Here is a 264,234-nt window from a genome sequence, read left to right on the forward strand (position 1 = left end):
TCACTGTATTTATCCAGCATCTCAAACTGCTTTATAATTCAAAAAATAAATCTAACTTTTTACAATATGGGACCTTTAGGGTAGTGCTCTCTTTGTTGCCTCCCTAATCTCATAGTTGAAAGAACTTATATTAGAACCATATGAATCACATCTCAAATAAACCTCCCATTTCAAAGATAGAGAGACTGTACAACTTTTTCTCTCATCTGCCTTCTTTTTCTGTTTCCACAGGAAGAATATGCCAAGTGACCACGAGCTGAAGCTCCTTAGCTGGCCTTTCTCGCCTGATTAGGATCACAGCAGAAGGAGGTGGGAGGGAAGAGGAGAACAGGAACGGAGGAGGTGGAGGAGAGGGCATCGGGGAGCTCTCCAGGAACACACACCAGTTGACTCTGCTGCACCCTTCACAGTGGGAGCTGTCAATCCAATTATGTCAGTCTGGCCCACACACACACACACACACACACACACACACACACACACACACACACACACACACACAGTAGATACACTCCCCACCGCTGCACTGAAGTGCTTCCACCCACATGAGCTGTTCATGCACACATATTGTTGTGAACAGCCTTAAACATTGCAGACATTTATAGGTACATCTACACACTCCCTGCCCACACACACACACACACACTTATGAAGACAGCTCCAGCTGAGCCCCTGACTCTCACCACATCCCCTGCTTGGTGAGAGTATCACAGCAACAACATGTGCACAGGGGGTGTGAATCTCTCTCCCACTAATCAAGGCATTTCCACACATAGCCAGACACTTCAAAGCCCCACTGGTGTCTGTTGTGTGCCTGCCTGTTGTAAATTCCCCTTTCAAATGCTACAACAAACCCTTTGAACATCCTTCCTGCTCCTTCTTCCTTTTCTCCTTCTCTTTCTCTCCATCTCTCCTCTCTGTCTTGGCAATCAATCTTTTTTCATTACAGCTTATTGTTAAGTTTACCCTCTCTGTTCCTGATGTGTATGCAGGCTTTCCTTTGTGTGCAGGTTGCATTCTAGTGCATAGACTGTTGTAATCGCATCCTGGAGAAAAGCATCATAGTATCTATTTTCTACCATCCAAAACAAAACATGACAAGTTGTTCTGTGCCATAAACAAGGGGAAACACACAAGTCACCACATTGCAAACAACCATTCCTTCAATCTAAAGTGGCTTACAGCATTGAGCTGAATGCAGTGTTGAATATTAAAGGGAAAGTTTGGATTTTTTAGTAGGGTTGTATGAGACAGTTCTCCATAGTTAATTACCTACAGTAGATGGCGGTCGGCACGCCCTGAGTTTGGAGAAGGAAAGCAAAGTCTAGCAAGGAAGCTAAGCAATGTACTGCTTCGGACTGGGGTAGCAGCTAAATGGCCTTTAGCCACTTAAAAAAATCAATATCAGTTTAAGTGTATGCTATATTAAGAATATTTTTGCCACTACACCTTGCCGTCAGACAGCCCTTTCTTTCAACACTACATTTTCTACGTAGGACTTCCATATTGCTATGCATAAGCAAAACCCATCAGCTTGAGACAATCAAGGAGGTAGATACTCCAAACATTAAATATTGAATATGTATTTAACAGAGGAGTAAATTTACCTTCTCTGGTTAAGTAGTCATTCCAGTAACAATGCATGCTGCACTCTTAAGTCATGTAGTGTGATGGGATTTTGTTCACATGTTAATCTTCATGTTAAACAACTCTGATCTGACTGTGGTACAACTATGCAATGTGATGTCAGTTACCTACTTTAACCAACCTCAAGAGTCACAATTATGTGACTTAAGTATAGATGAAGCAAAGAAAGGCAAAATGGAAGTAGAACAGAGGCGATGGTGCGAACAGACTGAAAAGGGGGGAAAGAAAGATGTGACATCAGTGAGGAAAGTGAGAAAAGGTGAGGGGGTGAAAAGCATTCAGTTGAAAGAGGTGCTATATAAGTAAAAGTGGTGAGTTAGAGGGAATCAGATGCTGCGTGACGGGAAGCGAGGAGACCTAGAGGTAGTTTATGGTAGAAAAGACAAATATGACAGTCTTCTTAGAGGGTGAGGCTAATGGATTTCTCTTGTTCAGCCCTCATCCTTTCTGAAACACACCCCCGTCCACAGCAGCTTATACTGAAAGCTCCGGACACTCGTCATGACTCGCTGCCTGAAAGTAATGGTGGTTTGCTTCTGAAATGAAATGGCTGCTGTTGTTGGGACTTCCCATTTCTGTATGAATTCAATTGACGCTGACATACTGTAAGGGTGTGTGATTCACAAGGAGCAGTTGGCTTACTTTGGCATTTCAAACACTGTATTAGAGATCATGCTGTGATATTTTTCACTGGATCGAATCTGCACTCAGGCTCCATGCCTGACGTGACATATGATAATGAGTTTTATGTGCACCGTTCCCATGTCTGACATATATCTCTGTCGTATAATGATAAATGCGGGACCTCTCTTAGCCAGATTGATTTTTTTATTCAGTGATTTCTCAGCTGACAAAATAGCTGTCAATGTCTCTTGTTTTGCAGACGCTTTGCAAGAAGGTACATGCCCTTGTCGGCAATTAAACAGCTTGAGAATAAACACTGCATTGGTTACGAAGGACCACTTGTCCACCAACTTTGTAGGAATTAATATTTAACCATTAACATTTAAATGGCTGCTACGATTGATTGACCAAGTTTGAATGGCAATTTTAACACACAAGTGATTCCTTTCAGCGCTGATGTTGTCACAACATCGCATCACTGGTGCTTTGGCAATTATGCTTCCATTGTGCACAATATTTACTGTCACACGCTCTCAAACAGCTCCATTTGTCATTGGCTGAAATACAGTGGGACACAATGGCACGTGGAGTGATGGCTGCGATCAATGCATAGCCAATATAAAAACAAAGCTAACCATGGCCTGACCCAATCTCTAAATGAGCTTTTCACCATTTATTTCAGTCCAAACTAAAATGTGACACATGGTACTAAACGTTAGTCAATTTACGTGTATAAATATGTTTTTATGTGCTGGTGATCATTTGTAATGGGATTGTGTTTTATGCTCCACATATAATAAGATTGTCTGCAAAATCTCTCAGCCTGTTTGGTTGCATTGAAGTTCAGTGTGTTCAGCTGTGATTTGTGAATTCCCATTTGCATCTGATTTTAGCGATATGTTGTCAGTCTGCTCAGCGATGAGGGTGAGCATCTCCTCAAATTTATTCCAAATAAACTGCTTTCCAGCATCTGTATAATCTGGCATATGAATATGGCCTACTGCTACTGCACAGCTGAATGCAGTGAAAATACCATTGCAGAAATGATAAAAAGGGTTTTAGGTCATTTTGCTTATCAGAGAGCATGGACATGTTCTGTTCTCATTCACTGTTCATACTTACATTCATAAAAAAGTAATGCACTATTTAATTGGTATTCATTGGTAGTGTTGCGGGACATTTGTATGGTAAGGCACAAAAACTTTAGTTTGTGTAAGCTATTATACTTACTGCTGTGATATTAGATGTTATGGCAACTTAAAGCCTAGGCTTTCTTTATATACTTCCTCAAGTCAGCTGGCAATGAGAGTATAGACCTTGTATGTGTGTGTATGCACGTTTTCTTAAAGCTTTAGAATGTCACTTTTTTTATATTAATGACTGTTCTTTACATTCAAGCTATTGCCATAACAAGTTGATAGAAAGCTAATTAAGACTATCAAGGCAGGCAAGGCAAGGCAGCTTTATTTGTAGAGCACATTTCAGCAACAGGGCAATTCAAAGTGCTTTACACAAAATCAGTTAAACAGATAAAACACAAGTACAAACAGTTAAAAATCATAAGCATTAAAAACCAATAAAACACATGAATAGACAGTTAAAACCAAATAGAAACATTAGGACACATAAAACACAAGAATAAAAGTTACAGTGCAGCATAAGAAATATAAAGAAATGAGCATTAATTTAAAGAAAGCTCCACAAAACTCTCTGTATTACTCAGTATGGCTATCTTCAGAAAATTGAGTTTTCCAATAATTTTCGCACACAGAAAATCAAGTGAAGATAATTACATCTTCTGAATAGTCTGTCATGTTTTTTTAATATTTTGTGTCCTCCTTGGTTACTAGCTACTGCAACACTGTTGTTTTATATCTGCTAGCAAAACAGAATAGCAATTTATCTATGTTCATTTTTATCAAAGTGAGGAAAGTCTTTTGTGTCGGAATTAGTTGAAGTGTGAAGATATGGGCTTTAGATGCAACGTATCACCACGGTATGACGGTATACAGCAACCCACCTACAAGAGTAGCGTAAGTTAGTTCGAAAATGGCAGGGTGCCTTAAGTGAAAGACGTCAGTCCCATTGTGGTCAAGCAAGGAGAGCGTAAGTGCCGCTGTAATGAAAAGGATAGCAAAGACAATGTAAAGTGAGTTAACAGTTAACAATAAAACAACAAGCATCTTAAGACACGTTGGTTTAACTGTTGTCAATACTGCTGGTAAAGTGAACGCCGTTACCCCTGAATAAACATCAGCTTAAACCTTACAGCATACTGTATGTGAAATTCAACCGTGTTGTTGTGTCGGGATGAAGCTGTAAGCTGAAGAAAAACTCTGCTAGCTGCTAGGCTAAAGTCCAATGGTAAAACACTGCAGCGGTAACATAAATATGTCCACCTCAGCTGACAATGGAGAAATGTCTTTGTTTTCCTGTAGAAATAATTTCCAACAATCTGACACATAAAAGAAATACCCCATAAAGCAAATTTATTACACTGTCCATCCTCTTGTGCAAAGCTGAAGTGGCATTTAGGTATTTTCTTTCTCCATACTCTCTTGAATAAAGGAGACAGGATAGCTAAACATGAGTCATTGAAACAATGATTATTGTGTTTATTATATTTTGTATCACACAACATCTGTTCTCCTGTAGTTTTTACCAGCGAAAAGTTCAGCAAAATAAAAAAATAAAAAATGCAGTGAAGATGTCATCAACGCGGTAGTCACGTCACAGCCGGTATGCTGTTATCATCACAGCCCTAGCTTTAAGACCTAAAAGTTGCTTGGTTACCCCCAACTTTCACAGTTTCAATAGCCAACGGTGAAAGGATCCAGTATGTGAGTTGAAGTCATTCCTGATTCATCCATTTCTGGAGAAGTCCTTGCTTGACTGAGCAAAGCATTTCAGCACCAGCTGTTAAAATGAGCTTGCTCTCTGTTTTAAAGTAGCAGACTGACGCTGCACGGTGCAGCGTTTTTCATGCATATGTTGATTAGAGCATAAAGTGTGAGAATATACTGTTCTAGTTACGAAATAGGGGCGCATTAGAAGTCTACCGGTATACAGAATTACTCTCTAGATCAGGGATCATCAACAGAGGGTCCGGGACACCTAGGTCTTAGACTCAATGCAGGGGGCCTCCAAAATATAGTTAATTTGTGAAGTTTTTTCAAAAATTAAAAAGTCTAAACATTAATCTAACATATTACCAAATATAAATCCCCACCAATGATAGGTCAACTGACCTATAGATAAGGTAGTCACTAAGGTAGCCATCCACAGATCCAGTTCATCCTAAGGATTCACTGTGTTACATGTATGTTTAACATTAAAACATGATTTATAAAAGCATGCCAATAATTTTTAGGCTATTTTAATAGCTTAGGATTCTATGCGAAAAAGATATGTATGGATGGAGGTTTTAGCCAGCCCTACATGTTATTTTAGCAAACAAACAAAAAGGTGAATATGGGTAAAAAGGAAACAGACATGGCTGTCTTTTCTATCTCTGCTATGAAAACTACAGTCATTCGCAGCCTTCACCCAATGGAGAAACCACGTACATCAAATGAATGTCTCCTTTGTGTGTGCTGTGCCTGAGGGGTTCATCAGTGACAAATGGCCTCCAAGCAACTCAGGTGACGGAAGAGTATATCTGCGCAGCACTCTGATGGCTCCTCAGATGGTGTGTGTGTGTGTGTGTGTGTGTGTCGTGCATGTGTGCGTGCATGTGTGCATGCGTGCAGAGAAAAAGACAGATGTAAAGAGACTGAGCTCCTGAAAAGCACGTAATGTTGGATCTCTATGGTGACATGTTTGCTTGCTTGTGCCTGATTGCTGGCGTGCTTTGGTGGCATGTGAACACTCAAACATGAAGTTACATTAACTTGATTTCATGTATAGCGTTGGGCATATGTATAAGTTTGGTGACCACTGGTCACTTAGGTGTACTGTATGTTTTATGTGTGCGTGTGACTGTTGGTGTGCATGCATGTGCTAATTATTAGATTCAACTGCCTTCTTGTCAGAAAAAAATACATGTGAGTCTATATGGAGTGCATTTACATTAGAATGCAATAAAAGCTAGTTTTCTCATACACACCTGCAGATAAAATAAATCCATCTTTCACTTTTGGCTACACCTCATATAAATTCACTAAAGGATACGACTAGGTTTATCAGAATCTTGTACTATGTTCTGACTGAAATATTTATATTAACTGTGCCAATCAAGATATGATATCCGAAGTGCAACTGGAATTGTATTTTGTCTTAAATAACAATTAAGTAAAACAATTATAACTAGATTTGTAATGCAAATCCCACATCAAATTGACTAAATAAATGGAAAAAATGTTTTTAATAAATTAACTAAGAACACGTAGTAACTTCTTAAGTCAAACAAGTCAAATTCCGCCATTGGTAGGGTGACTAGACATCCCGAAAAATTCGAGACAGTCCCAAAATCCAAGCAGTTGTCCTGAATCCCAAATCCTGCCCTAATTGTCCCAAAAATTTGAGCAAAGACCATAACCAAGTAGTTATAGCCTGATAGAACGTTAAAAACTGTGATTGAGTCGTCCTGAAGCTGCTACGTAGGCGGCTGCTACGTAGGCGGCTAGGTGCAAATATTGATTTTGATTTGATTGCATTGCTATTTTTCATTCATTCATTGTTGAAATGGAGGCTCAGGTTGGTGTCCTGGAACCCGATGAACACATAGCTAAACAGCAAAAACGTCTCTGCAGGTACAGTACGGACTGGGTAGGGAAATAGCCCTGGATTACTGCAGTTTTACGTGATGCAAACAAAGCGATTTGCATTGTGTGCAGGAAGGAGTTTCGTATTTCACGCGGGGAGAGTGAGACGTCAGGCTGCATGCTAGCAGCAAACTACATTCAACTTACAGCACAACTGTACAGACCAACACTGTTTGTTTTATTTGTTTCATAAAGATACTTGAGGTCATGATTTTAATGCTTTTTTTATTTATATTTTTTGGGTTTACATGAGAGTTGAATTCCTGAATTAAAATAATGAATCATTTTGGTGCAGAGTTTTGAAAAACAGGGGTTACAAAAGCAATACAAAACAGATGTGGCTAAGACGCATCTAAAAGGACACCAATCTTTGACAAATAAACATTAAGTTTCATATTGCTTTGATGGATAATTCAGTTTAGTAGTATTTACTGTGACCTCAGACAATACTTTGGTCTACACTGTTATCATAACCAAAAGAAAAGGATAGACCAAACCACAAATGAAATAAACTGGAAGAAAGGAAGAGATTGGAGAGCTTATATTTGTGACAAGAAGGGAGTGATCTTTGGTAAGGGCCATGAACGAATCCAATAGACATCAAGAAGCCAATCAAGGCACTCAGTTTTTACGTAAAATAAGTATAAAATGCCTTTAATGGATCTGGCGCATTCTAAATAGAATAATATATAAACAACTTCAACGCGTTTCGGCGTCCAGCCTTCTTCAGGGAGTTACAGGTACAGGAGTGGGGTGAAATAATTTAGAGCACCAGATGTGAGCACATCAACAGGTGCTGCCATTCAGCAATCAATGTCAACCCCTCTACATCAGGGAAAATGCATGTTGTCAGCAGGGGGCATCGTCCCCAACAGGGTGACCGCTCAACACAGAAGAGGACAGACATGTCTAAACCAAATCAACAGTATTAACATAGAAAACAGAAGTCTACAAGAAAGGAAAAAATCTTCATTCAGTCCAGGAAAAAGTGTAGCTTAAAAAATTACAGAAGCTTCCACGTTGGTTAAGCTGTTTGATCCTATCACCACCGCGTATTGTTGCTGGGATATGGTCTATACCGACAGCTTTCAGAATACATGGGGTTGCTGTTATGTTTTTCTTTAAAATGTCTTGCCATTAGCCTGGATGCCAGCCAAATTTAGCACCGCCCACAAGATTTGAGGACGGGAAGTTCGGTCTGGACTTGATCCGTTGTGAAGCAACTATGCTCAAACCAATCGAATTGTCAGGGCGGACTTTATACAATGATCAACAGTAACGTAATCAACCACGTCACCAAAGAGCGCTTGAGTTGAATTGCTTTACAATAAAGATGGCTACCGCTGGAGAATTGAGATGTGTAGATTCCGCCATCGCGTCCGTTATAGAAGATATTTACAGTGCATTAATTTTAAAAGAGAAACAGAGAACCGCGTTCAAGGCATTTGCTGATCGGAAAGATGTTTTCAAAGTCCAACATACTGTACATCACATACTACGTTGCTCTGATTGGTTGTAGGTCTATCCAATTGAGAGCAGAGGCATTTTCTTTCCTGGTTCGGTTAAAAGACACCCCATAATCACAACACAATGGAGCATTATCAGACTCATATTCTGACTAGAATCTGAGTAGGACCATGTCAGGCTATCTTGCCATAGGATAGTTCTCAATTTTTGTCTTAATAGCACACCTATTCCCTGACAGTGTTCTGCCGATATAAAACACATTACACTGCAGGCATTCCAGTTTATATCTCCATGGGTATCCTGAAAACTTTTGTATTAAGAAACAGAGCAGTGATTATAATGGCCACACTGTAAACTACCACAAGGTTTGGAAATAAACTGGATTTATTCAAACAATACTAACCATAGCTACTTAGGCATAGCAGCGCTTTGACCAGAATGCTAAAGGCATTATGATGTTTAGCAGGTTTAACATATTCATCATCTTAGTTTAGCATGGTGGCATACTACAAACATTTGAGGTTGATGGGAATGTCATTAGTTTTGCAAGTTAAAATGTAGAACTTTGACCTGATGACATTAGGAGAAAAGTTATCAGATCCGCAATGTTATTAGAATTTATCCAAAGGAGATGTCTGTACTACAGCTACATGATCAGACCCAAACGATTAGGCCTGACCCTACATGAAACTAGTAGTACCATAGTTTCTGTTCAAGCCTGATCCCAGCCCAAACCACAGCAGCAGTTTTAGGCCTGATTAAAAAAAACTGGATTTCCACTGCTTTTTTTATCCATGTGTGTAAGTTGAAAAGATATCCAGAAAATTACAGCCAGGCCTAAACCCAGCAGGTTGGGTAAAACCAAAATTGTGTGGCAATCCATCCAAGAGTTGTTAAGATATAACAGTCCGGATCAAAGTGGTGGACAGAATAACAAACTGAAATTTTCATCCCTAAACGCTGCTAGCGTGTCCAAAACCTATTGTGAAGTAGACGAACAGTAGATAAAGAAAATGCAATTGCAATTTAGACTCAATTCCAATTCAGCAACAAATTCTAAACCGAATTATTTTCGACTACTAAACCACAAAGATCCACATTTCTGGCATGTCTGATTGGAGCTTCCATATCTGCTTTACACACTGCCAGAGCACAGCATATCTTCACACATATCAAGAAGAGAATGACATGCTGAGTGCTTTTTGAGTGTTGGCAAGTCCTCCGTGGGAAGCAAGATGCAGAATAAGTAGCTCTCTCATAAAAAAAATGACAAGAGGCAAAAGGCAATTAGACGCGATCAGTATTATGGAAAACAATGGAAACATTTTATTTTCATGGCACTACAGAGATGGGCTTATTCATGTTCTCTTTATTTTTTTAAATGTTGCTATCACTGCTTTTTCCCCTCTAACTAGAGGAATGTTGTTAAGTGGGATCAAAATGAACCTGTTTGGCAGCACTCAGTGTACAGATTGATTATGATCATAACCAGTATTATTGACTTAAACCAGATGCTGCTGCCTTCAACAGCACAAAGGCAGCATTACTGAAATAGCATTCATTTATCCCTTTTGATTCTTCTTTTAATTGGGATTTTTGCACACTCAAATGCATGTGCTCTATGCTTTGCACAGAACACACACACACACACACACACACCACACACACACACACACACACACACACACACACCACACACACACACACACACACACATACAATGAGAAATTACAGAGTAAGTCCTTTCCTATTGATTTCTGTTTTTCATTATGCTGGGGCGACCATTGGGGGGTATTTTACAAAGCGCTTTTTATCACCTGCATTCTTTTATGAAATGGAAATTATAACCGTGGGACAAAAACCCTCCACCTGACGTTGTGAGAACTGGTCCAGCTATGTCAGCTGGGACACATTCAGTGATATACAGTAGGTTGGAAGAGACATCCACATTCATGGTCAGCTACTGATCTGAGCGCATTCATCTGTAAACGGTTGGCAGTCACCCTAAAGACTGATTAGTTACTAAGAGAGGTAATCAAAATGTTGTCTGTGTGGTCTGACATCACAGCTCACACCTGCTTCGCCTTTTAAATGGCTCCTGTGCGCAAAGATTCATGATAGCGATGGCTGATAGAGGGGGTGTTTTAAAAATGAAAAAGAGGAAGCAAGAGAAATGGTGTGAAAAATATACTCTCCTCTGAGAATTCATCTCTTCACGTCCACCTGTCATTCTTTTAACCTGTGCTCCCTCTTTTTCACCTACTCCTGTGGTTCTCAAACACAAACTCCCTCCATCCTCATCTCACCGCCCACTTACACCCACCCATGTCCTGACACTTCCTTGTCTATTTTTACACCAGTTACTTCATCTCTGCCTTCACACACACACAACATCCACTGATTCACACTCCAGTGGAATGTATTTCGTCCAACAAAGACCCCACCTCATCATTCCAGATGTTGTCTTTGCGCTTCAATGTACAGTACCTCAACATTTTTTGTAATAGGATCTCATCTTTCTTTACAGCAAACCCAACTTATGTTGTTTGGGGGGGATTTTACCACCTTACACATAATGTTCACATCTGTTTCTACATTTCGCTCTTTATAGAAGCAATCATTCTGATCTTGAGCTATTTCCACGGGTAATGTCAGAAATTCTGGTCCCCCTGTACAGAGCTCAGAGCCAGGAGAATCTATTATTCCTGGAAGGTTTCAAGGCCCCCATCCAGGTCTATCTTATGCTCTTTTGGACATCATTTTGACATATCTATGCAGAGGACACTTTGATACGTCATAGTAAGAGAAGCACAGGGGTCTGCTATGGAAAATCCTCATTGTAGTGGAAGTAGAGTAGAAATATGAAGAAGTATTAAAATATTAAAGTAAGAGTACCTAAAAGATGTACTTAAAATGAATACAAGGAACCATTTTGTGTTTATTTTGGCGGCCCATGTGGAGAAATGCAGTAGTGTTTCCATGAGCCCCAATGCCTCATGTCGTAAAGATCTGAAGCAGCCAGACTCCCATTATTTAACATCTCATATTACTGCAGCAGGGTTTAACAGTCGTTCCCGCTGAGTTCTGGTTCTGCCGTCCCTCCCTCCCCTCTAGCGGGCCCAGCAGTACGGTCTGGGCCTCCAGCATTGTGCTGTTGATGTTGGCTCCCAGAAAGGGGAAGGCGGTGAGCTCCATGTCCTGCAGCCACAGATGGACCCTGCTGCCCTGCTGCAGCTTATCTCCATCTACCAGCTCCTGGCACACGGAGTGGAACTCCCTGCCAAATTCGATGTAAAGATGGTCCTGGACCACGTGGAAGATCCTCCTGACCATCAACTTGTCTTTGGTTGGACCCATCCGGATTAGCTATTGTATTTGCAATCTACATCAACACACTTGTTTAGTTAGGGGATCTATACCCAAAACATCTTCACATGTAATCACCACTCGGATGACACCTGCATCGGTTACAATGGATCCCAAGTGACTTCTAGGCAAGTCCCGCCCTGCGAAGCAGCTCAGTTGGTTGGAGTTAGGCATTAACCTTGAGTGGTTAAGGTTAGAATAGCTGATTGATCAGGGGATAGGACTTGAACAAATCGGGTTACGTTATCTTGTGTGAGCATGGACGTCTGGCCAATAGTGTCAATGCTGTGTGGGTTCCATAACACATCTCTACCAAGGTAATGCCTCATACTTGAGCAAAATTCAATGTGACTTGAATTCAGCATTCATCTTCCTCCTTGCTTTAAATGACTCCACATACCTACTTGTTATCTAAGTGGCACACACAGAACCACTGTCACAGTCTGAGGGTATCTCTGTAGATCTAACAGTGTTAAACTGCTCAGGGATGTGAGTTCACATGCTCTGCAATGAAACCCCTTTCTCATACTGTCTGTCCTAATATAAGTACCTGTGTTAAATGCTCTGATTTACCGCCTGTTTCTTTAAGCCTCCCTCGCAAAAAGGCCCAGACAGCTCATGATTGTTCGAATCTCCGCCTGTATTGCAGCCGGGGATTGACTGTAACGGCACGGTAGCGTCACTTTCTACCTATATATAGTATAGATGTGACATTTGAATTGCACAAAAGTCCTGGCGGCTCGTTTAAAAGGCACAGTTTCTAAACACAGGCTGTGTGCATTTCTCTGTGGATTGAGCGTTTTGGTACTTTCTCAGTATTAATACAGCACCTTAACCTGCTTCATAATCAAAAGACATGGAAATCTCCCTTTTTACAGTAAGGGACCTTTAAAGCATCTGATCACGTCTTATAATGTCAACATATTAGCAAAGGCAACCTCAGCATGGCGACTTGTGAAGATATCTCAGAAATCAACACAATCTCAACATGTCTTGAAGATGACGAAAGGGTGATTACATGCTAATGGCAGCACAAGTGTGGGTGGGTGGGTGAGTGAGGTGGGGAGGTGTGAGGGAATGGGATTTGTAATCTGCCACTATGCTTGTCTTTGTGTGTGTGTGTGTGTGTGTGTGTGTGTGTGTGTGTGTGTGTGTGTGTGTGTGTGTGTGTGTGTGTCTGTAAATCGTGTAATTGCATGTTTTGTGGAGATCTGTGTCATGTGCAATTCATGTCTACATGTGTGGTATAAATGTGCGCTCATGTATAATGTATATAAAATCTGTGAAAAATTATATTCCTTGTTTCTCTGGCCCCAGTGGCTGTTAATGTTCTTCCTCATCTGCACCACGCATTCACACCACACACACTTCCCAGCATCCTCCCCTGTCCATCCATCCCTCTCCATCATACTTCTCTCTACTGAACTGCCAAAAAAAACGACCCTCTCAGCGTAGTAAGATAACTCGCTTATCATCAAGGTCTGCTCCCTTGCATACACATTCACACACTACTAACCCAGCATACATGCTTTTTTTCATCCTTATTTTTTCCTTCTTCCTCCACAACCGGTGCACCCTTCCCTCTTCTTCCACCTTCTATGTTTTACCCTGTCTGCCCCCATAGGGGAGATTTCACACGGAGTGAAATACCACGTTGCCAACATATGTCTCTAGCAATCAATTTATGCCAAAGGGCTATTTCTCTGGCTCCCTCTGCATAATACACTACCACAGAGGGCTGCGTGCAGACTGGCTTGGCTCTGTTCTCATCATGTTTACAGGCAGTATTCACCTAGAAAAGCAGACGTTGCTTTGAATTCTGTGACTTTGCTTTATGAGTGTGTATGTCTGGGCTTTTATTTATGAGTGTATTGAGAACTGACAATAAGCAGCCAGTTTCAGCACTTGTTATTTACACTGTGAGCAGAGTTACTGAAGCAGACACTTGTGTTCGATGTTCTGCCTTCCGTTTATGACTGCAGTAATGTGACATTTGTAATCGCTGGTGCGGAGCAGGTAAGTAAAAGTAAAGAATTGGTTTCTGATATGTGAGAATGGCGGTGAGCATAAAAGAGGGCCATCTGAATTGCTTCTGGCGTCTTCCCTAAGTGTTTTGTTTTCAAGGTAAAAATGTTTGGTTGGACCTATAATGGCGATCAGTGCAGTCTAATGTGTGGACTCCTTGTAAACACTGCGTCGCCCTGGAGCACGCCAGGTATTCCTGTTTTTTCAGCACCAGTGGAGTGGACAGCGATTTCCCCCTCTCTTCGATTTTTTTTTATTTATTTTTTTTACTAGCAAATAAATGTCCACTTTTAGGGTGAGGGCAGTGACGCATTAAGAACACAGAAGGGAGGGAGAGAGGAGGAAGAGAAAGAGCAAGTGAGTGAGCGAGAGAGGAGATAATCTAACACAGGTGGCTGTTGTTGTTTTTGCTGTTTTTGAGGAGGAAATATGTCTCGCCTCTTATCTGAGCGGTGCTGTGGGATCATTAATTTGCCTGTTTCTTCTCTCCCTGCTCCTGCTGAAGCCTGCCGTCTCAGTCGGTTGCCTGGGGTCATTAAGACAAGAAGCAGAATGGAAGGAGGGGAAAACGGCAAGGTGAAGCACAGATTTATGTTGACATGCATGCATAAATACAAAGAAAACATACAAGACAGACAAAAACACGTCTACACAAACTCAATGAGATGTATTCCTTTAATTTCCTCACATGTATTCACACACACACACTCAAGCCTAATCGCAGCTACTGTGTAAAATGGAAAGCTCAAAAGAATAGCTGGATGGACTGTCTTCATTATGTTCCAGTCTGCTTCTAAAAACCACTGGGAGGAGAGGTGGAGGTAGGAGAGGTTTTAAATCACGTTAATCCCTTTGCAGTCTTTCACTCCCACTTTTAAGTAGCCTCTTTTGCTCTTTTCCATTGTATCTCTTCCTATTTGTCCAAGTCAAACTACCCATGTGAGGAAAATAGGTGCTTTTCACTGTGAAATACTGTAACACCAGACTTATCTTCAAACAAAGAAGAAAAAAAACAGCTGTGGTCTTTGAGGGCTTCCAAGCTCCCAATCAAAATATTCCACCTAACCATGCATTGATTTATAAGGGCCACAGACCCCTCCTGGTCCCTCCCTTCACTTAGATTGTGGTATTACTTTCAGCTTTAAACGCTTTTATCAATTAGTGGTGGTCTGAGGATTGCTTAGGGCAGCAGAACTACCCCTTAGTGATCTTTTATAGATGTTGGTGGGTCTAAGGCCCATCTGCCCTGAGAGGGCCCAGTGTGCCGTGTGGTCAGCCGTGGAATCCATTCTCCAAAAGTGGTCCAATAAAGTAGGGGAATAATGAGCAATGGAGTGTGAAAAGAGAGGCTTGGCTGAATAACATGGTCAGTATTATTGCTTGGGCTTCGTTTATATTGATGATGGGACTGAGAGATCTTGGAAAAGAATTGTGCCTTTCCAGAGAATTTGAACACATATACAGTGGCAGGTTGTTGTTGTTGTTTTTTATCGGGACCAATTACTGCAACTAACATTGATTCTGTTTTAAACACAAACCAGTGCAGCATTTAATGAGCCTATATGCTGGTAAAAGCAGATTTTTTTCCCCCCCCAATAGAACCCTGCTATTAAAACATTCTAAATGATCCCAGCCTTTTCAGAGACAAAAACAGCTTTCCGTTAACTCTGGATTCTACATTTCTGCTCACTAATTACAGGTGGGAGTATTAAAAAAGAAACTATAATTTCATAAAATTACAACAACAGCTAAAGACGGCGCATACAAAGTCTACCTCGTATAATTATTGATTTTCCAAATGGAAACAGTTAAATAGGCCTACATTAAGAACAGTTAATGAAACAAAAAGACATGGGACAAAAGGGAACACACAACAATACAGATTGGCAGTGAAACTGACATTTACAGGGTCTGGTATAAAACCATGAAATTAATGAAAATGAATTGTGTTAAAACCAGTCTTGATTCAAAACTGAGAGGTTTATCAACAGGGCCTTTGTATGTATCTGGCCAACCCACCCACCATTGTTCTCCACACCCAGCTTGACATCCCACTCAGTAGCCACTGTTATGAAGGTCACTCTATGGAACAGAACTGAAAAGGGTTTCATTGCAGAAAGTTCAGGGTGAGAACCTGGGCTTCATTCAGCTACTGCTGCATTATGCTCCGCTGGATTGGACTTACGCTATTGACTTGGTACAATGCCTCTGCAGCTCCCATTTGACTACATGAATGAGGAGACCTGGAGTCTGGCCATTGGTACTTTGTCAAAAAACGTTTCTCAAAGTTGGATAACAGTCTCCTGGGAGGGAATACACATCCAGGAAGGTCAGGTCTGAGTGTGTCTGCATGACGGTGTTGATATAGGGTTTTTATGTGCTAAATACAGGCTGCTCTCATGAAATATTTGTACATGTAGAAAAGTAATGCACTGTAAATTGCATGTATTCCACCCATTTATTACTGTATGCACCACATTGACCTCAGCGGTAAAAGAGTGTGAAGATCCACGTAGGGAGGAGGTCAGGACGGGCACAGGGTGTTCAAGAGGAAAGCGGAGTTTGTGTCCCTGAACAAGATAAGGGGAAATCACAAGGGTGTCCCAGGCGCACTACTTAGGGGGGGGCCAATGTTTTTCAATCGTTTTCAATCTTTTTTTTGATCAAATTTTTATTTTATTTTCATACAAACAGAACAAATAGTGAACTGAACATACCATAACATAATGCCTCAGCCGTAGCGAGCCACATGTTAACATTGGCTTCTTTGGCCCCATTCATACGGGCTGTTGACAGCTCCATATACGTAACATCAAGACAAGTTAAAACCCATTGTCTGATGGTCAAAGTGTGAGGGGACTTCAGGCGTACTGCGTTATTTTCTTAGCAGCTGTCAGACCTGCCAATATTACACATTACCCCTCCATAATCTGTCTACTGGGAGCATTTTGTAGGTGGGCTCAAGCAAATATCAGTTTAGAGTGGATACCATTCCCCTCGCAGCTCCTTTAGTAACAATCAACTCGTGGAGTGGCTGTGTAGGCAGCGGATACTGCCAAGGTACACCGAGTGCTTTAAGAGCTGCCCTTAGCTGTAAATAAAAATAGAAGGACGTGCCTGGCAGATTGAAGCTATTCTTAATATCTTGAAAAGGAGCGTAAACCATCTAAGCCAAAAATATCACCAAAAGATTGTATCCCTCCCTTTTCCCACTGAGAGTTGGTGACAGGTCTCCCCCAATTCAGTTTATTATTGAAAATTGGAGATTCCAGGTGCCATCTGCAAGATATATCACAAATCCTTTCCACTGAGAGCCAAACTTGGATTAGATGGGTCACAATGGGGCCGCAACATAATTGACTCTGCCTTATAGGGATATTCACGCAAAAAATGTCTGCCAAAGACCACGGGTGCACCATTCTTTCTTCCATTGCACGCCAAGAAACTGCTGCCTGGGACATGTGACAAGGGGTCTAAGAGTGAAGGACCAGTGGTAGAGTTTTAAGTTGGGCAACGCTAATCCCCAATTTAGTCTCCTGCGCTGGACAGTGGCAGCTCTAAAACGGGATCTCTTCTCATTCTATATACATTTTGAAACAGCTGCATAAAGCTTACCACAGTATCCTGTGGGGGGAGAGAGGGGAACCATGGAGCTAAGAAAATTTACTCTGGGCACTACATTCATTTTAACAATAGAAATACATGCCTAGAGTGAATTGGGCAGGCTGCCCCATCTTAAAAAGATGGGCCAGTATGTAACTGTGAAGTCAAGTCTTAGTCTAAGGTGGCTGCCTTACCATTACTTGTTGGCTGCACCAGAAGTATAACTGAAACACTGAAAACCGCCCCAGTGTGTGAGGAAAACTCTTTAAGTATGAAAACAGAAATGCTCCTTAGCTAATCCCGTTTGGTGGTAAAGCTATTGATAAAACATGCCTACGAGGAAATTATTGCAGTGAAACATTGCAACACTCAATTAAATTGGTGCATTTAAACATTGCATACTTACTTTGTGACAGAAGACACCACCTTATGACAACAGCAGCTCGTAGTGGCTGGGAATTATCTAAGGTTGTGATGAGCAAAACAAAATAAATAGAGCGACAAAGGTTGACAATGAAAACAACACAAGATCCCCAAGTGCAGTTGTAGTATAAGATTATGAGTTTGCGAGTGTAATACAGTATACTGTATATATCCATTAACTGCAGCCATGCATCAGGTCGACGATCATGGGGATATTACGAGGAGGAGGAGGGCGTCAATTATTTATATATCCGGTGGGCCCGCATTATCTCTGGATGCCCAGTCTGGAGAGACAGTAACCACTCCTGCAGACATTGAATTTAGACATTGAACACTATTTGACCCCTTGACCCCTCTTTCAGGCCGATGATACGAACGTTGCAGCGTCTGTTCCTGTCTTCCATGTCCGTAAGTTTGAGCTCCAGTGAATGCAGCCCTGACTCGTGGTTAGCATCTGCCCTTGAGTTTTCTTTGACGGTGCTCTTCAGAGCCACCATATCCGCTTTCACCAGAGCAATGCCAAATCAGACTGAATCACATTCAATTTATGCACTGGGACCATTTTGTGAAGTTGGGTGAACCGAGGCTCCAGATATTCACGTTGTCTCTCCATTAGCACGTCTGCAACCGCCTCCAGTTCAGCAGCACAAGCTCCTTTGTTTGACTTCAGGGAAGCTGCACCTGCACTGTTCTTTTTCCCAGATTTAGACATTTTTGACCAAAGTAATCAAAAGCCCCACGAATATTTGCATAAAAATTGATTTGAAGGCATACTGATTAAAAACGGGGAGGTTAGGGGAAGTGCGAAAAGCCTACGCCGCCATCATGTCCAGCCGGTCACGTGACTCCAATCTTTTTCTATCTTAATTAGTCATTTGGTGCATAAACATAACTGTCAACAACTGCAGGACTGTCACCTATTTTCAACTAAACTCAACTGCAATGGCCGCTGAAACCTCACGGTGGTCTTTACCCAGGTCACAGTAGCCTTTTCTCGGCTAAATTTAACTGTAAAGACTGCTTAACTTAATTGTCTTTTGACCGGTTAGGCATAGATTTTCGTATGATATATGGACCAAATCATGCATGGCTAAATATCAGGATAATGTTGACTTCTTACCAGTGCATTACTTTTTCAGTTTTTAGTTATTCTATTATTAGTATATTCTAAATGAATATTTCACAATTCGTGAACACTAGTTTTGTTTAAAATATAGGGACAATTTACCACAGCAGAACTTGACTAGGTGATATACAACTCCAGACGGTACACACGGTACGTTAATGAGCAACTGTAGGATGAAGACTAATCATTGTGCACGTGTGTGTCAGTGTGTGTGGCAGAGAACGTTCACGTATCATAAAAGTTGTGCTCATGGACATGGGATTCAGCTCTGTTTTTCTCCTTTCAATTAAGCTGATAATGAGCTGACATTAAGGTCAAGCACAGACGGTGGTGAAGGAGAGCTTTAATGAAAAGAAACGTCTCAAAGTGGCCAGTGAATATTATGAAACACAGTATTAAGATTTCTTCATGTACAACATGGCCTCTCCATGCGTTATACTGCTATATATCAGATCAAGACAAAGAGAAAGTCTGAATAGCAGCTTTCAGATACAAAGTCCTTCACAGTAAGTCAGATAACAGGGCAGAAAACAGGTAAGGACTATAAGCCGGGAGCATGGTCCCAGTCCTCAGGATGTTTTTACCTACCTTTTTTCATTACGATTTCCTATAATCTTATACCTTGGGCGATCAAGTTAATAACAACCACCCCCAACTCGGCCCCGTTTGGTCTCAGGGGCCAAAAAACACCCTTTTTGGGAAAAGCTTTCGGCGGAATGATGTAATTGTGAATATTAGGGTACTGCAGCTACATAAATGATCAATAACCCTACAATTTTAGATGCTGTAACTGTTGGTGTAACTCTTTGCCAGACCCTCCTCCAAAGTGTGCTTGAGTAGAGTCTGGCTACTCCAGCTACCACTTGTTTTGGTGTAACATGTGTACGTTCAAAAGTTGTTTTAGTCATGCAACAGAAAACTCAGATTGGACAGATAGTCTAGCTAGCTGTCTGGATTTACCCTGCAGAGACCTGAGGAGCAGTTAACCATAGTCCTCAGAAATGTTTAAAATGTTAAAATGCGAAAACAAAGAAAGCGGAAGGTAACGGACATCCGGCGGAATTTCCGGCAACAACGGAGCAATCCTGGAAGTGGAACATCATGGATTTAGACCAGAGAGGGGCAAAATGACAGACCCTGCTGCAGTAAAGGGAGTCTGGCACTTGCAAATATTTACAACACAATACGGTGGTGCTCATGGAAACACTAGGGACATTAAAAATCATCAAGTCCTTTGTATTAACTCTAAAGTGTACAAAAAAATGAAAATAAGAAACAAACAAAATGTTTGTTGTATGTTTATTTAAAAAAAAGAATTCAACATTCCTATCTTGAAATGGAGTAAACCACACAACATACTGCTTAGGAAGGTGATGTTCTACCAATGAGAGATATACATATAGATACACACATGCATACACATAATTAAAGATATCAATGTGATTTAAATAAGGCCTTCTAATCTTTGAAACAGAACCAAGAAGTTCCCGTTTCAACAACAGCCAATAGGGTCAAGCTGAAATATATTTTCACCTAGTTTTACAATATAATTTTAACACACAAGACATCTTAAGTCTGCTCTTAGACTGCTACAAACTAATGCATTATTGCCATTTAATACCTCCATGTGATAAGTAAAAAAAAAACATACACTATATATGTGTATCTACCATAACTGTACTGGCATGCATTATTTCAGCAGGGGGGTAAAGAGAAGCCTGTGGAGGAGTAGTTGGCAGTGGTGCCAGCCACCCCAGCACACTGACAAGATTACCTCTCCACACAATTCAATTAGAAGCCCACTTTAGTCACCGCTCACCCCTTCAGGATCTCCATAATCATAACAGATGGCTCTCTGTGAGACACCCACCATCTTTCACCTCCAAGAGACCTGGAGAATAGCACAGCTGAAGAAGTCTGTTTGAGTATTACCTTTGTAGCTGATCGTGTGTGTGTGTGTGTGTGTGTGTGTGTGTGTGTGTGTGTGTGTGTGTGTGTGTGTGTGTGTGTGTGTGTGTGTGGTGCATAGGGATACTAATTTAATAGGAGTGACGGCACAGTCAATATTACAGTACTAAATGGAGCAAAAGAGCAAAAAGGCCCTGATAAAAAATTTATGCATTGGAGAAAATATAGCAGATTTGCTCTTATGTGTTAAGAATGGAACATATAAACTACATCACTTCAGACTGAAAGCTTTGGACTGTAGTAAATTGACTGACTTGCTCTCACACATATTCTTTTATAAGAACTCATTTGTGTAAGGGCTGTTGAAACATTCACTCCTTCACTATTTGCGAAAGAACAGAAGATGAGAATGGATGAGTTTTAATCATGTAAGTCCATTGAGTCTTGTGTAATATCAGGCTATTGCTTATGCAGACTGAAGAGGAGTAAGCGCCTAGCATCTCTGAATTCTTAGTAACAGTGTTTTGAGACATGGTGGTTGCAAATTCTAGGCTGTGTTAGTGACACATGCCTGTGTATTGCAGCATGGTATGTACTGTATGTCATCATTTGCGTTCTGTAGAAATAGAGCCACTCTTACAAAACACCATCACATGGGACCATATGGAACTCCATTTTCTTGGTCTAGGTCTGAGTCACATTTGGTTTTGATTGCAGTTGACTACATTGCATTAAACCTTTTGTGCATTTTGGTTTCATGTAACCGATTACCAGTGTTGTTTTATGTATCATACCATGAACTTAGAGTCAAGGTTTTGTAAATACTATGTACCGTCTGCTAATTAGTAGGGTAAAAAATAAAATCAAAAATTGTATGTATTGTATGTTTTTATGCAACAGTTTCTAAAATTGATTCTTTTCACCAGGATTAATACTTTTTTTACCGATTCACTTAAATATTTTCTGTTCATGCAGTACTGCCAACGGAAACTACTTCATATCAGCTTGCTGCAAAACAGAGCAAAATCAGAAAATGCAGAAAATCCATGTTACGTTGTTCTTCATCTATCCATCCATCCATCTTTAACCGCTTATCCAGTATCGGGTCACGGGGGAAGCAGTTCCAGCAGGGGACCCCAAACTTCCTTTTCCCGAGCCACATCAACCAGCTCTGACTGGGGGATCCCGAGGTGTTCCCAGGCCAGGTTGGAGATATAATCCCTCCACCTAGTCCTGGGTCTTCCCCAAGGCCTCCTCCCAGTTGGACGTGCCTGGAACACCTCCCTAGGGAGGCGCCCAGGACGCATCCTTTCCGGACGCCCGAACCACCTCAACTGGCTCCTTTTAACGCGAAGGAGCAGCGGCTCTACTCCGAGCTCCTCTTGGATGACTGAGCTTCTCACCCTATCTCTAAGGGAGACGCCAGCCACACTCCTGAGGAAACCCGTTTTAGTTGCTTGTACAGCCATTTCTTTACAAATGAAATAAATGGCTGACTGACATGTGGTGTGCATTCTTCTTAGAAAACAATTAGTTGTAGAAAGGTCTCACGTGTGTATTGATCAATTTTTGTTTTTGTTAAAGAACAAGACAATTGCAATGTTCAATACTATTGAATCACAGTACTTCTAGAATCACAATGAATGAACATTGCAATACAAATCCAATCAGCAGCCATGTATCAGAAGGAAGAATCCAATCGGGACAAATGCATGTCATCCCGGCCCTACTAATTTGCAAGCATGCTTACACTAAGATGGGTAACATGGTAAACAATTTACATAAACGTGTTAATATTGTCATTGTAATCATGCTGGTCTTAGCATTTTGCTAATAGCACTGCCACACAACCTTAGAAAGCTACTAGGAAAGCTGTAGACGCTATTCTCATTCCCCACAGACATTTCTCATTCCTTGTGTTGACAGTAACAATAGAAACAGAATTGCTACTGTTGCCTTGAGCCCGATCTAGAAGTTCACCAAATTGTTCCTATTGAGTTTATTCAGTGTGTTTTGTTCATGTCCCATTTTATTATCAGTATTTAATCGTTGTATGCTCACGTTTAGCACCCACTGTCTGCCTGAGAATCCTGATGCTTGTGTCTCTCTTTGTGATGCTTGGAGGCTTGTTCTTTTTGTGTTTCACTTTGTACTTTTTCCTCATTGTGGATGATATGTCATCATATTCCCATTTTGTGCTTTAACAGAGTACAGCCCAGTACGTAAATCCAGATACCTGATAGTGTATAATACAGTGATGGTGCTGGATAGCGAGACCATGACAAAGTGTCCTGCTCGCATATCAAACTCCATTTGAGATGCTGGTTTCCTTCTCACATTTTTTATGTAAACTATAAAATCCTTTCCCCTGTGGGGCTCATGCACAATAAATGATGCCCTTGTGTATTTCATGATCCATTTTAAAAATATCCAACACATTGGTCCCTTCCGTAAGATGAGTACGTTCAGAGAACAGAAAGCAGGCATCCAAACAACAGGCGATGCAGTGATATGGCTCAAGCCTCGTTTGTTGTTTAGTACTATATGATATGGTATTGTTTTCACATCTAAACTGTTAAATTACATTTTAAAAGTAGAAATAAACAACAAATTCCTCTGTATATATTTCTTTGAAAAGTTATTCAAGACCAGGAATGAGCTGCACAAGAGGAGTGAGGCAGCAGTCATCGTCTGTCTTTCCGCAGTTTGTGAGTACGTGCGTGCGTGCGTGCGTGCGTGCTTGTGTGCGCGTGCATGCATGATCAAAGCGTCTCTATCCCACCATGTGCTGATCCAGCCCAGGCCAGATAGAGCTACTTAGTCCCCATAATGTCCCGAGGTCCCTTCTCATTGCCGCCTTTGAATCCTGTCACAGATAGCAGCGCAGATTATATGCCTCTCCTGAGTGACTTTCAAGTTGACTATACTCCAAAATCGCAAATCTCTCAATCTGACCGCGCACACATCTGCAGCAGAGAGCGGCACAATCCAGGATTCCATCTGACTTTGCTGTTTCTATTGGTGAACAAATGGAGGGAGTTTCTGTACGCAATGTCTTTTAAGGAGTCGAAACAACACGCGTGCTACAGTACAGCTGCATCATCGTCAGGCGAAGGTGACTGATTATCATCCCAGGTCACCATCCCATCTATCTTATTACAATCATCTGCTGGGCCATTTCCAATATGATACATGAACATATACTGGACAGATGAGGGTCCTCAGCTGCAAACACACTGTCCAACAATCACAGTGGATGTAGGGAAAAATGTTCTGATTCAAAAAGCCTTCAATGCAGTTCTCTCTGGCAGCCACATCAGTTCAGTAAGAGTAATAAAAAAAATGAACATTTTATTTACAGGATCTCCATATGAGTATGTATGTATGTATCTGCACTTGTGTGTGTGTATGTGTATAATAATATTCCACTAGTGCAGGTTTAAAAAAAATTCACATTCAAGTCATATTGACCCCAAGTACCCATACGATAATTTCCCAGTAGAGGCAATTCACTGAAAAATGTTCATAGTTATGCTTTAGTGGTCTCTTATGGCTTTAGGAAACTCAGCAAAGGTGCTGCGACTTGATTTATTCCATTTTGCCTTTTCTGGGGTCATACTGACATGGACAGAGAGAAATCACTATTAAACATTCAATCATAGTACAACCTATTTCCTAATAAGTAGATAGACCTGTTATTATGCCTTCCCACTGTTGGGTGTTCAGGTTTCTTGGTGTCACAGCATGTACACTACTTGTTAGACAGAGCTGTGAGCCCGGAACCCTCTGGCATGAGTGAATTCTATACCTTTTTCAACTTTATGGCAATCCACTGTTACTAATTTTGTCCATTGTTGTAGATAAGAAAAACAGCTTCTATGATGTGTTTATGTATATGTCCCTGAATGTGTGAATAGAAGAAAGGTAACAGATGGTGGTAAAGGGAAACTGTCCTTCAGCTGTATGCTCATGAGAAAAGTAGATCATAACAACAAGCATCCACCCTGCAAAAGTGTCTTGGTGCAAGAAAGTGAAAGCTAGGTAGTCCCTGATTTGCAGCTGAATGTGCATTATACCTTGGGTGGAGCTGCAATGCACAACACCACATTTCCCATGTTTAAATCTTAAAAGGTGGCCATAACAGGCATGTAAGAAAATAAAGAGCATTGTCAAAATGGGAAATTAGAATTTAGGAACGGGTGTAAATTGATAACTAATAGTAGAATTACTTGTAATACTTTACAGTACTGTGCCTCCATTACCATACTGTCGGCACTGACAGTTCCATTCATTTTCAGCTGCTGCTCTGACTTGTGTTTATTACACAGCTTTGTGGAATACTCAATTCTGATTGGTCAATTACGGCTTTCTACGGACCCCTTGGTTTCTTGTTGGAATCCAGCATCACCCTGTCGGTGGTTTAATTCACAATAATGACCCGCTCGCTCTACATTATCTCTTACATTTAAAATTGCTCCTCTCCCTTTCATGTACCTATTACAACTATTAGCATTTTTCAGAGTGCCACATTCAGAGTGCCACATGCATTTCCCGGAAATGAAGCAGCATGACTTTATTCTGTGTTCTTCTTACTGGGGCGATGGGGTTTGGAGATGGTGAATTGTTCAACCACAGTGCAGCAGGTTCAACCGGCGGTGAATCCAACTTTATTTGGAAAAAGTGTGCACTCTGCTGCTATCTTTACACAATAGTCATGACTTGTGCAGCTTTAAAAATGCATTTCAAAAGGTGAGCAATTCACAGATGTCTCTGTTCAAGAATAAAAAAAAACTCTTTGGGTGCATTAGGTGACTGCATAGAAGAACCATTTCTGATTCCAGACACTATCACTGGAGCATATTATACCACATCGGGAACTGATCCCTTGAAGGTACACATGACAAAACCAAGGGCATTGCTATCCATCAGGGCTCCACCCACTGCCAAACTATAACTATCCTCTTCTCAATTCCAGCTTAGCTTATTATTGGAGAGTTAGTAGCACACCATGCAGTGTGTCCCTTTACTAATGGTCTTGCTGTCTGGCCTAGGAGGGAAAGAACCCCAACTCTGTCAAATACAATACTTTAATATGTTTGATCCTAAAGAGAGAGCCCCCGCCTCGATCATCCACCCCCTCTTACTGTTTATTGGGACTACTTCTTAATGCAAGCGCGCTGCTGCAGAGCACTTAGCTACACCCAGGACATGTCAGCGCTCAGTGTTTGACGACTGAGAAGCGAGGAAGATGAGCAGGAGAGGGTTGGAGGGTGTGGGCACCGGGGGGGGGGGGGGGGGTTATACACAGGGCCTTGTTAATGGGTACACAATGTGCCGAGAGACAAGAAGCACCACACTCCAGCAGGCAACGCTGTCATCACAGAGGGAGAGACAAAGTGGGAGGGGGAAAAAGGGTTATAATTCTCCCACTTTGTTTATCAGTTATCATCGGCAAGCACGCAGACATGCGAGGACCAACGCATTAGGCATACACACAGGCACTGATTCACACACACACACACACACGCAGACACACACTTGGAATGCAGGTAGAAAAAAGATGCACGTAGAATTACGGAAATGAGCAAGACACATTCACTTCTACATACACACACAGCATGGTTAAGTGAATCTCCTAAATCACAAGGCAGTATTCAATTCATTAGGGAGCTCTTAGCAGCTGTTCTTGTCTAACCACATCAAGGCGCAGATTTACCAAATGAATCTAACACTGAACACTTAGATAAGTCTGCTTTTCTAAGAGATGGGGGATTCTCTCAATAAGAGTCTGCCCAGAAATTGGTTTTAAACTGTAAGTACCATCAAGCTGGCAGAATATAGAAAATGAAATCTATATCAAAGGATTCTTATAGGCAATATGATGGGTGTGTAACCCCCCACCCAAAAAAAAAAAACATGCCCCACATTAGGCCTTGAGTGCTGGAATCGGCTGATTCACCGCTGCTAATCGTGTCGTCGACTACAGTTTGTTACAGTGATGGGATGTCTTTAGTTGCAATTTTTAAATTTGAGCTGTGGGTGCACATTTCCAGTTTATGTGTTTTTTATTTGCTCTTCACATCAGCTAGATGAACAAAATGTGATGCCGGAATGAATCAATTTCGTTTTAAGGATTAAGCTGGGATCTCATTTCCTTAGCTTCAGTCTTTTTTTCTTTCAGTTATGAGTTGCTGAGATCTGATAATCCAGCGACATCACTAAAGTCCCTGACAAAAGTCTTGTTGCTTGTGTACAAATTGACCTGAAGTGCCGATGAAATATATTTCTAATCAAGATTTATTTACAAGAAATGGCTCATTTTAATCCCAACAGCTTTTGTAATAATGTTTCAGTGCAAAAAGAAACTGTCAAAAAGTATTCTAATATTCACAGCTTGGTAAAGCCCATTGAGTCAATTTTTGCAAAGACATAAGTGTTGTCGCCTTGTCATATGAGCTTCACCTGGGACTAATAATGGATCAATTAGGTCTCAGGTGTGTAAAAAAGCAACCCCAGTACACTAGACCTTCACATCAACTGCAACTAGACATCTGCAAACATGCCTAAGATTCACCCTGAGACTAAAGTTTTGATTATCAAGAGGCTGAAGACCAGATCCACTGCTGATGTGGCAGACACCTTCAATGTGTCTCAGCGTCAAGTACAGAGGATTAAAAAAACATTTGAAGACACTGGAGATGTTTTTGACAAGCCCAGGTCAGGCAGACCCCGCAAGACAACTGCTCGAGAGGACCGTTTGTTGGCTCGAAAATCCAAGGCCAGCCCATTTTCCACTGCAGCAGAGCTCCACCAGACCTGGTCCCCTGAAGTCCCTGTGTCAACCAGAACGGTTTGTCGGATTCTGTCTCGAAATGGCCTCCATGGTCGAATCAGTGCCCAGAAGCCAGCACTAAACAAAAGACAATTGAAAAACCGTGTGGCATTTGCCAAGGCCCACAGCCTGCTAAAAGGATGGACGCTGGAGAAGTGGAAGAAAGTGGATTTTTCAGATGAATCTTCTGTGGAATTATACCACAGTTGCCGCAAATATTGCAGGAGACCTACTGGAGCCCGCATGAATCCAAGATTCACCCAGAAAACAGTGAAGTTTGGTGGCAGAAAAATCATGGTCTGGGGTCCCATCCAGTATGGGGGTGTGCGAGAGATCTGCAGGGTGGAAGGCAACATCAATAGTCTCAAATACCAAGAAATCTTAGCTACCTGTTATATTCCCAACCATAAAAGAGGCCAAATTCTCCAGTAGGATGGTGCTCCATCGCGTACTTCCATCTCCACTTCAAAGTTCCTCAAGGCGAAGAAGATCAAGATACTCCAGGATTGGCCGGCCCAGTCACCAGACATGAACATCATTGAGCATATGTGGGCTAGGATGAAAGAGGAAGCATGGAAGACCAAACCAAAGAATATTGATGAACTCTGGGAGGCATGCAAGACTTTCCTAGCTATTCCTGATGACTTCATCAATACATTGTATGAATCCTTGCCAAACCGCATGGATGCAGTCCTTCAAGCTCATGGAAGTCATACAAGATATTAAATTTGAATCTCACAGCACCACTATTTAATTTGCTGACATATTTTAGTATTTGTAGTAAATTTGTTCAATTTATGTATAGGCGACAAAACTTTTGTCTTGCCAAAATTTGACCATTCTGTCTGGTTTAAATAATAAATCTTTTTTTAGTGAAACTAATTTATTTCAGTGCATTGAACATCATTTGGGAGGGTTTTAGCTTTTCATATGAGCCATTTCTTACACCAATTGATTAATTAAAAGTCAGGTTAATAGCAGGCACCAAGTTGTTCCAAAAAGAGACTCGGAACACGTCGAAGCGACGCCAACTTTAGTGTACGTTCTGCGCATGCGCAGCACTTAACAGCAGGTGGCGCTAATCTGCATTGTCGCCCAAAAAATGAAAACCGGCAGCTGATTGGACACAAATGTCACGTGGGTCTGGCTTCTCCAGAACTTCGAAGCCAGCCCGCCATGGCGGTTTGTTTGTAATACGATCTCATATTTTACAAAAATAGTCCGTAAACTGTGTGCAAGGTTGAAATTGCAGGCTAGTAAATTCTCTGTTTTTGGTTCATTTCCTGTATTTGGGTCGCATCGCGTTCTCACCTGAAGTGAACCAAACTCTAGCTCACGTAGAAACCAAACTGAGACGCCATTTTCAAGGAGACCCAGAGTTTGTTTTTTTGGATGAGTTTTCACAGCAGCCCAAAAAACCAACCGAGCAATCTGACAAAACACTCCACAGTTCATTTTAAATGGACCAAACAAGTCAGGTGTGAAAATAACCTTAGTTACTTTGAGTGATGTTATTGCGTTCACAGATCTCAGCAATCACAGTAATTTAGTAAGCAAATTATTATTATCTGACGACCAAAACTATTAAAAATACAACCAAAGTTGTAATAATTTAGGATTATTATCATTATTATTTTAACTTGGTAAGAAATCAGTCTTCAATGAATGTACCAAAACAAGCCTAATCAAGTTTAGTATGTCACTGCATATAAATAAAATACACAATAAACGGTAGCATTTGAATACTTTCCTCAAGTATCTACTGTAAAATGATCACAGCAGTTTAATTATGTTATGGATGTTTATTGCACTTTTTTCCAAGTGATGGATTGCTTTTGAACATGATGGATGGATGGAAAAACATTTAATTAAAGGGTTGATTCAATTCAGGAGATCATTAAGTCACCTGCACGTGTTCCCCTCCTCATCCATCCTTTTTATCTAGTGCTAGAAAAGGAAAGAAATAGATCATCTACTTGTCTCTTTTGTTTTGTTTTTTACTGTAAAAAAAAAAATATATATATATATAAGCACCGAACTACTGATAATAGAATTTTTCACCTGACAAAATGCTACCTCATTTTAAAGCAATTTTAGTCCACTATAGCTCATCCCTGAGAGAGAAGCTCAAATTGAGCTTGAAATCATTTCCAGCCAGTTGTATTATAACTGTAGCTGTAACTTTTAGCAAAGCCACAGCGTGTCTTGTCTTTTGTTTTGGCCTACTGGCATTTACTTACTCCATCTTGTCCTTCAACACCTTAGAAAGACAGACCTACAGTCGCACACAGCCTTCAAGAACAAAACAATTGAATATACTGGAACCAATCCTTTATGAATATGTGGCGTGAGTCAGGTAAGGTAACTATTAACAATTCTACAGAAAGCCAAGGACGAAAATGTCTCCAAAATCTAAAATGGCTGCAATTCTTGAGCATCTAAAATTCTGATTACAAAGAAGAAATATTGCTGAACAGAAGCTGCTGATGTGACACAACATACTGAGGTGTACTGGGGAGTCCCAACATCACAGGAAAAGTGAAATGTCTTTGGATAGCTTTCTGAGGTGGTTAGGATTCAGAGCACACAATTTAAGAATAAAGACTTTCAACTGGTGACTGGAGCTCACACAGTCCAACTACTTTAAGCAAAGGCTTTGTTTATATTCAGCTGTCAAAAACAATAAGCTTATAGACAACATGGTGGGCAGCTCAAGGCTGGTGATGGAGGGGCTGGAGAGGTCACAGAGAGAGAGAGAAACCGAGAGAGACAGGGGAGAAAAAGGAGACTGGGGATGCAGGGATACAAGTAGGTGTGTGTGTGTGTGTGTGTGTGTGTGTGTGTGTGTGTGTGTGTGTGTGTGTGTGTGTGTGTGTGTGTGTGTGTGTGTGTGTTAAACCAGTGAGTAAGCAAATGTGTATGTTAGTGATAGAGACAGACTGAGAGACATGCTTCCACCAGTGCTGAGGGCAGCAGGTTTTCGGCAAATGCAGCGCTTTCGTGGGTGGAGGAGAGGAGAAGGGGAGGAGAGAGTCTGAGGGATGGGGGATGAGGACAAGGAGGAGTGAGGATTTTGCTGTGGTACCTGTGCCCAGCCATGTGGCCATGGCAGGGTCGTGTCAGACCTGATCGGCTCTGGTCTTTGATGGAGGTGGACCTTAAGAGCTTGGACTGCTCGGTGAAGTCACCGGGGCCTCAGTCAGCAGGAGGCAGCCACTCTGGCATCATACTACACACGTACTGCATGTGTGCACTGAAGTCACTATACTGGAGCTGGCACTACACCATGTGTCAAGATTTTTTAAGGGGTCAGTTCATCCATGTTACAGAAAAACACATTTACTTCTAGCTGTATCAACCTAGCAAGTATGCAACTGCATTTTCATATTCTTATCCTAATTTGACCATTAGCATTTTCAATAACACCACATTTCTTTTTAAGGCCACTGAGTTCCATTCCATTTGTGGCCAAGTTTCATCACAAAAAATGTAATCCAAGAGCAAACAGAAGAACATCCCACTCTGAAGTCCAGCTGTCTGAAGGTAGCAGACACACACATACATTTAGCACTGTCAAACACGGTATGATAAAACCTGAAACAAAAATAAAAAACAGCTGCCAACATCAGCAGAGCAGCACCGTCCGCCCGTCAGTTTGTAAGAGATGTTCGTGCATAAGGTCCAGTTACCTGGTTACTGTGGATAATCTGCAGGTTATTTATTTAGTGAGTAATTAGGATAAACTGACCATTTAGTTTATATGGCACTGTAAATACTGTAAAGTTCTTTCAGTATAGTTTAAAAACAAAACAACATATTCCCATTATTGCAACCAGTTTAGTTTGTTTTTATTTCTATTTTGTCATCCCCACCTGATATTTATTCAAACAAATTTTATGTGATCAAAAGCTACACACACCTAATGAACCTGGTGGTGAAGTTGTCTTCTCATACACTGCTCAATGTTTGATGTGTGTGTCCTCTTCTAGATTATTAAGCCATGTCATTTTATCAATGAGAGTTTAAAGGATCAAAATGTATTTTCCTTGCTGCGTTTTCCTTGAGACGACAAATTGAAGTGATCTTATTGGAACAGCACACAGAAACATGTGTCATACTATCCTGGAAAGGGTGGTCGGGACCCAAGGCACCTGTGGTGATGAAGGTCACACGTCTGAGTGGTCCATGAAGGGCACAGGAATGTGATCCTGCCTTTAAAAACCCCACTGGCATCGCATCACATTACACACAAACACACACACAAACACCATCACCACTACCACATTTCTGGAAAATCTTCTTGAATTGCACATATGATTCATGTCCCCTCTTTGGGGAACATACTGTATACTGTATTAGAAGAAACACTTGCAGAAAGTAAAGGCAGCCTAGGTAGCAGCCAGAAAATGACCACAGGCGACTGGATTGAGTATTTCTGGAGACATTTTGAGGAATGCATTATTGACATGTGGTTTGTTGAAGTTGTTTTGGTACTTAGACACCAAGTTTAGACACACCATAATTGTGGATTGATATTTTCTGTGCACACATCAATCAATAATCAAATTATACTCCTCTGATCCTCTTTTACCCATTCTGTCTTCTTGGAAAAACACAATGTGGTCTTGATTGATTGCAGAAGTGCATCATTTAAATACACATGGCTGTGTAGCACAAACAACATTTCTGATGCATTTTCAGATTCAGCCTTTCTTAAAGCGAGTCTGCTTAATGACTGCTTTTGTTGTTAGAAACTGCAGCTTGTTTTCTAAGCCTTTGCTTTGAGATAAGTGTTGTGAAAGAGTGCATTCAAACATGACAGAACTCTCTGAAAGCTAAGAGAAATTAAGCTTCAACAATCATACTAATGGCGGGTGCTTTGACTGCACTGTACAAGTGGATCAACTGGATGAACTGCAGCAGCTCTCCGCAGCTTTTTATCTGTTACTGCGGTGTCTACCTTGGTTTGAAGCCCCCTCGGATTGGAATAACCTCTTCATTCCTGTAAAAATGCTGTCTTCTTATTACAGGTCCAACTATACTGTCCATAACACCATAACATGCTAACACTGTAACCACCACTTCCAATACTATGACTAATATCCAATTCCATTCTAGCTCGTCCTCAAAGTTAAATACGATTGCTTGATGTTGATTTTTTTTTCTTTTTTTTCCCTCTGTCTTTGTTTGTTTTGGGCTGTTGTTGTTTTGTTAACCGCTGTGTCTAATTGTGATTGTACTGTATGTTTATGTCCCCTCAAAAACAAGAGGCTATATCTCAAGGGGTTATTCCAAATACAGAATTTGTATACATTGTTACATGGATATCTATGGATAGTAATGCATAGTACGTCATGGTGAAAGGGCATTCGTGTAGGGTCTTCTACAGAGCTGGAAAATAGGACACATACCTTCAGAGATACTCTGTACCTTCAGAGAATTAATCTCTGCATTTTAAAAGACAAATCATTGAATTCAAAGATATTATATTTATATAATTTTCTTTCAGGTATGAAATGATGGTGTCAGAGAACTAAACACCAGAGGTGAGCAGTGATGATAGACATATATTTGACTGTACAATAACTACATTAGTAAAGTGTATGAGAATATTTTTTTTTTTTAGTCCTTCATGTGTTAATGTACCAGCGGTATTGCTAGTTGCTGGATAGGTTAATACTTTACAAGCAAAATATATCTTAAGCTTATACATTAAACATGATACATTACACTGCTGTAGAAGAAAACATCTGCAGCATGGCGTAATTAGAGCTAGTGCTACCTGGAAAACTTTCAACATTATTATTGTAACAGAACAGTTTTAGACTCATCTTATCCTAATATTCTCTTTTCGGATCACTGATTAGGTTCCTATCATTTTACCTGATCAACAAACTTATAGTGTTTATCTGGCTTTTTTCTAGCTTTGTGTTAAGAGGAAGCATTCCACTGAGTGTTGTTTAGAGCTCAGGGTTGCTCCACTTTTGATTAGTTGGAGCAGACTGTACTGGGCCTATGCCAATTTACCCAGACAGTCTCATGAGTTGATTGTCTCCTCAGCATTTCTTTATTCTGTTGTTGCTTGTAAACCTGTGTAAAAGATCTGGTCAGAAATTCTGCAGGTCAGAGAGAATTCTACAGCTTCTTGTGAACTTCTGACTCCACTGCACAGTGAGCCAGCCACTCAATTGAACTTGAGAAAACTTTTTCTTCCACATTATTCTGCACAGTATTGGGAGCACTTTAACTTTGAAACTTTCTATCTGAATAGAGTTAAAAGGCATATGTATGTATATGTATATATATATGTAGCCTGCTTTTACTGGAGGTTTTGAATGCAGGACTTTAAATTGAATGTGTGTTCATATAGTTGTATTGCTCATTTTAGACAGGTACACTGACATTGCTGTATACTATCAAGAGTTGGAACCTGTGGCACTCAATGTGCCCTTGTCACGGAGATGAATTTGGGGAAAAGAAGAAGGAGGATTCAAACACAGACAATTGAGGCAGACAAGGACAATTCACTGAGCAGATGGGCGGGACCATCGGGTAACTGCAGGGCTGAAATAATAAAATAAAAAAATAAATAGTAACTCATCCCGTTGGAGTGTTTGGCATGTGTAGACTTTTTCTGTTTCCCCTCACAATCCAGTAAAGTGCAAAGAAACATCCCTTTCCCTGGAGTCACAGCCACACTTCCCAAGACGGAGAGGTATTTCAAGGATTTGTGATAATTGTGGATCTACTGTATGTCTAATGTGACTGCAACTTTTTTCACCTATTCTTTAAAATAAAAGCCCCAGTTCCAAATTTAAAAAAAAACAACACAAAACTCTGCAGGGCTGACGACAGGGCTGTTTCTAGCCTTTGACGGGCCGTATGCAAGATGCTGTTTAGCAGCAACTATTATCTCAGTCTATGATGCGGGATTCAATTCTTTAAGATGATCCATGGAGATGCATCAATCTGTTACAGTTTAGGAGGAAAAAAAGGCTAGATTTGTTAAAACCTCCCTCAAATTCAAATTAAACCTCTCAAGTTGACCCAAGCAATTAAAACCCACAGAAAATCATAATAGAAAAGTTAACAATGACGCTCCTCTACGTCAATAAATGCAACAGATGCAGGTTTATTTTAAAATGTTTAGAACAAAGAATTTTACTTGCTAGTGGCTACAAATAAAGACAGGTAATTTTATTTCTGCCTAAATATTTTGAGGCTGAACAGGCTGCACTTTCAGCTTGGGGGCCCCTATGCCCCAAAGCAGACTTTGGAGACTTGACACAGCATAGCTGAGTCCTTGAAGGCAGTGCAGTAGCCTTTTCTTTTGTTTGTGTGTGTGATTGGTCTCTTGTCTTGTGTCTGTCTGTTTGTGTGTGTGTGTCTCTGTTTCTGTATGTATTGTTTTCCTTCCCCCCCTCCCGTTTTTCTTCTCTGTGATTTTGTGCCCTGGGACCTGTCCTATTCCCCAGTGTGTTGTTTGTAACTACATTTTTTTTCTGAATATAAAATAAAATTATCACAAAAAAAAAGTGCTCAGTACAGAGCGTTATGATGCATTCCGTTTACCTCAAACTCGAAAGCCAAAGCGGGAATGACGTCACATCCGAGTTGAATGCGTTCCATTTACAATTCGGATTTTCTTGTTTTCATTAGCTCTAGCCAGGTTAGCCATTGTTAGCAATGCCTGTTTATAGCAACGCATTACGCCGTTTTTTGTGCATGCAAACAAAGTAATACGTCCACAGATGGACAGCACTGCGTGCACGACTCATTTAGTGAGACAAACATAACACAGAAGTGCTTATTACTGCTATCACAACTGTTGTTTTTAGTTTGGGGTACTCTGTGGTTGCCTGAGTTCCAAGCTCCAAAATCCGTGGTCAGGGGGGGCGGGTTTCCAACTTCAACCTCGGAAATTCTGAGTTCCATGAGTACAAACTATTAGCCCACTACAATAGCCACAATTCTTTGCAGTGGCAACAATGCACGTAAAAATTGCCGCTGCTCTAACTATTATGATGTAAATGTGAATGTCCGTTTTCAACTTCCACCTTTATGATTCCGTTAACATATGGAGCTTAGTGACCCCAACAAGCATTGCTTCCTGCTCCTTCTCAAAAAATATTATTTTTTGTTTTACCAAAGATGGCTTCTGTCATAGCATGACAAGCCAGACCCACATCATCAAGCTGTTGCGTCTGGGAACGTACCATTGGCCGAAGGGTGGGATAAACGGTTGTCTTTCAAATTCTCTTTGCACGTAATAGGATAGTGCTACAACCAACCAGAGCAATGCTAGTTGATAGATTAAACTTTTGCCACTAAAACTCCAAACACATCAACCTTTGTGCTTAACTCCAAGTCTTGCACAATAAAATAATACAGAAAAACCCATTTCTCCATTTACAGTTGTTCTGCCATTTGCTGTTTAACTGTATAAAATCTCCTTGTTTGATGAAGACAGTGGCATTCCACTATGAACTATAGTTTGTCCCATAAAAACACCACAGGTCTCTAGTTCTTTTGTGTTATTGGTGCTATGCCTTTGTCTTCAGACAGTCTCTGTTGGATCAGCTAGCTGGGTGGATTTTCACCCCAGCTGCACTACGTGCGCATGGTAAATGGTTTGCAATTTGCACACAGAAAAAGGAAAGAGGATATCAAAATGTGTCTCTTGCTGAGTATATCCAACAGAGCTGAGAGTTCCATGTTTTTTCAAGTGTTTTTCTAGCAAACATTTTTTCCTACTGCAAACCTTTTCTTGCTCCTCGCCTATATATAGAGGCAGAGAAGAAGACGACAGTGAGAGAGAGAATCATCTCACGCTGGCGTATTGTCAGATCATCTTTTTTTGTCCTGATTTTTCCAATTATGGCTGAGTGACATGTAGTGTAGCAAATGGCGAAAGGTGTTGAATCTTATTTCAGCGCAGACAGCCGTTAATGAGCTTTTTATCATCTATGAGATTTCTGTGAGGGAGCAGATGAAAGTGAAGATATCTCTGAGAAAATGCTTCCCAGACACCCATGTTTTTTTAAACACCTGATCAGCTTTGATCCCGTTCTTTTTTTACTTACTTTATTTGTAGAAACACTAAATGCATACAATCCGTCACTTTAAAAATTCCTTTGTAAAACATGTCAGTGGCCTGGTGACAGAATTGTACACAATGATATACCCACCTCTTTCAAAGGACTCTAGAAGGGGCCTGATTGATGGATGGTTGTACACTAAAAGTATTAACCCATATTTGCCATCCAGTTTATTGAAGACTACATGAAGGTATTTCAGGGGTTTAATTATGTTCACTTTATTCTGTAAATTAACATACTGTCTTGAAAGATGTTGTACTAAATATATATAGTACAAGTTACTAACCGAAAGTATACTGTGAGTGAATGTCTTTAACTGAATATTCCTGCTGAGAAACTGAAATGTTTGGTTTTATACATATAAGCTTTTATAGGCATGTAGGCAAATTAATTGTGGACATCTGTGAACGGGACAACATACAGTAGTTACAATGAATCCAGACAGGATAGGAAGCATGAGTCCTCAGACAGTGTGACCCCCAGCTTAGCCAAACTTGTTTTGAATAGAAAATGAAGATGAATAGTGAATTTGGTACCCAAACACCAATTGCAGTTTACAGATCAACTTCTTGATTTAACTTTATCGCAATGGGCTTAACTTGGTTGTGCATACACAGTTTACCTGTGCGAGGAATTACCACCGACATTTTGGCAACAAAAGAAGGATCCCAGAAACTACAATGACAAGACTTCGAGAGCACAGACCTCCGACTAAGCCACGTCCTGTCTCACAATGTTAATGAAAGTGAAAAACAATCTTGCTGACTGACTGACAAACTAAACCCGGAAACATAACCTCCTTGACGGATGTAATAAGGATCTTCTGCCTGACAGTCATTTATCAACAAGAAGTGAAGACTAAACTTCCTGAGCCACCATTACTAATTGTCATATCAGTTTAAAGCTAGGTTACCTTTCATATTTGAAATGACAGTGGGATATTTTATTGTTGGTTAATGTCCAATATATTGATTTAACTGGAAAGTAATGTTCACAACCCCTCCAACAGAAACCCGGATGATTTCCTGTCGACAACCAGCATCAATCAGCACATTAGTGGACGCCACGGAGCTTGGAGATGAATCATCCTTCAGAGGGACAGTGTAGGGTGTCCTCTACCCTCCCTTCACCTCCATCCCCATCCTTACCCCCTGGGGATGTGTAGAAAGTGCTGTAGGGGTTGAGGTGGGAGGGATGAGAGACACACACACACACACACACACACAGGCCTCGATGATTAAGGGTCCAGATCAAGTGGCCATGAGTGTCAGCTTCTACAGTGCACACACACCTTGCAACTGCTCTGGTCTGGTAGAGTGTGAACCCTCCCCACCTGCCTCAGTCTGAGGGCTGTGGGGGGGTACATATAGCCTGTCATCCCCCACTGATGGATGTGGGACATTACAGCTCTTGGGGACAGGTGCCACTGACGATTAAAGGCCCCAGCCAGTGGCTTGGAAAGAATGGAAGTGGAAAGAGGCGAGAAGAAGAAAAGGGAAACTGTTGTCGCAGAACGAGTAAACACAAACACTGCAGGGAAAGCAGACGTGAAACGAGTGGCGAAGTGGAGAGAGAGGCGGGGGCGCAGCAGGTAGAGGAGAGACAGATGGCGGGAGCCTTTTTTTTTCTGCATTTGGATTTTAAGTGTTATACAATGTGACTGCCTGGCCACCAAAACAGTTATCACACAAGCTAACATTACTCTTAACAGGTGCAGAAACACTTTGCTTTGTCTCTTTTAGCCCTGCGTTTTCACCACAACAGACACTCTCCTCTTTCTCTGTCTGTTAGACTCCTTCCGCTGCCGGGCTGCTCTCCTCTGTGCTGTGTTGATGACCTTTGTGTCCTAATCCTGTCAGCGAGCTATGGGGACAAATATTACCTCTCCTCCCTCAGGGGCACTTGTGTGTCATTGGCACTCCCCCTCCCTGTCCGGTCACGGCATCATTGTTGTGCTACTTTGTACTTTAGTTCACACTGTTTGGTACTCACTCATTTCCAATCAAGTGTCCATGGCCTCACCTGTGCACCTGAAAAAGCTCCAATTTGCAGGTGAATACATCATGAGTATCATACATCCTGACTCATGTGTATGTACATTTGTGTATGTATGTACATGTATATGTAGAACCTGGAGATTTATCTAATATGTGGCTAACTAAGTAACAAATTAGGCAGCCATGGTCCTATCACGTCGCACATGGGACCCTCCATTCCTAAACAGTGATCGCACAACTGAAATGAACCCCTTATGGAGTTAAAAATAATCTCTGTGCTGCAGCTCATTTCTATCATCGTCACTACCATGAGAGGTGGGGAGAGGCATTGGTGAGAGGAAGACGTGTGAGTGAAAGACAGAAGATAGGATGGAGAAAGCAGCAATCCACTGGGAACGGGCCATTCTTTGTTAATGCCAACTTCAACAGACTGATTGTGGAATTGAATCTCTACAGGACCGAGGCAAGTAATAATAGGCCCTGGCTGAGAGAATGGAGCTATACTTTAGGTTTCAACTAAGTGAAATGTACTACCATCAGCAGAAAAACAGCACAGGAGTAGGGGCCAATGTCTATCCCTGGAACACCAGTAGTTATCGGGAAATTGCCTCAACATTCAGCTATAATTTGCTTTGTAATGAGTGAAAATAGCTGGGGATGTGTCCTACCAGATTGCTATGTTATCAAAAATTGCGCTCGTGAAAAACAATGTTTTCACATTTGCAAACAGCAGAGGGAACCACTTCATCAAACCAACCGGCCTTCCAATTTCAGCTGTAGCTCTTCTTCTGATCTATCCGGGTGTTTTTCCTCAATCTTTTTTTTTTTTTTTTTCCTTACTTCCCACAACCAATCCATCAGTTTCTCCTTAACTGGCCTCTATGTTAAGGCTTTGTCGTCATTGACGGATTAACTCCTCTGAACTTCTCAAGGATAATACAAAGCAAAAACATACGACTGAACTATGGCTGGCTGTCATGTCTCTTTGTGTGTGTGTGTGTGTGTGTGTGTGTGTGTGTGTGTGTTGTGTGAGATACTGTTTGTGCGTATTTCTTGATTGCTCTCAAGGGAATTCTACATCAGTCGTCCACTTAAATGAATAAGAAGCTTTGAGGAGGACTTTAAAACACACTTACCAGTAGCTGGTAACCAACAGCTGTTTTTCTACAAAGTCATATAGCTTCTCACTGACTTTTTGACCCTTTCAACTCGGAAACCAATAAGTCACATTGTAGATTAAAACACATGTTCCTCTTCAAGTGCTGTGACAATCTAAGCTGACGTTTCTATCAAGCAGACTTCTCCACTAACTGCTGATGTTCTTTCAAAGTACTTCCAAACAAAATAGCGTAAACACAAACTTTTTTTTATGGTTGCTCTCTTAAAAACCTATGTATCCCACCTAATTATAATGAAAGGAGTGTTCCTTCTCAGTTAGTTTACGCCTGATAGGTTGTCATTTGGGTTTTTGCCTCCTCTTGAAAGTGTCCCTTTATCATTGAATCCGCACAGATACTGCTCTGAGCCTCTTGCCAGCTTATCTCGGTTAGACCGTTAATTAGCAAGCAAGTGTAGCAATTACACTCAAATATCCTAAGCAACAAAGACACAAAAGATGGCCCACCATTCCTACCCCCACTCCGCCTTACCCTGGCCTTAAAACTAGCTCCCACAAATGACGGGAAGGAGAGAGGGGTGAAGAGAAAGAAAATGAGGAAGGGAGATTTTTGAACACAGAACTTGGATAAGACTCTGCTGTCACTTTTAATTGGTTTGTCTCTCCTGAGAGGAGCCCCAAATCTGGAAGGTTTTACATAGTGAGCGTCCTTCTGTATATATGCATGTACATTTGCAAGTATGTGCAAATCCTTGAGGGCACTTTGCATACATATGATACCATAGTTATTAAGTAAACACCTGAAATTGGCGTGAAATTGACACTGGCGGTGTTTTTTGTGGTGATACTCTCACACTGAACTCAGCTCAGCCAGGTGCGTGCTGGATGAAACCCTTTTTTTATTACTATGACCTGGCTTTGTGTGAGACGGCTCAGTTACACAGGCTCTCTATGTTCCTTACGATTTATGTTTCTACAACAACGAACTTGAGGACCAAGTGGAAATGTTAAACATGTGTTCCTACCAGACTGACCTTTGACCTACAGTCAACTTTGTCCTGGTTTTATGTCTGGCCAAGTGACAGGTAGCAGTGGTTGTTAGGGTTTCTCTCTATTGTATTACTGACTGGTATTGTAGGGTTTTATTTGGGGTTTTTTGTGTTTATTTTCATTTCAATTTACAAAAGAATGTTTATACAGTATGTATTCTTATATCTACATATGTTAACATTCAAAATTGATTCATGTTACTTACCTACTTTCATTTTGTTATCCGTAGTTTTTCATGTGTCATGTTTGTTTAGTTTTATTTGTTTCTATGCAAAAAGGGAACTGGTTCTTATCCATAACTCGGAATGTAAATACCAATTGCATGTCCCTGCAAAACTTAATACAGTAGTTAAAAAGTTTGCTCCCTTATTTGCATTTGTAGTTGCTGCAGGTGTTAGCATACACCTGTCAAATAGGCAAAAGTCACAAATTGAATCGAGTAGAATTTCTCCCAATTCGTATCTTTTAATTAAAATGTTCCATGGTCAGATAACAATTAGGTTAACATTCTGTACGTACCCTAAACCAGAAAATACTGGAAGAATACCTCAAATTTCAGACCCTGCTCTTTTGGGAGACATGGGTGTTTAAAGACGTCACATTATAAGATCCCTCTGTATGAAGTTCAAACAGTTCTCTCGGTGCTTTCGGGACCACTTAATACAAAAGCAGAAGACCAGCGTGACATTATGTGACTCAATGAAAAGTATCTCGCTCTCTATCATAGGCATTGTGAGTATTGCTTCTGAATGATTTGGTCTCTATCCGGTATGTGAACTTAAAGGGATAGTTCAGAAATTTTGAAGTGTGGTTGGATGAGCTACTTCTCTACAGTAGGTGGCAGTCAGCACGCCCCCCAGTTTGAAGAAGCAGGCAGGAGTTCTGACCCGGAAACTAAGCGATGTATGTGCTGTTAACGGAGGAAGCAGCTAAACGCATTTTAAACCATTAAAAAAAATCAATATCATTTTAAGTGTATGTTATATTTGGAATATTTGTATTGCTTTACCTTGGCGTCTGACATCCTTGCACTACATTTTCTCCACCGTAGAAGATCCATATTCCTGTTCAGTCTCAATCTGCAAAGTTTTTCTTCTGTACACTCTGGTTCATTAAGGTTTCATTTTGTCACATAATCAATCATTTTTATTTTCTCGTATTTGTTGTCTCTTCAAAAAAACGCTTAAAATCTGAGCCAAACAGCTGAAATGCAGCGTGATGCAGTGAGTGATAATTATTCTATACCCCAACATTCATATGGAGAATTTATGGGTACAGTACAGTAGGACAGTAGCTGTATGCAAATTGTGTGAATCACACTCCACTGCGTATGTCAGTATTTCAGAAGCCCCCCTGTGTGTTAGCTTCCCACATATACAATCGGCTGCTCTATGAACAGCTGACTAGATGGCAACCAGGAACCTGGCAACCATCTGGCGCCATTGGGGATCCAAGGTTCTCCTCTATAGCATTCATCTTGAACAGCAGAACTCAAGGGGAAAGTAGAAGCGCAAATTAGGATGTAGCACATAATCCTAAAGGTTCTTGCAATGTTCCAGAATTACTTTTAATTGCGGAGGGAGTCTGTAATGTACATCAGACAACATCTGTGGTTTCGGAATGAGTAGAACAGTGTTTTAACTTAATATCGAGCCAAAGTACAGTAAACATCTGGCTTCTTATGGCAGCACTCAAGATATCAACTGTATAAGAGTTATACAGTGTGTGTTGCAAATACACATCTGCTTTCTTGAAGCCCTGAGTGTTGGTCTTAATGTCTTTTGATTTGGTTTCCTCCAGCATGTATTCAACCCCCCCCCCCCCCCACCAGCCTGGAGTTGTGGAAGATTCTGGTAAACTTCTAAATGTAACGCAAGGTCAGCGCGCTGTCACCACTGTCTGACCATGAGAAAATTGAATCTTTAATGCCTGCCAATCAATAATGGTGTGATAATGATGCTTCCTGTCAGTGGCTGAAGGCTCACTGTCATAACCCATCTGATGTTTGATTGAGGCGGTTGATGGAAAAATTACTTTGATAGGAAAGCCACAAATCAAAAAGCTTATGGTTGTAATAAAAAAGTGGTGAAAAATCTCCATTTGGACGGAGAGTGGACGGACTAACTATCACTTGGCACGGTAAAGCTTTCAACTGGGACACGTCACTGTGTTCCAGCTGAATGCCCACTCAGGAGAAATGTGAAGGGAAGAAATGGGACACATCAGGTTCTGCATGTGTAGCTGACACATGTTGTTCATGAGCCGCAGGAACCTTTAAAAGTGAAAATGACACCACATGCTGATAAAAAAGCACCTTTTAAATGCAATAGCTATCAGAGATACAGCTTCCTTTTGGCAATATTGTGTGTTTGGGCGCATATCTCTTGGATTGTTAGTCCGATGGATTTCAAACGTGCTACGGGCACGAGTAAGTGCAGTGTCAAGTTTGATGTTGTTTGGATTAGAAATGCAAAATATATCATTAAATATAAATTGGTTAAAGAAGCACACATTGGCTTTTGCCACTGGCCACTCTCCCTCTCACACTGCACACTAAGTGAGCAGGGCGCAGGACCAGCAACAGAGAGGGTGGAAGAAAGCAGCGGAGCTTTGGCTGCTAAAATGTGACATACACCTCAGACCCACAAAAATGTGCAAAGTAGTTACATACTTTTTACAACGGGGTGGGTTACCGCCTTTGACTATTTCCCTTCTTCCAACGTTAGCTACATTATTGCTGGATATACCAAACTCACTTTTCTTCATTTATCTGGAGAATGAGCGGATAGCTGAAAGGAACATTGCAACTGCAAAAAAAGGTGCTACGTTTTTCTGTGTCCATTTTTTCGCTAAGAAGAAACTCAACAAAAAGCCATTTGCCAACACTAAATATCAAACAAAAGCCAGACACTATATAGTCTTAAGTGGCTGTGAGCTGTTGCCTACATTCACTAATTCTAACCAGAGGCAGAATATAAAGAAATCTGAGATTATTCCTTACAGTGCTGCGCAAATGCAATGCGAGAAAATCTCAGAGCTGAACTAAGCAGGCACAACACTTTTCATCAGACTCTCCCTGGGTCGGGTTAATTAAGTCTACTGCTAACTAATAACATTGCCATTGCCAAAACACCCAAGCATGTCAAATCCCCTACTTCACAGTTAACTCTCAGGCCACTACACCTGTATGGAAATTAACACCTCTGCTGAAATGTAAAATTTGTTAACGATCTGACTCACTCTCACTCTCTCTCTCTCTCCACCCACACAAACATTTATCAGGCATTACAGGCATCTCAACAAATGCACCGAATAAAACTTCTTAATAATACATTGCTAATACAATTTAGCCACCAAGAGCAGTCTGACCTATTCATTTCCTCTCGGAGAGATGTTTCTTAACAGAAAGCCAGTGATTTAATCTATTTCCTTCGGTTTCCTTAATGACTGTAATCATAACCTTTTGTTTATCCAACATTTCTCCTCTTCCCTTACAGTGCTCTCCAGCTTCTTGTCTGCACATTCATTTGCTCTTAAGATAATCCAAACTTATTATACTTAAAGGCCACACCATTTGTGAAGAAAGCAGAGGGGGGATGTTTTTTGACCATGCACAACAAAACAACACATAGAATTAAATCACCCTTTCAGTACCATGGATATAGTGCTGCTCGGCAGCCATGTCAAAACAATTATGCCCTTCAAAATCCTATATACAATAATCTCAAAATGAAATGGCACAACGTGGTGTCAACATAAAGTTGAGTTCACTTGCGGCAAAAACAAAATGCTTTCAACCAGGAAATGCTCGTTTATTCCTCTGGAGTGTTTTAATACAAATCTGATCTTTTTTCTAAACCTAACGAGTCGTTTTGGTGCCTAAACTTAATTGTCGTTGCCGCTTGACGCTCATTTTGTCTGGCTTAACTTTACCACCACGGCCCCTCAAAGGACCGTCATCTGTACCCGACTCACAGTCACCGGTTGGCGGCTAAACAACTGCTGGTGGTAGCCGGCGTCCCGGAGCTCTGTAGCAGTTTAATACAAAGCAGCAACTGCTGCTCAGATTTCATCATTCTATGGCACTGTGTACTGTTCACGTTACAGTGCTTCACTTAGTTTAAATTACTTCTATTTTAGGTATATAATTAATATGGTCTAGGCTATTGAAGTAGATGATCACTTTGAGATACATTTAGTTCCCACTGGGGATAAAAAAAAAAAATGAACAAAGGCAGGGATATGTAGACCAGATAGGGGTAAGTACCCCGCATCCCCCCCTAGCAAATCTCACCCTGCATATGCTGCACCTTCTCAAGACGGAGCTGAAAAGCTCACATCTCTAAAATGCTGTTCTAGATTGAAAAGGGATCTTCTCAATAGCGGCTGTGAGAGATAACCACTGTATTTTAGGGAAAGCTGCAGCCAAGGAGGCATGCAAGCAAAGAGAGAGGGTTGTGAGAAAAGGAACCAGAGTGTCACATCCATTTGTAACTCCTGCTGTGATGTCAGGATGCTGGCGGGGGCTCACCAACTGTGCACAGTGACATTGATGGATGCAGGTGAGCGCCCTGACTTTCTCCCCAAATACTCATCTGTGAAGATTTGTCTGTTGTCGTTCCTTTATGAACACATAGCTGAAAGATGGAGACAGAGAAAGATGAGAAACTGGGCTGCAGGATGGATGAGGGTGACAAAGATAAGAATAAAGGTGAGAGTGGAGTGAAGTAAAATAAGTAAGTAAAGTAGCAGAGAGTGTGAGAATAAGAAAAAAAAAGATCTTTCGGAGAAGTGGAGAAAGGAAAGGAGAAGCGTGTGCATTTTAACAAAAGTCAGACAGATAAAGAAAGGGAACTATATAAGTTTGCGTTTCTTTCTGCCTGGACTTGAACTTTTTCCCTCGATTCTGTTTAAATATTAAAGCTTTGTAATTAAAAGGTGACAGAGTGGGACGCCACAGGGAGCTCTGGCTTTATTGACCAAGGAGTGACAAAGTATCACTCTCTGCGTCTCGCAGTCTGCATCGTCAGGGGATGGCTTGGGGATCTTGAGGCAAGTGCGTCTGGATGCTGAGACGTTTTCATCCGTTTATATCCCAGCAAGAGATCGGCCGGCCTCCTGGGGCGCACCGGCGTATTCGAGGCAAGAGCCCACCAAGGCAGGTATGTATTTCTGAGCGTTTAGGTATTGCTTAATTTGTTTTTTTCCTCCACGTGGGATTGAACTCTTGCTGAGAGATGACTGTCAGACAAGAAAGAGGAGGAAAAAGTCAGTTTTTTTAGTTCACTATAGTAGCGTGTAGTGCAGTGGAAATTCCCTTGGCAGTGCAGACACAATTTTGCTTTGGAAACACACAGGGAAATGATTCACTTTGTTTGGTCCCTGTATGTTGTCTGAATGCCAAAGTGGTTTCTCATTGTCTCTCAAGTGTGTCAGCATTGAATGCACACTTGAAACAGCCTGTACTGTCATTGTTGTTGCTAAATGCACATTATTCCCTTAACGACAACCAGATGGTGGCGTGTAAGGGGTCGGCACACTTACCAGCCCCAAACAAGAAGTGCAATTATCAATACAGTAATGGTGCTCCATGATCCAGCAACACCTCTGCAGGATAAACAAAAGAAGCTACTGATAGAAATGTCTGCTCACCCTCCGTTCCTCCTCATCAGAGCAAAGCTGTGGCTTGTGAAGTTGTGAAACAGACTGTATTTGGCCCTCACTTTCATCAATCATACATGCCTTTGAGTAAATTCACAGATCCCCAGATTTAATAAGAGCCCAGGCAGCCTATGTGCCTCACAAACACCACTGTAGGAGAGATCATTATGGGAATTCTCCGAGGGAGGTGAACTTTAACAAATGCTCGAAATAAATCAAGAGGCAATATGGAAATCGACAGGCGTCTTCCCCCCCGACTTCAGGTAGAGTGTAGAATTGAAACAACACAAAGCATCAGAACGTCTCAAGTAATATTGCTTCTTGAGGGAGATTCTGATTATGCAGGTTAGAATATTATGTGCCACAGCTTTTGGGCAAATCATGTCACGCTGCAGCTGTGCTACTATTGCAATAAATCACAGTTTATGGTAATAACTCAGGAGGAAATCATTGACACCTATGCATCCGGAACAGGATCATGCATATTTGGCGTGGATCCCCCAGTATGTAACGCACTTTGATAGTCATAGAAATTTCGGAGTGGCATGTGATTTTGAGGGAAGATGTAAATCTGAGACAGGCGACAAAAAACAGATGACCTTTCTGAACAAATCCGAGATGACCTTAGTGTGTGAATGCAAATGTGAGCAATGACTGATACACTTTCGAAGGGCCGCTCAGCCACGGATGGAGAGTATCTTAGCCTGCAGGGTTTCACCGATACATGTTCAGTACATGCCTCCCGTGCCTGTTCTCCAAAATGCCAATGACTTACAAAGGAAAGGAGTCTCCTCCATGAACACCATGTGTTTTTGATTAGAAACTACAAACAGGTTTAACTTGTTAATAGTGGGATGAATACACTTTTGCCTTTAACGGCAGTGGTTTGATTCTAAACAAGGATGTTTTCTATCATCATTGCGTAAGCAGAGTATCATACTTTCAAATAAATTACGGTTTATTGTGGTTGCTACAGTTTAGGTTCACAAGTGATATACGTCAGTTAAAATAAGTCTTGTATGCTTAACATTTAAATACATATTACTGTCGCTTTGGAGCACTGTGGAAGGTCTGGCTAGTCCACACAGCATTCTGGGATGAGGGAAAACGTGCTCTGGTGTATTGGCATTTCTTTAAACCAATCACAATCCTCGCCGGACAGAGTCATGGTCCCGCTGCTAAATAGCCTCGGGAAGGAACATGTTTTGGTGGAACATGTGTATGTTCAAAGGGTGTTTTAGTCATGGTGGTGGCTTTCATTAGTTTCATAAATTAATGAAAGCTGTGAGACTGCAGCTTGCATTAGTTTATTTTTGCTTCAGTTTAATTTAGTGTTGTTGAACTGGGTTCCATTTTTCCCCGTTTCAGAAAACGTTTTGTTAATAAGGACCAACATTCTTTCTCTGTACTCATTCTCTGTACTGCTTGTCAACTTCTATAACTTTCCCTTCAAAGTTTTCCGTTACCAAAAAAATAAAACAAATGGAGACTATGCCTCAATTCCTTCCACTTCAGGTGACTAAAATGACACTGCTTCTACTTGAAGCTAGATAGTCCTCCATGCTGCCTGCATGTGCAAGATTCAAAAGTTGAATGTGTCACATGTTCATACTACCAATGTGTGTTTGAAATGCAAGGTGGCACGCTCCTGAGGATGTGCTAAAAATGCTAGTGCAATAAAAAAAAAATCTAATTAGAATAGTAGTAATGTTTGTAATGCATATTTGTAACAAAGTGTGTACTGGCCAATGTGGTGGGTTGTGCAATTTCTCAGGATTTAGGAATGGAAAAATGTTCACATGTCACAGAGTGTCTTTGGAACATCCAGGGTGGATTCTAGTTGCAAAGCATTGTTGCATTTCATACCTCTCTCTCGCCCCCCGTTTCTTAATGATAATTGTATAATAAATCATCTCAAGAGAAAATGAAAGAGAAAGAAGCAGACATACTTTCATGATAATTTTATTCTGACCTAAAGTGGCTAGTTAGCTTTTTTGCAAATTTCACAAGAAAGTGGCATTTTCAATTTATGTATTTTATTATCTGCCTTCAGACGTTATACTTAGCGCACTACCTGTTGTCAGTTTAAGTATGCATGTGTTGTATTTAGTTTGAAGTACCATGGATACAAACGGATTCTTTTTATGAAGATATGACCTTTTTTAATTATGAGTATGCTGCTCTTAGTCAACTAAAATAAAACTCTCAACATATTTCTGCTGCTCTGATTTATTATGGGGTTTTGTTGCTGCATTGAATACAAATATAAACTGGCAATTGCGTTTTGAGAGGGTTGTTTTTTTACACCTTGATGTTTATGCAATATTTTTTTTCTGCAGCAGAAAACTTTTAAAACACGCTCCTTGTCTGTTGAGTTTTCTTGCCATTTTGCAATGTGTTTTGACATATTTGCAAAAGCAATATTTGTCATTTATTTACAGCAGTAAGACCACCTGCAAAGACTGAGTCAGAAAATACTAGGGGAATAGTGAAGACATGGCAACATCAGTGAGATTAGTAAATCAAGCCGCTTTCTGCAGCACATAAACAAACTACTCAACTGAAGGACGAGATTTATTTTTTCCCGGCCTGCCTGCTGCATTTTATCCTTAATCATGAATGAAATGCAAAGCGTATGATAGGGCCACTGTGATTGTGTCCTTGCCCATCATCTGGCCTCATTGCAAATTTGCGAAAGAGAATGACAGGGAGAAAATATGGTAAAGGTTACAATGAAGAGTCAATATAGCACGGATAATGTTGGCATCATCTTTACTTTTATCACATACTTGTTACAAACTATTGATTTTCTCATCGGCACTGTTCTGAAAGAAGGTTTGCAGTAATGCAATCAATCACATACAGAGTCATCGGAGTGTCACAAGTAAAATAAGTCATTATTCCTACCTCTTCAACAAGAAAGTACAGCTAATGGAAAAAAAATGTCTTGATCTGTCTTGATCTCTTATCATCACAGACTTACAATAAGGGTTTAAAAAAAGAAAAGAAATATGGTTTTAGCTCGTGAGTGCTGAGCCCTCTGGGGATTTGATGGAAGATCTGACAAGCGGTGACAAACTTCTAGGACAGTCCCTTAAGGTGCCGGGGTGAGCATTAAGCAGGCAGAGTGATGGACCCTGTTTTAGTCTCTGGGAGCTGATAAGGCAGGGATTCTGAATCACACAGTTACAGTCACGGTTACTGAAAAGCAGGGTCACTTCACTCAGACACGCTCTTCAGATGGAGATGGGGAGCTTGAAGAAAAGAAATGAATTAAGAATGCCCCGTCTTTGTCTTGTGTTTAACTAGAATTTCAAGGACTTTTCAACCAATCTTTTTTAAAAGAAATAGACTCTTAATATAAAATCAGTCACATCATTGTGCTGTAATGAACTATCACGCTTGTGTCTTAAGTGTTTAACATTCCAAAGTCTTGATTTACTGTGGCAGTTACATTCTTTTATTCTCGTTCACTATTGCCTTGTGTCTTTTTTACTTAAACAGTGAAAAATATGGTTGCAAAGTCAATGAGGAGTTTCAAATGCAAAGTCCCAAATGCAAAGTCCCAAAGGATAGGACGCTTGTATTTGGTACAGAGCTGCAGGAATCAATCACAATGCAGATCAAAACAACCAGTGAAAAAAAACTGGGTTGTGCACTTCTGTAATATAATCTGATACCACAAGTCTTGTCTATTTCATTCCGTTTACTGGAACTCTTGACAATATGAATGACAATTGTGCCTATCATGCTAATGAATGTGCTTCCTCCACACTTAAAGTCTTGCCAGCCTGAATTATTCACATGCAGCAAATCCGGCCACTTTGTAAGTCTTTTCTATAGCTTTGTAGGCTTATATTTATGAAAGGAGTGATTCTTGAATGAGCAGTGGAACAAAAATGAAAAAGTCATTATTTAAGCACGTAATTTTCAATATTACATACTGTAGCTTTAGAAGACAGACAACTCTGAATTCCTTACGAAGCTTATGAAGTTGGCTGAAACTGGCTTGATAGCATATCTCCTTTTTATTCTGTGTGTTATGCAATCTAGGATATAGGCCGTTAGCAGTATAATACTTCCAATGGGGCAAACTGCACCATCCTAGTTAGTGCCTAGAGTACCAGCAACAGACACACAATGGGAAACAGTCATAGTTTTAAGCACATAGTTAACGTTGTGAATTGAAACAAAAAAACTCTGTTAGGTTAAGGAAAAGATCGGGGTTTGGGTTCAAATAAGTACTTTTGTTAGATAACAATTTAAGTAGCTATGTTACATAAATTGCTAAATTAACTTACTTACTTACTAAACTTACTATAAATTGAGGAAACTCAACACATGTGTATGTAAGTATGTAAGTGTGTGTGTGTGTGTGTGTGTGTGTGTGTGTGTGTGTGTGTGTGTGTGTGTGTGTGTGTGTGTGTGTGTGTGTGTGTGGTGTGTGGTGTGTGTGCTTGCGTGTGTCTCCCTCCCTTACAGCGCTGCAGTCGAGGATACAGACGCTAAAGGGGGCCTGTTGCTTCGGTATCTGACGCAGAGAGCCATTGACTAGGCTGGGAATGAGAACGGGTTGCCCAAACATGTCTTTGCAGTGTGATCATCTGCCCCAAACTGATTGCTTTCTACCCTACTGTAAATGCAAATGATGAAATGAATGATACACAAACACATGTTAGATGAATGTCCAGTCTCTTGGGCTTTCCAGCCCGTTGTATGGTCCGCCGGAGTTTGCGCATATTTCTCCCCTGCCCAGGTCATATGGCTATCTGGATGTGTGGCGGCTAGATAAAAAAAGGGGACACGCCGAATCTCTAGATGAACCGAAGCCGCTGGCACTCCAAAACAGGCACTGCACTAGTTACTACTGAGCCAGTTCAGAGGTACAGTCGGGCCATACCAACTCAAACCTATGCTCCAGATTACAATTGAATCAATTGATAACATTCAAAGCGGGTTGTTGAATCAAGAGTTCTCAAATATTTCTTTTGAATTTACACTGATATGATATTAGTAGAGGATTTTAGACTAGCAGTGCATTGTTTACAGCCAATGTAAAGGGCCAATATACTGCAAAAGAGTCATGGACACAGATAGCAGTCTTAAACGTGGTTGTCCATTGGGTGTGTGCATAGGCAGAACTATTTTTTCACAAGTGCAAACATAATTTGGGGCTCCAAGGACCCTCAGGCACATGGCCAGACGATTACATTTTTGTCACACGGATCGTATGAGGATGTCGTGTATGAGCGTCATTTGAGAAGTGCATGCAGTCTGCTGTTTATTACTATGTCTAATATTTTTAGACCTTTATGTAATGGCTGAAGTGACAACAGGGCGTTTGCTTGCTGCAAATATCAAGATTTCACACGCATCCAGCTTGATTCAAACTAAATTTTATTAATAAATTTTATTCCTTAACATATAACCTTACTTCTAAGGTAAATATGTGATTTAGAGAATAGCTGTCTGTGAGAAACAGATGCATTGTGAATGTTATATTTGAAACTTCAACATTTACTGAAACTCAAAACTGTCAGGGTAGAAGCAAACACAGCATAGACCTATATAAACATGGTCCTGTGGTCATAATGTGGAGCTTAATTTAAAGCTCAAGGCTATGCAGAGTGGGTATGTGGCTGCCAGCTTTCACAAAGCCCCAAAAGATACATAATCATTTCATCCTTTTCAGCCTTGAGTTGAACCAACCATCTACAAGATGAATCACGAGCTTATAAGATATAAGAAAAAGAACGCAAAGGTATATTACTGTTGACATGACATTTTTAAGAAGGACTGAATTACTTGTCATATGAGGCATCGCCTCTGTCATCGTCAGTACCCTTTGGCTTATTAAAAAAGTGATTCATTGAGTTAAATCTCCCTCTCTCGTTTTATTTCCAGGAGTGAGGCCATGACCTTGCAGCTGCTTTTTTTCCTATTTCCATCAGAAATCAATGTATGTGGCGCCACTCAACCTGAATACCAGGCGTCATTCTCTTGAATCAAATAGTTCCCCTAAAACTCTATTTATTTGTGCACACACATACCACAGGCACCCAAGGTCAAAGAAAGTATCATCTTGCCGATGCAAGAAATCCCTCTTCTGATAACAGCCAATGCCAAAGCTGAAGAGGCCACAGACACCAACCACAACTACACACAGGGAGAGAAACCTCAGTGAACTTTCCTCACACTGAACCAGCCTGTGATTGATTTTCTACACAGATCTCTAAACGGGTGTTACTCTCCTATCTGTAACAGTAATGAATTTCATTATAAGGCCCTGGAACACACAGAGCGAGATGGAGATGCTGACCGATGGCAGAAGAGAGAGGGAGAGAGAGAGAAGGGGAGATAAAAGAAAGACAGAGGGAGGGAAAGGCAGAGCTGTCATTCAGAGTCTGTCTGTCAATAGTGACAACGCATCTCCCCGCCGGCTGGAGACTGAAATAACAGCCAACCGCAGACCAATTATAAACGCTGCTTCTGCTTTCAGGCAACCCTTCATATTCCTTCTGCGCGCCTCAGTGTCATACATTTGTGGAAGTGTAACATACATGTAAATATAGACATATGAGTTTCCACCCTACTTCCTTCTCCAGCATGTTGTAACTCGTGTGCCCTGTAACCACGGTGACCAAAGATGTCCAGAGGCTGTGGATGTATCCAGGCTGCAGTGAGTCAGGACACACAATTGGATGACTCATTGGCTTCTTGTGGCTAAAAAAAGAAGAAAAAAAAAGATTCATCATTATCTCTCACTTTCTCTGAGTCTCTGTCTTCCTTCCCACCCTCCTCCTCCTCTTCATTTTGCACTTATCTGCACCTCAGCATTCCCCAGGTAAATAACAGCCATTTGGTTTTCTCCCAGACCCCAGGGGAAAGTGTTGTCGTCTGACACCACAGAGAAGTGTCGGGGCATTCTGTTGACTTGTCTGTCGTCCTTATTTTCATATCTACTCTACCCTTCTGTTGAGTTGTTAAGAAAGGGACTTGCAGCCCTCTCATTCTGTGGTCATTAGTATTCATGGAGGGCCAGGTCAGGTACCCCTGGAGTGATTGGCGCTCATGAATAAGCCAAATGCCACTTGACAACTGAAGGAAAAGTATTAGTTGAGTTTTTGTTCAAGATTTTAATCCCAAGTAGACAGTCGCCACAGTGGGTGTCTTGTAATACTAAGAAGTTATTCAAAAGGTTACACTGGTTATTTATTTTTTATCATTATGGAAATCAATTGCCAGATTTTCACAGCGGGACCAGCCATTCTTACCAAGAGAGCTGTCATTATTTATGCACTACCTGAACAAAATTGATTTGATACCATTCTCATGGTGTTGGCCCCAGAAATGATTTCCCAGATGGGGCATAATGTCATTCAAAAATATTAGGCTAACACATAGCGTGGACTCTGGAGTAACTTTATTTTGAAATAGCTGCTGGATAAATTGCTTCCTGTTCCATGAGTATATCCAACATTGTCAGGCTAAATGGTTGCTATGCAAAGGGACAAAATGTCTTCATGAATACTTTATCACACATGAAGCTGTTGTTTATTTATTTTAGGAATCAACAAAGTTGTATTACAATGGGTTGAGGTAAACACTACTCACTTGTAGTTTAAGACAAAAAGAAAATAATTAATATTGCAAAATGTTTTTTTTTTTTTTTTGTGCACACATCTGATCTTATATTTTAGAAATGCAAAAGCTGTGCAGTGAGAAACCAGCCTTATCCATCTTTGAAAAATAGAGTTCTGCATAAGTGTATTGATTTGGACCAGAAATCTTCAACAGGGATTCCGGGAGATACTGGCCTAGAAATCTAGACGCAGTTTAGTGGCAGCAAATGTAATTTGCAGCTAGCAACCTAATTCTGGTCAGGCCAATCACATAGTGTACAAAGGCGGTTGGCAGGCTTGACATAACGACAGCAGAGTTACGATGGTTCCGTGTGAATTCTCTGCTACTTGACAACAAAGAAGATGGCTGCTGCTACTGGCGATCTTTGGAATCGGCTTTGGCCGTGACACTGGAAGACTTTGAGTTAGGCACTGAAGTCATTCTTAGAAAAGGTAGATGTGTTCAGAGTTTTGCCGACGGGATATGGTTAAAGTTTAATCTATCAACTAGCGTTGCTCTGGTTGGTTGTAGCGCTATCCTATTGCGCGCAGAGGGAATTTGAAAGACAACCATTTATTGCGCCCCTCGGATTGAGCCCTGCTAATGTTGAGTTCCTAGACCCACCATCTGGATGATGTGGGTCTGGCTTTTCAGCTTACAGTTACTGCAGGGGGTCAACCAAATTCTTAAAGCAACAGTATTATGCTAATTTTCAGGTTCATAATTGTATTTTGAGCCAGAGATTGTATTTTGAGATTTTGTACCAGAACAGGTTTACATGGTTTAATTTTTACAAAAAACGTTGCACATCTTTTTTAGCTACAGAGTAAGACATCTCACTTCTAAACTATCTTTGTTGGGAGTCGCAAATGCACAGTAGCTAGGTAAGATCAGCTAGCAACTCTTTCTCCAACTTTGCTCAGTACAAGGCAGGATTAGCTGGGAGACTTCTTCTAAATGAAGGGAATACCTGCAGAACAGGGACATGGAAGTATGCAGAGGACATTCAGAAACTGTATCTCACACAAAACATCATGGCTAGTTTTTTTCCAAATTTGTATGCGTGTGGAAGCACCAGAGACATAAAATAACACTCCAAATCCAAGATAAAGTGATTTTTTTTTAAATATGGTCACTTTAATGTTTTGAAAACATTTTGTTTTTTATTTAAAGTGTCTTAACATGAATCCAACATATTATTAGACAATTTAAATCAGCTGTGATAAAAGGATAGGTTTACCAGCCTATAGGTAAGGTGATCTACGGATACAGTATATTAGGATTCACTGTGCCACAACCATGTGTAACATTAAAACATGATTTATTAAATCATGCCAACAATTATTTAATAGCATAGCATTCTCTGCACCAAAAACGTATGTAGAATATCAAGGCTTTAGGCCACCCAACATGTTATTGTAGGTCCGGTTTCATTAGCAACTAATTTTAAACAATACAGACGTGCTCAAATTTGTTGGTACCCTTACAGCTCATTGAAATAATGCTTCATTCTCCTAAAAAGTGATGAAATTAAAAGCTATTTTATCATGTATACTTGCATGCCTTTGGTATGTCATAGGATAAAAGTAAAAAAGCTGTGAAAGAGATGAATTATTGCTTATTCTACAAAGATATTCTAAAATGGCCTGGACACATTTGTTGGTACCCCTTGGAAAAGATAATAAATAATTGGATTATAGTGATATTTCAACTAATTAGTTTCTTTAATTAGTATACACACATGTCTCCAATCTTGTAATCAGTCATTCAGCCTATTTAAATGGAGAAAAGTAGTCACTGTGCTTGTTTGGTATCATTGTGTGCACCACACTGAACATGGACCAGAGAAAGCAAAGGAGCGAGTTGTCTGAGGAGATCAGAAAGAAAATAATAGACAAGCATGGTAAAGGTAAAGGCTACAAGACCATCTCCAAGCAGCTTGATGTTCCTGTGATAACAGTTGCAAATATTATTAAGAAGTTTAAGGTCCATGGAACTGTAGCCAACCTCCCTGGGCGTGGCCGCAAGAGGAAAATCGACCCCAGATTGAACAGAAGGATAGTGCGAATGGTAGAAAAAGAACCAAGGATAACTGCCAAGAGATACAAGCTGAACTCCAAGGTGAAGGTACGTCAGTTTCTGATCGCACCATCCGTCGCTTTTTGAGCGAAAGTGGGCTCCATGGAAGAAGAACCAGGAGGACTCCACTTTTGAAAGAAAAACATAAAAAAGCCAGACTGGAATTTGCTAAAATGCATATTGACAAGCCACAATCCTTCTGGGAGAATGTCCTTTGGACAGATGAGTCAAAACTGGAGCTTTTTGGCAAGTCACATCAGCTCTATGTTCACAGACGAAATAATGAAGCTTTCAAAGAAAAGAACACCATACCTACAGTGAAACATGGAGGAGGCTCGGTTATGTTTTGGGGCTGCTTTGCTGCGCCTGGCACAGGGTGCCTTGAATCTGTGCAGGGCACAATGAAATCTCAAGACTATCAAGGCATTCTGGAGCGAAACGTACTGCCCAGTGTCAGAAAGCTCTGTCTCAGTCGCAGGTCATGGGTCCTCCAACAGGATAATGACCCAAAACACACAGCTAAAAGCACCCAAGAATGGATAGGAACAAAACATTGGACTATTCTGAAGTGGCCTTCTATGAGTCCTGATTTGAATCCTATCGAACATCTATGGAAAGACCTGAAACTTGCAGTCTGGAGAAGGCACCCATCAAACCTGAGACAGCTGGAGCAGTTTGCTCAGGAAGAGTGGGCCAAACTACCTGTTAACAGGTGCAGAAGTCTCATTGAGAGCTACAGAAAACGTTTGATTGCAGTGATTGCCTCTAAAGGTTGTGCAACAAAATATTAGGTTAGCGGTCCCATCATTTTTGTCCATGCCATTTTCATTTGTTTTCTTATTTACAATATTATGTTGAATAAAAAATCAAAAGCAAAGTCTGATTTCTATTAAATATGGAATAAATAATGGTGGATGCCAATTACTTTTGTCCGTTTCAAGTTATTTCAGAGAAAATTGTGCATTCTTCGTTTTTTGTGGAGGGGTACCAACAAATTTGAGCACGTCTGTATGTGTAGCAGGGGGTCCCTGATCTGTCTTTCTTCCAGTTAAGGGATCCTGGTTTGAAAAAATTCAAACCAGTGGCACAAGATTAAGATTCTTGTTGTAGTGTATTATGCTTACATGTATTAAAACACTTTTTCCCGACACACCCACCAATCAAATCGGATGAACGGTTGTCAAGAAAATCAAAGGACAGACAGACTCTTTCCATTTGTGTTGTAGCTGGAAAATTGGAACATTCCGATTCTATCTTTTCTTATTACCATCTTAAGACTTGCTGTGACCCAAGACAAAGCACAGGAGGAACATGTGTTAAACCCAAGATCACTAAGGAAGCTCCTTCTAATGTTTCTGTTGGTCAGTCGCTCGTGCTCCTTCCTCAACCATAACAAATCCCACCATCTATCCTCCTTTGTCCTCCAGTTTTTAATCCATGTACTTCATTGTCACTATCTCCTGTTCACACTTAGTCACTCTAATCCCTTAACTCTGCCCTCGCTGTTAGCTTTTCAAAAGTACATTGCATTTCTTTTCTTTTCCAGCTCTTGTTCTTTTAGTATGGTCTTTTGACCTTGTGTTCTGAATATCTTCTTTTTGTCTTGTTCATTCACTGTTTTTCTCTTTCATTCTTCCTTCCAATGCTTTCCATTTCTCTGTCTTACTCCTTTCTGTCTTTATCACTCTTTTCTGTTTTTTTTAAATTACTCCAGCAATGCTGCTGCCCTAAATTCTTCTCCTCCCTATGACCTTTCCTTCCAACACTCTCAGCTACTGTATGTGCATATACTGTGCATACATATCACTACAATGTGCACTTTTTCCATCGTAGCCGATGCATGTTGAATCCTTATAGCTTTAATTTCATCCCAACTCATATGACACTATTACTACTAGCTTGTCGTCTCAAGTATAGTAATATAAATATTCTCTCTCTCTTTCTCTCCCTCCCTCCAGGTATACACCCATGCACATGTTGATGGCTTGTCGCCTCAGCGACGTGACTGCACAGAGGTGACACTGCGTCTGTCACTCTGACAGCTGGCATTTCACTGTGATCCACTAACTATGGCACTCACATTGCAGACAGGAGATAGATAGAAAGAGATAGAAAGAGGTGGAGAGGGAGAGCGAGAAAGAGAGGTTGTATAAAGCAAAGATCAGCAAAACAATAAAACAAAACACTGTGACAGATGGACAGTTTTGCTTTAATATTTCTGCCCTCATTTTACCCTTGTCTATGAGGATAAAGGGTAAACTGCAATAAGCTTAGTCTGCTGATGCTGCACCACATTAACGGATACGTTTTTAAAGCAAATGTTAATTGGCCAGCTTTTGTAATAAAACCATATGGTCCCATCAGTTATTCCCTTGGCCATGTATAGAGAAATGTTATTGAACAGTTCTACAGTCAATGTGCAGATTGATAGTGATGGTACCAACTAGCGATGAAGAGAATGAGATAATGACAATACAAAAATCTGATTACAAGTGTTTATATTGCAAAAGGACAGAAATGCATGAAGAGTAAAGCAATGATTAGGTGACACCGCTGTATTAGCTGAGTAGGGATTTTACGTTCTGCATTGCAGGGCAGATGGACAAACACACCAAGACCACTCTGTGTCATGGCTCCAGATGCCCTTGACAACCAACATACAGTACTTGAAAGGAAGACTGGTCAGATCTCACAGAGCTCTGCTGACACAAGAGGGAACATTTTGGACTGTCCAAAGGAACCTTTGTGTAAGATGTTCACTGTAAGAGCATATATTGGCTACATTTGGCCTTCCTTTTACTTAGCGCATGGATATACGAGGCCATGGAGCTCTGTTACAGTGGGAATTGGCAGTGATTGTTGGTTGTGGCCATAACTCATGTCTAGCATCAAGGAAATCAAACACAATCCCTACTATCATTACTTTGTTACTAAATTGTTACTTAATTATTTGTGTCAATTGAAAGCTGACAGACAAATAGGTACATCTTGAGATTTATTCATTCTATTTCTTTTATTCTGGTTATTCTGACAGATTTGGGAATACATCATACGTATGCACCTTCAACCCTTAAGCATTCATGAGAAGACAGAGAGAACATGTTGGGTAAATGAAATTATTTTTTTAGCCTAAACTAACAGGGTGAATGTGGTAAGCATTAAACCTGTTAAACATTAGCATGTTAGCATTTTTGTTGTAAGCAAATTGCCGATTGCCGTTAGTGTTTAGCCCAAAGCACCACTGTGCCGTAATACAGTCTCACAGAGCCACTAGCATAGTTGTAGATTCTTATTGTTACCTAGAATATGCAGCATATTTAACCCCTAATTGTTTTGTAAACGAGTTTTAATGAAGAACATGTAAATTAAGGGCTTCTGTTTAGTAGCATCCTGTATAGTACTGAAAATAGAAAAAAAGTCTGGCTTCAAGGAAGTAAAATGAGTAATAATATCTACAGTTTGGCTATGAGAACAGAAAAGTTTGGTGTCCATTAAGGAAGCTGGCAATCTCAGAACTAAGGAAGTTCAGGTCATAAAAGAAATAGAGATCATGAGAGCACCACAGAATGAAACTCAAAAAGTAATGGAGAAATGCATCAGAAGATGATAAAAAGAGGTATAAGAGAGCTACAAGAAAACCTGAGCCATTTCATAGCTTAAAAGAGGGAGAGGCTTGTTAGAAAGAAATGAAAAAAAAAAGTATCAGTTGGGACAGAGCGCTGCATTGATCCCTTTGAGTTTGTCAAAAATCCCTCTTCACTGGGAGAATAGTCTGAAAGCAAGAAAGCAGGACATACAACTCAGCTCATGAAATACACACATGCTAAGAAAGTAGGGTGACCATATTTTGATTTCCATTTTCATGAATTGATTACCCGCCCCCCCCCGGACAATACATGAAAAGTGGACAAGCACTGAAAGTTTATGGGTTTTGGATGTTTTTAGATGAAGAAGAGCTTGATGCAGGGCTTTTATTACTCGAATGCGGCTTGAGTCTTCTTTTTTGAAGGTTTAAATGTTTTCTTGGTCTTGTGTCTAGTTGGACTCTGCAATTGGGAACTGATTAATTTATTCCTAACTGCTGATTCAGGATCAGTTCTACAGACCATTGCCTACATTCATTAGTTTGATGTGAGACGATAGATCCTTCTTATTTATAGAGCCATCCTAACTCCTTAATCACTATATTAGCATTAGAAAAACACTATTGCCTATTATGGTCCTAAACAGGACCCAAATGCTCTGGAGTCAGTCTAGACCTAATCTCGATTGCGTAACTTTGAAATGCTGCTTTTATTTTAAACACACACATGCATTTTTACTTTTCTTTTATCAGTATTTTATGTTGATAAGGCGACTTACCCTTACTGCACATATTATGACAACCATTATGATGCGTTGTACATCGGGCAGTTGTTGGTTTGTGGCAGCCTCTGCATGCAACATGAGTATGCCCATGCAGAGTGATGTAACAACCGTGCCTGTTTACTTTATGTATGTGTATATGTGTGTAGGCACGCAATATCTTGTGTTGGATTCTTTAAACAGACGAGATTGTTTGTTTGTCTAAAACAAATTTCCTTCGGGGCAATAAAATCTCTCTTGTCCTTATCTCATCTCGTCTTGACTTGGACTTGATTAAGTTGGTGTTGACTACAGCCTAGACGCTTGAAATATTATATGTGGTAATGAAATATATGTTCATGGGAGCATTTCCTCGTTTGTGTACTCCATTTCATAATTTTCATAAAGTGATTTAAGCCAACTAACATGGGGGAAAAAAGCGATGCCAAATCCAGTATTGTCTGCTGGAAGGTTAACAGAAGTGCTCCAGCTGTTGAGAGATAGAGGGATATGGGTCTCGTGAAAAAAGAAAAACAAAATATCAGGTAATTGTCGAGACCGAGAACAACTGCAATGGTGAAGGGAGAATCCTCACAGGAGGGCCTATAACGCAAAGGCACTGGTAAGTAACTCACTTATAATTAGGAAAAGCTAATTATAACCAACTTCTGGAGACATCTGAACATAATGTAGAACTACGGTGCTTCTCAGGGTGTTTAGATTACCCAGCCAAAAACATGCTGTGTAATAGACTATTTTGCTAAGCAACACACAGCATTCGGTGGGTAGATCTTTGTTTTCCTCTGTGTACCAAATACCACCAAAAACCGTGTTAAAGCCCATTTTCTAGACATAATGTACAAAATTTAATATGCTTCACACCATCGGATTGGTACTTACCAAAGCATGACAGCGCCTGAAAATTGGTATCATGGCAGGGTGCACACTCTCTCCTGTAGCATTCACGATAACAATGGTGGTAATCATTAGGCCATCAAGAAGCTTGTTGTAGCAAAAAGGAAGTTTTGCTAAAACAATCAGGCAAATATTCTACGCCAACTGTTTTCCAACATACTGTACACGCGAGGCCAATTATGAGCTGAGGATGATGAAACTTATCCTGGTAATTGGACTAAATTGGAATTTCATTTTCACATAATTTTTTAGTCTGACATTGCCTTCATGTTTGGAAAAGGCGAAAGGTTCACCTCATGTATCAGTATATTCAGTATATTATTCTTGATAATATACTAAATAATAATGCATTTTGTTTGTATAGCATTTAGTTATATACCTTTTTTTAACACTCAAAGACACTTTACTAAGTATTAGATTGACTGTCTTTATTTACTTCCATGAAAAGTGTATGATTATTGGTATTGTTTTAAATAAAAATAACAATCTCTGCATAATAGCTATTTTTGAGTTAATTAAATTAAACGGGTTGACCATGTCTTGCTTTGCTCCAGGGCAATCCTTATTTACCAAATACACACCTAAATATTTCTATAATTGTATCTTTGTTAGCTACAGTATGAACATAAATTAACGTATGACATGCTTTGTCATGTCAGGAAAAATTAAACTTTTCCATGTATTCTTTGATACCTTGAATATTACTCCAGGATCTGAAATAATTCTAAGCGAGCTGCTAATTAAGCTGTGAGGGTCTGATAGGAAGAAGAGGAGTTCCCAGGCTTTCCACAGTGTAGTCTATATCCTTGATGTTCCACTTCCTTTGTGTTGGCATTCTAAGCTCTGGTGGATTTATGAGGACTCTGGTTAACTGCTCCTCAGATCTCTGCAGGGTAAATCCAGACAGCTAGCTAGACTATCTGTCCAATCTGAGTTTTCTGTTGCACAACTTTAACAGCTTTTAAACATACACATTTTCCACCAAAACAAGTTCCTTCCAAGCCTATTTTGCAGCGGCACCGTGGCTTTTCTCCTGTGCTTAAGGCCACCCAAGACAATTCTGATCGGTTTAACGGCAATAAACCAGAGCATGTTTTCCTCCCATCCCCTTATGTTATGTGGAGTAGCCAGACTCTCCTCCAGCGCGCTTTGGAAGAGGGTCTGGCAAAGCGAGGCTGTCCACAGTGTAGCAAGGGGTTCAATGGCAACATCATAAGCAGGGAGACACCCCTGTCTCATCTTCGGACGTGCTACACATCCATCAAACGTTCCAACCTCCACTCCCTTACTTCCCACATCGCAAAAGGACACACTATGTCCTGCATTTGCACTGAACATTGCCATTGAACGTAAATGCTGAGGTGCAAAATCATCCAATATGAATGTAAGTCATAGGATTTTGGGCTGCTATAGGAATTGGCACATTGGGTTTTGTGCATGTGTCTTAAAAAGAAGTTCATGCACATTTAGGTAAAAGTAAAGCTGACACTAATAAAATCAGCAGACCCAACAGGGAGACTGAATCTGAGTACATTCTGTGCTTGTAACTGTAACATTTTCTTTGTCTGTTAATCCACTGAGGCTGCTAGTCCTCATGCTAACAATGCACTTCTTGTGTTAAATTTCAATATTCAATATTTATTCCACTTGAGACACAAATTACCTCACTTCATGTGCACCAGAGCATTTTGGATTGGATGAAGGAGGACTTCATCATAAAAAGTGTTCAGTTTAACAATTCAAGTGACATGTGGTTGATCTGTTTTTTTTTGTTGTGTGTTAAAGGTATAGTGCGTAGTTTCTGTCGCCCCCATGAGGAATTCTAAGTAATGACAAAGCTGTGAGCGCGTCCACATGATACAAGCCTTACTTGACCACGCACCACCCCCATGCCCCCTTCACACAGTTGCTTGTAACCAAGGAGGACACAGAGGATTAAAAAACTCACTGGAGTTTCTGCGCGGAAAAGTCACAGGACGACAATCTTCTAAACATACCATACTGAGAAATACAGAGAGAGTTGTGAGCTGATGGTCCTAATTATCTTTGTAGCAACTTATTTGGCAATGGCTTGAATGTAACGGACGTTCATAAATATCAAAAAGTTACGCACTGAACTTTAAAAGACAACTGAAACGTAACTTATTAAACTGGAACGTAACTAAGAGGAGGCCAAAAAAAAAAGCAGAAAAACAGACTTTTACCCAGCAAGGTAAAATGCAACTATGCTAGGTGAGTTGAGACAAATTGACTGAAGAATGACAGGCCGGCCTGATGTGTAAAGAAACATGAGAGAATATCATTATCTGCGCTGATGCTTCCGTGCAGCTAAAGAACGCCAACAGGCCTGTCTGGAGAGGGACGGCAGCCTTATCAGAACTTCAACAGACGACTGGCGTTTTTCTTCATTTATTTCCACCAGATTGCCAGATCAAGACTGGCATTTCCATCAGGTCTTGCTTGTTGAATGCAAGTACGTGTTTGCCTGTGAGAGTGACTTTGTGTGTGAATTTTCATTTTATGGTAATCCAGGTAAATGTGAAGAGGGCAGTTTGGTTGTTGGAATATAGGTTATTTTAAAAAAAGAAAGCATTTGACTCCTCATTAATAATCTCACCGAACGTGCTGACATTTGCTTTGCTGAGAACATCTGTCTGTGACTCAACCCCGGAGATGCTATTGTGTGTGTGTGTGTGTGTGTGCGTGCGTGCGTGCGTGCGTGTTTGGCTCTTTCCAAAATACCTTAATCTCTTTGCTTCAATGCTTCCACTTTTCTAATTTCCCCTGCATCTCCCCTGCTTCTTCCTCTATTCCTTCTCTAATTACCCTTTTCTTTACCATCACTTCCCCACTTAGCATATGAATTGGACCCAGAACGTCTCTGTGTAGTTCACTTATTATGTTTGCACGTATGTGGATGAAAAAGTACGGCTCTCATAATGAAATACACTGAGAAGTGTATTATATTCAATTACGGCTGTGACTGCAACAGGAGTTCCAGTGTGTCTTTTGTTTCTAGAAAGTAATGTATATGCTCTTGAAATATAATTAGATAACACACAGGGATGTTTTCTGAAAGCTAATGTAATTGCTATGCTCTTGTTTCACCACAGTTTCTCTGTTTCCCAACTCTCTCATATTTGTCTTTTACATGTTTGAAGTATTTAAGCAAAATGGTTAGACAACTGTGTTTGATCCTAATATGTATTGGAAAGGTGAAATGAAGGGCAGGGTTTTTTTTTCATTATTGCCTGCTCTTAAAGGAAAAAGAAAGCCTATAATGACTGGAATGGGTTTATGAAAGCTGATCTTCCCAGACTGAAATTACTGATAGTACCACAGTCTTATTGATACAGTAGCACATGTTTTTGCCTTCTGTTCTATTTCCATATATATTTCTCTTTTGTATGCAGACTACAATTGTTTTGTGTTGCTCCTGTATTTTTGTCATGTTATCATTCCAGTATTTGTATAATATAATCAGTGGCGGAAGAAGCATTCAGATCTTTTACTTAAAGTGCTCATATTGTGCTCATTTTCAGGTTCATAATTGGATTTGGAGGTTATATCACAGTAGGTTTACATGGTTTAATTTTCAAAAAAACACCATATTTTTGTTTTACTGCACATAGCTGCAGCTCCTCCTTTCACCCGGTGTGTTGAGCTCTCTGGTTTAGCTCAGGCATCTCACTTCTGTTCCATCTGTGTCGGGAGTAGCTAGGGGCTAACTTTGTTACAAAGGGACGCACGTTTGTCACGGAAGTAAAGGCTGGACTACAATAGAGCGGTTTGGGGCAGTTTGTGAACAGTGTTTTCTGTTGGAGATGGTAAGTCCCTTTGGTGCGGACTTTGGACTTTTTCACTTTGAAAACCTATAACATGCACACACAAAAAAGTGTATAACAAAATAAAAAGGGGAAAAAACAAAAAGCATAATATGAGCACTTTAAGTACTAATACCACACCGTAAAATTCCTACATTGAAAATGTCACTTAAGTAAAAGCATGTAAGTATTATCAGGAAAAATGTACTCCTAGTTTTAAAAGTACTCCATGCAGAAATATCCACACATTTTAGAAACTGGAAATTGTCCAAACAGTTGTGTGTTTAATAATTTCAGCTGGACTCTTGATATTATATTGTTGGGTAGTTTGATTTATAATAAAACATTGTATTTTATGAACTACATGTGTTTTTATGTGCAAAACTCTCAGGAGGTTCTCAGCAGCTGGCCTTATAGAGCGCTAAAACTCATTCATACACACTCACACTACAGTAATCTAGAAGGAGGCAGATGAGCCAGGGTCTTAAATGTGATTAATATCTTAAAATCAATCTTAAAACAAAGTGGAAAGCAACTCAGCGTGGAGGAATACGATATAGCTTTCTTGATCTGGTGAGGAATTTGACTGGGGTGTTTGACATGTTGCTGTTGGACACGTGTCAACACACGTCTTGACTGAAAAAGTATTAATTGGCTATTAACTAAATACAGCATTAACCACCTTTACAGCAATTTTTGCAACTAATTTACTACAATTTAAGTCCTTTTTGTCAGTTTTTTATGTTATATTTAAAGCAGTGGCAGGGGGAACTCTGGAATTGAAAAGGCCTTTTAAGTTTATAAATAATGAAAAGAAACACTACTGAAAGTAAAAAATTGTTTAGACTTATTTACAAATGTGTTCATTTTTTGGGATTGCTTCAGACGAAAAGAATACTGCACATGCTTGCAGGAATCTAAGGGATTTAAATGTGATAAGAGTGCACACGGATGACAGGATCAGGGCAGAGAGAGAGAGAGAGAGAGAGGTTTTCAAGCCACCATATCACACCGTCTAGTCCCTTCTCACATAGCTTTTCCCCCTCATTTCCTGATGAGCTTAATGAACTGAGAGACTCACCCCTTTAAACCTGATGAGGTCAGGAAGGCTGATATGTGCTCATGTCAAATAACATAGCTGCTATGTCGAATGCCAGAGTTTTCTGCATGACAACAGAACAATATCCCAAAGGGAAGTAGAATTATGTTAGATATATCTCAATATTTGTCCAAATTTTAAAGATGCTTTAATCATCCAATAAAGTCCAGCAATGCTGCTTTATAGCATGCAATATCTTACTCATGGTTGGTCTCATTTCTCTAATGAAAGTGTAACAGGATGTGTTGTCAGACAAATAGTGGACGTTGAATGATGTTCAGCTCTGCCTCAGAGTCTCTCTCATCTCCTAGTATGCAGTATTGTGCATTTAGTAGTAGTATAGTATTTAATATTCCATGTGATCATTGTGTCTGAGTGGTCACCTCTTCGAAAAACAAGAGGAAAGCTTTCCCCATTTCCAATTAACATTCATGTGTTTTTTTGTTTTTAAAAAAGGAGCCACATCATAATAAAGCATTTGACCTATTCATTAAAAGAGAGTCTGGTAATGAAGTGGAACATAACACGAATTTAGTCATTGAAAGAAGGGGTTGCTGTCAATTAATAAACTACACAGTGAGTGACAACAGCATGCAGCAAGCGGCTTGTCTAGAAAAACACTTGAGAAAGTTTCCCTTTATTAGTTATGAGTATGTTTGAAAATCAGTGGCGCAAATACACCATCTCACTACAGACGTGTGGCAATTAGACGGAAAAGAGTAAGGAAGATCAGAGGAGGGACGCAGAATCCGCACGCATTAGGGCGTCCAGGTAGTCTGGTTCTCACCAGACCGAGCTTGATCTTTTAAAACTGAGCTTGGTCTGGGGAGTCTGTTCTGTATTTTCTACTGCACAAGAGACGTGATCAACGGGCATAGCTCAAATGACTCTGTGCGCAACTGGATAGTCCTTCAACCAATCAAGCCAACAATCTGGGTTACATACATTGCAGACAGCGGCATCAGTGACGTCCTGCCGGTTTCTGCTCATTGGCCGTCCCTTCTCTATTGTCATCTTGTTAAACCCGTCAATAGTGCGGCAGGTGGATAAGCCAGTTTGTGATTGATACCCGCAAATTCGTAACGGAAGCAGGATAGTGGCTGAAACCCAGCTGGGTAAACCCCCCAGTCTAGCGTCCAGGATGATCACAGCCTCTTGCTGGGTTACTCAAGAAGAGATATCAGATCACGGAGCCGGGGTAACGCCACCCACTGTGTTGGAGAAAATTGTCAACTCAACTCACAATTCTGAATAGATAAACGTCCACCAACAAATACCACCCCTGCCATTTACTTGATATATCTCTCTCTTTAAAGTGACATCACTCACCTCGGCGATTCCTAACAAGCCAGAGCACTTCAGCAACATGTGTGCCACAATGAAATGGGATGGACTGACAGAGGAAGTGAAACTATATACGTCTCGTTAAATGTTATATGTCAGCCACACAGAAAAGAGTGGGATGAGATCTATCTCCTGCCCCTTTTGAATCCTTTCTTCTATGACACCTCTCAAACTCTGTCTGTGAGAGAAGTGTAGTGTATGTGTGCACATGTGAGACAATCCACCCATCACATTTTTCCCACACTTCAAATGGCAGCCACCCTGTTGACATTTGTGCACTGCAGCCCTCGGAACCTGAGGCCTGAAGACTGCACTGACAGAAGTTTGTTTGTTTGTTTGTTTGTTTGTTTGTTTGTTAAAGCTCGTCTCTTCCTACTTTGCCAATCTGCCTCTTTCTATCATATTGGAGCACTGATTACCATTTTTTTCCACCACGAGGAAGGATCCATCAGGGTTATACATGAGCTATCAAAAGGCTCAAAGCCTTGCTGCTTTGTCTTCCAATGAGAAGCAAGGCGGCACATCAAACAGCTGACAAAACCTGGGTAAAAAGGGAATATTTTATTCATAGCTGTCAACGAATGGGAAGCTTGAGATACTAAGGACAGGGGGAACCTGCTGCAATTTAGATCCTGAACTTGATGTCTCCACCATTCAGGCCATGGGGGTGTTTTGATGAGGAAATGTGATCAGAGCAGCTGCTGACGTCTGAAGTGTGTCACGACACAAGGGGGTGATATTTACAACATGCAGAGATTTCTCTTCGATTGCTCTCTCTTTCACACGACATCAAGCCTCTAGATGTATTTGTGGCTGGGGTAGAGTTTTAAAACTTTTAAACTTCAATTACTGTAACCCTAAATTGCTTTTGTGCCACCATGCAAATTAAAATGTTATCCATGAAGCAGCTGCGATTGTCTTAGATTTTTAAAGCAACTTAATTTAAAAAACAAACAAACAGCTGAATCTCATTTCAAATGTATTGCAGACTCAGTGAAAGGTAAACATAACTAATAAAATAGTTTTTTTTCTATGTTAGCAACACAAATAAAATTCCATTCAACTCCAGTTCCCTTTTGAGGTGCCAGAAGTCTCCAGACCTCAGCAGATACAACCCAAACTTTTAGCGTGGTATAGAGTATTTATGGTGATTTGGATGACACTTAAACTACTTTGGTTCTATTTACTGACAGCAAAAATGATGGTACTCTTCAGAAGGCCTTAACCTTTGTTCCTACATGTACGTGGATACAATTGATACAAGTGTTCAAACTGTTTAACAGCCAGCTGATTTCTACCAAGCCTAACCACAAAAAGGCTGTTGTCTCTTTAAATATCAGTCTGTCCCCTTTGGACCAAACCTTACGGTCATGGACTGTAACTTACCTCCACTATTGTCACGAGGCAGATTTCTTTCTGCGTTGATGCAACAACTTCTCCCTCCTCCTCCTCCTCCTCCTCCTCCTCCTTCATGCCTTCACTGCTCGTCCTCTTAGATGGCGCTGCAGAGAACAAGTAAAACAATTTAAGCATCAAGCGGCCAGAAGATAAAAAGTGCCATCATCAGCCATTAGCTGAAGAGTGGACATAGAGCTTCAAACCAGCAGTATTAAAAACTGAGCCATTATATCAAATCAAAAGAGGACGAGTATCCAGACATGTGTGATTGCATGTTTATTCAGGCATATTCGTGATTGTGTACAAAGTGCCTAACTGTCTGATCGCTGATATGATCTTCAGGTTTGAAAGGCAGGTTGTAAGATGGGATATGAACCTTGATTCTGTTCCTGTATGTGTGTGTGTGTATTTTTAGGTTCATCTGAGGTGTCAAGAGCCAAAGTGTCTGTCTCTGGCAGATTGGTTCATCTCACTTTTTCAGTAGCTGTGATTATCAGTCGGGTGGGGCCGTGCGTGTGTGTGAGAGAGAAAGAGACAAGAGGTTGTTGGTTAGCCAGAGGTGATTTGTGTGTGTGTGTGTGTGTGTGTGTGTGTGGTGGATTTATGAGTCAGGGACAAATGCAAGCGTGCCAAGCTGACAGTCTCCATCACAGAGGCCTGATGTGAAGGGACAGGTCATGTCAGAACACAGGAGCAGCAGTTTCATCATCTACAGGCCTGGTGGGAGAGAGACAAAAGCCCACAAAGACACCCACTCTTAGCTGACAGGGTTTGTTCCAGTGCACTGATTGGCAAATGAATCCATGGAAGGACACAGGTAATCCCGTGCTTTATCACACACACACACACACAATAGAAAAGAAATCTGATTTGCATCAGTCGATCAAAGGCAGCATTCAGACACGGGAGTCACAAGTGGAAATGATGCAATGTAATTGTTCTCATCAGAACAAGAAGGTTGCTTCTCGCTCCTCCAGAGGCGAACGCATACACATGATGCGCTTGGCTGAGCAGAGAAGTTTAGTTTCCGGTCCCAGGCATATAAGTATTTTCAATAGACAGTGAGGCTGTCAATGTTATCAAAATAAAGGCAGGGGACTGAGTCATGCTGAAATCTGACAAGCATTTTTTAAGGGTCGGTTACTACTTAACACTAGACGTAAGTGGGAAAATACACTGACCAGAATTATAAACACTTTGGTTTTTGCCCCCATTTTTCATTAGATGAACTCAAAGGACTAAGACTTTTTCTATGCATGTTTTGTCATACAATCATACCACACTTTAAAATACAGTACATCTATTCAGTGTCACATAATAAAGATGCCAATGGATTCATTTGATTTGAATTTATATTTTTGTTATTGACTGCTTCTATTATAAACGTCAAAAACAGAGAGACACATCTTGGAGTTTACACACATCTCTTCCAGATGGAAACTTTACATGCTAAACCATTAGCGACCACATTAAAAATTGAGCCAGCAATGCAGCTGCACTGGAACAACGCGGGTTAAATGTTTTTCATGAGAGCATCTTGATAGGTTGCTGTTTTGGGTGAGTGAAGCATTCTTTATCCTTGTTTCCTGGCCAGAGTTTACAAACTGCCCAACTAGCTGAACCTCTGAACCTCACTCTGACCCGTTTCCCTGACATTTAGCGCAGCTGTCGCCTTGAGTTTCTTGATGTTGGCTATTTGAACATTTTGATGCCAATTCTCTGTTGAGTAAAAGAGACAAGGCAAAGAAAGATAGAGCAGGAGCGTGCTATTCCTCAAGCATACCATTGGTCAGAAAAACCTTTATGAATCCACAAAACTGGCTCTCTGATGATATTTACAGGATATTTCTTGCAGGAAAATGGAAGACATGTAATAAACCGCAGAAAGTTTGTTTTACAAAATAAAAGTACTTTGGTGTCTGAAAGTTGTGGGAAGCAATCCCCACCATGTGCTTATTAATAAACGCTCGTTGTTTTTAGTTTCCTTCTTGTTAGCAATGCCAGCTCGATAACTCTGACTTATTAATCCCGCTGCCAAATGAGCCTGTCTAGTTTTCTATCTCTGGTAAATAGCTCCCATTGAGATTTGAAACATATGTGGTTTTTGTTAGGCGGGAAGTGATAGTACAAGACATAATTGAAGACTATGAGGGGAATCTCGCTAATGCCACAGTGCCAAGTGTTGTACAGTTTATTCAATCACTGACATTCACGGGCCAGGAAAAAGAATCAGACATTCTCCCAAGGGCTTTTATGTTTTTTTTAAACTTTGTTAAAGATGAACAGAAATCCAAACAGCAGCAGCTATGGATAGGTATTTATATTGCAAAGTGGAGGATACAAGGACTGAGCCGATGTAGAACCAAAAGGGCTTCCAGTGAAGATAATGCTATGCATGCTCCACTTTCTTCTGACGGTTTACTGACCTTTCCCATAGTGTCCTTCACAAAACAGGAATTGTTTGCCCCAGTAGTCATGGCTGAAATATACAGTATTAAGGCTTTTGAGACGATCCACCCACAACGCTGCTCCTTGTGTAAATAGAACTTTTACTGTGAGCAGTCATTCCTGCAAGATGCATAACAAGTGTATGCATGCACACAGGCAGAACCACATGCCCAAACCTATTGTTATCGGTGCTTGTGTGTGAGAAGGGGAGGGTTTGTAGCACAACGGTTATAATGGACTAATAAACCTGGTAAAATATGGTATCGCTTGGTCATTTTTACTGGGTTTTTCCACCAACTTTTGTCAATACAATAGATTCTTTTGGGCACATCTGATTTTTATGAATCCCTACATTTTTGAATCTAATGAGAGCAGGAATACTAGAGCTAATATAGAATGACAAACATTTGCATAAAGCAAGCACATTTGTCCACTCCCATGTTAATAAGAGCATGAAAAACTTTCAAATATTCTTTTTAAAGTGCATTTAGAAGAGAAAAACAACGTGCGATTTTGTTTGTGATTAATCGCAATATGAATCATGCAATTGATCATGAATAAATATTTAATTCAACTAAAAGTCAATTAGCATCAATTTATTTCATTGTCTCAGTGATCATCCACCACTCTCAGTACCATATCAACTTTCACAGACTTTCCTCTCAACCAATGATGATTCAGGCTGAAGGATATTTAAACCACCTTAACTGGAACATCTCATCTGTACATTAAACTAGAAATTCCAATTTTGGATGATAAAACTCAAAATAATTTAATAAAACATCAACTTCCCTCAGTTGAATTGCTTTCATCCTGTAGTTAAATGAAGACTCAGTACTGAATGCTGAGCCAGGGGCTTTTCCACCATGCTGTAAGTGGACTTCTGTGTGAAAACACTGTATGTTTTAAATTTCTTGGGATCAGTCCAACCGTCTCTAGTGAGCACTTTGCTTCTGGTACAGTGTCTACTTCCTGTCTCTCTGCATCAGTGAGACGAGAACATCCCTCCCCTCCGCCACAAGCATTCTTCATTTCCATCAGCTCCTTTCCCAAACTGTAAACACTCCCTCACCCGCTGTTTGCGGCTGTGATCTCTAACCTGGGTGGCTTATGGGAGCTGCAGTCCTACTGATGTGACCGTGCCCCAGTCACCTCCCGGGTGTTTTCTGGCTGAGTGGAGGCGGTCTCACAGAGTTTCCTCGGGTGACCGAGCCCGACCAGGCCCAGGTCACACGCTTGGAGATAAAATCGCTCACCAACACTCTGCTGGGGAAACTCAGTTGACAGTTGGTCATTTATTCAGCACATTTGTCAGCTGTTTCCTGTGGACAAAGTGTCAGCTGCTATGTAGAGCAAAGACAAAATGGTATTGTGAAGAAGGTAAACACCCCTTACATCAAAATATGCATAAACCAACTATGTCACAGCCAATGTAAGGAAGCAAAGCTCTAGTATAAATAAAAGGTTTGAATAAATAAATTACAATTTATTTTCCAATAAGAAGACTTTAGATTTAAGACCGGTTTCCTTGAGCTGATCATCAGATGGCATCCTCATTATGAGCGTCTAGTGCAATATGTTGTTCCTGGTCAGATATTGTACTGTGTTGTTATGTGTGTCAATTGTCAGAGAGGAAGAATTGAAGGTTACAATAAACAGTCTGGTGTTAGGTGACCAGCTTAAATCAGTAGAAACAGTTTCCACTAGCTTTTTTGGTTCTTTGGCTTGATTCTGCATCCCTTGACTTTAACTCACTGCCTCTTAGTGCATATTTCATTTAATTAAATTTTTATTCAAGCTTTTATTCAAAGTGATTTACAATTAGTGCTTTCAACCATTTGGGTACAAAACCAAAATTGCAAGAATCAAGTACACTAACTTTAGCAAATAGGCTGATCCGCTGAAGTGCTACATTTAGAAACAATTAGAGGAAGTGTTTTATGTCACGGGTCAAGATGCAGTCTGAACAGATTTGGTGTGCGACGGAAGATAGGTAGAATTTCTGCTGTCCTGATGTCAATGATGGGCTGGGCTCAGGGTTGAACATCTCCTGGATGTAGGATGGGCCTGAGCCATGCGCAGCATGAGGCAAGTACCAGTGACTTGAATTGGATTCGAGCCGCCACCGGGAGCCAGTGCATGGTGCAAAGGAGCAGGGCAGTGGCGTAAAACTAGGGTAAATTGAAGATTAGCCAGGCTGCAGTATTATTCTGGATTAGCTGCAGAGGTCAGACGGCACATACAGGCACACCAGCTAGAAGCAAGGTGCAGTGGTCTAAGTGAACGTGACAAGACCCTGGACCAGAACCTAGGTGAGGAACAGACTTATCCTCAAAGTTGTGGAGAATACTATCTGCAGGAGTGGGTTGTCACATCCATGGCAGCGAAGGGCAACTAGTCATCCAGAGTCACACCCAGGTTCCTCCCAGTCCGAGCCGGGGACACCTTGGACTTCTCAGTAGTAAAGTAGATGCCTTCCCTAGAGAAAGAGCAGCCCAACCAATGAGGTGTCAGCCAGAGACACAGCAATGTGAGCTGCCACTTGGGTTTCAGATGAGATATGATGAGTGGAAAACTCATCAACTCAAGATCAGAGGAATTAAACTGAATTTTGTTGTTTACAAGCGCATCCCAGGGAGGGTGAGATGTGTTTTGAAACTCCATCCTGTAGAACTGTCTTTTGTTTTCTATTCACTGCTGTCACTGACATGAAAAAAAAGGGAGACAAAAAATGCTTCTTTTCTATTCCAACAAAAAGTTAAAATGTGTGATGTTTGATTTCTCACTGCAACTACTGACCTTTATTAGGATTACTATCAAATAAAGCATCAAATTAAAAAAGGACTCAAGCTGGCTCAATCAGATGATTTCACAAGTCCTGGAAACACCTTTTATTTTTAAAAAGCTATGTGCTTGTTTCCATGTGTTTGTGAAGTAGGAGAGAAGTAGGCTTCCTTGTAACATCTTTTTCAATTTTAGCATCCTGCATCCAAGCCTACCTCCCTGCACGCTCTTGTTTAGCTTAATCCCCTGTCAGTTCTCACCCTATCTCCTTCACTGCACCAGCACGATTACACTGCAGCCACTGGCCCAGGTTAGAGAGAGTTCAGCACTCTCAAGCTCAGCCCCTCGGCCCCTAAAGGACATTGATTCCTCTGACCTATGTGGGACTGTTCTTCGACCGACCAACGCTCACCGAGCTTCTTGCGGCATGCTTCAGTGCGCAGCTAATTTCCCAAGGCTCAGTACACCAGGCTATTAGCACTGACGCTAAACACTAGCTGCCACAAGCTGCTGCCTTGGTGAGATCCATAACCAGGCTGGTGGGAGACTCACAGGTTCTCTGAAACACTGCAGGCTTCCACTGGCTACTCATGCATGTCGTTGTCTCTTGCAGAACCTGGTTCCCACTAAAAAGGCAATTTCAGCAGGAGATGCTGCTGATGAGCCAGCTGTTTCTGAAGCATGTATAGTTACTGTTTTACAAAATGGACTCTGGAGCTATCTTAATGTTTACCCTGAGTTTGTTTTGCCAGTTCTAAATGATCAGACACAACAGGCATGAAGCACTTAAGTTCCCTCATATTCTTACAAAGACAAGTTACACGTAGTTAACAAGTTATGCTGACAAGATCATAATTCAGCAGAGACCTGTTACGTTACACCTCCTCTATAAGGGGACAAGGGGTCCAAGGCCCTTAGAGGCTCCTCAGAAATTCCGCAGGGGGGGCACCAAAATATTGTTAATTTGTTTAAAGTATTTCACTACAGAAAAATACTCCGCACATCTTTACTGTGAGACAAAAAATATATTTAATAGTAGGCAACGCTTTAGTAGTCCATCATCAGGCAAAATTGATAAAGGGAGTATTTTTGCAACTTTTGAAAGTTTACAAAACTGAAAATGTCAGTGAATTAACAAATTATTAGCGTATAGAAATTAGCCAATTTTTGAAAAATAAACACATGGACAGTAGAAGGGGGTTCCTACTCCATCTCTCTCTCTCAGTTAAGAGGGTCGTGGCTTAAACAACGTGGAAGACCCCTGACTCAGACAATTACCTACCATATAATGAGTTAGTGTTTGCATTCGTCTATGATACAACACCTGAGAGACCACCTGTAATGATGGCCAGACATCAAAAATCCATACATCCATTATCTGTAACCGCTTAGCCTATTCAGGGTTGTGGGGTGCTGGAGCTGAACCCAGCTGACTTTGGGCGAGAGGCAGGGTACACCCTAGTCAGTTTGCCAGTTCATCACTGGGCGGAAAGACAGAAACTGTTAATGCTCACATTCATATGTACAAGCAAATTAGAGTCAACAATTAACCTGATTTTCACACAATAAGTGTCTTGTGAACCAATGGTATGTGTTGATTACCACAATGGAAATAAGTCCTGGCCTGTGTGTTTTTATCCGTGATTGTATTTGATGTCTTTTTATGTGTAAGACATTCTTGATGCAATTAAATGAATCAAATCAAAATTTTCTAAACTATGCACGTCTTTGGACTGTGGAAGGAACTGGAGAACACCGACACAAACTTACAAACATGGGAAGAACATGCAAAACCCACAAAGAAGAGCCAAAGCCGGCCAGCGGTTTGAAATCCGGAACCATCTTGCTCCACAAACATTGGTACCTAAACTCAAATCTTGCTTGACCCTTACACGAGGAGTTCAGAGGTCAAGGTCAGTTTTAGAACAGCTGCCCAAGAGCTAGAAGTCTGTACCTTGTGCAAAGAATGACCCTTTATGCAATCATAGAATATCATAAAGGCACACGTTTGTAGACAATTCAGACCATCCTGACCAAAACTGTAGCAGAGCCCACTTATCACCCTGGGTCATCATCCTGGGTTGAATCCTATGAAGCTGTGCAGCTGCTGTCTATCCCTCAGAGGTGTGACACAGCGGGGACAAACACTGCCTCCAAACAAATAACCTATATCCAATCACCATGAAAACTGACCCTGACCAAACCCACCCACCCCAGGGCTGGGGACACAACAGCATGATAAGCAGCTTTTCAACCTCGACTCTGGTCTGGACTGCGTGTCCCTCCCAGCCCATCCAGTTATGACGCCAGTTGCCAGAGGCCAGTGTGAATCTCATATACAGCAGCCGCTATCAGTCGGTCCGTAGGGGCGGCTGGCACTCAGTCAGGGCAGAGATAGTCGTGAGTCATGTGAGCTCATTCTGCGTTCGCTCTCCGCTCCATAGTGCGACGAAATAATCACACCAATAACACTCGCCGGTTCTATTTCAACACAGGGGCTCTGAGGAAGGAAATTAAAGAAACAAAGAGGAACCAGACTCTGCTCTGGATCTCACATACATTTTTCTGCCCTCCGTGTCGCCAAGTGAGGACGCCCAAGGCAATAAGGCTTACAGCCTGTGGAGGGAAATATTTTACTAAAGATTTGTTGCTTTCAATAATGTGGCTGTTTCTATTGCACAGGAGGAGGGGAGAGAGGTTGGAGAAAATGTGGTGCACATACAGTCTCTTATAGTGTCTTCAATTTGCCATAGACACCTTATTCTTGTACCCAGTTGATATAATAAGGAAAGTGTATGATTAGTATGCCTATGGGAGTTAAAAAAAAAAAAAAAATTTCTCCCCCCCCCACAGTTCTATTTCTGTCCTTGATACTACTATCACTGCCCGTATTTAAACCTTGGCGTGTTGGCTTATAGCCGGACCCATTGAAGATCCCCTGGGACTCAATTGCTTGCACAGGCTCTCCTCGTTCTGGTTTAAACAGGCTAACTCTCCCTTGGCTAATCCCCTGGAAAGGTGCCCAGCCCTGGGGACAATGGCCCAAAAAGCCATCCCAGTCTCTGGAGCTTTGAATAGGTGCTCTGAGGGTCTTTTTGGCCTCAGAGACAAAACCTCTAAGCCTCAGTGATCCTCAGGATGAGCCAGAAAAATGCAGCCCAGGCGAGCCAATGGCAGCTAGTCATGCAGGTAGCATCTGAGCATCAGCAGTTTCACAAAGACAGAGGAGAGAGTGGGAACCACAAGAATTGACTATCACCACTGGTCAAAATGAACACACGGACACGCACACACCCCCACCCACCTCTATCCCTTCCAGTTCACAAACTTTTACTACTTAAGGCTAACATTTGGCATGGGGATATTACAGTTTATAAGTGGTGTTTCGCAGAGGGAAGAAGTGTGTATGTGTTGTGAGGGAAGGATCCCTTTCATCTTCTCTCTCACACACACACACACACACACACACACACACACACACACACACACACACACACAGAGTTCTTTCTAATGTGATGACGGAGCAAGAGGTGTAACCATGCTTCTGTATGTGTAGCAGCCACTGTGAGGTTGGGTGCAAGTACATCAAAAAGAGAGAGAGGGACTTGAGTGCAGTGATACACAGTGAACAGGACTATAGAAAACTTAAATGAAACAATTATTAATATATATCAATAAATATGACATTATTATGTTGATTATTGGCATAAGTAAATGTCATGAAGGCAAAAGCATCTGGACTGTCTTTGAAAAAATGTATGTATTTTGTCAACTGTATAAGTTATGTTTATTTCTTCACAGTGTGACTCCCAAGACATACGAGAAGTGTTTTAGAGAGTAAAATGACTTAGGTTTTACTGCTCTGTCTCTGTCTGTGATATCAATACATATCTGTGAGATTTGTGTTCCGTTTTATTTATGTGTCTTTAAGGTCCTACAACCATTTTTAACATTCAAGTGACCTTACTTAAAAAAATGTGTTCATATCTTGACTGTAGACAACAGGGTTGATGTTTTACAAGCTTTTTTACAAAATAAATCCAGACGAACAATAAACTGTAAAAATGACCTTAGGGTTAAGGGGGTTAAATGGGTGATTATAAAAAAGGAGACTACATTTTGCATAAAACTGGGAAAAAGCAAATCTCACATGAAAAATTATGTGAAACTACCACTCTTATACAGTAAGTTTGGCATTCTACCGTAAAACATGAATTGTAATAATCATGATTGACTAATTCATTAGTTGACCATTTACTTCTGAATCTTCATGTCTTTTTCTTCCCTCCCTCCAGCACAATTAGCTGCACTACAAGTCAAGTCACTTTTATTTATACAGCCCAATATCACAAATCTGCCTCAAGGTTCTTTACAATCAGTACAGCATACAACACCCTCTATTCACAGACCAAGTTGAATGAAGAAAAATGACGAGAAACAGAGGAGGTGTTCCTCTCCCAAGACGTATAGACAATTAGATGTTTGCATTTACATTTAATGTAGTGTTGACACTCAGCATGACCACATTAAAGATGGATTGTAAATATAAGAAGAATGGATCTGGGAGGTCATTGAGCAACTTCCACACAGATAGGACCTGAGCCACACCTCTCCACCACGGACACCAGATAGGAGGACTACACAGAATCACAAGAGTGAAGCTCAAACACACCATTCCCCACCAACTCCCAGTTCTGCCTTTGAGGAAGGGTGTAAGATTCAGGAAAATTACACAAACCTTTCTGTGTCATGGTCTTCCAGTCAAGGTATTCCCTCTCAGGGTAAAAAAAAAAAGTGGCTGGTGTGTATTGAAGCAGGCCAACATGGACTATGGGCAACTGGTCAGTTCAAATAATTGGAACGAACAATGACACAATTCAGAAAAATACATGGAGGAGTAGATATTACTCAAATTTAAATGTAAAATCTGATAAATCATAGTTGGATCACTCATTGTATAACTTATTGGTAACTTGTTTAAAATTTACTGAGCAGTCTACCATGAAGACAAGAAGGCTCTGTGATGTCCCAATGCTATAATATACATGGTTGTGCAAAACCAGGAGTCAAGAAGACAGGAGACTTATGACCTTGCTCCATGTTTTGTTGTCCAACAGGGCTTTTGATGTTTTGACTGTTTAAATAGTCCTGCACAGCATGCAGTGTGGGAGGCTATTCCTTGGAACCAAGTTAAAATTGATACATGAATCTAAAACCACAGAGACCGACTAGAAAGTGTTCTGTTATTCATCACACAGTAAGAAAGTAAATGTTTCGAAAACTCAAGCACCTCTCTTCTCTGGGATTTGGACACAGATGCAAAGAGTGGCATTTTCTAGGAAAGTGACAAACAAGTGGAACATGGGGGTGGTTTTAGATAACAAGCAGCACAACACGAGGGAGGAAAGTGTTAGCACTTCACAGCATTCATTATCACATCTAATTAGCATAATAAGTACAGTAGTTATGCAAAGCTGTTATAGGGAACCTGCCAAAGAAAGGTTAGCTCTTTAACTACTGAGGAAGAGTCAAAGATCAAAACACACACACACACACACACACACACACACACCTTCAATGGTCAAACTATTATTCAAACTTCAAATAATTTCCTAAACGGCATGCCATAATATACAGTGTATACTATATACACAGTATATAGTAGAAGTCACAAATGTTTTCAAAGAAAAATTGAAAGTTCAACAAATTTACTTGGGCATCCCCCTATTCTATCAGTCAACTAATCGGTTGTTTTAGTCTTGGGCAAAGGCTACAATTACTTTAGTTGATCAGTCATTTTTTAAATAATTTTTCATGCTGAATGACTTAATGAACATCAAAGAACCTTTCTGCGAATCGGTGGCAAAACAATATTTAAAGTGATGCTTTTGTATGATTCTTTGTGGAGAAACTCAGTTTTACAGATCTGTCACTCAAATCAACTAATGGATTAGTCAACAAAATCACATGAGAGTTAGTCGACTAATAACTTCTTTAGTCGAGGACAGCCCTAGAACTCATACAGCAATATTTTTATAATGGTAGTGAGCAGTTGGACTGGTTCAAACTAGTATTTAGCTTCATCTGGGATTGGAACGGTAAAAGTATTTTGGCAGCTGTCCAGCTTGCTTACTTGCTTTTCTGCTGCTTTGGAGAAAGACTTTAACATGTTGCTTACATTGTCACTTCCTGTGTGTGGAAACTTCCCTGCAGTGACCTGACATATCGGACACCAAATTACATTTCAGAAAATACGCTGAATCTGAATTGTCTCACTTGCTGAGCAGGATAATGCTGCAGATCTAATTTACAATTTTGTCTGATAAGATATTTGTATACGTATAGTTTGAGAAACTTATGTCCTTAATTTAAAGTAAAGTAGTCTTTACAAGAATAGCATTGTTATCATACACACAAGCACACACGCTGTCTGTCTTTAGACCTAAAAACAGACTTCTCTCATCTCTCAGCTTACTGTGGTTTTGTCTCCCTTATCGTGGAATAATGGGGTCAAACTTACAGCCAGACTGGGGAAAAACAAAGCCAACATGCACTTCACTAACCTGTTTATTCCTACTAAAGCCACAGAGCATGAAATGCACCCGTTCCCTCATGACACAAGAGCAAAACCACAGTCTTTACGGGGCTTATTAGAAAGCTTCCACACACTCTGAAAGCAGGAAGGAGAAAAATAGAAGGAGCGGAGGGAAAAGCAGTGTCAAAAAATATTTTGATCTCTGCTTCAACAACAAAATAAATAAATCAGTTTAGTTTATACATGGGCTTGTTACAAATGACAAGAGAACACCTGTAAAGTCTCACACATGCCGCTCAGGACTGTGGCAAGTGGGGGGGGGGGGGGGGGGGGGGGGGGGGGGTTTGGCCTTTGTCATTTTCAATTATTGTTCTGCATCAATTATACTAATTCTAAACCATGAAAGGCATGCATTAATGCAGACTACTGCATGAGGCTATTAATCCTAGTACTGTTTCAAGATGAAGAGTCATTTTTAGAAGGAATTTGCCATTTTCATTCCCCCTGTCAATAAATCAACATTATGGATGTAGGATGGGAAATACCCGTTTGTGTCACATCTAAGGAAATAGCAGGCTTGGACCCAAACTGCAGAATGTATTGATGAGAAGGTAGCAGGAAGAGTTAGAAGATTTATTTAAGAAATAAGGGCTTACAACAAAAGGTGTCCTGAGGCAGGCGGGTATATACAGGAACACATAAACGGAAAATCCTAGCAAAATCCAAGACACCCACTGGGAAACTGAAAACTGAAAAAAGCCAAAATCACTTGGAAGCAAGTACACACAGAGAGAAGCAGGGAAGCGATGATCTGACACCAGACAACAGAATGCAACGAGGGTGGTAACGAGGGACAGGTGACATAAGGACTAACAAACAGGTGAAACACATCAGGGCGGGGCAGCCAATCACAAAGGTGGAAAAGCCAGGATGAGAAGGTGAAGCTATGTTAAGCCAGGTGTAGATAGCTGGGAGAAATCTACATTCACAGCTTTCTTAAATAGACCACGGTATTGATCACAGATTCTCTGATGCAGAAATAGAGAAGACGTGTGTGGCATATGTTTCACCCAGTGAGCAGCAGCTTCTAGTGGAAAGTAACGAGGAGGTGAAGCATATAATATGCAGAAAGGAAAATATGGCTGTTGTTATTAAACGGAAAGAAAAAGCCCAACAGACTAAAACAGACTGACTGAATGCGTAAGGATTTAGAACATATCTACTTAGCCTACTAGTCACTCCACATTTCTACAAAGTTGTAGGCACTGTGCCTTAATTGCTGTTAATATGCTTGTTTTATGTATTTTTATCTGCTAAATGTGCTGGTTTCACTGTAAAGTGTCTTTGAGTAGCCTACCATGTAGTGCACTATATAAATAAAATGTATTATTTAGCCTACTTCACCTTATTAAAAGTGAGCAAAGGGAATTAATGTTCCTCGAGAAATGTACCCTAAAGACTCTAGGCTTAATTTCAAAACCTCATTCACAACGCGAGAATATGTTTTCCAACCATATGCACAAAATCAATAAGCTTAGCTATGTCTAATTCTATATATCTATAAACAATTAATGTTCATACAGAACGGGACAAAAAAGAGAAAAAAATGTAAGTGACTATGTATTATTCATGTTTGTTTTTTTCTTTTTTTTCTTCTTCTTCTCCCAAGCTCCATACAAGTGACAGCACCAAAATAAAAATATTAGGAAGCATTGTGGTGTTCCCTGTGTGATGAATGTACACTACACTATAAACGTATATGGGCCAAGTTATTGGTCCAGTGATGTGAGACTAATTCAGTAGGTTAAGAAACCAAAGTAAGCTATAATACCTAATAAAAAACATTAGGCCTACATATTAAGGAGTAACACAAACGATCCTTTATTAGAGAAGGACAAGCAACAAGAAAATGAAATCATGAATTGGTCTCTGACCAGTCTGCCATTAATGTCATTTGGGAATATTGCTGCATTGTCCCACTTAATCTCTGTAGCGCATCCTTTATAAACCTGAGACCACGGAAGCCGTGTTGCTCATCTCTATTTTTACAGAGAGTGTGGACACTGAAGTGATGCACAGGGGCCTGTTGCACGAAACTAGGATAAGGGATTAAGCCGGGATATTCAAGTTATCCTGGATGAATTTAGCTTGGACTCGGTTGCACGAAACCAGAATGAATTAAGCCCAGCCAAGTAACCATGGAGATTTATTCTTTGGCTAGCCTGGTCCAGAGCAGGCTAACAGCCAGGCTAAGATTAATCCTGGAGTCTCATGTGTCAAATCAGCTGCTGCTCTGATCCGAAATAAACGAGTTATTGCGTTGTCTTCTGCATGTGTTCTGCTTTATTTTTATTAACATACATTAGCTACTTGTCACTTTTGTTTTCGCAAGTTTGATTTAAACCCTACTACAGCTGTTTAGATGGTTAGAAATTGTTGCACTGGCACCCAGATGCGGAGTGGGACTTTTCCCGGTGGGACGGTACTATGTCGAGGCTGCCTGGCGTGCGGCCGCTGCCCGGTGGCTGCTGCCCGGTGCCTGGTGCCCGGTGGCCGGTGGCTGTTGCCTGCCAGCAGACCTGCGAGTCGCGTCAGTGTCCACTCTCTCTGTAAAAGTAGAGATGAGCAGCGCAGCGTCCGTGGTCTCAGCTTCAGGTTTATACAGGACGCGCTCTGGAGATTAAGTGTGACGATATTAATGTAGTGATATTCCCAGATGATAATAATGGCAGACTGGTCAGAGACCAATACAGTCATGATTTCATTTTCTTGTTGCTTGTCCTTCTCTAATGAAGGGTAGTTTGTGTTACTCCTTAATAGTAATAGTGGGCCTATTGTTTTTTGTTGCTTACATTGGTTTCATAACCTTTTCAATAAGTCTTACATCACCGGACCGATAACGTGGCCTATATACAGCACGTATGTAGTGTAGTTTACATTCATCACACCGGGAACACCACAATGCTTCTTAATCTTTTTATTTTGGTGCGGTCACTTGTCAGAAGAATAAAAAAACATGAATATTGTTTTACATATATGTTCACAGCGTGTATTAAAGTCATTTACTTTTTTTTCTAGTTGTTGTCCCTTTCTAATTGTTCTGTATGAATATTAATTGTACAAAGAATTAGATATAGCTTATAGAGATTTGTGCATGGTTGTAAAACATGTTCTCACGTTGTGAATAAGGGTTTGAAATTAAGCCTAAAGTCCGTAGGGTCCATTTCCCGAGGAACATTAGTTCCCTCTGCTCACTTTTGAGGCAAAGTAGATATTTTTAAACCCCCACACATTCAGTAGGGTCCGCTATGTTGGGCTTTTTTTCTCCGTTTGATAAGAGCCGTATTTCCCTTTTTCCATATTCTTCCCCTCCTCGTTATTTTCCATTAGAAGATGCTGCTCATTGGGTGAAACATTTGGCGCATGCGTCTTCTCATCTCTGCATCAGTAAATCTGTGATCGATAACATGGTCTATTTGAGAAAGCCGTGAACGTGCACTTATCCTGGCTATCTACACCTGGCTTGACATAGCTCCACCTGTTTATCCTGGCTCGGCAAACGTGCAACCGATTAAGCCGGGATGAGCAGATCACACTAAGTCAAGCGGCGCTTTTTCACTTATCCTGGATATCTTTATTCTACTTTCGTGCAACAGGTCCCAGGTCTGCCGGCAGGCAGCGGCCGCACACCATTACGATTAACAGAGCGCCCCTCACGGCTTCAAAACACCACCGGCCCACCGGGAAAAATCCAGACTCTCCCGATTGCCACTTTGCATCTGGGTGCCAGTGCAACCATTTCTAACCATCTAAACAACTGCTATAGTAGGGTTTAAATTAAACTCGTGACAACAAAAGTGAATAAAAATAAATCAGAACACATTCAGAAGACAACCGAAGCACTGTCAAACATGTTTATTTTGGATCAAAGTGGCAGCTAATTTGACACATGAGACTTCAGGATTAATTTTAGCCTGGCTGTTTGCCTGCTCTGAACCAGGCTAGCCGCAAAGAATAACTCTCCCTGGTTGCTTGGTTAGGTTTAATTCAACCTGCTTTTGCGCAACCAAGTCAAAGCCAAATTCATCCAGGATAACTTGAATATCCCGGCTTTATCCCTTATCCTGGTTTCGTGCAACAAGCCCCAGGCTGACAACTGTGGTAACAAGACAACAAGGACTGGGAACAACAAGGCAGGCTGTAGATGTGATGTAGACATGCAGGGCAGTGCTATAGAGACACATGAGGTACACACATAGCACAGAAAACTAAAACATGAAGAAAGAAACAAGGAAACCTAAACACCAAATCCTTTAGAAAACAATTACTGTCACAAAAGTACCTCAACAAAAAAACAAAGGCCTCTAGCAGGACCATGACAATTTCTTAAACTCTGCCACATAACATAGCTCAGACATTGCAGGCCTGTCAAGCTTTGGATTTTCCCAATGCCAAAACCCAAGCAAAGTTAAATTACTTGCGTGATAATATATTCTGATAAAAGTACAAAGTTGGACAGAAATATTGTAATCAGAGTACCTTTAATGGCTGCAGCTAAACCAGCAAATAATTATTCTTAGCTGCACCTTCTGCAGCCTGGTCCCCTAAAAAATACATTCCCGATGCAACAAAACTGCATTCTTGATTAAGTTTTGAGTGTTTTGTGCTTGATTGAGATTTTGGTTTAGAAGCTTTCATTGGTGATTTTACACAGTAGAACAAGCCACTGTACTCCGTTACAATCAGCCCCCAGCCCAATGACAGATGGTACCCCACCTGTGTCACATTGCAGCAGGGTTCAAATAACACTCCAAGGTTACATGAACTAGTCAATACATCAATGTGTCTTGGACTTGGACTGTGATTTTGCAACTGCCATGGCTTAGCAAACTTTGCTTTGCTAATGTAAATCAAAATGTGATCTTTGATTGTTATCTTTGTAAAGGGGGAGAAAAGCTTACAGCATACAGTATAAATGAATCCAATCATGGCAGCACCCCGGACTATGCTCCCTCTAAACTGAGTCATTGTTAATGCTCCTCAGCCACTGTTTTTTTGGAAGGTTCTGCACGTCAAATGTTTGGAGGTTTTGCTTGCAGAAATTTTACTCTAGGCAAATGTAAGTCTCAACCAGAACTTGGTGAAAGAGACAAAAGGACAAAAGAAGGACACCCACACAAGTAGGCCAACGGTGTGATGATGATGTCCCGTCTCCACAAACAGAGCTCTGGGGTTCAGACAGTAACCTCGTGCAAACCCAAGACAGAGAACAGCTTTGACCATCCCCCTATGTACACACACTCTACATATAATTTTATAGCCGCTCCAGTTGAAAGGAGAGGCCTATTACACACGATAGGGATTGTCTACCCCCTACTGTTACCCACCTCTCTTTTCTATGGGAGATGGCAGAAAAAAGAAAAACACAATCAAGGAAGAAAAATAACTGAATGTGGTTTCAGAGCATCCAACATTCCTCGCCTTGTGCCAAATGAAATGGCATACTGTAATCCCAAAAGTAAATAAGTGTTTTCAGTAAGAGCCTTGCTGTTTAGGCTGCTCAGGCCTGTTCAAGAAATATCTTTAAAGTACAGAGAGGAGTACATGGCCTTCTTTTAAAAACCCACACACAGGCCTCTACCGCTGCAGCTGTGCATGGCACATTATTTACTTTATGTACATGACTACACTGGAGAATAAGTGATGAAACTGAATTAAACATCATTTTATGGAGAAACTAAAGGCAAATATGCCTGCAAAAGTAGATGTAGAAGTTTCCCAGGATTTTGTGTGAGCATTTTGAACTCTGTGTGAGAATGCGAGTGTCAGACATGCTGTACCTGTAAGCACACTGGCTGCTCTCTAACTTTCAAAATTCCATTTCATGACACAATGACAGATATAAACCTAACAGCATCACCCAACAATATCTCCCTCCTCTGGCTCTCCTCCTTTCTTGCTACCCTTCAAACCAGCTGCAATGAAAGTCAAAAAACATTTGGATCTTTTCCCTTTCCACCTAGTCTTGCATTGCCAGACCTTCCTCCACAGCGCTGCAGAGGACGGTCTGGATAGTCCACACAACATTCTAGGATGGGAGGCAAACTTGCTCTGGTATGTTGGCATTTCTTTGAACCAATCACAATTGTCTCGGGCCTCAGGAAGGAACTTGTTTTGGTGGAACATGTGAACACTCAAAGGTTGTTTTAATCATGCAACAGAAAACTCAGATTGAACAGATAGTCTAGCTAGCTGTCTGGATTTACCCTGCAGAGACCTGAGGAGTAGTTAACCATAGTCCTCACAAATCCACCGGAGTCTAGAATGTGAACACATTCGAGAAAAGGAAGCGGAAAGTGATGGACATCCGGCTGAAAATTAGGGATATCCAGCAGAACCTTTTAGCGGCACCTGAACAATTCCAGCGGAAAAAAACGTCAATATAGACTACTTTCCACCCATCTATGCCTTTCAGAAACGCTTTCTTGTACCTAACAAGACAATTTAAAGCAGATCATACAAGAGCGTGGGAAAAGAAAACGGGCAGAACCTGTCTCATAAGATGAGTGAGGATGTAATTTGATGAACAAGCTAACACATACAAATTTTAAACCACCCCTAATCTTGCAAGATCTGTAGGTGACAGTTGAAATAATGCATTTGGCAATGACTTAAAATTAATATTTTCTTTTATCATATCATCATATAATGTGAAGGACAGTTCAAGACAACAATGTCATGGACATTAGACATTTCACTAAAGCTAAAGTGGACAGGTTGCCATCTGAGAAACATGAAGTCCTGCCTCCTGGCTGTCATCTGTTAACGCCAAAAGGTTGGGATGTTCCCAATAAATGGCCCATAATGATCTATTTTCACTGAAAGTGTAAATTGAACGACATTTCATAGACAGTAACGGTAATATTGTTATGGATGTGCAACGTATGCTCTACATACAGTACCAAGGTGAAGACACACTCAAGGCTTCTGTTAGAGGTTTTAACAGTTTTGATTTTTCTGAAATTGTACAAATAAAGAACCAACAAGATGAAAAAATAACCCCAGTCAAAGTTAAAGGAGAAATGAGAGATAAAGGTTGTCTTATGCTTGGAACATTTCACAAGTTGTCAACCAATTCAACACAATTTCCATCCCATTAATTACTGGACCTTGACTGAAAAGGCTTTTGTTCCTCTCTTTTTACACTAATAAACAGCTCTTTTTATTGCAAACATACTTGTAGAAGAATATGATTATAAACCTGAATATGCACCTGTGTAAATGTAACAAGACTTCCAGTTGCTTGGCACGGCAAATTTACTTCAAATGTTTTACAACCTAGTTTTTAGTCTAGGAACTGTTCAAGCGCCCATATTATGCTCATTTTCAGGTTCATAATTTTATTTTGAGGTTGTACTAGAGCTGCAGATCCTGTTTTCACCCTGTGTGTTTAGGTCTCTGTTTTAGCTACAGAGTGAGACATCTCACTTCTATACTATCTTTGTTGGGAGTCGCAAATGCACAGTAGCTAAGTAAGATCACATCAGCTAGCTACTCTTTCTCCAACTTTGGTCATTTCAAGGCCGGATTAGCTGGGAGACTTCTTCTAAACAAGGGACACTTGTGGAATACCTGCAGAACATGTAAGTAGTTCTTTTGTAGATTGTGTGTGTTGTAGCAGTGTTTTGCCAATGAGAACGAGCTAGCATGCTAGCGCTAGTATGTGCTACGGTTAGCCACCTCATCTCGGCTAGTGACGTAGAAAGCCGTGCAGATTTTGAACAGCTCACTCGGAGACTGAGGGCAGAGGACATTCAGAAACCGTATCTCAATCAAAACAGCATGGATGTTTTTTTACAAGTTTGTTTGCATGTGGAAGCACCAGAAACAAAAAATAAAAGGAGATATTTTTTTCATAATATGGGCACTTTAATATCAAAACAATGAACTTGGTAGGCCTAGTTTCTTTAATATAAGGGAGACCAAAGAATGGCAACCCAAACAAAACTACGACAAAGGCAGGATGTGATCATTTATTTTATCCAGAAAAAGCTAAACTAAATAAAAAGAAAAAAATTAAACTATTTAAAAAGATTAAACATCCCAAATCAAAAGTCTATATGAAAGCAAAGTGGGGAAGCTCAACTCAGTTACTGAACAGAAGTCCAGGAGTCCATTTTTCTGCGTGCAGCCGCACAGGTCTGTAGTCTCTGCCTTGTCTGTGATCACTCCAGTTAGTAGCGTTAGTTAAGGGCTTTTGGCTTTGCCCGTCCTCTTCAAAGTGCTCCACCGCTTCCTCCTCAGCAACTCTATCAGAGAAAAAACACTGCCAGTAGATGGTTCAACAACTCAGCTGACTATTATGATACTTGAATTGTTACACTGAAACACTTAAAGACCACATATTATGTTTTTTTGTCTTTTCTGACCGATAAATGTTGTCATGTTAAAACAATACCAAAGTGTCAAATAATGAGGACGTGAGCCCCGCAGGCAGATTGGGTTAGCTCAGCCCAGCACTGAATGCTTGGATCTCATTGGGTTCAGTGGGGTCTTTGAATTTCCTATATTTGTCTACATCAATAGGCTCGTTCGAGATGAGCCAGGTCCTGCCGCCGAATCGATCACCGCCGATCGGCGCCCGTGCATGCGGTTAGATTTGTGTCGATTGATCCCGCTTGCTCTGACGTCATGCACACGTGGGCAACGGAAATCTCACGAGAGCAAGGCGGGCCGCAGTTCTGAAAACGCAGGCGGCGCAGTTGCTTTTCACCAACTGCAAGAGCCAGGCCCGGACCCAGGCGGACCCAGAGCATGCTGGGAAACGCCGCTTCACAGCTGATTTAACACCTGATTGGTTTACAACATGATGAGTTTTATATAAACTTTTTTATGTTTTTGAATCGGAGGGATTTTAATTAACTACTTGTCTGATTAAAGATTATTCTGTCCAGAACACATGTTGTGTGGTTTATAGTTACGTTTAGAAGTCAGAGAGAATAAATCTGTCAGATCACGTAGGCCTATCTACAGTGTGTTGTTAATTGAATCAGCAACAGATCGCATGTAGAGCACTTTGCCGCCACTCTGTCATAATTAAAAACACTGGAGACTGTGTACAAGCTGATAGTGGGGTTTTGATTAAGTTTTATTAAATCGGAATCGCACCACGTGTTTCACCCACTTCCTGTCCAGCCTGAAGGCGGCTGGAATCGGCGGGGAAACTGTCCGGCTTTCCCGCAGCTTTTGTCCGCCCCCCCGCTGCTGCCGCCTGCTCTGTCCACTTTACAGGCAGGCGCAGTTCATCTCGAACGTGCCTAATGAAAACGATTCCCTACATGGTCATGCTGCTTCAGCTCAGTCCCGGAAGATGACCAATCACAACGGAGTGGGCTTGGCTGGAGGGGGCAAGGGGGAGGAGGATCCTAAACCAGAGCAGCTGCATGAAATGGACAGGAGTTTCCTGACGATAAAAATAGTTTATTGTGCGGTAAATGACATCAGGCTGCTATAGCAGTCCTGTATTTAAAAACCAGAAAACTAGTACATTAGCTGCTCTTTAACTTCTCTGCTGCCCTGGCAAAACTTCACGTCATCCACAATAAATACAGTATGTGATTTATTGATGGGGCATCATACTAATTGTCAGAGGCTGCACTGCATTTTGGTCTTTTCAGACCACTGTTGAAAGAGAAATCTATGATGGATGTTCTCCCCTGTGATTGTCAAATGTCAAAATGATGGCTTTACAAAGAAGCTCTTGCTTTTTGACATCAGAACACATCATTTACTTGATGTTTTTGGTGACAACGGCTGCAGACTCTTTCATATCTGCCCAGGAAAAAGCACAATGTTGTCCCCATTTTACCAGGTATCAAAGGGACTGGAAAAGGAGGATGGATAGAGGACACAATAGGATAAAAGGCTAGCAGATTGTAGGTCACATTTGCTTTAAATTTAAATTTCACAATTCTTCAATAAGAGTTCAACTAATGTGAATGCAGAATTGTCTACCTGCTCTCTGGTAGCCTAAATGAAAGAAAGGTTTGATCGCTTGGATGGCTGACAAGAAAGACCCCCCATGGCTTTTGGCTGTTAATAAAACTGACATGAACCTCACTGGTTTTCTGTTTGGTGTGTCAATACAAGTGGTCATCATATCATCTCTTTCTTTGACTTTTTTCATCCTGACAGCAGGGATGGTGAAAACCTAAGCTCCTGTATGCATCCATGCATCCCTTATCTAAATCTAAATGGAGCCACCGTCAACACATGCACTCATGCATGTTGTCCACAGCCACACTCCACACTCATCCTCCATCAACAATGTTATTTTTATACATATACATATGTATAGAATGACAACATCTCACAATTAGAAGTTACTTCATCATTCTACACTTTGATTCAGCCTAGTCCTTTTGTAGAAAGTGAAGCTATTTGGAGTAGAAAGGCAGTCATTTCCCTCCCGGAAATTCACATGGAGCATTGAGCGTTTCGTTATTTAATGGTTCAATAGCGATACCTACTCCCTCCTGTTTGAGAGCATTGTTTCCCTATGGTTATTGCGCCATCAGTTACCCCTGCGGATGCCTGGCTGACATAAATGCATACTTCCCATGCCAGCAGAGCAAATTAAACTGAATTGAAGGTGGAGAGAGAGGGAATGGGAGATTAAGTGAGAGATGGCCTGGAGAGAAGAAGAAAGAGAGAAAGAGAGGTACAGAGAGATTGAGCGAGAGATTGAAGTAATGACTTGCAATCAGGAGTAAAAGAGGCTCGCTCACTCTCTTTGCAACCACACACACACACACACACACACACACACACACACACACAGGTTTGTCTTACAGCACTTGTAAGGCCCATTTCTCCTTTCTTTTCACGGTGTATGAATAAAGTTCACTGTAATCTAGACCAGTGTCTGAAATGGGCCAGTCCTCATCAGTACTGAGTACTAGCACTTTTGATTTTTGTCCACATGAGTACCCTTACTTCTAATTACTATTAACATTACTATTAAAGGCTGATATGTATATCAAAATGGGCTATACATCCAGATCTTTTAAGGGGGGAAAAACAAGAAAAAAACAAGAAATTCTAAGTAAAATCAGCACTTCTATGTAACCCGAATGGAATGATCCTTTAAGGTTATGAATACGGTCACCACATTTTCAGACAATGCGACCATTTGACTATGAGATTAGCACTTGAATCAGGCTCCTTAAATCCTCAAATAGTTGACTATTCAGAGTCACCCGTACAAGATGTACACATGAATATAAATATATCCAAGACACATGTCATGATCATGTCATGCAACTGCTGAATTAGGGTACTGGCACGTTATTTAGTCAAATTCAAGTACCAAATAGATCTATTTATGACTCTCAGCTAAACCCACCCAAAAAAAGCTAAAGTGGGGCACAGTTGAGGCAGGGGCACAACATTTGTTCGCTGTACTTTGCTTTTACAATCCAACAAACTTCCAAAGGTGGTTAGGGATTATGTATTTGTTGCTAACACGTGTGACTATTGATGGTTTGTGTGGGTGCTTTTATGAAGAGGGGTTGAGGGAAATCTGACACTAGTTTCCAGCATTCCATTTCCTCCAGAATGGGTTAAATTTGAAAAAATAATTAATTCATTGCTTTTCTTTTTTTTCTTGCAATAAGAGTCAAAACCCACTGATGTTGTTAAAACTCATGCAGGAATACTCAGTTACTCTGCTTGTTTGCTGTCTAACAGAGTTGAGAGGATCTATACTAATTTCATCTGTGTGTTCAATACACAGGTGGCTGCATGAGATATTTAGCTTAGCTTAGTGCCTAGTTTGTGGCAAGGGGAAACACAAAGCCATTTGCGTTCACCTGTTCCTTCTCAAACTAATCCTTCTCATATCTTTTTTATTTTTTTTTACTTCTGATTGGTTGTGTCTTGCAACATTGTTGATTGTTCGAGATAAATAAATTAAATAAAATTAAATGAACTCTCGGTAAGACTCTGGGCAAATAAGCCAATTTGTCACAATGTTTAAACCTTTCGTTTAACTAGTACTGAGCTTAACTAAAACCTTTTCAAAATAAAACTCTTTAAGATACTTCCAATAGTCAAACAGAGGGAGGACTAACAAAATAACATCTCCTAAAATATGGAATGCTAAAACTGCTTCTGACATGGACAGAAAAAAGCAAGCACACCAATTTTTAAACCCCTTTTTTGTAAAATTTAAAGGGCCCCCTTTTTTTTTTCGGAAATTTTTTTTTTGAAAGACCATTTTTTTTCCCCGTGGTTTGGGCCCTTGTTTTGCCAATGAACACTCCTCTATCATTTTTTGGGGAGTCCAACCCAGTAGAGAAAACCCTCGTGTCTCTTTCCCCTTTTCTTTTAAACCGGATTAGGGGGAAGCCCCTAAAAAAGGGAAAGGGTACTTCGCCCTTAAACGGGGTTTGGGTGTTTAGCTTTTGCCCAAAAATGGGGGAAGGCCCCAAATTTTAGCCGTTTCCCGTTTTAGCCCTCATCTCGCTAGTGGAGAAACCCGTGCAGATTTTAAACAGTCACTGGGAGACTGAGGGCAAGGGAATTCAAAACCGTTCTCAAAAAAACGCAGGTGTTTTTTAAAAATTTTGTTTCATGGGGAAAAAACCAAAAACAAAAAAAAAAGGAATATTTTTTTCATAATAGGGGGCACTTTAAATTCAAAAAAATGAACTTGGTGGCCTAGTTTCTTTAATAAAAGGAAAAGAGGGAAACCCCCAACAAAACTACGAAAAGGAGGATTGTTTTTTCCAAAAAAGTAACTAAAAAAAAAAGAAAAAAATTTAAAACTATTTAAAAAGATAAACACCCCCAAATCAAAAGTCTAGAAAAAAGGGGGGCCCCACTCAGTTACTAAACAAGCCAGGAGTCCTTTTTTTTCTGCGTGCAGCCGCACGGTCTGTATTCTGCCTTTCTGTGTCACTCCATTTAGAAAGCTTGTTAAGGGCTTTTGGTTTTGCCCGTCCTCTTCAAAGTGCCCACCGTTCCTCCTCACAACCTTATCGAAAAAAAACACGCCATAGATGGTTCAACACTCCTGCTTTTATGTACTTGAATTGTTACACGAAACCCTTTTAAAGACCAATATTTTTTTTTTTGTTTTTTCTGCCGAAAATGTTTCTGTTAAACAATCCCAAAATTTCAAAAAATGGGGGACTGAGCCCCGCAGGCAGTTTTGGGGTTTAGCTCACCCCACACGAAGCTTGGGTTTCTTTGGGTCTCAGGGGGCTTTGAATTTCCTATATTTTTCACAAAAAGGGCCGTTCGATAGCCAGGTCTGCCCCCAAAATCGTCACCGCCGATGGGGCCCCCGGGGTTCATGCCGGTTGATTTTGTCAACTTGATCCGACTTGCTCGACTCATCACACTGGGAAACGGAATCTCACGGGAGAAAGGGGGGCCGCAGTTCTGAGACCGGCGCCATTGTTTTTTCACCAACGCAAGAGCCAGGCGGACCCAGGCGGACCCAGAGCATGCGGGAAACCCCCCCCACGCTGTTTAAACACCTTTTGGTTTACAACTGATGACGTTTTATATAAATTTTTTTATGTTTTTGAATCGGGGTTTTAAATTACATTTGTCTATTTAAAGCCTTATTCGTCCAAACCCATGTTGTGTGGCTGATAGTTACTTTTTAGAAGTCGGAGACAAATCTATATCACTAGGCCTATCTACAGTGGTTTTAATTGAAATCAGCAACAAATCCATGTAGAGCACTTTCCCCCGCCCTCTGTCAAATTAAAAAAACTGGAGACTGTGTAAAAGCTGATATGTGGGTCGATTAAGTTTTTTTAAAATCGGAATCGCACCACGTTTTTCATCACTTCCTTCCAGCCTGAGGGGGCGGAAAAATGGCGGGGAAACTTCCGGCTTTACCGCATTTTTTGTCCCCGCCCCCCCGCTGCTGCCCCGCCTCTCTCGTCCACTTTACAGGCGGGGGCGCATTCATCTCAAAGTGCCAAATGAAAACCTTTCCCTACAGGTTTTCCCTGCTTCAGCTCACCCGGGGAAATGCCAAAATCAAACGGAGGGGCTTGGCGGGGGCGGGGGGGGAGAGGATCCTAAACCAAGCGCTGCAATAAAAGGGACAGGATTTCCTGACGATAAAAATAGTTTATTGGGGCCCGGTAAATAATCGGCTGCATACAGTCCGTTTTTAAAAAAACCAAAAACTAGTACATTCTCTCTTTAACTTCTCTGCCCCCTGGCAAAACTTCCGTCATCCCCAAAAAATACAGTATTGTTTTATTGAGGGGCATCATCAATTTCAAGGCTGCACTGCTTTTTGGGGTCTTTCAGACCCTGTTAAAAGAGAAACTATATGGATTTTCCCCCCTGTGATTGTCAAATGTCAAAATGATGCCTTTACAAAGAAGCTCTTGTTTTTTTGACATAGAACAATCATTTATTTATGTTTTTGGTACAACGGCTGCAGACTCTTTCATATCTGCCCAGGAAAAGCACATTGTCCCCTTTTTCCAGTACAAAGGGACTGGAAAAAGGAAGGGTAAGGACACAATAGGAAAAGGGGGCCAGGTAGGTCCTTTTTGCTTTAAATTTAAATTTTCAATTTTTTCAAAAGAGTTCACTAATGTAATGCAAAATTGTCTCCCTGTCTCTGGAGCCTAAAGAAAAAAAAAGGTTTGATCGCTTGGAGGGCTGACAAGAAAGCCCCCCCATGGCTTTTGGGCTGGTTAAAAAAACTGAATAAACCTCACTGGTTTTCTGTTGGGGTGTGTCAACCCCGGGCTCATATCATCTCTTTTTTTGATTTTTTTCACCGCAGCAGGGATTTAAAAAACCAAAGCCCTGATGCACCTGCATCCCTTTTTAAATCTAAAGGAGCCACCTCAACACATGCACTCATGCTTTTTGTCCACAGCCACCTCCACCTCACCCTCCCAACAATGTTATTTTTTACATTACTTGAAGAATGAACATCTCCATTAGAAGTTACTTCATCTTTCTACATTTTGTTTTCAGCCTTCCTTTTAAAGTAAAGCTTTTTTGGAGAAAAAGGCAGTCTTTCCCCCCCCAAAATTCAAGGGAGCTTGGGGTTTTCGTTTTTTAAAGGGTTAAAACGATCCCTACTCCCTCCTTTTGAAAATTTGTTTCCCCCCGGTTTTGCGCCATCTTACCCCTGCGGACCCTGGCTGACAAAAAATTACTTCCATGCCAAAAAAAATTTAAAACGAAGAAGGTGGAGAAAAGGGAATGGGGTTAAGTGAGAGATGGCCGGAAAGAAAAGAAAAGAGAGAAAGGAGTACAGAAAATTTTAGGAAGTTTAAAGTAAGCTTCCCAATGGGATTAAAGAGGCTCGCCACTCTCTTTGAAACCCACACACACACAAAACACACCCCACCACAACACACCAGGTTTGTTTTACAGCCTTGAACCCCATTTCTCCTTCTTTTCACGGGATGATAAAGTTCAGTAATTAACCATGTCTGAAATGGCCATCCCCATCTACGAACTAGCATTTTTTGATTTTTGTCCACAGAGTCCCCTTTTTACTTCTAATTACTTTTAACATTCTATTAAAGGCTGATTTTTTTATATAAAAAGGGGCCCCTTAAACATAATTTTTAAAGGGGGGAAAACAAAAAAAAAAAAAAAATTTCTAATAAAATCACACTTCTAGTCCCAATTTAAATGACCCTTTTAAAGGGGTTATAAGGGTACCCATTTTCAACATGCGACCATTTGCTATGGTTAGCACTTAATCGGCCCCTTTTAAATCCTCAAAATTTGCATTCGAGTCCCCGAAAAAGATTACCCCTGAATATAATTATCCAAACACATTCATGATCATGCCCTGCAACTGCTAATTAGGGTACGGCACTTTTTAGTCAAATTCAAGTCCCAAAATAGATCTTTTATGACCTCAGCTAAACCCCCCCAAAAAAAAAGCAAAGTGGGGCACGTTGGGGCAGGGAAAAACTTTTTTCGCTAACTTTGCTTTTAATCCAACAAACTTCCAAAAGGTTTAGGGATTATGAAATTTTGCTAACCGTGATATGAGGTTTGTTGGGCTTTTTTATAAAGAGGGGTTGAGGAAATTGGAACTTTTCCAGCATTCCTTTCCTCCAAATGGGTTAAATTGAAAAAAATTAAATTCATTGTTTTCTTTTTTTTTGCAAAAGAGTCAAACCCACTGATGTTGTTAAAACTCTGCAGGAATACTCGTTACTTCCCCTTTTTTGCGTCTAACAGAGTTAAGGTTATACATTTCATCGGGGTTTTTAAACCCCAAGTGGCTGCATGGTTTTAGCTTAGCTTAGTGCCTTTTGGAAAGGGGGAAACCAAAAACCATTTGCGTTCCCTTTCCCTTCTAAAACAATCCTTCTCAAATCTTTTTATTTTTTTTTACTTCTATGGTTGTTCTTGCAACAGGTTGATTGTTCCCGGATAAAAAATTAAAAAAAATTAAATGAATTGGGAAACTCGGGCAAATAACCAAATTTGTCACAAGTTTAACCCTTTCGGTTTAAACTATACTGAGCTTAAACAAAAACCTTTTTCAAAAACTCTTTAAGATACTTCCAAATAAAACAGAGGAGGACTAACAAATAACACCCCCAATTTTAAAATCCCAAAAACGTTTCTGACATGGACAGAAATAGCAAGCAACACACTTTCTGCCATTGGGGGGTACTCCCCTAAAATAAACCTTGGAAAGTTTTTCAGCAAAGGGGAGGGGGTTTCACATACTCCATAAGGAAGAGCAAACGGGGTTCAAATCTGTTTTTTGAAAAGGGATTGTTCACCTCGGCAGGCACTCTCCATTCAGGGGATCAAGGGAAGACTCCTCTGCTTCCCTTTTCACCAGAGGGGGGCCCCCCTTTGGGAAAATAGCAAACCTTTGATCTGGCAAAGTTTGGGGTAGGGGGCCGCACACCATTAATTCCACCACCACGATGGGTTTTTCAATTTCATGGAATCAATCTATTTTTTATTTTCTCCCCTGTACCCAAAAAACTAAAAAATACTGACACTTTTTCCCATCCCAAACACCTTCAAAAGATACCTCCAGAGTTCTCCAGCGTGCTTTTTTTTTCTTCCCTCCCTTGTGTAAAGCAATGCAAAAATGCGATGTTGTCATTTTCCCCTACAACCATACACACACCACACACACACACACACCAACACACACCCATGCCCAAAACGGCCCCCGGGGGGAAAATTTTTTTTGGGAGCCATCATTGATCACAAATCATGATGGGCCCTTTTTAGGGAGCAGTGCATGCCTCTTCTCCTTCCCCTACATGCGAAAAAACCAATTCCCCACATCCCTTCAACACACAGATTCTATTTTCAGAGGGGGTTTCAGGGGGCTCACCAACTTTCAAAAAAAGTGCCCTTTTTGCTAATTTTTCCTTTTTTTTCATGGAATAAGATGTGTTTGAGTTTTTCCATTTTTTCAGCCCTTCAAACAAACCCAGGAAAATTTGTGGGCCATAAAAATTTGTTTGGGTTTTACATGTCAATTTCTTTCCCTACTGTTTTTTAAGAATATCATACGTCTGAAAAACCCCTTTAAAATGGAATTCCCATACCCCCAAAAGAAATTTTTGTTCCCCGATTGTCAGGGGCCCAATCAGGGTTTTTTTTGGGTTTTGAATTTTCTTATTCTTTGAGGTAAGAAGTATGAAAAAGGCGGAAGTTACTATGGAACTCATTCACACGCTTCTAACCAAAATGATTGCTGAAACTTTTATGTAACAAAACTCAGTTTAAGGGGCAATTTTTTAATTTAAAAAAAAAAACATTTTCTTTTTTAATTGTTCCTCTTTAAAGTTTCATTCACTGTGGCAGCACCTGTGGCGATAAGAAGTAATTGAGATTTTTATTTTAACTTTCTCTTCTGTCTTTGAATCTAACATGTTCCCTTCTTTCCTCTGCAATTGTAAATTCACGCATCTCTCATTTCTTATCAAGGATACTGTCAGGGATTTTTGCTTTTCTCTTTTTTTTTTCCTCTGTTTACTTAAAAATCCTGAATCACGGGGGGCCCCTTTAGCTCCCCGTAAGAGCGTGCGCTCCGTGAAAAACGGAGCCTTTGCGGCCCCTGGGTGCGAATCGACCTGCCGCCCTTTGCGTGTGCCATCCCCTTATTTCTCTCGCTTTTTTCCCTTCTTTCCTTTAAAAAACCCCAAAAAAAAAAATTTTTTTCTCGGCTATTTTTTCCTTTTTCTTGTTTTACCCCTAATCCTTTTCCCAAAAAAATTTTTTTTAAAATTAACTTTTTTTTTTTTTTCATGAAATCAATAGGAAAACCCAAAAAAGAAGGCAAAATTCATTTTCCAAGGGTTTCTTTTTTTAAAATATCCTGCCCCAAAATTTTTGGGTTTGACTTTCCCCAGTATTTTTGTAAGAACAACTGGAAGTTTAATTTGCATTTTTCCCACCAAGGAAAACTACCCACGAAACGCCAAAAATGTTTAAACATAATTTCCCCGGTAAAAAAAAAAAAAAGACCTTTTTTTCTGTGAAAACCCGGAAGACACTTTTGACCACGGGGACAACCCCCAAAAACTTTTCCACTTTTTACCCCGTTTATTTTAGAAAAAGGTTTTCAAAAAAGGGGTTTTCCCCCCCGGGGGCAAACCCTTAAAAAAAAATTAAATTTTGTGATTACCAAATTTGGGGTCCTTAGTGTCGGAACCCTTCCTATTTTTTTATTTTCTCCGGGAAAAAAATTTAACTCTCCCCCATATAAATTTAAAAATCTACGTGTCTTTATTTTTTTTCAAAAACCCGGGGGTTTTATAAAATTCCCCCCCTGAACAGAAAATTCACCAAAATTCTTTTTGTGGCAACAAGGGGCAGAACCTCGCCCGGGGACTGTGGGGCTGTCCAGGGTTGAGGTCCCTGTCCCTCGCCCCAAAAAAAAGGAAGGGGGGTAGCCGCGAGGGTCCGTCCCCAAAACCCCGAAAGGAAGTTTCCAAAAAGGGGGGGGGTTTTAACCCAAAAATTTGCTTGTACGAGAACTGTGGAAAAGACCTGACCAGGTTTTCCCCCGGGAAGGGGGAAAGTTTAACTTTTTTTGGGAAATTTTGGTTTTTACCCAAAAAGAAAAAAAGGTTTTTTTCGGGGTTTTCCGGGGTTTTTGGAAAAAGAAAAAAACAAGACATATTCAAAACAGGAGGGAAACCCGGGAAGGATAGATTTTTAAAAATTCAGATAAAAAGAGTACTCCATTGGATTTTACGGCTTCTTCACGTAAAAATCTGTCTTAAATTTGTTAAGCTGTTTCAGTTTTTTGCAAAATTTACCGGGTAAATGGGGCCTTTTTTACAACAAAAAATCCCAATTAGCCCCTAAAACTAAAAGGGGAAAAAAAGCAAAAAACCCGGTTCCCCGGGGGGTTTTTAAATTTGGGGAACCCCATTGGTCCCAAAAATTTGATTGTTTTTTATTGCCCCAAAAACTGGTTCCTAAAAAAAGGCCTTTTTGCCCAGGGAAAAAATAAAAAATTTTTTGGAAGAGAAAATTTTGAAAGGGGGGGGAAAAAAATAACACCCCGTTTAAAATTAAATGAAAAACAAAGAAGAGTGGGGGGAAAAAAACACCCGGGGAAAAAAACAGATGAAAAACTGTAAAAAAAGGGGAAAATTCTTTTTTGGGGGAAAAGAAAATGACAACATTTTCCCCCCACATTTTAAAACTCCCTTAAACCCCCCATACCCCCTCCAACCCCCGGCCAAAAAGAAAACCCGTGTTTCCCCCAGAAAACCCAGGGGAAACCAAAAAAAGGTGGACCTTTTTCCCCCACGGTTCCCCCCCCTTTTAAATAAAGAGCTTTACCTAAAACCCAATTTAAAAAATTAACGGCGCCCCAAAAAAAAACGAAAAAAATACTTGACAAAACCTTTTTAACAGGGGGGGGGGGGGGGGAAACAAAGAGGCAAAAGGAAAAAGGGGGGAAAAAAACCCCCCAAAAAAAAAGGGAACGGCTAGGGCCTGGGGAAAAACCCCCAAGAAAACAAAAGGGGACGGACAAAACCCGGGGGGGCCCCGGGACCCAAAAGCCCGAAACGGGGAAACCCAAGGGGAACAGGGAATACTGGGGAAAAAATTCCCCAAAAAAGAAAAAAAAAAACCCCAAAACCCCCACTTTGAAAACCCCCAACCCCCCATAAAAAAGGGGGGGAAAGGGGAAAAAATAAAATTTTTCTAAAACCAATTAAAAGGACCCCAAGGGGTTTACGGTTTAAAAAGGGCCAAAAATTTTGGGAAAAAAAGGGAAATGGGTTTAAAAAACCCATCTTTTTTGGGTTTTTTTTTAAAGTTAATTAAAATTTTTTGGTTTTAAAAAAAAGGGGGAAAAAAAAATTTTAAACTTTTTGTTTTTTTGATCAAATTTCGGGTAATTTTAGGTGATGGAGATTTTTAAAAAGTTTTTTTTAAAAAAATTTGGGGGTTTTTTTAAATTTTGTTGGGGGGGGCCCCCCCATTTTTGTTTTTTTTTTGGTTCCCGTTTTAAGGGTTTTGGGGAAAAATTTTAAAAAAAAAACCCCAATTTAATTTTAAGGGTTTTGTTAAAAACCCCCTGGGGTTTTCCCCCCCTTCCTTTTATTTTTGGGGGATCTTTCGGGGAAAGCCAGACCCAAAAGGATTACCCCCTCGCTTTTCTTTTTCCAGCCCCCAAATGTTTTCAAAAAAAACTTTTGTGATTTTTTTTTTTTTTTTTCCGAAATCGAGACCAAATTTTTCCTTCTGCTAATTATAAATTAGGCAATTTTTTTTCTTAAGGGGGGGAAAATTTTTTTTTTTTTAGAAACCCCTAGGGTATTATTCCTTTTTCCCAAAAAGACATTTGGGGAAAAAAGGGAAAAAGGGTTTGTCCGCCCGTTTTCCCGTTGGAAAAAAACCCCAGGGGGGGTTACCCTTGGGCCGATTTTTCCCCAAACGGTTTTAAACCCAAAGAGTTTTACCAAACGGGAAAAATTAAAAAAAATTTTTAAAATCTGTGATGTTTCCCCCAAATTCCCCTGTGTAAATCCGAAAAAACCCTTGGGGGGGCATAATAGCGGGGCCCCCAAAAATTTAGTGTTTCTCCCTCCTTTGCCGATTTTCGGGCCCCAAAAAAAACCCCTCCCATGAAACGGGTTTTGGGGCAGGTTTTAAAAATTTTTTTGAAGGGTTATTTGGGTTATTACCCCGGACCCTTTTTTGTCGAAATCGTGTAAGAAAAGGTGAAATGGGTTTTTTTCCCCCCTGCAAAAGGGGGGTCCCCCACTTTTCCTTGAAAAAAAAAAATCAAGGGAAAACTTTTCAAAATTTCTGTTTTTTTTTCTTTCTTTTTTTTATTTTTCTAAAAAAGAAGCCCGGGTTTCCCCCCATTTGGGGAAAACCACCACCCCACGTTTGGAAAGGGGTTTTTATTGCAGCCCCTGTTCAAAAAGGAAAGATTGAAAGTAACAAAAAATTCACTTTGTGGGCCCCGGGAAAACCCTTTTGCCAAATCAATTTTAAAAAGGTGATTTTTTTTTTTTTTGGGCCAATTTAGCGTCGGGAAAACATTTCCTCACCGAAGGGAAAAGTTTTTCCCCCAAAATTAACCCAAAAATTTTTATTTATGGAGGGCCTATTTTTGTTTTCCCCCCCTTTTCTCAATTATTACCCTTTATCATCTGGTAACAATTTTTCAATGACAAGGGGATACTTTTAAGTTTACCAAATTTCAAACCATACTTTAAATTTCCCCCAAATTCCTTTGAAAATTAAAATTTCCAAAATTTTTTTTGGGAAAAGGGGAACCTGGGTTTCCATTTTTTCCAAAGGGGATCCACATTTTTTCTTGTCCAGGAGAAACCCCTTAAATTTTTGGGGGAAATTTTTTTAGGGGTTAAACGGTTCTTATTTGCCCCAAACATGTTTTTTTTAATCTTAATGTTTTCCTATTTCCGGGGAAAACCCCCCTGATTTTTCATTGAAAAATTTTTCCCCCCATCTGCGACCACCGGTGCCAACCCCCGTTTTTTGTTATGGAGGGTTGTACGGCCCTCAGCAACAGTAGGGTTGCTTTGATTTTGAAACCCTTAAGCTCCTTTCCCAAACAAATTTTTTTGGGGTTTTTTGTCATTTCTTAACAAATTAAAACTGGCAGGGTTTTTTTTCAACCACACAATCCGGGAGCTTTTTTTGGGTTTTGTTTTGGGGATTTTTGCCCCCTTTAAAATTTATGGGGTTTTTTATCACCATGTATTATTTAAATTTTCCTTCTTGGGACAAATGTTTTTCCCACCCTGGTTGACATTTATGAGATTTTTTTGGAAAACTGGAAAAGGCCCCACCTTTTAAAAAAGGGAAATCCCCGGGGCCCGGTCCCCTTGCCCCCCCATTTGTTTCCCCCTTTTGCAAAGTGCACTGGGGCCCCTGGAATTTTCAAAAGGGGAGTTTTTTATAAAAAAACATCCCCCAAAACCTTCACTTTCAAAAAGAAAATTTTTTTTTAAAAAGGATTTAAAATTAGGAAATTGAGTTCCCCCGGGGCCGTGGGGTTTTTTAAAGGGGGGCTGGGGGGGAGGGTTTCCCCCTTTAAAAAAAAGGGGAAAATCTTGCGAAAATTTTTAAAAAAAAAAAAAAAATTTTTTAAAATCGGTTTATGTCGGATTTTAAAAAAACCCCTTACATTAAAGAGGGGAAAAAAGGGGATCCCCTCCTTTGTTCTTTGGGGAAAATGTGGGGTTGGTTCGAGATTCCCCCCCCCCACCCCAATGATATTTAGTTTTTTTTTGCAACCTTTGCCCTGAAAATGGTTTTCTGGCCCCACCCCCGTGAAGGGTCCAAATTTGGGGATTTTTTGGGCATGAAAATTTGGGGGGAAAATGGCAACCAAAACGTAAGGGGTTTTGGTTTTTGGGAAAATAAGGTCTGGGAAAGGGTGGGATCCCCGCCCAAAATTCAAAGGGGTTTTAGGACAGGGAAAAACCCCCAACGGGAAGTTTGGGGGAAGAATTTCAAAAATCTCCACCGCCTGTCAGGTGCGACCCAATAAAGTGGAGGATTTTTTTTTTTGGACAGCATCTCCAGCACCGCCCTCTCATCTCCCTTGCCCAGGGTGAAGTAGCCAACCGGAGCGGGGCGTGTCTCTGCGGGCGGCCTCTTCAGTGCGGTGCCGCTGCCACTGCTACTGATGCCGCTGTGTCTTCCAGTGGATGCAGGTGGAGATGCGTCAACTCACCCACACACACCCAGAAGCATCCGCTAGAAACACGGTGGCGGAACCTCCACAATAAAAGACCCAGAGATGCGTATCAATGTAGGAGTTTTAATTTGAAAGGAACAATGTGAAGTGTCATGGTGTGCCTTGTGGCGGGCTTGACAACAGGGATGCAGGTGGAGCGACTCGGCCAGGACCGTTCACATCTGTCTTGAAGGAGAGAGGGGGGAAAGGAAACCTACGTTGTGGTCTGCTCAACGCTCTGGATGAAAAGAAAGAAACACAGAAGCGTGAACTGCATCCAGTCTATGTCCAGGGATATTTACAAACCTCCCCAAGTCTGGAGAATATAATCGGAGGGATTGACGCAAAACACAAGTAAGGACTTTTCTCTTCTTTGCTGTGACTGTATGCGTCTGAAGGTTGTTGTTTTTTCTGGCTGCGAGGATTTATCACTCTCTGCTAACGCCCCCCAAATAATGACAGGTGATGTTGAGATTATTATTTTTCATTTGCATACGCTAGTCCAATAAGGAACAAGTGTTGGCTTTGTTCTGCTGAGAAGGAGCCGGTAGCAATGATGCGTAATGGGTCAATATTTGGAGGAGATTTGGGAGGCGAGTGGATTCGGTCTGATTTTTGTTTTCAGACACAGACACGTTGAATCCGGAGTTTGTGTGTGTGTGTGTGTGGGGGGGGGGGGGGGGGGGTATGTTTTAAAGCCACGCGTGTCGAAGTGTGGGAATCCAGCAAGAAATATCACAGTGCTCAGTGAAAGTCAGTTTGTATGCTTCTTCAATCTGTGGATGTGTTTACGCAGACGACTTGTGAGGGGTTATTATTTTCAGCTTCCGACACTCAAGGTAGCGTTTTATTTGAACTGCTCCGCTTTAGAATAAAACAATAGCCCAAATTATAGCAAGTGAGACGCTGTGTGTTCAGTTAATGATGATACATGTGGCCTAATTTTCACACACACACAAACACACACACAGACTGCTTACTCGCACACCTACTTCTCCTTCACTCCAAATCTCTTAAATGAAAAAAATTATGCTGGAATTCATGATTTCCCATCATCGACTGGGTTCATTTTAATTTATATAACAATATTTACAAGTGATGTATCTTTGAAATGCTAAAATAAAAATCTTCATGGCGCGGGGAATTAGGCCATTGGAGGGTATACTTTCTTTACTAAACCGCTGCATTATAATTGGCTGCTGAATGGCAGGATGGCTGTGATCCCCCTCTACGGTGGTACGCTATCTCAGAAGTCTTTTCTCGAATTAAATGTGATCAGCACGACGAGTTTGAAATGTGTACAGTAGAGTCAACATGTCTAACCCATCGTGGATATTTTGGGGCTGTATACATTGCGCCGACTATACTGCGACTGTATTCGACTCCTGCGCCACCGTGTCGCCAAACGCCCACTGGGGCGCGTAACGGTGTCTCTACACCAAATCTCCCAACCAGAGAATGAATAACAACTACTACAAACTGGTGGATCACTAATTATGAGATACACGTCGGGTTGTGGGGTTAGTTGTACTTGCACTAATTAAACGAGCTGTAGTTGAGCGGCTCAGAGGCAGAGACGGGAGGTGAGGACCAGAGAGAGGACAGCAGGAAGCAGACACCACGTACGGAGAGTCACTGTAAACGCCTGTGGGAAAAGTGACCTACTCTTCCTTTTTGTACTGAAGGTGTGTCAACTATTTTCCACAATAAGACCACTGACTTGTCATTTTTCATTATATCTGAATATGCATAATTTGTCTAAAAAAAAGACCATCTTTCCTCTTGGAGTAATACACTTTGTTTTTCATCTTAAAGACTTTGCTAACGGTTACAAAGAAGATATTCACAGTGTGCTCACTCTAGTGGAGTTGGACGAATGCAGAGAAGTGTTTTACTCTGATGGACTGACCTGAATTCATTGCTTCCTTTGACCTTCCTAAGGAAAATACAATACAGTAAGGGTGGTTGTCTGAACCACACACAAGACGTGGTAGTGCGTATTGAGTTAGCTATCCTCTTAATGCAAATAAAGCCCTGTGCAAGAAATACAGCAATGTGATGTGACTCATTTTTTGGTTTCTTTCTCAGGCCAGAAATATGTGATCTCATAAAGCCAGGCCTATAAGCCGTGTAGAAAGACTTTACACTTGTCTTTGGCAAAAAATTAAATAAATAAATACAACTTTCACAAAAAAGTCTCCACCATCAATCCAGTCTAATGACTCTAGTTTAGACAATAGGCTTTGGAAATACCTAAATAGCGTCTCCCCTTTATAATAATACACACTGAGCATATGGGAGAAAATGGACCCATATGATTCCACTTTTGTTCTCAGAGCTTTCAGTGCACTTCATGGAGGGTGCTTAACATTGCCTTTGTGGGTTGAGATGACTTATAATAATTGCAAATTCCCCTGCAATTTGAATAATTTCTCCAGACCTTTTCCCTGTTTGTTATGCTGCTAGCGCAAAAAGTGGATTTGAGGTCCTGTTCTTCTCTTTGTTTTCACTCATCCCTCTGACATGAGGCTCCTAACAACTTTCCTGAATACAAATCTCTGGCTTTTCAACTCAAATGCCATCATTCTGGGTCAACACACAATCAGCATGCCATTTGAATGCTGCAGAAAAACAACACCTTTTCAAATGCATAATGTGCCTTATCATAAAGTGTCCACTTTCTGTGGAGGAAGTGTGTAGACCCAGTTTGTTCGAGTTAATCTCAGAGAATGAACTTGATGAAGGAGCTGGATCTCATGTGATTTATAAGATATTCAGTTTCATGCTGGGTATATTTAGGCCGAGCACAGCCCTCGAAGCAGCTGTCAGATTGCAGGCATCAGTCAGAAACTCTATCCTTTCGCAGGTCAGTGTTTTGAGCAGCTGTCATTTTCCCCTGACAGAGAGCCGAGGCACTGTCTTCTATCTCACCTCTATCAAAACATGGGCCCTCACACTCCTCCCCACGTCCCTCCCCGCCCCGTCGCCCCCCTCCAGTTTACCACCACAGAGACCGAGACAGCAGAATTGGAAGAGAGGAGAATCAGAATGGGTAATCTTCCTGTAATCCCTCGTACGGCAGCAAAGAGAGCAATATGCGTCATTAACTCACTCTTTTGCCGATTGCCGTATGGGTTTTATCCATCTTCCCGTCCATCCGTTCACCATCCGCCTGCAGAGTGGAAGAGAAGCGAGGTAAAAAGAGCTTACGGGGAGCTATAAAGAAGACAGACACTTTCACTTGCATAAAAAGGGGAGGAAATGTGATAGGAAAATGAAAGATGTCCTCCTACTACCTCCTCACGCCCTTCATTTTAGCTGGTAGGGCCGTGATGAGGGAAGATTTGACCCATCGGCTCTTTGTGCCGCCCTTCTATTGCTTTTCTCCTTTGATTAAGCAGTGGCAGAGTAGAGGTGGAACAGCGTATGATGGAGAGATGGATTGAAATACCTCTCATTGTCTCTGAGTGATTGCAAGGATGGATTTGGAGAGAGAAAGAAAAGGGGTGGTAGACAGAGAGAAACAGGAAGAAAGAGAGGCTATATCGATCTGATCAAGTTACGCCCCTTTTCCTCCTGTGTGGCCATGGCGGTAGGATATCTCTGTCTAGATTTGTACTAATATTAGTCAGTCTAGCAGGACATTTATTATTAAGGATGTCTAAGTTAGTACATGTCTTGCCGCGCTGTCGGCTGCAGAGAAAAAGGCTCAAAATTGACGTGTGATAGTAGCAGTTGAGTTCTGTGCGGATTTTAACAACTTGCCTTTGGTCTTTCTAATTGAGCAAGAGTTGAGAGACTTTGGTGTTTAAAATCCTGGATTTGTGCCACATACTCTACTGTATTCCACAAAGATTGGGTCATGAATTCATTCAGCACAGCACGCAAGTACATGTGAATCTTGAAAGAGGGTTTTTTTCTTGTCTCAAATAGTTGAAAGTAATGTAATCCCAGCCCCGTTCATTTCATATCTGAGTAACCCCCAAAAAGCAGGCCAATGAATTAATGAAGATGTTCTTTGTAGCCTCCAGTGGGATGATTTGAAATATTTGCATTACCATATTTTTCTCGCCTTTTAATTGGCTCAGCTTGAATTTCTTAAAGAGAATAGAGGAGTATCAATAATCAAGAAAACCAAACAGGCATTTGAAGCCACTTATCATGTCAGCGCCTTATTTCTTTCTCACCTCATCTCCTATGGGTGTCACCCAGCCTACACCTGAGAGAATTCTTGGCTGGAGAGTTTTTTAGGGCTGGCTTATGTTTCAGATGTGAGAAGTATATCTCTTTAGCACCCGCCAGTGAGCTGTTTACCTAAATTACTCTAGCACAAAGGAAGCTGCTGTTTCTCATGTTTAAAAATATCACCCCAGACTCCCTTCCTCCCACTTAAAAGGGCACATTCTGGACAAAACAAGCTGATGTAGCCTCACTGTTGATGATGATATATCATGTTCACCTGCAACCTGAAGACAATCCTCAGTAGTACACACTAGTGGCTGTTTTGTACTGCAGAGCCCATTGGCTTTGTGTCATTATAAACACCAAGACTGTCTATCCATTCCAGGGTATGCTAACATGTACAGTAGTTAGCTGTGAAAGCATTCCTATTTCAAAGTGGAGCAGGTTGCATAACAGGGAGATGGGATACAAAAAACCCCACATAAGAGTTTTATGCTCATAATTGAAGAGTGGGTGTTAGTCACTAATCCGTATGATGTGGGATATCACTCATCCACACTGTTTCTAGTTTTGCATAATCATGCAATTTGTTTGCATAACACTTGCAAATATAACTAAACAATAGCATTTGCTTCCATAGTCAAATGATGGACATTACCATCAGTCACTTATTGCTATTTGAACACAGCCTTATGCAATAAAATGCAACATAATCGACAATAAGCTTTTTTTTCTCTCACGGAATGTTTAATTAATGTGTTTCTTATGGTCAACAAAGCATAATTATGAGATTGTTTCTCCAAATGAACAATATACTAGCAGTTTTCAAAGATGCAGGGAATATAGGCAGCCCAAGGGAAGTTTAGAGTCATCACTTTGAATGTAGATGTGTTTATGTTCCCTAAACTGATTTGTATATGAGTCACACATGAGCTGTAGCTAAGGCCATGGACATAATGGCGGACGAGCTTCCTCAGACGCACTTTTATTAATTGTATTGTCTCTGTTTAGTTCATGTTTTTTTTCTTCTTTTGAACTTCCTAAACTGACTCTCAGCAGAGCAACTTGAAAAACTGTTTTGTATTATTGTAGTATTCCTCTAAGTCGAGTACCCTTAAGAGAACTGTTGTGCTCCACCACAGTTTATTCCTCTCCAGGAAATCCATAAGGCTTTTGGCCGTCCTGTCATGCAGGAAAATATTTAAGTGGAATCACCCCTGCAGCAGCAAAATCAATACAAGTTGTCCAAACTTGAGCCATACATGCTAAAACGTCCCAAGCGCACAACTCAACCTCATGCTTCATTCTGAATTGTAGCTATTTCCAGTAATAGAATGCAGCTGTTTCTTACGCTCTATTCACTGGCTGAAATTAGGTCTGGATTTTCCCCACCTGTGGGTAGAATGGGCCGAGCAGCAGGGGGCACTCGGGGGCTGATGGGGGTCAGGGTATTGAGATACTGTCTACATCAGTCACACTCAGCCCCATCACGGCATCACTTTGCTCGCCAGGCAATGGAGAGGGATGGCTATTCTGCGAGCCACAATAGCCACTTCACTGTAGAGAGGGAAAGGCTTTGGTGGGGCACAATGGGTCCTTTTAGAGAGGTGGTGGAGCTGCTGCTGCTGCCGGGGCCTGCATTGGGTTTGTGCAGCCAGCGAACCTTCATCACGCTTCTCTTGTCACCGATATGATGGTGCTCTGTACGCAGATAGCCAAAGGGCAGAGTGTGGGAACAGCCACCATTTATCCCATAGAACTCTCACGTCGAGCGCTCTCAGCAGCTAAGGACATAGGTTGAGCAGGACGTGTCAAACAATTAACCAGCACTATTCTCTCAGTTGTAATGAGCCAGGCATAGAGAAGCATATTTGAGTGATGACACCATTTTGTGATTCAAAAGAGAAACACAGAAATGAAATGGGCACTCAAATTCCCATTTAGCTTTATTTTTGTTGTATTGTTGGTATGTGTCTTCCTATCATGCACTAACTGCATTTCTTCAACATTTTCTTTGCTTTTTGGTCGTGGAACCAATTGATTGCTTGATAGCTAAGGTGTTCATTTTTTCTTGCACCATACCAGATTTTTTTCTGTGTGCCATTTTCCTCTTTGTCAGGGGCAAATGAGGCCTGTGTCACATTTGTACCGATGTGCCGCTTTGGCTTTCACAGTTTGAAGGGGAAAAGCAAAGACGTGAAGGCTGAATGTGTCTACATGATGTACGAGGAAAAGAGGGGGAGGAGGGAGAATGAGGGAGGAGGAGAGAGAGAGGGAGAGCAGAGTCACAGACCATCCGTTCCTCCCTCCATCTCAGTCCAGCCGTTTCAATCCAACCATCCATTCAGATAGCTTTAGTGAGACTTGCTGACTAACTGCTCTGATGCAGTGCAGCCTTTTCTTTAGTCTTTTGGACCGTGTCCCTCTCCATACTTGCACATTCTTAGCTGTTCAGTGTACTGCTGTTATAGGCTGCATAAGTTTTTCTCCTACGCAACCCAATGCAAAACTTCCATCTCCTAGTAGTTAGATTTTAAACATTATAATAAATACATTTATTTTAAAGTAATTTTATTGCCTAGTGGGAACCATTCTATAACAGATAAAGCACAATAGTGATACAGAACATTTGATTTCAATGTCTTTGCCTTTTCCCAGGAAAAATCCTCTGACATACAAAAAGTGATCATTTCCAGCGCCATCAGTAGTGAATTGTTTAACAAGAGGAACTGTTAAGATCAGCAGTAATAGCTTGCATGACTCACATTAAAAAAAGTCCCATTACTGGACAGAATGGGTTTTGGACAGGTTAAGTGTGGTGCAAAACCACCACAGCCTATACTTCACAGATGCTAAGCTGAAGTGTCTTGTTGTTATACAACCTACAATGTCATTATAGCCAATACTATTTCGATGTAATCAGTGTTTTAGAACACTTCTGGTTTAGCGGCAATGTCCAAAGCTGCAGCCTTTTAAATCATGGCCCACAAATTAAATAAGACCAGATCTAATTGTTTTGGGATCAGAGCCACTCTTCCCATCAATGGTGTTAATTGCGGGGGTTTAGCACTTCCCGAGTCACTCTCCCTCTTTCTGTCTCTCTCTCTCATTTCCAAAAGGAGCAGTCCAGGATTCATCAGTGTTTTCCCTCTCTTCCAAGCTGGTGTCATACACCATTTGGCCTGGGTGTTTGTGGACTGGCATGTATGGTGACGTGTGCCTCCCATTCTGCAGCGACTCCCTGGAATAACTGCAATTTCAAATGGCCCTTGGTGTAAAGCAAGCTGTAGCGTGTGTGTGTGTGTGTGTGTGTGTGTGTGTGTGTCACAGATGGTATTAGCAGCAGAGATGCTTGAGCCTGTTTTTACAGAGTGGATCCCAGGGAATATGTCAGGGTTTTCCACCAATGTCTGTCACCATTTTTGCAAAATGGATGACTCAATACAAGATTTCTTGACCTTTGTTTGGGCTAAGTTTGCATAAAATTGCAGACAACAGGGATAAGAACAAGGATAAACTAAAACCTTCCTTGCAATGTTTATCCAGTTTTGAGGTAAGAACTCTCTCAGTGCAACATGACAAATGACTGTATGAAATGAAAGACAAACAAAAAGGAAAACGCAAGCATTAAGTTACATCACAAATGTAGCTTTTTCATAATGTTTACCACACAGTTAGGAGAAACATCATCACCGGGAATAGCTCCCAGGCTGACAGGCAATCAACAGAGAAAACAAGAATGGAGAAGAGAGAGAAAAAGACAAACAGGCAGATCATAGGAACCCAGCAGACCTCAAACTTCCAAAGTACCGATGATGTGTTGAAAAGCCAGCCCCACCAAAGTCAAACTTCTTCAGAGCATTATCGATCCAAAGCTCTCTCTCTCTCTTGTCAAGCCATTTTCTCCATGGATCTGCAAGGCAACTTTGCTCCAGTTACCTACTATTCACTCGCTAACCCTAATCTGCCATCAGCCATGAATCTATAAGACTTAGTCACACCTGTGTGGCCCGGAGCAAGTCAATGAGGAGAAAGTGATTGTGTTGTTCTCTCCTCTAACATTAAGCTCTCCATCTTCGTCGTGGTTTATTCTTTTTTTTTGTGTTCTCAGGGAGGGGAAACAGGAATGAAGTCCATGCATCCACAGTAGTACAGTACAGTGGTTTTCACAATTTCCAGGCGGTTTCATAGATTTGCAAAATGAACACATCAGCACTTCAAATCATCCATTATTAATGGGGCCAAAACATAAAATAACATATCCCAACAGGAATCTCCAGTCTCCCATCCCTATTTAACGTATTCAGACATCATCAGCAAGAGAATAATGATGTCTTCTGCCAATAATATTAACTAACATGGATTGCCACAGAGAAGCTATTTTTAAATTTGACCATTTGAATTAATACACTGTGTCTATAATGTATACAGTATAATAACTTAATGAGCCCAACAGATGTGTGCTGGGGCCATAAGAAAACTTTGGAGCGTGTAAAGATGATATGACTCGGAACCTCTATTAAAAACAATTTAAACCAGGTGGTACGAATCACTTACATAAAAGAATTTTTTTTTAATTTTGCCTTAGATTTATTCTGAAAATGTATTCTAAAATAAGGACACATTTCATGACAACTGCCATGTATTACACAGTTTGGAATTTTGAAGCTGAATCCAATTGGAGCCGAGTGATTTGTATGTTCATCACTTATTTGGTGCATCTGCAAAAACAACCCTAACCTTCCCTTCTCTAGTTTTCACACTTCCTAATATTAATTTCTGTATCTTTGTTCTGCTCTGCTCTCCTCCATCTACTACTTACATTTAAATGCTTAGCTTCACGTCTAAGAATTTCAGGGACCTTCCTTGATGTCATTAAGCGCTCGTGGCACATCCCACAGTGCATTGCCACCTCCAGGCTCTCCGGTTCAGAGCCGGAGAGCTGAACCAGGGACAATGGGTGCAAGAAGCACCGTGGGATAAGCCGCAAGGACTTCATGACCATCAAGGAAGGACATGCTGTGTGTACATGGCCCATTAGCACACTTCAGCAACACGTACTTCATCGACAGCTCTAGTCTTTGCCAGTGTATGTTAAGCTGCTGTCAATTCAGTACCAGGGACAGTTCTTTACTCACATTGTTTCAGCTCTCACACTCTGGGCCCCGTTATTTGTGCATACATAACTGTTGGAGCCATTTCATTGGTTGACCAGCGTGTGATGCTGGAGGTGGAAAAGTTTATTTAAATGTGGCCTAATTGGTTTAGCGGTGTTGCACACATCAAGGTCACAGTTTTTTGACCGTGGTTAGGTGTGCGATGATGTGTTAAGATTAAAAGAGCAGTTATTTTGTTTGATTAGTTTTGTTTCCTTTAAATAAACAGATTGTCACATCCAAAGTGAAGTTTTTAAACTCTTGGTTGTTAATTGGCAATTATTACAAAGACACACATTTAGTCCGATGCCATGCGTTAATTTCCGACCAAACAAAGGAACAAACGTGCGCCAACAGTAACAGTTATCCAAATTACTGTGTTAACAATTTGACATGAGTCTAAATTTTGGGAGTTTTCAAAGCTGGTTTGAATTTAATCCTAAAGTATTGTCAGAGCAACTCGTCCTTAAGCCCAAACCTGCAAAAGTGCCGGCTCATTGACAGTTAGCTTGTGATGGTGTACGGGATTGAGGAACAAAACGCAGAGACAGGCCTGCAGACAGGAGAGAGTTTAAAAGAGGGTTTATTAACAAAAGAGTCCAGCAAACAAAGGATCCAAAAAATACAAGACAAAGTCCATAAACAAAATCTAAAAATCATATAATACAGACTCTCACAAGAGACCACGAGACAGAAACTACAACTAGACAAGACAAGGGAGCCACCCAGGACTAAAACATATACCAAAAAATAACACAAGACCAAGGAGGACACTAGAACACAAACACAAGGAGACAAGACAGAACCAGAAAAGAAGGGACAGAAAACAAAGCAATATACCGAAATCAGAACATATCGAAGACACATACATGAGCTAATTTTCACATACAAATGGCTCACTTTCTTAGATTTTCAATTATGAGTGTTGATATGTATAAATATAAATACAATTTTAGATTAAAACATGCAAATCATTATGATCTAATGTTGTAATTCTCACAAATACATATTTATAATTAGAAGTTACATATACAGGATACAATATATAACATGAGATACAGTTTGAGATCTCATTTCAAAATAAGAGTATGCTGTCATTCAAGACAACTTCATTCAAATCAATTCTGAAACTGCTTTCAAATAACCTAATTAGCTAGATGACAATAAACGGGATTATTTTAGACAGACAACAGCATGAATTAGTTCAGCCACATTTGAAGAACAGGGCCGTGGCTCACTCACAAAGCCAAATGGGTTTTACACTTACTTTCCAATCGCACAAAGATGTCTTACTTTTAACTTTAAACACCGCATAATATAGCTGACATGCTCTGAAGAGAGGGACATTTAGGATTTAAACACCATTTCTGTAGAAAATGTCAATACTTTTAACATTTCTAGATCATTTTTCTCTCTCTAGCTGTAAAATATAGTGTCTCACCAATAGATGTTAGATGTTAGAAGAGGGTAGATATCAATAATGAATTGAATTTAGACTATCATTTGTGTTACAAAACTCTCAACATCGATTTGCCCAGTGTAAACTGTTGGACTCATATTTCATCATTGCAGCTGTGGAGAACATGAAACCAACTTTTTAAATAGAAATCTTTTTTACAGAGTCAATGTACAATACAGTATTAATGAAAAGTAAAGTATGTCCACAATGTTCTATTAATACTGCCAAGCCTTTTTTATTTCTGCATTTACACTTCATCTGAATTTCCAGTCACCTACTCTCACTTTTCCACGGTCTGTGTTGCTCAGACAGAATAACGATGACATTTCGTATTCAGGAAATAGAAGAGCATTGTTGATGTTATATATACTTTAACATTCTAGTATATTCAACATATTGGAAAAAAAAACGTTAAGTATACAACAAGGCATTGTAGTGAGTTAATTTTATTGTTTGATAATTTTTTTCATCCTAGTTTCATATTTTGCTTTTTTTAAATTTTGTATCAAACAAAAAATGTATATACTGTATATCAAATATACACCTTTTTAGTTGTTTTTAATTTCAGGTGCTCCATTCTGTCCGTGAATAGGATTATTCAGTCAGCAGGCTTAGTCAGCAGGAAAACTCAATTGCATATCAAAGGTATAAGTAAACACAGTGGCTTTCTCCATGCACGGCAACACAGCCAGTGCTGAAAGAGAGGGAGAGCCATGCTGTTGATTCATTGTCTTGGACAGTTACTCTCCTCAACCAATTCTGCCTCCACTCTCCCATCTCTTCTCCAGCCAATTGTTTCTGAGGCAGTGAGAGGATTTCAGCACCTAGGATAGCTCCAGATCCTGGACTGCTGCACACTGTTTCCCCGCCTCTTTTTCTACTGTAGCACTGAGGAGCTGTTCTTTCAGCCCCCAGTTCCAAACACTTTCCAGCACAGTTCTCACTTTGTTTGTGTGTGTGTGTGTGTGTGTGTGTACCATAGACATGGTATACACTCTTAGTTTCTTGTTCCTCCCTCGACAGCTCCCTGAAGAAAGACTGCTGCTCTGGCTTTTTTATGATGGATTAGAGGTTGTGTGTGTGTGTGTGTGTGTGTGTGTGTGTTTGTGTGTTGTGTGTGTGTGTGTGTGTGTGTGTGTGTGTGTGTGTGTGTGTGTGTGTGTGCGCGTGTGTTAAGGGGGACTTAAACTGCACACATTTGAACTGTGCTGCAATCTTTTATCCTTCTCTGCCTCTAACTTTCCGTCTTTTCTACCTCAGAGTGTGGTTTGGCCAAGTCGTTGTTTACCATCCTAACAGTACTTACAATATTTGTACACTGCTGTTGCAGACAGTAATGGCATGGATTAGATAGGAAAAAAACCATGACCAAGTCAGACCTACAGTATTTCTAAATACATTACAAAGGCCTTTGTGTGTGTGTGTGTGTGTGTGTGTGTGTGTGTGTGTGTGTGTGTGTGTGGGCTAGTATTGGCTTAAGCTGCTGTTTTTATTAATTATTGACTTGTATAAAGCCTGTGAGAAGGTCTTGCGGCCCTTGTGGGATACTATAATTATGTCTGATTTACAGCTCTCAGCCCTACTAGTGATGACTATGCAGAACTTTCAACCCCTCCCGCACCTCTTCCCACCACCCCTCTGTTTTCTCCCTTAATCCACTCTTGCTTTGCGTCTGGCATTTCTTTCTTTGTGTTTTTTATTTTTTTAAATCAAGCCAGACCGGCATAATAGAGGCTTAGGCCAAGAACTGCTGACTGGAGTTCTTTGATGTTTGGGCCGCTGGTTTTGCGTCAGGTCATGGTGTAAATGTATCGATGAGGTCATGGAGTGTTAAGCCCAAGCCTCTCAGTGCACTTAAGGTAGCTGTGGAGTATTTATGTAAGGTCTTTTGAAGTGCAGAGATGTCTGATGGCATGTTCAACTTCTGAGGTTTTAAGGAGGGAGTACGGAAGGAAGTATGTCAGTGAGGAAATATTGATTCATGAAGTATCGTAGGAAAGCAGTTGTGCAATGTATGTGAATTTGAGATGTTAGCTAATGGTGTTTTTTAGAGCAATGTCTCAGGTATCTTATCTTATCCCACTTAAAATCTCAGCAATGCCTGTTTCAGCAAGAATGGTCACATCCTTCAGAGTGCTTACACGTCCTTTTAGAAAAGGTTTTATATGAATATGCATATCAGTATATGTGTATACATTTTGTGCATGTGTGTGCCCTGTTGATGTCCCCCAGCACCACCTGTGACCTAAGGAAGGGTAAAGTCAGTATGCTGATGTGGCACCACCCCTACAGATGGTCTTGATAGGCCACGACATGGCGCGGGACAGCTGCTGGGTGTTACAATGACAGAGAGAGAGAAAGAGAGAGCGAGGGAGAGAGAAAGAGAGAGAGAGAGAGAGAGAAAGAGAGAGAGAGGTGAGAGGGTGTGAAAGAGGAGAAGACAAGGGGCATTTAAAGCGGAATTTATGTTTGTGCTGTGTGTGCTGCTGTACCTTGTATGTAATCCTGTCCAAAATGTCTGCTCAAACGGCTCAAGAAAAATCTCAACTGCTCAAGAACTGTGAAAAATGCTGTTGCACTGAGCTTGATTGCAATGCATATTTGACATTTTCAATTGTTGGAGAATGCGTAAATGCTTATGTACAAGGTTTTTTGGGCAACAACATCAAAATGTATATATTCATGCATTCTCCATCTTAAGTGAATACATGTATCTCATTATCTTTCATAGTCTGCTGCAGTAACCCAATTTGTGTGTGTTTGTGTGTGTGCATGTGTTAACTCTGGATAGTAGTTATGCCACCAGTGTGCAGCAACACACAGTACAAAGCACAGTACAAGGGGCAAAGTGCAGTCAGTCAGACGCACAGGCAGCTTCAAATCAATGTTGAGTCGGAAGTAATGGATGTGTAAAAAATGGATGAATTAAGTAAAGATGAATGAGAAGTGATAATAATAAGATAGGAGGAGAGAATGGCACCCCATTGGCCCATAGAATAATGTTTGAGGGAGGAGAAGATATGATTTGGTAAGACAGACGAAGGAATGGAAGGGGATGAAGAGGGCAAGAAAAAAAGATTCTCATTCCACTTAACACAGGAAGAGTCTCCCTGAACAAGAGACAACCAGAGACAAAGAGGAAATGAGCTTTGGTGAGGATGCAGAGAGCAACCTGTGGTTTAACATTGACTCACCTTGGCTGTCTGTCAGTTGGAAGTACCCCCCCCCCCCCTTCCCCCCAGTCCACTCCCTGCTGTTTTAATGAATTTACTAAGGCCTTGGGAATGGCTAATGCATTTGTTTATGGAGGAAGGAAAACAGGTGGATACAAAATTCACCTCTGGCAGTCATTTCCTGGGGGGGGGGGGGGGGGGGGGGGGGGGGGGGCATCAAACAGTCCCTCAGGCTGGGGCTCATGTGCCATTCTGTTACATTTTGTAGATTTGAACTGTTCCCTGAGCCCCTGAGTCCCTTGTATGATTTCTGTTTGAAATCCCAGCTTTACAGGTTAGTGCAGAGAAAGGTCCCATGGTAATGCTAATACCCAGATGACTCCCACATGTGGGTTAAGGCTTTCCTTTCCGCTCCGTCTACCTGCCTACCTCCTCGGTTAGCCTATTGCTACCAAAGCATCCCATCCTTCATTCATATGCTCCACTGACTGTACTGCGTCAAATAGGCAGCCTGTGAACTCAGGGGGAAGTATCCACAGAGAGATGGGATGGTGAGCTTGAGGGTGCAGGGGCAGTTGTGGGAAGTAATGTGGTGGAGGGAAGAGAATGCAGCTATCATCCATTCCTATTAGAGGAGACGTGAGACGGAGGAGGGCCAGTAGGGAGGGACAGAAAGACAATAAGAAGCCAAGAGGGCACGGAATATGACTCTAGGTGCAACGTGAGCTGGAACCTATCACATGTATTTATGTTCACGCCCAAGTATTAGAGGCAAGGACAGCGAGCATAGACAGAAAGAGAGAAAAAGAGGGACTAACCCTCTAAGACCTTTACCTACAATGCTAAACATATTCCTGTTTACTGGAGAGCATAGCTTTTACAACCCTTTAGGCATTTTCCCTGCCTCTGACTCCCGAGAGAGGGGCAGAGGACTAGGTATGTCAGAGCCAGCTGTGGGCTGCTTGCCTGCCTGAAATTGATAAGAGCTACTGTGCATCTCCCTTGACGTCTTTCCTTGGCTAGCATAGTTTAGTTCAGTAGTAACAAAAAATTGCATGAAACCATTTTCTGTATTCATTCTTTCTCTTTCAAATTGTTTCTATTAAGCACAGTGGATCACTTAAAATATGCATTGGTTCGAGTTGAGTGATCAAATTGACAAGATTGACTCAGACAAGATTGACGGATTGCATGGCATTGCCAGCGGATGTATAACAAAATAATAGAGTTGCAGAATTATTGACATGGGCTATTTCTCTCTGTCAGGTTACTTTTAATGGGCCTTTGAACAAGAGCAACATTTGGTTTAGTGTTAGATGAAACGTCAATTGGTGAGTAAAAAAACCCGGGACCAGGTAAGACCATTATGAATGTTATGGGAATCTGGCTAGTTGCTGTGATGGTACATTAAATGCCACAAAGAGCGGACCCTCCCACAGTCCCAGAATGGTACAGTCCCACATTCATCTATTCACTTGACGTCTCAAGACAGTGGCTACCCCCGTAACCAGGTTCTGTCTTCGTTTGGCAAGCCCAGCGGTGGAGTAAAGATGAAGTAATCGAATGCAAAGTTAAAAAAACAAAAAACGATAACGTTAGGCCAAACTATGAAGAAGGATGCAGCAAGAATGTGGAATTACCGGATACATTTTGTACAAGCGAACAGTAGGCTAAAGTGCGAAATGTTCGGTGTTAAGTGCCTACTGCTAGCTTAACTTTAATTGTTTTGAACGTGAAGCTCGAAAAACATGGCGTTTGTAAAAAAGGAGCTGGAGTTGCGGCAGGTGGTGAGTGTTTGTTTTATCAAGATAAAGATATTTTGTTTTATCAAGATAAAGATATGATAAACAGACCTGTGTGTTTATAATAAATTACAATTGGTTTGGTCTCTGACCAGTCTGCCATTATTATCATCTGGGAATATCACTACATTAATATCGTCACACTTAATCTCCGGAGCACGTCCTGTATAAACCTGAAGCTGAGACCACGGACGCTGCGCTGCTCATCTCTACTTTTACAGAGAGAGTGGACACTGACGCGACTCGCAAGTCTGCTGGCAGGCAGCAGCCACCAGCCACCGGGCAGCAGCCACCGGGCAGCGGCCGCACGCCAGGCAGCCTCGACATAGTACCGTCCCACCGGGAAAAGTCCCACTCCGCATCTGGGTGCCAGTGCAACCATTCCTAATATCTAAACAGCTGTAGTAGGGTTTAAATCAAACTCGTGAAAACAAAAGTGACAAGTAGGCTAATGCATGTTAATAAAAATAAAGCAGAACACATGCAGAAGACAACGCAATAACTGTTAAACACATTTATTTCGGATCAGACGGTATCTGATTTGACACATGAGACTCCAGGATTAATCTTAGCCTGGCTGTTAGCCTGCTCTGGACCAGGCTAGCTGCAAAGAATAAATCTCCATGGTTACTTGGCTGGGCTTAATTCAATCTGGTTTCGTGCAACCGAGTCCAAGCTAAATTCATCCAGGATAACTTGAATATCCCGGCTTAATCCCTTATCCTAGTTTCGTGCAACAGGCCCCAGGTGTTGTTGTTGTTTGTTTGTTTGAAGAAGCAACCCACTTAAACAAGGCAAGGAAAGGCTGCACATTTCAGCAACAGGGCAATTAAAGTTATTTACACAAAAACAGATCAAACACAAGAATAAAAGTTACAGTGTAGTTTAAGAAATTAAACATTAAAGAAATGATCAGCCATTTAAGGAAAGGCAATGTCAAAAAGAAAGGTCTTCAGCCTTGATTTAAAAGAACTGAGAGTTTCAGCAGATCTGCAGTTTTCTGGGAGTTTGTTCCAGATATGTGGAGCATAGAAACTGACAGAAAGCAGACCTGTCCCAGATGACCTGAGAGGTCTGGGTGGTTCATAGTGTAGTAGCAGATCAGAAATGTATTTTGGCCCTAAACGGTTTAGTAATTTATAAACCAGCAGAAGTATTTTGAAAACAATTCTTTGAGGCACAGTAAGCCATTGTAAGGACTATAGAACTGGAGCGATGTGATACACTTTTTTGAGAACTTGAACAGCAGCGTTCTGAATCAGCTGCAGCTGTCTTATTGATTATTTTAAGGAGACCTGTAAAGACACCGTCACAGTAGTCAAGTCTACTGAAGATGAAAGCAGGGAAAAGTTTTTCCAAATCCTTTGACACATAAGTCCTTTAACCCTTGACATATTCTTAGGGTAGCCTACCCTTTGTCTGATACGTAAACAGCAACATGTAATGGGCTTCACTTTCATGTCAGCAGTCATTTAGGGAGTAGACGTCAGTATGCAAAAATCCCAATTGGGTATGTACATTATTTTTGGGGTCACGGTTTGGTATGTCTTTGATACAATAGAAAAATAAAAATACAGAAAAAGAAGAAAAAAAAATATTTTGAAAAGTATTACCTTTAACAGTGGCTCATTGGCCATAATTCATGTAACCGTTAATGTGCTCAAATACCGGAATATTGTTATGTCAACAATAATTATCCATCATAAGACACTGATCTATTTTTCATTCCCTCCAGGATTTTCGAGGCCTTTTTTTGAGATTGTTGCGGCCCAAAATGCCTAATGTTTTGGTAGCTTTTGTAAAAAATTGCAATGTTTTTTGTATGTTTGTTACAATGAAGTTGTGGGAGACAGAGAAAGTTGGAAAACAAAACTTGTATTCTTTGAAAATAAAAAAAGGAACCTGTTTTGAGGAGAATAAAATTACTCTAGGCTGAGTTTTCCTATAGTAACCCAACCAATAAGAGTAAGGATGTTGCAAATGAAAATGGCTGGTGGATTTAAGACAACAAATAACGATTTATTGAATGAATCAAATTTGAACATGTCTGTCAGTAGCTTGTTGATCTTTACATCATTAGTTAATTTCCTATCCTGGCCTGGGACACACGTACGGTTTAATAAATTACTTATTGGACTTTAACTTATCATTGGTCAACATTATCAACAAAAATGAGCGTAGCTGTCCTCAATTTAGATCATCCCATACGTCTCAGTACGGAAGGACGGTCAGAAATGTTTTGTGCGGTCTTTTGCTGTACATTTTGTTGGTGAATGTGAGATTTTTGTGTCACACGCGTCCCGTCTTCATTTCAGAAATTAGGAAATAATTTTGGCGATGAACTTGTGATGTCAACCTGTTCTGACTCCCGCTTGGTCATTGGCTTTCAGAGTCACATACTGATACAAAGTCTGGCACGTGGGACTGCTGGGATTGGTTGAAGTTGCGGGAAACTCCGGTTATTGGTCAAATTTGCGGAAAAGTTGTGGTGATTGGTCAAAATTGCAGGTCGCACCAAAGTCGCGGTGTTTGGTTGATTTTGTGTGAATTGGCGCTATCATCGCAAAATTCTGGAGGGACTGATTGTTAATTCCTGAACTTGTCTGAAGCGTGCCTGCTGAAGCTAATTTGTACAGGCAGACAAAACAGACTTGACTCAAATGCTCACATGAAGGACTCGCCTTTCAGTCTGTTTCTATTTTGTTCCATTGATCGAGATGTTTGGGTGATGCTGTCGTAAATTTAAGTGTTTGAAGTGTTTCCACAGACAGACCCGACTTCAGCTGAACAGTGTTGGCATACAGTTTAAAACAAATCATTGTCCATTGAGCTTGACAAACCCAACTAACCGGGCTTTGTTGACTAGCAGGCTGCAGCTGATAGTTAACTACTAGTGTCCTGACAAAACATTTCGGGTGAAACTTGCGCTCCAGAATTTCTGTTTCATGTATGCCAGTAGTTGACAGACGTGGTTGGGTCACAAGGCACAACGAAACAATGTTGCATACTGATCTGAACATCCTGTACCTAAATGGTTCGGTACGAATACATTTATCGTTACAGCCCTAGGCGTCGATAATTCAAACTGATGGAAGACTTAGTTTGAAAGGAAATTTATTGTATTTTAAGGCACTTTTAAAAGCAACTGGTTAGAAAAAACATGGTTTTAATGATTCTTAGTAACTTAAAGATCATTTAATTCAGCATGACATAAACTTTTTCTGCTGTTACTTATCATTATTTTATAATTTTAACTCAGTGGCTGGATATAGGCCTAACAGATTTCAAATTGTGTTTTTATTGCGCTTGGCTCGAGAGGCTGCTGTCTGATAACCTATTATGTAGGGATAGCCCAACACACGCAATGTCAACTCCCCATATTGAATGAAAACAATGCATGCCCAAAGCCTTTGGCAATGAAAGTAGATGGCACACATTTAAAAGTCTTCCTTTTGAAGAAAAACCTTTCTTGGCTAGTAGCAGAGAACAGCAGAAGGATTGTACCTTGCTTGTATCCCTTGCTTTTTCTTGTTGATTTTCCCCTTAAATGTGAAGTGTTTTCAAACAGGACTCCTGCTCTTTGTCAACCAAAACCAGTCGCAGAAATTCACCTGGAGCAAATGAAATGAGTGATGACAAGATAGCTATGTAAGTGAATGAGAATAAGCAGGGTTATATGGTTACTGCAGCGTTATGTGGGTGTCAAATCGCTCTTGGAGAGAAAAGAGAGCATGAAAGAGCAGGTGGTACTGGTGTAGCTAAGTGGCCCATTTGTGTGATGTCCTGTTGTGTTATTTAACCCCCCCATTTAGCAAAAGTAGATATTATATTTCATAATCATTGTTTTTCATCTGATCATTTACAGATCTCAACATTTCAGGCTGTACTTGAAGGCAGCTTCATTTCATAGAAAAAAAGAGAAAGAAAAGAGACTGTTACACAAACTCATTGGCAGTTCAGTGGTTGTTTTGTTATTTACCCTCATAGTGTTTAAAACCTTCCTGTGGCAGCTATAGAGGCAGTGATGTGTGAAACACACATTTTACATCACAAAATTGGGCTTTTCTTGGCAAAGCAAACAGCTACCCACATTTTTCAGCACTTTAGATTGTTGCTTGTGTTAAACTGTGTTGAAAATTGCACACCAAAAAACGCAATATGTAAAATTGTGTAATTTTTAGATCTCACATCTGTCTAAAGTAGTTGTTTCTCCACCATTGTTTTCACCTAAAACAACCCTGGCAACTCTCACTGAGTACAATATGGGAGTAACAGTTTGGGTTTCATGATTTTGCAACTTGAATCATAATTTCACTCATTGCACCTGTGTTATTTACACTGCCACTTAGCCTAGCACTGGATGTGCTAAGTGGCATAAGGTGTGCTTATTTGTGTAATAATAAAATAAGTAACAACTAAGTGATTTGGAGTGAGAAACACCTTTTTAGATTCAAGGCAAGAGTGTATTTGGAGTTACCGTAAAACACACAGCAGGATTCTGAGAACCTAGTGGCTCAGCTGTGGTGGCTCATCAGTGATGTCATGACTGGACAAGCAACATCTTGAACATAAAACATGCCCAATGGTGCCGAATTAAAAGGTCAGTCATCCCTGGATATATGCTTCATTGGTTTCTTCTCTGAACTCAAGGTCATCTTACTCAGGTGTGTGTTTCTGCTGCTGTATGCCTGTGCACCATCTTAATGCTCATAGGGTTTTCTTTGTGTTCCTGTGTTCAATAGTAGTTGTGCTCAAAGTTTGTGTCTGTTAGTGACTAAAGGTGTATGTGTTTTTGGATGAGTAGATTTAAGGGAGTATGCACGGATCCTAGCCTGTGGGCAGAAAACATAATCTTTTCTTGTTTACAGGGAAGGGATGTTTTAGAGTGTAGGCTGCCTTTTGCAGAGCTGCTGCCCATTGGTATGTGAAGGCTTTATAATTGAATTAGCCCAGGCCTTATGGTCTTTTGTTGGAGGCACGCTGAGTTCCAACGCAACTCAGCTTTCTTGATTTTTCTCGTTATTTGTGAAAGTAGGTCAGAAAGAATTGCATATAGAAGTTCATAGACTTGATTAAAGATAGGGCAAACATAGGATGACGTGTGTGTGTGTTGTTTTTTTTTGTTGTTTTTGGGAGAAAATGTGGTTGTTTACGCTTCCCAATTTAGATCAAAATTTGTGTGTGTCCTGGATGTGCTGGATGTGTTAATCTGGGAATGAATAAACGCTGTCGGACACATCCATCAAAATTCCTCCTCGTGTGTGTGTCCATGTGTCCCCTGGATGCATAAATCTGGGAATGTTTAACCTCTGTCGGACATGTCCATCAATCAGAGCTCTTTGGGCACTTAGGGAGTCTGAAAGAGAGTAGCTGTGTGTTTAACAATTGCAAATATTGTGGTAAAAGTACTGTGCATGCATTAAGGATAAGTTCCCAATTTGTTTTTTTTGCAGTTGGCACCAATTCAATCCAGTATGTAGGCACCAATCAGTGTGCACCAAATCTCTCTCTCAATCCCTCTGTCGCACTCACACATATCCATGCTTGCACATACAGTGTACAGCGGTTGCCCACAGGTGCTGGCTACAGCTGAAAATGCTGGGCCACAGTCATTTATTTCAATTGGCCTTTTGTCGGTTTAGCATAGTTTAGCATAGCCACCTGAGAATTGAAGAAAAAAATATATGCAGATTTTCCATTACTCAGATATCAGCTAAACAGCACATTAGCTCCCCTGATCAACTGTGTGTCCTGCTTAACATCACTCTGAGATAATAAACTGCAGCTCATCCATCTTATTCTCTTACCGTTCCATTCAGCTGCATTGTCTTTTCTTATAGGCATCTTCTTTGTGCTGCTGGATCTGTAAGGGAATCCATGCATTTGCCATCACTGCTTTTGTATTTCCTTATTGGCTGCTTTCACCAGCTGTCTTCTTTGCATTCCAACATCGTGGCAGATCACACAAAATACACCTAAGACACATTTCTGCCTCACACAATGCGGCCACAGTATTATGTTCACTCATAATGGCCAGCAATTGGTTTGGTATAGAGTGATTGGAAACGGTGGTACTATGGAGCATGTCGGTGTGTATAATGAGGAGAATCAAGGTCGGGACCTTGATTCTCTGATTTCTGAGCCCCCTGTCCAGACACTGCTGTGGTTTGGGTTCAGTGCACAGTACTGCACACACACTTGCATACTTAGGATGCCATGCATTAGCACGAAAAGGCCACTTAGATGTGTGAATATGATATCTACGATTGTAATCAATTTAGAGTTCACTTGAATGTACTGGATCTGCATGAGGCATGTAGGCTAGGGCTGCAAGATTATGGCCAAAATGATAATCACGATTATTTTGATCAATATTGAGATCACAATTAATTATCACGATTATTTGTTGATTTTAACCAAAACCACTTTTATTGTCACATAGGCTAATTATAACTGCTTTTACATCCATATTGTGCTACATTCCTCTAATGTTAAAGTTGTATGTTGTAGATGCACACAGCTGAAACAGATGTAAATACAAATTATCTGAAATAAATAGCCTATAATATATTTCATAAAAAATGTGTCTCTGAGAAAGCTCCTTCACTTGTTTTTAACAATAACTGATTAAAAGAGTTAGGGAGAGAGCGATAGACTGAAGCATATGCTAATCACAGAGTGACGGCTGACTCATTATGAATGGGTCCAGCGCAGGTCGAATGGCGGGTCAGCAGCGTTACACACGTCTGTATCGTCACTGTGCTGCATTTTTATGAACTATGATATTCTGGCCATGGGTCACATCTCTCTCCCAGGTCCAGCAGGCTCCGTCTCACACGTTATTACTCCACAAACTAAAGTTAGTTGCATTCAATAACTTCTTTTGTGTTTTTTGCAATGGCCACTGCAATAGCAGAGTTACCAGCAGAAAAACTGGTACAAATACAGGTTTCCCTCTCATGCTTAAAAATACACAGCTGTGTTAATAACAATTAAAACTGTGGACCAATATCAGTAGTGTGGACCGGTGCTGTTGCTGCTGTGTCTTGTTGCTGGGAGCCGTCTGTGAGTGAATTGGGGCGGGGCTGTCCGGAGAGTAAGAGGAGAGATCCAAGCACAGACACGACAAGAAATGGGTCATGTAACGCAAAATGAAACCATATCGATATAAACAATATTGCTTCTTTTGTGGAGAGGCAGCGGATGCGAGGACATTAGGTGCACCGGTGCGACCTAGGAAAAATGTTAGTCGCACCCTAGAGCCCTGTGAGCTAACAGACACTAACTAGTCACTGCTGTTGTCTGAAAAACAACACAGACAGGACAAAATGTTGAGTTAACTGGTAAACTGGTAAAACTTGGGACCGACGTGTGACCAACTACTATTTCTTTTGTGGAATTTTCCTCACGTTACTCTATCCTCTGTGACTGTCTACATCTAGAAACTAAGTGTGCAGGGAACAACTGACTGGCACATGAACAGTGTTTTCCGGAGCGGTAGATTGGCTTTGCAAATAACCTGGAGCGTTCTATGAATGGAATGACTCATTAAAATACCGCTCGATCACGCAAATTTGATTGTGGGAAGCCAAAATCGTGATTGCGATTAACAATTTGATTAATTGTGTAGCCCTAATGTAGGCTTATCTAAGATGTGGATTGCACATGATGGTGTGGTTTGTGAGGTATATAACAGGCAGGCGTATTAAAGCTTGAATAGACTCAATAAGGGTAAAGTGTGTTAAACTGTGAATTTGGTAAATTAATGAACAACTTGCACGTCCAAGGCTATTTCATTGAAAACCTTGTGGATCTTATTGGTGAAGTTTATATGATGGAGAGCTTTGAGTTATAAGGGCATTATGGAAATTAAAAGTTTTTTGCCTTTTTGATTTTTCTTTTTCAGACATTTTTACATAATTTAGACATATTTAGCAACACACTCCCACCCTTCCACATCTTGGTTGTTGTGTTAGAGCTGTACCTCGGTACCATTTCAATGACAACAAATTAATTTAGCTGTGTCAACAAATGCAGAATTATGATGCTTAGATTCAGAAAAGAGAAGGAGGCAAAAGGTAAGAGGAGGTAGATAAAATATGGAGGAAAAAATTGGTGGGACAGAAGGTGGGACAGAGGTAAAGAGTAAAGTGGAGCTTAAACTCTCTGTCGCAGCTGTGACTTCCACAAAAGCACTGTGTGTTAGCAAGTCTTGCAGGAGATACAGGCAGAGAAAATTGCTATCATTTGATATTCAAATAATATTCAAATAAAAGGCTTGTGCTTCACAGTCCCTCTGGCTTTCTCTCAACAGCTGACCTCTCCATCCTTCGCTCTCCTCTACTCCCTCTGGTTTTTCTGACTCTGTCTGAGACTATGTCTGTTGTGGATCTCCTCCCCCACTGAGTGTGTTTTAACAATCTCTTATTTCAAGGCAAGTGGAGCTTAAGGGGCATTTCAACTCTCACGGGCAGCGCCTGTGTTTTAATTGTGGTGCATCCAGTAGAGGGGACAAGAGGCACACTCTCCCCCGCTTTGTCTCCGTCTCTGTAACAAGTGTTATTTTTTTCATTGATCTGTCTTTCCAGTTCAGCTCAGTTATTGAATGAAAATAGTAATACAAGTGAAAAAAAATGTTAATGACAAACATCTGTTCCATCTGTATGACTGTTTGTGAAAGTGTGGGGTGTTAATGAAGGAGCTTGGAGACTGTGTAGACTTTCTACATTGACTCAGTATATTGTGCATGTGGCTAGAGTATTTTTTTAATAACAAAATGTGAAATGCATAGCATTAATGTTCAAATAATGGGTCCAAGTAAACTAAACCATCAGCTAGCATAGGCTGTCTTTCCCCTCTTTGGGTTGCATAACCACAGTTTGGCACTGTTCAGTTTGGCAAATGACTAATCTGTTTATATGACTTGCAGCGAGTCATTGTGGCTGCTTGCCGCTTGGGCGACATGTTCCTCCCAGTGTGCCGTTCCGGGGACATTCATCAAATGCCTATGGCCAAAAACGGGCCAGGTCACACTCTCTCTCGAGACTTGTGGTTTGGGCCAACATGTTAACGTTTGCAGATTGAAAGAAGATCGAAGGCCACTTAGAATCCAATAAGTCTGTATTTGGTTCCTTGGCATGCACCTTTTACCAACACATTTGCATATCATTGTTGAGTAGGGCTGTAATGAAATGCAAAATAAAACCGAAATCGCAACACTCAGGTCCACAAACCTGTGTCGCGGAGTGAGAAGGCAGAATCGCAACACACCCCTTCAACTCCCAGAGTTATCCTTCCCATCCAGAGCCAATGCTACCACATCTTTAAATTACTATTAGTCCTTTTGATTCTTTATTCAGGTAACGCTAACAGAGATGTAATGTTACAAATGGCCGCTGTTTTGACTCGGGTGCCTGGGTCTGTTTCCTGACTGTTCAGTAAACTGCCGTTAGCGTCCTTAGCACTGGAGTTAAGTGCTGACCGGGATGGCTGCTTGCTGGCTGGGGGCTGACTGTGGATGTGCCCCCGGGGCTGTTGTCAGCTCTCATCCCGACTGAAGCCTTGCAGGGAGACTGAGGCTGATAACAGGGGTGTGCTAGCTTGCTAAATAACCATTAGATTAGTCGTCTATTTATACAGTTAATGTTACTGATGAATTTGTGGGTTAGCCCAGAGTTGTTACACTCATACTAAAACTAACTGAGATGGTTGAATGGTGTCGTAATCTTATGTTACCCACCATGAATGACATGTCAACCAGCACCTTTTATTGTAGGCACCAAAGCACTTTTCCTCTTCGTTCCCCCTACAAGTTGGGAGGTTGTAAAACTGTGTTGCATAATGGGATCTAATCAATGACAAAATGATGCCATGTGGCAGAAAAAAAGTTCTATTAAGTTTACAAAGAAAAAAAATGACTCAAGGTTTGTATCAAATTGTGGGTCAAAAATCGTGTTACAAACTGTACCCTGGCTTTGGTGTATCGTTACAGCCCTGTTGTTGAAATGAGGAAACATTTCACAACATTTGTGCTTATTTTCATGTTTAGTTTGAATCAAAAGCATAGTGATGATGAAAGTTTTAGTTTTTTGGGAAGTTCAAGGTTTTAGGCTCCAGAAGTAAGTGTAATGTTTAAAATAGGAAATTGAAATGCATGTATTTATAAAAACAGTGATATCTTGTATTTAGTATAAAATGTGTGCCTGTTATGACATGCCAGTAAGGAAGAATTTAATGACGTGAAAGACTCACTGCTGTGGTACTCTGGGAAATGGCTGCAAGACAGATACCATAAGTTGCGTAGAAGGTGAAATGTATTTAGCATGAGCACTATGAGCACCAACCATGGTAAAGGGAGTTACAAAATAGTTACTATCACCATATCTTCACAATGCTTGACATAGATCCTGAATATGAGTGGCAGTTCAATTTTAATCACCTCTCATCAGCAGCGATCATCTAGGTAAACAGTACACAGGGATGGGATAATTAATCATCCTTCCCTTGTCCTCAATTAGCTGACTATTGGAGAGTTGGAAGGGAATATTCCAATCGCCGAGCTGCTATAAACACGGCATGTTGATGACACATCATACTTAAAACTTCCACCTTCCCAAGATCTAATAGGCAACATCTTGTTAGCAGTCCCTCAGTGGATAGTCTAGATGGACTGATAGCTAAAATGTGAGCAAAGAGAGAGGGAGGGAAGAGAAGAAGAGATGGCATGAGAGATTTTTGTATCACATTAATTGATATTTGCTTTTTTCAGTGCACATGGGACTGGTCTTCTTGTATATGTGTGTGGGTGTGCACTCAAGTTGCTTTTCCATCAGTGGCTAAAAAGAATAAATCAATATGGTCTGACTGCTGTGAGCAAGTGACTGCACTGTCAGCATTTTCAGACTGGAAACAGTGGCACCACTCTCTAAAATCAATCAGTCAATGAATTGATCAATCAGTGGTGCTACACTAAATCCTTTTGCTTAGGTAAATTTTGAATCAGTTCAATGAGTGTGTGTGTGTGTGTGTGTGTGTGTGTGTGTGTGTGTGTGTGTGTGTGTGTGTGTGTGTGTGTGTGGTGTGGTGTGTGTGTGTGTGTGTGTGTGTGTGTGGTGTGTGTGTGTGTGTGTGTGGTGTGTTTGTGTTGTGTGGTAATTAAGGTAATGCAAGGCTAGTCAGAATGCATGGCGACGTCACATGATTTACCAGAAATTGAGTTGGCATACTTCAACCATTCTGAGTAATGCAATCTTTAATAATCCTGCCCTAGCATGACTGACGTGGACCATAGACTCTTCTTTACAGAGGCAGTTGGACTCATCAGATGTAGGTCTATGAGCTACCTGGCTTGTTCTATTCTGAAGACTTGTTTCTGGGAAGAAACACAGATTAAAACCTCACCCAGCAAGTAATAGCCTATTGATAAAAAGAAATGAGCAATGGGATTTATTTCTGGTACTCTTCTCCCTGTTCAGCTGGCATTACCCTGGAATTCATTTGCTTGTTAAGGGAGCCACAGAGGGAGGAAGAAACGATTTTGATCCTATGTCAGACAGAGAGGAGACATTCTGTGAGGGGAGGGGGGTAAGGAAAAACACCAGCAAAAGACAGGGAAACTGTAATGCAGTAAAAAAGGTGAGAAAGTAAATTTGATGATAAATATAAAGAGGAGGCTGGCTGGCGTACAGTGGCTGTCAGATTAGTGCAGGGGGAGCGATGGTAAGCCAAGACGAGATGGCTGAACTTTTCACTGCCTATGCCCTAGCTCCCTTTGGTAGCACTGTGGTCACTTTTTCAAAAGGCATTAGCTGTCACTCTGTGTGAACTTGGGCGTCACCGCTCTCCCACTGTCTGTTCTCGGTGCCTGTCCCCTGTGATACTGGCTAGCAGTTTGCTGGCAGCACAACATCGAAGGATGATGACAAGCACAATACAAGTTCAGTTACCTTAGATGGCTTCATGTCTGATCTTCCTATTGAAATCCTCACGTGAGCATTCCTCTCTGAGTATGATTGGATCATCATAACACTATGTTTCTATTGCTAATGTACTGTGCGGCTCAGCACACTGAGCCAGCTTTGTATATTATACACACGGCTCAACAATGAGGCCTGCCCGAATGCAAGTAAAATGCCACGTCAGGCTAGCATTACAGTGCAAGTATTTCAGTTGCATTTGCCCCTAAAAATAGATATATGCAAACCAGAAAAATTATTTCCAAGCACTTTGTCCCAACAAAGACGGTTATTCTTCCTAGCACACACCGGGGTCCCGCTGGATTTACCAGTAGCCTGCAACTGCGTTTTTTGAGACAGCACGGCCACTGCCGGAGTTGGGACATGGCAGAGTAACCACAGAACTGGAAAAATCTCCTGCTTCCCTGAAGTCACTCTAGAGCAGATGTTCAATGGTTTGGGGGTCCAATATTTCAGAAGCAGAATAATCACTTAAAGTAGAGATGTTCCAATACAATTTTTTTTCCCCTCTCCCAATACCAATTCCGATACTCGTGCTGTGGGTATCGGCGATATGGGTACCGATACCTTGTTATCACTTTTTTATGTACTGTATTGGGCAAGACTGTGTGTGTGTGGTGTGTGTGTGTGTGTGTGTGTGTGGTGTGTGTGTGTGTGTGTGTGGTGTGTGTGTGTGTGTGTGTGTGTGTGTGTGTGTGTGTGTGTGTGTGTGTGTGTGTGTGTGTGTGTGTGTGAGAAAAAGATCATACTTTGCCTGCATGACTGTGATATGATTATCATTGTGGTAAGGCCTGGCACACATTAAACCCTTTTTAAAACATGAACAAATACAGCAAATGGAAGCCATTTATTTTTAAATAGAACAGTTTAAAACAGGAGTGTAACAACAACTTAAATTTGGTTGACTCCCCAGTACTGGAATGGGCTGTCTGAGCGTGGGTCAGTTTTCTCTGTCAAATATGTATGTATTTGAACTTGTGTGCTTGTGCTACTTGCCCCACATTCCTCATCATGCTCCTGCAGGATTTCCTCAAACAGGCCTTTCAAGCAGCTCTTTCTGCTGCTGCTGTCTGGCTGTGCTTCCATACGAGGGACTTGAAGGCGGGTTTTCTGGCACTGTCTCTGCTCCCTCCGGTGTGTTCCTGCTCAGTAACGCCTCTATCTTGTCCACCTCTCGGGTCAGAGCATCCTTGGAATTTTTGATGCTGTCTGCTCCTGTTGAACTAACTTAAAACAATGAAAAATAATAAATAAATGTCATACTGTGTAATAGAAACAACTGGTACATATTAATGTAATAGTAATCAATAATGCAATATCTAGTTATCCAAAACACCATTTCAAAATTTTGTTTATAATATAGACATTTAATACAAATCTTAGACATACAGTCTTTGAATTGTGGGTCTAAAAGAGTGGCAACTGCATTCAAGGGCTCATTGTCGATGGTCTTGAATATTTTCTGGACAGCCTCAAAAAGGGTTGTTTTCATGGTGTTTACACCCGTGTCCACCTTGTTCTCCTGAGCAAGCAGGCGTTTTAGCACTGTGACTGAGGGGATGACTTCAGCTGCAGAAGAGGTGGAGGAGTTATTTGTCTGGTCTGTTCTTCAAATGGTGCCAGGACAGTGATTATTTTCTCCAGTAAAGCCCACTGGTTAGTTGTCAAATGTCACTGGCAGGTTGTGGTCAGCTCCGTATGCTGAAATTGACCACTTCTGCTCCAGTAAAATCTTGACCTTATAGTAGGTACTGTTCCACCTCATTGCTACTTCTTGGTGCAGACGTTTGGTAGGCATTTGGAGATCTTTTTGAATGGCGTGTAGTGGTGAGTGTTAAATGCGCGACTATCTTTCTACCATTCGCCAGTGCATCACTCACAGTTCTCTGTGACAGTATCCCTTCATGCACAGCCATGTGGAGAGTGTTGCTAGCGTTGTTGCTAGCATTGTCGCGCAAAACAACATGAACGTTGGACTTGGGGATTTTCCACTTCGGGTTAATGTTGACTCTCTGTCCACCTAGTGTGACGTTAAACTTAGCAAAGACATGGAGCACACGTCGGAGCTCCAAATGTCCATGGTAAAGCTGATTGCATGCACGTCTTTCAGCATACACAAAATGTGTTCCCTAACTGTCTTGTGTAATTTGGTTAGCGAAGTTTTGGAAATATAGTCACGACCCGGCTACATTGTGTCCAAATGCTCCATCAAGCAGCAAAATCCCACATTTCCAACGACAGACGGGTTGGTCATCCAGGACAATAAACTCCAAAAAATGTTGATGGTTATCTTTGTTGCTTTTTGTCTGTCGTTGGGGTATTTATCTCGTCGCTGGAAGGCAGTTTCCAAAGTTTGCTGCTGCAGTTTGTCTTTCTTTTTCCCCTTAGCTTTGGTAAATTTGTCGTGCTCTTTAGTTTGACGCATCTTCAAATGTTTGATTAAGTTGCAGGTGTTGAAATTTGCAACACTTGTGCCAACCCTCGAAATTGCTTCTTTGGATATGTTGCATGTCGCCGCCTTACTGGTGGGAACATCCACTGTAAAGTACTGCCAAACCGCCCACATGATGCGCTAACTTTAGCTTCTTTTTAAGAAGGCGTCAGGTGATCAATTATTCTTCGCCCCTCTAAAACAGCAGCTGCTGATTGCAGCACAGTGCAACTGCTTTTAGAGCTGCAAAGAAGAACTGTGTCAGAGCTAACAGCGCTAACCAGTAAATAGATTCACATTTCTAATCAATTACGTGGTAGTGGATTGGTTCCTGGACTCCAGTAATTGCCAATACCAATACCAGCATTTTTGGCAGTATCTGAGACATTTTCGATACTGGTATCGGAATCGGAACAACTCTTACTTAAACATTGGTTTAGGTACAGCTTGATCCTCTTATTTCCTGGAAATGTAATTCTGACAAAGCTGCAGACAAATAAAAACATGATTAAGAAATTGCAGTGTGGCTGGTGGACTTGGATTGAAAAATTTATTTTTCTCGTATTAGATAAATATTGGATCATGAAAGTGTAGTTTGCCAAAACCTCTATTAAAAAGACTGGGCGATATCCAGGATCAGTACTGCTATTACCTTGATTATGAAAGTGTAGTTTGCAGCCAAAACCTTTTTTTAAAAGGACTGGGTGATATCCAGGTACAGTACTGCTACTACATTTGAGAAGCTTTTCAAACTACCTGGTTGGCAGCTTTACAAGTAGAGATGGGAAATTAATTACAGAAAGCAACTGATGATCAATTACTGGATTGATTTAGGATACAATGTGTGCTTTCACTATCACTATCATTTAGCCATTTGTGAAATATTACTACTCATATTAGTGTTAACTACTCTCAAACATATAGTGTCTTTTTAAATAAGATTTAAAGTGCACTTGCATTCAGTGCACCATTCAGAAAGTGTTCATACATGATTGCATAGATAATTCACTGTATGATATAATTGTAAAGGCAGGATTAATATTGCATTCTCAAGGTCTGATTCCTACAACCTGCCCAGAGGAAAAATTGACAGAATGGCAAAATCAAATGCTTAACAGGAATCTAAATGATACTGTAGTGTAGCACAGTGCAGTAAGTCCCATGTATGTCCCATTATTCTTCAGTTGGTCTCTTGATGAAATAGTTGGAAACAGTTCAGTCAGTTGCTTTTAAGAAGAAAAGCAATGGAAATTGCTTTTTAAATATTTTTTGGGGGCATTTTTAGGCCTTTATTTTCACAGGACAGATGAAGACATGAAAGGGGAGAGAGAGGGGGAATGAGATGCAGCAAAGGGCCGCAGGTCAGATTTGAACCTGCAGCCGCTGCGTCGAGGAGCAAACCTCCACATGAGTGCCCGCTCTGCCAACTGAGCTAACCCGGCCACCGATGGAAACATTTAATGTTTATGATCTATAAAATGATGATACCTATAAAAAGGATCTAAGCCTAGCTGGACTGAATGAAAACAAAATAATTGGTTGAAAACAATACAAACTGATGAATGTTATCTTCTACTACCTTACACATCATTATTGTATAGGAACCAAAATGGCAGCCAGAATTTTGTGGCATAAATTAACTGTGCAGTTGATAATAGGGCTAACCCGAATCGACTAATCTTTCGACTTCGACTGTTGCCATGGTAATAATTCTCCAAATTGGTATTTGAATGCTTCAACGTTGTTTTATTGTTTTTTACAAGCATTACCCCAAAAGTCACCCATGCAGTAAGAATTATAAATCAATTACTCCCTTAGTTCTGTTTCTTGCCTACTTGGTTTATGTGGTTAATTTCCAAAAATATATTATAAAAAATATTATTATAACTCGGGCGGTACATGCAGATGAACGGCGCCCTTCAATCCTGGCAGCGCCCGTAGCTTCCTGCTGGCAAAAGTTTGGTGGATGATATATATAATAATAACAACCTTAACCTCAAAACCCTACCCCAGACCCCACATCGTCAAAGCGTCTACAATCTTCTTTGTACTTAAACCCATCGTACTGTAACCTAACCCCAGCCTTTTCTAAAATTTGAAAAATATAAACTAAACCTTGACAATGTCAATGATTTAAACAGAAATCTTTAGTTTTTTTCATCATTCAATCAATATCAATATATCAATCAATAATTAAATATATGTCAAAAGAGAAATGTATGGCCACAAGTAGATTTACAGTATTTCATCAGTCAGCAACATACTGCAAGCACAGATTAGACGTTTTAAAGAGCAAACAGTGCATGCACATTACAACAATAAACCCTCAGAACGCTGTGTATTTGATATGTGAGCTGTCTGCGTTTTTCACCTCCCAGCTAATAGTAATAACATTAGTCAAACGAACGTCTTTTGTCCCTCTTCCTTTTTAACCTTGGAGCTTTGTGTTTAGGCTTTCTGTCTGTTTGGAAGGCTGACAGACTGAGCTGTTGTTGTCAGAGGCTTTGCTCTCAAATACCAGTCTAAGGTTTCATTCAATCAGTCATTCTCCCTGTGTCTCAGCATGCTGTGTATCAATGTTGGTTTGGAGCCCTTCTCCCACAGTGAGCCGCTGAAGTTGATGTAGCCTTAGGTCAGAATAAGCAGCCATCCAGCTGTGGATTGATGGGAGAGAAACACACGTGCACACAAACACACACAGGCGATCTGCTGGCCTGCTATTGAGCCAGTCATCTCATTGCTGATTCCAATGTAGTGCACTCATGTCGACATGGCTGTGGAACACCACTCGGCTACACAAGGTGCATTCAATCAAACTGACCAAAGCTGGGTTAAGAAAGTGTATCATCGCTTGAAATACTGTAAGTAATACTCTAAGTATCCTTTGTTGGCATGGCAGTTTCTTGTAATGTTGGTGCCAACATGACCACTTATTAAGTAGTGACTTTTTTCCATTTGTGTATAATTATTGAAGTAGTCATTAGCTGAAAGGGTCAGTCCACCCATATATTAAAAACATGTCCCCTTTTACTTAAACTTGTGTTTAGACATGTATCTGTCACTCAGTGATTGTCTTTTCTTTTTCTTTTTAAATAATTTTTTTTGCATTTCTGCTTCTGTTTTTTTGTGACTTTTGACCAACTACCTCTTGTACTTTTACTCGTTGTGAAGCTAAGGCTTTTCATTCAACAATAGCAACACATGTACGATTTCCTCTCCACTCAGCAAGAACTGCTGAGAGGGGAGCATGCACAACTGTGGGAAGTCATAAAAGGCCAGTTGTTCATTACCAGACTAATGGACAAAGAGTAAATCCTATAACCTAGTTAGAGAAGAGCTTTGTCTGTATAAGCTCTGGTCTCGCTCCTACAAGCACCATTAACTCTCCCATAGTCAATTTATACCCACATGCTACTTTCTTCCTTCATCCCATGTTTTCACTTGGACATCTGTAGATAATGGTTTGACTGGTATGAATATTTTGATGGCCCAGTGTAGCTAACTGATTCGTTACTTTGACTCTATTAGACAGACAGGTGTACACACACATGTATGTGCTTCAGCCTGCACAAAAGCCACATCAATAACTGAGTGTAATGGATCCACCTCAGGTTTCCCCACTTGGCACACAACTACCTGAGCAGTGGCAGGGCAGAGGAGGGGGGTGGGTGTAGAGCCTAAAGGGAGAGTGAAAGCTAAAGATGAAAAGACAGATAAGAACTTGTAAGTACTCTTCTTTCTATTATCCAGCTAAAGCAGCCATTGTTATCACTTTTGTCTGTACTGTATTGGGGTGTGTGTGTGTGGTGTGTGTGTGTGTGTGTGTGTGTGTGTGTGTGTGGTGTGTGGTGTGTGTGTTGGTGTGTGTGTGTGTGTGTGTGTGTGTGTGTGTGTGTGTGTGGTGTGTGTGTGTGTGTGTGTGTGTGTGTGTGTGTGTGTGTGGGTGTGTGTGTGGTGTGTGTGTGTGTGTGTGTGTGTGTGGTGTGGTGGGTGTGTGGGGTGTGTGTGTGTGTGTGTGTGTGTGTGGTGGGGTGTGTGTGGGGGTGGTGTGTGTGTGGGGGGTGTGTGTGTGGGGGGTGTGTGTGGGGGGGTGTGTGGGGTGTGTGTGGGGGGTGTGGGGGTTGTGGGGGTGTGTGGTGTGGGTGGTGTTCAGTGTGGTTGTTCAGTGTGTGTGTTCAGTTGTGTGTGTGTGTGTGTGTGTATGATTGTTCAGTGTGTATGATTGTTCAGGTGTTTCCCACGGTTGGAATTTACATGTGGCGCAGGATGTGACGGTGCGGCACGTGATGGATGGGTTCAGTAAAACCTTGTCAAATGAAGGTTTATGAACTATTTATTGAAAACAATGACAAGGCTACATAACATTAACAGAATTTTGAAATAATTATTTACATATTAGACATACAAGACTAAAAGATGATACAGCTACAGATGAAGTGTAGACATGATGTGCTTTGTCAATCTGGTTGGTTTGTCAAATGTTATAGCTCAGCAGATAAAATACCTGATTACCCGGAGCCCAAATAGGCTATTATATGTCACGTAACCTTAATACTATGATCCATACAGACAGTTACTTGCTAATAAAAATCGTAACACTGTTTTCTCCTAATTCCTGTCGAGTCATATAAGACTAAGGCTATATAAATAATTTTTTGGTTTTGTTATTTGTTATTTTTAAATTGTTTTAATCTGTGTTTTCATAAACACCCTGTTTTGTTGGCTTCTATGCATGTTGTAGTTGCATTCATTAAGATCTCATTTGAAGATTTCTAAACAAATTGGAGTTGTAGTTTAAAACTTTTACAGCCAACTTAATAAAATCATAAAATCTGGGGTTTTCTTTGGGCTCAAGTCCGTAAATACAGTTAATGCGCAGTCAGGCGCAGAGAACGAGAACTGAAGGCTCAGCTAGTAACGATTATCTCCGTTAGCGGTTAGCTCCATTATAAAGGAGTGGAGGAGACTGCTGAAGACAGGGGTAACAACCAAACTCTGATAAATGACGTTCAGGGAGCTTTCACAGCAGTGTGGCAACGGCATTTCCACAGTTTGGTAATACAGTTAATTCCGCGACAAGACCAACAGCAGCATGCTACTACTAACGATAGCCTCTGAGCCTGAAGTGAAGCGTTTGATGTGTGCGGAGTGCGACTTCACAAGGGGCTGTAGGCCACTGGTCTTTGTGCACTGTAAAAAATACATTGTTGATTGGGAGAAAATGTAATTTGGATGTTATCTACCTAGGCTGTCTCAATCTATGTGGGCGGTGCGCCTAAGTACAATCTATGTATGGGAATCACTGTTATTTGGCAAGGCCAGAGGCATTTTCAGAGTATCCCTTTGATGACATACCCATAGCAGGCAGATGATGATAATAACATTGTGCTTTCTTTGAGGCCAAAGAGGTAGTATTGACTTTGATTGCTGCGTTTGGATGTTTATTTTAGGAAGGAACTTTCAGTAATTAGCATGGCTTAATTTTGCCTTCCTCCTACTGACACAACAGTACCCAGTTCAAAAGTGAACTAGATCCAAAAAAAGTGCTTTCCTTTCTCTCCTTCTCATCTTTCCACTCCTTTCCTCTCTCTGATCCTCTGTAGGCTCTTGCTTTCATCCAGAGACTGCTAGTTGAGATTATTTTATGACATTACCTATGCAGGCTGGGTAATATGGCCCCTGGATTGATCTCTCCTTTCCTTAGGGGATGTTTGGCCACAGGCTCAGGTTACAAAGCTGACATCATCTTTTGTACCCCTAGCTCCCACAATCATACTTCATCCACTCTACTAATCCTTCTCCTCCAGCGAGAAAAGATTTGCATGGATGAATGAGCAGCTTTAAAGGCCACATAACTAATAATATTGAAGGCTGATATTCAAAGAATCAGAGTTGTTTTTTTGCATTGTAAAATAGGTCAAGTCGAGATTGTATAACTGTATGACTAGTATCTGTATAACTAGTCAGTAAACAGAAAACTCTAAAAAGCAAAAAAATAGAAAAATAGAATGCTATAGAATACTTTCTCAACAAGGTTAGCAAATGGTAATTGCTTCTCAAGGACTGGGGTTACCGTAGAGTAACCTAGTTTATTTGTTAAAAATCAGCAACAATATTTAATAAAAGTTGGATTGCCTACATAATCAAAAATATTAGATGTGATTTATATTGATTAAATATGTGAACCTGGAAATACCTGGAAAATTGAATTGACAGTGGCCTATTAACTTTGACACACCCTATTTTTCACAAGCATCCAATACTGGAGCTTCTGATTCAGAATCAAGCTGCTAACTTTAAAGTGGCAGTTAACCCCAAATAAAAATACATATTTTTCCTCTTACCTGTAGTGATATTTATCGATCTGGATTGTATTAGTGTGAATTTCCCAGTGTTGGAGATATCGGTCATGGAGATGTCTGCCTTCCCTCCAATATGATGGAACTAGATGGCAATCGACTGCTCAAAGCAGCAAAGAAACAAATAAGTAAAAAAGCCAATAGGGAGCTAAAATGAAATAGTGACAGTCAACATAGTGCACAGGACAAATTGAGGGAAAAAGGGAAGAGAAAAGTGCAAGGGGTGTCGCCCTGGTCGTTATTTGACTCACATGCCTCTGACCATTTGATCAACAGAGGATGCCATATTTTGTGGAAAGTTCTTTCATTGTAAGACATCTTATAGAGGAGTCTTTCCATGTGTAGTACGTTCCATAATTCTCTAAGCCATTGCTGAAAAGGGGGGCTGGTCTCTGATTTCCACTGAGGCAAAATGATGCGCCTGGCCAACAAAGTACATAGGGACATGGCTTGCCCTTAATAGTTTGTGAAGTTGGGATTAAACACCGATGAACCAAAGATAGCAAGGAGTGGGTCAGGGGCATTATTTTTGTGAAAGACCTTTGAAAGGTAGTGAATATAAAAGACCAGAAAAGAGTTAATTTAGAACAAGACCAAAACTGATGATTGAGGATCCCTGAGTGTTGTTTCATTTGGGAGAGATGTTGGGGTAATTGGCATGGAGCCTGGCTTTAGAGTAATAAAGCCTGTGGACTACTTTAAGTTGTATTAAAGAATGTCTAGAGTTTATAGAGCTGCCATAAATTCTATCCAGAATTCCCTCCAAAACTGATGCTGAAGTTTCAACACTAAGTTCCTGCTCCCCATCGTTCTTCAACTGTACAGTGGACACTCCTACGTGGGTCAGTAGGGTACCATACAGGGAGGAAACTGGTATAAGGCGTCAAAGACTGTCCAGAGTTTTGTGTTTGGGGATATGTTTGTAGCATGGTATATGAGTCCTGATATCATGCCTGATCTGGAGAAACCTGAAAAAGTGCGTGGATTGTAAGTCATATGTCGGAGATAGAGATGTTGAAATGACATTAGGTTACCTTCAAGGTACAGGACCTGTATGACAAGAATATTTTTGGCTTTCCAAGTAGAAAAGGCTGGATCCATCAAAGCGGGGGAGAAGCATGATTGTGACAGATTGGACTGTCTAGGTAAACTAAGGGCAAGTCGAGAAAAGATTGAATTTGTTTCCAAATTGTTAAGGAGTCGAGAATAATTAGATTTTTTTATGTAAAGAGGAGTCTTTATTTTTGCTGGGTTATTGAGGAGTGCTGGGAGGGTGGTGGCAAAACATGAAGATATTTCTAGCTGAAGCCAAGAGGGTACATCTACTTGATTGAAGTGGGCCGTCGACAACCCCTTTAAACGCCAGTGAAGTATTGCGTTCAAATTGGCGGCCCAGTAATAAAACTTAGTTTGGTAATCCGAAGCCTCCCTCTGCTCTACGCTTGGACAAGTGTTTTTTGGAAATTCTCAGTGACTTATTGTTCGATATGAAGGAAGATATGATAGAGTCCAAATTTTTGAAGAAATGGAGGGAAATAAAGACAGGGTTACTTTGGAAAATGTATAAGAATCTAGGAAGGACAACCATTTTTATGGCGTTGATGCGACTGACCATAGAAATGAGCAGTGTGTTCCAAAATTAATTTTTTTGTGTCAGTTGTTCTATTTTGGATTCCCAGTTACTGTTGTTGCTACACCCCTGTGGAGACGGAATGGTTGGGAGATGTCATCGTTTGTAAGTATTGAGGCTTGAGGGTGTGTATAGATAATTTCTATAGAAATATAGATAATTAATAAATTCTGTACCAAAGCCAAAATATTTCATGGAAGTCAGCATGTACCTCCATTCAATATAGTCAAAAACCTTTTTGGCGTCTAATGCAATTACAACAGACTCCTCCTTGTATTTCTGGTATATAATGTTAAAAAGACTATGTAGGTTGAAATATATATGATTACCCGTGACAAAGCCAGTCTGGTTGTGGTGTATCAAACCGGCTATGTACAGAGTCTGTTGGCCAACACTTTGCTGAGTTTTTTTGTTTCCATGTAGAGGAGAGATATTGGATGATAGGATGACATTTCCAAAGGATCCCTGTCCTTTTTCAAGGACCAGGGCAAGGTTAGCAATGTACAGTGATGGAGGTAGCCCTGAGGTTTCCTTGGAATGAGTAAACATGCGCAGTAGCAAGTGGGTAAGATTAGATGAATATCTCTTTATATAGTTCAATGGTGAACCCATCAGGGCCGGGGGCTTTATTATTAGGAAATTGAGAAATGGCAGTTTGGATCTCCTCCAGGGTTATGGCGGCATCCATTGCTTTAGCCGCTGCTTCGTCTAATGTGGGAAGTTAGCTGTTCTCCAGAAAATCGTTCATTTTCTGGGAATCAGCGGATGAAGTTAACTTTTAGACCACCCTCCACTGTCACTTTTTACCAGCCACTTTTTTGCCTTATAACTGTGAAAAACAGAAATTGATGTGTCTCTACGAGCCTTGTGGACATTGGCTGTCATCATGTGCGGGCGGGGGGGGGCCGGGCTGGGACACACAATCATACAGTTTGATAAAGTAGTTATTGGACTTTAACTTATCATTGCACCTTCAATAATGTAGTTGTTCTCAGTTTAGGTCATCCTGTACATCTCATCTGCATTTTTTTCCTGCATCCACATTGTGTGTTTGTGTGTGTGTTTATGTGTGTGTGTGCGCGCGCGTCAGTCGCGGGGGGAACGGAGCAGCCCCGCCCGCTGCAGCGAGCCGACAGGATTCAAACTGTAGCAACTTCACGTCACGGCGTACATTGATGTTAAAATGTGTCCATGTTGGCAGGACGTCTTTCACTGTACCCTCGCCTCGTCCTTATATGAGAAACAAGGAAATGAATTTGACCCGTTCTCACTCCCGCTTGGTCAGTGGCTGCACGTGGGATTGCTGGGTTTGTCGACAGTAATTAAAATGCGATAGGGGGTCAATCAAATTGTGTGTGTGTGTTCTTTATATAGTGTGGAAAAAATATTTACACGAGATCTTTGATAAATAATCATCAATGTGGATATAATGACTAAGTGGGTAAAGATAATAAAAAATAATAAAACAGCTAGAACAGTCTGTAAGTATAGAAAATACCATATGATGATATCCAAACTAGACGATATCTAGTTTCATCTCACAATATTGATATATCAATATATTTCCCAGCTCTAATACACAGGACTATTTAGTCAGTTCCTGTTTGTTTTTCCTCATGTTGAGAAGTAAGGAATGAAGGAAAAAGCTACAGTGTCACACAGGTTCTGGTGTGTAAATGCACACTCAGTGGCCTCTTAATTAGGGACACCATTGTAAACTAAGGGAGGTGGTGTTGTACTGGACAACAGTATTTTGTGAGGTGTTTTTTTGTCCTTCCTTTTTTCACACATGAGGAGGCAGAATAATACAAACACCTCAATACAATACAGTCTAGTACAACTTCTTTTTTGACCTCAATAATAAATTGAATTTTCACATTTCCGACAATGTCACCAAAAACCTCAACATTATGAGCTTTTGTAAAGATAGGTGTTATGGCTGGGCTATTGTATTGGGCTACATTTTATAGTAATATAGTGGCCACTGAGTGTACAAAAAGAACACACACTAAGGGCACTACTGTCAAATAGATGAGAAGCGAACCTTTCCGCTTCATCCATTAGCAACAGATTGGGCCATGCCAGACATTGTTTATTGCCTGGCTGGCTCCAAACAGCCACTGATAGACGCAGGGGTCACTGTGGGTGTTAAAACATGAGACAGTGATGTCAGTGTCATTATTCTTTGAAGTACAGACAATGCTCAATAAATAATAATTTCTGGATAGAAGCAGTGCTCTAACACACAAAAATCCCAAACGCTTCTCATCTGTTCTTGCTCTAAGCACCATAGTAGCATAAATCGATAGCCTAAAGCTGCCTGTTAAAGACCTTGGTGGGAATCCAACTTGGCTCTCTCAAAGCTTGCTTTTAAAGTGTTAAGATGAACAATGTTTTTTTTACTAATGGCCTGTGATTTCTAAATGTGTGGTCTTTTGTGAAGTGCCTGGGACAAAAGGTGCATACATATCCTATTTGTATTTGGAAGTGAAGTGAGTTTGTGTAATATTGAGGAAAATCCACAGTAAAAAATGGAACCGATTTAAGCGATGGTAGGTAGAAGATAATGTGAAAAGGAGATTAAGGCCCCTTTATATCTGATAACCAACACTCGATATACAAGTTCTTCATTTCACTTACATGAAACGTCTGCTACCATCACACATGCCTCTTTTGCAGACTACGCCAAATCAATCAGTATCCCAAAGCCAAAAAAATTAACTGTTTTTATATATATATATATTTTTTTTTTATTGCTGTCCCGTGTTCCAGTCCAAATTATTTACAGATTTCAAGCACAGAGGGGTTGTCTCCACTGTTTTTTTTTTCTACTTTGAATTGGCATGCAGAGACAAATTTCTTTAGCGGAATGGAGTTCCTGGTAAGAAAGCTGAAATCGTTACTTTAAAAAAAAAAAAAGAAGAAGCTGTTTTTACTCTGCTGCAATATACATTGTGTCGCCACAGATACCTGAGTGCCTTCTCCTGTCTGACTTGAAAGTGCCCTGCCCTTCTTTTTCTATTGTGTGCCAGATCTAATTCTCCATCCGTTCCAGTAGTGTACTAATACATGCACAGAAGAGTTAGTGAAACTCAGCTGTTCACACAGTCTTGTTTCAGACTTAAGTCTATCTGTGCATAGTATGGAATAAATAAATCTAGCCATAGTGTCTATCTGTCCCTCTTGGTGGTTTGCCCTAGAGTGCGGATCGGGCCGGATTTTTCTGTCCGAGTCCGGCCCGCGTCCGACAGAGCAGTAACCGAACCCGACCCGAGCCCGACAGGCATTAAGATATTTATGTCCGAGCCCGACCCGAGCCCGACACAGTTAAAATCACATTTGTTTCTCATACTAATGACACATGTACGTTTGTTTGTGAGGAAAGCCGCTTTTATTAAGCAATTGTAGGAAGGCATTCGGAAATGTCAACAGATGAGCGCATCAATGCACACGGGGCAACAAGCGCCATTATCTACATAATAAGCTGTTTTAAATTCTAAATGTTCAACGCCTTATCGCGCTGATGTGACCGAGCCCGACCCGAACCCGAGCATCCTTTCTAAAAATCTGTCCGAACCCGGCCCGACCCGTCGGGTACCGTCGGGTCCCGTCGGGCTCGGGTCGGGTATCCATCCTCTAGTTTGCCCTACTGTTTTAGAATCTTGCATATTTTACAGGCCGTGAGCCTGTCAGTTGGCCACCTCACACCAGGCCTGACAGGCGTTGTCTGTGTCGCCTCACCTCTCTCTCCAGTCGACAGCACAAAGCACACACAAGTGCAGAAGTATCGCACGCACAGCCTTTGCACAACACAAAAGTATAGTATGCTTTCACTGCCAGAGTCAAGGTCCTGTCATAGATTCAACATGTGATGACCAATTATTTATTTTTTCATACTCAAAATGACATAAGGAAAGAGACTGTATGGTAAAATCAATTATGCTAAGTCATAATGGCTTATTCCTTATTGGCTGACATCTCTGTTTATTTATAATTGGTTCATATCATAATAGCAGTCCCTTTGTCCAGCAAGACAGCCTTATCAAATGCATCTCTTAACACAATTTACTGCATTTTAGTCCAAAACACATATGTTGTGCTTTTTAATCACTGGAAATCTTTGGGGTCATCTATACAAGATTCCACCATCAGGATTTCTGAAAATATCTACCTATTAGGCAAGGGTGTCCATGTGAGCACAAAGCCAGTAAAGTACATAGAACTATTTAGTGGGGTCTCTCCTTCGATTTCTGTCTCAGCGTATGTTTTAAGGTATGATTTCGCTGTGGCCTGTATTACCCTATCTGCTTTGCTGGTGAAATGAGAACGTAAAGGTGGGAATTGACTATTGCAGAGCAATAATTAAAACAGAAGTTCCTTTAGGTTTCACAAAGCGGAGGCTTTGTTGCCCGTATGGGTGACAATTTCAGGAAACAAGTGTTGTGGGCGACCAACTGAGCAAGGTTTTTGGACTACACATTTCGGGGTCTCCAGCCGCTTCTACTTAAGCCTTCACACCTCAGGCCAACCTGATTAGGCCATCGCTGCCTTGTTTTCATCCTCTTCCTCTTTATTAGCTAATTGGCTTAGCTCACTCAGGGGGCCACAGACACATCAGATCAGCGCACCAACCTGTGCCCTGTCTCTCTACCACATTTTCTACCCCTGTCCTGTTCTTTCTTCTTCTGCCTTATTAAGTGTCTTAAATTCTCACTCTTTGACATAGCTGCACTTACTGCAAATGACAGAAGGAATGGATGAAAAGAAATGTTTTAGATGCTCTTGTTTGTGTATCATCAGTGAACACGCATGCGCACATGTACATAATATTTACTCAAATTGAAGTAGAATTATTCATTTTTCATTTGTATGTTTAAAGCTCCATCCTCTGCATTTGTTCATTTTCCCTTGGGGCAGAAACATGGACACTCATGCAAGTTTTACTACTGCTTTGCTGATGCTGGGTGTGGAGTCATAAAAACGGACAGCATCATTCCTGACTTATCACGGGCAATATAAACATAATAACTCCACTGGGATGCTGAATTACACTGTAATTGACCCTTCCTCATTTGCAAAATTGAGCCCATCATTTCCAGCTCATATGGCAAGTCTTTAGTCTGTATGGCGAATGAAAATATGAGGACTAGCTTGATGCTGTTCTGTTGGATTACATTAACCCAACTGGGCTCAAGTCAGCCCAAATTTTAGACCATTTAGATTCACAGAGATGTAAAACCAGTCAGTTTTCAAATCCTCTTTAATTGATTCCTCCAAAAGAATCCAGAAGGTAGGCAATAATGTTGGCACCCACATTGTGTGTGCAAAATCTGGGTCAGTCGGACCAGGTTTCATTTTTGGGAAAGTTTTTGCCAAGGTGGCCGGGACATTTGTGAATTTCAAATGTCAGTTGATTTTAGGAAGGTGCCATTTGGGAAATTTTTGCCATTTGGGTCATTCAAATGGATTTTTTGATAGAGCTAGAATGTTGCAAAGTCAGATATTCAAACCCAAATATACTATATATTAGACATGAACATGAGAATGACACAAAATATGTCAAAGTTGAACAAATGCTAGGTAAGTGACAGTATTTAATATCTTAATTAGTGTGCAACCACTCCTTATGTGTTGTCCTTAGAAGCACATTTTCCTTTATGGCGTAGTAAGAAAAAATATGAGGTTGCAGTATTACTGAGAAGGCCTGTCTTTACATAAAGGTCATATTTGCAGTGCCATGTGGCCCTGTGGCCATCATTAAGCTTTGGCACATTCACGTCTTTTTGGGATATGATATATGGTGGTGATAATGTGCCTCCCACAGTCGGGCACCACTAGGGCCCTTGAGGAAGCCATAGGGGACCTATTAGCATAATGAGGAAATGTCCCTGGTACTAGCTTACCAGCTACAATATACTGCAAGTATACATCTCAGTCATATGCATCTCTCTCAATCATGTATAACTAACATTCCTTTGCATTTATTTTCTGTGATGATTTACAAACCCCTGTATTACAGTACTGAGTTGTTTAGTTGACTTGAGTTAACTAAATAACCTTATCCCATATAGCTCCGACTGAACTAGTGATACCATATGTTGGGCCAATATTTGAGTTTTTACGTGTATCAGCATTGGCTACTGCATTCGCCAATAGTTTTTTTTATTTTTAGAAGTTTATTTTTTTCCACCACCAGCCCCATGGCAGTCTTAATTTACAAATCAAGCACTTTATTTTAATGGCCACTTTTCAGGTTTATTGTTTTCCTAAATTATTTAAATGTTTGACTAAGGACATTTTGTGTAGACCTGATTATATCTGTTTTATATGTCCACAAGCAAGGTATCATCAAGGCTCTGTTGTAGATGTTGATGAAAGCCTTTTACCCTTGCACAGTTAACCATATGCAGTGCACCCATCCATTTGATGCACATTGCACACATAATTTGGGTGATATGAATGTAAAATGATTACAGAAGTGACACTGATCTGTGTTTTTGTTTATTATTTTTAAAGAAATGGCAGAAAAGATTCTGAAAAGAAATCCAGTGTGGCAGGAATTACATTTTTATGATGTAAATTGAAAGCAGATACTGAAACAGCAGAAAATTGGCAGCCCGTAACGGTCATTGGCTAAAGCTGATGAAAAGAAAATCGGTATCGGCATCAGCACTAAAAAAACATATTGGTCGATCCCTAGACGGATTGTGTCACAGTGTATAGATATTTGTTGGGCTTGTATAAGTAGACCTCTACCTTTTGGGTTGTCTGCTGACATTGGTCAGATTACAGATTTTGAAACTCCAGGAATATCTCCTGTGCCTGTCTTTTTAATTTGCAGTAGATGGTACTCACCTTGATAGACCATGGTGAGAAACTTTACAGATGAACGTTTGGAAGGAATTATGTCAGCAATGCCAACCAAAACAACAAAAAACACATTTTTTTCAACATTATTTTTTGGGCTTTTCTGACTTTAATTTTTGACAGGACAGGTGGAAAAGGGGAGAGTGAGGGGGAAGACATGCATAAAATTGTCACTGGACGGATTCAAACCCTGGACCTCTACATCAAGGCATAAACCTCAGGACATGTGTGCCTGCTCTACCACTGACCCACCCTGGCCACACATTTAAATCAAAATTATTGCATTGAAATGTATTATTTAAATGGCAAGGTCCTTAAACTAAAACCCCCAAGTATATTTTAAGCATAGGCAGTATGTAAAGTAGTGTGTTTACTGAAATTTTTGAGAATGCAGTTTTTATAATTTTGTTGCGCAAATGTCTTGTAAGTGCATTAAACAAAATCCCACGAGTCAAATCCCACGAATCACTTTACTATATGTTACCGTTTACAACATTTATTATTCATTCATGAGATTTTCCTAATATATTATCTGACTTGTGTTGAGTATTGCATACGGGCTAACATGCAAGGGAAGAACTAACAAAACCAAGGGCTGTGAGCCTATAATATGATACTGTAATCCAGATACTATCAAGGAGAAATGCTGACACTGGGCCAAATACACCCACGTCCCATTCTCGGCAGCGTTTCTACACATCTTCCCCAAGGAGTTTCCTGTGTACCGTTTTCTCCACAGACTAGCACCTGCAGGTGGGCCAACCTTTGTATGATATTGCTGATACAGTGGATATAAAAAGTCGACACACCCCTGTGACAATGGCAGGTTTTTGGGATGTTAAAAAATGAGACAAAGATAAATAATGTCAGAACTTTGTCCACCTTTAATGTGGCCTATAACGTGAGCAATTCAATTGAAAAACAAACTGAAATCTTTTAGGGGGAAAAATAAAAAATAAAAATGTAAAATAACCTGGTTGTATATGTGTGCACACCCTTAAAGTAATACTTTGTTGAAGCACCTTTTGATTTAATTACAGCACTGTCTTTTTGGGTGGGAGTGTATTAGCATGGCACACCTTGACGTGGCAATAATTGCCCACTCTTCTTTGCAAAAGTGCTCCAGGCCTCTTAAGATCATCCCACATATACTCAATTGGATTTAGGTCTGGGCTCTGGTTGGGCCATTCCAAAATGTTAATCTTCTTTTGGTGAAGCCATGCTTTTGTGGATTTGGATGTGTGCTTTGGGTCGTTGTCAAGGTGAACTTCCTCTTCATCTTTAGCTTTCTAATGGAAGCCAGAAGGTTTTGTGCGAAAATTGCCTGGTATTTGGAACTGTAAATGATAATTCCCTCCACCCTGACTAAGGCCCTGGTTCCAGCCGAAGAAGAAGCCCAAAAGCATGATGCTGCCACAACTGTGCTTCACTGTGGGTATGGTGTTCTTTGGGTGATGTGCAGTGTTGTTTTTGCTCCAAACATAACTTTTGGAATTATAGCCAAAAAGTTCAACCTTTGTTTAATCAGACCATAACACATTTTCCCACATGGTTTTGGGAGACTTGATATTTGTTTTTGCAAACTTCAACCGGCTTGGATCTTTTTCTTTGTAAGAAAGTCTGCCACCCACCCCAAAGCCCATTACTGATTAACATCGAGATTGTTACATCCAAAACCGATTAACTGGTCGTAACTTCTGATCCTACTTAACGTTTGTAGATCTTGGAAGCTTGGCATATCCTCCTTGTCACCAATGCTTGAGGGACGTCATTCTTGGTAGGCTGTTCCACTGTGTGTTTGTCTGTGTTGTGTGGTGTATGTTATGGTTTTGGTTTTGTTGTGCTTGTTGGATTTTGCAAAGTGGGTTCTGTGGGTTTGGAGCTCGTGGGCCATCAGCTTGCTGACTACATGACTAGACTGTCGGACTACTGGATTGATCTTGACTAATATTTACATGCACAAAGACTGGCTTTGACTGGGTGCTGTTTAGGTTATATCCATAAGCTGGTAATGTAGGGTTGTAGCCAATCATCTTGCTACACAATACTTGAGATAATTCTAGTGTACACATTTGATGTTGTGTGTTGTGTGTGTGTGTTTGGTTAGATTGTGTGCTGGTGTTGTTGTTCATATGTGCGGATCTAGTTTGATTAAGTTTGAGGTTAGTTTGTTATGTGCGGTTAGTGTGTGTGTTGTTTGTTGTTAGTGTGTCATTGTTAGGGTTGTGTTTATTGTACCAATAGGCAAGTTTACGGTTGTGAAGTCGAGACTGAAAAAACTGGACACGGATTCGTCGTAGACCATTCATTGACCTAAATTAGTCTTGAACGCAATAGACTCACTTGGAGTAATGCATGATCGATTGATTCACTTTCAGATGATCGTTCATCAATATGTGCCGATCTAGTTATAAACTTTGAAGTACTAAGTATGTCTATGCTGCAGTTAAGTATTTGTTATTGTGCAAGGTTCAAATTCAAAGGGCTTTGTTTAATTGACACACAATATAGGACAAAGTTAGTGTTGTGAAGTGAGGAACTGAAAAAACATGAGGAAACACGGATTCAGATAACGAGAGAGAGATGGATAGAGAAAGAGATAGGTGTGAACGCGATAGAGCTCACTGGGAGGAAGTGTCAAGAGAACTCTGGTATTCCCTCTTTCGGAGAGACGCTGATCATAGAGTGCGTGGCTGTTGTGGGATCAAAGGCTTTGTCAGTCAAAGCCCCTTGACTCTGTCTCCACAGAGCCGACTACAGGTACTCAGGGAGGCATGGACATGGAATAATTCATGACCAGAGAGGCTAACCCTCAAATGCTCTCTCTGCCCAGAATGAGACAGTGCATCTGGGGTCACAGGTCTCAGAGCCTCCCCTTATCAGCCCCCAGGCAAAACCGATGAGATCAGCTGCTGGGTTTGGCTTCTGTTCCTGTCCTGTATTATCTGCTTTAACACACATACAGCACAGTAGTGTGTTTGGCAACAAACAAAGTCATGCTGAGAAGTGTTTGCATGTCACATGAATGGCATGTTCTGCTGTATATGGGTGGGAAGGTGGGTGGAAACTTGGCCTTGATGTGTCTGTTTTCTCTCTCTCTCTCTCTGTGTGTGTGGTGTGTGTGTGGTGTGTGTGTGTGTGTGTGTGTGGTGTGTGTGTGTGTTGTGTGTGTGTGTGTGTGTGGTGTGTGTGTTTGTGTTGTGTGTTTGTGGTGTGTGGTGTGTGTGTGTGGGTGTGTGTGTTGTGTGTGTGGTGTGTGTTGTGTGTGTGTGGTGTGTGGTGTGTGTGTTGTGTGTGTGTGTGTGTGTGTGTGTTGTGTTGTGAATATTTTTTCAGCTTTTTACCAATGATTAGTGAACAAACCATTACATCACATTCAAATCACAGATCCAAGTTTCAAACAACATATGGTTTGGGCTTGCTGAAACGTATTTGAATACTATTAGTTTCTTCTGGGAGTTTCTGTTACAAGGCTTATTAGAAACACTCAGGCAATCAACCAGAATTTACTTGAACTGAATTTACATTTGCATGGAATCTGGATGTCAATTGATGTACCCTATATAATTACATATTTAAATTTCCAGTATTCATGGTTTACGTTAGTCTGCCATGTTCTTTTGGCAGGTATTACCTGTAGTTGTCCAGCAGATAAAATAAGCAATGGCCAAAATGTCAATTGGGAAATGACCTAATCATTCTTATTAATTATACTAGAAGTATAGCATAATATTGGTGTACCTAGGAATGTTGCTAAGACACCTAAAATATAACCTAAAATGTTTTGGTTGTGCCTCTGCTGTCAAGACATTTAGAGATTCACTGAATGCTCAGTGGAGCACTTCTATTTAATGAAGTTACGTCCCAAGCCTCAGAAGAACGAGATGCTGCTCTAAGGATAGCGTTTCAGCAGGTACTAGGGAGACAGTGGGGTGAAACCAGAGTTCTTTCACATCTTAATCCGTAAATTAAGAATTTATTTTGACCAAACCAGATGTTGAAAGACAAAGCAAGACGGTTTTGGTGAGTTTTATTTGAGTTTGACTGAGTTGTGTTTTTGTGATTAGATAACGAGAATTAGTTCAGTGAAATTCAAAGGATGTAACATTACGGTTGTAGGAAAAATAGGTGTAAGAATATATCATTTCTTCGCGCACACACACACACACACACACACACACACACACACACACTCACACTCACACACACACACACACACACACACCTTGGCAAATAAATCTGCAGTCGCCAGTTTTTGGGCTGACAGTGGCCAAATGTTAACAATGACCCCCACTGACACGGACTCTTATTATATGTAAATCTGACCATTTCTGTGGTTTTTTTTGTCACTGATGGCTATCACATTTGTCATAGTGCTGTGTTCCTTGTTTTTCTACTAATTGGATTTTATTCTCATAAGAAATGTTCAACCTGCCACATTAACAATGATTACAACTGTTTTAAAGCTTCCCTCCTGATTTATTTGAAAGGTAACATGAAGAACCCCCTTCAAAAGCTAACCCTAAGATCTACTTAGTAAATCCATTGCTTGGAATGATGCTAAGCTGTAAAGTAATTGTTTTCAGTTTGTGTTTGATTGATGCTGTCTCGTTTGTGCTTGCTTGGAAACAATGTTAACACATCAAAGGAATGTCACATTCTGAAAAACAGCATCCTTCTTCTGCTTTCTCATCTTTGTGCTAACATGAGTTTGAAGAAGAGCTGCTTGTACCCACTTGTGCCAGTGGTTAGGTGACGCAAATCTTTTTTGTTGTTTTTGTGATGTGATGTATTGCATTAGGATCCCTCACAACTCCAAGTGTGTCTTTACCAAAAACCTGTGTTTACCAAAGTGCTTTGGAAGGCATGACAAAGAGTTTTTTTTTTTTTAAACATTGTGTATGCTTTGCCTTGCTACTAGCCTTCCTACTAGCTGACATGCAAGGGAATGCGAGGGGTGGGGAGATTGTGTTAGTTTTAGCTGCAATAGTATTGAAGTACAGGTAGTGTATGCATCAGACAAACCCTTTCCACCCTGGCCTCCACTTTTCTTTCTGCTCCCCTTCCTCCCGTTCATAAAACACTTCTTCTAAAGCCATGTCTCACTTGTCTATTCATTGCTGCCTCTACATCCCTCCTTACCCCCAATGGTTATTAATGTTTATAAAAACCATGATGTCTCTTTCTTTGCTTCTGGTTAGAGAAAGTAATGTGCTTAATGAACTTGATAAACTGCATAGGGATGTAATTGTACACTAAAAATGTAATCAGTAAATATGACAATAAACCAGAAGGCCAGAGTGATGAGAATGAGAGAAAAATAAGGATTCATAATGGTGATGATGCAACATCATTATAGGACACAGATGTTTGTCAGATAATTGCAACTTGGTTTTATTTGGAATGAAAAGGCTTGTGAAATATAAGGCCTCCCTATTGCCTAACCTTGTCATCTTTTGTTGAGGGATTACAGGATTATGCAGTGATTTGTATTGCAGGACAAGGACACCTGTCACCTCTCTCTCTCTCTCTCTCTGTCTCTCACTATATATACACTTTCATTGTGGTCTTGATAGTAAAGAAGTTCCTAGTCAACCCATTAGAATATCTCTTTGTCTCTTTGTTATTGTTTGAATAAATTAATAAGAAGCCATGGTGAAACTGAAAGAAATGGGTCAGGTTGAACGTGCTATGTAGAGGGTGGGGAGGAAAAGACGGAGCAAGGGGGAGGAATGGGGTAAGAGCGGGCATTAAACTTTAAGGCAATAATTAAGTGGAATGTGAAGCGTGCCCTCAAAGGTACATCCGAATCAGCACTTTGCATTTTGATGCATTGTGAGACAACATGGAAGCCACTTTATTAATGAGTTTATTTATGTGCGGGTGGATGGCATTCGCCCTGACTCTGCGACACGCTTGGCTGGACTCTCCCTCTCACACTTGGAAATTGCTGGCAGGGGGCAAACAAAGGTGACCGGAGGTTGCATCTACTTAATGTACTACAAGCTGTGGAGACCAACCATGTAATGATTGACTTATTTACATAATGTCCCCGCACTGCGCCCTATCATATAGATTTGAATGCACTCATCAAAGTTCGACCGGCATGGGTTTTTGAAGCACATACAGATGTCTTTGTTTTTGAAGGCTCAACAAGTTCTTGAGCAAACATGTAATACTTTGAACATTGTCTACCAAAAATCAGGATAACAATAACACGTTAGTGGGATCTAAGATAAGATACTTTATTGACCCCACAATGGGGAAATTCACTTGTCACAGCCTCTCAAAGCAGCAAACTAAAAAAAATACACATTAAAATATGAATACAATTAAAAATAGACTAGAAAGAAAGACTAAAAATAGGAAAATAGAAGAAAGGAGAGTAATATGTACGCTAGTAAAACTTCTTGTAATCTAATTTGAAATGTTGCGTTAGGATACAATCGGCCTAGGGCTTCCTATAGACAACCAGTGTTGTATTTAACTATACAACTATAAACTTATTGTGCATATTTAAAATTAGTTTCTAGACAGGAGTGATCTACACTACCGGTCAAAAGTATGGGGCCACTTACAAATTTCCATTCCACTCGATGTTAGACAGAAGACCAGCTGATCTGAGTGGGGGGCTGATCTTTAATGCAATATCTACATTGCCCATTATCAGTAACCATTCATCCAATGTTCCAAAGGCACATTCTGTTTACTAATCTGATATCATTTTAAAAAAAATAACTGAGAAAACATTGGAGAACCCTTTTGCAGTTATGTAAGCACATAATGTAAAATGAAAACTGCTGCGCTGGTTAAAAAAACAATGCAACTGATCTCAACTGGTATTCTGTCTATAATGGAGTGCAATGGAAATTCCGAAGTGACCCCAACCTTTTGACCGGTAGTGTAAGTACTCTCTTCAAGGTGGAAACAGACAATTTTTCAACTTTCAATACATGGCAGTTTGGTAACTTACTGATCTAGCTTAGAGAAAGAATGTTTTTTTTCTTCATCACTCTCCTTCTTTTCCTTCTTTGGCTCTTTTGTCAGCAGGGCTCTTTTTCTTTTACTGGCTAGAATTTCCACAGTTATTCTGGTTGTTTCACTGTCTTCCATTTATGCTACATGGCATTGCATACTGTAAGTTATTTTTTTGAGATGCAAACTATTTGCTGCCACACTGGTAAGCAGTGATGCAGTGTATATATATCTAGGGCATTTTTGTGAAAGGTAAGAGGAGAAGTAGTGAATCTGTGATTTGCTGCTGTGGACAATATGGAAACAAATAGTTTCTTTCTCACCTCCTTCCTTCATGTTAATGGCTGTGGACACCTCTTTAATAAAGGCTGTGTCCAAGCCGCTGGCAAACCTCCCCAGAGAAATGGATTTGTGGTGAAGTTTATGAGTTCACCTGTCGTAAAGATTTAAGATGGAGCTTTTAAGGCTGTTTGCAGCATAAGTACATGGATTAAGTTGGAGGGGGGAGTTTGAGTGCTGCGTCGACATGGATTGTGCATTTTGGCCTTTAACACTGTCTGTCTTCCCCTCTTTTTTCTCATCTTGTCAAGCATGTTGCATAGAGAATCTATTTTTTTCATTCACTTATCATTGCAGTCATAAATGAAACATGGGGGTCATGAGTCATTGGAGCTTGTGAGGTAAAAGATGGTGTTGTGGTTGGCCTGAGTGGTTATCTCTTGCTCACATGGACACATATGCCCACAAACACATCCATCACCCTGTTCTTGTATATGATTATGTGTGAAATAGTTTACAATACTTGAGCATGAATTGACCGACACCATTTGAGAATACCCGCAAGGGATTTGACATTTGATTGGCCTGTGGCTCACCACCTATCCCTAGATGAGTAGTCATGGTCCTAATCTCCATTGACAACAAAAACAACCAAAGAAACAAATGGGAATTAATTTGAGGAACCTGTGTTAAGATGGCAAAGGTCAGGAAAAGATGTGTTCAAATCTTTACCCTTTTTAAGGGGGTTTACCATGATATGCATCATTTTACGGGTTTTACCTCCACAGACGAGGGATGGGTAGCAGGAGTGAATCTTAGCCCTTGTATTGTCTTCACTTTTGGGACCCTCTCGTATCCCTCGGGTCAAATTGACCTGTGTCTTATATGGGGTTTTTAAAACAATTCTGAAATAAAATTTTCCTTCATAATCTATTAACAAATATTGTCTTTATCTCAATTTCAAACAATTGAGGTTTAGGCAATCCAATCAGTCTGTAGTAGCACACAATTAAAAAGGGTAGTGTGACCACTGTGATCATTCTTATCTTGAAAAAACATAAGTGGTCATATCCAGAATAATTTTCTGAATTGTGTCAGGAATACATGTTTATCACAGAAAATAAGGTAAGGCCGTGGATTTTCAGGTACAAAAAATGCATAGTGAAATAGGTCAGTTTGACCCGAATACCATACAAGAGTTAAATTGTTAGCAGTTCCTCATTGGACAGAATCAAATAATAATTAAAATAATAATTTCAAGTAAAGCAATAATTAAATAACTAATCTCCTAGCCAGTTGGTGCTGCCGTTAGTACTTGTTCGTCATTCCCTTAAAGATATATGTAATATTTCTGCATCAATCTTAAAACTGCTGTACCTATGTTATATATTTTGTTTAGTTGTGTTCATATGTATCAGATTGGACGTCTTTTAATTTTAAGTTATTTTAGATTCGGATTCCCAGCCACACCAGCACAGAGTAGCACACAAGTTTAAAAATGTAAAAATAGTATTTTAAAACTGTCTGAAATGAGCGTGACAATCCCCTCTTCTGAAAGGGAGACAGTTTAAAAAGCTTGGATTGTCCAATGTTGTACCCCAAGGGTAAAGAATACCAAAATCCAGTCCAGCCTGGCGTTGGCTCCTTGTTTCCCTTGGCACTGGCACAGGAAGTGTGCTTCAGTGGGGCTTCCAAGTACTCCGATCCGGAAATCCAATGCCAGGGATACCGTGGGGCCACTGTCAGTGGAGGATAATAAAATCAATGGGCAGCCCGCTTGTAGCCCGGCAATTTTAAAACGGTATCCGGGGTTTAGTGTGACAACTTTCCTTTCCTATTGCTTCATGCGTGCTCATCAACAAATCTTTCCCTCATCACTGCTCCGCCGTCACCCCCTGAACCTGGCATCTCAACAGAAACGGACAACAACTAATCTTTTGACTAATCTTGAATTTGCCCTTGGGATAAATAAAGTATCCGTCTGTCTGTCTGTCTGTCTGTCTGTCTGTCAATATAAAAGTTAGAAGGGGAAATTACAATAACCAATAACAACAATTCACAAAATAAGGTAAGGTTTACCATCAATCACACTGCTCAACTTGTTTAACTTTATATGGCACTGACATTATTCCAAATGGTTCCAACAATGTTCAAACCCAGATAAATCTCTTGAATTAATTACACAGTAGGGCTGTGCAATTAATTGAATTTTGATTTCAATTTTGGTCAAAGATCACCAAAATAGTATAATCTAGAAAAAAACAATTATTTTGCCATGTTCTTATTTTGTCTTGTGTTCTGAATGACACGCACGTGCACATCCGCAGCCGCACATCCACCCCTCCCAAAGCCATAAACTCTCTCGAACTATAGAGTCAGGGAGGCAAGTCGTGTGCAAATCATCTGCTGGAATTTAAAACTTGCGTAAAGATGGCAGGAGGGGGGAAGCCACAGCAGCGTTTGCTGAACAAAAAAGGCAAAACCGATTCCGTTGTCTGGGAACAGTTAACGTTAGCTAACCCTGCGGTCCCTCTGCCCCCGCACTGTAGCAGATGTTGTATTCCTCTGACACGCTGTATTACCTTACAGTTTAAAACTTTTTCCAGCTTAGTGGGGGTGCATAGGCCTACGGCTCAAAACCAACATGAAAAAACATAGTAATGTTCCCTCAGCATTTAGTTTAATTGTTAAACTGTATGTAAAATGATCTGGGACGTTAAATCACCTGTTTCACATGACGTTATTCTAAGGTACCGTCTATGTGCTGGTTGTTTCTTTAGGTAGCTAGTAAATAAGCCCACTGAGGGTGACAGTATAGTTCATATTTTGGCACATTTAGTATGTCAGTAGGCTAGTGGTGGGCATAGCGAGTGAAAATGTGATGTGAGATGCACATTGTGTTATGTATCTGGAATAGTTCATTAGATGTGTAACACTGTGTGTGATAACAGAAGTACAACAGATTGTATTCTGATTCAAAGACTCTTTCTGTGAGACAAAGGACACTAAACGATTCTACATCGAACAATATCCGTTATATCCAAAGATTAATAAGGGATTGTGATTTCGGTATTGATCAAAGTAATCGTGATTATTATTTTTTCCATTATAACATGCTTAGTTATTTTAAGTATTCTTTTTCCACGATTAAGAGCGCTGGGCTAACCTACGATAAAATTCGGCACGTGACATCAGCTGAATTGGTAGTGAACTAATCTAATGCTAAGTTTGCCAGTTAGCGCATGCGGCCTGTCTGCCTAACTCCCCGCCGCTTAAAGACTTCTGATGAGATTGAGAGATTGAGGGATGAGAGTGGACAACAGCCCCAGGGACACAGCCACAAACCCCAGCAACGGGTGCTAACAAAGCTAAGGATAATAGAAAGTTGCTGATCCATCAGGGAACATATCATATCAGACCTGGTGCTGGTACCCGCTTCTGGCTGAAAGAAGGCAACCGAAAGTTTCTAATCCACCCTAGCGCCCCCCCCATCCCCCTGAACTGAAAACAAACTTTAAGAAAGAGGAGCATTTTAGCAGCTAAATGCCTAAATATTGACAGAATAATTTAAGATCCAAGTCCTTTTCCTGCACTACAACAACCAATGTTTGGAACAAGTGGAGAGCTGGCTTCAGTGGAGTGCCGTCACAGAGAAATTAACATACTACTCTCCTGAGAGAGGGTATCAGGGAGATCTGTGTCTTGTTGATTTCTTCCAGGCTGTTAATATTGTGTCGTGTAGCACTGAAGTGTCTAGTCTTCTGATCAGAGGAGAGAACATGTAGTAGCAGTTTACTGTTGGTTTATCAGCACAATGGCCTGAGCCATGATTTTGATCCACGTCTTGCTTGTGAACTCAGTTTTGAGTATGTGTAATGGCTTGAGCTCCGTTTGAAGTCTTGGCAAGCCCCCACTACTGCCTCCCACTATGACAGAAGTAGCCCACTATATTTTTGCATAAACCCACAGCACGGTAAATTCCTGGATCTTTCATTGTGTTACCCAACACAACGGCCTTGCACTGTATCACTTATCTTTTAGTTTTGACAATGTGCCTGAGAGGTTTTAATTAAACACAGTTTGAAGGCTGTAGGCATGATGTTTTGTTGTATCCAAAAATGACCAGTTAAATCAACACCCTTGACGCTGATTATGAGCCTCACAAATAACATCTAAAAAAAAATCAACAGTGATATATGATCAAAAAGTATCTGAATTTATGACACAAAATTCTGAATTGTTTTCCTGTTAATTATAACACCTGCAAAAATATTAAATTACAGATATAATTGAAAAACAATGGGATAGGTGTCTGAGTTCTGAAATGCCTGAAATTCTAGCAGTAGATTAGAAGCGGTAATTATCTTCACTTGAGTTTCTATGCGCGAAAGTTGCCGGACAACACAATCTTGTAAACATGGCAATACTGAGAAATACAGAGAATTGTTTGGAGCTGATAGTCTCTTAATTATCTTTGTAGCCTTCTGTCATTTGGCAAGGGCTTGAATGTGACGGACGTTTATTAATATCAAAACGTTACACACTAAACTCTAACTTCCCCAGCTACATCACTGAGGTGTTTTAAACATGTCATGTACACACACCTACTGGCCAGGCAAGACATATGCTAGTCACTTTTGTCCAAAGCAGAATTAATTTTGTACGCCTGTTTGTCCGGCAGGAAGATAACCTTTACATTTATTGGCCGGCAGCCTTGCTGCCTCTGGCGTCCTCCCCGGCTTTAATTAAAGCTATAATTGTGCAGACAGACTCTTCTCTCATTATATTTAATCTTTTCTTTCAACCTTCTTGCTTTCTCCTGTTCAATTATATAAACTCACTGTTGTGGAGGCAGCCTGTTTGGTAAAGCATTGAGTGAGAGGAAAGTAAATTCATTTGCAATTATGAGCTTGACGATTTCCGTTCTGACCCACTGATCTTCAGGGCTGGTCGCATGATCTTGTGACATGCATGTTTGAAATCAGAGTGTTGGACATGAAACTTCCCAATGGAGATTGCAAATTGTTGCAATTAGTGCTGCAACTGATGATTTTTTTTCATCTTATTTTGGAGTATTTTTAAGATGAATGTTTTAATCTACTAAATATCTTAAAAACAGCTCTATCATTAACAATATAAAACAGAGAAGCGGAAATCATCTCATTTTAGGTGCTGACCGCTTTGCTGTATCTTACTAAGCTGTTGGTATTTATAAGGAATGAAGAGTGGCTCTGTTGTGTTCATGTGCAACTGATGTTGATGAAACAAGTTCTTCTGTTTGTGTGAACCTTGTCAAGGACAGACTCTCTCCATAGTTGCTGTAGTGGATTTCCTAGGGTGGAGAGTCTGCATGCCGCATGCTGGTTGCAGCCTATATCCTGCTGCTTTCAGAGTCATTGTGTTCAGCATGCTCCAGGAGCCTTTGATTTGTTAGTGATGGAAGGAGTCATATCAAATATATGTCATAAACTGTTTATTTCTCTTTTATACTGCGGCCTCATATTGTAAGAAATTGCATACATTTTGGGAGATTATCAGCAGCTGGAAAATACAACCACCGTTCAAGACAGAAGGTACCTCTGCCCTTTAATAAAGCTCAACAGTCCCGCCCCTCCTCCGAGAGACCTTGGGTTCTGACAGTAAATTTCCCATTCATTTCTCCCATTGACGTCTGGAAAAATCAGTATTTAAAGAGTTTTAGGCCATATCTTAGGCTAACCAGCTACCACATGACTCATAAACATATAGCATATAATTTAGAGTGAAAAAAAAAAAAAAAACAGAAAATCAAAAAAGTCAAAGATAAAGGACTGGGCACATAATTTCAATATCAAACAAAGGAACTACTCATCCCATAAACCACCGCGCAACACAGAATGAAAGAATCTAACGTTTGTTTAGCTAACAGCTAATTTGGCTAACCGCTAACTGAGACAGCATGTAATAACCTTAAAAGACTTAAAATAAAACTGAAAGTAATCGTTAAAATATGTAACAGTTGTTACGTCAGCTGTAGCCTGCTTTTCCCTTGTGCTTTTCTTTTGTGAGGGGGTAGTGTAATCAGGTAAAGGTCACCCCTGGATGGACAAGGGGTGGATCTGAAACTTAAGATCAGTATCTACACACTTATCTCTGTTTGGGCCTTGTACACTATATTGACAGAGGAAGCCACACTGGGGTGTGTATTTGTTGCTGGTGACCAACCTTTTATAGTTCTTAGTGCTCATCTTCCAAAAGTATTTGTTTTAGGTGTCCAGAGTGTCTAGAGAGTAGGTTGAGCACATACTTTTTTTTTATTAAATTAAGCTTTTTTTAAACTGCCTTTTATATAAAATAGTAGATAGCTATTTCCAGCCTTTTAGATCAAAGAAATAAGTGTAGCTTGCTTATTTGTAATTGGGTTATAGTGTAAAGAAAATATCAACAATAATTATTTTTATTTTTATTAAACCACCGACCTGATGTCCGGTGTACCCAGTGTTAAGAGAAAACCACAGCCTCCACAAACCTTTTTTGTGCAGTCAGGTATTGTGCCAGTCCGTTACAATTAATTGCTGAAAACAAAATGTGAAAATGCCTTAATTATGTTTCTTCGAAGCCCCTCCGCCATTAAAGCGAAACACAAAAATTGTTTGGTGTTGGGCAATTACATAGTTTCTTCCTTTGCTTTGTTTGGAATCCATTTTCTGGAATGGCCTCCACCCATGCGTAGGGTTGCACAAATAATCAAGTTTTAATCACTATCACGATTTTGGCTTCCCATGATCAAATTTGCGTGATCGAGCAATATTTTAAGTGCGTCATTTCATAGAACGCTCCCGGTTTTTTGCAAAGCCAATCTACCTCACCATAAACCACTGTCTGATCATGTACCAGTCAGTTGTTCCCTGCACTGCTCTGCTTAGTTTCTAGATGTAGACAATCACAGAGGACAGAGTAACGTGAGGACAATTCCACAACAGATAGCAGTCGGTCACAAGGTTTACCAGTTTACTAACATTTTGTTCCGTCTGTGTTGTTTTTCAGACAACAGAAGTGACCAGTGCTAGTTGGTGTCTTTTAGCTCACAGGGCTCTAGGGCACAAGTAATATTTTTCCTAGGTCGCACCGGTGCACCTAATGTCCTCGCATCCGCTGCCTCTCCACAAACGAAGCAATATTGTTTATATTGATATGGTTTAATTTTGCGTTACATGACCCATTTCTTCTGTAAAGAAGGGCCTGTATTTGGATCTCTCATCTTACTCTCCGAACAGCCCCGGCCCCATTCACTCGCACACGGCTCCCAGCAACACAGAGAGACACAGCGGCCGCCGGTCCACACTCCTAACATTTGTTCAGTTTTTATTGTTATTAACACAGCTGTATATGGTTAAGCACGAGAGGCAAACCTGTATTTGTAGCAGCGTTTCCGCTGGTAACTCTGCTATTGTGGCCGCCACAGCAAAAAACACAGAAGAAGTTATTGAATGCAACTAACGTTAGTTCGTAGAATAATAATATGTGAGATGGTGCTTGTTGGACCAGGGCCAGAGAAGTGACCCATGGCCAGAATATCATAGTTTATAAAAATGCAGCACAGTGACAATACAGACATTTCATACATACGTGTGTAACTCTGCTGACCCGCCATTCGACCCGTACTGGACCCATTCATAACAAGTCAGCCATCTCTCTGTGAGTAGCATCAATTGCACTCCCTCTATATCCCCAGCTCTTTTAATCAGTTATTGTTGAAAACAAGTGAAGGAGCTTTCTCAGAGATACATTTAAAAATATATATATATATCTCCCCTGCGCTATATATTTCAGATAGCTAATTTTCATTTACATGTGTTGCAGCTGTATGTCTATGCAACATAAAGCTTCAACATAAGAAGCATAATATGGATGTGAAAGCAGTTATAAATAGCCTATGTGACAATAAAATTTGCTTTGTTTAAAATCAACAAATAATCGTGATAATTAATTGTAATCTCAATATTGATCAAAATAATCGTGATTATCATTTTGGCCATAATCGTGCAACTCTACCCATGCGTCATGCGACAGAGAAAAGGATTATTGAATAATGTGCTATTGTTAGTCAGGGACGTCAGAGTGCATGTGTGTGTGTAATCCAGTTGGGGTAGCAAGGGACACACAGAGTCATGCAAACTGTTATTGACTTCAGGTCGTAGGATTATTGCTGTACTTATTCACTACCTGATAATTGCCCACTCACCCCTCCTAAAGAAACAATCTTGTATACAAAGCTGTGGTTAGAAAGTCTTTGTGCAGCCCTATGGTCTCTCCTTTTCTGATCTTACACAGGTGAATGAAACTCTGAAAGTTCATTCACTCTGAAAAGATAACATACACTGTGGCAACACACACTGTAACACACAGTAAATGTAAAACGTAAATGTATGTTTTAAAGAAGTAGAAAAGCGTGTCATTGACACACACACTGACATACTGTCCCTACAGTTTGGCTAATGTCTCTGCTGTGTATTGGCACGCTCAGAGGAAAAAGGTTAATGAAACATTTGCAGGTACAAGCTCTGATCCTGACGTCCAAAGGCGCTGCATTATGCACTCAAAAAATGCATGTTGTTAATTTTAGAATGCATTATTCTTTATGGCAGACGAGCTATAGATAACTTTATGGCCTAGCTTTGTGGCCTCCAGTCAAGGCACTTTACCTCGTTAAAAGATCCTGTTAAATAATGAATCAAGTCCATCAGCTTCAAAGGCAGTGATCAATAGATTAACTCTCTCACTCCCATTCCCGCGGAAGCTGAAGCTTCCATGAAATTGTGTTTCCCTTCTTCAATAATGGTTCATTCTCAGTGCTTCTAACCAAACATGCTAACATGAAGAAGTCAAACAGCAACTATGCTGAAATGTGATGTCTTCACCTCATATCCTCCTTGATCATTCCATTTCAAAGGAATAGTGGTTGTATTGTGCTTCGTATTGGAAGCTGATTTGCACAGATCTATCCAAGACAGATGGAGTTAGTTAAGTAACACTGACTGCTATTCTTGCGAGGTCATCTGCTGTGAGTTACTCTGCAGTAAGAGAGAGAAGATAATAGTGATGATTGCTGAGGAAGACGGCTCCTAAGGGCTGTTGTTTACTGTCAGCTCTGACCCTCCCCTTGAGGTCAATATCAGCGGCATATATCTCTGCCTCTGGGTCTCCTTGGTAGTGCGAACTGGAGAACACCTGTATTTTTTCATCCAGTTGGAGCTGGTATCGCTAATATCTCCTTTTCCCGTATTACCTCCTCTTTGTGCCCCAAGCTTCTCTCCTCCCTTTTATTTGAAGGTACAGATTTTTTCTACAAGCTCTCACATCAGATTCTCCAAGTCTCCTCATCTACGATACCGACTTTTTTTTCATTTCTATTATTGATAGTATAGATTATTCTATAGTTCAATAATTCTAATGCTAATATATATCTATATATATATATATATATATTATATATATATTATATATATCTATATATATATATATATAAATATTATATATTATATATATTATATAATATCATATAATATATATATATATATATAGATATATATATATTATATATATATATATATATAATATATATATATATATATATATATAGATATATCATATATTAAATATATATAATATATCTATATATATATAGATATATCTATCTATATATATATATATCTATATATATATATAGATATTTTTTTTATAAGTGCTCACATTGCATCTATGCGCTCTCACGTTTTGCATCATATTTATCTTCATACTTTTATTCTCCTTTAGTCCTTCACCTCTTTGCCTGCCCTCCATCTCTTTTACCATGCTACCATAATAGCATCCTGGGCTACAGAATCTGTCAGTGCAAATAGTCAGTTTCAACTGAATTGTCACACAAGGTGGTAAATGCATCAATGTTGACACATTTATTTATGTGTAAAGAAAGTCAGTAAGTCATTGTGTGTCTTTGTCTAGCCAAGTAGCGTTTCACCTGTGCTGCATTCAAATGCAAAACTCTGTATTTATCACAAAGGATGCCATTAGAAGGGATGCAGGATTTTGTGTTAATTTCAAGTAGTTTTCAACTAAGGTTTTTTAGGAAGAAAGTTGTGCAGTGACCGAAGTACCCCTGAGCAAACTAAAATTCTTAAGACCAATTTATAATAATATTAATACATTTTATTTGTAATGCACTTACATTTAAGACAAACCTCAAAGTGCTACAGGTAAGATCATAAAAGCAAGATATAAACATCAATTTAAAATACATATAAATAGTGCAACAACATTATTGTGCAAGGTTAAAACTCATAGGTTCTGTTAAAAAGAAAAGTTTTTAGTCTTTTTTTTTAAAGGTCTCAATAATTTGTGGTGCCCTCAGATGGTCAGGGAGGGCATTCCAAGTCCAAGGAGCGGCAGAGCAGAAGGCTTGATCACCCATGGTGCTAAGCTTAGTTCTGGGGAGTAAGAGGCGGTTGGAGTTTTTGAGCAGAGGGGTCGTGTTGTAGTGACAGGGGTGATTAGATCTTTCAGGTGGGGGGGGGCATTTCCATAGATGCACTGTTGGGTGAGAATTGAGACCTTGTATTTAATCCTAGCAGAAACGGGAAGCCAGTGAAGTGGTTGGAGAATGTGTGATGTGGTCGTATTTTCACACACTCATCAGGATCCTTGCAGCACTATTCTGAACATACTTTAGTTTCTGCAGGCTCTTGTTCGGGATCCCAATGAGAAGTGTGTTACATTAATCAAGCTTGGAGGAGACAAAGGCGGGACCAGTTTTTCAGCATCAGCTAAGGTGAGTGTAGAACGGAGCTTTGCAATAATTCTGAGATGATAGGTGATCTTGCAGAGGTTTTTGATATGGGCTTCAAAGGTGAGGTGTGGAACGAATCTTACACCAAGATTGGTGACTGTTGTGGAGAGGGGAATGTCTTGACCAGAGATAGTTATACCGGTTATGGAAGAGGACTGGACTTGATGAGAGGTGCCAACAAGAATTTCCTCGGGTTTGGAGCTGTTCAATTGGAGAAAATTGTGTTTCATCCACACCTTTATCTCCTCCAGACAGACAGGCAGTGAGTGTTGAAGACGATGATGCTGTTGGTGAAGCTGCAGTGGCGTGGGAGCCAGATTTCATGTACAGTTGTGTGTCATCAGCATAACAGTGAAATGAGACTCCATGGTGGCTGATGACGTGGCCGAAGGGGAGGATGTAAATGATGAAGAGGATGGGGCCAAAGACTGACCCCTGGGGGACTCCGCAGGTGACCGTGTGTTGCCGGGACCTTGCGCTTCCAAGTTAAATGTACTCTGTTCTGTCAGTGAGGAATGAGTTAAACCACTTCAGAGCAGTGTCAGTGAGTCCAGTGGTTTGGTGTAGCCGGTTGAGGAGTAAGCCATGATCCACAGTGTCAAAAGCAGCAGACAGATCGAGGAGTATGAGGAGGGAAGGTGAGCCAGCATCAGCTGCCGTTTGTAGGTCGTTTGTGAATCTAACCAGGGCTGTTTCTGTGCTTTGAGCAGAGGGGAAACCAGACTAGAATTTTTCAAAAAAGGTTATGTTTGAGGTAGTCCTGGAGATGGGCGGCAACAACTTTTTCCAGTACTTTGGAGAGGAATGGTAGATTGAAAATGGGCCTGTAATTTGTAAGTGTATCTGTAAGTGTATGTTATTTATGGTCCTGCATTAAATCCACAGCATAGGTACACACGTACGTGTAGATATGGACTCTACGCTGTAGCCTGACATGCACCTCTTAAAAAATGTACCTACACTTTGCGATGACGCAGACTGCAACAACAGTGTGTGGTCCGCTTAGCTATGGCTTGGTAGTGTTGCATTTTCCCCTACTCAATTCCGGGTTCTCCTTCTGCGTAAACATGACATGAAATCAAGGAGGGTTAACTTTTCCTGCTACAGATTTCTGACAATCGTCAGAAAGCCCAGGGGAGACACTTTGTTCTGTTCCTTTGTCTACGACTCTAGAATTGGTACTCGCACCAACCACTGTCACTCTCTCACTCGCCACACACACACACACACACACACACACACACACACACACACACACACACACACCACGCACACGCACGCTGGCCCTGCTATTCTCTTAAAGAGATACAGTAGAACAACGTAGACACCAGCGCACAAGTGCAAACCTCAGGACACTTACTTAGGCCACGGCGTAAGCTCTGCATTCAGTAGATCCTCCGCACAACCATAAAGTCCCCTTCGGGGCACAGTTTCATTTGAAAATAATTACTCCTTGTCCTCTCAGAAGTATTGGAACATGTCAGGTGAATTATGAAAGAGAAATGACTAATAACCTTGTGTCAAAAAGCAAATAAAATGATTATCTTTTTTCTTCTATTGCTGCTACCAAAGTAAGAATCTCTATACTTTGCTATAAGGACGTAACTCCGTCTGCATGCCAATGTCATCGGTTTGGTCTTTTGCCCTCCAAATCCATAAAGATGAGCAACAGCTAATCCTAGCTATCAAATTTAAAAAGCGGATTTTTCCATTGTGTTTAAGAGAGTTATTACTTTCATGTGATCATCTTGCCTCAGTGTTATTATATTTTAGCACTGTGTTAATATGCAGTACTACAGAGTAAAGAATAACTATGAAATGAATATTATATGCATAGCATTTCAATTAATTTGTAGTCAGGTCATGCTTTCTGTAAATAGTTTTAATGACATTCTTAAGTAATAATGGAATTCAGATTGCATGCTGATAGTTTTATAATATACCAAAGATTATTTCTCTCTAGATTATATCATTGATTTGCATAATGAGTCAACATGAATTACAATGCAAGCATATTATGAAGTGATTTAAAACTGCAAATCTAAAAGTACTGTTCACAAGGAGACGCTGTCTGTGTGTTCCTCTGCATGTAGATCTTAACGTTGGATTTTGGGATCACCTCTTAATTTGTGGATTGTCTGTCCGGGTGCTTTCACCCTATCCAAGGTTGAGATCTCTCTCAGAGAATCAGGATTGACAATACTTCCATGCAGAGCGAGTAGTGATTGTGTGTGCCAGACAGGAACAAGAACTCTTTCTCACCTCACCTAAAGAAGCATAGCCTCCTTAGGCAGCCTTTACTGCGCAGCAGCGAGAACGTAGATTTTCACTGCTGGCATGGGGCGTGTGCGGTTGTCATTTATGTGAATGCACTGCTCGGGCTGTAGTAACACAAACGGGCTCAGGCATGCTTCAAACTCATGTGTGAGCAGTACCGGGGTGAAATTGGCGTGGGATGGAGCAGAAGATGAGGCTACACTCAAACTTTTTTTAAATCCGCTCTGCGCTTCATTCACGCCGGCTCACCTTCCCTGCTTGCTCGCCCTCCTCTCTGCTCTCATGCTCTAAAGCCAATTGAAAAATACAAGAGGTGAGAAGCCTTGCACTCTTGCTGTTATCATGAATCCACACTAATATCGGTATATACACTCAACTATAGGATTATTAGGAACACCATACTAATACTGTTTTTGACCCCCTTTCGCCTTCAGAATTGCCTTAATTCTATGTGGCATTGATTCAACAAGGTGCTGAAAGCATTCTTTAGAAATGTTGGCCCATAATGATAGGATAGCATCTTGCAGTTGATGGAGATTTGTGGGATGCACTTCCAGGGCACAAAGCTCCCGTTCCACCACATCCCAAAGATGCTCTATTGGGTTGAGATCTGGTGACTGTGGGGGCCATTTTAGTACAGTGAACTCATTGTCATGTTCAAGAAACCAATTTGAAATGATTCGAGCTTTGTGACATGGTGCATTATCCTGCTGGAAGTAGCCATCAGAGCATGGGTACGTGGTGGCCATAAAGGGATGGACATGGTCAGAAACAATGCTCAGGTAGGCCGTGGCATTTAAACGATGCCCAATTGGCACTAAGGGGCCTAAAGTGTGCCAAAAAAACATCCCCCACGCCATTACAACCACCACCACACCAGCCTGCACAGTGGTAACAAGGCATGATGGATCCATGTTCTCATTCTGTTTTATGCCAAATTCTGACATCTAAATGTCTCAACAGAAATCGAGACTCATCAACCAGGCAACATTTTTCCAGTCTTCAACTGTCCAATTTTGGTGAGCTCTTGCAATTGTAGCCTCTTTTTCCTATTTGTAGTGGAGATGAGTGGTACCCGGTGGAGTCTTCTGCTGTTGTAGCCCATCCGCCTCAAGGTTGTGCGTTTTGTGGCTTCACAAATGCTTTGCTGCATATCTCGGTTGTAACGAGTGATTAATTCAGTTAACGTTGACGATTGCCGCATACCGGATGTTTTTCCCTTTTCACACCATTCTTTGTAAACCCTAGAAATGGTTGTGTGTGAAAATCCCAGTAACTGAGCAGATTGTGAAATACTCAGACCGGCCCGTCTGGCACCAACAACCACGCCACGCTCAAAATTGCTTAAATCACCTTTCTTTCCCATTCTGACATTCAGTTTGGAGTTCAGGAGATTGTCTTGACCAGGACCACACCCCTACATGCATTCAAGCAACTGCCATGTGATTGGTTGATTAGATAATGGCATTAATGAGAAATTGAACAAGTGTTCCTGATAATCCTTTAGGTGAGTGTATGTTTGGTATATATTTCAGACATTTAATTGGTTTTCAAAGTCCCCAAACTTTGTCAAATCAGTCTAAAGCTACATACATTGGTAAATTAGTAAGCTTGTTTGATAAACCAGGATAATTAATGCCATACTCGAAAAACTGAAGAAATTAGCTGTAGATTAGACTTTGATAGGTGTCTGATAATTTTTTCTCCATATAAGGTTTCCAACTAACTCCAATCTCTTATCAAATGACATACAAAGCAAAGCTGCTAGTGAAGTGGGTCTTCATTCTACCTCCGGTATGGCCACGGCATTTGTCATTTCCCAGCTAAAGGAACAGACATTGATCCGTGTCGAGCTGGCTGTCCACTCCTTTTAGCTTAATGGCCACTGGCTCATTGTAATGCCTCCGTGTCCTACAGTTGTCATTAGACACCGTTACTGGAGAGAGGCCTGATTGGCTATGCAATACACCTAAGGTCATTAGAGGCAACGGAACCAGGTGAGAGTCCCATTTTCACGGGCTATCTCATTCGCATATCGGCCACAGATTTCTCTGTGCTCTTGTTTGACTGGCAGGATGAAAGTGACAGGAACTTTTTGATGGATGAATTTCTCAGTGACAATGCACCGCCAGCGATTGAACTAGGGATTTAAAGGTTTTCCTTAAACTTCAAATGAAAATTATTTTTTTATTTAATATAGTACATAACATATTATTTACAACTTATCGAAACATTAGAATTATAAATTGACTGTAAAAGTGAAAAGAGATGTTCCAATACCATTTTTTTTCCTATATTGAATACTGATTTAATATATACAATTATTTCTTACAGCTGTGTTATCTTAACCCTGTATGGATGTAATATGTTAGCTATCATCGTTGTATGGCTTGGGTTAAACCCTTTTTAAAACATGAACAAATGCATAAAGAGAATGAATTCCAACAAACTTTCTTTTATTATCTAATTAGGCAGTCAGTCATAATAGAAACGGTAAAAATCACTTGCATACTCACACCAGCATTTTAGGCGGTATCTGTGGCAACTCTGAAAGTGAATATGTATTACCTAAATGTATTCATCTGTGCACTGTTGCGGCACTTTTACTTGCAGCCTTGAGATGTTGAGGTTTGAAAGTATCAAATATATCATTACATGGACATACATGTGAATGTCTGATGGAATATTATTGCCTTTCTAAGAGCTAATAGATTTGACAAAATAATTTTTATCAGCTCACCAATCTGGTGTGTTTGTGTGTTTGTGTAACTTATGTGTTGCAAATGCACATTGCAAAACCTGTCTTTATGTTTCTGGTAACCAAGATCTATCAAGCTTAATCCACACTGGATGCACACTAGGCTATTAATCTACTGTACACACGCACACTTTTCTCCCACTTTTCTCACATTTTTTTACCCTCTCTATCCATCTCTTACTTCATTTATGAAATCCCAGAGGAATATGATACATAATGTAAGATTTGAGAGCTTTCTTACTCACAAGAAAGCCTGCGCAGCAGAGCTTCATGGTCTCAGTCTAAAGGCCCTGACACACCAAGTAGATCGTTGGCCGCCGATCCAAGTTGGAGATTATTTTTTTAATCGACTAATTGTTGCAGCTCTCTGGTACAGCAGAGATGGGATTGTTTGTCATGAAACAAGATTGCAGATGCAGAAATGCTTTAAGAGTTTTTTTTAAATGTCATTATATAAAGAAAAGATTAACATAGCAAAATGTTTTTGCAGTTTTAACAATTAATATTCTTAGACTAGTAGACATTTCATAGGCAGCTGTGAAGAATTGATGTTTTTTTCGTGTGTGTGTGTGTTTGTGTGTGGTGTGTGTGTGTGGTGTGTGTGTGTGTGTGGTGTGTGTGTGTGTGGTGTGTGTGTTGGTGTGTGTGTGGTGTGTGTGTGTGTGCTGTTGTGTGTGTGTGTTGTGTGTGTGTGTGTGTGTGTGGTGTGTGTGTGTGTGTGTGTGTGTGGTGGTGTGTTGTGTGTGTGGTGTGTGTGTGTGTGTGGTTGTGTGTGTGTGTGTCGTGTGTGTGTGTGTTGTGTGCGTGCTGCGTGCGTGCGTCGTTGAGTGCTGGGGTGCGTGCGTGCGTGAGTGCGGCGTGTGAGTGCGTGTGTGTGCGCGCGCGCGCTTCCCTCACTTTTACATCACAACCATACAAGGTCATTGCACTCTCTAAACACATACACCAGGGTTCACAACTTTTGTCAGAGGGCCAGAATTTTACCAGACAGTCTCCTTGGGGCCGGACCTTAAATAAAATTAAATAAAAAATCAAATTTTGGTATAAAATTATGATTGATGTTATTGTTAATACTTTTTCCATTTCACTAACAAAACTGAAGGCCTTTATGGTCAGGTTCATATCACCTATACCACAGACAACCACCAGGGTGATAGATATTTTGCCTCAACTCAATTAAGTCAATTTTATTATAGAGCACTTGAAAACAACACAGAGGAAGGGTCTCTTTAAAAGAGGTAAATGGCACTCTCAAATGCTATGAAACGCAAAGTTGATATTGAAAACAGGTCCTTTAAGATGACTGGACGAAAAGTCATTTATCATGAACCTTCCCGGAAAGCCCCACCAGTATGCCTAATTTATATAAATTTATATTATACAAACACCCCGGCCCCTTAAGGTACCCCCGCTAGTAGGGTTGGACCCCTTTTGCCTTCAAACGCCTCAATTTCTTCGTGGGATGTTCAACAAGTCTGGAAGCTCCCGGGGTTTGGTCCCCTATTGCATGGGCAAAACACCAGTTTGCCGCAATTTGTCGGCTGCACACCATGATGCGAATCTCCCTTTTACCACATCCCAAGATGTCTTTGATTGGATCTGGGACTGTGGGAGGCCTTTTAGTACGCGAAAATAAAATTGTCATTTTCAAGAACCGTCTGTGTGATTCCAGCTTTAGACTGGGCCCAACCTGCTAAATGCCTCAAAGTTGGTTTCATTTGGTCATAAAGGGATGGACATGGTCAGCAACAATACTCGGTGGGGCTGTGGCGTTGCACGATGCTCAATTGGTACCAAGGGGCCCAAAGAGTGCCAAGAAAATATTCCCCACACCATGACCCACCACCACCAGCCTGAACCGTTTGATACAGGCAGAATGATCCATGCTTTCATGTTGTAGACGCCAATTCTGACCCTACCATCCGACTGTCGCAGCAGAAATCGAGACTCATCAGACCGGGCAACGTTTTTCCAATCTTCTATTGTCCAATTTCGATGAGCTTGTGCAAATTGTGTCCCCCCGTTTCCTGTTCTTAGCTAAAAGGAGTGGCACCCGATGTGGTCTTCTGCTGCTGTAGCCCATCTGCCTCAAAGTTCGACGTACTGTGCTTTCAGAGATGCTCTTCTGCCCACCTTGGTTGTAACGGGTGGTTATTTGAGCCCGGGTTGCCCTTCATCAGCTCGAACCGTCTGGCCATTCTCCTCTGACCTCTGGCATCAAAAAGGGCATTTCCGCCCACAGAAACTGCCCGTCCTGGATGTTTTTTCTTTTCGGACCATTCTCTGTAAACCTAGAGATGGTTTTGCGTGAAAATCCCATAATTAGCAGTTTCTGAAATACTCAGACCAGCCTTCTGGCACCAACAATCATGCCACGTTCAAAGTCACTCAAATCACCTTTCTTCCCCATACTGATGCTCGGTTTGAACTACAGGAGATTTCTTGACCATGGGCTCAATGCCTAAATTGCACTGATTGCCGCCATGTGATTGGCTGCTTAGAAATTAATGTTAACGAGCAGTTGGACAGGTGTACCTAATAAAGTGTTGCAAAGAATACAATCTGCGCCTTTACCACACACTAAACATTTAAATTTTAAGATTCATATCCTGAGCCCTCAGAGGCGGTCAGAAAAAATCGCCGCACTGAAATCTGCCTACTCCCACGCAAGGGCATTATTACTCGAACTTTAACTGATCAAGAGAGATTAGTTTGATTTTGGGGTGTACCCTAAATAGAGTCATAAAGGGTGGTGATTACTGAGAAGAGACTCGGGTTGGGTTGCGCTTTTGGGTGCTTAATAGTGTAGAATAGGCCTACATATTTTCTTTTGATCCTCACAATTTTGGAATCCAGTCGCGGGCCGGATCAAACGGTTTGGCGGGCCGGATCAAACGGCTTGGGGGCCGCATTCGGCCCGCGGGCCGCCTTTGATGATCACTGCCCATACACACTGCATACCCACTAGGGCTTTGATTTTGCCCACAAATCATATTCAAAGTTTGTTTATTAATAACATTTGGACGATGTTTTAATTTAAGTTGTCTACTGTGTATTTGGTCCACCAGAGGGCAGTGTATCAGTGAATGTCAATGGGCAGGCAATGATGTTTTCAGAAGAAAAACACTCACGTTTTTTTCACATTAATGAGCCTCATCTTCGCAAATGAATCGTGTCAGCAAATCTGTCGGTCTATTTTGATGGGCATAGAGGGGGCCTCATGAAGGTGATGGCATGGAGTGATTGTGACCTGCCTCGCCCGCGATCCCTCCTCCTCTTCCAGCTTGGCGGGATGTAGTGTTGACAGGTGGGCTCTCAAGCTACTGGTTGTTGCGTGGTATGTGAGTTTGGTTCTACGTATTTTACATATCGCTTCGTCCTTACTTGGATTTTTCTTTGAGAACAAAGTAGCGCCACACGTTGCTTTTCAAATTGTTAGGAGTGTAGATTCCGAACTGCTTGTCATGCGTGGTTGTTGTAAGCCTTGGCACGGCCATTGTTTTGGTATACAAAATAGGCGCTAACCAGGACGCTAACGTCACCTACAGGAGCCCAGATGACCAATAATAGCCTTGCTAATCAGCTCGCAAACTTCACCAGGCATTAAAAAGCCTCGGAATCTGAATTGAAAACGACGTGTACAAGCAAACACATTTTGAAAAAATAAACCCCGTAACAGGTTTGAATATTAAAGGCTGTCTAGTATTCATTTGAATATCATTATTTTTTTAAATATTCAAATTATCTTCAAATAACAAAGTTTGGAGTCAAAGCCCTAATCCATACATATGTCATCTGCCGATTGTTTGAGCAGTACACAGGTTATTTACAGCTGTGGCGTCAGCTCTCCTCCACACACAATTAAAAAGCTGTTTGGATGCCCATTGTAATCATTGACCATTATTTTTCCCCTTTTCCCCTTTCCCCCCTTTTCCCTTTTTTATTTTTTCCCCTCGTTTTGCTAAGGAGGGGACTTTTTGACGCAGACGGGTCCTCCTTTTTTTGTAAAGTTTTGCTGGGAGGGGCCCATGTTTGTCACCTGTCACCCCTTTTTCATTTCTCAGAAAAGGGTTTTCTTGTGATTCTTTTGTGCCGCAATAAAGAAATTTGCAAAAGGGGGGTTTTGCTGATGCAAAGTGTTAGCCAATCTTTGTCAGAGGCAAGTGATGATTTCAAAGGCCCCGTTTTCCCTTAATTGATGCTTTATGGGAAAATGTCTGTCCTATGACTTGGCTTCAGTGTCCATTTTTTCGGCTACACTAAACCTATTCATATAGTTTTTTATGGAAATATTGGCCGACCCCCCCAAACTCTTGGATGTACTTTTTTAAATTTAAATCAGTGGGGTTTTTTTGAGATCATGTAGCTTAGGGGAATTTATTTCTCAAAAAAACCCCAAACCAAATGAATTTTACCCCCCCACCACCACCCCCACACAATATCTAGTTAATACCTCCCTACCCTTTTTTCTATGTGACGCAGTCCAGCGCGTTTCTCACTTCTCCCGCCCTTTAATGCTTTTTGTAACTGCGGTACACCCTTCTTTTGACTTTACCCTCTATCTTCTCCCTCCTCCCCCCCTTTCCACTATTCCCAGAGGGGGACGGGCAACGAATGCGACACCATTGTTCCCCCGCTAGAGAAAACCCAGATTTTTAAAATTTTTCTAATTCTCTTCTCTCTCTCTCTCTCCCCTCTCTCTCCCCTTTCTCTCCCCTTCCCCTCTCTCTTTTCTCTTCTCTCTGTCTGCTGTCGTCTGTTGCTGCGGTTTTGCTGTCTTTGTCTGTCGTCTGTCTGTCTGTCTGCTGTTGGGTTGTCTGTCTGTCTGTCTGTCTGTCTCCCTCCGCCTCCCTGCCTGCTTCTTTCTCTGGTTCTGTCCCCCTTGGGAATCCTGTCCCCCAGCAGGATTTTCACCCCCCCGGGGAGAGGCCTTTTTCAACTGGGAAACAAACCTCAGTCCCCTTCTGCCTTTGGGGTTGTGTGGGGGGTTGCAAAAACCCTTTGCAATGAATTGTGCTTAGGGCCCTCAAGTTGTGTGAGGCGGGGGGATTGGGAATAGGGAGGGGGTGCATCACTGACTTAAAACCATTGGCAAAAGGCTGCTCTTTTTTGCTCTCACCAGACACAGGCGAACATTTTTTTAACTGGGGAAATGTAGATTTATGAAACTAATACCCTATTTTGAAGTCATTGGTTGCTGGTGACAACAGCTCGTGAAATAGACAATGGATTCATCAAAAAGACCTTGGCGGTATTAGCAGTTGATTGAGAAAAAAAGGGAAACCCATCCACTAAACCCCTGTTGCCAACTACAAGACTTGACAAAAAGAAGATTTTATTTAAAGGTTCACACCATTAAATATTTTTTGGAAGTCAGTATTTTTAACTAATGCAATCTAATATTAAAATATATATATATGTATAGGGAAGTTCACTGAGAGGCAGCCTCTCTTTTGCAGGAACGCCCTGATCACATTCACACAATTTTACACATTCATACCTGGAAGCTGCCCAGTACATCCACAGTCTGATCTGCTGGCCACAGAGCAGCTCCATTGGAGCGGTTTTGAGGTTAAGGGCCTTGTTCAAGGGCACCTCAGTGGTGGTAATGAGGGAGGGACAAGCACTGCTCTTTCACTTTCCCCACCCAGATTTTATCCTGTTGGTCTGGGGATTGACATGACGACCTCCCGGTCACCAGCTCTCTTCTCTAACCTTTGGGCTAATAAAACAGCCCTGCAATAAATTATTCCGTATAATGATACAAAGTTTTTGTTGAAACTGTCATGGTTTCATTTTATAGTCATGTTGTCAGCTACAGAGATGTTGAATTAAACATTACTGAGAAGTGTTTCTAATATGTTGTTCATCACATTTTTATTAAAAAGGATAGTCTTAATATTAGAAACACCACTCAGTATAACAAAATACAATTCGTACATACATTATATTGTTGACACACTGTACGCCCACGGTGTGCTGAAACTATCGTAAAACACAGGCTGTTTATTTGAGATATTAGATGGATAACAGTTAGGTAGGGGATAAGGAGGCCATATCTCACACTATATCTCACAATGTCACCCATGCACTGGGCAGCCAATCACTTAATGTGCAATAACATGTTTGCACCATTTTTATATCTTGTTTATATACAGTACATGGTTCTCACGCGTGTGGACACCGTAATTAAAGTCATTATAATAAACTTTATTTCAGACCCAGGGGGATCCATATCTTACTCTTGTGTGTTATTCTGATGACATTAGTATGCTTCTAGTGGCGCCATATTGAACTCTCCTTCTCTTTCAGAGCAGACTAACTGCTGCTGGTTCTCTCGTTCATTCTCCCCCTCTTTTCCCTCCTGTTGTTACCTCACCTCTTTTCCTTTGGCTCCCTCTCTCCCTGCCCCCGCCTTCTCTCCCTGCTGTTCTCTCTCCTCGTGCCTTCAACAGGGATCTGCCTGTAATGAAGCCTTTGTGTTTGTACTCTGAGCCGGCGCCGTTTTGAAATTGAATTGGATGTTCTCTCCCCGCTCGGTTCCTCTTACCTTCCAGCTCCCAACACAGCTCTGGCTTTCTCCATTATCTCCCGCATTCCTCGCCACAATGCTCCACATTGTGTGCCTCAATACACGCGCATGTTTTTTGAATGCATGCAAACGCTCCAAGGTGCTGTCCCTGCACCTGGTTGCATAGGATGCTACACTCACATACACAAACATGCATATACAATAGCAGTGTACCACTTTGTGTAGTATTAATGCCTGGAGATGTAGACTTGGTCAGATATACACATTCCCCTTTTCATCCAACTGACAGCCCCCTCAGCTTAATTCTGGCACCCAGAGCTCCCCAATCACTTGTACTTGTATCCTCTCCATAACACTTCTAACACTTCTAGTGCTTATCCTTCACCCAAACTTATTGTTGTTGCTATTTTACGTTTTTGACTACATGTATCATGTCGGCATGACCTTGCCCCATTCTTCACACGTGGCCACCCTGTTGTCAACATAGATCTGTGCTCACCAAATCCTGCCTGTGAAGCAGGGGACCTTTTTGTGTCTCCTTGCCACACTTACCAAGCGCTCTTACCAAGCGCTTTAGTCTCACTTTCTCTTTCTCCGTTTGCTCCCAGCTCTCTCTCTCTCTCTCTCTCTCTCTCCCTCTCCCCTACCATACATCCTGCCCTACTCTCTTGGAAATGGTTGAGAATGAAAGGGGAGATTGTTTCTGTTCACTGCCCCAGTTGGCTCCTTGTCTTTCTTCTAATGTTGTTGTTGGGGCTTACCCATGGTTATTGGGCTCTTAAGAAGGTATACACAGTACGAGGCCTGCCGGGAACATGCCAGAATACATGGGGAAGGGTTTATGTTGGGAGACTGAAAAAGAAATCCATAAAATAGCCGGAGGAGTGTGATGAATGATATATGATTAAATGCTTTCATATTCAGAGGAGGAGGAGGAGCGTAGACTGAGTGTCCTGTACTGCAGCGCGCCAAAACCAGATAGCACTTGACACGCAGACGCTATGCATTGGGCCACAGGCTGAGAACTGTTGCCACTGCAGACCCAAAGTGTGACTTTACAGTTTATTTTCATGTTCTGAATCCTTTTTAATGTTTTTCTGACATACAGCTACTTGACAAAATCCACTGGCATCTCCTCTAGACCAACATGTGACGTATTCACCAAATTGCCTCCCTACTCTCTATGACAGTGACACTTTATGTAAGGATAATTGAAGAAAGATGCAAACGTGATATTTTTACTCAGTGTTTGATTTGAAAAATATCCTAGAACAGTAATAGTTGTAATGCAAAAGTAGTAGCAAAGACGGCATCGGAGGTTAAAGTCCTCTAAAAGAGGGTGAGAGATTGAGAATGGGAGCTCAGAGGAGAGATGAAGAAGTTAAATTGAATTCCAGAAAGGCCAGAAAACCATTAGGTCTGTTTTCTAATGTCTGGCACCATCAGCATTTTGATTTACTCTAGAGCTTTAAATAATTGATTGATAAATAAAACTATTTACAGTTCACCAGTAATTGCTTTGTCAAATTCTATAATTTCTGTATCCACCAGTACCAGAAAGAAAAACAAAACAGAGCCTGGCAAACCATACGTAAATAACCCACTAACTATTCCCTCTCATCCTAGTGACACTTCCCACTGGCACCCATCTTATTTGATACATACTTTTTCTACTGTAGGTTCTCTCGGGAAAGCGGTGCTGCCATTTACATGCTTAGAATGTATGGCATCATTATGAAATAATTCATTAATGCTGCATTATAGCTAGTTTAGTGCTGGTGGATGTGCACAGTGTGTACGAACTGTAGTTCACTCAGCCATATGACAAAGGTAATTACGCCAGTGGTGTCTGGCTTTAACCCTAACAGATGGGATCTCATTTATCAGGAGGTTGAGATGGACCTGTATTGGTCTTTATTTCATGAACAAAGATCTGAGTTAGTCTGCAGAGCAACTGGATTTTAGAGTGCAATTAAAGTATATATTATATATTTATTAGAAGCTGTCAAGATTGTGTCCTTATTGCACCGTGGGTCAGAGAGAAATGTACGTTCAATTGCTCTGTATGTCTGGGACATGACTTGACTTGATTACTAAAACACACCTTATCCCACTACCTCCGGTAGATAGCCCTCATCAGGAGACATAAATCCCCCTTTCTTACACCCACATCTTTGGAAAAACTTAAAAATGTCTTCAAAGTATTCCAGAAAAAGGACTGGTGTGTCCAGGTCACCATACCGTGTTAGCTGAAAGGACATTCTGCTTATTCTCAATATGCTATGAAGCATGTTGAAAAGTACTGAACAATTACAAAACAAGTATAGGCCTTACTATCTATACTATGGTTTCTTGTTATTTTTAATAATTGTCGATCTGTGAGAATTGGTGTTAAGGGGCTTATAAAGATTTATAAGTCTTTATTTGTGTGATCCTTTACGTTGGAGCTTTGTTTCACTGGCTCCTTTTTATTGTAGCCTGGTTATGGTTTTAATAAAAGATATGCAGTTTGCTCAAACCTTGCAGAAGGTCAGCGATTTATTCAAGGTTGATATGCCTCCTATTGCAGTTTTCTGTTATACATTTTACAGTGGCAAACATGCACCTTTTTTGGTGGACATTGTTGGTTGCATATGTTATTTCCTATATTATTAGGTTCTTTTTTTCTTTACATTTTCTGTTATAATTTATAAGGTATAATTACCTTCCCCTAATTACATAAAAAAAAGAATACAGACACATCATGTTCACACTCAAACGTATTTCCAAGGTTTTAAAATATACAGGATCTGTAAATTTCAAGATTGCAAAACTGAATTTGTGTATTCATAATAACCAGCTTTTGTATTATTCTTGTCTCTCTTTTGTGAAGATTAATTATAGGATCTACTGTATATTTGTTTTATATGCATTTTCCCATATTTCTGCACAATATGACATATACACTCACCTATAGGATTATTAGGAACACCATACTAATACTGTGTTTGACCCCCTTTTTCCTCCAGAATTGCCTTAATTCTACGTGGCATTGATTCAACAAGGTGCTGAAAGCATTCTTTAGAAATGTTGGCCCATAATGATAGGATAGCATCTTGCAGTTGATGGAGATTTGTGGGATGCACTTCCAGGGCACGAAGCTCCCGTTCCACCACATCCCAAAGATGCTCTATTGGGTTGAGATCTGGTGACTGTGGGGGCCATTTTAGTATTTATTTAGTATTTCCTTTACATATAATTATATGTGGCTTCCAACATAGTTTATAATCTATAATCCCTCCCTTTCAATTTCTACTCCAGTTAAGTTAATTTTTATATCACAATTGACCCTGATACCAAACATCATAAATGTAGTTTTTTGTTTTGTTTTTGATAACAGATCAAGAGCTGACCATTTAGGCTTCATCTCAGGACACCATCATCATCATCATCATCATCATCATCATCATCATCTTACACCACTAAAGAAACACAGCTCAGACAACATTCGGATTTTACAAGGTCATAGTCAGCATTTTGTCTGTCTTTTAGCTTTTCTGCTTGGATTCGGTACTAAATCCTGAGGCACTGAGTGGTTTCAATTGGCCTCAGAGGCAGCCGGTCTAATATTATTTTATTCCAGGGGTCATAATTTATCCTGTCTGTAATATCCCCACTGAGGCTGTTGGGAGGAGGATGCAGTTTGTCTTGCGAGTTCCGGTTGGATGCTCAAAGGACTTCTCCTGCACTTTTTTCGAAAGAGAGTGAGCATTAGCAGTACTTACATAATCTGATCCTTTATTCTCAACTGCAGCCCCCCTCCCCACCAATCCAGCCTGTGTCTCCTCTCCGCTCTTCTGCCTAACCTACTCTGCCCAGGGGCTTACAAAAATGTGCATATGCTGTCCCCTTTTTCACAGCTCCCCATGTGTGTGTCTGAGTTTATATGTGTGTGTTTATGCACGCACAAAGCTGTGTGTCACCTCATATCTTTTCAAACCAAATTCTTGCCACTTCTTTGTTCTTAGTCACAAAGCGGCACCGCATGCCTGTGCCTGTTCCAGCTCCCTCAGATTTAGAGCTGAACTAAAGGAGACCTGAATCAATGTTTTTAGAGCAGCGTCAGATCCATTTTTCGTCAGTTATTCTTAGTTACTTCTTTCTTTCCTCCTCAAAAGACGAAATAGAGCTAGAGATGGACTGCAGACTACATGTGAGAGGAGCTGGGTGAGAGGTCTTTAGTAAGACATAGCTTTCAACCATAGTGCCCAGATCAATATGCCACCATAGGACGTGCACTGAGTGAATTGAGAGGCCAATAATGAGCTCAGCGAGTCTACAAGGTCTGGGAAATCAACCGCATAGCTCACCTGCTGCAGATATTGGTAGTTTTTGCCTCTTAATAATCATATTGCCGCCCTAACGTCAATGGAAATCTCTAAGCTGGAACGTTAAGTAGAATATCCGGGCCCCAGTTTATTGCTTCTGTCGGTCCCCAGGTCTCTAGTGTGCTTGTTTCTTTTGATTCCTCTAAAATCTTTTCCACAATACGACCCTCTGTCAGCCTTAGCTGGGATATTGAAATGTCAATACCATTTACAAATCTGCAGTTGCTGTGATATCCTCTCAACATCATAGAGTTTATGAGTCTTCCACCTGCTGAGTTTACAAGCTATGAGGTCTAAAAGCCAATAAAAGTTAAAGAGGTTGGTAATAATTGCAGGTTTCCTTCAAATAAGATTTGTCTCTAATGGTATTTTTATTATAGCTGCAGACAGCCGATACAATCTTAACTAATACAATTGATTAAACTTTCCAACTTTATTATTCCTTTCTTGACACTTCCCTGCCTGAATTAGTATCAGCATTCTCTGTATGAAAGGGGTTTTCAGATCCTTTAAACCAAACTTCCATTATAGTGATCAAAAACATAATCACAGGCCTACTTAGTCCCTGTGTTTTATAAGTGGTTACAGTATTGGCCTTTTCCACATCTTTCAGCCTTCTCTCTCCAGCTTTGTTCACCAGTGCCTTTCACTCAAAAAAACAGCCCTCTGTTAGACAGGTACACAGGTAGCTAATGGGTAAATGGAAGCTCAGGGATTGGAGGTTGGCTTCTTAAAATATAGGGCAACCGCCCTAATAAGGTCTAAATATCAGGCTTGTGGCATGAGCGAAGCAAATTGCTTTTTGACAGTATATTTAAGATGGTAATCGACTGTCATTTACCACAGCCAATTGGCAATTGCTAGGTGTCCCTCCCTCTCCTTCTCTATCGCTCTTCCTTTTCTTTCTATCTGCTGTCCCTCTCATTTTCCCTCTCTCATTCTTCCATAATTCATTGAGGACGAGAAAGCAATCCCCACCCCAGTCTCACACACACACACACACACACACTCACACTCACACTCCACCACACACACAAACATACAGACACACACAAAGCAGAGTAAAAAAGATGAAATGGAGTATTATATTCATGAATCCTGCACTTGTTCTAAGCTTGGGGGGGGGGGGGGGTATTTGACAGAGTGGTAGCTTCTGTACCTCAGTTTTACAGACATGAAAAAGCAACAACGTGTGAAGGTATATGATAAACCACACAAAATACTGTGTAGCTGTAAAGTATGCATTCCCTCCAGGTATTTAAATTAGTTGTGTTGTTGAATTTGAAGACCTGAATTGAAGCTTCTTATATCAAATAAATAATCAAATGTATACAAAAACTGGAGGTATAATTACCCAGGTGTACCTACATACTTCCCTGAAATTTTTTCTTCTCACTAACTTAAAACCTTTAAACCTCACCTTTAAATTGCTGGTGGGCTCATGAAAACAATAGTAGCAATGGATGTGTTCTTTTAAGGCACTCTCTGTACTCACTGCCCTGTAGTAATGTAGGTTCTTTGGCTGCGGCAGAAATGCTCCTTGTCATTGGCCACTCAGGAACAAGAAATGACTGCTATTTGTGCCTGCCATCGCCCCAATTAATACGCAGGAGCTTAGGTACGGCTGTCACCATAAAAAGCTGCTACTGGCCCTTTTTTGTTGTCTGGATTTCCTAGTGGCAATCTCAAGCTGTACCGTAATGGTTGCTGTGAAATTAGGGCTGAACAATAATGGCCAAAATGATAATCACGATTATTTTGATCAATATTGTGATCACGATTAATTATCACAATTATTTGTTGATTTTAACCAAAACCTATTTTATTGTCACATAGGCTATTTTTAACTGCTTTCACATCCATATTATGTTAGATTCTTCTTATGTTGAAGTTGTATGTTATATATACAAACAGCTGCAACACACGTAAATGAAAATTAGCTATCTGAAATAAATAAAAATAAAAAATAATAACTGATTAATGGACGCTACTCACAGAAAGATGGCTGACTTATTATGAATGGGTCCAGTACGGGTCGAATGGCGGGTCAGCAGAGTTACACACGTATGTATGAAATGTCTGTATCGTCACTGTGCTGCATTTTTATAAACTATGATATTCTGGCCATGGGTCACTTCTCTGGCCCTGGTCCAACAAGCACCGTCTCACACGCTATTATTCTACGAACTAAAGTTAGTTGCATTCAATAACTTCTTCTGTGTTTTTTGCCATGGCAGCCGCAATAGCAGAGTTACCAGCGGAAACACTGGTACAAATACAGGTTTGCCTCTCATGCTTAACAATATACAGCTGTTTTAATAACAATAAAAACTGTAGACAAATGTCAGAAGTGTGGTCCGGCGCCGCTGTGTGGCGGGGCTACGCGAAGAGTAAGAGGAGACATCCGAACACAGGCACGGTTTTACAGAAGAAATGGGTCATGTAACGCAACATTAAACCATATGGATACAAAGAACATTGCAGCGGATGCGAGGACATTAGGTGCACGGGTGCGACCTAGAGGAAAAATATTACTCGCGCCCTAGAGCCCTGTGAGCTAAAAGACGTCAACTAGCACTGGTCACTGCTGTTGTCTGAAAACAACACAGACGGGGCAAACAGATGATTTTACACAGATGATTTTACTAGTAAACTGGTAAACCTTGAGACCGACGTATTACCAACTGCTATTTGTCAAATTTTCCTCACGTTACTCTTTCCTCTGTGACTGTCCACATCTAGAAACTAAGCAGGGAACAACTGTGATTGGCACACGATCAAACTGTGGTTTACGGAGCGGTAGATGGGCTTTGCAAAAAAAAAAAACGGCGCATTCTATGAAATGACGCATTTTTTTAAAATCGCTTGATCACGCAAATTTGATCGTGGGAAGTCAAAATTGTGATCGTGACTAATATTAGATTAATTGTGCAGCCCTATGTGAAATGCAAACTCAATTTTAGGCGCCTGTAGCCACAGGCAACTGCCATACTGGTGGAAATGAGCCTGACACATTGAGATGCCCGTAACATGCCCAAAAGCTAAGGTCTGTAGGCACGCTGCGACAGGCGCCCAGTTGTGAGACCGGAACGCGCAGAAGTCGGACTAATGTGAAAATCAAGAATGGAGTAATACAGTGGATACATGTACCGGTTGACTCATGTGACACAGATTCTGGTTCCAATTCACTTGGGGAATAAAATACACTTTTTCTTTTGTGGATGAGAATATGGTAAAAAATTGTATATTTATATCATGCCCATGAGGCATTCATTTTGATAATTATTGTTAATATCCCAACATTTTGTAAGGTTATACTAGACACAGTCTGTCTGTGTCTTAGTAACTCCTCTGGCTTGTCAACAAATGTTATCTTGTTTTATAGGTGATCGTGAATACTTAAATCATTCAGCACAAATAATCTTTTTAAAACAAAGCTTAATGAATCATTAGAAAGGAGGACATTTTAAAATCAGGTATTTTCTTATTAATAAATCGATTCTTACTTTTTTTCCTGTGCAAAATCATCATGCTTAGATTAACTAAGTTTTGACACTTCAGAGTATTCTGGCCATTATGAGACCCAGTGTACAACAAGTGACTGCTGCTGGATAAGTGTCTTTTTTCCACCCTTTTGTTGACAATGGCTATAGAAATAGACCAGAGGCTATTGACAGCACAATGTTTTAATTGTTGAAATAGACACAATACCTTTCGTCAACCACACACTATCAGTTCCTCGCTAGCTACACTGAGCTACCGGCAGGTCTTTGTTTCTTACCAAGATGCTTCTCCCTCGTCTGATGGAGAGAGGATGAATGAGGGAGGGGAGGAGAGAATTGTGTGTGTGTGTGTGTGTGTGTGTGTGTGTGTGTGTGTGTGTGTGTGTGTGTGTGTGTTGTGTGTGTGTGTGTGTGTGTGTGTGTGTGTGTGTGTGTGTGTGGTGTGTGGTTTGTGTGTGTGTGTGTGTGTGTGTGTGTGGTGTGAGAAGGGGTAGGAATTGGAAGATAGTAAGCAAGCAGGCATCTGCAGGAGCACTGCTGGCAAGCTGACTGGAGCAAGTTCTCCTTTTATTCTGTCTCTCCTCTTCTCGCTCTCTCAAGCCTTACATTCTTCTTTCTATTGCCTTCCAACCCTGTCTTTCCTTCACCCTGTCTCACTCTATTACTTCCTCCTCCCCTCTCTCTCTGTCTCTTTTCCCCTCTTTTCTCCCAGATAAGGCCAGTAGAGCTGCAGGCTGCTGGGCTGGTTAATTGGAACGGGAGAGTCTCGAGGCCTGGCCAGTGAGCCTTGTGCTTCCCACCAAAACATCTTCAGGCACCAAGGCAGCCACACACATGCTGTTGCAGCACGCACGCACGCACGCACGCACGCACGCACGCACGCACGCACGCACGCACGCACAAACTCTTACTCGTCCACATTCCCACATGCCCCCAGCAAACATTTTACATTTCACACGTGCAAAGCAACTTACAACAATTGAACAGGTAGGGATTCAGTATCTCACTAAATGAAAGAGGATGAAAACAGCACTTACAGGTATCTAAACGTGTATACTGTCAACATACTGTAGATGCCCAGAGCTGCCTTTGATTGCATTAGCATATGCAACACCTTTTGGCACTGATTGGTGCTCCTCTGTACACATGTACCAAACACGAATACACAGACACAACAATTTACCTCTCCAGGTATTTAAAGTACAGCCATTTTCACCCTCTACACTCGAGTGGCACACAATGATATTTTTTTTGGACCCCTATCACCCCGTACACAACACTGATAGCATGACAGTTTAACCTGGGGCGCAAACACATTTCATTCATTCTACTTTAGTATGAACTTAAGTTGGATTCATTTGGGTTTCACACTTTCAGCGCTTGCTGCACCTGTAGTCTGCAAGCTCTTGCGTTTTTGAAAAGTTGGTAGTAGGTGGAACCAATGTGGGATGGGATGGTGATGGATGGCTGGGTAACCTGAAAGGGAGTTAAAGAGAGAGGGAGTGTGAGGAGCGAATGATGGGAAATGAAAGGCATTATGAGGCGGGTAATATGAAACAGGGAGGAAAAAAAGAGGATGGAAGGACAGGCGAAAGAGGTATTTAGAGCTTGGATGAGCGGTCAGTTACTGTATACACCGATGTTACAATATGTGTGCAAAAAACTCACTGCCAGTGTTTAGTTCCTCTGTCATGATTTGTACATTACACTGCAGTACGAATAAGCTGGCTGATGGCACGCAGATCTAATGGCACCGTTGTGTAGAGGGTGATGTGCGTGGGAGTGCATGTGTTGATGCGTGACTGCATCTCAAGTAGCATTGCAGGCTAAGTGTCAGTGATGTCCTCTTTCTGTTTTTTCTTCTTCATTTATGTCCCTTGTGTTCAGTCTCTCTCCCTCCCCCTCCTCTCTCCCTTTTGTCGGCCATTTTGTTGGCATGGACCTGGATGTAGTAATGTCTTTGACTGACATGACTTGCTAACACTGAGAGGTCTGCTTCTACTTGCCCCTGGTGTCACTGGCCTTGATGATGCAGCGTGCATGGCTCTGTGTGCCTTCATGTGTCCATTTTTGTCATTTGTGTGTCTTATTGTTTGTTTTGTGTGAGGCTTTCTGTCAGTGCCACTGTCTTGTGTCTGTAAGTGACTGTGCAGACTAGTTGAAAACAACATCTCCCACTGATGTGATTAGGTGTTATCTTTCACTAAATCCATGACTGCCTCCTCTTTTAGCCCTCACAACATTTCAGCTTGCAGAGCAAACTCATTTACTCCCCGTGATTTACCCTGTCAAAGTGTCACAGCAAAAGGAGCAACAAGGAGTCCCGCTAAAGTCATTATAATTCGCACAGCAAGGCTAAAGCCCTTGATCTGTTTCATTAGCATCTCCTCATCAGGGCTAAATGCAGTTAGCACTAACAGCAAGAGCTAGTCACTAGCGGCTTACAGTTGACGAGGCTGATCAAAGGCTGTAGTCTGATGTAGAATAAAGGCCCGCTCACCCCGTGTTAGCACACGACTGGAGGACTGTGTCGTGGAGCATTGCTTTTGCCATACTGATTAGTTCATTGTATTTTTACTCCGCTCTAAGGTGCTCTGTCTTAATTTCTTCTTTGTAAAAAGAACACTTACATTTCAAAGTCATTGCAATTCCTCCTTTTCTCTATTCCTGAATCATCAGTCGGACTCCTCATCCTAGAGCTGCATTCAAGTAATGTCAGACATTTGTACTTTCTAGTAGAAAAGATGCACTACAACAGCACTTAAGCATGAAACCCAACCTTAAACAACATTCCTGATTGAAATATGAAGAAATATGTAAAACTATTTTCGTGTCAAAATTATGTCATTATGTCAAAATTTAATAATTTTGACATAAACGACTTCTCTTCCCATGTTTCTCTTGTCCACTCCCTCTCCCACCACTTCTTGTTTTAAATCCGTGTTCTCCATCTTGACCAGGAATATTAAATGTGGCTCAGCGTGCCTCTCTGGTTAATTAGAGCACAGCAGCAGCAGCTTCATGCTGATGGATGGTACACTGCTGAGCTTCTCACAGGCCAGAATTAATGGCTCCTGCCTGACTTGGATATTGTGCATGTGTGTCTGTTTGTTTGCATGTGGAAACTGTGTGCATATGCAGAGGTGCATTTGTGCAAAGGAAAACTATTTGCATGTGTAAATATTTGTGTAAGCTTACACCTCTATTGTCCTTTGTTGAGACTATTGTACTGTATAAATATTTCATACACTTTAGGCGTTTTTATTGCGCTTGACAACTGTTTCAGTGTCATATTTACAATTCTAAATAAGGTGTCACACCTGAGGAGGAAAATAAAAAGTGCAACATTGAACTCTGTGTAGCACTGGTGGGCAGTGAAGTATTCAAACCAGACTTCATTTGAATGTACAGTATGTGGGCTGACTGTTTGTGGAAGATGAAAGCCTGGCACGGCTTCACACAACAGGTGTAGTCTGGTCTGTGGGGAATCTGAAGACCTTGGGCCAAGGCGGAGCTCTGCAAGAGATGGATTAAACAACAAAACGCACATTTATTTCAAAATCATGACATCTGGCTCAAACAAATGATCAAACATTAGGTTATTGTCACAGTTATCGAGTTCTTCCAATTGAAGAATTCAGATACACAAGTACAGACAATTTTTTTGGCACATAATTAAAAAAAAATGCAAAGTCAGTTGTTAACTCTGCTGTTGCTGTCCTGGAATTGAAAACATCCAATCTTTGTCACAAGTGATGATTTCAAAATGATGTTTCCACTGTAGGGTGAATGTAACCAAAGACTCTTGAAGAATTTCAACAGTGTCTGTCAGGACTGTGCCGACATTCCCCATGGGATCATGTGAGAGGAAATGGGTCGGTGGTGGCTCACATGCCCATACAGTTATCCTGAGGGCTGCAGAGCCTCACTTGGACAAGAAGTCGGGTCAGGGTGTATAAGGCTGGGTACAGATTGCTCTTTCAGTCAAGTCGCACAGCTCTGCTGCAGCTCAGCCAAGCACTGTGAGCGAAAGAGCTGTCCTTTTTTTTTTTTTTTTTTTTTTTGAGGAAAGAATTGAGGCAGATGGATGTCACACTAGCAGTTAAGAAAACATGTTATTTTTGGATTGAAACTGGACCTTAGCTGGATCGTTCATGTCATTTATAAAACAATGTTGGGTCCAAATGCTGCAGAGAAGACATTGTGGACTACAACTGTGACAAAAATCATAATCCCAAATAAAGGCCTAAATATAGACGCACACAAACTGTATAGTATACACAGTCCAGATGAACACTCTCTGTCGCACAAGGACAGTTGCTTTGCTGAATGCAGACAGCTGCACACACAACTAGAATCAATCACTAGCACGCACGCACGCACGCACACACACACACACACCCCACATCCCCCGGCGCTGTAGTTATCTCTTGAGGCTTGTTATGTTTCCTCAGTGTCCTTGGGATTAAATAGTACCATCAGGCGAGCCAGCCAATAACCCCTTAATAACTAGCAACATAATGCATTAAGGATTCACTGAAAGTCAACATAATAAACCTTCATAAACGTGGTATTGTGCAAAGAGCAGGAAACACTGCTTCTTTCTGTAGCACTAGAGAGTCCCCAAACACCCAGAAATAAGTCAATGAATATTGAATTTGGTCGGTCAGGGAATATTCCAATCTATTTACCCATAAGGGACACAGATGTGGTTAAAAGAATGGTTGATTAAACAAGCATAAGCTCTCAAATTGTTCACAAAAATAATTCTTACTGTCCCAAAGTGTTTCAGGGGTTTTATCATGCTTTTGTTGATGTTCATAATGGCAATTAAAACATGTGTTGTGTGTGTGTGTGTGTGTGTGTGGTGTGTGTGTGTGGGTGTGGGTGTGGGTGTGGGTGTGGGTGGGGGTTTGCATGTGTATAAAACAGCAGGCTGTTTGCTCATGAGTTAGTATAGGCATATGTCTGCGTAGTAATGGGAAGTGTTCTTGTGTCAGTAGAATAAGGGCTACATTTATTCCTGTCTATGTAAATTTACAGTAAAATGTACCCATCCAGATGTGTCTCATTACGTTGACCTTGACCATTGCATAGTGCACTCGCATGTCTTCTTCTTTTCACTGTGTACGACGTCCAGACAGCGGACATAAGTCCAAAAAAAAAAAAAACCACCATGGGTTAACACTAAATAATCAGTGGCTGTTTACATGGGACCAGTTTTGCTCATTGGACTGATGTCCATGTATAAAAAAAAAAAAAAAAAAAAAAAAAAAAGACTAACATCGGCCGATACCTATTGTCGATGTATTGTGCATCCCAGTAAGTCATGTGTTATTGGTTCTAGATGTGAACACATAATTGTTGAATGTCAAAAAATGAACTTTACCTGAAAACAGCATGTAGTTTTTTTTTTCTCCTTTTTTTTTAGCATCTCACATCACACTTTTAGTCACTATGACCACTATGGTCAGAAACATTGTGCCAATATATGAACAATAACGTCGCTGTCAACGGGCTTATCTGCTAATGTTAGCTACCGACTGTTACCTTGAAACCATCCAGCAAATAGACAGTACCGTAGGGAATTTACCTGAACTCTGTGATTTAACGTCATTGCTCAATTTACACACAGTTTAACAACAAAACAAAACACTGAGTGAACATTACTAGCTACGTTTTTCATGTTGGTTTTGAGCAGTGTGCACCCCCACTATCCTGGAAAACGTCTTTTTAATCAGTAGCTAACATTAAAAGAGCGTGTCGTAGGAATACAGCGTCTCCTGTTGCGGGGAGGCAGAGGGACCACAGCGTTTGCTAATGTTAGCTTCTTGTCTCATCTGGGGTTTGATAAACAGTAAATTCAATGTCCACAATGCTATTTTCCAATAAAATGTAGCTGCGTGAGTGCGGATTTCATGTCACGGTTTTTGTTGCTGTTTGTCCCTTTGCCTAAGATTGAGTGACAACTAGTTCTTGCCCTGTTGTTTACTTGGTTGCCATGACTTTGCGAGTGATGACGTCCTGTTCCAGTTGCTCAGGGAGAGAGAGCGGATGACAGTTTGCCAAAGTAGACTCAGACTCTTCAGAATCGTGTAATTACGACTTTATGACTTTTCATAAACAGCTGAAGGAGTGGCGGTGCGTGGTGTACATAGCGGAAACCCTGTTGTGCGTCTGCAATATTTCTGATACACTGGCGCCAGAGGTTTTATCGTGTTGTGCCGCCATCAACCTAGAGGAAACACCGGAGCTGTTGTGTCTTTAAGCTTGCAGGTAGTCATAGAGCCGAAGCGATGCCTGTGTGAAAAGGGACGGCCGGTGTGGCAGGACTATACCCGGTGCAATGTGCAACTTGACCTACAAGCAGCAGCACAATAGCAAAGCAGCGTTCCAAGTGGCCAAAGTTATTGATAACTTACAGAAACACTGCATGCCGTAGTCATATTTTGTTTTCCTCTCTCTCTCTCTGTCTTATAAACACATGTGCAGGAGTGCTGCTGCTTTTGCATTATAATGCATAAAGTTGGTGGTTTGTGTGTCGGGTACACATGTCAAAGAGAAAGAAGTTGTTAAAGGGATGGCGGACATCTGTTTGAGGAAAATAACAAGCCCCAGCCACGTTTAAGTCTGAAGTCTGGACCTATAGTTGCTCCGTATAGTTTGGGCTTGCGGTGAATAAAGAGAGAAAACCTGCGCTTAACCTTGTTTACGGGCTTTTATATTCATAGTTAGACCAAAATCGTGATGTATCATTTTAGGGTTGTCTGGCAATATATTGATTATCACAGAATTGGTGTATTCACTTTCAGTATTGTGGGTCGTGTATTGTATTGTGAGATTCCTACCCCTAGTGTGTACATATGGGCAGAGTTCAACAGCTTTGGCATATGCTGCTGACATTTTGTATTTTACACATTTGTATTAGTATTATAGGACATAGCACAAAATGGTGACATATTTTACAGACTGATGTAACCTTTGAGCCTGCGGATGATAGTCATTTTTTTGGTTTTCTGAATTTTGGAATACACTTGAATGATGAGCATGATGTGCACTGTGCTTCCCATGTTTACAATACAACCTCACAAGTTCCATCTGAAGGCAACATTGCTTTTTCTTGGTTGCCATTGTGAACATCAGCTGGAGAAAAATAGCCCTAAAAATATTTGTCTTCCTCCGTCTCCTGTTTCTCACAGCTCTGTCTGTTTCCTCTATCCTCCCTTATCTTTCTCCATCACTGTTGAGCCTCGCCCGTCTGAGATCATGATTATGCAGCCTTTCTTTCTCTGTGTGTCTGTATTTCTCCCACTTTCGCTCCCTCCCTTGCTCTTATGCCAGCATCATAGCGGTTGTCACTTTGAAGCCAGGCAGGATAGCACAAGGGAGCATGGGCAGGGGTGAGCCTAGCTTTAATTGTAGACTGACTGTGATAGAAATTAGATCTCACTCAAGAAATAATGGCTAGGGATTAGGCCAGGCCCCAGGGTCAAGACGGGCTGTTCAGATAGCTATTGACTCTGCAGCACTCAACTCTGAATCACATTGATTTAATGATGTGTGGGTTTGCATATGCATGGTTTTGTGTGTGTGTGTGTGTGTGTGTGTGTGTGTGTGTGTGTGTGTGTGTGTGTGTGGTGTGGTGTGTGTTGGTGTGTGCTGTGTGGTGTGGTGTGTGTGGCTGTGTGTGTGGGCTGGTGTGTGTGTGGCTGTGTGTGTGTGGCTGTGTGTGTGGCTGTGTGGGGGCTCAGTGTTCGGGTGGGATTTATTAAGAACACTCTATTGCTGATCGCCCAAAATATAAATAGTGTGATGTATGTATGAAGTATGTATACTGCATATACAATCATTATGATAAGGTTCAGTACTTGCATGACATATCTATGGCCTGACTGAGACGGAGCCCGATGACATTTTATCGCTTAGGCCCCTCGGAGCTATGCAAACCTCAGAAAGTTTATTTATCGTTTGGCTCTTGACAAACTTTTTTAGGAACTGAAAAGCGGGAAGGATTTTTTGTACTTGGTGTTTGAGACAGTAGGCGGAAGCAAAGTACATGCAAAGAAGATGAAAATTAAAAGATTAAATACAGTCAGGTAAAAACAAATAAGGGCTGATTAACCTAACATGGAATGGGTCACATTTAGATAGGACATTTGCAAGTTTGTATAGTTGGAATGAAATGCACTGGAACATGTCTGTATGTGATTTACATTTTGTTTTTTCTGTGTTTCTTCCAGATACCCACCTGCCCCCCTAACGATGGGACCCACACCTGCATAAAGCTTTGTAGTCCTTAGGTATCATGAGAAGAAGGGGTTTACGCTGAAACCATGAACGCATAGCATGCTTTAGCAGACTCTAGTAGACTCTGATACCCGTCTACTCTACGACTCCCTCACTCTTTTGCTCCTTTTCCTCTGCTTCCACTCCCCTTAAAGAAAGATCACAATCGGATAACTCCCCTCTCCCTCCCTCCCCCCCCATCTTTGTCACCAGCTCAAATTTCCTGGATATTACACTGAGATCTGGATTCAAGAGAAAGTTTCTATTTTTGGTCCAGGATAGACCAAGAGGCTTTTGAAGAAAGGACTGTGTTGAAAATATCATATTCTCCCCCCTCCCCTCTTTTACTCCCCCACTATTCCTCATTCCTTTTCTCCAATTCCCAGAGGCACCAACTGATGGAGAGACAAAGGAGAGAGTCAGGATAAGGACAAAAAGTTGAAAATCGGAGAGAAGAGGGAAAAACTGTCAGGAAAATTGGAGTAGGACTCCTGTGGGGATTACTTTACCCAGTTGATCTTGATATATCAGTTCAGTGATGCTCATTATTTACATTTAAAATCTGTTAGACACAGCAAAGTCAGGCCTTACCTCTGGGGTACATTAGATCAAAAAGGCATCGACTAGAGAAGGAGAAACTTGGGAACTTTGAGTATGACAAGGGGGTTAAGATTCTTCTGTTGGCCCCTGTGGCCTGTGGCCCTTTTCAGCCTGCTCACCACAGTGAAGATGCTGGAATTTGGTGGGGCGCCTGGCCAGTGGGCACGCTACGGACGCTGGGAAGCTGGATCCGTGGGCGAGCTGAGCTTCAGTCTTAAGACCAACATCAGCAAAGCCTTGGTACTCTATCTGGATGATGGCGGCAACTGTGACTTCTTGGAGCTTCTCATCGCTGGTGGGCGCCTCCAGCTGCGCTTTGCCATCCACTGTGCCGAGCCAGCCACAGTGCACATGGAGACGCGGGTGAATGATGACCGCTGGCACATGGTCTTGCTCACCCGCAATTTCCGTGAGACCCTCCTGATGGTCGATGGTGAGACAAAAGTGGCTGAAGTCAAGTCCAAGAGGAAGGAGATGGCAGTGGTCAGTGACCTGTTTGTGGGCGGGATCCCACCTGATGTGCGCCTCTCTGCGCTGACTTCTAGCACCGTGAAGTACGAGCCGCCCTTCCAGGGTTTGATCTCCAATCTGAAGGTGGGGGAGATGCCTCCTAATTTGTTAAATAGCCAGGGCATTCAGAGCGACCTGGAGTACCTCTGCACCAAACAGAACCCATGCTTCAATGGAGGGTTTTGCTCTATTCAGTATGGAGAAGTTCACTGTGACTGCACCCTCACCCGCTTCAAGGGGAAGTACTGCAAAGAAGGTAAGGAGCCATCATACTGTACCTGCTGTACCCTGATTTTATTGCATTGTTCCTTGGGCAGTCTTCTTGGTTTATATAAATCTGTTGTAGGTAAAGATATGCTCTGTTACTCAAAGCCTGGAGTATGTCATGAGGTGTTGGAGATAAAGCCCTTTTCTTTGAGGTTTTGTGGTCACTTTGTAGCCACAGTGGTATGAAAGGTTCAGCATAGGAATGCAAGTTGTACAGTTCTGATGTCTATAAATTATACTTAAATAGTCTCTTCGTGGCATTTTCTGAGTCTCTTGCAGTGAAATCACAAATGGCTTGTTTCTTAGTAGGATCTCTGTGTTCTAGTAGGGTTTAATAGTTGAAGCCTAGACTCAGTGAGGACCCCGAAAGGAGGGTGAGGTGCCGTGTGAAAGGCAAGCCTATTGCTATTTTCAGTCTTCTATTGTCAAAATAGTTTTTAAAAGTTTCATTGCCAGAAAGATAGGGTTGTTGAAGAAATAACTCTTTGTTGGGGATTATGAGACTCATCAAAAGATTTAGACATGGCACAGGTGCTACTTTAAATGTGGCTTGGATTTTTTTCTAAAACAATACTTAACATCAAAAGTGCTGAATATCTAAACGGATTATTTTAAATGCTAAGTCACACATTGTAGGTCTGCTCTTCAACCAGCTTTCTTTACTGCTGGTTTTCTCTCTGTATTTCCTCCTTTCTTTCTTTTTTCATTCTTTTTTTCTCTTGTCTTCCTTCTTTCTCTCCAAGCTTATTGTCTGAGGTGTACACCCTGCCCTTGCCTTCATTTGCTCTTGGGATGTGCTGCCATGCTGTCAGCTCATGTCAAACTCTGTTCTGTTTTACACCTCTGGCTCCCTCCTTCACTGACACATCCCATTTCCATATCTGTAGTTTTCCCCTCTGCTTTACGTCCATCCATCTCTCTGTTTCTCTTCGTCCCGCAGCATTTCCTTCACCCGCCTCCTACCTTATCTTCTCAAGGCTATCTGGGCTTTCCATCTCTCCTCACCTCCCTCCCCCACTCTGTCTCCCCCGACTTCACTCCCTTACTCCACTTATCTCTCTCTCACCTTTACCCACTGTCAGCACTTCCTACTCCCGCCTCTCCTCCCCCTGCACTTATCTCCCTCCTCTTTCTTTCACACTGTCTGCATCTCCACACCTTGCTTCCCTATGTAGCTTACAGAAATGGCTTGTTCTCTCTTGATCATCTGTAAGGGGGGGGGGGGGCCTTCATCCTACATCTCCAGTTATTGCCGTTTATATGTTCTATTAATATTGCATTGGTGTCGCATAATCCATAAAAATAGTAGCTCCAACCCTGTCCTGTGTAATGAAATGACTTACTGGATCTTCAAAAGGTAGATAAATATTTTGCCAGCGGTTATGTTTGAAGTCTTGCATTTTTGTGGCACCCAGAGATAAGCTTTGACAGCACTGACAAAGAAATCAAACCAAACACAATATTTTGTTCAATTTGTTTGATTGTTTCTTTTTTGTTTGAGTAATGCTTTTGATGGATCTAAAAGCAAAAATAATAAAATCAGCATGCAGCCATGATCACAGCATTTAAGTTGTTTGCTGTAGAAAGTCTAGAACAGTCTTCACCCGCTCGAGAAGCTCTATTGTTTCGTCTTTTGTTCTTAGAAGAAGTCAAACAAAAGCACATTCCTTAACTTCTTGTGAATGAATTATTGCGGTCTAAAGTACAACAAATGACGTAACTGCAGGTCTGTCTGTCTCTTTCTTGCTGTCTCTCTCTCTCTCTTTCTCTCTCTCTCTCTCTCTTTCTTGCTGTCTCTCATTTTACTTCCTCATTTTCTCCCTCTCTCTGTGTGCTCTGTGTCAGATTGCTGTGTGGTTGCTGGAAGCAGATACTGCTGCCTGGCTCTAGGCTAAATTGAGAGCAGAATACCAATGCAGTGCTACAGTGACTGCAGGAAACATTTGTCCTTTTGAGAGAGAGAGAGAGAGTAAAGTAGAGGAAGAGAGAGACAGAGTAAGATAGAGGGAGAGAATGGAGATAGAGGTTAGGAGCAGAGAAACGGAACAAGAGAAAATTGGGATAGAGAGCAATGGCCGATCAACAGTGAGAAGTGGAGAAGAGGGCAAGAACGAAAGACAGCATGGAGATATTAATTTGCTCAATATTAATTTATTTTCAGAGATGTTCTTTGGTTTGAGGGCCGTTAATTGGGTCATTATGGCTGAATGCCAGTGCAGAAGTTCATTTATTCCTTTTATCCAACATGTGGGTGGGAAGGTAAAGGTCTCGCTCTCTTTTAGTTGGTTTTAAGACACTTTAGATGTACTAACAAATTCATATCTTGCTGTTTTAGCTCTGTGGTGGAGGGGCTATGTCAAAAGAAAGCTTATTTTAAAGGCCTGCACCCTTCAGAGAGGAAGAACACATTATTTCATGGGAGTATTTTTCAAAGATGAGACTTTGCAATATATTATGTGCCTTGTTCCAGATGATTCATGATGTGCTACTTGATCATTTAGTCATTTAGCTGACACTTTTTCAGAGATTAACAATCAGTGGAATAAGCTTGAATTGCTATGCTACTAAAAGTACAACCAACCAATTGTAAGTGGTGCAAAGATCCAGCAATGACACACAACAAGAGTGAACAAGTTCACCCTTTTAAAAGGGTAGGTTCACCCATGTCACAGAACATAGAATTTCACTAGTGGTATCTATCCATGCAGATAGTTGTGGTTTATGGACCCAGGTAGGCCTGCTGCGGTTACCGCATTACCGTTGTGAAGGAGTCATGTCATGCCCACCACAGAGTCAAGGAGAGCTGGGCAATATATCAATATTATATTGATATTTTGAAATGAGACTAGATATTGTCTTAGATTTTAGATATCGTAATATTGTAATATGGCAAAAGTGTTGTCTATTCCTGGTTTTAAAGGCTGCATTACAGTAAAGTTATGTGAATTTCTGAACTTACCACACTGTTGTTTCTGTTCTATTATTTGCCTTTACCCACATAGTCGTTATATCCACATTACTGATGATTATTAATCAAAGTTTAATTGTGTAAATATTTAGTGTTTATAATAGTCAACACTACACTACAATATCATTGGTCATTATCAAGGTCAAAAGTATCGTGATATTTGATTTTCTCCATATCTGTGTTTTAGTAAGAAATGCGTGCTGGCCGATTCCACGTGAGCTTAGTCAAGCTTTTCATTTCCCCGCCCAAATCCACTCCAGGCGGCTCCGCTCAATAAGGCTCTGTGCTTACATCTGTTTCACATCCCTCTACTCAAATAGATCACCCCTCCCAGAGCTCCTTGTTAGCCCACCAGCAAAAAGTCAGCCGGATGCTGGGCGGTGCTCCGGGCGTGGAGCAAGGTCGGGCGCCTTTACCTAAATGTACAACGTGAGCCTGGGTTGGGCTCGGGAATGTCTCAACTCATGGTGTGAGCGATACCGGAGCGGGAGATAAGGCAACGCCCCACTTTTTTAAATCCTCAAGCAACGTTTGTCAAAAAATAACTAACATCGGCCAATACGATGTGATTGTCAATATATTGTGCATTATTTGTTCTAGATGTGAGCACATAATTGTTGAACGTCAAAAATGAACGTTACCTGAAAACAGCATGTAGTTTTTCTTTTTAGCATCTCACATCCCACTTTTAGTCTCTATGACCACTATGGTCAGAAACATTGTGCCAAAATATGAACAATAACGTTGCTGTCAAAGGGATTATCTGCTAATGCTAGCTACCGACTGTTACCTTGAAACCATCCAACAAATAGACAGTACCGTAGGGAATTCACCGGAAACCGGTGATTTAATGTCACCGCTCATTTTAACAACAAAAACAAAACACTGAGTGAACATTACTAGCTACGTTTTTTATGTTGGTTTTGAGCGGTGGATCCCACTAACCTGGAAAACAGTGTCTCAACTTAAAACAGAAAAATTCCAGAAAGAAATGACTCAGAAAATGGATATTATATAAATTTATTTCCACAGATATGTCTAAATTCTAAAAAATACAAAACTTCTCAAATACAAAAACACATCCACATCACTCACACACATACTTGAAATAACTACATACATACATTTATAGAAATAAGTAATTATAATTTGATGAATTGGTGAAATGCCATAAGAAGGCCCTATTTTTGCTTTGACACAGCTGGAGCCATCACAGAGTTAAAATGTTCTTGTCAAGTTTGGTATCCATTAACTCGTCTTCTTATTGGCTAAACAGAGAGACCGGTTTCATAACATTTAGTTTTAACTGGAAGGAAAAACTGTCCCACGTGGCTGCTCTCTGAATCCTGCCACATGATTGGCTTCCATAAGGGGCAGCTCGGGTTACGGTAGATGGATTGGCCGGCAACAAAGTTCACTCGAAAGCTTATGCTTCATAGATTCTGCCGGTGGGCAGAGTTACTTTGTACTGCGCCGAGGGGAAAAGATACAAGCGATCAAAACGCAGAAATTATGAACTATCTAGATTTCTCTATGTCGAAACTCGGCCAAAAACTACAAGATTGTGAGGGGACCAGCTAATTTGGGATTACATGGCTTATAGTTCTAACACCTTGGACTGTTGCCGATGTAGGAAAAAAATGTTTTTGGCAATCTTTGACCGCTGTGAATAAAGACACGAGGAAACAGGTAGAAAAACACACTCGACTTAGACTCAAATCTTTCTGTTTCTTTACTTCATAACATGATTATAACAGCTGTAAGTCACTTTATGCTCTGTGTGTGGGCTTAATGTAATCATGAGACTTTAAGCTTTCAAATGATGTACTGCATGAGCGTGTTTATGAAGATTTACTGCTTCCAATTTAAGAAAACGTTGTCTCAAATGGGCCCGTTGACGGGACCGAATGTCTGAACAGGTTGGAGTTCCTGTAAAAACAGTTCTATGGATTATCCAGAATAGAAACATCTGTTTTTGGTAAGTAGTGTTGTTGATGATATTTTACACTGAGAAAATTCTCTCTTGTTTTGGGGTTGAAGCAGAAATCTCAGAGACCTGGGCAAATTTTAATTTAAATAATCTGCATGCCAGACACCATCAAAGTATATTTTATGATTTGGTTGTACCGACCTTTTAAGGGACATTTAGTTTTATTATTATTATTATTATTATTATTATTATTATTATTATTATTATTATTATTATTATTAACAGGGTTTAGGAACTAGGGAACAAGTACTACAGTAGGAAAATGAGTGCTAGGTAAAAAGTACATCAAATTATATTTCCCAACTGAGATATTTCATAGATGTAGCAATAATAGTTCTGTTGAATTGAGTGATGAAGTAATTGAAATTGATCCATCATTTCAACCAAGAATAAGCATAAAAAAGACAAAAAACTTTTAAAAACCACTATGTATTGATCACATACACTCACTTAAAGGATTATTAGGAACACCTGTTCAATTTCTCATTAATGCCATTATCTAATCAACCAATCACATGGCAGTTGCTTCAATGCATGTAGGGGTGTGGTCCTGGTCAAGACAATCTCCTGAACTCCAAACTGAATGTCAGAATGGGAAAGAAAGGTGATTTAAGCAATTTTGAGCGTGGCGTGGTTGTTGGTGCCAGACGGGCCGGACTGAGTATTTCATAATCTGCTCAGTTACTGGGATTTTCACACACAACCATTTCTAGGGTTTACAAAGAATGGTGTGAAAAGGGAAAAACATCCGGTATGCGGCAATCCTGTGGGCGAAAATGCCTTGTTGATGCTAGAGGTCAGAGGAGAATGGACCGACTGATTCAAGCTGATAGAAGAGCAACTTTGACTGAAATAACCACTCGTTACAACCGAGATATGCAGCAAAGCATTTGTGAAGCCACAACACGCACAACCTTGAGGCGGATGGGCTACAACAGCAGAAGACTCCACCGGGTACCACTCATCTCCACTACAAATAGGAAAAAGAGGCTACAATTCGCAAGAGCTCACCAAAATTGGACAGTTGAAGACTGGAAAAATGTTGCCTGGTCTGATGAGTCTCGATTTCTGTTGAGACATTTAGATGTCAGAATTTGGCGTAAACAGAATAAGATCATGGATCCATCATGCCTTGTTACCACTGTGCAGGCTGGTGGTGGTGGTGTAATGGCGTGGGGGATGTTTTTTTGGCACACTTTAGGCCCCTTAGTGCCAATTGGGCATCGTTTAAATGCCACGGCCTACCTGAGCATTGTTTCTGACCATGTCCATCCCTTTATTGCCACCATGTACCCATGCTCTGATGGCTACTTCCAGCAGGATAATGCACCATGTCACAAAGCTCGAATCATTTCAAATTGGTTTCTTGAACATGACAATGAGTTCACTGTACTAAAATGGCTCCCACAGTCACCAGATCTCAACCCAATAGAGCATCTTTGGGATGTGGTGGAACGGGAGCTTCGTGCCCCGGAAGTGCATCCCACAAATCTCCATCAACTGCAAGATGCTATCCTATCATTATGGGCCAACATTTCTAAAGAATGCTTTCAGCACCTTGTTAAATCAATGCCACATAGAATTAAGGCAATTCTGGAGGAAAAAGGGGGTCAAACACAGTATTAGTATGGTGTTCTTAATAATCCTATAGGTGAGTGTATATTAATGTCTGTGTAGTAACGCTATCTCATTCTCAAAGATGGATGACAATAACTGATGTTGGCTATGCTGCAAAAGAAAAGATTGATTACAAAATTGAGAATAAAGTCTAGTTATTAATGACAACAAATAAAGAAATATACAACGTCAGCATTATTAACAGTAAGTTGGACAACACTGTGAGAGAGAGTGTAGTGATCGGAGAAACGGTTAGTTCTCATTACTGATAGCTGCTGGATGCTCAGGGATGCAAGGTTTTAGAAGTGATGAACACAGTAGAGCATACCAAGAAAGAATGGAGTTTGACACAAAGAAGTGGCTTTCAAATTTGATTTAAGCAAAGATGGAAAGGAAAATAGCCAAACTTTAACCATGGATTTCAACCACAAAAATCTTCTCAAAAGATGCACCTTCAACCGCCATACTTTGACACCCTGTGGTGCAGTTTGGATGAATGGTTGAAATTGAAGCTATGAGCCACAAAGGTCTGATTTACTACAAAAATATGGTCTTCCATACTTTTGAAATCCTTTTTAATGGTGAATGTCAGCCCAAAGTTGAATCAGTAAAATCTGAACATTGTCTATGACAGTTGAGGTTTTGTAAATTTAAGGAGGTTGTGCCATTTCATCTCCCGTAAGCATTCATTTGAATACCAGTGATCTCACTCAGCTGTTAGCACCCTTTATTCATATCTGGTATGGACAGGGGTTTTGTTTTGGGACATTTAGGTTAATATTGTTCAGGTGAAGTGGGGGGTTGTTTTTCTGAAAGAAGGAAGGTTGAAGGTGAACATCCCATTGTCAGCCTAATGATTTTTTTAATGACTGCTCACAGAAAAGCAAACATAGATACTACCTGAAACATTTATGTGCTAAATTTATGTGTATTGGTGCACCTTCCTTGCTATGTCATATATTCTGTTCCCATTGGCTTGCATTTTAAAGTAGTTATGGGCAGGCCTTTTCCATTAGGGGTTGTAATTAAAGCCACAATGTGCCTCTGTGGGCCATTGTTTTTTTTATAATTGATGCCGACCCTGGCTTTGTTCCCTGCTGAACCCCAAACGACAGGGCAGGGAAATACAGTTATGAGCTCTCAAGTCAGGGTAATTGGAGGTTAAATGAATTTGTGAAAATTACTATATTATATAATAAATTATATTAATATATTAATTTACTCAAACTATGAATAGTCTTTGAGGTTGCCATGAGGCTGGATTTGCGCCTGACTTGAAAGCTATTTTTCATGTTTTTACATTTTTCTAATGAACCTTTAATTGGTACATACAGCTGACTTGACTAAAATTACATGAAAACAAATTCATCTAGCCAAAGAAATGTTGGATTATTGTTTTCGTAATGAGACTCTTTGGGAGACACTGGACTGGAAATGTGCCTAAAATCAGCATATATTGACATTAATGATCTCTGTGGCCATTTCATTATATCACTTTGCAGATGCACTGGTCAGTGAATTAATTACTTTATATTGATTTTAAAAGGTCAGATGCTGGCAATTTCCAAGGTGATTGATTTATTTAGTCAAAGAGTAACTCGACACCAGGCTGAAAAGTCTGTGTTTTGCGGCTCTGAGTGCCACAGGTTAAAAGTTTCAAGCCTTTTAAAGAAAGTGTGTGGTCCAAAAAGTGCTCTACACACCCAACAGTAATGTCATTGTCCTGGATTACACCTGTACATCGCTGCAGCAAGGTGAGAAGCTAAACTGCCTGAGGACAGCAAAGATAACCTTTTCAGGGGTGTTAAGTTACTTTGTAAATTCTTATTATGTCATTGGAGTGTAAAGGCATTTCTTCACTGGAGGCATGTCAGCCATGTTTTGAACTCATATGTCTCATGCACCTCTGATGCAACAGATACCATTCAGTTTTTAATAATTATCCAGGCTGCATTACCAGCTTGTTTTTACTTGTGCGCATCCTGTGTAGACACGGACAAAGTACTGCTTTCACTACGCAGCCTGTGTAATAACTAGTAGTTGGGCAGTAGGCATAATGATACTTAATAATCTAACAGTTTCAGCTGTAAAAAAATCCTATTCATAGTAACACTACATTATATTGTTTACACCTTTGGGAAGGAATGAGCCGTCAGCTATGTTTTACATTTGAAAGTAATCTTCCCCAACCTAATCGGTTAAATAGCGTAGTGCGTAGTGTGAATTTAGTTGCCTTTTTTAAGCTTGTGACAGGATATCTGGCGATGTCACGGAAAATTGGATGTTTTCCATCCACATTTGCTGTCTGTTCTCTGGCATTGGAATAAACACTACATCGCCATTTATGAGGAAAAAGGGTTGATGCAGCAGCTCTTTTCCACTTGGCCGCACCATATAGAGAAGTGTTCAAACAGCTGCTTAGATCATTACTGCTCACTACTCAATTCACTTTCATCATCACTTTTTATTATATGTGTTGGAATAAAGCAGAAATCTGGGTCCCAGAGGAGCCCTGCAGTTAACCGCGCTGGACACTGCATGTCGGGAAGGCTGTGGGAAGCTGTGATAGACAGAGAAACAGAGCTGCGTTCAGGGAGTAGAGGTGTCCGCTTCAAACACATAATGTCCTTTCTAAAGCTTGTGGCGATGTTTTAACACAGTATGCCATGAACAGATGGTATTTTCCCACAGACCTCAGTAATCTGGGTTTATCACCTGTTGTAATTCATGACTGATAAGGGCTCAACGCACCCCTTAACACCACAAAACCCCTTTTATATGCTGCTGCTCTGTCGTTTTTAGATAATGCTTGAACAATGTTTTTTTTAAATATTAAATCACATTCAGATTCAAAAAGGTGTGCTTCAATGTGATGTTGAATATAACTTTACGTTTGCTTATCTCAAGCTGTGAGACAAGAAACTCTTTCATACCTATGAACTGGACATTTTGTACTAAAACTCTATAATGAATATCATATGGATACTTTGTACTTTTATCTTACAAAATTACATTTCACATTGTTAAACAGGGAGGTATATGTGGCCTTTGGAATTAAAATATCCCCACATCATCCCATACCCTTCACCATACCTAGAGATTGGCATGGGATAATTTCCATTAAATCATTTCTTTATCATCTCTTTATTAGGATGCATAGGATCCAGGATACTATGCATCCTAATAAAATTCCCTTGGCCTTTGGAATTAAAATATCCCCACATCATCACATACCCTTCACCATACCTAGAGATTAGGCCTGCACAATTAATCGAATTTTGATCACGATTTTGGCTTCCCAAGATCATATTTGCGTGATTGAGCGATGTTTTAAATGCGTCATTTCGTTCATTGAACACTCCGGGCTTTTTGCAAAGCCAATCTACCGCTTGTATTTGCAGCAAACATAAAACAATGACTACTGTAGCTTCACTGACTACCCGTCAAAAACTATGCGTATCACTGTGTCAGCGGCATCTGCTGCCTACAATACTTTTCTACACACGGAGAGCCTCATTTCCCATAACAAACCCCGTTGGACTAATGTCGCATACACATATGTTGCCCACATAGCTACCTGTCTTAAAGGGGAAGGATCGGACGGTAATAATCATGTAAAAGGAGATCAGTGTTTACTTTTCTATCAAGCAGCAAAAAATAATTAATTTTAATTTAAATCTGTTTATTGATCCCCAATGGGGAAATTACAATTTATACTCTGTGTCCACACTTTGTTAGTTATCACACACAGTCCTGAACTACACACACATGCTCAGGACATGTACATGCACTAATGGAGAGATGTCAGAGTGAGTGGGCTGCCAGCCGAACCAGCGCCCTGAGCGGTTGGGGGGATACGTTGCCCTGCTCAAGAGCACCTGGCAGTGCCCAGGAGGTGAAGTGGCATCTCTCCAGCCACCAATCCACACTCCGTACTTTATGGTCCATACGGGGACTTGAACCAGTGACCCTCCGGTTCCCAACCCAACTCCCTACGGACTGAGCTACTGCCACCCCCAAAATTAGCGTCAACATCAAAACGTCCTGCGATGTAACTGTTGCGCATGCGCACATTGCGATGTCGATGTTAAAACACAGTATCGTCCGCCCTAGTGATAATTGTGCTGGCAACCACAGAGGGAGAAGGGGAAGTGAGTTGGGGCTGAGTGTGTGATTGGGGAGGGAGGAGGCTCACTGCCTTATTATTGAACTCCCGATTAACTTGTTCCGTATACATAAATAAGTATAGAGCTAATGAGGGGGCTGTACACCGTTAGGCCGTCTGAAGAGATTCCCTAGATAACCTTCTTAGCAATATGTCTGGTTGTGACGACAGGGACTGACAGAATCCAGGCCATACCTTTTTGCCTTCCCCATCCAACTACATTGATACAGTCTAATGAAGCCGTCCATGCTTCAAGTCTCCATTGGATCTGATTGCTGAGATTTTGTTGGTGTTTATCAAAGCTGCTGTGTTACAGCTCTGCTGCTGCTGTGTGCTGTTGGGACTTGGTGTTACTAAAGTCGTTGTTATCTTTCTATCAGTATATAATACTATGAATATTGTAAATCACAAATTATCTCTGAAGTAATAGTTAAGGTCCACACCTTTTGAAGTAATCAGGAAATAAATCTCTCACTGATAACCTACCCAACATCAGTACATAGGAATGTAAGGCAGTTTTCGCTTGTTCTATAAATTACTACTACTAAAATACACTTAAGTAGAGCTGATCCAACCCAGTCGATGGAAGAATTCAGCAAAGTGATTCGAAAAGTATGAAGAAAACCATCAACAACCCTTTGAAATTGTATTTTACCTTCTTTTTTTGTCATAGTTTGTGAACAACTATATGTTCGCTCTCGAGTCACTATCTCCTTCCCTCCTAAATGATCAATTTCTTTTGCCTGCCCGCTCTTTTTTCAAAGGACACATGCTCCTCTGCCTCCATTCTTCTGTTGATCGAGTTCCAGCTTCCTCAAACAGACAGCAAAGCAAAAAATCCCCTATTTAGTCATGGGTGCCTAATTTTTCTTATACCTGATCAAGGGATGTTGCGCTACACGCTTATCTCGTTCTCTCTTGCCATGCTTCTTTCTTCTGTGCTTTTGCTTTTTGAGAAGGGAAGAAGACCATATATTAATCTACACTCCAAATACCAGATTCTGATCCAGTCTTTTTCATAACCTGGTCTTCGTCTGGTAACTGCTCCATATGAGAGACTTCCTTAATCCCTAATCCCCTAATTCCTTCCTTTTTTGCTCCATCTGAATACTCTTATGCAGATTACTTTTCCTTGTGGAAGTCAAACGCAAGCATTAATGGATTAAAGTGTGAGGTTGTGTAGCCTAACTCAAAGGAGCCAATGAGTGTTAAGCACACTTTGTAACATATTTGTTTTGACTTGTATTATCCAATGGGATGGTAGTGTAGGATGTAGGTGGACCAGGTGCAATCAAGCAAATGGCTCCCAGGGAGGTGTCAATCTTATGTTTCCAGCCCACCACATTCCTCACCATTTTCTCAGGTGAGTCTTTACTGACTTGAAGGTCCCTGCCAGCGTGATCAGCTGTCACATGCAATTAATGCTTGCTTTCTACCCTGCTGTCTCTCTACAAGTGAAAAAGTGAGCGAAAGGTCTGGCTCTCACATCATGTCCCATACTACCCATCCCCATTCTGGCTTAGCTGTAGGAGAAACCGAAGGCCCCAAACAAAAGAAACACTGTGGTGTTAACCCTTTGAAAAGCTTAGCACTAAACAAGTGCCTAACGTTACAGGGTTCCACACGTGTCACTGCAGCGTCCCCATGTAATGCAGCTATAATGTACAACATTTACTGACAACTATTGATCATTTTCACACTTGTATGTGACTTTAAAGGATTTAAAAAAAAAAATAGATGAGAAAATTGACATGCCTCTCATTGCAATGCATTCATTATAACACACTGCTGAACAACATTAGACAGCTTTTCTAATGCAACAACAGAGCAAATCAATGAGGAATTCTATGATGGCTTGTTTTTACTCTGTTGCCTATGCAGTATCAGTACCCTAATGTACTTAGGTCAATGGTGTTAAATTTCATATCAGTGTTTCCTCTGTTGATTTTATTGATTTTATTACTTATATTTTATTACCATGAAAAAATTTCTTCCGTAACACTATCAGAAATAGGGCAGACGCACAATAGTTGCGATTGCCTTTTCAATGATCCTGCCGACATAATGCATCCCCATTGGCTGCTGCTCACATTGCAATTTAACAACAAGTGGAATTATTCAGAGGTCATTAGGCCCATCCAGTTTAACTCCACATACTGTTGTTTTGATGGAGTTTATTTTCAAAACATTTGCTTTCTGCAGAGTAGACTAGATGAACAGCTCCACCAAAAAAGTTACCGCGGGAGATGGCTTAGAAACACAGACACCAAAATCAAGGTAAGAAATAAATAACTAAGGCTAACATTACGAGAAACTTAAACAGGCTAGCTAGCTAACTGTTATCGATCTCACGTGACTATTTGCCCGAAGACAGGGTTGTGGAGAGTGAAACGGGAGACTAGAAAAGGCATTCAGGCAGTGTGTTTGGATGGCTACAGTAGATAAAGCTGATTCTGATTCTAAATCATAATAAATCAATAGGTTCCTATTATCTAAAAGATTTGCAATGTAATGGCGAACCCTTGGGTTGTTCTTGGGTCAAATTGACCCGTTTCAAAGTGTTTTATATCAAAAATATTAGATTTCTTTCGACCAAATAGCCCGAAAATAACATGGATGATTCCATACAACATTCTTCGGGTAAAATAATGATTACTTTTGTTGACTTTTTGGGGCGTTTTATTTAATCTTATAGAATTTTTTTATTTTTAATTTTTTTTTATATAGTTTCACAACCGTATCCGGACTAAACTTTGACATACAGTATATCCATCTGTGATCCACTCAACATCTTTTGATCTTAACTATTAGTCAAAATAATTCCTAATTTCTGCCTTGTTAACTAAAAACGTATATATAATTTGATACAAATGAGGTTTGTTGACCAAGTGTAAAATCTGTTATTAAACCAGCTCAGGTTTTAGAAAAAGCGCCAAAAGCATGGAAAAAGTGACAAATCACAAAAAACGACAAAAACATTGGAAAAGCACAAAAAAAAAATTCTATTTTGACCTGGAAGGGCAATTTCATGGTTAACAGGAAGACAACACAAGGGTTAATATCTAAATGATTTCGACAATGTGGATGAGGTCGTTATAATTGGATGACCTGCAGCTTCAAGCACAATTTGTCTGGAAACAAGCGCTACATTTTGGAATAGAGGGTCATCGTTAAATAGGACCTGTCTGGGCCGTCCACTCTCGTCCACCACGCTGTTTACACAAACACAGCTCTACTCTACTCTAAATAGTAAATAATGACAAACAAGCTAAAACAAACGCTGCTGTTTTGTTGTCTGTTTATCTAAGTTTGCTGCAAATCGTGAAATTTGGACAAATTCTTGTAAACTTGGCTAAACTAACCATCCTCTCATCCGGAACATCTATGGATGTACAAGACCAAAACAAACCAACGTGGCTAGTGAATATGCACACGAATGAAGCCATTATGTTCACATCTTCATTCTTCAGGATGATGCTGGTTGTATTCTGTTCCTCATGACCCCTCACATAGGACAGACCTGCCCTCACTGCTTAAATAAATCCTAAAGGAAACACTGCATATGCATGGATTTTTTAGTGTCCGGTGCAAAGCTGTATGCAATTAAGCTTGTTTGTTTTTTTTTTTCTGTAAGACTTGACTATTTATGTTCAGTGTTAATTAACAGACAGTTAGATCCCAAGGTGCTGCAGTCACCAGTATTATCAGCCACACAGTCAGACATGTTCTATATTAATATCTGTTCCTGCATCCTGCCATTTGTGAGCTCATGGAGACCCCCTCTGTGGAGAAATATTTGCTCCTGCAGCTTTGTAATTAATTAAAGTCATTTTAGGACTTAGATTGTACCCAGATCTTTTTCAGTGTTTCTTCTAAGGTATGAATCTATAGGAATTTCAAATATGAGTAGGAAATAACCTGGCCTTACTTCCCAAGTGTAAAAAAAAAGCATCATGTCTGACCTGAGGCTTGTACTACAGAGCAGGATTTGGGGTTAGCAGGGTAACTTGTGGTTTATCCCTGGGTTGTCAGGGTTATGATGGTAGTTCACCCTCACTGAGACCACCTCTGCAGAGAAATGTTTGCTCCTGCAGCTTTGTAATTAGTCATTTTAGGACTTCAGATTATACCTAGATCTTTTTTGTAGTGTTTATTCTATCATAGGAATAATTAGGAAATTTAGTTGCATTTTGCTAAATATTCTTTTGTATTCTAAGTAATGCCATTATGACAATACAGTTATTTATTTGAATTTTAAAAGTAAGAGCCATAACTCTTTGGATGCCAGGCTAACAGTATCTAGCAATGTCTTTAATTGGAGCTCAAACTCAGGAAATAAAGAAATGCATAACAAAAGAATCCTTGATTAGTTGTAATTTAAGTAAATCCAGTTACACCTATTCATATTATGTTGGACTGAAAAGAGCATGAGAATCCAAAACCACAATATGACACAGTGAAGCGTGCAATAAGGGACATATTCACAAGGAAGGGTGCTTGGGAATAAGTTATATCAGTAATGTAAGTAATATATTTGACGTATGATTGCACATAAAAAAGCTCCACTTTGTTACCTTAACTATTCATTTCTAGCCTCAGTCCGGTGTAGCTTTATGTTTAACTTGATAATGTTCTATATTACTCACACCTTTTATTATAGTACTTTGTAATCATGAAATAACACAAATGTTAGCAATCCATTTTAATCCCATACCCAATTTTACAATAGATATTGTAGGCTACATGTCGGCAATATTATGTTAAGGTCTACATAAAATATTTATAGTTTATTGCTTTTATCATTTGAATATTGGTGCCTAGTACCTCTTCAGCTTCTTTTTTTATATTCTAGTGTTATGCTTGCTCACACTTCACCTTAACATGTGTGTTTAGCTGGTTGTTATTCACCTTGTCTCTTTAATTCAAACTCATTTATGATCCTTGGATGCTAAATTAGATTGGCTGGAAGTCCTCTCTAAGCATCACCAGCGCTATATTAGCATATTCCATCAAAGCTTGGCACAGAAAACAAACCTCCTCCATACCCTGGATGGTCAGAAGCTGCCCAACGCTACTGGGTCTTTGCATTTTATTCTTTATGTTAACTTTACCTTCAGAAGAGTGCTCCATTGTGTTCATTGTTTGTTTTATTGCTGTCCAGCAACTTTTTGAGGGCTACTGCACTCACACCTCTCAAAGAAGAAAACGTAAGCTGTATTTATTGCACCTGCATGTGCAAGGAATTAGTGAGGCTTTGTCTTAGTCGGCCCCTTTTGCTCTGTGACCCCAAGCTGCTACTGAAAATGATGTCTGTCTGTGTTGTGACTGATAAGAGTTGCTTGCAGTTCCATACATCAGGAAACCCCCTGTGGCCCTTTCCTGGACCGACTGTTTGTGCATTGAGTCATAAACAAGATACATGGGGAGTCGGGGAAGAACTGTTGTGGGAAACAAACAGCAGGGGGAAAAAGGTGTGAAAACATGGAAGAGTATTTGGACCACAGCAATGCTCAGAAGCTGTTGATACAGACACTAGGAAAACCCTCACCATTCCCGTCACTCCCCTCTTATTGGGATTCCACTTCAACCAAGCTCTTGCCAGCTGAGCTTCAAAAGAGGACTGTAATCGCCCTCTCTTTGCCAGCCCGAAACCCTTGCTCTTGTATATGACAATATTAATATTTCGAGTAGAGAAAGTTCTGATAGCTCCAGGCATGGCCTATAACCCTGACTGAGTGTGTGACTCGAGCCACTGTCCATACGCTACACTCAAGTACTGTATGTAAAGGAGAGGCCTTGCTCACAACATGTGGATCTCAAACTGGTCTTTGGATGCTACCTAAAGGAGCAAACGTGCCTTCACTGCTGACATATGCACAAGCGGGGTGGCATTTATTATTACTTTATGCATCTCCTGTGAACCAGGCTGGTTTTATATTTATTTATCTATTTAGGCTTCCAAACAGACGGGACCACCTATGGAGTTAATATAGCTCCGGCTACACCAAATTACTAGGAAATGAGGTCTGATTGCTGATGTGCCTGCTGCTGTTAATGCCGTCAGTCAAGTTGCAAGCTGTTTGTGCTTATGGCTCATCAGAGCTCTCCTGCCTCGCTGATGAGTGAGACTCAACAACATTAAGGATAAAACTTCTGCTTTATTTATTCATTTTTACACTACTTCCAATGTGCTTTAACTTTTTTAATGAAATAACTAGGCTTATGAAAGAGCTCTTGTAATCTGACCCAATCTGTCTGATTCTGCAAGAGCCTGAAGAAAAAAGTGAGAGATTCGAGGCCAAATTGTGACACAATTCCTTTCCTGTTCTTACTGACTAAGCCACGATTAAACTCTGCATGATCTCTGCAAAGGGCAATAACCTGGTGAGTCAGCCTTACCTCCCTAACTGCCAAGTGCCAGAAAATGGATCAAAACACAAACAAGATGTCCAAACATGTCTGACTTGAGGCCTGTACTGCAAAGCAGGATTTGGGGTTAGCAAGGTAACTTCAGGTTCAACCTTCAGTTTTCAGCGTTACAACTGTAGTAGACTGTATAGAAATAGAATGGACATTTTATTTCCATGAGTTAGCCTCTTACTGGGGTTCATCACCGTGGTAACATATGCTGACCTGCAAAGCCCTTTTGCTTTCCCTGATGTTTTTTTGTATGAAAGATATAGATTCTCATCTGTCTTATTGGTGTCAGCTTCTTGAGCCATATGTTGCCAGTGCCACATGTTGGAGTTGTGCGCTTACAGTCCTGCAGACTGAATGCATTGTGTTACCTGGCTAAGGATACTTTTGTTTGCTTTGTGTGCTTTTGCATAGCGATATATTAAAACAGAGACTGATTAAAGAACTTAAACCTTAGATTTGTAATAAGATATGAAAGTAAGCCTACTCACTGCTTTAAATTATGTGTGTATGTACAGTATATTGAATTTTAGTGATGTCAATTGATTAAAAAAATGTACCATATTATCTGGACTATAAGTCGCTCCAGTCGGGCGTGCTGGACAGGAGGTCGAACACAGAAACAAAATAAAACATCCGGTTAATTTTCAAAATAAAATAGACCGTGCTCACGGCGGCTCATATTTCCCTGCACTACACCTTAAAAACTATTCTACATAAATTTGCAAGATCTCGTTTTAGAAATAGAATGCCATAATTTATGTGAGGAGACAGAAGGAACAGTCTCTATATTCTTGGTTAAAGATAATTACTTCAAACAGTGTGCATCTGCGCAACATGCCTCCTGTCAACCAATCATACAGTCTACTCTTCTTTCAACTAAAAAGAGACCCTTAAACGGCACTGTTGAGGCAGATGTAGCCAAGTACCTTTTTGCAATATGGGCCAACTTTACCATAGGCACCTGCTTGTGACGAACATGTCCAGTGGTCTCAGTGAGGGCAATACAAATACCTTCTGCCAACTGCCTCACTCTTGTAGCTTTTTGAGAATCGTACAGTTCACTCTCAGCACATAGTTCCCCTCGAATGTAGCTTGTATGATGGGTCGCCCGTGGCAATCTGTTTATCTTAAGACCCTGCTCCTGAATTATGTTGATGGGCCTGCAGTCTGTAGTGACCAGTTTAATGATTGCACTAGTTAGCTTTGCTGTTGTCATTTTTTTGATGTACAGTACTTGTTGACCTTGTCACATCTAGTAGGGTTGTTAACGTGTTAATGGATGTGATTAATCTAAATGATTTAACGTGTTATTTTTTTAATGCAACGTAAGCATTTTATCAAGTCTGACCCCATTCTCTCTTAACTTATCAAATTTGTCTAATGTTTTAGTTTGCTCTTAGATTGGGAAAACCCTGGGCTGACTTATGGTGTAGATAACCACCGTCGTGAAGCCGTTTAGTGTGAATGTGGTTCATAGGCTGAATACATACACTGTACATGCTTAATGATGGTTGAGAAAAACAAATGTCACATAAATTGCCAAAGAACAAAAAGAAGCTCACAGATCATACAGCAGAGAATGGGACAGGGGAGGTTCAGATGTAACAGTAAGGATAACTGGTCAGAAAGGATGACATTGTAGAGCATGCAGAGAGCATGCATGCATGAGAACTCAAATGTAAAGAGAGCACTTTGGCTAAATGGTGGACAGAAAGACGCTGCATGACAAAACAATTTGGCAGCAGTAGTGACAAAATCGTCCAACGCCTCAAGAATAGGCTTATGTCTTTGATGGATTGCCCAGGGTGATATTTGTCAGGGAAAATGGAACAGCTTGAGGGGCACATTGTGAGTGCTGCGGGGCAGCACATATTGACGCCAGCCTGTAGATTGTGTGTCTGGGGGAATACATAGAATTGCAATCAGGATGCATACTTGGGTGGGGTCTCAGTTTGCCTCAGTGGTGAAACTTTCAGGATGGCTTCTCTGTGTCTCTCTGTGGCAGGTTGACAGATGGAATGGAAGTAACAACAAAGAAAGCTGTAATAGGATTGTCTCTCAATGTGTATTATGATGTTTCACCTTTTGTCCTTTCCCAGTTCCCCTACTGCCATTACTAATGCTTTACCCCTCAGGCATGGCACCTTAATGACAGTTTCATCAGCATCAATATGATGATACGATAATGCGATGCAAATAAACAGACTTTCTCACATTCTGAAATGATTATTGTATCTTTCCATGCTTTTGCAGCAATCATCACAACATAGCGCCGCATTTATTCACAGCCATCTTCCTCAGCAAAAGGACTTAATCACATATTTCCATAAACACACAAACACATTGACACACATCCTCTGGCGTCAATGCTCCCAAGTCGAGCTGGGAAGGTAAATATTGACTTTGTCTTTTCATTAAAGGGCTTTTTGACTATCAGGGCCTGAAAAGGACATATAGTACACTAATTGCAAATAGTAGAATGCCAGGGGTAGTGTGTGCTGGTGATAATGTTGACCCTTTATTTTCTCCTCTCTCCTCTGTGTAGGCCTATTGCTAAGGGATCATTTAGACGGCTGGAATCAGATTAGAGGTCATCCCGGATGATAGGAATTACACCATTTCACTATAAATGCAGAAAACATAGTTCATGTGAAAAAGGGTTAATCTTGTTATACCAAGAGTTCATGCCAAGTTAATACAATGAGCACAGCTTCTAGTCCAATTTTCTCTGCCAGCTCTTGTCTCTGCCTTCCACTAAGCCATGCGTTTTTTGGAATTATCTTTACAGCTAAGAGTGACAATAAACATAATGCCTTCCCCTAATGCTTGTTGTTTAGCCTTGGTTTAATTTAGGTCCACCATAGCAACAAAGTCATACAAAGTCACCAGTATGAAGTGTGAATTGTAAAATATTGTAAAAATGAGATTGCACAGTTAAAGACTTAAAGCTCATGAATACTAATAGAACAAGAGCAAGAGAGAGCAAAGAGAGAAGGGATAAAAGAAATCACAATCCCAAAGAGAATTGTTCTGCTGTTCACATGTCTGATCAAGCTTAAAAATGCTATTACTCTATTGTCTCTGGAGCTGTTCTCCCAGCTTAACTGTAGAAGATGCACTGACCTTTTCAACACTTACCACATCAGGTTTATTACGCACCGACAGTTCACCTCTCCCTTTTCCTTGTGAGACGATAATACCAGCTCCCCTTTTTATTGTGATGAAAAGGCAGAGCTGGCTTCAGTGTGATTTCATTTCCTCTGCTCTTGGAGCTTCTATGCAGAAGTCCTGACAGTCTCTTTACCTGAAAGCAATCACCAGGAACGGCCGTTGCTTTAGCATGTGATTAAATAACCAGTAAATCTGACCCTCTTTATTTCCCCTCCCACACAGAATAGTGGAGGTCTGCCAGCTTGTACAGACAAGAGAGGGGATTATCTTCCCAGGTGGACTTTTAGCTACATGATCCTGCATCATGACGCAAAGCTTCCGTCAAATATGTAGTGGAAGGGATTGATTGAAGCTGATACTTTAATCTATGTAATATTTAAAGCATTCATCTTACCTCAGCCATATTATACTTCTCTGTTGTACTGTATGACCAAGGATCTTCTGCGCTTTTCTTTGACTTTTCTTTGCCACTGGAGGAAGTTAGAGCACAAAGAACATAATGATGCAGAACTGCGTCTGCCTCCCACTAGAGCTTCCGTCCCATCCATATATTTCTATTCAGACCATTGTCTGTTTGTAATTCTTTGTCATCTGTACCGCAGAGTGTCTGGCTGATATGTACAAGAAGCACAGACAATCACCATCTGCATCATTCTGTCCCCATGAGTTTCCAAGACTAAACCATGACGCATGTATCTCAAAATGGCTTCCTGGTTGTAAAGTAAAGGCAGATGGGGTAAGGATTGAATTGTTCTGCTTATGACAAAGACGCCGTTATGGTCCTTGAGAGGGGAGAGCAATCTTAAAGTGAACAGCAATATTAAGACCGAAAATAAATATATTTCCCACGATACTTCCATGGCAATGTCACATAATAGTTACACCCACATTGCTGGTAATGAATGATAAACCTGGTACTATCCTTTTATCCTCTCAAACGTTTAGCTATGACTGTGCTGGATCTTTACCAATGTGATATGTGACTGTATTGTATAAATTCAAATAGTCTTATACTTTATTACACACAAACCTATTGTAAAACCCAGATTCCACACGGGCTGATGAGCTAGAGATTGATTTGTTTATTCCATCTATCTTCTGCCAGGTAACTACTGTGATATGGCCTGGTTTTCCAATGATGTGTGTGTGTGCGTGCCGTCACACTGCACAGGTGGCGGGTAGCAGGGACAGGAGCAGGTCTGTGAGCAGGTAGAATACCACTGAGGTGGAAATAACACAGTCTGGACTCCTCTGCTGCTCGTAGAGGCCTGGCGTAAAATGCTGCGGCGTAGTGCTGACCGCACACTGTTGCTCCCCCTGTGCTCGACAAAATCTGGTACAGGTGCATCCATGTGGCTTTTATATCTGGGCAAGACATGCAGGTAGAAGGCACACAAGCAAAAAAAAGAATTATCCATATACCAGACAAACATGAATAGCAAACAGCGGTTTGACATTTGTGACAATTTTTTCTAGATTTGTGTTTGACGGCTGACGCTTATGGCGAGATGCAGTATTTAATTGAATACATGGAAACCAGTGAGGGGCTGGAAGGTAGGAAGTCGGTTTAAAAATGTGTGGAATGTTTCGGAAATGATTCAAAAGATTCATGTAAAATACTCCTCTCCCTTAAATATCAAAAACGCACATCAGCCGGTAAACATTGTAAATGCCGACACCCTGTCCTTCTTCTTAAACATGTACTATTTGCTTGACTCTGTCTGACCGGCATACATGAGCGATCAAGCCTTTTGGAGTGTAAAAGTGGCTATGAGGCAAAGGAGGCGAATAAAGGAGACCAGTCAACTCCCTTCTGTTCTGTCTCCTTCAAAGCTTTTCTTTTGTTCTTAGGTTTTTGGCAGCGAGCCTTGAGTCCAGTCAACTTTCACTGCAAGAATTTGGCTGTGACACATCAGTAGCTCACAGAGCCGCTCGACGCTCTCATCTCAAGAGAGTTTAGGGAGGAGAAGCGAGCGGTGAGAGTAAGTTCCTTTGTTTCAAGCTGTCAGATCGAGGCAATTTTACTCAGCACCTAAGTTCATTTTCCCCAGTAGAGAGACAGTCTGGCAGCTGGACATGATCCCACTATCAAACTCTTCTCTAGTCTTTATTAGTTGTTATTTTTGGAGATTCAGCCCCAGGTTAAGTCAGGGAGTAATCCATTGCATATTTACAATGAAATGCGAACACATATTGTCGACATTAAAATATTTCAGGGAAAATGAGAAATAAAAGATTTCTATAGAAGCAGAATTTAGTGGCAGAAAGAATGAAATGAATTTGCATGATGTTGAATCACGCAAAAAGGTGACATGTAGTTTAATGTTGACATTTATTTTGCTGTTGTTAATGGAGGGAAGTGCCTGCGCAGCATATGAAGAAATAATACATGTATGACATTTGTTAGAAAACATAACAGCATTCAGTACAGAGAGCACATGGCTATTTAGAAAATAATATACATTCAGAGTGATCAGTATGTCTAATTAAACTCTTAACATATCCATGGTAGGAGGCGGTTAGATATGTTTATTTTCATCGTTAAAAATCAAAAAGAAAACATTTAAATGAAAAAACATATCCATAAATCATTTAAATGTTGAATAGAGAAGATGGCCTAAATTATTTACTGTAAATGTGCGTCAATATTCTTAGTCTTTGTAAATATCTAGCTGTATTGATATTTATTTTGCCCAGTTATGTTTAAAATGTGCTGCGGATTTGGATTGACATTGAACTTGGTCTCCTCCCGCCTGTTTCTGTCTGAGGTTTTCTGGCAATTTTTGGTAGAAAAGCTAGCATTTTGTCTTTGAGATTCCAGCTGTCATTACACTTCCTCATCCCCTATATTTATTACAGCAGAGCCTCTTCCTGCTGTGCTTCCCATGGAGCCTTCCTATTTGGTGACTCACTGACCCCCTTGCTCATGTACAAATCTGCACACTGTCCCTTTACATAATGCCTACGGCCCATTTTACTTTCACTTTGGTGAACAAGACCGGAACAATGGCTTATTACAACCCCCACTCCAACTTCTTTTCTCCATATTCCCTCCCTATGGTTCAATGACTACTGATGACTACTATGGAGGAGCGCCTATGTCCCCATTGCCACATCCGCAAAAGGGAATGATGAATGTTTTAGTCCGATGGTGGACAGTGAGGGACTGGGGACAAGGCCAGGAGTTAGTTGGAGTCAATAATGCATAAATCTGGATGTCTTGAATCCGAAACAAGAGCTGAATCCCTTTTTAGTTGCAGTGCGGCCACAGGCCAAAACGTCACCTTTTTGCCACAACATACAGGCTAATATTGAACTAACCAAAATGCAAAAGAAAACAACAAAGATCTTTAGTGGAGTCACAAGATCGGCTGGACAGAGATGGCGGCTTGAGGTGTAGCTCCTGGCCCAATTTTGTCAAATAGCTGTTTTATATGGTTCAAACTTTGATATTTTACCACTTTGTGCTCATTAGCGTTACTTGAAGCAGAATGGCAAACGAGAAAATAGTCCAAGGCGGCGATACGGACGCCATTGCAGAGGCATTGCTGGAGAAAAGATAAAGCTACCTCAAGCCACGCTTTTCTCAGATCCAGTCTCAAATTCAACAGATGGACCTCGACAATGACAATAAGCTAACTGCTATCCATGCTCAGCTTGTCTCTGACTGAAAGCCTGGGTTCTATCAGATCTGATGTAAATAATCTAAAAACCACCATGGAAAGCAACGCAAGTATTCTTGCTAGCAGACATGGAGGACAGAAACCGGAGATGCAACATCTGCATCATCGGGCTGAAAGAGGGACTAGTAGGTGCTAATGCTGTCCAGTATCTCTAACCCTCATTGCCTAAGTGGTTCCCGAATCTAGCACATGTTCAGATAGATTATGAGAGCCCACCGAATTTACAGTGATATCCAAAGAAGAACACAACCATTAATCGCACGTTGATTCTCATCGTTCTCCACTACGCAACCATGCAGGCGATCCTACAAGCTGCGCAGAGATCGTCATGCGCTCGCCATTCAGGGCCAGAAAATTAGCTTTATCCCGGATTACAGCAACTTTACAGTCAAACGGCAGCAAGCCTCCTATCAAACCATGGATTCAGCGCAAGTCAAGGGTCTGGATTTTTTTCCTGCTTTATCCGGAAACACTGAATTATAGAGACAGCGCCAAGTACAGAGCATTCACCTCCGCCGGGGAGGCTAAGGACTACGTGAACCAAGCTGCGTCCCGTCCTCCTCCTGCTGTTGGGGCGGCTTCGGATTCTGTCACAGAGAGCGCCATGGAGGAGTAGAAGGACTGAAACAACTGCCTGATGTACATGGATCTTTTTGTCTTGTTCTCTTAATGTGTCCTGATCTTTGTCGCACTGTTGTCTAATATGATTACAGAGACTGTTTCTGAATGCTCTGTCGACCTAGCTTAATAGTCTACTCTTTTGTCGGCCCTGGGACACGTTCTAGTCTCAGTGTATTGTTTGTAATAGTTTGTCACTGTTTTTGTTAACTATGTAAAAAAAATTAATTTAGATTTTTAGTGCAAACTGCTTAATGACACAAACCTTTAACACTTAACTTGGTGACAGCCCTGTTGTCAACATTGAGAGAACTAACTTAAGTGCAAAGGGATGTAATTTAATTGCCTTGCTACTGCTTGTCTCAGAGGAAGTCTAATGTCAACGGCAGGTAACGCTGTCTGTGCGTAACCACACTTAAAACCGACTCATCTGTTGTGCTGTGATCATGCGTGTGACTTGACGAATGCAGAGCTGACTCGTGTTTGTTGTGTGGTGTGTGTTGTTGTGTGTGTGTGTGTTGTGTGTGTGTGTGTGTGTGTGTGTGTGTGTGTGTGTGTGTGTGGTGTGGTGTGTGTGTGTGTGTGTGTGTGGGTGTGTGTGTCAGAGCTCCGCTCTCTGTCAATATGCAGAGAGGACAGATAAGCTTGCGCCTACGCGCTCGGACGCTTTTGGAACCAAAATTTGGCACCAACAGATTTTTTCAATACTCTTTGGATGGGAGTATTTTCGGTTGGTGCCATAAAAGTATCAACGTTCAGTGCCCAGCCCTATGATGGAGAAAACAGGAAATCTATTGTATACATTATTTATTTATTTTTTTTTTTTTTACAATGTAGTTAAAGCGGCAGGAGTGTGTTACTTAAGCGGCCGCCTTAGCTGCAAAATGCTTTGGGTTAACCCTGCCTTTGCATTCAATATTGCTGGCCGTTTTCTGAGGGATTTTTGGGATATGCTGCAGTGGTTGACCTTAACCGAGAAAGCAGCATTTTGAAGTTTGTGCTGTCTGCCTCTGTGATCTTTGTGTGTCTCTTTTTTTCTTGGTCGTGGATGTGAATCATCCTGTAAGACCATTCTCAGGCTGTGTTGACAATTTTTGGGAATTTGTTCATACTCATACATACATTATTGCATGAACAACATTATTGCATAAACAACAGGTGATGACATGTGATAGCTTTGAGTGACTCATCTTTGGAAAGCTGGGCAAATCAAATTGAAGCAAGGGCAAACTTGTGTAGACTGATTCTCATATCCTGCTGATGTTCATGTGCTCCTTACTAAAATGAAGGCCAGAGACAAGTCCATCATGTTTACCCAAAGCAGTACCCAGAATAATAATATTCCAATCTTTTATTACTCAAACCTAACCCACACAGACATTTATGACTATATCACTGATTTTTACTGGCCTTGTTATGTATGTTTAAGCATCTGTAGTTTGTTTTATATATTATATAAGTGTGATTATTTTTTTTAGAGTGCTGTACACACTATTATTATTATTACCTGATTCCCTTTGCAACCAACATGAATTATGGAATGCAAAATGGCGCTTGAAGCTCCTTGAGGTAATTTACATAAGCATTGCAAAACAATAGAATTTGTAATAGCTTTTGAGTTAAGATCTATCTTTTCTTCTCAACATTTATCTTCCCTGCAATGTTGGCTCTCTCTGAGATGAACGCAGTGGCCCAAAGCAGCAGCAGCCGTCGCCCACCTTACCCTCTTATTTTTCTGACATTAAAGGCAATAAGATAATGGAGCTCCTGCTAGCAACGAGCAGACTAATAAACCTCAGGGCCATCCATGAGGTCACATAATGATTTTGATAGCAATAATTCATTGTATGACTAATTTAGGGGGAGGGAAAGGGAATATGATAGTGGGTGCTTTTGCAAAATTTAGAAGTCCCTTTATTTCTCTTCAATTAATTCTTTGTTTACCGTCAAACCTTTTTTGTATTGGTATTAAAGGAATACAGTTTATGTGGTGCTAGCCTTTTGTACAGATGTGTATATATCAAAGGTACAGTTTCCAGCTATTCAATATTGCTAGAATGAGTCTGATAAAATGTCCAACCTTTTATTAAAGAGTGATGAAATTATAGTTACATTTTAAAGTGCAGTTTTCAGCTGATACTATCTTTAAATTAACAATCTACAGTACAGGGATCACTCCCATAAGGACCCTGTTACTATACCCCTGCGCTATGCAAATTAAAGTTAGAGACTAAAGTACTCTATAACTACACAGTTAAATTATATGTTTCGGACACACTTCATAAGGTTTTTAGGCCATACAAGTATATAACATTTAACCCTCTGGGACACCTCAACCCAAAATCCATTGGCTTTGCCTGGCTGTAATGTACACATTCACTTTGACATTCATCACTCACTGACTGTAGGAAGCCGAACCGCTGTGGGCTTACTTCCATCAACAACTCTAGCCTCAGTGTGGTGGCATTTTTGAAGATGTATGAGGTGTTTATGAGCAGTTTGAAAAGGGCATTTTGCCGATTTATGTATGACAAGGCTAAATGATCTATTGAAAACAGGGAAGTAGAAAAAGAGTCATTCATGTTGATTTGAAAGAGTGTTTTTGACAGTGTGTGTTTGAGGGGTGTGTCCATCCCTACCAATCCCACAATATCTGGGACCTTCCACAGTGCAATTTGACAGGGACATGAGGTGTGGGGGGGATATAAATGAATAAATAAAAAGGTCACGTCAAGCCATTTTCATAAAAGCTCATTAACTTTTATTTGCTGCAAAAGATGCCGGTGTAATTAGAATAACAGAGATTGAGCTAATAAAATTTCAATAAACAGTGGTGGAGTGGAACCAAAAAATAATATCGCAGAGCTCACGCATGTCTGAGACTTAACTGCACATTATTGGCAGGGGACTTTTCAAGGAGAGTGAGGTAGATCCCAGGTGTAGCAAGGTGTGGATTTAGTGAGCATGGATATATGGGTAATATTTGTGTTCACTAAATGTTTGAGCACTAGGGCTGGTTATCGTTCAAAATCTTTTGATCGGGTGCCAATTTTGATACCTCGGTTTCGATGCCGGTTCCTTAACTATACTTTTTCCGTTACCATATGTTTAAAAATCCATTTCAACATCAACAAAAATACATTAACTTATACACAAACTTATTTTCCACCTTAATTGTGAATCAAAACAGTTTTAAAAAATTAAAAAAATCTGGTAACACTGCTCAGAGTAACATTAATAACACTGGTTGTGCTTTTGGACAGGAGTGTGCCAGTCAGATACTTAGGATTGGTATTGCTGAAAGGTGCTATAGAAATACATTTGTCTTGCCTTACAACCTCAGCCTGTCAGTCAGTCATCAGGGCTTATCTCAGAGGAAGTGTAACGTCAACAAGATCGCAAATGCTTTCGCTTCACCATTAATATCATACCGCTGTGTGCGTGAAGTAAAAAAACTAACTACACTGGAAACCACTTTAACTGACTCACGGTGACTTCAACAAAACTGTAGAGCCAAAGTAGTTTGCTTGAGTTTACTCAATGCGCACCCGTGCATGCTTGCGTGTGCGTGCGTGTGTGCGAATAAGAGTGTTTGCGTGTGTGTATGTGTTGCAGTTGGAGCTATGCTTTCTGTCAATATGCAGAGAGGACAGATAAGCTGAAATATAAATTTGGTACCAAAAGATAAATAATTTTTTGATACTCATAGGATCGGAGTATTTAGTTCAACATTTGGTGAACAGTCCTTTTGAGCACACAGGATTTTCTTTTGTGTGTGTGACAGGATGATACAGTAACAGAGCTATTTTATTGCCACTCCGACCTTTATAAATTGGCCCCATCATTGTCTACTGGTGAAGATATAGAAAAAAATATGGCATAGCTCTGTTATTCTTCTGTAATACCATATACCACGTATAAAACCACAAACACAAAGCAACAAACCCAAATCAATAGAGAATCCTGTCATGAAACACATCGAACAGTGTAGTAAAGCAGATGTGTTGTAAAGGCTAACAGTGTTTGGTTAGCACAATGACATCTAGGGGTCAACTGATCAGAAAACTCAGTTTGTATCAATATTTGGATCAGCTCAAAAAACAAGGGAATTTAAATGATTTATTAAAATAATTACTTTTAACAATAGCTTCTCTTACCATTAAATTGCTGTTAAAGTACAAATACATATGAGAAAAGGGTATTTTACAATAACTTTGAATGCACCACGAGGTTTACCAGTTTCAGAGACATTAAGTGGGACCAAAATGAAGCCGCAAAATCTGCGGTGCTATTCCGTCCGGTAGATACCGGCCATTTAGGCACCATATTAGCACCAGATTTTAACTTCATCCGATGAGACCTGATTAAATCATTTAGTTTTTTTTACATGCTGGTAGGCAAAGGCAAGAAGGGTGCGATTTGCTTCATTATAAAAAAATACACATTTGAAAAGTAATTTCAGTATTTGATTAGTATATTGTTTTTTTTATATTTTAGGAATTATATTTAACTTCTAGAATTTGTTTTAACAGCCCTAATATGGCAAATAATTGGAAAGGTTTTCTCCACACATTGTTCAATAAAAATGACTCAGAAGCTCACATTTGTCATTTATAAGCAGGCTTAATAGTGAGGGTGGCTGCTGTCCCTGGATCCCAGAATACAGTGCAGATACTGCTCGGACAGTTCCCCCAGTCTGGCTTTGTCATGCTAACGAAGGCCAAGAGGATAAAGGTTTCCACCACCCCCAAAACACACCTTGAACTGATTTCAGTAATTAGCGCAATTTAACCTGAGAAGAAGGAGCTAATTAGTGAAATGTGCGTGGTGCAGTGTTTGGGAGAAGCCGCACACTCCCGGCTCCACATAATTAGCGGTGGACATGATTGTACACCAGTGCTCTGCTCACATATATTATTGAAAACGGGCAAGTATAGATTTCACTGCGTGTCGGCAGCAAGAGCAAGCCATAAATGATAAATGATACCTGATGTTACATTTGTAAGACGTGAATGAGTAAAGCTCTCTGTAAAACAGCAACCAATGCTCAGTCAATTGAATCACCTCATTGATCTGATAAGTCTTTAACCTTCCCAAGGAGAAGTCATTCAGCTGGGACAGTGATCCTGAGACATGAAAATGAAAAGCATTAGGTAATCAATGAATTAGTGAGACAAAAGCAGGTTATCATATGAATGAGAAGGGATTTGCTCTAAAGTCGCATCACTACCACCAATGTGTTGTTCCAACACCTCACCTTTGTAACCTGCGTGGTACCTGGCTTGGTTCCATAGATATGAGAGAGATTTGTCAGCTGCCCTGTTTGTTCACTCAGTGTGCTGATAGCCTGGCAGGCTGTTTGTTTGTTTATTCCCTGTCTAGGTCAAAGCAGATGCCCTTGCTCTTCTTCTCTGCCTTTCCACTCTCTCACCAACCCTCTGAATCCATGAGTCTTTGAACTCATACAAATCCTGCTGCACTGACCTTTTCAGAGAACTATATGTGCTTTTAGATAATGTCACAACATCCAATTCTTAGATCCAATGCACGTTGTCTAAAGACGCAGAGGGTTGTCTCCGGTGAGGGGTAGACTCATGAATCGGTTGTTCTTTTGAAAAAGACTCTTTTGAAAAGGTGAACAAGTCGCATGGGTTTGCTTAAGCAGGGGAATCAATATGTGGGAACTTTTTCTGTAGTTATATGTATACATATATTTTCCAAAATGATTAAAAAAAAAAAAAGTACACACATGGATTGGGAAATACTTAGGATAGTCCTGTGGACAAGCGGGCACCAAAGAGACATCTGTTTAATCATTCTGTGAGATATTTCATGAATATGCTTTGATGTGCTAGATTGACAAGAAGGATTTAAATCCTGCAGATGAAAACCTAACAAATTGATTTTCACTCAGCTTTGTGCTGATGTTTTCAGAAATGTTTGGTTGACCGGAATCATTTGAACGTGATGCATGTTTACATCACTCATCTGAAACATTTCAATGAACTTGAGTGGTTTTCTGTCTCATGGATCCATTCAGATACATCCTGTGCTACAAAGGTCATCAACGTAATAACATGTTGGAATTGAAGTTTACTGACCGCAGAGAAGAGAATCAGCTTTCTGTACATTCATGTCATGTCACTACTGCAAACTTAATACATTCTGGATGATGACAATGATTGGATACCCCTGTATCTATTGGCAAGCAGCTTTAAGATATAACCATGTTTAAATCATCCCATTTCTAGCTCACTTTTTTTTTAATCCATGATTTAAAATGTCAGATTTCAAGGCATGTACAGTATTTATGTATGCAATTAGATTGCAAGTAAAACATTATTAATACAAATGGTCCTAGGGATGGGGGGGTATGGATTTTTTTCTTGACGCGGTTGAAAAGCAAGAAATTCCGTCTGTAGTGTGGTATACCGCAACCTCCTTACGAGAGCAGCGTAAGTTAGAGCAAGAATGGGAGGGTGCCTTAAGTGAGTGATATCAGTGCCTGTGTGGTCGTGCAAGGAGAGCGAGCGGTAATGGAGAGCAGCGTATGAGAGCCGCTGTGACGAAAGAGAGGAAAAATAGTTAGCAGAGTTATTGTAAAGTGAGTTAAAAGTGAACAATAAAACACCAAGCTAGAGCTTCTCAAGACGCGGTGGCTTTATCTGTTGTCAATAACACCAGTAAAGTAAACGGTGTGACACCCGAAAAACATCAGCTTAAACCTTACAACAGATGTTGCAGCCATAGACTGTATAAAAAGACTGAAGGCCAGTGTTTCAATTTCAGCTCAGTGTGAGAGTCTTGCTGTCATTTACGGCCACTGTACTTTCTCTCCTCTCCGTTGATCCATTCCACAGACAGATAAACAGTTTAGAAAGCTCTAACTGACTGACCCGGCTGTCCGTTAAGTTGTTGCTCTCTTTAATATATCCAATACAAGCCGCTCTGTTTAGGCTACAAAACGTGCACGCATGCTGAAATTCAACCGTGCAGTTTTGTCTAGATTAAGCTATAAGAAGAAGGAAGCTCCTCTAGCTGCTAGGCTAATGTACAATGGTAAACACTGCAGCGTTAACGTTAATGTGTCCACGTCCTCAACTCAATGGACTTTCATGTGCAAAGCTGCTTTTTTTTCTCTTTATAAACTCTTAAATGTAGAGTAGCAAACAGTTGATGAGGATACCTACACAATGATTATTGCTTTCATTATATTTCATATCACATGATATACATATGTATATATACAGTATATCTAAAAGATTAATCAAAAATATGCAATGATGTCATCGCCACGATAGTGGCACGTAATCGCGGTAATGCGGTCCCAACCCTAAGTGGTCCCATTTCCAATTAAGACATGAATGCAATTTCTTTCTTTTTTATTTTATGACCAATATTAGATAAAATTTTCACCTCATCGCAAAAGTTATGGGTTTAATGAAATTGCCATTCCTCAAATTTTAACGCGTGCATGAGCATGTGTGTGTGTAATTCAGGCCTGTGTGTAATAACAACAAATTGTAATTTCCCCTTATGAAATTATAAAGGATACATTATTTATTTATTTATTTATTTACATTTTGGAGAGCATTCTTCAAGTAGCATGAGCTTATTTTATCTTACACTTACAATGCACCATTATTAATGCATACTGTATGATTTAATCTGTTTTCCTTCTCTTTTTTGTTGCAAACAATGCAATGGATGAGTAATGGGAATGGTTCAGTCCATTTTTACCATACAAGTTAGCATGGCAACTCCAGTAATTCCCCTTAACCTATATTTAGCTGTTCTTTATTGTGATTATCCTGGCTAGAGTGACTCCTTGGCCAGTCAGTCTGCTTGGCCGTATGGCTTCACTGTGGCTGTACAGCCTGTTTAAGTTACCAACGTGTAGCAGCCCTGATCATCTCCATATAGTACAAGTCAACGGCCTTTTTACCAGGCCCTTTGATGTCCACGGTTGAACAAGCTCCTGCTGTGACATACTTCTCTAAAATGGATCTCTCTATTTTCAGATTCCCATGTGAAATCCCATGTCTGTAAGGGAATTCTGAATGGTGTGCAGTGAAACCTAGTTGAACCCAAGCAGCCACTCGCACTAGCCCGGAGATAATGTGGGTCAACACACGCTCACGTACCCACATGTACGGTACATACAGACATTCACTCCGAGTATTGATTTACTGGCATGCACCTTGAAGGAAGAAAAGTGTTAGGATGCCCCAGGCTACCAACTATTTTCAAGAATAACTTCAGATAGTCCCCCCACTGTTTACTTTCAGTATAAATATTTTCCCAATGACAGCAGCTGTTATGGAACAGCAGTGAGTTTGACACACATTGGCACCTGGCAAGACGCTTGACTAGGTGTTGAAACTGTGAGGCAATCGTTTTGACAATGGCATGTTTATATATATTTTTGAGTGGGTTCAAATTTAGTGAGCTGGTACTTTTTTTTGCACTCTCAACAGTTTTATGATTTTTTTCTCTGTCTCTCTAACTGACAAAGACACGGCTTGTAAAGACAATGCTACTTGAAAGCTCAGTATTTCATTTTGCATCAGTGCACGTGCACTGATGCAGCCTTCAGATGCTCGATCCCATGCGGTCACCAGATGGTCAACATCCATAACTCAGCAAGGAATAGACAGTAGAAATGGCTTTGAGGGATGAATAGATCAATGCATGGTGTGAATGAATATAATAAGAAAGTAAAATAGCGTAGAATCCAAAAATATACATATTGTTTATATATATATGTATGTATGTATATGTGTGTGTGTGTGTGTTCTTTATGCTGTATCACAGGCTTTCAGGCGGCTGTCAGTTATACTGGAGACCTTAAGCAAAGCACTGTGCATATTCTTTTATATTAAATCATTTTTTTCTTTGTTTGTTGGCTGTTGTAGAGTACAAAACATTCTCCCTAGCCTGAGGAAAATGATAGTATTCTCTACAGCACATTGTTGTGCACATAACAACTCATCTTTCAAAGCTGTAGAGGAAACAAATCAATACTGCTCCGTTGATACAGAAAGCAAGAAATAGAACAACAATTCCTGCTCACCTGTGTTGACAAGGTTTTACTCTTTCTTAAGCTTTTGGAAACAAAACACAATTGTTTTCCCTTCTGTCTGCTTTGCGTGGAATTCTTGCACTGTATACTTTTGTATTTCAGAATCCCTTTGTGCATGTAATCCAGGGGCCTTGGGGCCACACCGAGCAGTTCCAGACAAAGTCACATTAGCTTCTCTTGACCTCACAGCTGTAATCGGCTCTGGGGGGTGGTGGGGTTTCAGGGTTGAGATAGTCCCATGCTCAACGTTCAAGCATGCCACAGAGAGTGAAGAGCAGGGATGCGAGCGTTACAACAGCTTACCTGGAGATTACAGCATCAGCAGTTCACTCACAATGAAACCCCGCAGGATTTGACTGCCATTACCCTACCGTGGCAAAAAATTTTTTTACCATCTCTGGTACTTGGATATTTGTAGTGCCTTCACAGGGTAGTTATTAGAAATTTAAGGAATGAGCCATGGCTCTTTATCTATGCACACACTTAGGGAGGATCCTGACAGAACTGCTGTCAATAAAATTGTAACTTCTCGTTATATTACTTAAGCAGTTGACGTCCGTTGGCATTAGGGGCGGTTCCAGTAAAACATCTGAATAGTTTGGTCTGCTAGTCACGGTTTGGGGCATGTGGGGTTTATTTTAGCCTCAAAGATTTCAGTCAGACATGTTTGTGCTGAAAAAAAACCCAAAAAACTTCAAATAAAGTTATTGTGGGCCACGGTTTACTCTGTAGTGAACTGCAGCTGGCACGGATGAGGTTCCGAGCTGTCAGTCAGTCTCGGTCTGCTGTATGAGAACATTTGGGATTAAGTGTCACAAAGACAGAAAAAAAGTGGAAGATTAATTGCAACACATGTGGTTTATGCTGCGGCAATTCTCTGAATATGAAGGCACATTTATGAAGGTTATGTTGCTCTTAATGTGTTTTATTGTTTTAATAACACAGTGATACCTTTCCTTTTGATTAAAATAAAAATCCAGCCATATTCTTTTCATTGTATTTAAAAGACTGCACTTTTAATTTCCAGTGGAAAAACAAATGTTACCACTGTCTAATGCTGGTTGAGTTTATGCTTTACTTTATGTTGATGACCTTAGTCTATAAGGTGGCCATTTTATATACAAATAACAAAGCTGCATTTCTTGTTTGCACTCATTAGGAAACCGATTCTTGAATAAAGATTTGAGAATGAAGAAGTGTTTGTTCTTAGGCAGAATTTTGTTAAGGCATTATAAATTAATTAATTAAAAGCATGTTGACATTGGCAATGTACCAACACCCTATCAACCTCGAACCGAAAACCGTGACTGAAAAAACCACGGTATGAACTGAACCGGGGATTTTGTGAACCATTCCACCCCTAGTTTGACATCCTTTCGCTAAGTTTTGTTAAGTCTGCAGTGGCTTTGTTGCATCTTCAGGCGCATTGCAGGAGCTCATCACAATGCACGGCTCTGAGCATGCCGTACTGCCAGTGATTTAGTTACAGTGTCTCAAGGGTGAGGTGTTTCCATTCACAATGTACATTGTCTAGAAGTCTATTTCAGAGGCCGATGAGAAGTAATGGGAATTGGAAGCCTTTTTTTCTTTTAGAAATCCCCAACAATGCCAGCCATGTTGTAGGGATGGAGAGGCTGGCTAGCTCAATCCTAACTCAATCGAGGATCATCAACAATTGTCACTAAATCAGCCCCTTTAGTCTTTAGCCTCTCTCTCAATTCATTACAAGTGAATGGGCTTTTATTGGCGTGACCATTTTAACAGGGACTCAGGGAATGTGTGGAAGCTTGTAAGGCTTGATCGACACAGGCAATTTACGAGGGGATTGACGGACGACTTGTGGCCAAAACCAGCACAAAACAAACATAGTCAGAGAGAGATGGGGAGAGATTAAGAGATTTGTCATTCCCGCCAACCCCAGTGTTCTTCCTTTTTATTATCCCTCCTTTTTTTTTTTGGTTCTTGCCTCGTTTGTTTTGCTCATCCCCCTTCATTCTCGGATGCTGTTGGTATTCCAGGCACTATTCCAACATTTCCTGAGACTGATGTTCAGACTGTATGAGCATACTCAATGCTTTCAATTTCTTTTTACGAAAGATCTCTGACTGCTAATAAAGATTTAAAATGCAAAGCAGCACTACTCATGAGCTACTGCGAGTGTTAGTTTGCCAACTCAAAGAACGTACTTTTTCAAAATGTCAGTGTCTCTTTTTCTTAATCAGATGGCTGTTTTTCAATTCAACTGCCATTCCATCATTATTGTTTCTGCAAGGTGTTGGTTGTTTGTATCTGCAGGTGGCAATACAAGCACCAAGACACGTTGCAGAAAAATACTAAGATTCTAAGAAACTAAGATAATGCTTTTTTGCATTTGAAGAGTTTTGTTGAACACAAAGGCCTACTTGTGGAGCACAGAACATACATGTCTTTATTCATTTGTGTGAGATATATATATATATATATTTTTTTTTTTTTTTTTTTTTTTTTTTTTTTATTTGAAACAAAATTTAATCTTGAGTTAAAACATATTGCCCAACAGCATAGGAAATTAAAAAAAATGTTTTGGTGGTAACTTTTGCCTAACATGATATGCCGGTTGGTTTGTTACACAGAACCATCTGAGAAGCCATCAGTGGAAACTATTTGGAAAAGGGCAGGCACTTTAAAAAAAACAGCCTACCAAATGGTGAACAGTCACGGCCGTCACACACATCTAAACCACGGCTGTGGCCTTTACTGTAAATAATTTGAGGGCACTTAAAAATTTTTTTATAGTGCATAAAGTTGCTGTTTTTAATGTAAAATGATCCCAAGTCAAGATGCATACAGTAAGCACAACCTTGTGCCAACATGAGGAAATAAACAGTGCTGTTTTGTGTGTGTGTGTGTGTGTGTGTCATAGAAATGGAAATTAAATTAATTGAATGAAAATAAAATGATGGCTTAATGTAGAATACCAATATAAGCCTAAACTGGTAAATATCGTTTTTTTGGGCCCCTCAGTTGCGTTTTGTATCGGTATTCTGAGATTTCTTGTGGCATTTCTGCCCTTTGCCCCTCTTAATTTCTGACACTGTTGCCCAGCCCTGCATACATCTCAGAGAAAATTAATCCAGCAATCCAGCATAATCCAGGTTTTACATGTAGAGAACAATAACAATATCATTAGTGAAGGGACAATGTGTAGCAAGCCACATGCGATAAATCATTTAAAAATAAATAATTAAGTCGTAGTCAAAAGTTATAGTAACTGCTTAATGCATATAATATGACTTTTTAAGTTTGGTTTAGATGTGGCACACGGTGTTTTTTACCGGCCTTTTTCTAAAATTGTCTTTGTCTCTGTAAGACAAATAAGCAAATGAGGCCAATGGTAAGAAGATTGACCATATTATTAGCAAGTGCTTTTAGTTACCGCAGTCAGAGTAAAAAAAAAACTCCCAGTGGTGGCTTGAAACTCCATAGTAGCTGTGTGCACATCAGTTTTCCATGTTTATTGTTCACATTGGGCAAATTACACACTCCACCAGTTATACCGTCAAACAACAGAATACACAGGAAAGGAAGTTACATTGCACCAGAAAATGTAGCCAGAGTTTCAAAGTGTTTGTTGCACGGCTTGACGTTTCATCAAATTTTGTAGATTTCCTTTTAGCCCCCACCCTTAAACAACACTCCTCAGTCTCATCCTGCTTCTTATTCCACATAAGAGATAAGCACTCTGCCAAGGTTTCATACATCTCATATCTCTCTCTCTCTCCCCCCCCCCATCGGTACTCCCCTCCCTCCGTTTCCCTCTCCACTTTTTCCCATTATCTACCCCCTCACTCCCATCTCCCCTGTCTTCCTAGCTTTGCAAAGATAAGATTTGCTTTCCTAGTGAGTTCTTGGTGTCGATACTAATGTGATGCTATCATCGATGAACTGTCAGACCACCTCCTCCCACCCCACACTAATCCTCTCTTGACCTTTCTGCAGCAACAATACACAAAATATCCTATGAAAAATGCAATTTCTATATAACTACATTTTTAAACGGGGTTTATGCAGAGTGACAGATTCATAAAATCTTATTGCATTATGTACAGTTACACTTAGAATTTGTTTGCACCATGTCTCAAGTGATTCATAGAGACCTTTTTATTTATTAATAATCTACATAGTTGAATTAAACATGATTCATCATTAGATCAAAAAAAGAGCACATGATGGGAGCGGCAAGAGGCGTCAGATCCCTCAGTAAGGGGTCTGGTAGAGAAATGGAGCAGCAAACATGTCACTTAATGTGTGTTGATGTGTCTTTGCTCACAGTTGTTGGGCTGAGGGAGGGAGCTGACTGGCTGCCAGCTAACAGTTAGTGACATCAATGAGGTGGATCTACTGTTGCTGATTGAACCTAACTAAATGTGTCATCTTGGTACACCCCGTTATCCAAATCCCCTCACAGCATCGAACTTATGTTTATTTTTAGCACTGGGAACACCGGTGGGAGCCACATCTCAACAATTAGTACTATGCTCCGATTTTAAAACTACACATAGAAATGACTTTGCAATGTGTCTTTGCCATAGGGATAGAGACTTGAGATGCTGAGCCCAGAGGGTGACATGTCACTGCAATGCTTTGACAGCAAATGAGTCGTTTGGCTTTTTCTTTAACCCAGTCATACAGACTGAGAACATGAATTAAACTTAAGAAAGTAAAATCTCTAAAGTGTGGCAGCCACAACTTACAGTTGATGTCTAATCACCACTGATGTCTCAGAAAAGGGGCATCAAATAGGCAGTGACTTCACAGAGATTATGCTGGCAGACTGTCTTGAACAGCCAATGATGTCATCCCATGTCTGAGTTTCTCCTTTTAGACCAGTTTTTCAGTCAATAGTTGTCAATCTTGTAAATGCTGTGGCTTTATTACCGGCCTGTTGTAACTCCCTGTAAGACCAAACAGCCTCTGTTTGATTGAGACTCGCTTCTGTACTTCAAAGCAGTTGCTTGACGGCTCACAAATTGCTTTGTTTGCACAAACACCTTGATTGATACCTGTTCACTCTCAGACCTTCACATTTTGGATCATTTTTCATCACATGTAATAGGCAATATGCACTTTTTAATGAATTGTATATGTAGATAATTGGTTCAGTATATTAAATCTCCACATGTACTGTTGTACATGAACAGCACTCTTGTTCATCTGTTGAGAAAAACATACAGAGCCACTGCAGTAAACACACAGTAGAGTCAGTAGGAAATGACAGTAAAGAAAATAACATCCTGTAGATTAAAAGCACAAAAACAGGCTCTTCCTTAATCTGTAGCTATCTTGCATGTTAGTGTATAATAATCTAAAAACTTTGGCTTTTATTTATCGGAAGAAATAATCTGAAAGAGGATTTCACATTTAGGGACAAAGAAACATGATCTCTTCATGTCATTTGCTGAGTTGATGATCATAGTCAGAGATTTCAGGACCAATGGAAACAAATCTCTTTAGGTCACCTTGAACAGGGATTACCTAGAGTACAAGAAGTCATTTCAAATTCTAATAAATAGTTGGATATGTCTGGCTGTAGAGTAAATAGTCTATATTCAGGGAGCACAAATGTCACCTTTAATTTGGTTTGTCAGTATAGTTATTACTTTTAAACAAATGCACTCCTGAAAGGTTTTAGATTACCTAGTCTGTCCAAACTAGAATCCCCCTTAAAATACAGCTTGCATACCTGCTGTGTGGTTTTGCATTAGTCTCATTTCCACAGATAACTGTCCAAATACAGATGACATGATGCCAAGTTGAGATACTTTGAGCATAGCTAGAGTACAATTTAATTGCAGAAAAAAACCCTCAGCTATCTGAAACACCATCAGTAAATGTCAGGTTTTGGTTTCAGCCCCTTATAATCAAAGAGTAAGGGCTTGCTAGAACTTACTTGAGCTGCCATTTTACATCAGCGCTGAGCAGTCATACAGGGAGAAAGTCATTGTAGTGTAGAAGAGGCAGGAATACCCTGCTGACAGCAGCCCTAATAGACTAGAATGCTGGGAAACCACAATACATGTTTGTGTTGGATGATGTGGGTGCAGTGTTCACTATTTCTTCACTGGATGAAACTTAATATGTAACTCAACTGATGCTTGTTGTTTCCACACACACACACACACACACACACACACACACACACACACACACACACACACACACACACACCACACACACACACACACACACACACACACACACACACACACACCAATCTGCAGAATTGTCTTGGGAGCTGTCGAAAGGCATTCTGGAAAATGTATGAAATCACTAACTAATGTAGAACCACGCAAGGCAGCTTGTGTTCACTAAAACAAATCACACAATTTAACCTGGAATGCTTTGAAAATCATGGAGTAAAGATTTATAATGTGTGGTTTTCTTTTTAATTTGTTACCCCGACAACCCAGTGCTCTTTTGAATCAGTAATGCCATTGTGACAAATAGGTGACATCCCTTTTAAACATAGTTCGCTGTTGTTGCAAATCTTCACTAGAGACGTGAAAGAGCTTCTTTTCTGCTCATAAAGGAATATGTTAGTTAACTCAGCACCAGTCATTACTTTCAAATTTATTTGCGGTGACACGTGAATGATGCTAATACAAACTTCAATTGAATTTAAAACCATGGTTAAATGTAGTGAAAAATGAGCCGAGTTGAAAATCAAAGGTCATTAAGTCCGCTAGGCTGGAGGGCCCTAATAGACAGGAAGGCAGCCAAGCCAGGCCAACGCTTGATTGGTGAAAGATACACTCATCTGCTGGCTGCACATATACATGCACAGGAAATGTGTGAATTATCAAGCACCTTTTAACCATTTAAAATGTTAATGTTGTAAAATGATAGAAGCATGTTAATAGTGTTTTAAAGCTCTTTATGCCATACAGGTGCAATGCATTTCATCTGTAAAGCATAATCACTGTAGATTGTGTCAGTGCTCTGTTTGCTGTCTGCACACAGTCAGCACAGCTACAGATATCAGCGCTCATTTTCTCCACTTTTATAGCAAACTCCTATCCATCTTTGAATATTGTAAAAAAAAAAAAAAAAAACTAGTTCCACAGATTTGAAGATGGACAGAGCCAGATAATCCATCACAGCAAACATGAGGCATTTTTTTTTTTTTACACTTTCCTTCCTGTCAATCACCCACAGGAGGAACTGGAATGGAAATGATTAAGTTAATACCAGTCATGTGTCAAACTTTATTGTTCAACATCCATGTTACAATAAAGTTTGTAAGGTATATATGATATTTAGGTTGCCTTTGGTAAATGGAAGAGCAATTCAAGCTTGGTTTGACCTTTCAAGTCCTTTTCATTGCCGCTCTTCACAGAACAGATTGGGTTGTATAAGCTCATGTGTCTGATAACTCCCAAGCCCATATCGTTTTGAGCATCAACAAATTGTCTTCCTTTACTTTCTTTTTGCCTCTCCTCGCCCCTCACTCTGCCCAGTCAGCTCCTATTAGGCAAGCGATTATCTCTTGCTTAATTAGCCTATGTCTCATTTGAACTGTTGAAATGAGTTCTGTTTTGCTCTCCCCTGCTGAAACACATCATTCCTGTTTTAGAAGACTCAAATCGTTCTACTGCTATGCTGTTTTACAGCTCACCCTCCTCAAAACTGGCTTCATTTATTAGCTTGTAATTAAATTAATCAACCACCCTGACTCAGTTTTAAATAAAAATAATACTATTAGTATCTATTATCTAATTTGCCCACTGCTAGCTTTGTTTATTTCTGTCTGACCTTGTCCTTGTTGATTCTTGTGCAAGGGCCCTGATATATGTCAACCATTACCTTTAGCCCGTCCTCTAACTTTAACTCTCAGCGGTGTGATGACATTGGCAAAAAAGGTGCTCCCCCATTCCTTTCTTTAAGTTATTACCTCTTTCCAACCTCCCTCTGATACCTGCTTTTGCTTTATGAGTCAGCACTGTGTGAGGTTTGTTAAGTCTGAAAGTACAGATATGCTACAGATGTCAATGATTTGTCTAGAAAGCACCCAAATCTGCCTAGGATTAGCAATCTTCTGAATTTGCAGGATATTAAAAATAGAAAATGATTTGATCTGTACCAAGAAACAGTGATAGACAGTCACCAAAGTTCATACCTTATCATGCTGTGTTAACAAATCCTTTACGCACTTCTTGATCTGCACCAAAAACGAATCACTTCTTCCTTGGCTCATGGGGTATACAGTACACAATATTTCCAAATTTTGCTTTAATACAGGGCATTTTAAAAACACCAGATATGGCAGTGATATCAGATATCAGTTTCTACTGCTCAGTGAAGAAAAAAACCTACACATCTGTTTAAGGGTGCATCGCTCTGACCTTTACCATTTAAACTCAGTTCTCTTGTTTAATGTTAGCTAGATAAATCAGTCAACATGTTTAATTATTTTTTTATTAGAAAGCCTCACCTCTAGCTGCGCATTTGTCGGATGCAAGTTTTGTGTTTTGCTATCGAGATTTGGTGTGAAATCTGCAAAGGCCATGTCTTGTGGATTAATTTATCAGTCTGATAGAAAGTTCAGGACCAAGCTTCCCTCTGATTTGAATATAAAGAGGAAGGAAAAGTGTGTGTGTTTGTGGTGTGTGTGTGTGTGTGTTCTCTCTACTTGTCTCTTTTATTTACTAATGCTGTCATTTCTTTTCCTCTGAGCCTCTCTGAAGTCATGTCAAATGGGCTTGGATGGAAAGGGCGTTTTCTATTCCCTCTTGCCCTTTTGAAATCTCAGTTTTCTGAGGGACACTCTGCTGGCTAAAATGACAGACTTTCAAAGTATTTCCAATGCAACTAGAGTGACTCACAAGTCAGGGGCCATGTAAAATAATGGTCTGCATTTGAAGTTTGGAATAAAAAGCTGACTCCAAAGCAATACACAGACATTTCAGACACTGTGCTTTATTATGTAGAATTGTATACACGCTAGGTATACCACAGAAAGCATTAGAGCCAGTATTGTTCACAGCACACACTCTTTGTTGCCTAAAAGCTAAAACTGTCCACATTGACTTGAACCCAGCGTTGTTTGGGTAATGCTAACCTGTGTGGCTTCACAGAAAATGTTGTACTCTGTGCTGCTCCAACATCCACTCAGGTGACTTATTTGCCTTATGCCACATTCAAGCTACAAAATATAGGATGGGAGAACTGCAGCCTGAAAACAGATGGCAACAGTAGCCAAGTGAACCACTTCATGGACATAAATCAACAGGTGTATATGCTTAGCAAATATTTCACTGTGTGCTAAAATGTTTGTTTATATGTTTTTTTCATATTTTTCTTTAAAAAAATATGTTGAATTCAAAATTTACATTGACTGTCATCCGGGTGCTATTTTAGCATTTAAGTTCATACATACGCAACAATACGTATATACAGTTCTAAACTGGTATTTTATTCATATCTTCACTATGATTACTCTGACACAACGGATGGACATTGCCGGAATAAAGCATGACGTCCGCCGTGTCTCTCATGTGCCTCATGTCCCTCCTTTCTCACTATCTCAATTCAGGATGGTTGTGATTGTTTTAAGGAGGTACAGACAAGCCAGAGTGTTTCGCTCTACCCCAGAATAGATAGGCGGTGTAGTCATACCATATACTCCATCGCTGACACAGAGCTGTTAAGGTCTGGCAGTGTGAGACTACTATAGAATAGATACCAGTACAGTTACTAGGTATATAACAAAATAACAGCACCACATCTGGTATCAAAGTAAAATACAATTTTACTGAATATCACTGAATATTTCTATTTTATACATTTTCCCTGCTATTACACATTAAAAATACAAATGCACCGTAATGTGTATTTCACAGTTTGTAGCTAGATCAAAAGATGTTGTAAATTTGAGTTGGAGCATGCGGGGGATTTGATGTGTGTGTGATTTGCAGGGGCTTCTTCAGCTGAGTGTAAGTGCCAGTGAGCGATGCAGTCATTTTCCTGCTGCCTGTGATGTTGAGCTTGAACTCCCTCTGTGATGACTTGCTGCTGTGCTTTAGCCCTTTATCTATAATGAGAAAATTATTCTGAGAATTACAGATGATGAATTTACAAAAGAAGTCAACAATTGGAATAGATTTTTTAGGATGCATATTGGTGGATTCTTTAAGGACACATCCCTTAATAACTGACTGAATATTTACTGACAGAATGGCTTTGAGAGTAGTTTATTGGTAGGTGTGTGTGTAACCATATCTTATATTGGTTATATTCAGTAAATATCTTTTAAATATAGTTCCTAAGTACTTTTTAAGCTTGCTGTTCATATTTCACGTTATAATTATGGTATAGCTGTTAGGCATATTTAGAACTGGTAATGTACCATGAGATATTTGCAATATTACTTTATGCCAATTCATGCTCTTTTTGTATCCAAGCAACAGCTAATTCTGGGGCTACCTTGGTGTGCAAAGAAATGGGAGGAAAGCGATGGAGAGGAGGTTGTTTTTCAATGCAGGCATGCTTTTTTCCCCTCTGTAAATCCTTTCGTTAGCTTGGTTAGGATTAGGTCTGAAAAGTCTCTCATTTGCCTCCAAAGCCTCAGGGATTCATTGGTGAAGAAATCCAGCATCTCCACTGCTTCCATCTGAATTTTACTTTGGTATTTATTTAATCTATTTTTATTGCAGCCCAAGTTTGATTTCTGCTCTCTTATCTGTCCTGTGACTGTCTCCTTGATTAATTTTACTTTTGTTGCTGGAGGTATTGCACACTAATTTAGAGATATAAAAGAAATGTCACATTTGACAGGCTGTCAATTTTAATGTTGGGTTTTTCTGCTTTTTAGCTTTTTAGATCCCTTTTAGTCTTTGGTTGGGATGAAAAGGTTAGAATAACAAATTTGTATTCCTCTTTTTATCCTAGTGCCCCATTTTTGCTGGGGAATTACACATATGTAGATCTGAGCGTTTTCTTCTGCATACATTCTCCACATTCCCATATGAATCACAAAGTACGTTGAAAAGACATGGATCCCAGTGGAGCTTAAAGCCTGGGGCTATATGGGATACCCCCTAATGGAAAGCTGCTATGGAAAAAAGTAATGGGTAGCAAAGACTACTGGAAACTATCAGTGGGATAAAAAGTACAAGCTTAGAGGGATGGGGTATATCCCAGTAAGTGTCTGACAGAAATCGTGTTTCTTCCCTAAGGCTTGATTTCATAACTATTCCCAGTGTGAAACAATGCTTGCTCAAGAGGAATATCTGTCAAGTAAGAGTAGACCTTGAAATGGTATAGATTTAATTAGTGGTGCCCACCATTACCTGTGTGTGCAGTGTCAAGAGATAAGGAATGTCTTCCTTCAAAAAAAAGTTCTTTATATCTGCCGTTTATGTGGTAACACAAAACCGTGTCTTGACATTTAAACCATTGTTGGTTTCCCCCTAACATGATATAAACAACAACCTCTGCTGTAGATTCCAGCATTGTTTGCTTCAGCTTGGGAGGGAGAAAGGAAGATATGAGGGAGCACAATGAAAAAGGATGATGGACTATGATCTGAGATGAGACAGGAGGAAAGGCCGAGTCATGGCCAGTGATTATGTAGACAGCCACTACACACATCAGGCAAACACGATTCCCATGCTTAAGCTTGGCAAACGTTCTGTCATTCATAAATGACAGCCTTTCAAACAGTGTACTGGTATCCTTTCTGCTGGTTTGAATGCATCGGAACAATCTACACTTAGGGAGAGGTTTAATCTTTATACTTTTATGTTACTGTATACTTGTGACAATCACCTTGTTTCGTTGAACTCAGTTCAGGCACCAGCGATACATAGTGGACCGTCCTTGAACTTAAGAAGTCCTGATGTCCTCGTTAAATGTCCTTTAGAGTTACTGTTGTATGATTGTGAAGCAAAATAAGAATGTTATATCCCCTAAAGTCATTATTTTATTAACCCTGTGGTTTCAGTTACACCATTAATTAAATTCAAGAAGCTCAATAATGGTAAGGAATTCATGAGCAGAGATATGATTGGGTCCATTCATCTCATGAACTGATACGTTCAATCAAGAGAATTCCTTTTCAAGAACTGTTCTGTGTTATTGGAAATCTGGTTGACTTGCTTACTTTTCAGCCACATTTGGCCCCCAATGGTGCATTTCAGATTTATAAATGGCAGCTGCTGTTATCATGAAATCTTAATGCTAAAAGCTTTCACTATGTTGGCTTCCCAACACATTTGACTTATATGGACTGTAGATGAAAAATAGATTTGCCCTTTTAGCTAAAAAATGTAGAATATTTTTCTCTTTACTTGACCTCCATAGTATTTCTTAAATTGTGTCCTGCTGTTGCACAAAATGCCTGCAGCTATTAATGCTCCGACTGAAATGCCGTACTCCATTAATTTATTGAACCAGCGCAGAGTAGAGTCACTTTTGAATGTTATTGACCATGCTACAACTTAATCAAGTTGTGGCCCATGAAGACCTAGACCCAGCAGCCATAGTACCAGATTAAAGTGCCAAGCTCTCCACCTGGATGCCATGCCAAGCTAGAGGCAGTTTTATATTTTGGGGTAGGGACTCATCTTCCAACATGGGGTTTAGAGTGGCAGGCGACTGTAGTTTTATTTTCCAGCATTAGTGATTGGCCTCCGCAGCTGTAGGGTAGCTTTTCTGATTCTGGGGTCCTGCTGTAGTCGGAACTCTAATACTCCAACTCACTGTATCATTAAGCCAGAGAAAAGTGTGTGTGAGTCGGTGTCTCTCAGCTGGGGATCCTCTTTGACTGAAGCGTCCTGTTCCCTGTGTGAGGTAGAGTGGTTACCGTATTAGACATTTCTTAAAGATAATAATATGGTGTTTAAAAAATTATATTACCATTTGCTGGCTTTCAAGAGAGTCACTAGAAGGAAAAAAACAAAACAGTGGATCAGATATTCCAGTGAGCAGACAGAATTGTTTTTTTTTTTGCTGTCAGATCTGAAGCCTCTTCGGCAGTCTTTATTTAGATTTTATCGTGTAAAGATTTAGTTTGAAGAAAAAATAAGACATTTATTTAAAGAGAAGTAAATTAAGTAAGTAATCTCATCTAATGAGTATGCTCTTTGTGTCTTTTCTCTCTCTTTTTCCTGCATTCCCTTTGGACCCTCCCTGAAGCTGAAGAGTATGCTGCCGAAGGTAAGACTGATGCTTTACTTCACGGGCCCTCTGATGGCTTTCCTTAATGCTGTCATGGATGCTGATGCTGGCTGCTTGTTAAGCCAGCAGGGGCATTGTCAGTTTGGACTGCGGTTATAAGTGACGTCCAGGGGGCCTAAATTACAGTGTCTGATCAAGACAAAAGTGACGAATGTGCAACCAAAAAAATTTGTTTTATCTCTTGTTTATTTTATCTTGTCTTTTTAAATTTGATTTTGTTTTACTGTGGTTTATCTCTGTGGACATAAGCATATGGTTGTTTATTTCACTTAGGAATATATCCATGGACTCAAAAAAAAACTTGGAAAACTTTGAGATAGCTTGGCAATCTTTAGTTTGTTTACTAGATAACATAGTTTTATAAAAGTTAACAAAACATGACATGGTGATTTTGAGATACTGTCTTCCTCCTCACTTCTATCTCGAACAAAGGTGAACGATGGCTGCCTGTGAGGGCCCCCGAGGGGCCTCATTAGCTCTAGGGCCAGGCAATGAACCAGTGCTGGATGTAGCTTTAGGGATGGATCAGCCTTGGCTTGTCTGTCTGCAGGCTGTTATCTGTCTCCACTTTGCAGTGTTTAGGAAGAGGTTCACTGGTTGACTGAGTAGGTTTCTCATTAAAATCGGACTCTCAGATAAGACAAAAGGCTGTTTTGAATCTTTGTGTTGAGTAGTGAACAGGTGTCTGGTATTGGTGCATGTTTTGGAGTTGCAGTTTGTCCTAGCTGAGTTTTAGGTGATGTATTACCTATCACATGGCCTGAGCCAACAGGGGAAATCCCTATGACAAACACCTTCTTGCTCCAGGTATTCTTTAAAGCTGAAAACTTGAATACTGCATTTACTTCTCAATCTTTATACCAAACATGAGTTGTTTATCAGTTGACATATTGGTACTACAAAGTCATAGTCATTTTGTTATCAGCTAACCCAGTGAACTTTATTTGAATTATGGTTTGTGCTCTGGATGTATTAAGTGTGAAGTTGTAGACTGTTTAAACCTGACTGTTTTGTTCTACATGAGAAACACAAGCCTCCTGTAATAACTGTGTGTGCGTGTGCGTGCGGTGCGCGTGTGCGTGTGCGTGCGCGTGCGCTTGCAGTTGGTTCCAGGTCAGTACTGCTGACGATCTTGCTTGAAAGTGTCAGGGGGAAGGTATGGAAGTGGTGGCAATCCCACAATTCTGTCTGATTAAGACGTCTCTTTAGAACAATGTAGAGTGAGGTGAAGGGCAAAAAAAAAAGCTTTGTAGGGAGAAAAAAATGGAGGTGGAGATTGAATATAAAAGGGTGGTAAAGATATGTGATTTTACACTGTGATAGACCCAAGGCAGGGTAGTCCTGGGGTCCTATGTGAACTTTCATCAGACCACATTAGTAAAACCTACAAATGTTTAGAGGTATAGTAAAAAAGTAGTGGACCAAATATTGTGGTTCTTTTGTGTCTGGGTATGCCAAGGAAATGTCACTAAGGGCATTGTAGTCAGAACTTGCAGCGTTCGTGCTGATTTGATATACGGTATGTTCTGCAGATATTTCTTTGCACTGGGCAAGGCCATATGTGGTAACTTAATTATGTGGGCTCCCAGCAATTTGAAAGGGGAACACCTCCTTGTTGTTTTTTTGTTTTTTAAATAAGCATTTGATTTAATTTTGACTTAAAAACATACCCCGGGGTTTTGTGGAGATACTTATTAAAACTGAAAATTTGTCATGCAATTTAATTAAAAACAAGGAGTTGCCAGTTCCCAGTGTGTTGTGTATCAACAAGACAGCCCAATAGATTTATTTAATGGCTCGTTGTCTCTGATACTAAACCCTCAGAGTGCTACTGAACTCTTTCTCTTCTATTTTTAGGGTTTTACTGGGAACGTATTTGGTCTAATTAGTGTTGGAGAGCAAGCGGTCAAAGGTTGGTTGAGATTAATGATGCACAAAGACGTTGAAAGCCCCGGGGAGGCCGATGCCCCTGGAAAGCGGTCGGTGGCCCTCGCTCTTGCACTGTGGGGCGATTGATGATCTGCCTGCGACACTGACCTGTTTTTACGGGCAAGCCAGCCACTCATTGCCATCTGTGTACTGATAGCCAAGCATGTCCTCTCCCTGGAGGACTGCATGTGTGATGTATAGTTTCATATTGTAAGCACATGTCTACCTCATTGCCTGGTGCAGTGGTCTTTCTGTAGAGGCTAATAAAGAAATGACCCTAAAGCTGAAGGCAGTGGAAGCTGAGAGGTCGAATGAATGGACCATTTGCAAGGCATTGAACACCTCACTGAACCAAGTGCTAAGAGTAGTTGACAAAGAGAATGTAGTGGTATGGATGATTTTTTTTGGTTTTGAACGTACTATGTAAATGTGAAACTGAGAATTTCAGTTTTCAGTGTGGTCAGCTTGCTAGCCAATGTGAGAAATGTTTTCCAAAAAGAAAAACTGAAAAGACCAATACATTAGCGAGGCAGTAAAAATGCATGCTGTTCAATCAGATGCTAGAGGATAGCCATTTTTAATTTCCCTCAAACTGATCCGGTCTGCCTGACCATGATTATGACCGTAAATATGTCCAAGAGAAAAACGGCTCATATACAGTTGGACGGTAACAGATCAAATCTAACCCTGGTCAGTGTGGCTGGCCTCTGAGACTGGCTGATAGATTTTGTGACCTGGTGCTTTGTTTGGCTGAGGGATGTTCTGAGCTGCCCATGCTGATCTTAATCAATCTGATCAAGGCTAATGATCTTTTATGTCTGAGCCACACAGATCTCCAACTTAATCTCACCCTTCGGGGATGGCAATAACAATTTTTTCTTTTCCCCAGCATAAAAAACGGAGTTTGATGTTGGCTAGAGATACAGGATTATAGATTTGTGTAGGGCCTGTAGTAATAGAAAATTACTTTGGATCATCCAAACCAGATTATGGATTTTGTTCTTATTTGCTGAGGAGAAATAAAACAAAATCATAGACTAAAAACTTGTGCCTCTTTCAAAGCAGCAGCAGAAGAAGTAAACAGAGTTAAGCAAATATTAAATGTGCTGATGTCATTATGGTATTAACCTAGATTTTGGAACAAACAAATTCCAACTGCTGTTGTTATTTTGAATACCTTTGGCTAAAAGGCTGACCACCTGGTTTTGATCTTGCCAAAAACGATGAATTGCAAAAGCAATTGAGAATGATAGGCATTTATTTATATAACGGCTTAGCATAACAACAACGTAATTTGTTCATACTTTCCAATCAATAAAGCTTAACTGTGCGTTTTTCAGTGAACGCACAACAGATATGCAGTGTTCAAACAAAGCAATCGATTGTGGAAGATTGCTGCCTAGCTTTTTACTCACAAGTACTTGAAAAGAAAAGAATAGGCTGAAAATAAAACAAAACAAACACACATGCACAAAGAAAACCTCATTGGAAGGGGAAAGGACCAAGGAGTGGAAGGGTAGAACAGAGCTGAATGGTGTCTTTCTTCAGCTCTGAAATTGCTCAAGAGCCTTTGGACAGTAGGATGCCTTGATGTTGCCTCTGCCTGTCCAGCCTCTGCCAGATGTTGCAGTGAGATTAAACCTCCTCAGGTCCTGGAGGAGCCAAAGTCCAGCCATGCCTGTTCTCACAAGACGTTAATTTCACCCCACACAGCTCACACTCTTTTCTCTCTTCCTATTTTTCTCCTTTGTGATAACAAAGTCTAACGGGATGGAGTGGGCGTCCAGATGCTTCAGTGTCAACATGCGTGGCCACAGGCGATACTGTTTGCTATGATGGAGAGAGAAATGGATTGGACAATGCAAGGCCTGGAGGGGTGTGTGTGCGTGTGTGCGTGTGTGCGTGTGTGTGTGTGTGTGGTGAAGCTTTGTCAAGTTAATTAGATTATTCTGTGTGATCTTTTTGATTCAAGCACCTTGGAATAGGAATTCACGAGTATATGTTTAGAACTGACAGACCAACACCAGTGTTTTTAGCATACATTAAATTATGTAGAACTTCCTTTTGAAACCGACCCGCATTAGTTGAATGTATTCTCTCTCTACCTATAACACACAAGTCGTAACTTCAGCTCTTCGACTGTATTACAATGACATTGTATTACAATGAGCTTTGGGAGGGTACTCAAGGCTTCCATCAAAGTACTCCTTTCTCCTGTGTGCTAAAATTAAAATTTGTTGTGCACCTCTGTGCCTATGTTGCTTTTTGAAATAGTAAAAAATAAATAAAAGAAAAAATAGATAAAGTCTTTTAAGCATTTCCCAGTGGACGCTGGGGTTATGGGGTATTTGGAGTTTATATTGCCTCATCGCTCGTTTGGTTGTCTTCACCAACTAATATATGCCCGGTCAGGGATACAGTCTTAATAATCCTCCTCTCTTTTTGATACCTCTACATCTTTCACTCTGTGGTTTCCCTCTTCCTTTCCCCTTAACGCCACACCTATCCCTAGCTTTTATTCTGTCTCATAAATCTCTGGTTTTGTCTTCTTGCCGCATACATGTACTCTCGACATCTCTTTCTTCCTTTCCTTCTGTCAATCCTCTTTTTTTTATTTGCTCTCTTCATCTCGGTCACCACTTCTGGTAGATAAACTTATAGTTTGTAGCTAAGAGGCTTATTGCAAGATGCCTCTATAGGAAGCTGTGAAATGCAGCTTTACTGGGTTATTGAAGGCTAGAGAGACTGGAGAGGTTTATTTACTGGTGCCCACATAATGTATTTAACGCTGTGATATTTAGATTATAACTTATATTACAGTTATGAAATGTAAATGAATAGGAAGACATGAATTTGCCCACATTAAATAATATATTCAAAGGCAACACTTCAAGACTCCTGTTTTTAGCATCCATTATAGGTTTTAATAAGGTTTTGACCTTGTTCTTTTGGAGGCTCTTAATGTTTAACACTATCATAAGAGATCATAGTAACTAATGTACAAAGTAGATTAACCTACGAGGGCTATGCTGGCTGTGGTGTCAAAGTGCACTTTAAGATTGGATTAACAGGGGAAGGTGGGTAATATGATTATTACCCGAGCACCTCATTAATTTCTGCACACTGTGCTGTTAAAGATACTGGCCAGTGAAGTAAACGAAACAAGTAAAAAAATACAAAGAAAATAAATAATATAAACCTCAGTTAAAGTAGAGCTGTCTGAACTGACAAGATTGTTGCCACTCTATTTAAACTGGAGCCATAATGCCAGACAAACTTGTTTTCTATGATTGTCTCAACTCTGGGCCTTTGGAACTTGTCTTTGCTTTGCAGCCATATTGATGATCTGGCTGCAATTGATGACAACGATCTTTTAACGCTCGGCCATGTGCATCGTCAGAGAACTAATCCGTTCTAAACAGAGCTACAACTCATTTCAATGAACACATGCAAAAACAGACACCAAAACAGGGCATAAGCTGAGGCTCATGTCAGGATAGGTTTTGTCATGTACTCGGTATGGCACGCTTTAGTACATATTTATAATGTGTGAGTGTGTGTGTAAACTGGTTTGCTGGGTATATACTGGATGGATTTTCCCCCTGACACCCACTGTCACTTTCATAACCAGATTTGTTCATGTATCAAGTCAAGAGTCACTGCTTGATTCTTTTTTTTTTTTCTCCAAAACTTTCCATTGTTTGCAGAGTGTTTAAGCAATCCTTTTGTGTACCTGCAGCCTTCTTTCAAATTAAATGATGCCATGAAATGCCACTGACTGCAAAGCTAAGAGTCCATGCTGGCCTGGTGACACTGTGCGAGATTGCATTTGGACAGAACCCGACGAAAAGTCCATCCCCTGCCTGTCCCCCAGCCGACAGCCAGTTCTAAGAAAATGAAAGCACTTCCCCACTCTCCCTCACTTCCATACGGCTGCTAAGCCAAAAGGTTGAGAAAAGTGGTTACTGCCACTGTCTTTCTCATAGGTGTGTGCTTGTGTTGTTTGTGTGTAAAGGTGTTCCTCACAACAAAGACTTCCCAGTCCTTTTGTATGTGTGTGCATCAGTGTGTGTTTTCTGATTACTTAAGCTCGTCTAAAGGCCCAACCCCTTTAAATATCATACTGCCTCACTGTCGGAGTCTCTTTATCAGTCCAAAGCAAACATGTTCTTCACTCTGAAACATTCAGCACATTAACATTGTTTTTGACTGTCTTGTTTGAGCCATTTCCTTTATTTTTGGTCCAATATTAATTTAGCAGGCTGAAATATGTATGAAGGGCTGTTTGTGGCAGTGCAGAGAGAAATGGTCTGGTAAAATTGAGATCAATAGGCTGGCGAGATGAATGAGAGTGACCAATAAAAGAAGGGAAACCGGTAATAGAGCTAGTCTCTTCTCATCCTTCCCTCAATTTTATAATGGGAAAATGGTAACACTTGAGTGAGCTTGCTTTACCACCGAGGACCTCCCTTGTCTCCAAAGTAAAATGATATTCTTTTGGGATTCAAGTAGGCTAGACTACAGGATGCATTTTTCTCTTGCTTCATCCTCCTCTTTGTTTCTCCCTGTTCCATCTCTTATCCCTTTTGTTTTACTTTTTGTCTTCATTGACTCACCATCTTGCTGTTTCTGTCAGCAAGTTTGATTTTAATTTTCAACAATATTCAATTGAATACACCACAAAGACAAGATATTTAATGTTGAACCTGATAAACTTTATTGTTTTTTGTTTTTTGTTTTTTACAAATATTCATTTATTTTGAATTTGATCCTGCAACACATCCTAAAAAAGCTTGGACATGGTAGCCATGAACTGTGTTAACTTAAAATGGTTTCCAAAGTGTTCCTGAGCCCACGTGGTGTGGATTTATTCACTAGGTTTGAAACTTGCAGACTAGTTCATGATAAATGTATACATCAGTCTATCCTGTTGCTAAGACCAAAATTAGTGTGCTGCCAACTAAGATCTGGATCCGAGAATTTCAGGAAACGTTTCTTTGTCGTGGCTGTTATTGGCTTTTCATATTGGTACTATGTGTAATTGTTATCCTACTCTGTGTGTACTTTTGAGCAGCGCTGCTCAGGAACACAAAATGATTTTCAGTGTAAACTGACAATAAAGTTGTATCGTATAAACAAAACAGACATCTCTGATAAAAAAAATAAATAGCCGAGCTGTCCCTTTTACAACATCCCAGCCGACAGGGGTCTCATGATTTTTTCTCGTCACTGTGGCCTAACTGCTGTGATGAGTTGTTATCAGAAACAACATAAATGTGTGCAGCAGCTGCCATAAAGCCTCACTCCCTACAGGTCTTATTTATTTATCAGTCTCCTCTCCAATTCCCAGAGGGCCGGAGAGGAGGAGCTTTAATGCCAGAGAGCTTCATTGCTCACTTAGTGGGCTGGCTTAGCCCTGGCATGCTTGCTTTCTCAGCATGTGCTCATTTAGAAGGGGTGCAGTAAAAATGAAAAGAGTAAAGGTAGGACCGGGGCTAGAAGGAGATGAGTGTCAAGGAGCAAAGGAAATGAGTGCAAAGAGAGGAATAAATCGATACATAGGGATAGGAAACAACAGAAAAGGGATAGAGTGAAGAAGAGGAGGAGTTGGGGGAAATCTCAAGAGCTTAGGTGTCAACCAGGGGGCTTTTTCAGTTGAAGGAGACTGGCCTAGTTACTTCACTGTAATGAGCCCAGGTCATCATAAGGGGTTGATTTTTGGTGTGGGGTGTGGTGGTGTGTGGGTTTTGTGTGTGTTTTTGGGTGTGTGTGGGGTGTGGGGTGTTTTGTGTGGGGTGGGGTGGGGTGTGGGTTGTGTGTGTGTTTGCGCCACGCCTGGGGGTGCACTGAGCTATGCATTTCACAAAGAACCAAGTCTTCACATTATGTCTAAAACAGGTTGTGATACACCTCAGCTAAGGGGTGCAAAACCCTTATTTACTTTGGAACTCCGATTCATTAGTATAGGCGTACCCCTTAAAAGGGCTCCTTTTGGGTTTTATCCCCCCGCGCGCGCAGTCGTAAAGATTTTTCCCCCCCTATTTCCAGTGGGGCCTCAACTCCCGTCCGATTTACGGGAAATATAAAAGAGCGGACCCGTTGTTGGGACCCCCAAAAACATCAGCTTTTTTTTTAAACCAAGGTTTCTAGGAGCAGGGGGCCCCGGGAAACCTTGGGGGCTACCCTAAAATAATAAAATTGGGTTCCAAAGTAACAAACGTTCTTTTCGATGGGGGCCCCCCTCTAAGGGCTCCTTTTTGGGGTTTGGGGGAAAAGTGATGTGTCAATGCCACCGCGGCAAAAGGGCCCCCGGGCCAAACCATCCCCCCTTTGCCCAAAAAAACAATGTACAGAGGTAGTAGAGCCCTTCTTCTGCCCAAACCCGGGCCCTGCCAAGGCGGGGCCAAAAAAGGTTCATGGGCCGAAATTGATCCAGTAGTACAAGGAGTAAGGGGGGAAAGCGTGTTTGACCTGTCGGGGCTTCCCAACGGGGGAGGCCCTGATTACCTTTTGCGTGAAAACCCGGGATTAGGGACAATGTTGAGAAAAAAACGGTTAAACAAAAAAATCCCCCAGGTACGGAGGGTGAGACGCGGGAGAAGGGTCATTCAGAACTAGGGGGAAAGGGGAAAATTGGCAAAAAAAAAAGGCCCATCCGTTTTTTTTTATTTTTTTTTTTTTTTGAAATTCAGGGGGCATTCGCGTCATGATGTGGACAAAAACCCATGAGACAGGGGAAGATTCAGAAAATATCTCGGTAAAAAGGGGGGAATGAAGGGGCAGGGGGAAGCCCAGGGGGGCTGCCGCGCAAAGTCGGTTTACCCCGGGGGTTTAAATAGAGCCCCCAGCCGCCGACAGGCCCTCGTAGAGGACCCCGAATGTCGGGGGGGGGGCTCTTTCCCCCCGAGTAAAGCCGGGTAATAGCCTCGCAAGCCAGTGAGCCCCGAGCTGTTTTGAGAGGCTGACCCTTTGGGAGTTTTTCTCATAATGCACAAAAAAGCTGGGGTTTTTCCGGGTATTTGCCGTGGGGGTAAAATTTTTGGACAGACCCCGCGCCCCGGGAACAACCGGTGGGAACCCTCCTCCGAAACCTTTTAGCGTGGGGGGGGGGGAAAAAACCCTCGAGGGAAAAAAACCCTTGCCCGAAAAAGAACTAGTTAAAGTTTTGGGGGGTTTGGAAGGAAAGGGTTTTGGGGCCCGTAAGGGGGGCTGCGCTCCCGCCCCCTTTCAAAAGGGAAGGCAGGGGGAAAAAAGAAAACTGACATTTGAAATAAACACTCACTTTTGGGCCCGACTTTTGGGAAGGAGAAGTGCGTTTAGGACGCATTTTTGGCAAAGGGCCTGTGTAAAGGGGCCCAAAAAGGGGGGTTTCCCCCCGAGCCCGGAGCACCAAAAGCTAGGTCCCTTTGGGGGGCGAGGGGGGGAAACAGCCGGGTTTTTGACCCCAAACCCCCCTTTAAGGAAAACCCCCGCTTCACCGGGGGGTACGAAAAAACGCCTTCCCCAAAACCCTGTGACGGGGGAGGGGGGGAGATTGCTCCCGTTTTGTTTGACTGGATGGACCCAAATTCATATCCACCAGATTTTGTGGGGTACTTTCAGCACGAGAGGTTTTGGGGGACACGATGGGGGGGTCGGGTCCCTCCTTTTGCACCAGGCGGGAAAGGGCAGCCCGGGCCCCCTGCGTGGGGCTGCTAGGGTAGAGGGGGTTTGGACCCCGGGATAGGGCGTACCACGGGGGGGGAAAGCCTAATTTGTAACCCTTTCCCGCTCAGCAACCAACCCCCACACCCTTTATTCACTGGGGGAGGCCAGATCGCCCCGTCAGCCCCGATAGTGGGGTCTCTCCCCCACGGAATCTCCCAGGGGGGGAAACCAGCAAACGAGGGGGGGAACCCAGGACGCCCCGGGCCCGGTACGGTGCCACCAGAAAAATTTAACAAAACCCCCTTTGGGACCCTTCCGGAGGGAGGGAAAAGGGGGCCCGGGGGGAAAAGCAATAGGGGGGTTTTTGACCCCGGGTTTGTGGGAAAAGGGTCACGCCGAGGGGGGGTTTGGGCCCCGCGGGGTTTTCAAGGAGAAACCCACAGTGTGCACTGGGGTTCTCTCGTGAAGCGAACAGTTTCCTTTTTCCTTCCCCAAACCCCGCCCCAAAACCTTTTTAAGGGAATGGATTTTTCCAAATCCCCAAATCTTGTGGGAGGGCCCCCCCCAAAATAAAGTGGGGGCCTCCCCGGTTCAATTTCCGGGGGAATTATAACGGCTTTGAGAGAAAGAGGTGGTTGGGGCCCCAAAACCCGGAGGCGTCGGGGATTTCTAACGGGCCGGGTGAGGTTTTTACCGCCCCTGGGGTTTTTTGGAATGCCGGCCCCCCGTGGGGTTTTCCCCCGTTTTTAACAAAATCCCTTTCCCCGGGCACCACGGGGTTGTAAAGTTTTTTAACAAACCAAACCACCGGGGAAACAGCTCCAGGCATTTTTATGGGAGGGAGAGGGGGAGGAGGCCAGGGGCCCCCCACCCCCTGTAAACTGCACATTCCCCCCCAGCCAGTGAGGGCCCCCCGCGTCCTTTTGTAACCGTCCCCATTGAGGGTCCCCCTCTCCCCAGGGGAACCCCCACCCGAAGCCCCAGGGTTTTGGGGACTCCCCCAGAGGCCCAGGTCTGTTGGAGGGGAATGAGGGATGGACAGAAATTCCCCCCACTTGGGGAAAGGGGGATCCAAAAACCCCCGTGGCCTTGGGGGAAAAAAACCCCCCTGGTTTTTCCCCCAATTTGGGGCCCCCAAGGGGGACCCCCCCGGTGTTTTTGGCCCCCCCCCGCGGACATCCCCCCAAGACCCCGCAAAAACGCCCAGCGTGCCCCTGTCGGGGGGCCCGGGGGAAGGGGGGACAACAGAAAAAGAAGGGCTTCCTGTCGGTGTGCCCGGCCGGGCCTTCAGGGTGATGAGTTTCATGTTTTACGCCCCCTTTTTAACCCCTATCGATTTTTTCCCGGGGAAGGGGCGCTCTTCTTCCAATATAGGGCCAAAAACCCAGGGGTTTGTAGGGTTTCCCAAACCAAAAAGGGTGGCAGCGCCCCGCCCCCCCCCTCCGAGGGGGGCTAGAATGAGCAGAATGTCCAAGAAAAGGGGGACTTTTTTTTCCCCTCTCCCGTAGAGGTGGAGCGCCTTTTCCCAGAATTTGGAAAAAAGGTGGGGGGGGTAGTGAGTACCCGGGAACGGACCCCGGTTTTGAACGGGAAAGGGGCCCTTGGAAGGAGAAGCGAAGGGAAATTTTTCCTGTCCCCGGGGGAATGATTTTGGTTTTTGTAAAAGGGAAGGGTTTCCCTTTCGACCCAAAGGATGAAAACCCCCAAATTCGTGGGGGCCCGAAAACCCCAAACAGTCCCTGATGGTGGAAATGTGGAAGGGGCCCCCCGGCCCCAAGGGCCCAAAAAGGTTTGAATTTGACGGGTTTCGGGAGGGGAAACCCCCAGTCCCCCTGATTCTTGGGGTAAAAAAAAACCCAAACCGGAGAGAAAAAAACCCCCTTTTTGTTTTTCCTCCCGGGGGCGGGGGGGCCGGGGAAAATAGCCCCCCGCTCGCCCAGAAACCCCTTTTTAACTTGACGCTTTTTGCGTTGACTCTGCCGGGGAAATGAAACCGGGGGTTTTCCAAACACCCGCAAAAAAGGGGGCGGGGGGGAGGGGGGAAAATTTGGGAGGGTGAAACCCCCCGTGTTACACCCTTTGACACCCGAGCCCATGTTTTTGAACCCTCCAGGCGCGCTCCCCTCTGACAGGGGGCCACCCCAAAAAAATGTCTGAGTTTTGGGCCCCCGCATGGAAGCGGGGAGCGCAGAGCCCATCCCGCGCGGGCGAGACGGTGTGGGTTTTCGCCCAGCCCATGGTAGGGTTTTTTTTCAAAAAGGGGCAGTGGGGTCGCCCCCGGGTGTGGGGGGGGGAAAGCGGTAGGGTTTAACCCGACCCCCCCCCCGCCGGAATCCCCCGTGGGGGGGTTTGGTGGGCAAAAATTTTTTCCCGTCTTTCCCCGGTGGGGGGAGCTCTTTCCCGCTGCCTGCGCAGCGGGGACGCAGTGGCGCCCCCCGGGGGGGGGGGTGGGTTTTGGGGGGGGAAAATTTTTTTGGGCCCCTTTTTTTTTTTCCTTTTTTTTTTTGGGGGGGGGGGGAAAAAAAAACCGGGGGGGGCCCAAAAAGGGGGTTTTGGGGGGGAAAAAATTTTTGGGGGGGTTTGGGGGGGGATTTCCCCCGGGGGGTGGGGGCCCCCGGGGGGCCCCGAAAACCCCCTCCCCCCTTTTTTTTTTTTGGGGTTTTTTAGGTTTTGGGGGGGGTTTGGGGGGGGGAAAAAACCCCCCAAAAAGGGGCCCCGGGTTTTTGGGGGGGGGGTTTTCCGGGGGCCCCAAAAACCCCCCCGGGGGGGGGGGGGGAAAATTTTCCCCCTGGGAAACCCGGGGGGGGCCCCGGGGGGGGCCCCCCCGGGGGGCGGGCCCCCCAACCCTTTTTTTGGGCCCCCCCAAAAATTTGGGGGGGTCGGGGGGGGGCCCCCTTTTGGGGGGGGGGGGGGCCGGGGGGCGAAGGTTTTTTTTTAAACCCGGGGGCCTTTGGGGGGGGGAAAAGAGGGGGCCCCCCTTTTTTTAAAGGGGGGGTTTGGGGTTTGGGGGGGGGAGTTTCCCCGGGGGGGGAAAAAAAACCCCCCCCCGGGGGGGGGAAAACCCCGGTTTGGGGGGGGGGGGTTTTTTCCCCCAAAAAACCGGGGGGGGGGGGGGGGTTCCCCCCCTCCCGGGCCCCCAAAACCCGGCAAGGGGGGGAGGGGGCCCCCCGGGGGGGGGGGCCCGGGAAAAAAAGGGGGGGGGGGGGGGCCCCCCCGGGGGGGTCCCGCCCGGGGGGGGGGTTTTAAGGGGCCCCCCCAAAAAAGGGGGGGGCCCCCCGGGGGGAAGGGGGCCCGGGGGGGGGGGGGAAAGGGGGGGAAAAAGGGGGGGGGGGGGGCCCCCGGCCCGGGGGAAGGGGGGCCCGGGGGGCTCCCCCCAAAAAAGGGGGGGGGGGGGGAAAAAAAAGGGGGGGGGGCCCCCCAAACCCGGGGGGGGGGAAGGGGGGCGGGGGCCCCCGGGGGGGCCCCGGGGGGGGGGGGGGAAGGGCCGGCCGGGGGGGGGCCCCCCCCCCGGCCCTTTTTTGGGGGGAAAAAAATTCCGGCCCCGGGGGGCCCCCCCGGGGCCCAAAATTGGAAAAAAGGGGGGGGGGGGGGGGGGGGGGTTTTTTTTTTTTTTCCCCCCCCCCCAAAAAACCCGGGGGGGGAAACCAAGGAATTTTTTTCCCCCGGGGGGAAAGGGGAAAAAACCGGGGGCCAAAAAAAAACCCCCCCAAAAAAAAGGGAAAAAAAGGGGGGGAAAAAAAGGGGGTTTTTTTTTGGTTTTAAATTTTCCTTTTTTTTTTCCCCCCCCCTTTTTGGGGGAAAAAATTTAAAACCCCCCCCCCCCCCCCCCAAAAAAAAAAACCCTTTTTTTGGGTTTTCCCCCAAAAAAAAATTAAAAAAATTTTTTTTCCCCCCCGGGGACCCCTTTCCCCCAAAAAAAACCCCCCAAAAAATTTTTTTTTTTCCCAAAAAAAAGAAACCCCCCTTTTCTTTTTTTGGGGAAAAAAGCCCCCCCCCCCCCTTCCCCTTTTTTGGGGGAAAAAAATTTCCCCCCCCCTTTCCAAAAAATTTTCCCCCTTTTTTTAAAAGGGGTTTTTTTTTTTTCCCCCTTTTAAAACCCAAAGGGGGGGGGGTGGGGGGGGGGGGTTTGGGGGGGGTTTTTGGGGGGTTTTTTTTTTGGGGTTTTGGGGAAAAAAAGGCCGGTTTAAATTTTTGGGGGGGGGTTTTTTGGGGGTTTTTTGGGGGGTTTTTTCCCCCCCCCCCCTTTTTGGGGGGAAAACCCCAAAAAAAAAAGGGGGTTTGGAAAATTTTTTTTTTTTTTGGGGTTTGGGTTTTTTTAAAAAAAGTAATTTGGGGGTTTGTGGGTTTTTGGGGGGGGGTTTTGGGGGGGGGGGGGGTTTTTTTTGTTGGGGGGGTTTTTTTTTTTTGGGTTTTTTTTTTGGGGGGGGCCCCCAAAAAAAAAGGGCCGAAAAACCCCCCCTTTTTTTTTGGAAAATTTTCCAAACCTTTGGGGGGCCCCCCTTTTTTTTGGGGGGGGGGAATTTTTTGGGGGGTTTTGGGCCCCCTTTTTAAAAAACCCCCCCCGGGGGGGAAAACCCCTTTTGGGGGGGTTTTGGGGGGTTTTTTGGGGGGGGGGGGCCCCCCCAAAAAAAATTTGGGGGGGCCCAAAAAAAATTTTTAAAAAAATTTTTTTTTTTTTTTTAAAAGGGGGTTTTTTTTCCCCCCCAAAAATTTTAAAAAGGGGGTTAAAACCAAAGTTTTTGGGGGGGGTTAAAAAAATTGGTTTGGGTTTTGGGGTTTAAAATCCGGGCCCCCCCAAAAAAAAAAAAAAAAAAACCCTTTCCCCCCCCGCCCTTTAAAAGGGGGGCCCCCCCTTTGGGCCCCCCCAAAAAAAAACCCCCTTTAAACCCCCCGGGGGGGGGGGGGTTTTTTTTTTGGGCAAAAAGGGGAAAAAAATGGCCCCCCTTTTTTTTGACCCCCAAAAAAAATTGATGACGTGGTTTGTTGATGAAGAAGTTGTAGGTGAAGAAGTTGTAGGCGTGCGGATGTGGTCGTAGGATGTTGTTAGGACGGAAGGTTGTAGGGGATGCATGTGTCCTTGGTGCCGCTGTGTAGGTGATGCTGTTTGTTCTTGGTTTTGAGCAGAAGAGCATCTTTGCAGGGCTAGCATTCTGTTGTGGTAGAGGAGAGGCGCCAGTTTGTAGCAGGGATGCTGTTGTAGGGGGTGCTGCTTCTGTTGTAGGTGCGGCTGTTGTCGGTGCATTATGTGTAGTGCCGCGTTGTAGGTGCTGGTGTGTAGGTGCTGCTGTTGTAGGTGCCGCTGTTGTAGGGAGGAGTTGTAGGGGCTGCTGTGGTCGGTGCTGCTGTGGTAGGTGCGGCTGTTGTTGGTCCGGTGGTTGTTGGTGTTGCAGTTATTGTTGCCGCTGTTGTTGGTCCGGCGGTTGTTGGTGCTGCTGTTGTAGGTGCGGCTGTTGTCGTTGCAGCAGTTGTAGGTGCGGCTGTTGTCGGTGCGGCTGTTGTAGGAGCGGCAGTTGTAGGGGCTGCTGTTGTTGGTGCCGCTGTTGTAGGGGCTGTTGTTGTAGGTTCCGCAGTTGTAGGTGCTGCTGCTGTTGTTACGGCTGTTGTAGGTGCAGCAGTTGTAGGTGCAGCAGTTGTAGGTGCGGCTGTTGTCGGTGCGGCTGGTGTAGGAGCGGCAGTTGTAGGGGCTTCTGTCGTTGCTGCCGCTGTTGTAGGTGCTGCTGTTGTTGGTGCAGCTGTTGTAGGAGCGGGAGTTGTAGGGGCTGCTGTTGTAGGTGCTTCTGTTGTAGGTGCGGCTGTTGTCGGTGCAGCAATTGTAGGTGCAGCAGTTGTTGGTACCGCTGTTGTAGGTGCTGCTGTTGTTTGTGCAGCAGTTGTAGGTGCAGCAGTCTTAGGTGCTGCTGTTGTAGGTGCGGCTGTTGTAGGAGGGAGTGTTGGGCTGCTGTTGTCGGTGCTGCTGTGGTTGTTCGTGCAGCAGTTGTAGGTGCGGCTGTTGTCGGTGCGGCTGTTGTAGGAGCAGCAGTTGTATGGGCTGCTGTCCTTGGTGCCTCTGTTGTAGGTGCTGCTTTTGTTGGTGCAGCTGTTGTAGGAGCGGGAGTTGTAGGTGCTTTGTGTAGGTGCTTCTGTTGTAGGTGCGGCTGTTGTCGGTGCCGCAGTTGTAGGTGCAGCAGTTGTAGGTGCCGCTGTTGTAGGTGCTGCTGTTGTTGGTGCAGCAGTTGTAGGTGCAGCAGTTGTAGGTGCTGCTGTTGTAGGTGCGGCTGTTGTAGGAGCGGGAGTTGTAGGGGCTGCTGTTGTCGGTGCTGCTGTGGTTGTTCTTGCAGCAGTTGTAGGTGGGGCTGTTGTTGGTGCGGCAGTCGCAGGGGCTGCTGTTGTAGGTTCTGCTGTCGTAGGTTCTTTTGTTGTTGGTGCTGCCGTTGTTGGTTCAGCAGTTGTAGGTGCAGCTGTTTTAGGTGCGGCAGTTGTAGGTTCTGCTGTCGTATGGGCTGCTGTTGTTTGTGCTTCCGTTGTTGGTGCATTAGTTGTAGGTGCTGCTGTTGTAGGTGAACCTGTCGTAGGTGCTGCTGTCAAAGGTGCAGTTGTTGTTGGTGCTGTTGTTGTAGGTACTGCAGTTGTAGGTGCGGCTGTTGTTGGTGCTGCTGTCGTAGGTGATGCTGTTGTTGATGCTTCTGTTATTGGTGCAGCTGTTGCCATTGTAACAGTTGATGTTGCATTCAACAAGTACCAAAGAAATAAATAAGAAAGTCAGAGCTTACCTTTTGTTCGAATCAACTAAATTATATAAATTTGACAACAGACTGTGTATGTGTCTCTATAACATGTATTTCATTTGGTGTGCCCCCTTAAGCTACACCTTTTCTGTTTTCTATCAAGATCTTTCAACAGCAATCCATTAAATTTTGCTCAGCTTACCTATAAGAAACAGGAACATTACTATGATCCGTCCGTCAGCCATCATTCCCCCTTTCTATCCATGAAATGAAACAACAGAGACTTATTAACAGAAGCAACATTTGAAAAGCGTTTGCACTGCAGTAACTTTCTTACTAGACCTACACTACCGGTCAAAAGTTTTAGGTCACTCAAAAATATATATTCCACTCCATTATAGACAGAATACCAGCTGATCTGAGTGGGGGCGCTGATCTTTAATGCAATATCTACATTACCCATTATCACCAACCATTCATTCAATCATCCAAAGGCACATTATGTTTACTTATCTGGTATCATTTTAAAAAACTAACTAGAAAAACACTGGCGAACCCTTTTGCAATTATGTGAGCACGTAATGTAATCTGAAAACTGCCGCCCTGGTTAAAAAAACAATGCAACTGATCTCAGCTGGTATTCTGTCTACAATGGAGTACAATGGAAATTTCTAAGTGACCCCAAACTTTTGACCGGTAGTGTACTTTTCAATAGTGCACACAGTACTCATTCTCCAAATTACAACAGTCGTTGGTATTTAAACTCTGTTCGCCCTGGCTTGTTATTGTGATCTCGCTTAATACTGGACCAAGTTCAAAGATTTTTGGTCACATCAGTCTATAAGACAAATGGGGATATGTGGCCTAGGTTGAACAAGTACGATAATTACCCTTTAATTGTTGATAATGGATAGTAAATCCTCATTACTGCGTTAACTAGTGATAACTAATGTACCCTTATTGTAAAGTCTTAACAGGCATTGATATAAACAATGACACCAGAATCCAGGAGAGGTAAAATTGTCTTGCATCAATTAGTTTTCTGGCATTAAGCAGAAAAACAACAAATTTCAATTTCTGTAGAAGCTGTTCAATAAGTAACTCAAAAGAAAGGGGTGTCTTGTTTGGATGTAATAGAAAGGAAAACTGCTAGGACCTTTTTTGTTTTAAAACAGCATCAGAGATGGGAAGTACTCAAGTAGATTTTCCAGATATTTTTACTTTACTTTACTATTTATTTTTGGGACGACTTTTTACTTTTACTCCTTACATTTTAACACAAATATCAGTTTTTTTCAGAGTATTTTGTACTCCTTGCATGTCAACAAAATTGACTCGTTACTTTAGTTTTGTCCAGAAAGTTGTCATGTGGGAGAAGAGCGCGGACACGTGCCTCACTACACAAGCGGGCGCATGCGCCACACAGAGAGAAAAGAAAAAGTACTGAGCCCCCCTGGGGTCAGCTGAGAAAAGGATTCATAACAATACGTGCTCAAGGATTTATAAACATGAGCAATATAGGAAAGATATTCTATACACAGTATATTCTTAGCTTAATTATAACTTGTCTCCTCCTAGTTGTTCTACAGCACTTACTGTTAAAACATAAGTTTGGAGACACTACCATATTTAAATTAATTTAAATGAATAGATATTTTTGTGTGTGTTTATATACGTCTAAGCACCGCTGGCTGCTGCTAGAGACCAATCTTAGCTCTCCAGTTTGGAGGATGGCTCGTTTTGATAAAAATTAGTTTGTAGCTTATTGTTAACCTCACTATGTTAGGAGAGATATGTCATTTGTGATTTAATGTCATTTTACTATAAAGTAATTGATCCCAGAAATTTGAATCCGTGAATATCTTTCCTACTTTGCTCACTTTTATTAAGATTGTAAATCCGTGCTCACAGTTTGTTAAACCGTGCGATTTTTAGTTTTTTAGCGTGGAAATCTTTTTTTCTTTTTTTTGTTTTGTTTTCTCAGCTGACCCCAGGGGGGCTGTCTGGTGGATAATCAGTTGAGCTTGTGTGTGTGTGTGTGTGTGTGTGTGTGTGTGTGTGTGTGTGTGTGTGTGTGTGTGTGTGTGTGTGTGTGTGTGTGTGTGTGTGTGTGTGTGTGTGATTAAGTGAGTCATTGAGAACTGTAAGTCGTATAACTGATGTTGTTTGTGTTCTTCACCTGTTAGCTAGGTTACACCTTGCTGTTGATGTGATATAATGGAGATTGTTGAACGTCCTTGCTCACGTGTGTATTTTAGGTGCATTATTTACATGCTACAGTAGTTACACTGCATTGAGATAATGTAATTAATAGTGGGTTTATTGTTATTATTTCCTAGCATATATGATTCCTATATGCATTGTGTATGGTAGCCTTTACAAAGTTATTTATTTATATATTTGCAAAATTACACACCGATACACACACACAGCCATAGCTACCCACGCCCGTGTTTGTACTGTTGCTTGATTGTAATAGAGCATCAACAGAAAGAAGTTGTCTCCGTCCGTGTTCAGACACACCTGTGCCGAAATTGGAAACCAGAATCAACTTTAAATACAGTCCTAATCTAGTCCTCACTAACAAGTTTAAAATCATTTTACTTGAGTTACCATTATTATTGTTTGAGTCATCGATTCCAAATTCAATCTAATTGTCAATACAGTAGGCTACTGTACCTTGCACTTGATGCACCACTACAAGACAACTCGACGGCCTTATCTGAGAGAAATGTTTGAGATAGAAGGCATCAAGAATGACTCCTGGCCAATGTGCTGCGTAATTCTAAATGTACTGTATATAAACATAGGGAACGTCTTAATGTCAGTTTAGTCATTCATATTTCATCTTTTATTTTCTTTCCAGAAGCCATATTTGAGCACACACATACTGTACATGTAGATTCCTTTAAATGTTAAGGGGATGATTAAAAAAGAGGAACTAGATCTGTGAATTCTCAAAGATTGACAATTGGATTCATATCTTGCTGCTCAGTCAGAATCTTATTAACCTGGAGTACCAGTCTTTGTCACAATAATAACATGTGATGTTGTAGGCCTAGTGGAAGATATCCATTTAAAATGTAGCCAATGGTATTTAAAGAGCCTTTTTCCATGTCCACTGAAGTTTCTCAGCTTGCACTCTAAAAAATGGTTGTCATTCGCAAGGCTACTTTTACTTTTATACTTTAAGTAAATTTCCAAGCCTGTACTTTGTTACTTTTACTTGAGTAAAGGAGTTAAATCAGTACTTCTACTTTTACCAGAGTATTTTTTAACACAAGTATCTGTACTTCTACTTGAGTACGAGAATAGAGTACTTTTGCTATCTCTGAACAGCATACCATTTGTTTTGTCAGCATTCAACACCAGTTTGAGAGGGAACAAGTATTCTTTAGAATCCTAGTGATCCACAACACCCTTTAACACTTTGTTGGCAGTTACTGTGTTGTTGTGTTTTCTGAAACCAGACTGATGGGGAGATAAAATATAAATAGACCATTTGTTACAACCCCTCCCTTTTCTGCCTGCTGTTGGCTTCTCTGGCTTTCCTGACTGAGCTGGCAGTTTGGGAGGGTTTGTTAGTTAATTGGTGGACACCTGGGTAGGCCTCAACCAAGACTATTTAAAGGAGAATTCCGGCATATTTTTATGTTAATCTTAATCGCTATAAATATGCAAGTACTTTTGATTGAAAAAACCCTGACCTGAATTGGTGCAGGTAATACTGAGTAGCTGCAGCTACGTGTACAAGCTTCCACTGAGCTAAAACGGCAGTTAATGGGGCAGGTTTTAGAGAGCCTTTGTGCCTCTTAACAGACACACAATGCAATTAATATGTCTGTACAACATGAACAGGGCCCTTACATCAAGATGCGTTTTCAACGCAGACGTTTTAATTCACCTACCCTGTCTTGATCTTGCTGGTGGTTAGCTTGGTTGCCTGGTTAGCTGCTAGAGCTAGCTGTTAGCTGTTATCTGTTAGCTGCTATTGATAAGTGCGTTCAGACAGGCTTTTGTGAAAATCATAACGCTGCAGTTCCGTGTGTATTTGTAGCTCATCCATTTTTTTGTGATCAATCTGGTGTTGGAGAGTAGGAAGCTTGGCAGTGTCAATCTGTGTGGTAGATTCCTTAGCCGGGCAGGCAGCCGTCGTCCTTGCCTTCCTAGCCTCCGCAGCGACAACAATCCCCTGACTGCTGGGGGGTGTAGGGGGTGTCCTCCATGCCTTCGCGGTGACAAATTGTAGTTTATATTCTCAGCGAAACAAAACTACAGGCACCCCGCACACACTTGTTTTTGCTTGCGAGCCAGCCAAAGAGTAGTAACGTTACGTTTTGAGTGGATGGCGAGTTTAAAAGTTGCCAAATGGTTCCATTGACAAGACCAAAGTGATCTGTGTGTTTTATTGTCGTTGTGAACTGAGCTATCATCGCAGCACATTGAGTCTGTTACCACTTGATGGCCAAGCACACAGCTGAT

At 41.1% G+C, this 264,234-nt stretch overlaps 1 protein-coding gene across 1 annotated transcript; it reads left to right on the forward strand.

The window, feature by feature from the left end:
- The first annotated feature begins 104,401 nt into the window (after positions 1-104,401).
- LOC116669437 (neurexin-2) lies at positions 104,402-243,498 on the forward strand. Its single transcript, XM_032499321.1, has 3 exons — positions 104,402-104,684; positions 195,121-196,532; positions 243,431-243,498. Exons 2-3 carry the CDS (start codon positions 195,821-195,823, stop codon positions 243,496-243,498), a joined length of 780 nt encoding a protein of 259 aa, XP_032355212.1. The 5' UTR covers positions 104,402-104,684; positions 195,121-195,820.
- Positions 243,499-264,234: the final 20,736 nt, after the last annotated feature.

This window comes from Etheostoma spectabile, chromosome 19, assembly GCF_008692095.1.
Source record: "Etheostoma spectabile isolate EspeVRDwgs_2016 chromosome 19, UIUC_Espe_1.0, whole genome shotgun sequence".
In the NCBI taxonomy this organism is placed as follows: domain Eukaryota; kingdom Metazoa; phylum Chordata; class Actinopteri; order Perciformes; family Percidae; genus Etheostoma; species Etheostoma spectabile.

Bases quoted from the DNA above. Each gene is read 5' to 3' on its own strand.
- LOC116669437 (XM_032499321.1), top strand. From the start codon at position 195,821: ATGACAAGGGGGTTAAGATTCTTCTGTTGGCCCCTGTGGCCTGTGGCC. The intron at 196,533-243,430 runs GTAAGGAGCCAT...CCCTCCCTGAAG, and splicing joins GGGGAAGTACTGCAAAGAAG to CTGAAGAGTATGCTGCCGAA.